This window comes from Ranitomeya imitator, chromosome 1 (assembly GCF_032444005.1).
Source record: "Ranitomeya imitator isolate aRanImi1 chromosome 1, aRanImi1.pri, whole genome shotgun sequence".
NCBI classification, from domain to species: Eukaryota; Metazoa; Chordata; class Amphibia; order Anura; family Dendrobatidae; genus Ranitomeya; species Ranitomeya imitator.
In genome coordinates this window covers 351,457,238-351,729,751 of record NC_091282.1, presented here as the reverse complement: position 1 = coordinate 351,729,751, position 272,514 = coordinate 351,457,238, and the positions used below count along the sequence as shown (strand labels likewise).

The 272,514-nt window shown below is 44.7% G+C and overlaps 1 protein-coding gene across 4 annotated transcripts; it reads right to left on the bottom strand.

The window, feature by feature from the left end:
- Window positions 1-38,137: 38,137 nt before the first annotated feature.
- Window positions 38,138-238,429, bottom strand: MORC2 (MORC family CW-type zinc finger 2). 4 transcript variants are annotated; one of them, XM_069760271.1, is made up of 27 exons: window positions 238,251-238,429; window positions 235,821-236,081; window positions 177,494-177,547; window positions 177,352-177,386; window positions 166,056-166,124; window positions 157,952-158,042; window positions 157,588-157,696; window positions 154,759-154,918; window positions 154,536-154,647; window positions 153,368-153,493; window positions 147,035-147,114; window positions 146,523-146,605; window positions 140,745-140,830; window positions 129,661-129,801; window positions 105,589-105,743; window positions 105,041-105,169; window positions 95,582-95,687; window positions 94,690-94,822; window positions 93,582-93,653; window positions 93,139-93,507; window positions 72,841-72,999; window positions 69,263-69,374; window positions 56,098-56,239; window positions 55,521-55,694; window positions 54,204-54,297; window positions 41,361-41,549; window positions 38,138-38,414 (listed from the first exon to the last, which is right to left on the bottom strand). In XM_069760271.1, exons 2-27 carry the CDS (start codon window positions 235,886-235,888, stop codon window positions 38,346-38,348), a joined length of 3,117 nt encoding a protein of 1,038 aa, XP_069616372.1. In that variant the 5' UTR covers window positions 235,889-236,081; window positions 238,251-238,429; the 3' UTR covers window positions 38,138-38,345. The 4 variants fall into 4 exon arrangements, with proteins under 4 accessions (XP_069616372.1, XP_069616382.1, XP_069616378.1 ...); XM_069760281.1 differs by having other exon boundaries at window positions 69,263-69,314; XM_069760277.1 differs by lacking the exon at window positions 238,251-238,429 and adding an exon at window positions 237,985-238,131.
- Between the last annotated feature and the right edge of the window lie 34,085 nt (window positions 238,430-272,514).

Genomic DNA, 272,514 nt, shown 5'->3' with positions numbered 1-272,514 from the left:
CAACGGCCAGGCTGTTAAACACAGGGCACCTGAATTCTGGTGGCAAATCAGACCCTGGGAGAGCAAATCTGGTCGATCCGGGAGTCACCAGGGAACGTTGATGACGAGCTGCACCAACTCCATATACTACGCCCAGCGTGACCAGTCCAGAGGGACTAGAATCATTGGAACCCCTTCCGCCTTGATCTTCCTGATGACCCTTGGAAGTAGCGGAAGTGGGGGAAAAACATACGGAAGACTAATCTGATGCCACGGAAGGACCAGTGCATGAACTCTGGCACCTTGGCATTTAGTCTTGATGCCATCAAATTTACGTCCGGAGTCCCCCAGCGATAACAGATCTGTTGGAAGATCTCTGGCTGAAGGGACCACTCTCGAAGTGAGACCCTGATGGCTGAGAAAGTCTGCTGATCAGTTTTCCACTCCCGGGATGTAAACTGCTGAGATGACTGAGTGGTTCAACTCGGCCAGTGGAGAATGTGTTCCACCTCGCGCATTGCCACCCTGCTGCGGGTACTGCCTTGATGGTTGATATGCCACAGCTGTGGCATTGTCTGATTTTATACGGATGGGACGACCCACCAGGAGGTAATGGAACCGTTGTAGGGTCAACCGAATCTCATGGATTTCCAGGACATTAATCAGCAGAAGCGACTCCCGTGTGACCAGGGCCCTTTAGTGTGATGACAAAAAGACTGGTGTCAGTGGTAACCACCAGCCATTGAACCGGGAGAAAAGATTTCCCCTGGGTGAGGGAAGACCGCAACGTCCACCACCTGAGGACCTACTTGACCCACGGGGACAGCCGGGTGAGGGAGAAGCGGTTCCTGTCCCATGCTGCTAGAAGCACATGCTGCAGTGCTGCAGAGGACAGAGATGTAACTGGGCGAAGGAAACAGCTTCCATTGCTGCCACCATCTTGCCCAGGACCCCCATGCCGAATCAGATGGAGTGAGGATATGGGCGACAAAGCGCCCGGGCTCCCTGTTGAAGGGCTAAGACCTTGTCTCGAGGGAGAATCACCAACCCTCGGGAGATGTCCAGGATCTTTTTTAGGAATGATCTCTTTATCCAAGAGCTGGGACGGAGAAAGATTTGTTTAGCTTTATTAGCCAGCCCAAGCGAGAAAATGTACATGGATGCACTCCACGCACGATTGGAAAGAAGGCCCTTTGATCAGAAGGTCATCTAGGTATGGCAGAATTACCATGCCCTGAGTGCAGCATGGACATGACAGCTGCCATAACGTTTGTGAATACTCTGGGAGCGGTGGTGAGACCGAAGGGCAAGGCTGTGAATGGGAAATGTTCCTCGCGCACAGCAAAGCGTAGGAACTTCTGGTGAGGGGGGGGAAAATAAAAAATATCAGGATATGAAGGTAAAGCATCCTGGATGTCGATGAATGCTAAGATCTCCCCCTTCTCCATTGAAGTGATGACGGAATGGAGAGACTCCATCCTGAAGCGCCGGACCCTGACAATCTTGTTAAGGAGTTTCAGGGCCAGAATATGCCACACCATTCCGTCCTTCTTCGGAACCACGAATAAGTTCAAGTAGAATCCTTCGAAGTTCTCTTTTTCTGGGACCGGAATAATGACCCTGACTTGGCATAGCCTATCGATGGCTTGGTAGAAAGGCCGTGCTCTCACCTTTTTTGGGGGGAGGGAAGAGAAGAACCATGCCGGAGGACGGGAGGAAAGTTCTATCTTGTATCCGGAGGACCCCAGGTCCCTGACCTATTCGTCGTGAACGACAGATAGCCAGGCATGACGAAACAGGAATAGACAACCGCCTACTCTGCTGGTGTCAACCGGATAATGCTGCATGCCATTGAGCCGAGAATCTATGGGACCTGGATCTCTTAGAAGTAGATTGCTTGGGTTGGCATTTCCATGACGGGTTGGTCTTATTCGAGACCCCTGTCCCCACGAGGAACGCACCATTCCGGAAGAGGTGGTCGCATTGGACCTTCTCGAATTGCTGCGAAAGGACCGTAAACGCGTCTTGCTGATGGCGAAAGGGTCACCTAGACTTCTGCTGGGGAAGGAATTGTATCTTTTCCTCCTGTGGCTTCAGAGATAAGCTGATCCAGCTTCTCTCCAAATAGACGAACACGCTGGTAAGGCAGAGACATTAGAGTCTTTTTGGACGCAAAGTCCGCTCGCCATTCCCTGAGCCACAGTGCTCGTCTGATGGTGATGGCGTTAGAGGCTGCAAGTGCAGCACAGTTAGCTGCATCCAGGGAAGAGTGTACCAAGTAGTCCCCGGCCAGGGAGATCTGATTGGCCAGATCCACTGCTTCTGGGGAAAGGTCACTATCCTGAATGGATCTGGTCAGGGTATCTGCCCAAGAGACCATAGCTTTAGAGACGCACGCCACGGCAAAGGAGGGAGAGAGTGCCAAGCCTGAGGCTTCAAAAACTGAGCGGGCAAGTTTTTCTGATGGTCCATGGGGTCTTTAATAGAGGATCTATCCTTTTTATAAGAGTGTCTTAGGAGCCAGGTGAGATACAAGTAGATCAACTGGAGGGAATTCGGCCCATTCCTTCCACAGATCCAAAGAAAAACAGTATCTCGCCTCCAGAGGCTTCTGACCTGTGAAACGTTTGTCTGGTCGCTCCCTATGCCGCTGAACTATGTCCTAAAAAAAGGCATGGTTGGAGAAAACCCTGTATGGCTGTTTGGTCCTCTTGAAGGACACAGATTGTTCCGGGGCAGATATAGAGTCCTCGTCAATCTTCAAAGTCTGGTTGACGGCCTCAATGAGACTATCCACCGTCACCTGATAATCCGGTGAGTCTAGGTCGAGGGGCATGTTAGAATCGGACTCAGATTCCTGGTCATTGCGAACCCTGGGTGAGGGGGAGCGGGAAACAGGGCTCACGGATGCCGAGGCACGAGAGGGCCCAGGAGACGTGCTATGGATCCGTTTCCAAGATGTCTCTAGAGTTTTTGACTGAGAACGGCCCCGGCTGGCCAATGGTTCCTGAGAGGTAGAGGAACCCTCTAAGGCCGGGTTCACATTGCGATAACAGCAGTCCGTTCAACACATGCATTAACAAGCTGCTGTTAATGCAAGTACCGATATGTCGTCGCACTAGCGCAGATAGAGCTAGCAGATGCTCTATCTGCGCCAGCAGTGACCGACCCGGAAACGCTGCAGCCCGCGTCCCAGGGTCCGTCACTCAATGATGGCACATTGCTAGTGTACGCCCATTGTGGGGGTGCGCTAGCGATGTGTCTGACATAGGACTTAATGGCGGCGTTAACGGACTGCGTTACACCACGGTGTAACGTAGTCCGTCTAACGGACGCCTCTAACTCAGTGTGAACCCAGCCAAAGACAGGCAGATGAATGCCCCGACCCGCAGAGGGACTCAATCACTTTAGATAGTGAAGCCATGGACTGCAACAGTGATGAAGCCCACTCGGGGGACTAGGTACATTGGGTTCGGTAGTGGTGGAGGGCTCCTGAATGCATTCGGGATCACAAGCCTTGTAGTCTGTCCCCATGGCAATGAAATCTGGCAGGTGGTACATGAGGTGAAAAAATATAGTTACTTACCAATAACGGTATTTCTCTGAGCCCATGACGGCACCACGGAGAGAGGGGATCCGCCCACCAAGGACTGGAAACCTACAGATAAAAAGGCGGTACTTCTCTCCCGCATCAGTTGTTTAGAGCATGATGGGAGCATAAGTTAGAAACAGAATTTAATTCAATTTTATCGGACGACTTAACCGAGATACCACGTGGCTATTTAGTTAGGTACAGACAAAAAGTTCATCCTCCCTACACTCCCTGGTTGCTTCTATGAAGCGGATCAAGCATCTCCTAACATCCAATGTGTGTAATGATTCTTCCTGCTTGTTTTTGGGGTTAGTGCAAAAGGATGGAAGGGATCTCTCCTGTGCTCTATGGAATAAAGAAGCTACTTTTGGGAGGTAGGCTGGATCAATTTTAAGAATTACTCTATCATCCAGGATTTGAGTGAAAGGGGGGTTGACAGACAAGGCTTGTATGTCACTAACCCTGCATGCTGAGGTGAGGACGACCAATAGTGAAGTTTTAAGAGATAGTATCTTTAATGGAACATCTGCTAAGGGGTTGAAGGGAGATTTAGTTAGAGCTGTCAGGACTAGATTTAGATTCCACTGAGCGGTGCTGCGCGAGGCCAGTGGTCTTGACCTCCCTGCTGCTCTAACAAACCTGGAAATCCAATGATTCCCTGCCAAGTCGCAATTAAATAGCACCCCTAAAGCTGCTATGTGGACTTTTAGGGTACTCATGGCCAGACCTATCTCCAACCCCTTTTGCAGGAATTCTAGTATGGCATTCAGGGGAACCTCTTCACCTATTATGGCGCCTGAGGAAGACAGGAATTTTTTCCAGATTTTACCGTATTGTTTAGTTGTAATAGGTTTTCTACTTTGTAGTAGGGTAGATACCAGCCCTGGTGAAAACCCCCTATGTTCTAACAGCTGCCTTTCAAATTCCAGGCTGTCAAGTGTAAACTTGCAACCTGCGGATGTTGTATTGGTCCCTGGAAGAGGAGATCCAGAATATCCGGAAGTACCCAGGGGTCTGAGATGGACATCCTCCTCTGTTTTGAATTCTGTTGTTGAACTCCCTCCTGTGGTCGTGAATGGTACTTCGGCGAGTTCTGTCCATGGACTCCCTCTGGTGGCTGTGAGTGAAGCTGCTGCTTCTGAGGTTCCTTACACAGGTGACGTGGTTTATCCTTTGGTTGGCTGTTCTATTTAACTCCACTCAGATCGTTACTCCATGCCAGCTGTCAATGTTCCTGTGCTGGTTCAGTTCGCTCTTGGATCTGTCTGGAGACCCGTCTCTTCCTGCAAGAAGCTAAGTCCCCGTTTGTTATTTTCTGTTCATGGTTTTCTAGTCCAGCTTGCTTTCATGATTTTGTCTTGCTAGCTGGAAGCTCTGGGATGCAGGGTGGCGCCTCCGCACTGTGAGTCGGTGCGGGGGTCTTTTTGCACACTCTGCGTGGTCTTTTGTAGTTTTTGTGCTGACCGCAAAGATACCTTTCCTATCCTCTGTCTATTTAGTTAGTCTGGCCTCCCTTTGCTAAAACCTGTTTCATTTCTGTGTTTGTGACTTTCTTCTTAACTCACAGTTAATATTTGTGGGGGGCTGCCTTTTCCTTTGAGCAAATTTCTCTGAGGCCAGGTAGGCTTTATTTTCTATCTCTAGGGCTAGCTAGTTCTTAGGCTGTGCCGAGGTGTCTAGGCCTGTTAGGTACGCTCCATGGCTATTTCTAGTGTGTGTGATAGGATTAGGGATTGCGGTTAGCAAAGTTCCCACTTCCCAGAGCTTATCCTGTGAGTTTAACCATCAGGTCATTCCTGGTGCTTCTAACCACCAGGTCATAACAGTACAGCTGGCCCAAAGTATTAATGCATCTCCATAGAGGGATAAGAGAAGCTCTGAGACCATTTTTTTTTTCTTTGCACTGTTTTGTCTTTCTTTTCCCCTAGACCTTTGGGTGGTTCAGGACACAGGTGTAGAGATGGACATTCAAGGTCTGCCCTCTTGTGTGGATCATCTCACTGCAAGGGTACAAAACATTCAAGATTTTGTGGTTCAGAATCCTATGTTAGAGCCTAGAATTCCTATTCCTGATTTATTTTCTGGGAATAGATCTAAGTTTCTGAATTTCAAAAATAATTGTAAACTGTTTCTAGCTTTGAAACCCCGCTCCTCTGGTGACCCCGTTCAACAAGTAAAAATCATTTTGTTGTTGCGTGGTGACCCTCAAGACTGGGAATTTTCCCTTACGCCAGGAGATCCTGCATTGAGTGATGTTGATGCGTTTTTTCTGGCGCTTGGATTGCTTTATGATGAACCAAATTCAGTGGATCAGGCAGAGAAAATCTTGCTGGCTTTGTGTCAGGGTCAAGATGAAGCGGAGGTGTACTGTCAGAAGTTTAGAAAGTGGTCTGTGCTTACTCAGTGGAATGAGTGTGCCCTGGCGGCAATTTTCAGAAAGGGTCTTTCTGAAGCCCTTAAGGATGTCTTGGTGGGATTTCCCACGCCTGCTGGTCTGAATGAGTCTATGTCCTTGGCCATTCAGATCGATCGGCGCTTGCGTGAGCGCAAAGCTGTGCACCATCTGGCGTTATTCTCTGAGCATAGGCCTGAGCCTATGCAATGTGATAGGACTTTGACCAGAGCTGAACGGCAAGAACACAGACGTTGGAATGGGCTGTGTTTTTACTGTGGTGAATCCACTCATGCTATCTCCGATTGTCCTAAGCGCACTAAGCGGTTCGCTAGGTCTGCCACCATTGGTACTGTACAGTCTAAATTTCTTTTGTCCGTTACTCTGATTTGCTCTCTGTCGTCCTATTCTGTTATGGCATTTGTGGATTCAGGCGCTGCCCTGAACTTGATGGACTTGGAGTTTGCCCTTGCAGTATCCTATTCCATTGAGAGGAATTGATGCTACGCCTTTGGCCAAGAATAAGCCTCAGTTCTGGACTCATTTGACCATGTGCATGGCTCCTGCACATCAGGAGGATATTCGCTTTTTGGTGTTGCATAATCTGCATGATGTGGTCGTTTTGGGGTTACCATGGCTACAGGTTCACAACCCAGTATTGGATTGGAAATCAATGTCTGTGTCCAGCTGGGGTTGTCAGGGGGTACATGGTGATGTTCCACTGCTGTCAATTTCGTCTTCCACTCCTTCTGAAGTCCCTGAGTTTTTGTCGGATTACCGGGATGTATTTGATGAGCCCAAATCCGGTGCCCTACCTCCTCATAGGGATTGTGATTGTGCTATTGATTTGATTCCTGGTAGTAAGTTTCCTAAGGGTCGACTGTTCAATTTATCGGTGCCAGAACACGCCGCTATGCGGAGTTATATAAAGGAGTCCTTGGAGAAGGGTCATATTCGCCCGTCGTCTTCACCATTGGGAGCAGGGTTCTTTTTTGTGGCCAAGAAGGATGGCTCTTTGAGACCTTGTATTGATTACCGCCTTCTTAATAAGATCACAGTCAAATTTCAGTATCCTTTGCCGCTGATGTCTGATTTGTTTGCTCGGATTAAGGGGGCTAGTTGGTTCACCAAGATAGATCTTCGAGGGGCGTATAATCTTGTGCGAATTAAACAGGGCGATGAATGGAAAACAGCATTTAATACGCCCGAGGGCCATTTTGAGTACCTGGTTATGCCATTCGGCCTTTCTAATGCTCCATCTGTGTTTCAGTCCTTTATGCATGACATCTTTCGAGAGTACCTGGATAGATTCATGATTGTATATTTTGATGACATTTTGGTCTTTTTGGATGATTGGGAGTCTCATGTGAAGCAGGTCAGAATGGTGTTCTACGTCCTTCGTGCGAATTCCTTGTTTGTGAAGGGGTCAAAATGTCTCTTTGGAGTTCAGAAGGTTTCATTTTTGGGTTTCATTTTTTCCCCTTCTACTATCAAGATGGACCCTGTTAAAGTTCAGGCCATTAATGATTGGACTCAGCCGACATCTGTGAAGAGCCTGCAGAAGTTCCTGGGCTTTGCTAATTTTTACCGTCGCTTCATCGCTAATTTTTCTAGTATTGCTAAACCGTTGACTGATTTGACCAAGAAAGGTGCTGATGTGGTCAATTGGTCCTCTGCGGCTGTAGAGGCTTTTCAGGAGTTGAAGCGTCGTTTTTCTTCTGCCCCTGTGTTGTGCCAGCCAGATGTTTCGCTCCCCTTTCAGGTCGAGGTTGATGCTTCTGAGATTGGAGCAGGGGCTGTTTTGTCGCAAAGAAGTTCTGATGGCTCGGTGATGAAACCATGTGCCTTCTTTTCTAGAAAATTCTCGCCTGCTGAGCGCAATTATGATGTTGGCAATCGAGAGTTGTTGGCCATGAAGTGGACATTCGAGGAGTGGCGACATTGGCTTGAAGGAGCTAAACATCGCGTGGTGGTCTTGACGGATCACAAGAATTTGACTTATCTCGAGTCTGCCAAACGGTTGAATCCTAGACAGGCTCGATGGTCGCTCTTTTTCTCCCGTTTTGATTTTGTGGTTTCATACCTTCCGGGATCTAAGAATGTGAAGGCTGATGCCCTGTCAAGGAGTTTTGTGCCTGACTCTCCGGGTGTTCCGGAGCCGGCGGGTATTCGCAAAGAGGGGGTAATTTTTGTCTGCCATCTCCCCTGATTTGCGGCGTGTGCTGCAGAAGTTTCAGGCTGATAGACCTGACCGTTGTCCATGGAGAGACTGTTTGTCCCTGATAGATGGACTAGTAGAGTTATCTCTGAGGTTCATTGTTCAGTGTTGGCTGGTCATCCTGGAATCTTTGGTACCAGAGATTTGGTGGCTAGATCCTTTTGGTGGCCTTCTTTGTCACGGGATGTGCGTTCTTTTGTGCAGTCCTGTGGGACTTGTGCTCGGGCTAAGCCCTGCTGTTCGCGTGCCAGTGGGTTGCTTTTGCCCTTGCCCGTCCCGAAGAGGCCCTGGATGCATATTTCCATGGATTTTATTTCTGATCTCCCTGTTTCTCAAAGGATGTCGGTCATTTGGGTGGTTTGTGATCGCTTCTCTAAGATGGTCCATTTGGTACCCTTGTCTAAATTGCCTTCCTCCTCTGATTTGGTGCCATTGTTTTTCCAGCATGTGGTTCGTTTGCATGGCATTCCAGAGAACATCGTCTCGGACAGAGGTTCCCAGTTTGTTTCGAGGTTTTGGCTGTCCTTTTGTGCTAAGATGGGCATTGATTTGTCTTTTTCTTCGGCTTTCCATCCTCAGACTAATGGCCAAACCGAACGAACTAATCAGACTTTGGAAACATATCTGAGATGCTTTGTTTCTGCTGATCAGGATGATTGGGTGTCTTTCTTGCCTTTGGCTGAGTTCGCCCTTAATAATCGGGCCAGCTCGGCTACTTTAGTTTCTCCTTTTTTCTGTAATTCTGGTTTCCATCCTCGTTTCTCTTCAGGGCAGGTTGAGCCTTCGGACTGTCCTGGTGTGGATACGGTGGTGGACAGGTTGCAGCAGATTTGGACTCATGTGGTGGACAATTTGACATTGTCCCAGGAGAAGGTTCAACGTTTCGCTAACCGCCGGCGCTGTGTTGGTCCTCGACTTCGTGTTGGGGATTTGGTTTGGTTGTCATCTCGTCATGTTCCTATGAAGGTTTCCTCTCCTAAGTTTAAGCCTCGTTTCATTGGGCCATATAAGATTTCTGAAGTTCTTAATCCTGTGTCATTTCGTTTGGACCTTCCAGCTTCTTTTGCCATCCATAATGTGTGCCATAGGTCGTTGTTGCGGAGATACGTGGCGCCTATGGTTCCCTCCGTTGATCCTCCTGCCCCGGTGTTGGTCGAGGGGGAGTTGGAGTATGTGGTGGAGAAGATTTTGGATTCTCGTGTTTCGAGACAGAAACTCCAGTACCTGGTCAAGTGGAAGGGTTATGGTCAGGAAGATAATTCCTGGGTTTTTGCCTCTGATGTTCATGCTGCTGATCTAGTTCGTGCCTTTCATTTGGCTCATCCTGATCGGCCTGGGGGCTCTGGTGAGGGTTCGGTGACCCCTCCTCAAGGAAGGGGTACTGTTGTGAATTCTGTTGTTGAACTCCCTCCTGTGGTCATGAATGGTACTTCGGCGAGTTCTGTCCATGGACTCCCTCTGGTGGCTGTGAGTGAAGCTGCTGCTTCTGAGGTTCCTTACACAGGTGACGTGGTTTATCCTTTGGTTGGCTGTTCTATTTAACTCCACTCAGATCGTTACTCCATGCCAGCTGTCAATGTTCCTGTGCTGGTTCAGTTCGCTCTTGGATCTGTCTGGAGACCCGTCTCTTCCTGCAAGAAGCTAAGTCCCCGTTTGTTATTTTCTGTTCATGGTTTTCTAGTCCAGCTTGCTTTCATGATTTTGTCTTGCTAGCTGGAAGCTCTGGGATGCAGGGTGGCGCCTCCGCCTGTGAGTCGGTGCGGGGGTCTTTTTGCACACTCTGCGTGGTCTTTTGTAGTTTTTGTGCTGACCGCAAAGATACCTTTCCTATCCTCTGTCTATTTAGTTAGTCTGGCCTCCCTTTGCTAAAACCTGTTTCATTTCTGTGTTTGTGACTTTCTTCTTAACTCACAGTTAATATTTGTGGGGGGCTGCCTTTTCCTTTGAGCAAATTTCTCTGAGGCAAGGTAGGCTTTATTTTCTATCTCTAGGGCTAGCTAGTTCTTAGGCTGTGCCGAGGCGTCTAGGCCTGTTAGGTACACTCCACGGCTATTTCTAGTGTGTGTGATAGGATTAGGGATTGCGGTTAGCAAAGTTCCCACTTCCCAGAGCTTGTCCTGTGAGTTTAACCATCAGGTCATTCCTGGTGCTCCTAACCACCAGGCCATAACACTCCTCATCCAGGAAAACCATGCCCTTTTTGGCCAGAATGGAGCTAATAAGACTACGCGAGCTCTGTTCTCCCGAATTTTCCTCACAACTGCTGGTACTAGAGCTATTGGGGGGAAAAGCATAAGCCAGCTGGTGGTTCCAAGGAATCAGGAATGCGTCTAATGCTACTGGGTTCCCCAGTGGTGTTATGGAGCAAAATGTGTCTACTTTTTTGTTCAGATCGTTCGTAAAGAGGTCTATGTGTGGCAATCCCCACCTCTCCGAGATTTGGTTGAATACAGCCGGGTTTAATTCCCATTCCCCTTGTTTTAGGCGGGATCGACTCAGTCTGCTTTGCGATTGTCCACCCCCTTTATGTGAAGGCCTGTCAAAGACTGTAGGTACTTTTCCGCTATCTGGAAGATTGATTTTGCCACCCTCATTAGAGATTGGGAATGGGTGCCCCCCCCGGTGATTCAGGTATGCTACCATCACTCTATTGTCTGACATTACTCTGACATGATGCGAGTGAAGGGGATTTATGAACTCTAAGAGTGCAAACTTGACTGTGAGAAGTTCCTTCATGTTGGAAGATACACCATTTAGGCTGTCTGACCAGACCCCCTGAGCTATGAGATCGTCCAGATGGGCCCCCCACCCACTGGGACTTGCATCTGTGGTTATTATTTTTGAGACCGGGGTTACCAAAGGGACGCCATGGGACAGATTGTCCCATGACATCCACCAATCTAGGGAGTGTATTGTGTTTGGAGACAAACTGAACCGACCTTCTAAATTTTACTTTTAGAGAAACTTCTTCTGACAGAATTTGCCATTGAAGATCCCTTGAATGAAGTTGAGCCCATTGGACTGCAGGGATGCAAGCAGTCATGGACCCCAGGAGGGACATTGCTTGACGTAGGGATATGGAGGGTAGATCCCTCATTCTGGACAAGAGACCGACCATCTTTTGTATTTTTTTGGAAGGAAGGCGGCAATCCTGCCTGACAGAGTCCAATGTGACACTCAGATATTCCTGAATTTTGCATGGTATCAACTTGGACTTTGCCAAGTTCACCAGCCAGCCTAGGTTCTCTAAGGAGTGCATGACCTTTTTTAATTGTCTCTCGCAATGCTGAGGAGAGTTGCCGATTACCAGGAAATCGTCGAGATATGGCACGATTAGGGAGTTATGCTCCCTTAGGTGGGCCATTACCTCTGCTACCAGCTTGGTAAAAACCCGAGGAGCTATGGCTAGACCGAAGGGGATGGACGCAAATTGGAAATGTCTTAGCACCCCCCGATGTGGACCACATATCAGAAATTTTTTATAGTCTTTGTGAATAGGGACGTGGTAATATGCGTCCAAGTCTAGGACTGCCATGAAACAAAGTGGAAACAACATTTTTATTGATGTTTTTACTGTTTCCATCTTGAACGGCTGCACATTTAGATATTTGTTTAGTTTTTTCAAATTTATAATCGTCCTGTAGGACCAGTCTGTTTTTTTCCCTCAAAAAGAGGGGGGAGTAATATCCTTCTCCTCTTTCTTGCAGGGGAACTTCCAGGAGAACTGCTTTGTCTGCCAGTCCCATTATCTCCTGTTCTAGCGCGAGCTGTTCCTCTGCTGACAATCTCCGAGATGTTGTCATGAAGGAGGGATGAGGAATTTTGCAAAATCTTAGTTTTAGTCCCAATTTTATTATGTCCAGTATCCATGGACTGTTGGTAATTTTTTCCCAGGCTGAGAAAAAGAGGGAAAGTCTTTCCCCGACCTGGGGCAAAAGTTCATCGGGCGGCTTTTTTTGTTGTCTGTGGGGCTTTTGTTGAACATGAACCCCTTGTTTTTATTTTTCTTATCCGATCTATCCTGGTTTTTCCCCGGCTTCCTACGGATAAACCTCTTGTTCCGAAAGGGCCTCCTGTAGGAAGGATAAGCGAGGATGGGGAATGATTTATTTTTATCCCCTGCCTTATCCAAGATGTCATCTAAAGTGGGCCTGAATAAAAATTCTCCTTTGCAGGGGATGGTGCATAATTTGGATTTTGTCTGGAGGTCCCCTGGCCAACACTTTAGCCAAAGAGCGCGCCTAGCCGCGTTAGAAAAAGCCGCTGATCTAGCAGCTAGTTTGATTGAGTCAGCGGAAGCATCCGCTAGAAAAGCGGCAGCTCCCAGCATTACTGGCAAGGTGTTTAGTATAGAGTCCCGAGATGACCTATTTTTAATCTGAATCTCTAGTTGGTCAAGCCAGGCCATTAGGAAATGGGATGTGCACGCAGCAGCCACTGCCGGTTTTAGCCATCCCCCAGCTGCTTCCCATGAGCTTTTTAGGAATGCATCCGCTTTCTTGTCCAAGGGATCCTTCAGGACTCCCATGTCCTCAAATGGAAGGGCTTATTTTGATGCTTTGGCGATAGCAACGTCTAGCTTGGGAGCTTTTTCCCAAAAAGACCAGGACTGGTCATCAAAGGGGTACTTTCTCTTTGGTGTGAGTAGGGCTTTCCTTATGGGCTTTTTGTACTTTTTTTTTTTTTAATCAAGGCCAGGATTTTTTCATTAAGCGGAAAGGCCCTCCTCATTTTTTGCTCGAGACCCCCGAACATAATGTCCTGTACTGATTTCTTAGGGTGAGGGTGCGCTAGGCCCATAGTGTTCCTAACTGCTTTAACAAGGATATCCGTCTCTTCTATGGGAAAGCGGCTACGACCCCCAGTGGAAGATGAAGAAATAGAAGAAACTGAGTCCCCCATCTCGCTATCTGTGTCACTGGACTCAGGTGTTGGGGATCTATGCCTGGTTTTCCTTCGGTTTTTCTCTCCTTGTAGGGATCTAAATGTGTCCACCTGTTTTTTTATCAGGGTTTTGAGGTCTGCGGCGAACCCGGGAAGCCCTTCACACACCTTCTGCTGAACGCATGAGCTGCACAGTCTCTTTTCCCAGGTGGGAAGGGGGGGGATCCTCCCTACAGAGGGCACATACTTTATGCTTAGTTTTGCATGAGCTCTTCTTCCTCTAGGGAAAAAGACAAATATAGGCCTTTATTAACCTCTAATACTCACGAAGATCACTCACCACCTGGCGGACCCATAAGTGCCGGCTCAGGATGGTCTATCTGGCGTTGGCTTATCCCTTGTACCGGACGCTGTGCTGGACTCTTCTGTGTAGCGATGCTGAGTGTCCTTTACCGGTAGCTTCCTGGTGTCCTTTTTTGAGGCCTCCATTTTTGCTGTTGCTGCAACGGCGGCTGCGGTGGAGACCTGGATAGGGGTGATCCCTCCAGGACGCTCATGATGGCAGGGGGACACTGGTCGAGCTCCATCGGAAGCGTTCGACCTGGGGCTGCTCCCTTTGAGTAGCGGTAACCTGTCCCCCTCGCCCATGCTGTTTAAATGCCTGTGCATGCGCGGTGCCTGGTTTCCCAGACGTGCATTGCGCCAAATCACGCTCGGGTTCTCGCACATGCGCAGGGCCGCCCACAAAATGGCGCCGTGCATTGCCACGCGTGAACGCTGGTTCCCGGTAGCCCAGGCCGAGGCAGACTGATGCCGGGGAGGCAGCACCAGCACTACTTTCTCCTCCTCAGAGGGACCCCTCCGGGATGCCGCTGCTGTATATATATTTTTTTTCTCTTACCTGGAGAGACGGCCGCAATCCCCTTACATAGTAACAGTTATTAAGGTTGAAGGAAGACTTTAAGTCCATCTAGTTCAACCCATAGCCTAACCTAACATGCCCTAACATGTTGATCCAGAGGAAGGCAAAAAAAAAAAAAACATGTGGCAAAGAGTAAGCTCCACATTAGGAAAATAAATTCCTTCCCGATTCTACATATCAAGGAATCTAGTATATAACACCTGTAACATTATACTTTTCAAGAAAGGCATCCAGTCCCCGCTTAAAGGGAACCTGTCACCCCCAAAATCGATGGTGAGGTAAGCTCATTCTGTAATGCTGTAGATAAGCTGCCGATGTTACCTGAAAGAGGAGAAAAAGACGTTAGATTATACTCACCCAGGGGCGGTCCGCTCCGGCGCCTCCTATCTTCATTCCATGACGTCCTCTTCTGGTCTTCACGCTGCGGCTCTGGCGAAGACGTACTTTGCCCTGTTGAGGGCAGAGGAAAGTACTGCAGTGCGCAGGCGCCGGAAAAGTCAGAGAGGCCCGGCGCCTGTGCACTGCAGTACTTTGCTCTGCCCTCAACAGGGCAGACAAAGTATGCCTGCGCCGGAGCCGCGGCGTGAAGACCAGAAGAGGACATCATGGAATTAAGATGTGAGGCGCCGGAGCGGACCTGAGACACCCATTTAACCAGACCGCAGCGGGACCGCCCCTGGGTGAGTATAATCTAACGTATTTTTCTCCTCTTTCAGGTTACATCGGGGGCTTATCTACAGCATTACAGAATGCTGTAGATAAGCCCCCGATGACGGTGAGCTTACCTCACCATCGATTTTGGGGGTGACAGGTTCCCTTTAAATTTAAGTAATGAATCACTCATTACAACATCATACGGCAGAGAGTTCCATAGTCTCACTGCTCTTACAGTAAAGAATCTGTGACTGTTATTATGCTTAAACCTTCTTTCCTCCAGAAGTAGAGGATGCCCCCTTGTCTCCGTCTCAGGTTTATGATTAAAAATATCATCAGAAAGGTCTTTGTACTGTCCCCTCATATATTTATACATTAAAATAAGATCACCCCTTAGCCTTCATTTTTCCAATCTAAATAGCCCCAAGTGTAATAACCTATCTTGGTATTGCAGACCCTCCAGTCCTCTAATAACCCTGGTCGCTCTTCTCTGCACCCGCTCTAGTTCAGCTATGTCTTTCTTATACACCGGTGACCAGAACTGTACACAGTATTCTAAGTGTGGTTGAACTAGTGACTTGTATAGAGGTAAAATTGTTCTCCTCATGAGCATCTATGCCTCTTAATGCAACCCATTATTTTATTTGCCTTTGTAGCAGCTGCCTGACACTGGCCACTAAATGTGAGTTTGTCATCCACCCATACTCCCAGGTCTTTTTCATTAATGGTTTTGCCCAGAGTTTTAGAATTAAGCACATAGTTATACATCCTATTACTTCTACCCAAGTGCATGACCTTACATTTATCCCCATTAAAGCTCATTTGCCATTTATCAGCCCAAGCTCCTAGTTTACATAAATCATCCTGTAATATGCCACCTCTCCTTGTACACCCTAGAGGCTCGCTGACCCCAGCAGTGGCGCTTCGGGTCACCACACCAGCTGAGGCAGGGTGACCCCTGCTGCCTGAGTCAGACTGATTGGCCCCGGAATTCCCACGACGAGGTATGTCTTCTGTAGGTCTCCCATCAAGGACAGGAAACCAAACTGATGCGGGAGAGAGGTACTGCCTTTTTATCTGTAGGTTTCCTGTCCTTTGTGGGCGCAGATCCCCTCTCTCCATGGTGCAGTCATGGGGGACAGAAAATACTGTTTTGTTAGCCTTCTTGGATGTCTTAGAGAGTGACATGGTGTACCCCAAAATGTCCCTGATTCTGCTGATAAGCCTCAATAGGATCGTGGCTAGTAAGCCTCAGAGATTACTGCAGAGAAGGGCTAATGAGTGTCGCAGCTCAGAGAACTCACCCAGGTCCTGTGAGGTTGCTCCTCCTGGTGTACTGTGCTCCTCTGTCCAGGTTGTGCGTGTGGAAAAGTGACTACCCTTTTCCGATGGAGCTGGGATGCGAGAGAAGCTCACCGTGTGCAGTGGAAGCTGGCTGCTTATGCAGAGAGGCAGCCGGTAGAAAAAAGATGGCCACCGGGAATTGTCAGATAGAATCTCACCGTGAGCGAAAAGTGCCAAGATGTGGGTGGAGCCGTTCCCGCCTGTCAAAGTGGGCGGAGCTTCTGGGTTGCGGCCAAGCATAGGCTAAAGCCGGGGCTTAAATTTCCAATGCCAGCCGGACCGCGCCAGGGAGCGTGGGGGGATGGCGCTTAAAGCACGCTCACAGGAGCTCGCGGCTGAGGTTGCTGACCCTTTCAGGAGCCTGAATGTCCCGGGCCCACAACTGTGGTGTGCGTCCCGGTACGGAACTGCCGCAGATGAATGAAGTGCAGGACTTGGGCTGCTCTGACAGGTCAGCTGCTGTGGATGGTGCAGGGACCCTCCATCCACCATCCCTTTGTCATAGAGGTGTAGAGGGACAGTCAGCCTCCTTCCATCACCGCTGTTTATCAGTGGTGATGCAGTGGGGGCCACACAGACTCCATAAGTGTCTCTGGACATCCTAGGGGTTAACTCCCCCAGGATGGAACAGAGCCATTGGTCCGGCTGTAATAAGCCTGGATGCAGAAGGGGGTACATAGAGACGACACTCCATGTTCCCATCTATTGGTGTGGGGAGAGCGGTGCCCTGAAGGGACCAGTCACCCCTAAAAAGAGATCTCAGGCATACCGTGGTAAACTATGCAGGAGGGGGTACGTGGAGGCGACACGCTACGTTCCCGCCTGTTGTAGGTGTGGGGAGAGCGGAGCCTCCTGTAATCCTTAAGGAAAAAAAAAATGAAAAACAAAAAATAAAAGATGTGTTCTGAAGAACACATGTGCCTCCTACTGACACTAAGCTTGAACTGGTTCGGCTGGAGCCAGTGTCTGGGTGTATACCGCAGAGGAGGAGCTAATCTTTTTGTGGTTAGTGTCAGCAGCATAACACCCATGGTCCTGTGTCCCCCAATGAGGCGAAGAGAAAATAAAATTATATATCATGTCCCCAAAAGGTAGACACCTCCTTTGAGCTTAGTACAGACATCCCAAGAACACTTTTTTTTTTTTTGTTTGTGCTTTACCCTCTGCTGTTTACATGTAAAAAAAAACAAAAAACGGCTGGACTGTTTCAATGGCTGATAAATTTGTCTCAAGTTGTAAATCTCCCCTTTACATCTGTAAATCCCCGATTAACGATAATGGCCACTTATTGGTACCACATTACCAGCTCGCCTGGATTAAATGTTAACCCTCCGTCACATACAACTGATCTGACAGGCGCTTCTCTTACTTTCATTTCTCCTTCCTCACCAGATTGTGAGGAAACCCCCTCCCTCCAGGTAGTCTCCTGTCTCTTGAAGATCTGTGAAACCTGATATCACAGTTGGATTTCAGAGCTTCAGGGGAGAGGATATAGCTGCACAGATCTCTCAGGCTCATTGTATGTGAATACGTCACATTCAGTAAGGTTGGTATTTTATGTTTTTATTCATCACAATAGTTTATTTAGCTTGTTTTATGAATGTATAGCACAAAATGTGAGGCTATTTCATAGAAATAAGGGAGATTTTATAAAAGAAAGTGTGCTGCTCAGGCATATACAGTAGTTCCCTAACATATTCCTTCTCTTGCTTCAGATTATCTGCTGAAATGGAGAGGAAAATGTACAATTTATCCAAACAACTTGATGTTGAGGAAGTAACAAACATGCTGTTAGATGATAGAGACCTCACACTGAATGAGGATTTAGGAGAGGAAAGTGGTTTACAAGTTGTGATCTGATTGATTATCTGAAAATTCAGAAGCAGTCATATGTGGGAACTGTAAGAAAAAACAAAAGGGAATTGCCGCCACAGTTTGTAAGTGTGAAAGAGAGACAACAGTACAGCAGTATGTTTGCATTCCATAATGGAAAGGCTTTAGTTTCCTATGTACCACATGCCAAAAAAATCGTACTTCTATCAACACTTCATGATGATGCTGCCATCGATCCTGGGACTGGGGCAGAAAAAAAAAACGGAGATAATTACATTTTACAATGCCACCAAAGGGGGTGTGGATACAGCAGATCAGATGTGCTCCACTTTCAACGTCAGCAGAAACATCAAACGCTGGCCAATGGTCATATTTTTTGCTATGTTGAATTTGGGTGGTATAAATTCACAAGTAATTTATCTTGAAAACAAGCTTGAACCACTCCGTAGACGATTGTATCTGAAAAAATTGGCCCATGAACTAGTACTTGGAGAGCTACGCAGGAGAAGCGTGAAAACAATCGGTATCCCCTCTCGCCTTCAAGTTCAGCTCAAAAGGTTCCGCCCAGAAGATGATGGTGAAAAGTCACCATCTGCACCACCTCACAAAAGAAGGAGATGCACCACCTGCCAAACGGAAAGCGGAACCAGAAGGCTTTCAAATTATGAATGTCTCAAATGTCATAAAGCAATTTGCCTGACACATGCAAAAATGGTGTGTAATTCTTGCTATTTGCTCTGCAAGTGTGACTTTTCTGGGGAAACCTCAGCATCTACTTCTGATTGAATATGTTTTTAATAGTACTTAAGGTACCTTAAAATTAAGTTTGTGTTCAAAAATTTTCTTTGTACATTTTTTTGAGAGAGTCGAACTGGGGACTATTTGGCGGGAGTTTTGAAAAGTTTGTATTTCATAGTTATTAGTTTTATGTTAAGTAAATGTTTTTTTTTGCAACTGATTATGTGTAGTCTCTTTTACTACATCCCTATGAAGGTCACTGATCACTTTTAGAGCACTGAAATTGCAAACATTAGATATTATAGGTATTTTTCCAGCAGGCGCCTGACAGGCACATTGTATGTGAACTCGTTAGTCCGAATATTGTATGTGACGGAGGGTTAACTTTGCCAGCAGTAGTTCTTGAATACTGTAAATACTATATAGTGACTGGTAAAAAAAAAAAAAAAAAAGACTGGCTTATCCCAATTTTATTTGGGTTATAAAACCATTATTGTCTAATCCTGAGAAAGCTGTCAGTGCAGGGGTGCGGTTACAGCTGCTTCTCACTATGTATAGAGGGGTGACTGAAGCCATGCTGCCTACCTCTTTATGACTCAAAGCCAGAGGCTATCAAGAGGAATAAAGTTCACTTCCTGCTGGCAGTGGGGTGTAAGCCAACTTCAGTACACCATTAACCTGAAGATTAACCCTATATATGCAGAATAGCTTTTTTTTTTTTACATAACCTGTTCCCTTTAAGACTAGAGTACCAAACTCCAGTCTTAATAAATCGGGTTCGGAGTCTCTCTATGCCGCTAGTTTCCTGGTTCCATACAGGATGTAAATTATGAAAATTTTTGTTTGGAATTTCTCGTTTCTTACTAATTAGCTCTTCTAGAAACTGGTAGGCATATGAGAATTTTCCCGTTTCTAGGGGAGAATAGTTATGTGCCTCAATGTAAAATTAGAGGTACAGTATGGATGCCATAAGAATTACAATCTAGTGCATGACCTCTGAAACCAAAGCATTTGCTATACTTACTGCTTGTGTTTAAGAAAAAAAAAATGTATTGCCCCTGGATCATTTTATACATACTCCAGACCAGACAAATAAGAATGCCAACCTTGTTGATCAATGTAACATCAACATTCAAACTAAACTAGATTTATGAGAAATTGTACTGGTGAAAGCAGAATAACCCCCTTGTGTTGAGTTGCTAAAGTGTCTGTCTTCTGGTTGTATACTTAAGTGAGGTCAAAGGGATATGTATCTTGTATAACTGGTCACAGCAGAACAAATAAACAGAGCACTTACACATACTCTTTGTATATTTGCTATCTGCCATTTGTCTCCAACTTACATGCTATTCATCAGGCTAATCCTAGATTCTGTGAGTTACCAGCCATTTTTTTTTTTTTTGGGGGGGGAGGCAGGGAGTGGAGACACAGAAGCTGTGGTTGGGAACTGTTATGGGGCAGGAAGGTGGCACGGGGCAGGAAGGTGGTATTGTACAGGAGGGGAAGGAGGGACAGTGGCTTGAGGGGGGGCAGGTGTGGGAGGAACTACCGGGGCGGGTGGAGGGGCTTGGGAGCTAACCTGCACTAGAGCAAACTGACAGGCTTGCATTACATGCATCTGTTGGTCAGGAGATAGCTTGTCTATGCGCTCGACTACTGCCTGGAAAAAGGAATGATTGGGGGATTTACTTGCATCTAAATGCATCCTATCCAGACGCGTGCTCAATTCAAGCATACTGTTGTTCATGAGGTTGAATCCAGCAGTGATTTGCTCAGACAACAGTTTCAGCGAGTTCTGGAAGGCTGCATTTAGATGCAAGAACTCGGACGCATAGCTCTTTCCTGACCCCTCTGGCGTTGCCGGCCAGAACCCAAAGGTGTTCTCTAGGTGGCAGCAGTGTCAGAAGGTTGTGGTAAAGGAAAAGCTACCTCCTCACCAGCAGCTTCATGTAACGAAGTCTGCCAAGATGCTCCAGCGCTGGTGGATGGGACTGAGGGATCAGATGTGAGGGAAGGCAGGGAAGGTGCAGATGGGTCGGGTCTGTCGAAGTGGTCCCCAGTGGCGGACTCCTGTGGGATCGCTCCAGAAGGGTTCAACTCTGCAGGCTCCTGAGTGCTGCAGACGGTGCTGTGGTACAAAGAAAAAAAAAAATATTGTCATTGCTTGGCCCTGGGTAAAACAAACAAACAAAAAAAAGGTTACAGATGTAAATATTTTTCTTAGTAAATGGGGTGGGGAATATTTACCTTCTGCTTACCATAGTCGACCGGAGGAACGACAGGACTCTAGCATACTTGTACTTCGAGCTCCTGTGTCCTCCTAATCCACTCGGGGCCTGCATCTCCTTGTTGTACTCCTTCTTGAAGTGATCCCTGAGTGACCACCACCGTTTGATAACTCTGTCCCCTGTAAAGTGAAAGCACAAAATGGTTAGTATACAACACATTACATCCTGCAACATAACTGAACTGTGAATACTTACGCCCTTGATTCTGTGCCCGAACATCAAGGTCCTCCCAATGTTCCACAAGTTCCTGGCACACTTCCTCCCAGAGCCGACGGGTCACACCAAGATCAGCGTGGCAGCGGTCCCCAGTGTTCCACAGCAGCTCCCGCTCTCGGACTAGATAGATCGATGAGGTCGATATCTAGACCGGCCTCCTCACCGACAGAGTCCGGAGCATGCTGTGAAGCCTAAAAAAGACAAAAATCAAAACCATTACACTCAAATCATCAACATAAAGTGAAAAAATAAAAATAAGAAAGGTACTCACTTGATGGCGACCACCCCAAAGCTCATGCTGATGACCCTGGGAGGTGCTTTAAGGACCTCCACGTTAAGCCCCAGAATTGGAAGACTAAGAAAAAAAAAAAAAAACATGTGCTTGGATATACGCTTATGTTTTGTGTGTACTGTGATGACCTGTTTATTATGTGTTGTGTGTACTGTGATGTGTCTGATGATCTGTTTCTGAGATGCAAGAAACTTACAAAATGCGAGTCCGCTCCGGGTCTTTCTCCACCCCGTCATCTCCTTCTGGAAGCACCGGGTCTGCATACCCGTTGAAGCGCAAGGACCGCGCGAAACGGCCGTCGTCTCCCCTGCTCGCACGAGCTTCTTTTCTTCTCCCCCAGCCATGAAGTTTTAATTGTGAAGACTCAATAAAATTTTCTTTTGCTACCTGGGACACATATGTTATTTCATGGTTTTGCACCCGATATCTTTTTTGCCATGGCTGTTGCTGACATGATATAGCTTTTTAGTACCGGCTTTCCTGAAGATTATGGATTTAGTTGGGGCAGTGCCGTCCATATGCTATTTTCTCTCTTTTATTCGTTTATAAAATATATATGTTTACCTCACTGTGCTGACGATGTGAGAGATGGCTCCCAGAAGAAGACATTATTGAGACTGGCTGAGCTGGCTCTGTGGCTGGTAGGCTCTGTGGCTGACTGGCTTGGCTGTGGCTGGCTGGCCTGCCTCTCTGACTGGCCTGGCTCTGTGGCTGGTAAGCTCTCTTCTGCTGGCTGGCAGGTTTTAGCTCTGTGGCTGGCTTGCTTGTACATGGATGAGTGAAGCCCTACTACCTGGCAGGCTTTATATACCTTTCCTAATTGGGGGCTGGCAGTTGTATCCTAATTAAATCGGAGCATGTGCAGTGAAAAAAAAAACAAATCCGGGGCCGGATTCCATGATTCGACAGATCCGGCGCCCAGAGGCTTCTATTCGAGCAAACGACGGACGGCGCCGGATTCGTCGCTGTCCGATTTTGCGACGTACACAAACTTTACTTTGTCCGTCGTCTCCGGCTGCCGGACAATTTGACGCATCCAGTGAACGACAGATGAAACGTGAGGCCATCCGTTGCTAATACAAGTCTGAGAAAAAAAACGGATCTAGTGACTGATGCCACCAGATCAGTTTTTTTTCTCATAGACTTGTATTTTTAAAATTCGACAAATTGCGACTGATGGTAAAAACCCAATGTGTGGGGCCTAATGTGTATGGTGGGCTTTATTTTAAATATAGCATTACAGATAGTGAAGAACGGAAATTAATACAAGCAAGTATTCCCAACATGGTATTTAATGTAAGAAATTACATTATTCGGCTGTGTAGATGCGTATGCTAAGAACATGAAGTGACGAAATGTTTAGTAATCAGGTTGGACCAAAGAACATACAGAATGGATTCTCTGAGAGCCCAGCAGGACATGATGGATGTTTTGCTGCAGCCGGACCTTTTAAAACAAAGCAGAAAATGATTGGCGTTTGTGTCTGTTAGAAATTAGGCTCAGTAACTTAATAAAATTCAATACTAACAATGTTTAACCCCTTTACCCGAGGGTGGTTTGCACATTAAGGCCATGTGCACACGTTCAGTATTTTTCGCGTTTTTTCGCTATAAAAACGCGAAAAAAACGCTTACATATGCCTCCTATTATTTAAAGTGTATTCCGCATTTCTTGTGCAAATGTTGCTTTTTTTTCCCGCGAAAAAAATCGCATTGCGGAAAAAAAATCAACATGTCCATTAAATTTGCGGAATTGCGGGGATTCCGCACACCTAGGAATGCACTGATCTGCTTACTTTCCGCATGGGGCTGTGCACACCATGCGGGAAGTAAGCAAATTATGTGCGGTTGGTACCCAGGGTGGAGGTGAGGAGACTCTCCCCCACGGACTGGGCACCATATAATTGGTAAAAAAAAAAAAGAATTAAAATAAAAAATAGTGATATAACATAGTAACATAGTAACATAGTTAGTAAGGCCTAAAAAAGACATTTGTCCATCCAGTTCAGCCTATATTCCATCATAATAAATACCCAGATCTACGTCCTTCTACAGAACCTAATAATTGTATGATACAATATTGTTCTGCTCCAGGAAGACATCCAGGCCTCTCTTGAACCCCTCGACTGAGTTCGCCATCACCACCTCCTCAGGCAAGCAATTCCAGATTCTCACTGCCCTAACAGTAAAGAATCCTCTTCTATGTTGGTGGAAAAACCTTCTCTCCTCCAGACGCAAAGAATGCCCCCTTGTGCCCGTCACCTTCCTTGGTATAAACAGATCCTCAGCGAGATATTTGTATTGTCCCCTTATATACTTATACATGGTTATTAGATCGCCCCTCAGTCGTCTTTTTTCTAGACTAAATAATCCTAATTTCGCTAATCTATCTGGGTATTGTAGTTCTCCCATCCCCTTTATTAATTTTGTTGCCCTCCTTTGTACTCTCTCTAGTTCCATTATATCCTTCCTGAGCACCGGTGCCCAAAACTGGACACAGTACTCCATGTGCGGTCTAACTAGGGATTTGTACAGAGGCAGTATAATGCTCTCATCATGTGTATCCAGACCTCTTTTAATGCACCCCATGATCCTGTTTGCCTTGGCAGCTGCTGCCTGGCACTGGCTGCTCCAGGTAAGTTTATCATTAACTAGGATCCCCAAGTCCTTCTCCCTGTCAGATTTACCCAGTGGTTTCCCGTTCAGTGTGTAATGGTGATATTGATTCCCTCTTCCCATGTGTATAACCTTACATTTATCATTGTTAAACCTCATCTGCCACCTTTCAGCCCAAGTTTCCAACTTATCCAGATCCATCTGTAGCAGAATACTATCTTCTCTTGTATTAACTGCTTTACATAGTTTTGTATCATCTGCAAATATCGATATTTTACTGTGTAAACCTTCTACCAGATCATTAATGAATATGTTGAAGAGAACAGGTCCCAATACTGACCCCTGCGGTACCCCACTGGTCACAGCGACCCAGTTAGAGACTATACCATTTATAACCACCCTCTGCTTTCTATCACTAAGCCAGTTACTAACCCATTTACACACATTTTCCCCCAGACCAAGCATTCTCATTTTGTGTACCAACCTCTTGTGCGGCACGGTATCAAACGCTTTGGAAAAATCGAGATATACCACGTCCAATGACTCACCGTGGTCCAGTCTATAGCTTACCTCTTCATAAAAACTGATTAGATTGGTTTGACAGGAGCGATTTCTCATAAACCCATGCTGATATGGAGTTAAACAGTTATTCTCATTGAGATAATCCAGAATAACATCCCTCAGAAACCCTTCAAATATTTTGCCAACAATAGAGGTTAGACTTACTGGCCTATAATTTCCAGGTTCACTTTTAGAGCCCTTTTTGAATATTGGCACCACATTTGCTATGCGCCAGTCCTGCGGAACAGACCCTGTCGCTATAGAGTCACTAAAAATAAGAAATAATGGTTTATCTATTACATTACTTAGTTCTCTTAGTACTCGTGGGTGTATGCCATCCGGACCCGGAGATATACTCACCCTCTGATGGCCCCAGAGTCCTCCCGCCTCTCATCGGTGCATGCTGCCACTTCCATTCCTATAGATGCTCTGTGTGAAGGACCTGCGATGACGTCGCCGTCTTGCGATTGGTCGCGTGACCGCTCACGTGACCGCGACGTCATCGAAGGTCCTGCACACACATACCATCTATAGGAATGGAGGCCGCTAAGGAGATCGGCTGTCTGCAGTTAAGTATAACCATTTTTATTATTATTTTTAAACATTCTATCTTTTACTATTGATGCTGCTTAGGCAGCATCTATAGTAAAAAGTTGGTCACACTTGTCAAACAAGCTAATTTCGCTTGCAAAATGCTAAAAAAAAACGCAAAAAAAACGGGAAAAAAAATGCGGATTTCTCGCAGAAAATTTCCGGTTTTCTTCAGGAAATTTCTGCAAGAAATCCTGACGTGTGCACATACCCTAACGACCGGGCCAATTGTTACAATTCTGATCACTGTCTCTTTATGAGGTAATAACTTTGGAACACTTCAACTGATCTTGCAGATTCTGTTTTTTCGTGACATATTGTACTTCACGTTAGAGGTAAAATTTCTTGCCTTTATTTGTGTAAAAAATTTGGGAAAAATTTGGAAAATTTAGCAATTTTCAAACTTTGAATTTTTATTCCCTTAAAAACAGAGAAATATGTCACACAAAGTACTTAATAAATAACATTTCCCACATGTCTACTTTAAATCAGCACAATTTTGGAAAAAAAAAATTTGTTAGGAAGTTATAAAGGGTAAAGGTTGACCAGTGATTTCTCATCTTTTTTTTTTTTTTTAGGGACCGCCTCACATTTGAAGTCACTTTGAGGGGTCTATATGGCAGAAAATACCCAAAAGTGACACCATTCTAAAAACTGCACCCCTCAAGCTGATCGAAACCACATTCAAGAAGTTTACTAACCCTTCAGGTCTTTCACAGGAGCAGAAGCAACGTGGAAGAGAAAAAAAATGAAAATTTAACTGGTCACAAAAATGATCTTTTAGCTTTGTGAAAAAAAAAAATTGTTGCAAAAAGGAGAAAATTAACAGATAAAGTTGTACAATTTCTCCCGAGTACGCCGATACCCCATATGTGGGGGAAAACCACTGTTTGGGCGCACAGCAGAGCTTGGAAGGGAAGGCCCTGTTTGACTTTTTCAAACCAAAATTGACTGGAATTGAGATCGGATGCCATGTCACATTTGGAGAGCCCCTGATGTGCCTAAACAGTGAAAACCCCCCAAAAGTGACCCCATTTGGTAAACTGGACCCCCAAAGGAACTTATCTAGATGTGTGGTGAGCACTTTGAATCCCCAAGTGTTTCACTAAAGTTTATAACGCCCGGGCGTGAAAATAAAAAATATTTTTTCCACAAACATGATCTTTTAGTCCCCAATTTTTTATTTTCCCAAGGGTAACAAGAGAAATTGGACCCCAAAAGTTGTCCAATTTGTCCTGAGTATGCTGGTACTCCCATATGTGGAAGAAAGCTACTGTTTGGGCGCACGTCAGGGCTCGAAGGGAAGTAGTGACGTTTTGGAATGCAGACTTTGATGGAATGGTCTGTGGGTGTCCCGTTACATTTGTAGAGCCCCTGATGTGCCTAAACAGTAGAAACCCCCCACAAGTGACCCCATTTTGGAAACTAGACCCCCTAAGGAACTTATCTAGATGTGCCTAAACAGTGGCAATGCCCAACAAGTGAACCCTTTTTGGAAACCAGACCCCAAAGGAACTTATCTAGATGTGCCCCTTTTTGGAGCTAATCTACTGTTTCCGGTTATGTAATTTAAGTAAATTAGTAGTGCGTGGAGATGTGGTACAGGTTGAAGCAATCTTTCATACACAGGCCAGGTATTCGGGGGGGGCAGGTGTCACAGTTATAAATGGGGTCCTTGCGTATTCCCCTTTTGTAACACACTCGGCACCTTTTTGGCAGCTTACCTTTTTTCCAGTTGGCGGGACCACCCCTGGGAAATGCCGACCTGGTACGATACGAGCACCTTCAGTTCCGGAAGAACTGGGGCCCGCTATTTCCTGAGTGCCAAATATCAGCACCTTAACCACTACCTCCTGGAACTGAAGGTATGACGTATTGGTGTGGCCTGCACATTGGGACAGCAGGAAAGTGTTGAACATTGCCATGTGCACGGCCAGCTTTTTATACCACACCTTGGCCTTTCTCAAAGCACTGTACGGTTGGAGTTGATCAGAGATCAACGCCCACCCCCCCCACCCCGTTTTTGTTGTACCCCAGTACACAGTCTGGTTTGCAGACCTGTGTACAGATACCTCGTACAGTGCTTGTACTTGATCACCAGTCGCTACATTCGGCTCTGCTGTCACCCCTTCTGAGCATCTGCCCAAGTAGCATTTTCGGGAGGCCTTTCTGATAATTGCAGACAGTACTGCAGGCTGCAGTGCCTCGTGCAGAGAGGGATGCTGGAATAAAAGTTATCTGTGTAGAGGTGATCACCTTTATCCAGCAATGGGTGCACCAAATTCTACAATTTTCTCACTCCCAGGAGGACATTCAGGGGGTTCAGTCCTGGAGTCCTTCCCTTCGTAAACTCTATAAGCTGTCTGACCGTACCTCAGGGTACACCCACAGGTTTAGAAATTAATTCCGCACGTGGACCTCCTGCTGGGCAGGTACTGACGGAATTTTAGCCTTCCCTTAAAATGAACTAAGGACTCATCCACGAAGGTGTCCCTTTGGGGCACGTACACTACAGCAAACTTTTTGTTGAAGTGTTCAGTGACCGGCCGGACTTTGAACTGACGGTCAAAGTTGGGGTCATCTCGTGGGGGACACTCTGCATTATTGGTACAATGCAGGAATTTGTGCATGGTGTCAAAACGCATCCGTGCCATGACAACTCCAATATTGCAGAAATTCTGGCTTCTTCAGGATCCCCATGTGAAGGACCAGGCCCCAAAACTGTATCATTTCAACTGCGTCTGCAGGAGACCAATTAGAACCAGGGTTTTGTGCCAAAAATTGACGACCATATAAATTAGTTTGGCCCACTATACGGTTAACAAAATCCTCAGAGAAAAAGACTTTGAAAAAGTCTATTTCTGTGAGGCCAGTGGTGTCAAACTTGATTCCTGATTCTGCCACAAAATCAGGAATGACTGGCTCGTAATTTTCAGGGGGGCTAGGTCCATTCGGGGTCCGTATTGGGGTGCACTGGTTCATCTTCTGGAACAGTGGGCGCTGCCTCATCTTCTGTCCTGGGACGTCTGCGTGGTGGTTCCGCAGGATCCAAGGAGGAAGAAGAGGATGTAGAATCTGAAAAGTAATGTGGGATCCTCTTCCTCGCTATTAGTGTCAGAGGCAAGGAAAGCATATGCCTCCTCCACTGAATAGTGCTATTGTGACGGCAGGACGACTTTTTTTTTATGAATACGGTGCTTGTGTCAAGTACCTGTGTGTGTGTGTGTGTGTGTGTGTGTGTGTGTTGGGGGGGGGGGGGATAGTGTTTGGTGTAAGCTTTTGTCTGAAAAGAAAAAGCTAATAGAAGAAAAGCACAACAAGGGAGAAAAAAGTGCCTGTGAAAAGAAAAGTGTAAAACAGCAGGCACGAGCTCGGATAAGTGAACTGCGTCACTTATGAAATTTTGGCGGCTGCTGGATGTGCTCACGAACGTGGCGCAAAGGGGGGTGAGAAAGATAAGCTATCACGAGGAGTGTTGATCGGTGAACTGCGTAACCAATCAACGCTCGGCGGCTGCTAAATGTGCGCACGGAGGCGCAAAGGGGGTGGAGGGGGGTAAAAAGAGGGGGGATGGTGGATTGGGGTGGATGAAGAGAGATTGGGCAGGGATCAGGGATTAAAACACTTACGGTTGTAGTCTCTCTTTCTTCTGTATTGTCCTCTTCTTTCAGCAGGAAATTGTGTTACAGGCTTCTGTGGCACCCAGCACAGCAGAAGATCCAGCAGTGTGACCGCTCTGCAGGAATCCTCAGCTAGTGTGAGGACCTGCAGAGCAGTCACAGATGGGTCAAAGAGCGGTCACATCGCTGCTGTGACCTGTCATTGGTGTGATCGATGACATCGATCACACCAATCAGAGCTGGCCATGGTGACGCCGCTGTTGCTAGGCACTGGCCTAGAATCGGAGCTCCGATTCTAATCCGATCCTAGGCAGGTCACTGCCAGGGCATAGCGCAGTAACAGCGTTGTGCCCTGCGATTGGGGCGATCGATGTGATCGTCGATCGCACCAATCTGAGAAGTTTTCCCTGATGCCAGGATCGAGTACCAATCTGACTGCCTGAAACAATTAGAGACGCTGTGATTGGCTGTTCGATTCTGAACAGCCAATCACAGCGATCGTGAGTGCGGGTTGGCAGGGACACCCCCTCAGGATGCCGACACCATCTTCCCACAGGTAAGATGGAGCTGTAATTTTAATGCGCTCACCGCGACTTCGATCACAGTGTCGCATTAAAGATATGACATACTATTCCGTAGATGGTCAGATAGGCACAGGTCACATAAACAGAATAGTATGTCACATGGCAGAGAGGGGTTAAGTAATCATGCCCATTACACCATTATAACACAAAGTCAAAGCACTTTACAAGAGCCATGTTTAGTCATCATTTGCACCACTAAAGAAAGCAACACATTTTGTATACCTGACCCAACTATTCACATGCATACCTAGCTATGCCAAGCGTCCATGTGTTGCTGAAGACTTCTCTGGTGGCGGTTTTATCCAACATGAAAACAAATGCTCGGGCAAGTTGAAATTCAAAGTCACAACAGTCCGATAAATATTAGATGATTGGCCATATACCTAAAATAGAGGGCTTGGCTAACATGTATGGCAAGTATTGTTGTAGGACTCATTGGGTCTTTTTTCATAAAAACATTTTAACTTTTTCATATGTCCTGTGTGGTGATTAAATTACATCAATTAAAGTGAACCTGACAGCTGATTCATGCTGCCCAAGCCAGGTTTCTGTTACTGAGAAGCACTGTGCCATTGTCTGCAGGTAAATCGCCATTGTAAAACCATTCACAACATTTGACGTAAGTCATGGTTGGGAAGGAGTTTCAGTGAAATTACATAAATTTACATCATGGCGATCATGTGGAGCAGTGCTAAGTGATAGCTAAGATCCTGTTGTTGCGGCCAGGAGTGGTGCATGCACCGCCCAGGGTCATTTAGCCCCCTAAATGCTGCGACTGAACATTTAGGAGACTGGGAGAGGGAGGGGGCTTCACTCTCCCTTCCAATCAGTGCCACCGCAACGTCCTCATGATGATCTCAGAGTCTGCCAGCTATGGAGGCTCGCTCGACAGAAGCATGATCTAAGAGGGTTCCCTCAGTGCAGCACTGACTGGCATCATGCATTGCAATGCATTATACCAGCGAACAGAGTAATAAAAGTTAAAGTCCCATTCATGGATTAAGTTTAAAAAAATAAAAAAAAGGTTTAAAAATATTGTAAGAATATAAAAAATAAATAAAAAAAACCCCCAACAAAATAAATGGAAATAAAAATTTAAACCAATACGTTTTTTTATTTTATTTTACAGAAATAGGGATTTTTGTGTTACTCACCGTAAAATCCTTTTCTCCGAGACGCTCATTGGGGGACACAGGACAGTGGGTGTATGCTTCTGCCGCCAGGAGGCTGACACTAAGTAAACTTGAAAAAAAGTTAGCTCCTCCTCCATCGTATACACCCTGACACTGGCTACCAGAGACTCCAGTTTGGTGCAAAAAGCAGTAGGAGAACAAAACACCCAAAAATAATATAACAGCATAAATACAGAAAACTTAAGTCTAGAAAAGATCCTACTGACTAATGTAATCAGATATAACCAAAGCAGCCATAAGGCTACCAGGGAGGGAGCTGTGTCCCCCAATGAGTGTCTCGGAGAAAAGGATTTTACGGTGAGTAACACAACAATCCCCATTTCTCCTTCGCCTCATTGGGGGACACAGGACAGTGGGATGTCCTAAAGCAGTCCCTGGGTGGGAATAATAACTCACCAGTAAAAGACATCCAGATGATGGTTGTCTATAAATGCGCCACTGCCGCTTGAAGAATCCTTCTACCCAGACTTGCATCTGCAGAGGTCTGGGAGTGGACATTATAATGTTTGACAAACGTATGCAGACTAGACCAGGTCGCAGCCTTGCAAACCTGTTCTGCTGAGGCCTGGTGCCGAACGGCCCAGGAAGCCCCCACCGCTCTAGTTGAGTGAGCCTTGATTCCGGCCGGAACCGTCATGCCCATGGTGCAATAAGCCTCCTGAATGGTCGCCCTTATCCACCTGGCCAGGGTAGATTTTGAAGCAGCGCATCCCTTCCTGCGACCCTGCGGAAGGACAAATAGAGCATCTGTCTGGCGAAAAGGAGCCGTTCGGGAAACGTACCTCCTCAGAGCCCTTACCAGATCCAACGTATGGAGAGCTTTTACTACACGGTGCGTAGGTGCCGGACAAAAAGAGGGTAGAACAATATCTTCATTGATGTGGAATGATGAAACAACCTTCGGCAAAAAGGACGGTGCTGGTCTGAGAACTACCTTGTCCTGATGAAACTGCAGAAAAGGGGAACGACAAGAAAGGGCTGCCAGCTCCGATACCCGTCTTATGGACGTTATGGCCACTAAAAATACGACTTTCCAAGAAAGAAACATCAAAGAAATATCTTGAAGAGGCTCAAAAGGAGTGTTCTGTAAAGCCCTTAAGACCAGATTAAGGTCCCAAGCTTCCAAAGGAGTCCTATAAGGAGGGACCTTATGAGCGACTCCCTGGAAAAAAGTCCTGACCTGACGATTAGTAGCAATCTTGCGCTGAAAAAGGACTGATAAAGCCGAAATCTGCCTTTTAAGAGTACTTGGAGCAAGCCCAGAATCCAGGCCTGCTTGAAGGAAGGCTAGAATGTTTGGAATGGAAAAACGCAGAGGAGGCAGCCCGCGCTCTCTACACCAGGAAAGGAACACCTTCCAAGTGATAATAAATCTTGGCCGAGACGGGCTTACGTGCACTCATCATGGTATCCGCCACTTCTTGAGAAAACCTTGCCTGGGTTAAAACCCAAGATTCAACGGCCAGGCCGTCAAACGTAGGACCTCTGAGTTCTGGTGGTAGATCGGCCCTTGAGATAGAAGATCCGGCCGATCGGGGAGCCACCAAGGAACCCCGGCGAGAAGTTGTACCAGGTCTGCATACCAGGTCCGTCGTGGCCAATCCGGAGCGATCAGGATGGCCGCGCTCTCTCTGATTTGATTTTCTTGATTACCCTCGGGAGCAGTGCCAGAGGAGGGAACAGATAAGAGAGATGAAACTGATTCCAAGACCATACCAGCGCATCCACGGCGATCGCCCGGGGGTCTCTGTACCGAGAGACAAAACTGGGCACCTTGGCATTCATCTTGGACGCCATTAGATCCACGTCCGGAGTCCCCCAAAGATGACAAATCTGCAAAAATACCTCGGGATGGAGAGACCACTCCCCGGAGGCCAGACCCTGACGGCTTAGGAAATCTGCCGCCCAGTTTTCTTCGCCCGGAACGTAGATCGCTGAGATTACAGAGTGATTCCTCTCCGCCCAGAGTAGAATTTGTTTTACCTCCCGCATGGCTGCCTTGCTGCGGGTGCCCCCCTGGTGATTTATGTAGGCTACCGCTGTGGCGTTGTCCGATTGAATTCGGACAGGGCGACCTGCCAGAAGATGGTGGAAATGTAACAAGGCTAGTCGAACTGCTCGAATCTCTAAGATATTGATGGGGAGATTTGATTCCTGAGGAGACCAGCGTCCCTGAGCTGTGTGATGAAAAAACACCGCTCCCCAACCCAGGAGACTGGCATCTGTGGAAACCACTAGCCAATTGGTTGGGGGGGAAGGGCTTCCCCCTGAGAAGAGATGAGCTGTTCAGCCACCAAGAGAGGGCCAGCCTGGCCTGGAGAGACAACCGGAATCTGCGGTTGAGGGAGAGAGGATTTCTGTTCCACACTGATAGGATTGCTTGTTGGAGGGGTCGAAGATGAAGCTGCGCAAACGGAACCGCCTCTATAGTCGCAACCATCTTTCCCAACACCCTCATGCCAGACCGAATCGTATGAGGGCCCGGTTGTTGAAGATTCCTCACTTCCCGCCGAAGGGCTAGGACCTTGTCCTGGGGAAGGATTGATAGGGCTTGAGAGGTGTCAAAGATCATGCCTAAAAATGAGATCTTCCGGGACGGCTGTAGGGATGACTTCCTTAAATTTACCAGCCAACCTAGACGAGAAAGGGTGTCCAGAGTGAAGCCGACATTTTCCCTGCAAGATTGAAAAGTCGGTCCCTTGATCAGCAGATCGTCTAGGTATGGCAAGACAACTATACCTCGGGAGTGCAGAATGGAAACCACAGTAGACATGACTTTTGTGAACACCCTGGGAGCGGAGGCCAGCCCGAAGGGTAATGCCGTGAATTGGAAGTGTAGATTGTTTACGGCAAACCGGAGAAATCTTTGATGAGGTGGAAAGATGGGAATATGTAGATAAGCATCCTGAATGTCTACTGAGGCCAAAAAATCTCCCTTTTCCAGAGAGGCGATAACTGACCGGAGAGACTCCATCCGAAAGTGACGAACGCGGATAAACCTGTTTAAGAGTTTGAGATCTAGGATAGGCCTTACTGCTCCGTCCTTTTTGGGCACTACAAAAAGATTGGAATAAAAGCCCTAAAACCTTTCCTCCCTTGGAACAGGAGAAATGACACCGCTGATACGAAGGGACTCTACGGAATTGAACAGGCTTTGACGAAGAGACTTGGACCTGTGAAGACGGGATGGAAAGAACCGGGGAGGAGGCAGCTGAACCAGCTCTATTTTGTACCCTGATGATACGAGCTCTCCAACCCACCCGTCGTGGATTACCTGAAGCCAGACCTGGCGAAATAAAAGTAGACGTCCGCCTACTCTGTTGGAGACACCCAGAGGAGGCCTCCAGTCACTTAGCCGAAAATCTTTGAGTCCTAGATCCTCTGGATCTAGTAGACTGGGGACGCATTCTTCCCCCCTGGCTGGCCGTATAAGGGGGTCCGACCGTCTCGGTCCTGATTGGGTCGACCCTGCGCAGGAGAGCCTGATGCTGGGGCCCATCTAACATTGCGAAAGGTTCTAAAACGGGCCTGAAATAGGCGACGAAAAGGCTGTCTAGACCTCTGCTGAGGAAGAAACTTACTCTTCCCTCCTGTGGAGTCAGAAATAAGCTGATCCAGCTTCTCTCCGAACAAACGACCACTCTGATACGGTAGGGATGTAAGTGATTTTTAAGAGGTAGAATCAGCCCGCCAGGACCTTAACCAAAGGGCCCTTCTGATGGCAATAGCATTAGACGCAGCCGAAGAAGCACAATCTGCCGCATCTAGGGATGCGTTAATCAGATAGCTACCGGCCATTGCTACTTGAGATGACATTTCTGCCAATTCTGCTGACAAATTACCTTCTTGGAGAGCCTTAGATAACGACTCTGACCAAGAAATCATAGCCCTGGCAACCCAAGTTGCTGCAAAGGAAGGAAAAAGTGCTGAACTTGAAGCCTCAAAGACGGAACGAGCCAAGCTCTCTAAGACGATCCGTAGGATCCTTAATCGATGAGCCATTAGGGAGAGATAGCAACGTGTTAGAGGCTAAACGGGACACTGGAGGATCTACAGAAGGATTTTCTGCCCAATTACTACAAAGTTCCGAAGCAAAGGGATACCTAGCCTTCAGAGCTCTTTGCCCTGAAAAACGCTTGTCCGGGTGCTCCCGGTTGCGTTGAATCAGATCCTCAAACTCAGGGTGAGAGGAAAAGACCCTATGGGCCCGTTTACCCCGCTTAAATGAGACCTTATGATCAGAGGATGAGGCGAGCTCGTCCTCTATCCCCAAAGACTGATTGACAGCCTCAATCAGGCTATCTACCGACTCCTGAAAACCAGGTTTCTCAAAATTAAGAGACCCTTCTGACTCGTAGTCAGTCTCAACTTCCCCGCTTTCTGCAGGGGAAGGAGAACGAGATACGGAACTCCAGGATGCGGAAGCACCTGAGTGCCTGGACGACGCTTTGCGAATCCGCTTTCCATGCGTCTGTCTAGAGTGAGCGCGGCCCCTGCAGGCCGAAGGCTCCTGAGACCCCGAGGCCCTCTTCGAGACAGGTGGACTACCGTCCCTGACTGCCGAGGTCTGCAGAGATTTGATCGCTTCAGTAAGGGACGCCATGGATTGCGACAAGGACGTGACCCATTCTGGCGGAACTGCCCCAGCATCTGCCTGAGGAACCGGAGCCGGATAGACTACTGGAAAACTGGCAGGGGGGGGGGGCTCCTGGGCGCGTTCAGAGTCACAGGCCTTGCAGAGGCGATTACTTTGGGCGTGCGGAAAAGGGGCATGACAAGATACACAACCGGTAAAAAGAACCGTGTGAGTCTTAACCCTTCTAGACATAACGATCCGTAAAGCTATACCCATGGCCAGAGACTGGGACAAAAAGAATGCTTCAGCCAGATGGAGGGAGAAGCACTTACCCCAGTCCTGTGTCCCCACGAGTACCGTGATGGATCCTGAAAGCACGATGCGGAGCCCAAATGCGCTGTCCTATATGCACAGCAGGCCTTAGCGGGGAGGGACCGCCAAACGATGCTGCGGCCTGGAGCAGGCCCGAAGCCGGGGCCTCAATTTTTCCCCCTCAGAGGAGAAGCCGGAACCGGAAGTTACGCGCCGGAGGGGGCGGAGCCTCACAGCGCGGTCTCCTGGACGGAAGTCCCGGGCTCCAGGAAGCTGCCCCACGCCCGTAGCAGCCAGGCAGGGCCGAAGCCTCTGGGGGGACAGCGGCGCCGATCATACCCGCAGCGTCGCTCCTAATGCTGCGGCGCCGCCCGGATCACGCTGCAGCATCGCTGCGCTGCAGCGCCGCTGTCCTAACGCCGCAGCGCCGGATCACGCTGCAGCGCCGCTGTCCTAACGCTGCAGCGCCGGATCATGCCGCAGCGCCGGCCCAAGAAGGAACGCCGTCCTCAGCAAAGCCAAAAAGGCACCGCACTCCCGGAGGACGCAGCAGCAGGTAATGCCCTTGTCACACCACACTCAGCGAGGGGTAGAACAAATGACGGTGCAGGAACCCTATCTCCATTATCCCCAGGATAAGGAGAGGGACCGTCCACCACCCCAGCTAACACCCACAGGGGTGTAGAAATCAGGGGGGAACACATGGACATCTACGGGCACCTGTACAGCCTGGAGTCTAGCTACCTCAGGGTGGTCAGGGCCAAGTCCGGTGAAGAATCCCACGTAGCGGGAAAGGATACGTGGAGAAACATCGCATGTACTTGCCCGTTGATGGTTTGGAGAGATCGGACCCTCAAAAAGGTCCGTCGCCCCTTCAATCCAACGATGTTGAAAATCGGGTCCAAAGATCCAGGACCCAGAGATGTGCCTCCTTGAGACACTAAGCATAAACTGGAGTCTCTGGTAGCCAGTGTCAGGGTGTATACGATGGAGGAGGAGCTTACTTTTTTTCAAGTTTACTTAGTGTCAGCCTCCTGGCGGCAGAAGCATACACCCACTGTTCTGTGTCCCCCAATGAGGCGAAGGAGAAATACACCTATTTGGTATCGCCGTGTCTGGGTCTAGAAAACATTCACACTAACACCTTTAGTGAACGCCGTAAAAAGGCAAAAAAAAACAAAAAAAAAACAAAGCGTTTTGGTGGTTTGATGAAAAAGCAATTAAAAAGTCAAATGTAAATAAAAATGGTGCAAAAAACAAGCTGTTGCACAGCTTCGTCAGTGAAGACATGAAGCAGCTATAGCTCTCTAAATACGGCGATACAAAAAAACTTTTTTTCCATAATAGTTTTTTATTGTGTAAATGCAGCAAAACATTAAAAAAAAAAAGATATAATGTGGTATCTCTATAATTGTACTGACCCAAAAAATAAAAGTTGACTTATCAAGCGGATCGGCATTAAAAAAAAAAGAAAATTCCTGAATTGCAGGTTTTTGTTCATTTTGCCTCTCAAAAATCGGAATAGAAAGCGATTTAAAAAAATGTAATGTGCCCAAAAATGGTGCCAATAAAATAGTCAACTCGTCCCACAAAAAAGAAGATTTAGTGAGGCTATTTCAATGAAAAATAAATAAGTTATGGCTCTTGGAAGAAGCAGAGGAAAAAGGCACAAGCGAAAAATGGCTGCTGCGGGAGGGGAATGAATTTATTTATAAAGGTCACTGTAGAAATGGTTTATAGAAGCTTGTAAAAGTGACATGACGTGCCAGTTCATATTGTAGGTATATCTATAATATAACGCTGGGAGCGTCACTCTGTCCGAAGCCTTTATAGACTGCGCAAGCGCCGGCGCAGTCTGGGCCTCACAGAGTGACGCTCCCAGGAGATCGCGGTATGCGTAAACACTGAACGCACACCGCGATCTCCAACAGAGAAGCAGGGACCGCCAGGAGGGTAAGTATCGGCTATATTCACCTGTCCTCCGTTCCACCGCTGTGCGCCGCCATCTTCCCGGTCCTCGGCCTGTGACCTTCAGTTCAGAGGGCGCGATGACGCGCTTAATGCGCGCCGGCGGCGCCCTCTGACTGACCAGTCACAGACAGAGGACCGGAAAGATGGCGGCGCCCAGTGGTGGAACGGAGGACAGATGAATATAGTAAGTGCTGGGGGGCCTGAGCAGGCGGCGATACCGGCACCTGACCCCCACAGCGCGCCGGTGTCCCCGCCTACTCAGGCCCCCCAGCACTCGGCGCCGAGCGGGTCAGAGGCAGCGGGGCCGAGCGGGTCAGAGCAGAGTGTGGCAGATGTAGCAGAGCAGAGTGTGGCAGATGTAGCAGAGCAGAGTGTGGCAGAAGTAGCAGAGCAGAGTGTGGCAGAAGTAGCAGAGCAGAGTGTGGCAGAAGTAGCAGAGCAGAGTGTGGCAGAAGTAGCAGAGCAGAGTGTGGCAGAAGTAGCAGAGCAGAGTGTGGCAGATGTAGCAGAGCAGAGTGTGGCAGATGTAGCAGAGCAGAGTGTGGCAGGATGGGAGCAGTCCAAGTCAGAATGGGGGCGCAGGATGGGAGCAGCGCATGACAGGATGGGGACGCAGGATGGGAGCAGCGCATGACAGGATGGGGACGCAGGATGGAGCAGCACATACTAGGATGGAGACCATATACCAATATAAATGCTCGCCACCCGGGCGTAGAACGGGTTCAATAGCTAGTAGGTATATAAACAAAACAGACTCTAATATTATGATTTTCAATAAAAAATAAATATTTATAAACAAAGACATGAGTTCAAGAATTACAATGTTTAAAACTTCCAAAAAAGCACATGCCTGTGAAGTAAAAACCATGAAAACATTTTACAAGAAAACATTAACTAGCAACATTTCTTAGGAAATCCATTGAAGAAATATCTCCTCCTGTCCATCAGAAAATAAAATGTGTTGAATAGTTCAGTCTCCTCTGGCAATGAGATCCTCAATATAAGCGTCCAACTCGTCGTCTGTATTTATATCAATATCCTAGAAAGAAAAAATAATTTTACAAGATGACCTTTGAAATAAGACAAATAATTTTCTGCAGATTGAACGTTTGCTCAGCACACATGTGGTACTCTGACATGTGAATGGGCTTCAAATTAGATGGCTGCTGTTGAATATTCATTAGGGTCCATCAGTGTTGTACTACATCTTCATGATGCAAGCAGACTGACTTCTAATGTGACCTCACAAACACTGCGGTGACTTAACCCTGCTGTTCTGTTGGTCAAAAATGACCGACTTTGAACTTCAATATTCTTTAAAATATTCAAGATGCGGCTCTGAAACCCGTGGCCGACCGACCCATCCTCATTTAAGTCAATCAACCACAAGTTTCAGAACCGCATCTTGAACACCCCAAAAAATACCAAAGTTCAAAATAGGTCTCCCCAGACCGAACAGAACAGCAGGGTTAAAGCACCACTTCAGAGTTGTTTTTTTGTGTGTGTTTTTATCAGCACTGGAGTAGTGATTCTTTTTCCTGTATATCTACACCATGTTCATCTAGGTCCCCTGACCCCAGTCTTCTACTCACCCTACAACGTTTTCACCTTTTGTCATTGCCTCCCCTCTGATCCCTTGTGACCATAACTTCAGACGGGCTGGAGACCGACTGAAATGGTGGCAACAGAAGAAGACGGAAGACGAACGCAGGCAGGTATGAGAGTGGGGTCAGGACCTTAAATTAGAAGCACCACTTTAACAATAAAATAAAAAATCACTGGAGCAGTGTTTTAAAGAGAACCTTTTGCATTATAATAAAAAAAAAAAAAAAAAAAAAAAAAAGGGCAGTCCCAGACTGGGTGATTTATTTTTTTACTATATATTACTGAGAAAAGTGTGCATAGCACTCGCTCATGTATCCCAAAGGGAGTCAACTTTCTAACAAAAGTCAGGCCTCAATTTAAGGATCCTGCACTTTACAGTAACCCATCACTGCTGCATCATTTACTAAATGATGACAACATACTTTGAGTGGTGGCTGCTCATGCGCCGCTATGTAAATGTTGCAGCAACACTGGATTAGTGCAAAGAAAAAGATCTCAGGCTTTCACAGCGAGAGGGACCGCAGAGGATAATGGGATCCCTCTATGCATGTCAGAATCCCACAACCTGGAAGTTGGGTCATGAGTTTTGCTAGAAAGTTGGGGATATTGGGGAGTGATCTGCAGACTTGTCAATTATTTACATAGAAAAATGATCAACAAAACCCAAGAAAAAAAAACAAAATGAGCACATACACTGTTATTTACATGTACTATTACTATTTACTTACTATATGGTATATACTCATTTTGTTTTTTGCCTTGGGTTTTGTCTGTGAAATGACCAAAGTGTGAACGTGCTCATACACATTGCAAGTATACCATTTTTTCGTTCTGGCTCATTTCTTTGGTTTTGCCATAGAAAAATCACCAGTCTGGGGCTGTTTTTCTGAGATTTTTCTAAGTTATTGATGAAAGTGTGTAGTTCACTGCACAGTAGTGATAATCAAGCGTGCCATGTTCGCCGTGGCTCCATGTCTCGCAGCTGTTTGGCAATCCCTACATGTTTTGTAGCTATCGAACAGGCAGAAAAAAAAGAAGAAAAAAAAAGGAGAGCCCCAGTCTGTTGATCGGTACGCTAGAAAAGGAGTTCTAGGAGAATGTGAGATATATGGCACCGGTGATATCATTCAAACTGCAGCCGTCCTATTCATGTTTCAGGACAGCTGTGCGCTGAAGGAAACACTGAAGGGATGCAGTCCTGTGTCCTTTTAAAGTCACAGCAGATACTACAATGGACAGCCCCATAAACTACACAGAAAAAAATTGTGATCTTGATGATAATGAAAAAGGTATTCTAAAAATATTAATCATTCTAATTCCCATTTAATGTACATCCAGGTGTATTAAGCTGGCTCAGGAGTTGAACGTGCACCATACCCAGCAGATGCCAGCTGTGTTCCACAGTCATCTGCTTCTAACAGCAGCAAATGAAACTAAGCACCCATTGCTGCTGTTAACCCCTTAAATGCCGGTTATTGACCTTTTTATTGACATTTTGCCCTTTCCACCATGATGTGACTGTGGAGTACCGACTAGTTGCCATGGCAGCTAAGGGCCATGCTTCATAAAAGTTTACAATTTTAGCGATCTATTGTAATACAGGGGGAGGTGAAAAGAGGACATCGTTGGCTATTACTTCTGCATATACAAACCCATATGATAAGTACATTGAGATTGTACATCCTTCTGTATTTGGTCATCTAGCTTGCCTAGAAACAGATAAAACTAATTGGCTTAAGCTATAAACTATGAGGTAAATACCTAGATTTTTCTCGTCTTGACTGTGCCTGCAGAGTCTGTCTATACTTTTTCTTCTTCATTATTTTCCACTTGTCTTTTTTCTGTATATCTACATCATTTTATCTAGGTCAAAAGTTTTTTGTTTTTTGTTTTTTAAAGAAAAGAAGGATTTTCCTTCAATAATATTCTTTTATAAAAAAAATCCCTTTCTAACCGAAATGTCTCATTAAATAGGTTGTCTAAACTGAACAATCCTTTTAGTAAGCATTTTAGGGTTATTCCTAACATTACAAATTATCACCCACAGCACACACATTACTCCTCTATTTTTGATGGGATTGCTGGAGATAGTGGAGCGCTATACTTGGGCCATCTCTAGCAATCCTATAAACAATGAATGGATTGCATGGGGTCACAGCAGTTGGATCCCACAGCTATGAACCAATCATCATCCTGTGCATAGGAGGTACTTTTTAAATGTTGCAAATAACCCTTTAAGATGATTACAGGGTGTTTCACTACTGAGAAACCAACACCTGTAATATGTGACAATCTGGTAGCAAGTGTTCAATATCCCTGGGACTCCGTAATCACTGAGCTCAAAGTAGTTTTTCAAAAACCCCAAAACTTCTGGTTTCACCTCTTGAACTTTTTGTAACAGGGACACAATGTTGGTTCTTAGTTTTTGCAGCTTCTCTTCAGCTTCTTTGCTTTTTTTTTCTGCATTGCGCTGCATCTCTTCAGAGGTTTTTGCACGGAGGTCCGCACGGCTCTGATACGAGTTGCACAAGTTCTGCAGGCCCACTTCATATTGCTTAAAATATTCTTTCTGGAAACAAAAAAGTGAGCTGTGTAAAATACAACTGTTATTTTTTAATTTCATGCAGATGAAGTATATAAAATACAGTATTTTGGAATATTTCTAATTAGCATTCCAATGATGCCAGCTCTGCAGCAGCCCATGCTATGCAAGTTCTGGATTCAGCGTTGCAGGTGCCGAATACAGTGACGTGCTATGAGGGATGCCTTAGCCTACCAGTTCCCAGCTGAAACACAGTGCACTGTGTTGTCTCACTGCATCAGGCAATTCTCTTTTGGCTGCAGCGGCCAACACTACCAGTAGCACAAGAACGTGCAGCAATAAAGTTAGTGGGCTCACTGGGGTTTGCCTTTTCTTTCACGTAATCTTCTACATAGATATTTAAACCAAATTGTAGAAAGAAAGTTCTGTGGTGGAAATGTAAGGCACAAAACAAAAGGACAAAAAAGACTGTCTATCCAAAGATTCTTACAATGGTTATGGAAAGTTTGTTAACCCTTCAGAAATTTACCAATTTCTAGCATAAATTTAACCTAAAACTTCAATCAGATTTTCTCACGAGTCCTAGGAAAATAATCCAATATCACGACTGAGTGACAACATGTGAACCTTAACCATTCGCAACATCTGCCGTACATGTACGGCATCGTGGGAGGTGCGTTCCCGCAAACTGCTGTACATGTACGGCATAACGATCACTTCCTCACTGAGAGCACCGGCGCAATCAAAAGCCATCAGTGCCATATGAAAGCTGACACCCTGTAGCAACACCCACAATCGGTGCCGATCAAGCCCATTTAACCCCTATGATGCACCTTTTAATCTGCTCCAATCAGCACGACGCAATTGTGATCAGGTTCTGCCGATGGTTCCCATGGTGAACATATTCATGTAAAAAATAAAGAATAAAAATAAGGATATACTCACCCCTCCGACGGACCCTGGCTCTCAGCGCTGCAAGAGTCTTCCTCCGTTCCTAAGAATGCAGTGAGTGAAGGACCTTCGATGACGTCGCGGTCACGCGACCGCTCACGTGACGTCATCGAAGGTCCTTCACTCACTGCATTCTTAGGAACGGAAGCAGACGCTTGCAGCGCTGAGAGCCAGGGTCCGTCGGAGGGGTGAGTATATCCTTATTTATTCTTTATTTTTTACATGAATAAGGATCCCAGGGCCTGAAGGAGTCTCCTCTCCTTCAGACCCTGGGAACCATCCAGGATCGCTCCGTGCACCCGTACCCGGCGTATAAGACGACCCCCGACTTTTGGGACAATTTTTAGGGGTTAAAAAGTCGTCTTATACGTCGGAAAATACGATATATATATATATATATATATATATCTATCTATATCTATATATATCTATATAGATGGATATCCATCCATCCATATATATTGATATCTCTATATATATTGATATCTCTCTCTCTCTCTATATATATAGATGGATAGATATATATATCTCTATCTCTATCTCCATCTATCTTTCCATACATACATACATACATATATTGATATCTATATAGATAGATGGATGGATAGATATATCTATCTCTATATATATATCTATATCTATCTATATCTATCTCTATATATATATCTATATCTATCTATCTATCTATCTATCTCTATCTATATCTCTCTATCTATCTATCTATAATTGTCTAAGGGTTTTTCCGTCTGTGTCTTTCTGTCTGTCCTGGAAATCCCACGTCTCTGATTGGTCGAGGCAGCCAGCGACGATGATGTCATAAAGGACGTAGACATCCTGCGTCTGATTGGTCGAGGCCTGGCGGTGGGCACAGCGACGATGATGTCATAGAGGACGTAAACATACAGGACGTAGACATCTATATATATATATAATTGTCTAAGGGTTTTTCCGTCTGTCTGTCTGTCCTGGAAATCCAGCGTCTGATTGGTCGAGGCCGCCAGGCCTCGACCAATCAGCGACGGGCACAGCATGGCGACGATGATGTCATAAAGGTTGCCTCGACCAATCAGCGACGGGCACAGTCTGCCGCGAATTCGCCTCGACCAATCAGCGACGGGCACAGTATCGACGTAGATGTCATAATGGTTGCCATGGCGACGATGATGTCATAAATGTTGCCTCGACCAATCGACGACGGGCACAGTCTGCCGCGAATTCTGGAATCATCATTGACCATATACTACGGGGACATGCATATTCTAGAATACCCGATGCGTTAGATTGTGGCCCGATTCTAACGAATCGGGTATTCTAGAATATGCATGTCCCCGTAGTATATGGACAATGATGATTCCAGAATTCGCGGCAGACATCATCGTCGCCATGGCAACCATTATGACAGCATCGTCGCTGTGCCCATCGCTGATTGGTCGAGGCCTAGCAGCCTCGACCAATCAGAGACGCGGGATTTCCAGGACAGACAGACAGAGACAGAAAGACAGACGGAAAAACCCTTAGACAATTATATATATAGATAATTGTCTAAGGGTTTTTCCGTCCGTCTGTCTGTCCTGGAAATCCCGGCTCTCTGATTGGTTGAGGCCGCCAGGCCAGGCCGCGGGATGTCTACGTCCTTTATGACATCATCGTTGCTGTGCCCGTCGCTGATTGGTCAAGGCCGCCAGGCCAGGCCGCGGGATGTCTACGTCCTTATGACATCATCGTCGCTGTGCCCGTCGCTGATTGGTCGAGGCCTGGCGGCCTCGACCAATCAGACGCGGGATTTCTACGTCGATACTGTGCCCGTCGCTGATTGGTCGAGGCCTGGCGGCCTCGACCAATCAGACGCGGGATTTCCAGGACAGACAGACAGACAGACGGAAAAACCCTTAGACAATTATATATATATACACACACACACACACACACGGTGCAGAGCATTATATATGGGGCACAGCTTTATATGGAGCATCTATGGGGCCATAATGAACGGTGCAGAGCATTATATATGGCACAGCTTTATATGGAGCATCTATGGGGCAATAATGAACGATATGGAGCATTATATATGGCACAGCTTTATATGGAGCATCTTATGGGGCAATAATGAACGGTATGAAGCATCTATTTTTATTTTTGAAATTCACCGGTAGCTGCTGCATTTCCTACCCTAGGCTTATACTCGAGTCAATAAGTTTTCCCAGTTTTTTGTGGCAAAATTAGGGGGGGGGGGGGGGGGGTCGGCTTATACTCGGGTCAGCTTATACTCGAGTATACTAAAGAAAAAAGAGGAGAACAGGCAGCCATATGGTCCCATAAAAGATAACACTTTATTAGAAAACATTAAAACAACACCATACACAGAACAGGGGTACAGTAGGGGATGCAGATGCATCCAAATGGCAATGCAAAAAAACAGACCAAAACCAGATCCAAAGACCGTGCTGCTATGTTAATATAGTGTTACACACCATCTCCCCACATGATAAAATGAACAGTACATAGTCCAGCAGATATAGGGCAAGTGCCCTCATATAGGGGATACACAGTAGGAGTTACGCATCTATCAGCGTATTATCCATTTAGCATATTTTACCTATGGTATTTTCACCTTACTCTATCATCATTTGAGTCTATAATATGCTGGCTTCAATGTTATTATGTTATACTCGAGTATATACGGTATATATCTCAAATGTTGTATTGCTGTAATCGTACTGACCCAAAGAATAAAGCTGCATTATCAATTTTACCACACGGTGTATAGCATAAACCCCCCCCCCCCCCCAAAAAAAAAATGCATAAATTGCTGATTTTTGTTCATTCTGAGTCCCTAAAATCAGAATAGAAATCGATCAAAAAAATATTGCGAGCCCAAAAATGGTACCAATAAAAATAAGCCCTCACATCATGGCAGAAATCTAGAAAAAAAGATGATCAAAATATGGCTATGCAAAAAAAAAAAAAAAACCCCAACAAAACATTTTCTAATGTGGAAAAGCAGCCAAACGTGAAAAACAGGATTTTTGGTTGTTTACTGTAAAATCTGTTTCTCGGAGCCTTCATTGGGGGGCACAGGAACCATGGTCTATGCTGCTGCCACTAGGAGGCTGGCACTATGCATAAAAAAAGTTAGCTCCTCCTCTGCAGTGTACACCCCACCGACAGGAAGTAGGATATTCAGTTAGTGAGAAAGCAGTAGAAGCAACAAGATAGAAACAAAAAAACAGACAACTCAAACCACACTGCTCAAAAAAAATAAAGGGAACAGTAAAATCCCACATCCTAGATATCACTGAATGAAATATTCCAGTTGTAAATCTTTATTCATTATATAGTGAATGTGTTGAGAACAATAAAACCTAAAAATGATCAACGTAAAACAACTAATATCCCACGGAGGTCTGGAGTTGGAAGGATGCTCAAAATCAAAGTGGAAAATGAAGTTACAGGCTGATCCAACTTCAGAGACAAGGAAATTATGCTCGGCAGTGTGTGTGGCGTTCATGTGCCTGTATGACCTCCCTACAACGCCTAGGCATGCTCCTGATGAGGCGGCAGATGGTCTACTGAGGGATCTCCTCCCAGACCTGGACTAAAGCATCCGCCAACTCCTGGACAGTCTGTGGTGCATCGTGACGTTGGTGGATGGTGCGAGACATGATGTCCCAGATGTGTTCAAATCTGATTCAGGTCTGGGGAACGGGCGGGCCAGTCCATAGCTTCAATGCCTTCATCTTGCAGCAACTGCTGACACTCCAGCCACATGAAGTCCTGCATTAGGAGGAACCCAGGGCCAAATGCACCAGCATATGATCACACAAGGTGCTGAGGATCTCATCTTTGTACCTAATGGCAGTCAGGCTACGTTTGACGAGCACATGGAGGGCTGTGCGGCATTCCAAAGAAATGCCACCCCACACCATTAATGACCCTCTGCCACACAGGTCATGCTGAATGATGTTGTAGGCAGCAGATCGCTCTCCACAGCGTCTCCAGACTGTCACGTCTGTCACATGTGCTCACTGTGAACCTGCTTTCATCTGTGAAGAGCACAGGGCACCAGTGGCGAATTTGCCAATCCTGGTGTTCTGTGGCAACTGCCAAGCGTCCTGCACGGTGTTAGGCTGTGAGCACAACCCCCATCTGTGGACGTCAGGCACTCAGACCATCCTCATGGAGTTGGTTTCTGCAAACACATGCACATTTGTGGCCTGCTGGAGGTCATTTTGCAGGGCTCTGGCAGTGCTCCTCCTGTTCCTCCTTGCACAAAGGCTGAGGTAGCGGTCCTGCTGCTGGGTTGTTGCCCTCCTACGGCCCCCTTCACGTCTCCTGGTGTACTGGCCTGTCTTTTGGTAGCGCCTCCAGCCTCTGGACACTACGCTGACACAGCAAACCTTCTTGCCAGAGCTCACATTGATGTACCATCCGGGATGAGCTGCACTACATAAGCCACTTGTGTGGGTTGTAGAGTCCGTCTCATGCTTCCACGAGTGTGAAAGCACAACCTACATTCAAAAGTGACCAAATAATCAGGCAAAAAGCATTGGTACTGAAATGTGGTCTGTGGTCCCCACCTGACCACTCCTTTATTGAGTGTGTCTTGATTATAAGGCAATAATTTCCATCTGTTGTCTATTCAATTTGCACAACAACATGTGAAATTGATTGTCAAACAGTGTTGCTTCCTAAGTGGACCGTTTGATTTCACAGAAGTTTGAATTACTTGGGAGTTATATTCTGTTTAAGTGTTTTTTTGAGCAGTGTATAACAATATAACAGAAAAAGAGCTGATAAACATGGGAGGGTGCTGTGTCCCCCAATGAAGGCTCCAAGAAATAGATTTTACGATAAGCAACCAAAAATCCTGTTTTCTCTATCGCTTCATTGGGGGACACAGGAACCTGGGATGTCCTAAAGCAGTCCCCGAGGAGGGAAACCGTAGAAACTCTGTTTAGGTTGGAGAACTCACCATTGCCGGCTGCAAGATCCTTCTACCAAGGCTGGAGTCCGCTGAAGCGTAGGTATGGCTCCTATAAAATTTGGCAAACATGAATGGAAGACCAGGTTGCCGCCTTGCAAAGTTGCAGGGCAGATGCCCTATGTTGTACTGCCCACTGCCCGAGTAGAGTAAGCCTTAATCCCAGGGGGAGGCACTCTGCTCTTGACCCGGTAAGCCTCCAAAATTGCAGTTCTGATCCAGTGGGCAATCGTAGTCTTGGAGGCTGGCAAGCCTCTCCGTGCACTTTCTGGAATGATGAAAAGAGAATCAGTCTTCCTAAAGGGGGCGGTCCTTGCCAGATAGACCCGCACCGCCCTGACCAGGTGTAACCTGTTCAAAGAACACTCCAGAGGATGAGTCGGAGCAGGACAAAAGGAAGGGAGGACCATTTAGGTGAAAGGCGGACATCACCTTGGGAAGGAAAGAAGGTAGAGGCCACAAAATCACCTTGTCCTGATGAATAACCAAGAAAGGAGGGCGACAGTTCCGAGACACGTCAAATGGAGGTGATGGCCACAAGAAATGCCACCTCCCAAGACAAAAAAGGACACAGAGACCTCTTGGAGAGGTTCAAAGGGAGAGCTCCTCAGGGCCTCCAGAACCAAATTGAGGTCCCAGGGGTTCACGGGTGTCCGGTACGGGGGAGCCACATGCGCTACCCCTTTAAGAAAAGTCGACCTAAGAACTGGAGGATACATTTTTCTGAAAAATAGAAAGCACTGACACGTGACCCTTTAGCGAACTAAGAACCAGACCAGCATCAAGACCCACCTGGAAAAACGCCAAAATGGAAGAGAGAAAAGGACATAGGCGGGATAGGATTAGACTCATACCAGCTGAAATAGGCTTTCCAAGTCTGATAATAAACCCTGGAAGACGACTGCTTCCTAGCCTGGATCATGGTGTGAATCACCCGGTCTGAAAACCTGGACCCTCTCAAAACCGTGTTTTCAACAGCCATGCCATTAAATTGAGCGGCCGAGAATTCTGGTGGCAGTTCCGTCCTTTGGAAAGGAGATCCGGTCTGTCTGGGAGCCTCCAGGGGTTGTCCACGAGAGGATGGACGATCTTTGCGAACCAAGACCTTCTGGGCCAATTCGGTGCTATCAGAATGAACAACACCCCTTCTGCCATGATCATCTTCAACAGCCTGAGAAGAGGGGGAGGGGAGGAAACAGGTAGGGAAGAGCAAACTGTGACCAGGGAATCGCCAGAGCATCGGCGCCCACAACAAGAGGATCGTGGGACCTGGAAACAAACCGTGGAACCTTCCTGTTCAGTCGGGATGCCATGAGGTCCACATCCAGAGCTCCCCATCAACGGCAAATCTGATGAAAGATTTCCTGATGCAGAGACCACTCTCGCCACGAGACCCTTGCGGCTGAGAAAGTCAGCGGCCCACTTGTCCACGCCGGGAATATGCATGGCAGTCCCTCCTTGGTGATTGACATATGCCACCGCCGTGTCATTGTCCATTTGAACTCGGACAGGCAGACCCCTGAGAAGCCTTTCCCAGTGACGGAGAGACAGAAGAATGGCTTTTATCTCGAGGATGTTGATCGCCAGAGAAGATTCTTCCACCTACCAACATCTCTGGACTGTCAGGTGGCGAAAAACCGCACCCCAGCTGTGAAGACTGGCATCTTTCGTCACCACCTGCCAGTGAAAGGGAAGAAAGGACTGACCCTGGAAGATGAGAGGGAATGACAGCCACCAATTGAGAGATTGTTTGACTCGGGGAGAGAGACGATTTGGGGGATCAAGGGAAAGAACAGATCTGTTCCACAGATAGTATGGCCTGCTGAAGTGGTCTTGAATGGAATTGCACAAAAGGAATTGCTTCCGACGCTGCACCATCCGTCCCAGGACCATCATGGCTGAGCGGAAAGATAGAAGCTGAGGGCCCTGTAGAGAGTGAACTCCCTGCTTGAGAATTGCGCTCTTCTCTTTGGGAAGAAAAACCTTTGTCTGGTGGGTGTTGAACAGCATGCCTAGGAAAATGAGGCGCTGAGTCGGAACAAGGCAAGTCTTTGCCCTGTTGACTGGCCATCTGAAATGAGACAGGGTGTCAGAACTATGGCCAGACTTTCCTGGGCCTGAGAAAAACAGCGGTTGCAAGCCCCAATGGCAGGGCGACGAATTGAAAATGGTCCTGCTGCACCAAAAAACGCAGAAATATCTGATGTCCTGGGAAAATAGGGACATGGAGGTAGGTGTCCTGGGTGTCTATGGAACACAGGAATTCCTGCACCTCCATGGAAGCAATTACTGAACGAAGGGACTCCATCCTGAATTGATGCAGGCGGACCAGTTTGTTCAGTAACTTTAGATCCAGGATGGGTCGAACCGCACCATCCTTATTCAAATCTATTTGTGGTGCCGAAGAAGACGCTGTGAACAGTTCCAGGTCTGGGACGGGAACAATGACCCCTGAACTGAGAAAGGAGGCAAGATTGTAAGGGACTTTTAGAAGATACGTCCGCCTGCCAGGCCTTAAGCCAAATGGTCCGATGAATGACCACAATATTGCTGGAAGCCTGAAGCGGCGTTCAGGGAGCCAGATACCATGTACTTCCCCACGTGAGAAATTTAATCTGCCAGGTCGGCCAATTCCTCTGGTCGAGTTCCAGCAAGACGCATCTGTATAGCCCATGCAGCTATGGACTTTGACACCGAAGTAAAGGCAAAGGCCGGGTACAATGTAGAAGCGGCCGCTTCAAAGGCTGACTTTGCGAGAGATTCTACGATCCCATCATTGGAGTCCTTGAGGGATGCTCCATAGGTAAGCAGCAAGACCGTGTTGGTGGACAGTCTTGAGACTGGCGGATCCACAGTTGGAGAGGCCGTCCAGTTAGCAGTGAGCTCAGGAATTTAGGATGCCAAGGAGCTACACTCTTTGGAAGCATCTGGACGGGTTCTCCCTTTCACTGGTAAGAATCTCCTCAAATTCTCTATGTGGGGCAAAAGCCTTGGGAGCTGGTTTTGCCCGTCTTAACAAAACCGCTTGTTCTGTGGGTTCCATAGAGGAGTCCTTAATGCTAAAGGTCTGGTTGACTGCCACAATGAGGCTGTAGACCATGTCTCATTTTAGAGGCTTGGTCAGAATCCAGGTCCGAGTCATCCTCTGATAGCGCATCTGAAAACGCGTCGCCTGACTATGGAGAGGAGGAGCGGAAAGAGGCAGATCGCCGGGGAAGACCAGGGGGAGAGATGGAGCGGAAAGAGGACCGAGAATGGCACGCCTGCCTGGATCTCTTACGGCCTATGTTGGTAGGAGCAGTCGATGAGTTCTGCGACCCACTAGCAATGGCGGAGGCCGAGAGGGGCAATCTGTCAAGAACGGACACCAGGGTTTGCGACACTTTGGTGAGGTCCACCACGGACTGAGACAGAGAGAGGAAGCCCACACTGGGAAAGGGTCATCACGCTCACCTGACAGAAGGGGGCTCCTGAGTGGTGGGCACAGGGGGGATGCATGTCCTGCGTACCCGATGTTAAAGTTAGGTACGCAGGACATATGCAGAAGTAGGCGGACCTAAATGGAAGTGTGAAAGTGGGTGGAGCTTCAGGGAGGAAGTACGCAGCCGTCAGCAAAGCCCCAGTACACAAGTGTGAATGTAGCCTAACCTAGTGCTAGTCGGTGGGGTGTACACTGTAGAGGAGGAGCTAAATTTTTTGTGCATAGTGTCAGCCTCCTAGTGGCAGCAGCATACACCCATGGTTCCTGGATCCCCCAATGAAGCGATAGAGAAAAACAGATATAAATCTGGCATCACTGTAATTGCACCAAACCGAAAAATAAAAGTTGTCTAATCACTTATACCGCACGAGGAATGGTGTAAAAAAAATTAATAAAACAAATTCTTCACCTGCTGTTTTGTTCATTCTGCCTCCCAAAGATCACAGTAAGGTTCGACGCACATTCATCCTGCACTCTGTGCTGAGCACTTTCACCGGAATTTCTGCGTAAATCTCTGAAATATCTGATTCAGACGGAACCCCCGGCAGAAGATTCCCTATAATGAAGCAGATTGAGGCACTCTGGACGCAGTCTGACCTGTGATCCGGCGGGGTCCGTCTTTTTAGGTGAGCATAAAAGTGCCATCAGCCAGAGTTATATGCAACTCTGAAAAGAAAGACAATGCTGTTCAGAGGCCATATGGAGTCCAGAGTAACTCTGCTGCCTCAGTACAGTGAATGGATCCCCTTGGGGGTTTCATCTGAATCACATCACTGAGATTTAAATGGAAACCCTGATGTAAGTGCTCAGCGTAGAGCGCTGATAAATGTGATCCCAAATGTTATGTAAAATGTTCCCACTAAAAGCTTCAACTCAATCCACAAAAAAAGCAAGTCCCCACTCAGGTCTGTCATTTGTCACTGGAAATATAGGGGACTTCAGTGCAAATAGAAATAGATTTCCAGCACAGGAATCCTTTTTCAGTAAAAAATTCTTTTATTTAAACATCTTCAGCGATAAACAACATCATGGGGACCCCCCATAGGCCGGATGCATTTCGGACCCAGTAAAAACCTCATTCAAATGCCTACACCTGTGGTAGTCAGCCACTGATCTCCAAGCAAGGATGGTCTCAGGTAGATCTTGGAGAGCGAAGTTTTCTTTTCCCTTTGCTATGTTAGGGGACTTCATTGTTACTGGTAGCACAAAGGCTCTGGAAAAGCGCTATAGCTCATTGCCCCCAAAAAGAAATCCAGTGAATTCTGTGCTCTGAAATTCAAATGCTCCCCCCTCCCTTCTGAGCCCCAGTGTGCCTAAACATTTAGCATCCACATGTTTGGCATTTCTGTAGTGAAGAGAGCCTGCTTAAGTTTACACAGTCCATGTCTCCAGAAGCACAAAGTGCGCAGAATGTGCAGGCACTACAGTGGCAGATTTGCAATTCACCCAGCAACATTCACTGCTGCTTGTTTCTGGCAAACATCCACAGAGTAAAAATCATCACTACACCTGTAGATAAAATCCCAGAGGGATCTATCGTAATTTCCAAAATGGGGTCGCTTGATATGGGATGAGGTATTCTGCTTTTCTAGCACTTCAGAGCTCTGTATATGAAATTCACAAACTATTCTATGATAATTTGTTCTCCAAGAGGTGAATGGCGCTCCTTCCCTTCCAAGCCTTGCCGTGTGGCCAAGCAGTACTGTATAGTCAGATATGGAAATTGTCACGTTCAGCAAAAATTGTATGAAAAATTTGGGTACCATTTTTGCCTATTTTTTTGCCAATGTGAAAATGTAAAATCTGGTTCTAATGCATAATTTTTCATAATTATTCTTTCGTCACGGCCCAATTGTAGAAAATTCTGTGACACCTTTGGTGTCAATATGATCACTGCACCCCTAGATTAATTCATTGAGAGGTGTAGCTTGTAAAATGGAGTTACTTATGGGGGAGGGGAGGGTTCTGCTCTTCTGGCACCTCAGGGGCTCTACCAATGTGACATGGCACCCTCAAACCATTCCAGCAAAATCTACAATAGAATAAAATTCTATCCCTTCTGAGCTTTTCACTGCGCCTCAAAAGTAGTTTTCAACCACATATGGGGTACTCAGAAGAAATTTAATAAATTCTACCATTCAATTTCTGCTATTACCCCTTTTGAAAATTGAAAAAAAAAAATGTTAATTTTCCATTGACTCAGCAAATTTTATACAATTCTGGGAATTTCCAGAGGGTTAAAAATGCTCACTAAACCACTAGATGAATTCCTCAAGAGGTGTAGTTTCCAAAATGTGTCACTTGTGGGATTTCTGCTGTTTTGGCATGTCAGGGGCATGTGACATGGCATGTGACATGTGACATGGCATCCGCAAACTATTCCAGCAAAAATTGTGCTCCAGAATTCAATTGGCGCTCCTTCCCTTCCAAGCCCTGTACCCAAACAGTAGTTTTCCACCACATATGGGGTATCAGTATACTCAGGGAAAAACTGCACAACAAATTGTATGGTCCATTTTCTCCTGTTCCCCTTCTGAAAATAAAATATTTGGGACTAAAGCAACATTTTTGTCCTAAAAATGCAAACGTGACATGATGTACCCCATCTATTCCAGCCAGTTTTGCGCTCCAAAAGTCAAATGGTTCCCCTTCCCTTCTGAGCTCTGCCATGCGCCCAAACAGTAGTATTCCTCCATATATGGTGTATTGCTGTACTCCGGAGAAATTACACAACAAATTCTACTTCCGTGTGCGAGTCCCTTGAGCTGTGAACCAGATATGTGATGTCACCGAACAGAGAATGGCCGCATCGGAACTCTGTACCTCTGTGCAGTGACGTCACGCCCCAACGCTCCTGGCAGATTCAGGGACGCCTCTGGCCAGAGTGCCCTGCATACCTGGTTCACAGCACAAGAGACACATGGGATGACGCTTCTGCAACACATCTATTCAATACACAAATGTTGCATTAAATACTGAGTGACATTCAGTCTACACAGAAACAGATCCAGCTGTACAGACTAGGATCTTCGCTTTACTTGTGAGGGGGGGTTTAGCCCATGAGCATATAAAAAACGTTCAATGTACTTCAACAAAGGAATAGCTAGATGTTGGAGTATATTTAAAAAGAAAAAAAAAAAAGCAGATGGGATGATTGAGACTCTCCAAACTTCATTATCGACAAAAAAAAAAAAAACTGGGTGACGTACACGAGAACAAAAGAACAATGTTACCCGTTTTGTATAATGGTTAATTTATAATCACTCACCAGTGGAAAAGCTATAAGATCCTCAGCATTCATTGTACTTAGTTCACTCTTGGTTATAGGAAAATTGGGTGGTAAAAAATACCGTAAGCAGTTTCTGAAATAAAAATCAAATTACATCATATTGCATGAGAGACGAATTGCTCCACAAACATCCTCCAAGTATTAAAAAAAAAAATGCTTCACGCCAGGGTTTTATGAAATTGTGAAAGGGAGTTAGTCACCCCCAAAACTAAAAATGAACTATTTAGACCTTCCTTGTGATGACTGACAGTATTTGTTTTGGAGCGCTGCCTAAACCAAATCCCTAACCCCGCAAATACTGACACTGCAGCACAGTTTCAGAGAGTGCAGAGGACTGAGGTCTCATCCTGCCTTTGTGTAGTTGCCAATCACTGGACTACAAAGGATCACAAAGCAGATATCAGTCAATACTGACAGAAGATGGAAATGAGAACACGCACAATGTCAGTGTTTGAGCACTCTCACTATCCTCTCCTGTGTGTAGCAGCCACAAGCTGCTATGTGATAATGATTGTAATGAGCAGCCGTTGTACACAAAAGGGGATACGAGGGCACACACGTCAACATAAAGGGGCAGTGCCATACAGTGTCAGTGTGTGTTCCATTCTCCCTCTTCTGTTAGCAGCGGCAGTTTGCTAAACATAGACAAACTAATAAGCAGTAAAGCCCCTCAATTACATTTTATAATATATACACATATACATATACACATATGCATGCATACATACACATTCCGGTAAGATTTTTTTTTATTTTTTTTTATAGGGGCAAGCTATCCTATTTAAATAGTAAAATTTTAGTTTTGGGGTGACAAGACTCCCATTAATGGCATTTCATCCAGTTCCAGCACACGTCCTTTCAATCTTCTCCATGACTAAATAATATCATCCATATTGTCTTCTAACTTCATGGGTGAAGCCTCCCTGCCCTCTCCCCCTGCACACCATGTGAATTAGGGTTTATCCACACATAGTGGTGAATCTGCTACAGTTCCTGCCACATATCAAATGCAGTGTTACATAGGGTGTCACGGTTTCACAAAACCAACAAAAATGCAGCAACTTGGTACTTTGGACAGTATAGCACAAACGCATTGTATGACTATACTCCTATTGTGCATTACTACAGCAGGTAGGTGGCTAGACTTTGTGGTCACATAGGCAGATTGGGCACAACGTGATTACCAACTGGCAAGTTGTTTCAGATATACAAATTGGATGCTCTTTACTCAATGAACTTGGATTTCAAATTAACAATGATGCAAACTGTAAAGTATAAATTAAGCTGTTGGCCTACCGGAGGACTTGAGTTAGTTGTTCCACAGGAGCAAGGCAGGCATTTGGCTCCGTAGTATCTGGTTCTATTCGAGTGTTATCAGAGGTTGAAGGCTCAGACTGTGGTGTATCAGGTCTCTCTTGCTCAGGTGATGGTGGCCTCATGAGTCTGACATCATCACTGTCTTTCTCTACCCTGAAATGACAAATTGATATGTAAGGTGCCAAATTGACAGTAATGAAAATGTTATCGCTGGAAATATCTTTATACTATACTAATAAATACTTGATGAAAAGGATTGCATACCTTTACGACTTATACTCTGCTGAACATAGAATCTTTGCTGCATATCGAAATTACAAATGTCACTAGTAGTGATTTTGCAGCATGCTGACAAGACAGCAAATGACTTATGTCTGTTGCTAGCAAACATCTAAAAGCAAAACATCTTCTAAAGAAACTCACATCCTAATCCTTCTTAAATACTGTCAAAGTTTTCAGATTACTCTAAGTGTTTTATAATATAAATATAAAAATATCATTAATATATACATATATACATGTTGCATAAACTGAAATATTGTATAGGAAACGGTACCATCGATCACGTGGTGTTTTATCTGTTGGCACATAATCAAACTTCACTTTCCAGCGTACACCATGTTTTCCAGCGTCTACACCAGAGACCCGTCCTGTGAACCATTCCTTGTTCACACGCACTTCTACATTCAAGCCTTTATCTACAGGAGAATTTAACGTGTTTTAGTCACAAACAAGGATAAGTGCACAGATTTATGTCTGCAGGCTGATTTAAAAAAAAAAAAAGAAAAGTAAACCATACATAAAAAAAAAAACCCTCGACGTTCTTTTGGAAATGTAATGCTGACTCAATGGCAATGTTCTGGCAGAAAAATGTTTGATCCAAGCTCAGATACATCTTTACATTTTAAACCCTTTAATTAAAGGGAATCTTTCTCCAGGTTTCATCTGAGAGCAGCATAATGCAGGAAGAGACCGCAATTCCAACAATATACAGTATAACTCAGTTTATTGAGTGCAACAGTTGTGACAGTTTTTCAATGTAGCAGAGCTTCAGAAAGCTGCCCCCATCCACAAAACAGCTGCTAATCAGTGAATGTCCTGGTGATGTAAACATTCACTGCATGGAAACAACAGCACAGAGCCCAATAAGTGAGATATTACTGAAATCAGTGTTTCAGCCCCCATTTCCTGCTGCCACCAGATTACATAGTAAAAACCTGCTGACAGGTTCCCTTTAAGGGCAGAGGTCATGTGATCTTCAGTCCACTACAGGTTTTCCAGTATAGACAAGAGGTTAGTCTCTTGGCTTTCAATCCCTCTTACCTGATCCTCTACTCAGTGCTATAAATTTAGTAGCATTCTAAAGGGTGCACGCATGAGGGGTCTGGCACGAGTCCCCCTGCAGCAAAGTATACATGCAGCTAATTATACAGAAGCTGCACTTATTTCAACGGCAGTTAGTAACAGCAGGATTCAGGATCCCACACTTCTTATTACTTGGACCTAGCTTTTCTATTAACCCGTCTTACTCCTTCATGTTTACATATGCCCTTACAGTGTTTGCTCCACTAATCCTCACTCTCCTTCGCTATCCCCAAACCCCATCACCCTCTAACCAAATAATCATCTCCCCTTCCCTCCTCACCTGACCTCCGTCTGCTGACCTGCTCCTCAACCTCAGATCTCCCCTAATAAAACATGCCAGCCTCTCTCTTTCTCCCACCTGCTCTTCCTCGCTTCTGCTGGCGACATTTCTCCCAATCCTGGACCCCCACAGATACTTTCCATTAATTTCCCCTCCTACTGCTCTCCATGTAATATGAATCACTGCAATCTCTCCAAAGTAAAACCCTTGATGCCCACCCCCCTACTCCCTTTCTCTGGAGCACTCTGGAATGCCCACTCCATCTGCAATAAGCTTCATGTGATTCATGACCCCTTTCTCTCTCGCAATCTTGCCTTCTTTGGCTTCACAGACACATGGCTGACACCCTCCGACACAGCCTCCCCTGCTGCGCTGTGTTACGGCGGCCTCCACTTCACCCACACTCCTCATCCCTTTCTACTAAGTGCACCTTTAACCAAATCCCACCTCTACCCTTCCTTATCCTCCCCTCTTTGGAAGTCCACTCTGTCCTCATTTACTCTCCCTCCAATCTCCAAGTGGCCGTCATAAATTGACCTCCGGGCCCAGCCACTGCCTTTACTGACCAACTCTCTACCTGGCTTCTACACTTTCTTTGCACTGACATTCCCACTATCATCATGGGGGACTTCAACATCCCTACTGATACCCTTCAGTCAACAGCCTCCAAACTCCTGTACCTGACCACTGACATCCATATCCTCACTCCACGACACAGACCATGCCACTGCTTTCTACAATGCCACTCTTGCATCAGCTATTGACACGGTCGCCCCTCCCTTTCATGACAGAGTGCGACGTAGCAATAGACAACCATGGCACAATAACATCACAACAGAACTCCGACAAGTGTCCAGGAATGCAGAGCGGCGTTGGAAGAAAACAGATTTGCAAGATTTCACTGCACTCAAACAAGCAACACTCACTTTCATCATTCTACTGAGACTGCCCTGACCAAAATTACTAACGACATACTTACAGCCAAAGCTAACAGACAATACTCTATACTCCTCCTTCTAGACCTGTCCTCTGCTTTCGACACCGTTGACCACTGCCTCCTACTACAGATCCTCTCTACCTTTTACATTAAAGACCTCGCCTTATCCTGGATCTCCTCATACCTTTCCAACTGCACATTCAGTGTCTTCCAGTCCCACACTACCACCTCATCCCACCCTTTCTCTGTTGGAGCCACCCAAGGCTCTGTTCTAGGACCCCTACTCTTCTCAATCTATACACTTGGCCCAGGACAACTCAAAAGTCTCATGGATTCCAGCAGCACCTTTATGCTGTCCAGAATCCTAGAGTGTCCATCAGCCTTATCCTCCTCGATTCCTCAAACTCAATGTGGACAAATCTGAACTCATCATGCTTTCGCCCGTACCGGAAGTCCGCTGCCTCGGAGTAACCCTTGACGCTGCCCTGTCCTTCAAACCACACATCAAAGCTCTTTCCACCTCCTGTCGCCTGCAGCGCAAAAATATTTCCAGAATCCATCCTTTCCTCAACCCTCAATCTACTAAAATGCTTGTGCATGACCTCATCATCTCCCACCTTGACTACTGCAACATCCTTTTCTGTGGCCTCCCTGCTAACACACACACACTTCTCCAGTCCATCCTTAACTCTACTGCCCGACTAATTCATCTCTCTCCTCGCTACTACTCTGCTTCTCCCCTCTGCAAATCTCTTCACTGGCTCCCATTCCCTCAGCGTATCCACTTCAAATTACTAATACGGACCTACAAAGCCATCCATAACTTGTCTCCTCCATATATCTCTGAACTAATCTCCGGTCCAAGATCTCCTCTCCTCCATACTTATTCGCTCCTCACATCGCCTCCAAGACTTCACCCGAATAACCCCAATCCTCTGGAATTCTGTGCCCCAACACGTCCGACTATCAACCACATTCGGATCCTTCAGATGGAACCTGAAAACCCACCTCTTCAAGAAAGCTTACAATTGCAATTACCCCGCTGCCTCCTCATCACTACCGGAGCTACCGCCTCACCAATACCGGAGTTGCAGCAACCCCGCAACCTACTGTCTACTTCCCCACCATCCTGTAAAATGTAAGCCCGCAAGCGCAGGGTCCTCTCCACTCTGTATCAGTCTGTCATTGTTAGTTTGCCTACTGTAAGTGATGTCTCATTTGTATGTAACCCCTTCTCATATACAGCACCATGGAATCAATGGTGCTATATACATAAATAATAATAACAATAGTCTCTGACTTCCAGTAAACTGCCAGATTAAATTATCTTTGAAATCCCCTCTGGTAGCTTTCACACTTTCCAGCTCCACCAAGCTCACCACACAGGGCAGAAATTAATTCATCATCACTTTTTGCCTAAGGGACCATGAAGGCAGTGATGAGTGACTTCAATAAATAGGGACAAGGGATTACAGCTAAGTATTCTTTTCAAGTAGCAAGTTCATATCTACTATATACACTGCTCAAAAAATAAAAGAAAACACAAACAGAATATAATTCCAAGTAAATCAAACTTTTGTGAAATCAAACTGTCCACTTAGGAAGCAACACTTTGACAACCAATTTCACAAGCTGTTGTGCAAATGGAATGGACAACAGATGGAAATTATTGGCAATTATCAAGGCACACTCAATAAAGGAGTGGTTCTGGAGGTGGGGACCACAAACCACATCTCAGTACGAATGCTTTCTGGCTGATGTTTTGGTCAATTTTGAATGTTGGTTGCGCTTTCACAATCGTGGTAGCATGAAACTGACTCTACAACCCACACAAGTGGCTCATGTAGTGCAGCTCATCCAGGATGGCACATCAATGCAAGCTGTGGCAAGAAGGTTTGCTGTGTCTGTCAGCGTAGTGTCCAGAGGCTGGAAGCGCTACTAGGAGACAGGCCAGTACACCAGGAGATGTGGAGGGAGCCGTAGGAGGGCAACAACCCAGCAGCAGGACCGCTACCTCAGCCCTTGTGCAAGGAGGAACAGGAGCACTGCCAGAGCCCTGCAAAATGACCTCCAGCAGGCCACAAATGTGCATGTGTCTGCACAAACTGTTAGAAACCGACTCCATGAGGATGGTGAGTGCCCGTCGTCCACAGATGGGGGTTGGGCTCACAGCCCAACACCGTGCAGGACGCTTGGCATTTGCCACAGAACACCAGGATTGGCAAATTCGCCACTGGCGCCCTGTGCTCTTCACAGATGAAAGCAGGTTCACACTGAGCACATGTGACAGACGTGACAGTCTGGAGACGCCGTGGAGAGCGATCTGCTGCCTACAACATCCTTCAGCATGACCGGTTTGGCAGTGGGTCAGTAATGTGGGGTGGCATTTCTTCGGAGGGCCGCACAGCCCTCCACGTGCTCGCCAGAGGTCGCCTGACTGCAATTAGGTACCGAGATGAGATCCTCAGACCCCTTGTGAGAGCATATGCTGGTGCGGTTGGCCCTGGGTTCCTCCTAATGCAGGACAATGCCAGATCTCATGTGGCTGGAGTGTGTCAGCAGTTCCTGCAAGATGAAGGCATTGAAGCTATGGACTGGCCAGCCCGTTCCCCAGACTGGAATACGATTGAACACATCTGGGACATCATGTCTCGCACCATCCACCAACCTCACGTCGTACCACAGACTGTCCAGGAGTTGGCGGATCCTTTAGTCCAGGTCTGGGAGGAAATCCCTCAGAAGACCATCTGCCGCCTCATCAGGAGCATGCCCAGGCGATGTAGGGAGGACATACAGGCATGTGGTGGTCACACAACTACTGAGCATCATTTCCTTGCCTTGAGGCATTTCCACTGAAGTTGGATCAGCCTGTAACTTCATTTTCCACTTTCACTTTGATTTTGAGCATCATTCCAACTCCAGACCTCCGTGGGATATTAGTTGCAATTTACGTAGATCATTAAAAGGTTTTATTGTTCTAAACACATTCCACTATGTAATGAATAAAAGATTTACAACTGGAATATTTAAATCAGTGGTATCTAGGATGTGGGATTTTAGTGTTCCCTTTATTTTTTTGAGCAGTGTATTTTTTTCTTGTGACAGACTGTCAAATGGAACAACCAATACATACAATTTTGTGACAGTATATATATATATATATATATATATATATATATATATATATACATATACATATACATACATATATATATATATATATATATATATATATATATATATATATATATATATATATATATATATATATACACACACACATTATTATAGCTGTCCATTTGGACACACATGATATAAATTCTATTTGCTATTTTTCAACACATACTCTTGTGTCTTTATATATGACCAAGGAGAATATATACTAGGGAGGAACCTGAATTGAGCAGAGGCACCATATATTGCTATATTTAGGGTGCCAACCTCCATGACAAGTTAAGGATTTTAGAGCTATTCAGGGACAGTATATCCTATTTTTTTCTTTTCTTACTGAATTTTTTTTAATCTCCATATATATTTTCCTTGGTAGATATTGTCTGGCAGACAACCTGCTTTCTTTTTATTTTTTATATAAACTAAAAGGTATTTTTTAATGGGGGTTTTGTTTTCTATGGCTAGTTTGTCTAGGGCCGCTTAGATAGATATACACATGTTTAATATAACAATATTATATACTAGCTATTGAACCCGTTCTACGCCTGGGTGGCAAGCATTTATATTGGTATATGGTCTCCATCCTGGTATGTGTTGCTTCCATCCTGCGCCTTAATCTTGTCATGTGCGGCTACCATCTTGCGCCCCCATGCTGTCATGTGCTGCTCCCATCTTGAGCCCCCATTTTGTAATGTACTGCTCCCATCCTACGCCCCAGTTCTGTAATGTGCTGCTCGTATCCTGCTCCCCCATCCTGTCATGCGCTGCTCCCATCCTGCACCCCCATTCTAACATGTGCTGCGCCCATCCTGCGCCTCCATTCTGTCATTTGCTGCTCCCATCCATATGCCCCATACACTGCTCCATAAAGGTTGATAGCCCCCATAAGATGCTCCATAGTATATGCCCCATATGCTGCTCCATAAATGTTGATGGCCCCCATAAGATGCTCCATAGTATATGCCCTGTATGCTGCTCCATAAATGTTGATGGCCCCCATACGATGCTCCATAGTATATGTCCCGTATGCTGCTCCATAAATGTTGATGGCCCCCATAAGATGCTCCATAGTATTATATGCCCCCTATGCTGCTGCGATATATATATATAAAAAAAATAACATACTCACATATCGTCGCTGGGCGCCGAGTGCTGGGGGGCCTGAGCAGGCGGGGACACGGGCGCGCTCTGGGGTTCAGGTGCCGGAGTCACCGCTAGCTCAGGCCCCCGACACTTGCTATATTCACCTGGCCCTGATCCAGTGCTGCGCGCCGCCGTCTTCCGGGTCCTCTGGCTGTGACTGTTCAGTCAGAGGGCGGCGCGCATTAAGCGCGTCATCGCGCCCTCTGAACTGAACGTCACAGCAGAGGACCCGGAAGACGGCAGCGCGCAGCAGTGGAACAGGGACAGGTGAATATAGCATACTCACCCTCCTGGCACGTCCCTGCTTCTCCATAGGAGATCGCGGTGTGCGTTCATTGCTTACGCATACCGCGATCTCCTGGGCTGCGTCTCTCTGTGGGGTCCAGACTGCGCCGGCGCAGTCTATAAAGGCTTCGGACAGAGTGACGCTCCCAATGTTATATTATAGAATACACACTGTGTGCATAATTATTTGGCAAGTGAGTATTTTGATCATATTTTTATGCAGATGTTCCAACTCTAAGCTGAAAAAACTTGAATGCTTATTGGATGAAGCTGATTAGGTGACTTGTATTTGTTTAATGAGTGAGGATGTGGTTTAAGGATATCATACCCTTTAATAAGGTGTGCAGAATTATTAAGCACCTTGTTTTCCTCAAGTAAAATGGACCAAAAACAAGATTTTGGTTACTCAGGATAAACAGGACACCATGGGTGTATGCTGCTGTCACTAGGCTGACATTAGGCAGAAAAAAAATTTAACTTCTCCACCAGCAGGATACACCCACCAACTGTAACCGAGCTAATGAGTTTGTGAAGGAGAAATAGAGATAACGTAAAACTTTAAATAACAATGGCACAACAAAAGGCGGGTGCTGTGTCCTCCAATCAAGGCTCTGAGAAAGATTTTACGGTGAGTATGCAAAATCTTGTTTTCTCTATCGCTTGGGGGAAACCATGGAACGTCCTCAACCAGTCCCTAAGGCGGTAAAAACAGCTACTCACAGATCTAAGACTGGCCCACTGCAGCAAGCAGAACCTTCCTGCCCAGGCTAGCATTAGCAGAGAAATAGGTGTAAACTCTGTAGAACCTGGAAAAAGGTATGGACCGAAGATCTGGTGGCAGCCTTACTGAGATGTAATGCCTGATGGCGAACCACCTAGGGAGCCCCCACTGCATGTGTGGCGTGAGCTAGAGTGGGGGTAGTCTTCTCTTCTATCGGTACACTTCCAGGATGGTGGAACGATCCACCGAGCAATGGTAGCCTTGGAAAAGGAGAGACCTCTGAGTACATTCAAGAATCACAAAAAGAATCTGAACATCTGAAGGATGCGGTCCTGGAAATGTAGAGATGCAAAGTTCTGGCGAGATCCAGTTTGTGTAGAGGCCGCACGAGAGGATGAGCAGGAGATGGGCGGAAGGAGGATGACTGTCCTCATTAAGATGCAAACAGGAGACCACCTTCGGAAGAAAGGATGGAACCGGATGTTGGACCATCTGTTCTTTGTGGAATATAAGGAAAGGAGAATGACCAGAAAGAGTTGCAAGTTCAGAGACACTTCTGATGTAGGTGATCGCTGCAAGGAACAAAACATTCGAGGATTGAAGTGAGCGGGAGATATCTGGAATAGGTTCAAAGGAAATAACAAAAGACCAAATTAAGAGCCCGCGGCTCTAGGGGAGGCCAATAGGGAGCGATGGAGTGAGCCACTCCCTGCAGGAAAGTCTTTATTTGGGAGTGAGGCCAAGTTCTTCTAGAAGAGGATAGAAAAGGTGGAGATCTGACCCTTTGGAGACCGGACAGAATCCCGGCCTGTTTGAAGGAAAGCGAAGAAGGGAATAAAATGTTTAAAAATCTCAGGGTTCCTGAGTGGCTGATGTATGCTACGACTGTGGCATTGTCGCATTGAAGTCCTGGCAATGAAGAAGGGCCAGATAAATGGCTCAGATTTCCTTAAGGCTGACAGGAACAGTGGATTCCTGGTCCTTTCAGCAGCTCTGGGCTGTGAGATTCTGAGATTCTGGAAGACAGCACCCCAAACCAGATGACTGGCATCGGTCGTCACAACCTTCCACTAGATCAGCAGAAAATATCTCATGACAGAACTCCACCAAGGCAGGGATTGTCTTTTCCAAGGGGGGAAAACCAATAGGCCGATCCAGGGATGTGATCAACCTGTTCCAATATGAGAGAAGGGTCAGCGGAAGAGGACGGATGTGGAACTGAGAAAATGGAACTGCTCCCATTGTCGCCACCATCTTGCTCAACATGCTCATGCAGGGCTGGGGAGAGCAAAGAGATGACCGAATCCCGAGAAGGGCAGATACCTTTTCCTTGGGAACAAAAATACATTGTGCAAATTGTTTTGCAAGCCATGCCTAGGAATACTAGGTGTTGGGCCAGGATTATAAACAACTTCGATCTGTTGATGATCCAGCCGAGACAGGACAAGGCATCGAGGTTAAGGGGTTTGCTCCCGCAACAGTCCTTGTAAGATGGTGCCTTGATCAGAGTGTCGTCAAGATAAGGAATGGATATAATCCCTTTGATGTGGAATATAGCCACGACTGAGAACATAGCCATGACTGAGAACATAGCCTTCGTTAAGACCCTGGGAGCGGTGGCTAGGCTGAAGGGAAGGGCCATAAACTGGTAATGGGAGTCCTAAACCACAACTCCGAGGAATATGGTGATCTGGAAAAATAGGAAAGTGAAGGTAAACATCCTGGATGTCAACCGAGCATAGTAAATACCCAGGTTTCATCACCAAGCTGAGAGATTCCACCCTGAAGTGACAAAGGCAGACACGCTAGTTCAGTCATTTTAGATCCAGAATAGGATGGACAGAACCATCCTTCGTTGGAACTACAAATAGGTTGGAATAGAAACCTGAAAAACGTTCTGTCACAGGAATAGGAACGATGATGCCTGATTGGTGCAGGCATGTGATGGCCTTGAAAAAACAGAAGGGAGTTTTTCTTTGGTGGTCGAGGCATGAAAAAACGGAATCAGGAGAGAGAAGGAAATTTTAATTTGTAGCAGTAGGAAATTACCTCTGTGACCAAGGAGTCAATCACTGAGAGCCAAGCATCCTGGAAAAGAAGTAGACTGCCACCTACCCTAGAATAAACTCCAGGAGGCTGTGGCTGATGGTGCGGAGAACCTATTGGATCTGGTTCAGGAAGACCTGTGTTGAGGACCGTGGGAATGCCAGGAAGGGGCTGGTTTGAAAGAGGGCCTTTTTCCTCTCTTGCCGTGCAGGGCAAGACCTTTCCTGATGGAGAAGACCTCCGGAATAGGGAAACTGAAGGAATGAAAATATGGGGCACACAGTCTGGACAGTGGACATCTCGGCTTTTGCTGAGGGAGCGAAGTGCACTTTCCCTCTGTAGCATCAGAAATTATCAGATCCAGCTAAGCCACAAAAAAGGTACATGCCTTGAAATGGAAGGCTGGTGAAGGACTTTTTAAAGGCAGATTCTGTGTTCCACACTCAATCTGTGAAGCAAATTTGACAGCATTGAGAGAAGCAGAGGAAAGCTATTTTCCTGCAAGGGAAATCTGATCTATCAGATCGGCATATTCATCTCAGGAGGGCCAAGAGAGTATACCGTGATGGAGTAGTTTAGACCAGGTGGAGATCACCTTTGACACCCAGGTGGCAGCAAAGGATGGGCAGAGTGCTGTCCCAGAAGCCTCAAAAATAGGTTTGGCCAAAGGCTTAACATGCATGTCAGTGGGGTCCTTGAGAGAGGCTCAGTCACGGAGGAAAAGGGTCATGCTAGAGGATAAACGAGACACATGGGTATCTACCCCCAGAAAGTCTAACCAGAGTTTAAGAAGGTCAGAATCAAAGGAATATAGAACATAACATTTCTCTCTGGGAGTTCCCATTCCGTCGTGAATATCTCAAACTCCTTGTGGTTTGAAAATGCCCGAGGAGGGACTTTCGCCTTTTTGAATGATACAGACTGCTCTGTATGCATAGGATCCTCATCCTTGATGTTCAGAGTTCAGAGTTGATGTTCTGACGACCGGGGGAAGAAGCTCAGGCAAGGGATGCCATCATAGAGGAGATGAAAGGAGGCAAAGACTTGGAGGATGAGGTTGTATGTGTTCGCTTTTTGTATCTCCTATTTGCCCTGCTATAGTTGAGTGGATTCGCAGGTGACTCAGACTCCAGGAGTGATCGGTACACCGCAGGCAGCTGTTTGCATGGGTGGACGCTCTATCACCAAGACTATGGATTCTGATACTTTGATAAGGTCATGACCGATTGAGATAAGGCTGCAGCCCTCTCGGAGGGAGAGGGTGCGCTATCCTCATGGCAGTGAGAGGCTCCTGTTGGGCCAGCATTGTAGGGTTACCACAGTCTGAGCAGAGTGCCATCTGTTGACCTGCAGGTAGTTTCTTTTTACAGGACAAAGAGGCAAAGTGTAGGATTACAGGCAAAGCAGGAGGAGAACGAGAAGCCCTAATGCTAGACATATAAGTAAAAAGAGTTTCAGGTGTGAGGCTGCTGAGCGGAAGCATTAGAGCATATATAGTTGCAGAGCCTACCCGTTCCTGAAGAGGCTCAGAATCAAATGAGGAAAAAAAGACCGCAAAACTTGATACGAGGAACTAATGAAGAGTATGGACAAATGACACCAGAATAAAGAGGAGGAGTTGAAAATGTGCAACTGAAGCTGGCTAGGCATGGAAGAAAAACGACAGATACCAGCAGCTGCACTGGAGGCGGGCCGGGGAAGAAGAGCAGAAGAAAAGCCTGTGCAAGTTATTGGCAGGCGGGAGCCATGGCCTAACAGAAGTAGACATCGAAGCCAGTTACCAAATTTTGACAGTTATCAGCTGGAGGAACCTTGGGACGAGGTTTAAAAAAGAAAAAATGCGGTCCTGTGGAAACCTGCTGAAGTCTTCAAGGCCCGGAGCCCCCACTGCCTGCAATGCTGGACGGAGAATTTTGCGTGAAATACAGTGCATTTCCGTCTGGAGATGAAAGTACCTGAATACCTCTGTGCTGTCATCTGGCATCCCAACTCCTTCCCATCACGGAAGAAGTTCATCAGAATCTCCTTGTGGGAGTCACTGGTAAAGGGTACGTCTACCCTCTTTGCACACGTTTCGTTATGGTGGACGACTAAGCCGGAGATAGTTGGCAAGGATCAATCCCTCTATGCGGATGCCCCAAATACTCAATGAGTTAGGGGGATAGGGTCCTACCTGGTAGAGAGGGTACGATGTGGATCAGACCACACTGTTCTCTGAGTCTCTAGATGACAGGGTGAGCAATTACACCCTGTCGAGTAGTCACAAGATGTATTTGAAAGTAAAAGGAAAATCATAACTAAAAACACACACACACACACACACAAAACAACAACAACCCGTGTCTGCCTCCTTTGAACACTAAGCAAGAACTGACTAGCTCGTTTCCAGTTGGTGGGTGTAGCCAGCTGAGGAGGAGCAAATTTTTTCCTGCCTAGCGTCAGCAGAATACACCCATTATGTCCCGCGTGTCCTCAAATGAAGCTATAGAGAACAGAGATTTAACTGACTGAAGTCAACCATTGTTACAATTGTTAGAGGAATGCAGCACTCTTGAAATTGCCAAGATATTGGGTTAAGATAATAGATTCTCTTTTTTTGGCCCATTTTTCTGAGGAAAACAAGCTGCCTAATAATTCTGTACACATTCATAAAGGATGTTCATATCTTTAGGCAACACACTCACTCATTATACAAACACACATCACCTGATATGCTTCATCCAATAAGCATTAAAGTTTATACAGCATGGAGTAGGAAAATCTGCATAAAAATTATGATGTTATGGTCAATATACTCGCTTGCCTAACAATTGTGCAAAAACAGAAACCCATAAAATGGAGACCCCATATGTACAAGGGCTGAGTTCAACATTAAGTGTGGAGCATACAACAGTTGTAGGCTTAAGCTTGAAGTACTGTGTCGAGTTGACAGCAGATCATACACATCACCTAATATGCTTTAAACCGATTAGTATTCACATTCATACAGCTTGGAGATGGAAAATATACCGTATTTTCCAGCGTACAAGACGACTTTTTAACCCCTAAAAATTGTCCCAAAAGTCAGGGGTCGTCTTATACGCCGGGTACGGCGTGTGCAGAGAGCGATCCTGGATGTTCCCAGGGTCTGAAGGAGAGGAGACTCTCTTTCAAGCCCTGGGATCCATATTCATGTAAAAAAGAATAAAAATAAAAAATATGGATATACTCACCCCTCCGACGGACCCTGGCTCTCAGCGGTGCAAGCGTTTGCCTCCGTTCCTAAGAATGCAGTGAGTGAAGGACCTTCGATGACATCGCGGTCACATGAGCGGTCACGTGACCGGTCACCTGACCGCGACGTCATCGAAGGTCCTTCACTCACTGCATCCTTAGGAACGGAGGCAGACGATAGCAGTGCTGAGAGCCAGGGTCCGTCAGAGGGGTGAGTATATCCATATTTATTTTTATTCTTTATTTTTTACATGAATATGGATCCCAGGGCCTGAAGGAGAGTCCCCTCTTGTCCAGACCCTGGGAACCACACGCCGTATAAAATGACTGGGCGTATAAGATGACCCCCGTCTTATACGGGGGGTATATCCCAAATTCCATATTTTATATGGAAAAGTTGGGGGTCATCTTATACGCCCAGTCGTCTTATACACCAGAAAATACTGTACATAAAAATATCATCAAAATATTAGCTTACCTAATAATTCCGCAGTTTATTTTTTTAAAACAAAACAGACTGACAAATCTCTAAAGCCTACATTTAAGTTCACATCAGTTACCTTTTTGTGCTGCTTTAGCGGATACATTGTCATCTATCTCTGGGCTGTCCCGCTGCAATGATTGCAATGACAAATTTGAGTCGGAATGAGAGTCAGAAAATGCATGTTGATCCTGCTCAAGAAAATGGAAAATTTCATACAAATATCAACATATATAAATAATATTCATCTTCCAGACTAAGTCCTCTAATAATTTCTTCTTTTCAGTATGAATGCATATTACAACTGGATTCTGACATATTTGTATTTTAAGCCCCAATCTGAGCCTATTGGTTATTACAGTAATACAATTTAAATGATTGGACTTTTTTTTACATCAGAAATAGAACGAACGCATTTCACATTCTAATTCATAAGTAAACATAAAGAGCAGACGAGGGAATCAGATTTTTCCTCAAATACCTGTAATTAGCAAATCTAATGACTTACCTCAGTATAATAGGTTTTCTTTCAGTTCAACAGATTCAAAAGCTCAATCTGGTAACATTCTACTCTAGGAGGGACCAACTGCGAGAGGAGAGTTGATTCTATTCAGAGTGGCAACTTAGGCTATGTTTCCACGTGGCGTATTCTGAGCGCTTTGGGCGCAGCGGACACCCGCCCCGTCCAAAGCGCTGCCGGCCAAGCTTGTGGCCGCATAGCAATACATGGAGCCGCACGCTCCGCTCCGGAGTGTCGGTGCCAGAGCTTGGTTTTAACCTGCGAGACTCAGCCGTAGCTCGCTGTCGTGTGACTCCGGCCTAACCTGCAGACACTGTCAGATGGCACCGTTATACTGAGTAAAATGATAGTTGGGTTGAAGAAATCAGTCTTGTGGTTGTTTAATCTTTATTTTCAGTTCTGAGTTAATGATATTGTTGTGCTCCGGGGCAGCTTGTGAGGGGTTGTGAGGGGGTCTTCATGTGGTGCTCTGATTAGGTATTCATCTGTATGGCTTCTGACATGCGCATTAACAGCTATCTGTGATCCGATAGCTGCTACTGCGCAGGCGGCGCCATCTTGCTAGGGGAAAAAAAATTCCTCCTCCAAGATAGCTGATACTGCGCAAATGCCAGTGGCGCTATCGGCCATACTACCATCAGCCCCGAAGGACGAGCATATCATTAACACAAAACTGAAAACAAAGATTAAATAACAACCGCAAGACGGATTTCATCAACCCAGGAGTCACTGTAATCAGTATAATGGCGCCGACTTGACACTGTCTGTGGGTTTCTGTGCACAATCCTGCTAACAGATGCCATTTAAGGGACATGTCGTGCATGCCAGGCCATGTTGTGCATGCATTTCTCCTAGAAAGCCTGAGAAATATGGGTCGTTTGAGGCATCGTTCAGAATAACAACGTACTTCGATTAAAAAGTTGACGGTAGAGGGTAAAACTTATAAAGAAGTGCAGGCAATGATAGGCTGTTCAGTTAAAACGATCTACAATGCTTTAAAATGGAAAGCCAAACCAGAGCGACATGTAAGAAAATGGAAGACTACCATTCGAATGGATGGAAGAATAGCTAGAATGGCAAAGGCTCAGCCAATGATCAGCTCCAGGATGATCAAAGACAGTCTCAAGTTACCTGAGAGTACTGTGACAGTAAAAAGAGAAAATAGCAATATGAAATGAAAAGTGATCACCTAGTGTACATAACAAAAATACTTTAACAAGCCAAACAAGAACATTAAAAACAATTAAAAAGCAGAGTACAATATGCTGTTAGTACATAGCAAGATAGTGTTATAGGTCAAATCCTAGATCTTTTGGAAACATGAGTGACAAAAAAAATGCAGACAAAATTTCAGCCAGCTAGGTAGAAGTGAAAATCACAGAGATGCAGGCAAAAGTATCCATGCCAAATTAAAATGCTACAAAATAGGAAATATCCCCCTAGCGGATGGTATAATAAAGTGCATGTAAACAATAAAGTGCAAGCGCAAACCATCAAGTGTACTGGATATAATGCAAATCAAACTATCCCAGATAGAACCACATAGTCACCTTTCCTATCCTATGCTGCTGGCATAACAATAGTGAAGATGAGAACCAATATAAAGTCATACCTGACCCAAACTAAAGGCAGAACATGAAAGAATAACCCCAACCCCACTTGTAAAAAGGTGGCTTCATCAGGAGAGGTATTGTAGGCTTGAAGGTCTGTTTGAGAAAATATATAAGACGTTAATTACCAAATAAGATCTTTCACCCAGCTGGATCGTATGTGGCAATTAACCTCATATATATTCTCAAACAGGTTTTCAAGCCTACAATACCTACCCTGATGAAGCCACCTTTTTGAGTGGCGATATAGGTGGGGCTGGGGTTATTCCTTCATGTTCTGCCTTTGGTATGTGTCACATATGATTTTCTTATGTTGGTTCTCATCTTCACTATTTTTATGCAGCATAGGATAGGACAGGTGACTATGTGGTTCTATCTGGGATAATTTGATTTGCATTATATCCAGTACACTTGATGGTTTGCACTTGCACTTTATTGTGTACATGCACTTTATTATACCATCCATCAGGGCAATATTTCCTCTTTTGTTGCATTTAAAAGATAATATGTCTTGGACACTTTTGCCTGCATCTCTGTGATTTTCACTTCTTCTGCCTAGCTGGTTGAAATGTTGCTATATTTTGTCTGCATTTGTTTGTGACTCATGTTACCAACAGATCTAGGATTTGACCTAAACATTCTCTTGCTACAGTCTGGTGTACTAACAACATATTGTATTATGCTTTTTAATTGTTTTTAATGTTTTTGTTTGGCTTCTTTTTAAAGTATTTTTGTTATGTATACTAGGTGATTACTGTCATTTCATATTGCGCTTTTCTTGATCCAAATTTTATCTTTTTGCACTATGTAACATGTAGATCCCTATATTATTCTATGGTGGTGCCCTCTGTTTGTTCAGCAACTGTGACAGTTACTGTGTGAAGCTAATCTCTTAGCAAGAAGAGAAATGGAGAAAAATTGTGGGATATAGTCGAAGAATCCTGGGATGGAATAATAGTTGACAGATGCCAGAAGTTGGTTGACTCTATGCAACATGGATGTGAAGCAGTTCTAAAAAACTGTGGGTACTAAATATTAGGTTAGTGATTCACAGGAACGTTAAATCCTCCAAAAAATAGTACATATTGTGAGTTTGTAAAGACAAATGCAGACACTGCTACTATTTAGAACAAACCAATGTTTGTTTTTTTTCTGTAAAGTAGATAAAAATTATATACATTTCTCTTCTTGGTTTGAATTAGAAAACAGTGTGCAATGTTCCTAATGCAAGAAAATAAAATCTAGTATATGAAGATTTTATGATTAACTCATGTTTTGAACACACTGCTATTATTTTAAACACTTCTGTACATGTGAATAGATTTGTTTCTGTAGCATATGCATGGAAGACTTGCTACAAGTAAAATCGGAGACAAATCTGTACTGAACATTTTCAAATTTTGGTCTAGATCAGGTCCATAACATATGTTAGACCTACCAAATTTTAATATTTAGTGACTACAGCAATCCAAAAACTTAGAATAATAATGCAGGTAACTGAGAAAAGTAAAGATTACTGTTTATTACCTTAACTTCTTCATTCAGCTCTTTTTTCTCACGTTTCACGACCACTAGCTTTCCTCGTTTAGCCTTTTCAGGCTTCCTGGAACTGACTGGCTCCTCCTCTTCCTCATCATCATCATCATCCTCTACTATCAGTGGTGCACTTCTCTTTCTCACACTAATCTGAATTTGGAGCCAAACCAACAATAATCAAAACATGGCAAGATAAAAGGAAAATTTGCTTTCGGCGATAAGGTCTTATGAAAGGATTGCTCCAATCTCTATTTTTTATTAAATGTGGGTACATGGGCAGCACGGTGGCGCAGTGGTTAGCACTACAGCCTTGCAGCGCTGGGGTCCTGGGTTCTATTCCCACCCAGGACACCATCTGCAAAGAGTTTGTATGTTCTCTCCGTGTTTGCGTGGGTTTCCTCCGGGCACTCCGGTTTCCTCCCACATTCCAAAGACATACTGATAGGAATTCTAGATTGTGAGCCCAATCGGGGACAGTGATGATAATGTGTGCAAACTGTAAAGCGCTGCGGAATATGTTAGCACTATATAAAAATAAAGATTATTATTATTATGTAATGTAGTGAGTGTAAGAGTATGAATTTACTCATTTACTGCCGCTCTCTGCAGTGTTCAGCGCCATTCTGCATCACTTCTTAGTGACGTCACAGCAATTCTGACTAGCCGGCTCCCTCTAAACATGAGTAGGAAGTCTCTCTTAGAATGAAAACCTATGGAGCCTCAATCTATGTTCCATAGACTTACATTATAAAATCCACTTCTGGGTCATGCAGAGCACAACCTGAGACTAGACTCACGAGGCCATTGATTCTCCCATGGGAGAAACAAAGCACAGGTGCACAGAAGACTGAGAACTTAATTTCTCCATGGTCTGTATCTGCACATGTGGAACTGTACTCTGATGACATCTGAATAAAGTCGTATGTTGCACACGCACTCATAGACTTGTATGGGTGAGTGTGATCTGAACTTAGTCACTCGTAGAATGCCGCAGTAGTTTCATCATACCGAATTGGCAGAGAAAAAAAGAAATTCACAGATCTGCACTGCGCCATAGTATAACACTGCACCCAGAGCTTTCCGACAAAACATTGGCTAGCACTCGGTAGTCTGCAGAGGGGTGACGTCACTAAGAAGAGGAGAAGAAATGTTAGCGCTGAAGCAACTCCAAAGAATGACCACATTATTATACGACAGGCAGATAAAGGAAGGATGGGGGGGGAGGGGGAGAATGTTAATACAAAATAGGGAGGACTATTCTAGAGGCGTACAAAATATTAAAAAAAGTAACACTGGCCCAGCAGAACCATTCCTAAAGGAATAGAATTCTATGATAAATGAAGCCTATAGTTCAGAAATATTAAACAAAAAAGAAAAATGCTTCCTTATCAATTCAAGTCCCAATCAAGTGTTTTTCTATCATTTACCTAAAATACACAAGGACTAAAACAAAACCCCAGGTAGACACATCATACCAGGCGATTGGGTCTCTCATAAGTTCCTTGTTCCATTATACAGACCTTTTCTTACAAAAATATGTCACAAAGTTACCACCTTACCTAAGAGATTTAGCTCAACTTCTCTTGGAATTGAGGAACATAACCTGGAAGGAGAATTTTTTATTTTTAACACTCGAGGTGGCCGTATTATACTCAAATATCGAACATAAATTGGGGATGGAGGCGGTAGATCACTTCCTAACAGAAGATCCGGACAGGAGATCCGAAAAAAAAAAAAATCTTTTCTCCTGAGGGGTTTGAAATTTGTATTAGAGCACAATCTGTTTTCTTTTCAGAGAGATCTCTATATATACAGCAGTTTGGCACTGCCATGGGGACTCGGGTCACCCCAAGCTTTTGCAAATCTATTCATGGGGTGTTTTGAATCCCTATCACCATAAACATCTCTAAAATTCGATAGACATTCAATATTACGGACGCTACATAGATGACCTGTTCATCATATGGAGCGGAGATATGCAAGAGGCAGAATCATTCACACAAGAGTTAAACCAAAACACTTGGGGACGCTCTTTTACCTTCAATATGTAAAAGAAGAAGATTGTGTTCTTAGATCTTGAGATTTCAAACGACAATCAGACCATTATTAGTAAAACCCACTTCAAGGCAGTGGACACAAATGGATATCTTGATTTTTACAGCGATCACCACCCAAAATGGATGTGTAACATCCCCCCTCCAGTCAATTTCGATGTATAAGACGAAACTACATATCTACTTCTGATTATATGGAAAATTTGAAAATTGTAGTTTCCAGATTTAGAGACAAAAGATACCGATTCCTTAATAGACACAGCCTATCAAAAAAATATATCCCTTTCGCAAAGCGACTGTTTGGAGAAAAAAACATAACCAAAAACATAACAGAAGAGTAAAACAAATGGAAATATAGTTTTATCACCACATACAACAGGGGCAATCAAATAATCCGGGGTATTTTTTCCGCAGAGCTGAAACGATCAAAAATAACTTAGACACCTATTTGGTTGGTATCTCCTTGCTTTTTCTTTGCTTGTATTTCTTTCCCCTATAGATTGTACAAAAGTGGGTGCTCAGTGTGGAAATAAGAGATGCTCCTGCTGTAGGGTAATAAATTGTGGGACCAAACACATTTCTTCACAAAATTCCAAAGCCGTACTCACACACACACACACACACACACACAGCGCTCTCATGCAACTCAGATTTCATTGTGTATGTGGTCACATGTATTTGTGGGCTTCAATACGTCAGTCACATGACCCAGAACTTACATGAACGGCCACAAACACAATGTATTGGGTATGTGTACACATAGATGGAACCTCTGCGGGTTTTTCAGCACCTGTTTTGAGAAATCCACAGGTAAAAAGCACTGCGCTTTACCTGTGGATTTTATGCATTTTTTGTGCGGATTCCACTTGGAGTTTTACACCTGCGGATTCCTATAATGGAATAGAGGTAAACCGCTGCGGAATCCGCACAAAGAATGAACATGCTGCGGAATAAACGCAGCGTTTCCGCGCTGTATTCTCCACAGCATGTGCACTGTGGATTTTGTTTTCCATGGGTTTACATGGTACTCTAAACTCACAGAAAACAGCTGCGAATCTGCAGCGTCAAAACCGCTGCGGATCCGCAGCAAAATCCGCAACCTGTGCACATACCCTAAAGGTTTTTTTTATTTTTAAACTAAGCTTATCAAAACATCTCACCATTGCACATCATAAAGATTTTGATAATATCAAGGTTACCCCTTAGAACAAATACCCATTACAACAAGAAATAGAAAATCCACTCTCAATGGCAGAGAGTCATATTGGATTTATAAACGTGGGACCCTTTATCCGGATGGTCTGAATGAAACACTTCATTGTAATTTGGGTGTTACATTTCTTCTCTATTTTGTGAATTGAATACTCTTAACAAGGTAATCACAGGAACAAATATATTTCACAGATAGACCCCTCCTAGATCTATAAATATAAAAGGTAATGGGATGTTTACATTTTCACTTTTTTTATTTAAAAAAAAAAAAAAAAAAGTGGTTTCCAGAGGTTACTGCACAGAGGGGAGTTTTGTGCCAACTGCGCTCTCCCAGGTTTCATAGTCCAAACTGATCTAGGTCGCCCCTACTGCAGTGCGCTGCAGATAGACGATAATGGCTCTGAATGTAGCGGAGGCTTATCACGGCGCTTGACTCGGACAGCCAGTGCTAAAAAAAAAAAAAACTTACACCCTCGCCACCCTATTTACACTATGGTTCAACTACTGAATTGCTTTGGTCTTGGGGACTACAAAAATCTACAAATTAATATACAAATAATGAGAGATATATGCTGATAGTAATGTGGAGCAAAAGAAATAAGAATTTTGACATGCATATAAATGGTTAATTATTAGGTATCGAAAAATTTTCAATATCATTTATAAGGTACACCTAAAGAATGATGAAGCCTTTAAAGAGTTCCTTCTATGCAAGTTAAATTTAATGTGTGTATCTTTTGCAGGAGAGTTTGTTGGATATCCTTTATGTGTGTATCTTTTGCAGGAGAGTTTGTTGGATATCCATTTCAAGTAAAGAGAAACACCCGCAAGCTTTGAATGTTGAAACCGCACCCACAACTGATGGGGATGTCTATATCCAACTCCACATAGGTAATTTTGTGTTCTACACTTGAGGAAGGCTCTTTTAGAGCAGAATCGCATTGTGTTTTTAATTATTTTTCAAGGTTTTTCATGCTATTTTCTGTTAACAGCATGAAAAAAATCTCTATGGATTTTTAAATGAATTCAATTCCACCAACAAAAGTGTCATCACTAATCTGAACATTACCCAGAGGTATGTAATACATCTGACGTTTGTTTAGAATCCCCACCAGAAGAGGGAAGCGCCTCCGAATTTTCATTTCCTTTATTTCCCTTTGGAGTCGTGAATGAAACCGGACCAAGTCAATTCCACACAAATCAGAAGGGCAGAATGCCACGAGGTTGGATCCCTACATGTTATTAAGATTTAATATAGCGTTGTGCCTATCCTGCACAACCTCCACAGGTGAGCACATATGTATACCCCTACTATTTATATGTCATTTACTGCACTTAGATAGCGCTCTTGATTTCTCTCCCTTCCCTTTCAGCCTCCTGCAAAAATATCTATATACTACCAAGAGAAGAACAGCGCTGGACACCGAAGAGCTGCAGTAGGTGACTATTAATACACACTGCATTACATAAGTACACACACGTATAATAATAATAATAATCATAATAAAAATTATGTAGATGCCAGTGCTTCTTTAATTGGCTTGAACCATCATCATTCACAGGGATATCTGAGGACCACCTGATTGGTCACTGATTGGCTGCAGGATCAGGAAGTCATCGTTTCAAGTCTGGCAGAGGATATTTGAACAGCAGCACTGCATTGCAGAGCAGATTATTATGGGAAGTATTTTTTTTTTTTTTTTTACACTACAGTAGATTTTACTGTTAATTTCCTTTTACAGCCCCCTTCTGTTTTATCATCGGTCCCTTTGATTTAAACTTAGGCCAGGATGGAAAAAGAATGCCAACTACATATATTAGAAAGTGTTATTATAACATTTCAAACAATATGAAACTTCTTGGTTTGTCAGAGCAACCAAGCTATTTAATCTATTAATGGACAACTTCTTTCCTTTTCATGAATGTGTTACCTAAATTATTTTTTCTTGTAATAGTGAGAATCTGAATTGTCCTCCAGACCGTTTCAATCGATTTCTGGATCTGTAAATCAGCTGTAAGTGGCCTTTTTCCTCAGCATCATGCTACTGCCACCATTGGACATGTAATAAGGTATAAAGATGACAACACAACTGGATCTAACTGAAAGCAGCAAAGTCACTTTCAGATGAAATCTGGATTAGGAACAAACAAGTTCCCAAGGATGTCTCCGATTCGCCATCGGAGATAACCACTTTCAGTTCACGGCTTTACCCTTTGGCCTCGCCACGGCTCCCAGGCTGTTCTCCAAGGTCATGGCAGTCGTTATTTCTATACTGCACTCTCGGGGCGTGGTGATTCTGCCCTACCTAGACTACCTCCTTATCAAGGGATCGTCCCTTCAAGCCTGCACAGAGAGTGTCAGCATCACCGTGGACACGCTCATTCGTCTAGGTTGGTTAGTGAACCTGAGCAAGTCCTTTCCAGGCCCATCCCAGAGGATCCTTGTTTTTAGGCCTGGACGCTTCCCGAGGGTTGATAATTCCCCCTTCAAGAAAGATTTCCACACTTAACCAGGAAGCTCGGAAGCTTCCCCTCGGCCGTTTTCTTTCCCTGCAGTTTGGAACGCAGGTCCTGGGAAAAATGGTGCTGACAATCCAGTCAGTACCGTTCGCTCATCTATATCTCCGTCCTCTGCAGCAGGCATTGCTACCAGCGTGGGACAGATATCCGTCCTCTCTGGACAGCCTTTTTTCGCCAGTCTCTCCGGATCAGGCGGTCTCTGAGGCAGTGAAAATTGTTGTCCTCATTGATTCGGGTAAAGTACTTCTTCCTGATCCCTCGCAGGTGTTGACCTCCGACTCCAGTCTCCTAGGTTGGAGTGTGATCTCCCTCCACCACACAGCACAGGGACGCTTGTACCTTTGGTAATCAGGTCTCCTGATCAATTTTCTCGAGATTCGGGCAATCAGACTAGTCCTTAAGCATTTCCGCTGGCTTCTCTACAGTCCTCCCCTCCGGATCCAACCGGTCAATGCCATGGCTGTGGCATACATCTGTCGTCAGCAGGGCTCAGGAAGCACAGGAGCTATGCTTGACGTAGTTCACATTCTGCAAGAGGCCGATACAAACCATTTACTGGTTTTCGCAGTTCATGTTCTAGGGGTAGGGAATTGGGCGCACTTTTCCTCAGCTACCAGGGCCTGATCTCAGGACACTGGTCCCTTTCCCTGGAAGCCTTTCAGCACGTTTGGCAATGCTGGGTAACGCTGCATATAGACCTCATGGACTCTATGCTAAACGCCAAAGCCCCGGTTTATCTAGCTTAGTTCCGTGACCCAATTGCCCTCGGGTCCGATGACCTGGTGCTTCCATGGCATCAGTTTTGCTTCCATTAATTTTTCTCCGCCGTTTGCGTTAATCCCAAGGGTCATCTGGGAAGAACAAGGTGGAGGGAATACCAGTGATTCTCGTCGCACCAGTCTGGCTACGCAGAGCGTTGTACGCTGATCTAGTGCAACTAGTCTACTCCCCAGCGGTTACCAGACCATCCAGACATTCTCTTTCAAGGGCCAATCTTTCACCAGAACTTCAGCGTTTGGAGTTCAACTGAATGACCATTCAATCCTGTTTTTTTTTTAACCCAGGCTGGTTTTCTCGCAATAAGTAGCTTCCACTATGATTTATGTGCGAAAACCTACATCTATGCGCATTTACCTTCGGTAAGGCTGGAAGGCCTTTTTTCTCTTGGTGCAAGATCCGTGGATGTTCAACTCTTGTATTTCTATTTCTTCCATCTTGCAGTTTCTCCAGGCTGGATTTGATTCATGTCTGACACTAGCTTCTCTTTAAGGCAAAATTTCAGCTCTATCCTTCCCATTCCACCGAAGACTAGTTTCCAAATCACGGGTTAAGACCTTCATACAGGGGGTGTTGCATCTTGTCCCTCTCTACAAGATGCCACTGGATACTTGGGATCTTAATCTGGTCCTAGGTGCCTTCCAGGAGGCTCCCTTAGAACCCCCTGCAGGATACGTCGCTTCCCCTATCTTGGAAAAGTTGCTTTCCTTGTGGCAATGATATCAGGCGGGTTTCTGAGTTAGCGGCTTTGTCTGGCAAAGCTCCTTTTCCGGTTTTCCGCCAGGACAAGGCGGTGTTGAGGACGTTTCCGTCCTTTTCTTTGTCTAAGACCGTTTTTTCCTTTCATCTGAATTAGGACATAGTTTAACCCTCGTTGTGCCTTGCTCCGGCTCATCGTACGGACAAGGTTCTCCACTCCTTGACTTGTGAGGGCACTCAGGAAATACTTTCCCAGGATAGCGTCTTTTCAAACATCTGATTCCGTGTCAGAATCGTCCTCTGAAACAGGTTCTCTGCTAGCCCCAATGGAAGGGGAGCGAGAAAACAGGATTTTTGGTTGCTTACCGTAAAATCTGTTTCTTGGAGCCTCCATTGGGGGACACAGGAACCATGGGTGTATGCTGCTGCCACTAGGAGGCTGACACTATGCAAATAAAAAAGTTAGCTCCTCCTCTGCAGTGTACACCCCACCGACTGGCATTATACTCTTCAGTTAGTGAGAAAGCAGTAGGAGAAAAACAACAAGGTTGAAAAACCATAACCACAAACTTGAGAACTGTAAACGTGAGAACAGTCATAGAACATATAACAAAAACATTGGGAGGGAGCTGTGTCCCCCAATGGAGGCTCCAAGAAACAGATTTTACGGTAAGCAACCAAAAATCCTGTTTTCTTTATCGCCTCTCATTGGGGGACACAGGAACCATGGGACGTCCCAAAGCAGTCCCAAGGGCGGGAAAAAACAGACTTCCATCAGGTCAGAGGACTCACCACTGCCGGCTGCAAGATCCTTCTGCCTAGGCTGGCGTCCGCCGAAGCGTAGGTATGGACCTTGTAAAACTTGGCGAACGTGTGGATGGAAGACCAGGTTGCCGCTTTACATAGCTGTAGGGCGGAAGCCCTGTGGTGCACCGCCCAGGAGGCGCCGACTGCCCGGGCGGAGCGAGCCTTGATCCCAGAGGGAGGCACTCTGTTCTTGACCAGGTAAGCCTCCAGAATAGCCGTTCTGATCCAGCGAGCGATAGTCGCCTTAGAAGCCGGCTGGTCTCTGCGCGAGCCATCAGGAATGGCGAAAAGAGAATCCGTCTTCCGGAAAGTGGACGTTCTATCCAGATAGATCTTCACTGCCCTGACAAGGTCCAGCTTGTTCAACGATCGCTCCAGAAGATGAGTCGGAGCTGGACAAAAGGAAGGTAGAACGATGTCCTCGTTGAGGTGGAATGTGGAAACCACCTTAGGAAGAAAGGAAGGCGGAGGCCTGAGGACCACCTTGTCCTGGTGGATAACCAAGAAAGGAGGACGGTAAGAGAGAGCCGCCAACACGGAGACGCGGCGGATAGAAGTGATGGCCACAAGAAAGGCCACCTTCAAGACAGAACTGATAGGGAAACCTCCCTGAGAAGTTCAAAGGGGGGAACCCTCAGAATGTCCAGTACCAGGTTTAAATCCCATGAATCCACAGGGGCCCTGTACGGAGGGACCGCGTGGGCTACTCCTTGAAGGAAGGTCTTAACCTGTGGTCTGGAAGCTAAAGTCTTTTGAAAAAGGATGGAAAGCACAGAAACCTGGCCCTTCAGGGAACTAAGAGCATGGTCCGAATCCAGTCCTGCCTGAAGGAAAACCAAGATGGAAGGCAGGGAAAAGGACATAGGTGAAACGCGGTTGGACTCGCACCAACGGAAGTAAGCCTTCCAGGCACAATAGTAGATCCTGGAAGACGAAGGCTTCCGAGCCTGAATCATGGTGAAAATCACCCGGGCCGAAAGGCCGGACGCTCTTAGAACTGCGGTCTCATCAGCCACGCCGATAAACTGAGCGACTGAGAATTCGGGTGGGAGATCGGACCCTGAGACAGCAGATCGGGCCAGACTGGAAGGCGCCAGGGAGCGTCCGCGAGAAGATTGATGAGCTCCGCGAACCAAGCTGTCCAAGGCCAATCCGGGGCGATTAGAATGACCGGCATCCCTTCTGCTTTGATCTTTTTCAGCAGTTTGGGAAGCAAGGGAAGGGGTGGGAACAGGTAGGGCAGCCCGAACTGTGACCAAGGAATGGCCAGAGCGTTGACGTCCACTGCGAGAGGATCGCGAGACCTGGAGACGAACCGCGGAATCTTCCTGTTCGTTCGAGACGCCGTGAGGTCCACGTCCGGAGTCCCCCATCGAAGACAAATCTGATGGAAGACCTCCGGACGTAAGGACCATTCCCCTGCCGCGAGACCCTCGCGGCTGAGGAAGTCGGCGGCCCAATTGTCCACGCCGGGGATCTGCACCGCGGATATCACCGGAACCGTTGCCTCTGCCCAAAGGAGAATCCTGGATACCTCGGCCAAGGCGCTCCGAGTTCCCCCCTGATGGTTGACATATGCCACCGCCGTGGCATTCTCCATCTGGATTCGGATAGGAAGGCCCCTGCGAATCCTTTCCCAGTGACGAAGGGACAGAAAAAAAAAAAAAAAATGGCCCGGATCTCGAGGACATTGATCGGTAAGGTTGACTCTTGCGCTGACCAGCGGCCCTGTACAGTCAGGTTGGCGAAACACTGCACCCCAGCCGAGCAGGCTGGCATCCGTCGTCACCACTTGCCAGTGAACTGGAAGGAAGGACCTGCCCTGGGACATGAGAGACCGTTTGACTCGGGGGGGGGGGGGAAGAGTCGGATCGGGCGGTCCATGGGGAAGACAGACCTGTTCCACTGAGACAGGATGGCTTGCTGAAGAGGTCGAGAATGAAATTGGGCGAAGGGAATCGCTTCCAATGTTGCTACCATCCTCCCCAAAACCTTCATGGCCGATCGGAGGGAGGGAGGCCGAGGGCCCTGGAGCACGCGTACGTCCTGACGAAGAATGGATCTCTTGACTTCGGGGAGAAAGACCCTGGTCCGACGGGTGTCGAAGAGCATGCCCAGAAAGATGATGCGCTGAGAAGGAATAAGACAGGACTTCTTCCGGTTGACCAACCACCTGAAAACGGGCTAGGGTATCAACGATGGACAGGCTTTCGTGGGCCTGAGAAAAGGACGGAGCCTTGATGAGGATGTCGTCGAGGTATGGAAAAAGACCCAGACCTCTGACCCTCAAGATGGCCATCAGTGCCGCCATGATCTTCGTGAAGACTCTTGGGGCGGTATGCAAGACCGAACGGCAGGGCGACGAACTGAAAGTGTTCCTGGAGCACCGTAAAGCGCAGGAATCGGTGATGTCCTGGAAATATCGGAACATGGAGGTAGACATCCTGAACATCTATGGAACACAGAAATTCGTGAGCCTCCATGGAAGCGATTACCGAACGAAGGGATTCCATCCTGAAGTGCTTTAGACGGACTCTCCTTTTCAGTAATTTGAGATCCAGAATGGGACGCACTCTGCCGTCTTTTTTCGGTACTACAAAAAGGTTTGAGTAGAAATCTGTGAACCGTTCTTTTTCTTGGACGGGAACGATTACCCCGGCTTTGAGGAGAGACGCGATGGCTGCGAAGAAACCCAGAACTAGAGCGGAATCTCTTGGAGGTCGGGATTCGAAGAAACGATCCCGGGGTCGAGAAAGGAACTCTATGGCTACGTTCACATTGGTGTTCCGCCAATGTGCGTCGCTGTTGCGCCGGCGACGCGCCGGCGACGCAGCGGCGACGCGCCCCTATGTTTAACATAGGGGACGCGTGCGTCGTTTTGGTGGCGTTTTTCGCCACGTGCGTCGTTTCCGACGCTAGCGTCGGACGCAAGAAAACGCTACATTGTAGCATTTTCTGTGCGTCCGATTTTCGTCAAAAACGACGCACGCGTCGCAAAACGCGCGCGTTTTTGCGCGCGTTTGCGCGCGTTCTTACGTGCGTCGCGCGTTGCGTCGCCGACGCAGGGCGGCGCAACGCTAGTGTGAACCTAGCCTATCTTGTATCCCGAGGATACAACTTCCCTGACCCAAGCGTCCTCTCCTGAGGAGATCCAGACGTCCCTGAAGAAGAGACGGCCGCCCAGCCTGGGAAGTGGCCTGGCTACTAGTCGAGTCATGCCGAGGAGGTCCTTCCAGTCCTGGACCTGGAGGATCTACCCTGGGAGTAGCGAGGAAGGAGTGGGCCTCAAGGATACCGTCTTCTCCTCTTGACGGCCTGTGGCCTCTGTTGCTGCTGGGAGAAGGAATTTGATGCCGCGAAGCGCCAAAAGGACCGAAAAGACCAAAATTGACGTCTAGGAGGAGGGCGTCGAGGCTAGGCCTGGGGAAGAAGGGAACTCGTACCCCCTGTAGCGTCCTTAATGAGTTGGTCTAGCTTAGAACCAAAGAGACGAGACCCCTGAAAAGGAAGGCTGGTAAGGGACTTTTTAGAAGACAAATCCGCCTGCCAGGCCTTAAGCCAAACGGTTCGGCGGATGGCAACCGCGTTGCTGGACGCCTGAGCCGCACAAGACGCGGCGTCCAGGGAGGCGGAGACCAGATATTCACCCGCGTGAGAAATCTGGTAGGCAAGTTCCGCCAGCTGTCCGGATTGAACCCCGTCCAGGATGCCCTGACGGAGCTGTTTGGCCCATTTGGAAATGGATTTTGAAACCCAAGTGAAAGCGAAGGCCGGGCAAAGACTAGCTGAGGCCGCCTCAAAGGCTGACTTCGCGAAAGATTCTATGACCCTATCGTTAGAATCTTTCAGCGATGCTCCGCTGGACAGTGGGAGAACCGTGTTGGTGGACAGTCTGGAAACTGGAGGGTCCACTGAAGGAGAAGCAGTCCAATTGGCGGTGAGCTCCGAAGAGAAGGGATATAACACGCCAAGTCGCTTTCCTCTCTGAAAGCGTCTGGTCGGGTTCTCTCTTTCTCTAGCCATAATCTCCTCGAATTCTGGGTGAGGAGCGAAAAACTTGGAAGGTGGTTTAGCCCGTCTAAACGAAACCGCCTGATCTGCGGGTTCCGTAGAGGACTCTTTGATGCCACAGGTTTGATTTATCGCTCCAATAAGATTCAGAACCATATCCCTCATGGTAGCGATTTGGTTCGAATCCAGCTCCGAAACATCCTCCGAGGGGACATCAGAGAACGCCTCGCCTGACTCAGGGGAGGAGGATCGGGAGGACGCCGACCGCAGAGGAGGACCGAGTGGCGAGATGGAACAAGAAGAGGACTCAGACCGGCGTTCCTGTCTGGACCTTTTGCGGCTAGCCGTGGATGGCTCGGACGGAATTTCCTGCGTCCCGCTGGCTACTGCGGGGGTCTGCAGGGGTAACCGATCCAGCACGGACACCAGGGTTTGAGACACCCGTGTTGAATCGGCCACCGATTGGGACAGAGAGGAGACCCAGCCTAGGATGGGGGGGATCACTCTCGGGTGGATCGCCCGGGGGATCCTGGGCAGTGGGAACAAACGGGTTGCTGCAGGACTGACATATGCAAAGTACTTGACTAAGACAGATGAGGAAGAAGCAGGAGGACGAGAGCAGCCCCCTTTAAGAGGTAGACATTTTGAGAAGGTCCCTGAAGAAAATGCCGGCGGGTTAGGGGACAGTGGGGCAGAGGGGATGTCAGTCTGCAGTGCAGCTACTCACGGACCCTGGTCCTGGAAGATGTTCCGCTTGCGGTGGGTCTCCGATGAAAGAAGGTGGAACTCCTGCCCTGAGGTGCTGTAGTCCTAGTGCGGTGGCGATGTGAGGGTCGCGCTGCGTGAGCACCTGCTCCTGAGGAGCGGTGAGGGCCCACAGACGTTGTCCCTGGAAGAAGGGGGCGGAGTCAGCAATAGAAGCGCCGGTGGGCAGGGCACGGAATGTCGGGCGGGAAAAAGCCCGCCCGCAGAAGCGGTAGTAGAGGAGCGCGGGACCGGAAGTAGGCCCCGGCCTAAGCCGGGACCTAAAGTAGAGGCCAGCGCCGCTGGAGAAGGGAACCGCGGCGCCGGAGCAGTGCACCGCAGGCACTGAGTAGAGCCGCCCGGGAAAGCGGAAGTGGCGGGGTCGCGGCGCCAGAAGTAGGCTCCGGCAGAAGCCGGGACCTAAATTAGAGGCTGGCGCCGCCGGAGAATCGTGGCGCCGGAGCGCCGCCGGAGAATCGCGGAGCCGGAGCGCCGCAGAAAGTAAGTGGCACGACATCCTGCCAAGGATGCCGTGCAGACACAGGACACATTGTGGCCGCCGAGAAGTGAGACCGCAGGGGGGAGCGGCGCGGCAGCCTGCTAGGCTGAGACTCTATAAGGGAGACATTGTGGCTGTGCGGCCGCCAATGAAGGAGAGCTTAGGAGGAAAATGAGTTACAGCCCTTGTGGCTGTCCCTGGGATCCCTCTAAAATAAACGCCATGAGGGAGGACCGGGGGACATCTGGAGAAAAGATCCCGGGGGAATGGAGGGGAAATACTCACCTAAACATCCCAGGCCGTTACTAACCTGAGGGGAATGAGACGTCCACGGAGCTGTGATGGACGTCCTCGTCTCCTCCGACCGACAGGCTCTGGTAGGCGAGTGGGTGGGGGACGGGGCCAGGACCGGACTTCTGAGCACGCTTGTGTGCTAGGATCTTGGTCCTGGAGAGGGATCTATGAGGATACGGGGTGGCAGTACACGCCGTACTCATAGTCCGCTTTGTGGGACTACAGGTGTGACTGCTCACCCTGTATCCCTTCCGAAAAAAACCTGAAAGAAAACGACGCACATTGAGGTAGATAAGGGTCTAATAAAAGACCCGTGTCCACCTCCTACTGACACTAAGCTAAACTGAAGAGTATAATGCCAGTCGGTGGGGTGTACACTGCAGAGGAGGAGCTAACTTTTTTATTTGCATAGTGTCAGCCTCCTAGTGGCAGCAGCATACACCCATGGTTCCTGTGTCCCCCAATGAGAGGCGATAAAGAAATGGGGCTCTCAGAACCCGAATCCCGGTGATGGTCTGGGGATATGGCGAGAGCCCCTTGGCAAGGTACGACCCCTAGAGTACGAGGGTTTTTTGAGGATTGGAAGCGTCGTCCGTAAGAGTGCCCTGGTTAGAGGAGGGTCTCGAACAATTCTAACGCTTTTGCCAGGGATGCCATAGACCGGGTAAGGGAGGTAGCCCACTCAGGAGGACCAGGTTCACTAGGTTCAGTATCAGTAACAGGTGGTTCCTGAACAGTCGCCGGTTTACACGCTGTGCACAATGCAGTATTGTGACCCCGGGGTAATGAGACCTTACAAAAGGTACATCCAGCAAAAAATACAGTGTGGGTTTTCCCAGACTTTTTGTGAGGCCTTGATTAAGACATAGTAACCTTAAGGAGAGCGCTTACTAGCAGAGGAAGGGTTAAGCTATGTATCTGCAGCTTACCCAGGTCCTGTATCTTGAGTCCGCAATGTATGGTCCTGAAGTCTGTATATCGGTTGTGACCACGGAGATTAGGAGGGCTGGAGCAGCGCTGCAGGATCAGCGCTGGGTGTACCAAGATGGCCACCGCGATCTGTGAGCGCGCTTCTCATGGAATGAGAAGCACTGGAAAAGATGGGCGGCGGTAATTGCCGGTGGGCGTGGCCAAGGACTCTGGACTGTATGAGGAGAAAATCCGGGGACTAAATTTGAAAAACTTGCGGTTGCGGCATCGCGACCGCTATTGGTGCCATCCTGAGGTGCGCTCCATCAAAAATGCGCGCTGCGGACCACCCATGGACCCGGGCTTTAGCCCTCTTAGAGGTGCGGACCTTCCATACCCTAGGGACCAGGATCCCCCCAGCGCCTCGGCCCTCGCAGTGTACTCACAGTAGATGCGGTGGGCCGGTGCTCAATCCACAGTTGCCACAGTCAGGGAGGGGGTGGAGAGCTTCTGCCGTCCCATGCGCTATATCAGTGGTGATGGAGAGGGGGGCTGCATGGACATCATACACATTTATGTCCGGCTATGCACCTGGCTCCAGGAGAGATAGATGGAGGGCTACTCCATGTGGTCGCCAGCTATGGAGGGGGGAGATCGGAATGCGAAGGAACCGTCACCCGTAAGGTGAGCTCAGGGCTGGCATCCAACGTTGCAGGAAAGGATACGGGAAGAACGCTCCACGTACTTGCCTGTTGATGGTTCGGGGGAGATCGGAACCTAGAAAGGGTCCGTCGCCCCCATTCACCCCGTTAAGGAAAAAATAGAATAAAAAATTAAAATAAAAACGGTGGGGTCTGAAAGCAGACCCAAGTGCCTCCTACAGACACTAAGCAAGAACTGGTTCACTTAGAGCCAGCAGGAGGGTGCATACTGCAGGCGAGGCGTTATTCTTTGTGTTAACTTAGTGTCCTCCTAGTGGCAGCAGCATAACGACCATGGTCCTGTGTCCCCCAATGGTTGGCTCGGAGAAAAGGATTTTACGGTGAGTACAAAAAAAATCCCTATTTTCCGTGTTTCCAAAGGGAAACATAAAGGGACCTACCTGTTTCTAAGGCTGCTATAGCAGAGGGATCACTTCAGTAATCCATGACGCTTACCGTGCCAGAGTTCAGCCTATTCCTGCGAGGATTGAGGTACACTCCACTCGGTTAGTGGAGGCTTCCTGGGCCATTCAGCACCAGGCATTGGCACAGCAAGTGTGCACGGCTGCGGCTGGTCCAGCCTGCACGCAGTTGTTAAGCATCACAACATTCTTTCGTAAGATACTGCGGATGCAGCCTTTGGCAGATGGATTACTGCAGTTGGCAGTATCACATCTGTAGGGCAGATTTGACCTGATGGTACACAAGATTTCAGCTGTCGCGCTGTATCCCATCCATGGACTGCTTTGGGACGTCCCATGGTCTGTGTCCCCCAATGAGGCGAATGAGAAATAGGGATTTTTGTGTACTCACCGGAAAATCCTTTTCTCCAAGACGCTCATTGGGGGACACAGCACCCACCCCATTAGCCTGTTGGCTTTTGGTTTGCGCTTTGGTTTTTGACATGTTGCCATTTACCATTTATGAGCGCCTACTGCTTTGACACCGAACTGGTTCAGGGTAGAGCCAGCAGAGGGTGTATACTGCGGAGGAGGAGCTAATCTCTTTATGTTTTTTGCTTAGTGTCCTCTTAGTGGCAGCAGCATAACAGCCATGGTCTGTGTCCCCCAATGAGCGTCTCGGAGAAAAGGATTTTACGGTGAGTGCACAAAAATCCCTATTTTTCCTCCCCACCAGAGATTCCTCCGCTTCACAATCCAAGAATCCCATTTTCTGTTCATGGCACTGCCATTTGGGGTACCCACAGTACCCAGGGTTTCCACAAAGATAATGGCAACGATATATCTATGGTCATCCTATCCAAGTCCAGTCCGACAATGCCACGGCGGTGGCATACATCAATCATCAAGGGGGAAAACCTGATGTCGAGGAGTGATGTCAGAGGTCATTCTGATTCTGTTGTGGGCCAAGCAGAATGTTCTGGCAATTTCAGCAGTACACATTCCAGGAGTCGAAAACTGGGCCACAAACTTTCTCAGCCCAAAGGGTCTTGCCACCAGCAAATGGTCCCTGAATCCGGCAGTCTTTCTGGAACTCCCGACATCGATCGGACGGTGTCCAGGCTGAATCCTAAGGTTCCGCAGTTCGTATCCAGATCCTGCAACCCACTAGCAATCTGCTATGATGCACTAGCAATTCCCTCGATGCAGTTCTCAAGATGGAGGGAGTCCCAGTCAAACTTGTCGCTCTGGACTGGCCCTGAAGACCCTGGTATGCAGAAGTACTCAGCTTCTCGTGGAAACTCTTGGATCTTCCAGACCTTCTGCCCAGTGTCATATCTTCCATAAGAATTCTCAGTTGCTCAATTTAACAGCATAGCTTTTGAGGCCGCAGTCTGAAGATTTGCTAGGTTCTCTGATCAGGTCATTCAGACCATGATCAGATCAAGGAAACCCTCCTCCTCTTGCGTTTACCCCAGTATCTGGAAAGCCTTTTTCTGCTGGTGCAAATCTAACCGGACCACCCCGATGTTTTTCATCTGCCATCAGTTTTGTTTGTTTTTTGCAGTCTGGTCTCGAATCCATTCTGTCACTAAGTTCTCTTAAGGGACAAGTGTCAGCTGTTTCTATCCTTTTTCAAAGGAATCTTGCTTCTCGTCTGCACATCAAGACTTTCATTCCAGGGGTTGTGCACTCCATTCCTCACTACCTCAGGGCTTGTTTTTTTTGTGGGACGAATTGGACTTTTTAATGGCACCATTGATTTTACCATGTAGTGTACTGGAAAGCGAGATAAAAATTCCAAGTGCGGTGAAGTTGCAAAAAACGTGCAATTCCACAATTCTTTTCTTTCTTTCTTTTTTTTTTATTTATCATATCCACTACATATTAAAACGGACTTGGCAGCAGTATAACACCCATAGTGTTATATAGTATAGTGGCAGCAGCATAACACCCATGGTTTGTGTCCCCCAATGAGGCGAAGGAGAAATGGGTACGTGCAGATAGGCATCCTAAATGTCCACCGAGCATAAGAATTCCTTGGGCTCCATAGAAGCCATTACCGACCGAAAAGTTTTCATTCTGAAGTGACAATTTTAGGTCCAGGATAGGAGGAACTGAGCCATCCTTCTTTGTAACCAAAAACAGGTTTGAATAGAAACCCGAAAAGCATGACAATGACACCAGCCTTGAAAAACCAGGGAATGGGTGGGACTCGGAAAAAAAAAAACAGAATGAGGGAGTCTAGAAAATTCTAACTTGTAGGAGACGACATTCTGGACCCAGGCGGCATTACCTGCCAAGAGCCGTCTCATTTCAGAAGCAGGTTACTTGCAAAAGGATGTAGGACGTTAATGTGTTTTGTTCTCTGAAAGTGCTTGTCTGGGTGTTCCCATTCCGTAGCAAAGATTCAGCTGTACTTTTCGCGATTGGCAAAGCTACAGGGAGGGCCCTTCGTCCTTCTGGAGGATACAGTCTACTCCAAGGGAGAGGTCTCTGCATCCTTTATGTTAAGGGTCTGATTAATGGATAGAATCAGACTATCCACCATCTCACACAGTTTGGTGATCTGTTCGGAGTATAGATCAGAATCTGACTCAATGTGGATCTGACTCCCGTGCCACTGGAGCGTAATAGTAAGGGGAGAGTTAAAAATTATGGGATCCTGAAGTACAGTGATGGAGAGCTAGACGATGAGCTAGTACTGGCATGCTCTTCTGAATTCCTGCGAGGGGTACCCTAATGGGTATGGGAGGAGAAATTCTAAACACCCGGGGGAGCCAACAGTAGCCTGGTGGCAGAGACCGGATTGGGTAGCCATTCTAAGCCAGAGACCTAAGTGTGGGATACTTTGGTTAAGTCGGCTACAGACTGGGACAGAGATGCGGACCATTAGGAAGGAGGCGCACTCTCGTTGCAAGCAGTGGGGGGCTCTTGGGGTGGCTTATTGAATGGATTACAATATGGGCAGAGGGATGATGTCTGACCAGAGGGAAACTTTTTATTACAGGAGGAGCATGCGAAGTGTAGGACAATAGAAGATAAGATGGGAGTGAGACTCCCTGAATTTAGGCATAGAGGAAGAGAAAGTATGTGCCAGGATAAACTAGCTGGGGATGAGGAGCTGCCCCCCCTCCCCAGCTGAAGTGTATCTATGATAAAAATTACATACTTCTCAATTCTTTGTAGGAGGGAAAACTTGCCAAATCGGCAGTGTACCAAATACTTATTGACCCCACTGTACATATCCTGAAGATCCTGAATCCCTCTTCGCAGACCAGTGGTGGAAGACTGACATCAAATGATTTGGATGCAGGCCTCTGGCTATCATCAAGGGACCTGGGCACAGACCTTCAGGCGGCATGCATGTAATGAATTAGTCTTCCTACCCTGCACGTCTGGCTCTGGATGGCGAGCGGGCAGGGTGTAATGGAGAGCACCAGTCCGCTTGTCCTCCGGGTGGAAGCCCCAAACACTCTTGATGTGTTAAAGGAGATAGCGTCCTGCCAGGTAGACACGAGAGGGTACAGTAGTGACGCAATCCCACACTGCGCTCCCGGTCACTAGGGTGAGAACAAAGTGATAATTCCACTCTAAAACCCAAAATCACAAGCTGTATTTGAAAAAGAGATCAGTAATAAATAAAAAAAACAACAAAACCTAAAAGGTAGAAACGGGGCTGGGTGTAGACTTGTGTCCTCCTGCTACTGACACAATTAAAACTGATTAGCTTCGTAACAGTTGGTGGGTGTATACTGCCGGGGAGAAGTTTTTTTTGGCATAGTGTCAGCAGCATACAGTATGTTTTTTTTGCATCCCCCAATAAAGCTATAAAGAACGTTTTATAAATGATTCTGGTGTAAAGCAGCCATGAGGTTAACATTAACTTTTTTCCATGGTATGACTATCTGGATAAAAATAAAAATCATTTAAAGTTGAAAATATGCTAATTTTTTGAAATTTGTTACATTTCTTATATTTTTATCAATAAACGCAAAGCATATGAACCTGAATTTACCATATAAAAATACAATGTGTCACGAAAATGGTCTCAAAATCACTGGGATATGTTAAAACATTCCGGAGTTCTTTCCACATAAAGTGACAAGTCAGATTTAAAATATTTGGCATGGCCACTAAAGGGTTAAGTTTCTATTTAAGATGCAAATGAACAAAAAATAATAAAATATACTGTTCAAAGGTTCCTCATTTACATCCACAATACAAGAGCTGAGCCCACTCCATACACTGTGGTTGCTGGCTGTGTTGAGGGTAACTGCTGAGAATGGAGCTAGCTCTGATCTCCCAACAGTTTTTACTTCTTTGATGTCACCGTCATCAGTGACATTTGCTTTTTTTTTTTTTAAAGTAAGCATGGCAGGCATCCATTATGTTGCCCATAGAGCCATCTCCCTGACATTATTGCATGGTATCAATTGCACTGACATAACAGCAAGGGGGCCAAGAACAAAACTATGAGGAGTATTTTCATCTATCGGTCTCTGTTAGTCCCTCTCATGATACCGTGGATACCAGCATACCGGGAGAATACAGACGAGTGTTATTAGTAGGGTGAAAAGTCTTCCAGATAAATTTAAAATGAAGCAGAAGACCGTTACCATACCCTCCCTCCATAAACGTGGTTAAAGAAATTGCCTCACCATAGGACTTTTGCTTGGTGTTGGTCTCTTTGTTGCAAGTATTTTGGAGTTCTTCACGACTGGTGGTGTTGGTATGAATCTAGAGGATTTAGCAGTCTGTAGTGTAGCAGGTTTTGAATGGGACTGTGAAGACTTTACAATTGATGTTATTCTGTTAAGTGTCTTGGCAACGTGACTAGACTTCACAGGCGCTGGGGACGGAGATTTGGAGGTGCTAGCCTGGGCAGAATTCAATACTGCACTTCGCCTTGTTTCGGTCTTTTTAACTGTGCTGCTAATTTGCGTAGGTGGAGGTTTAACAACTTCTTTCAAGACTGCAGGAAGAGGTGGAGATCTCGGCCTCAACGGTCGACTTACAGAAACTGGACTCTACCAAGAAAATAAACAGTCAAAAGCTGTTCAAAGACTTACGTAAACAAGAGACAAGAGGGACAGTTACTGACCTCTGCGGGATGAGTGCTGACTTCCAAGGGGAGCTTTTTCAAGTCTGCACTTGAACGGACAGTGGATATTTTCTGCAATTAATTTAGTAAAAGGTTAGGCTTTAAAACAAACAAAACAATATGCACATGATTACCATAAAAGACGTTTTCACACAAAAGGATAGGTAATACATGTCTGATAGCTTCAGGCCCCACTGATCATGAGAATGGCGCATTGGACCCCTATTTCTTTTCACGGTAGTCAGAAGCAGCACAATTGTGCATACCCACTAGCAATTCCTTTAATTCCACCGCTTTACTCTGCTACCTTCGTTAAGAGAACCAGTGCAAGTATGAATGGGGGATCATGATCCACGTTCTGGTGATCAGTCAGATCTCAGCAGTGCAGTCACTAGTTTTCAAACATTCATAACTCATCTAGCGATTAAAGGGAACCTGTCACCTGAATTTGGCGGGACTGGTTTTGGGTCATATGGGCGGAGTTTTCGGGTGTTTGATTCACCCTTTCCTTACCTGCTGGCTGCATGCTGGCTGCAATATTGGATTGAAGTTCATTCTCTGCCCTCCATAGTACACGCCTGCGCAAAGCAATCTTGCCTTGCGCAGGCGTGTACTACAGAGGACAGAGAATGAACTTCAATCCAATATTGCAGCCAGCATGCAGCCAGCAGGTAAGGAAAGGGTGAATCAAACACCCGAAAACTCCGCCCATATGACCCAAAACCAGTCCCGCCAAATTCAGGTGACAGAGTCCCTTTAAGGCTACGTTCACATTTGCGTTGTTGTGTGTTGCGTCGGCAACGCAACGCACAACGCATGCAAAACGCATGGTTTTGTGATGCATGCGTCCATTTTTGGCTTGCTTTTGGACGCAAAAAAAATGTCCATGCGCCCCCATGTTAAATATAGGGGCGCATGACGCATGCGTCGCCGCGGCTGCGCCCGACGCAACGCTAATGTGAACGTAGCCTAAGTGATAACTATATGATTTGGGATTTTTCCATAAAAGATCTTTACCTCAAGCAGTTCTCACTTGTATCATACAATAGGGAATTATTATTTAAGCAATTATTTAATATTCATTGCTTTTTAATTTACTACTTTTTACCTGCAAGGAATCTAGCTTCTCCTGTTGCTTTTGGATCTTTTCACTTAGATGTTTTTTCTTCTCTTCTTGCGACACAATTTCTTTCTTAAGCACCCCAACAGGAACTTTCTGCTTTAACTCTAGAGCCTCACATCTGAAATCAAAATGATAATATAGTAGTTTGATAACCAAGAATCAAAAATACAAGACATTTAAAGCACAACACACACGTTATCCATTGGCCATGACAGAACACTGACAGAAGATCACAGGTTTTAAAAGAGATTCTCTCAAGATGGACGCCAAAAGGCCCCACCAATCATAAGAATGGGACAGCCCCCGGGGGTTGAACATACCTAGTCTCCATTCAGTCTGTAAGAACTAGCTAATGTAACTTACAATGGTTGCATGGTACTCCTGTGTTAAAGGATAAAAAAGGCGTATAAAAGACAATAAGGAATAGAGAAATTGTAGGTTGGTTTTTAAGCCGCAAAACAGAACCACAGGAACGTGTATTTTCTATAATGTTTATTGATCTTCATATGAATAATACGATAAAGCTAAACAAAAAAAAAACAAACTCTAGTTCCTCTCAATGTACTTATATGTAGAACTAAAAATCAATTAAAGTGGAAAAGTCATTTTACATTTTTATTTCATAAATCAATAGTACACATGAAAATAAGCAACTCTGTGATATATCTTCGAGAAATCTACTTCTTTTCTGCCAGATTTTGTCATTATCAAAATTCTCAACTCTGAGGTAAAATCTATATTCAGACACAGACTTTCCCATTACTGAGATAGGAGATGACAGCTGCTACTGATAAGATTCTATGGGGAGGAAAGAGCTAGAGACAGTAACAAGAGAAATCAGAACTACAACAGTTGCAATAACCTCCAAAGTACAAACCTATCTTGCTCTGTGTCAGGATTACTTGAGCAGACCCAAGTATCTGGGTATTCCTTCTCTACAGCACTGAGCTGGAAAGGAAGAGTCCGCCATTTCAAGCATAGATCTGCAAAAAAAACATTATAGTTAGTAATTAATAGAGATCAAAACTCCCAGTCATTTAAAAAAATACGCAAAATGCAAGTAATTCTAACCTCCTTTCTAGACGACTCAAACAGAGTTTGCATTACAAGAACAGCCATGGCTCTCCAGGCAAAATCAACTTTTCATATTGCTGGGAAAGGGAACACAGCTGATCAGCTCAACCACTTCATGACATGGCATGGCATGGTGATTTTCAGTTTTCGTTTTTTTCTACCTCATCTTCTTCCAGGAGCCCATCTTTTTATCTTTCATTCCACATAGCCATATGTAGGCATGTCTTTTTAGTAATTTTGAATTACACCATTCATTCTATCACAGTGTACTGGAAAATAGGGAGAACATTCCAAGAGGCGAAATTGCAAAAAAAAAAAATGCAATTCCACAATTGTGTTACCATGTTCACTATATAGTAAAACTGAACTGTCAATACGATTTTCCAGGTCAGTATGAGTACACAGATACCAAACTTGCATTTTTTTATTTATTTTTTAAGTGAAAAAAAAAAAATTTGCTTTTGTCACCATTTTCTGAGACTCATAAGGTTTGCATTTTTCATATCTGGGGCTGGGTGTTAGCTTACTTTTAGCGTCCTAAGCTGACATTTTTACCAATTCCACTTTGGAGGTAGATAACAATATTTTGATCTTTTCTTGTTGCAATGTTGCAGGGGCTAAGGGTATGTGCACACGTTGTGGATTTGGCTGCGGACTTTTCCGCGCAGATTCAGAAAAATCCGCAGGTAAAACGCCCTGCGTTTTACCTGCGGATTTACAGCAGATTTCACCTGCGGATTCCAATTATGGAACAGGCGTAAAACGCTGCAGAATCCGCACAAACAATTGGCATGCTGCGGAAAATAAACCGCAGCGTTTCCGCACGGTATTTCCAAAGCATGTGCACTGCGGATTTGGTTTTTCATAGGTTTACATAGTACTGTACACCACATGGAAAACTGCTGCGAATCCGCAGCGTCAAATCCGATTTGAACTTGTGCTTTTTTTTTATTTTTTCATGTTTGTAATTTTTTTTTTTTTACTGCATTTAATAGTCCCTTTAGGGGACTTGAAGCTGCGATCATACAATTGCTTGTGCTATACATAGCAGTGCATCAGCACTGCTATGTATAGCTAAAATATAGATCTTCTAAATGCTGGCTTTCACAGGAGTATTGCAATGACAGGAACGGGCTCTCATGACAACCCATTAGCACCAAGCAATCACATTACGGGAGCATTGATAGGCACATGGAATGACATCTCTGCCAGGAGTGTTAACCCCTTCATGACCCAGCCTATTTTGACCTTAATGACCTGGTCGTTTTTTTGCAATTCTGACCAATGTCCCTTTATGAGGTAACAACTCAGGAACGCTTCAACGGATCCTCGCGGTTCTGAGATTGTTTTTTCGTGACATATTGGGCTTCATGTTAGTGGTAAATTTAGGTCGATCATTTTTGAGTTTATTTGTGAAAAAAATGGAAATTTGGCGAAAATTTTGCAATTTTCAAATTTTTTATTTTTATTCTCTTAAACGAGAGAGTTATTTGACACAAAATACCGTATATACTCGAGTATAAGCCAAGATTTACAGCCCATTTTTTGGGCTGAAAGTCCCCCTCTCGGCTTATACTAGAGTCATACCCGGGGGTCGGCGTGGGGGGGGGGGGGGGTGGTTCAGCGGGGGCTGTCTAGTTATACTTACCTACTCCCGGCGCAGTCCCTGCAGTCCCTGCTTCTTCCAGCGCTGCATCTTCTTCCTGTATTGAGCGGTCACATGGTACCACTCATTACAGTCATGAATATGCGGCTCCACCTCCCATAGAGGTAGAGCTGCATATTCATGACTGCAATGAGCGGTAACTGTGACCACTCAATACAGGAAGAAGATGCAGCGGTGGAAGAAGCAGGGACTGCACCAGGAGCAGGAAAGTATACAGAGAGGGGAGCGCTGCGCGATATTTACCTACTCCTCGTTCCGGTGCGGCTCTGTCTCCAGCGTCCTCTGGCTGTGACGCTCAGGTCAGAGGGTGTGGTGACGTAGTCAGTGCGCGCCCTCTGCTGAGCGTCAGTGCTGGAGACGGAGCCGCACGAGGAGCAGGTAAATATTGAAAGCGCCGGCGTCCTGAGCGAAGAGAAGTGAGTATGATTTTTTTTTTTATTGCAGCAGCATTATATATGGCACAGCTTTATATGGAGCATCTATGGGGCAATAATGAACGGTGCAGAGCATTATATATGGCACAGCTTTCTATGTAGCATCTATGGGGCCATAATGAACGGTGCAGAGCATTATATATGGCACAGCTTTCTATGTAGCATCTATGGGGCCATAATGAACGGTGCAGAGCATTATATATGGCACAGCTTTATATGGAGCATCTATGGGGCCATAATGAACGGTGCAGAGCATTATATATGGCACAGCTTTATATGGAGCATCTATGGGGCCATAATAAACGGTATAGAGCATTATATATGGCACAGCTTTACATGGAGCATCTATGGGGCCATAATGAACGGTGCAGAGCATTATATAATAATAATCTTTATTTTTATATAGCGCTAACATATTCCGCAGCGCTTTACAGTTTTTGCACACATTATCATCACTGTCCCCGATGGGGCTCACAATCGAGATTCCCTATCAGTATGTCTTTGGAATGTGGGAGGAAACCGGAGTACCCGGAGGAAACCCACGCAAACAGGGAGAGAACATACAAACTCTTTGCAGATGTTGTTTGCAGATGTTATCCTGGGTGGGATTCGAACCCAGGACCCCAGCGCTGCAAGGCTGCAGTGCTATCCACTGAGCCACCGTGCTGCCCGTATATGGCACAGCTTTATATGGGGCCATAATGAACGGTGCAGAGCATTATATGTGGGGCACAGCTTTATATGGAGCATTTATGGGGCCATAATGAACGGTATAGAGTATTATATATGGCACAGTTTTATATGGAGCATCTATGGGGCAATAATCAACGGTATGGAGCATCTATTTTTATTTTTGAAATTCACCGGTAGCTGCTGCATTTCCACCCTAGGCTTATACTCGAGTCAATAAGTTTTCCCAGTTTTTTGTGGCAAAATTGGGGGGTCGGCTTATACTCGGGTCGGCTTATACTCGAGTATATACGGTAGTTAATAAACAACATTACGTACATGTCTACTTTACATCAGCACAATTTTGGAAACAATTTTTTTTGCTAGGAAGTTATAAGGGTTAAAATTTGACCAGCGATTTCTCATTTTTACAACGAAATTTACAAAACCATTTTCTTTTAGGCAGCACCTCACATTTGAAGTCAGTTTGGGGTTAGGGGTCTATATGGCTGAAAATACCCAAAAGTGACACCATTCTAAAAACTGACCCCTCAAGTTGCTCAAAACCACATTCAAGAAGTTTAACAACCCTTCAGGTGCTTCACAGCAGCAGAAGCAACATGGAAGGAAAAATGAACATTTAATTTTTTAGTCACAAAAATTATTTTTATGGTTAGAGAAAAAAATTTCCTTTCTTGGCGCTTCCGGAAGACAAGGATAGTTTGAAGGTTGAGATAATTTGCTCAGTACCAAATTTATTAGGACACTTTAATAAGAACAAAACAACGCGTTTCAGCCCACATCGGCCTTCATCAGGTTATAGATGTGCTTTTAAAAATGTTTTAAAAGAAAGTTATCTTTATAGACTGGTGACTCCTAACACATAGCAGGGGTGTGCCTGAATTAATTAGGATTAACTCTCCACCCCAAGTGAGTCAGTGTGATCTTAAACCAATCCTGGTGTATCAAATGTTATAATGGTATGATAAAAAAAAAAAAAAAATTATATATATGTAAATAAATATACAAGACATATTATAAATTGTAAAGTTACACCGTAAATCCTTTCGAAAAGTATTTAAAAAACAATTAAATTACATATCGTCTTAGCGAAATTTAAAATGTAAAAGTTAGGATAGGAGAAAATAATAAAAAATGAAAAATAAAAATAAAATAAATGAATAAATAAATTAATAAATATGCGAAGCAAAATTACACAGTGGATCCTGTAATCCTTTCCACAATTATTTATAAAACAATTCAATTACATGACTTGCACGCTTCGAACAAACGAAGACGTGCAAAAACAAAAATGAAAACACTATAGAAAAAAATACTAGATGGGAATATAATTTCATCACAGCTTTTAATCAGGGAAGCGTGAAAGTAAGACAGATTTTAAATAAGTATTGGTACATCCTAAGAAAGGATTCTTTTTTAAAACAATGGTTACCTAAGTATCCCGGTATCACATTTCGGAGGGGAGTTACAATTAAAAACATCATTGCTCCTAGTAATTTGGGGAAACCCCTTTCCTCTTTAAATACTAAAGAGACTCCTATACAGCATCCTTTTGGAGTATTCAAATGTGGATCTAAGAAGTCTCACTGCTGCAACATCAGCCATAAACAAAACTGTATTATATCAAGCAGTACAGGAGAAACCATAAATATAAATCAACACCTCACTTGTGATAGTAACTATGTTATTTATGTGATCACTTGTGCTTGTGGCCTTCAATACGTGGGTCGCACCACACAGACAGTGCGATTGGGTATGAATGGCCACAGGAACACCACCAAAAAAGGTTTTTTAAAACAGTCTGTCCAGACACCTTCTGGTCAAACATCACAAAAAATGATATAAAGGTAACCCCTGTGGAGCAAATACCACAGATTGACATCAACAGAATCCAGAAATTAATAGAAAGGAGTCCTACTGGATTTTCCGATTGAAAACTATATATATATATATATATATATATATATATATATATATATATATATATATATATATATATATATATATATATATATATACACACGAAAGAGAATAGTAAAACCAAACACACTCAGTTTGAAAAAATGTTGCAGTAATCCGCAAGTGCTAGTAAAAGATGTAAAAAACAGGGTATTTGGTTGATACGTTTTTTGCAAAAAATGTATACTAAGCTGCTCTACCAATCTTCACGGTATACCCTTATCAGAGCAGTCCTAACTAATGTGTATATATATATATATATACACACACATACATATATATATATATATATATATATATATATATATATATATATATATATATATATATATATAAATATATATATATATATATATATATATATAAAAATATATATATATATATATAAAAATATATATATATATATATATATATATATATATATATATATATAAAAATATATATATATAAAAATATATATATATATATATAAAAATATATATATATAAAAATATATATATATATATATATATATATATATATATATATATATATATATATATATATATATATATATATATATATATATATTTTTTTTTTTTTTTTTTCTCCCTACTGAATTCTGCTAAAATGTCATGTAATTGAACTGTTTTATAAATAATTGTGGAAAGGATTACAGGATCCACTGTGTTATTTTGCAGTTTATAATGTGCTTCGCATATTTATTCATTTATTTTATTTTTATTTTTCATTTTTTTTATTATTTTCTCCTATCCTAACTTTTACATTTTAAATTTCGCTAAGACGATATGTAATTTAATAGTTTTTTTAAATACTTTTCGAAAGGATTTACTGTGTAACTTTACAATTTATAATATGTCTTGTATATTTATTTACATATATATAATTTTTTTTTATTATTTTTTTATCATACCATTGTAACATTTGATACGCAAGGGCAGGGTCCCCGCCCCTCTGTATCAGTCCGTCATTGTTAGTTTGTTTACTGTATGTGATATTTGTAACTTGTATGTAACCCCTTCTCATGTACAGCACCATGGAATCAATGGTGCTATATAAATAAATAATAATAATAAAAATAATAATACACCAGGATTGGTTTAAGATCACACTGACTCACTTGGGGTGGAGAGTTAATCCTAATTAATTCAGGCACACCCCTGCTATGTGTTAGCAGTCACCAGTCTATAAAGATAACTTTCTTTTAAAACATTTTTAAAAGCACATATAATACCTGATGAAGGCCGTTGTGGGCTGAAATGCGTTGTTTTGTTCTTATTAAAGTGTCCTAATAAATTTGGTACTGAGCAAATTATCTCAACCTTCAAACTATCCTCGTCTTCCAGAAGCGCCAAGAAAGGAAACATTTTTTTCTCTAACCATTGTATTCACATGCAATCCTTGGATCAAGGCTGGCATAGTTCCTGCAATAGTGCTGCATACCGGAATATTATAAGGCGTGGATCCATCATACGGATCAATTGAATGTACATACAAGACATCCAAAGGGTGAGTGCAACAATATATATTTCTTGCTGTGAATATACACCTACACTTAGACTCTGCGCCACTTGTCTCCCCTTTTATATCTCCTTCCGATATCCTTGTGAAAAATTGTTTTTAGCAACAATTTTTTTTTATTTTCCCAAGGGTAAAAACAGAAACTGGACCCCAAAAGTTATTGTACAATTTGTCCTGAGTACGCCAATACCCCATATGTGGGGGGGAACCACTGTTTGGGCGCATGACAGGGCTCGTAAGGGAAGGAGCGCCATTTGACTTTTTCAATGAAAAATTTGCTCCAATCGTTAGCAGACACCATGCCGCGTTTGGAGAGCCCCTGTGAGCCTAAACATTGGAGCTCCCCCACATGTGACCCCATTTTGGAAACTAGACCTCCCATGGAACTAATCTAGATGTGCGGTGACCATTTTAAACCCCCAAGTGCTTCACAGGAGTTTATAACGCAGAGCCGGAAAATAAAAAATCATTTTTCTTTCCTCAAAAAATATTTTTTAGCCTGCAATTTTTTATTTTCACAAGGGTAACAGGAGAATTTGGACCCCAAGAGTTGTTGTCCAGTTTTTCCTGAGTACGCTGATACCCCATATGTGGGGCAGAACCACTGTTTAGGCACACGTCGGGGCTCAGAAGGGAAGTAGTGACGTTTTGGAATGCAGACTTTGATGGAATGGTCTGCGGGCATCATGTTACGTTTGCAGAGCGCCTGATGTGCCTAAACAGTAGAAACCCCCCACAAGTGACCCCATTTTGGAAACTAGACCCCCCAAGGAACTTATCTAGATGTGTGGTGAGCACTTTAAACCCCCAAGTGCTTCACAGAGGTTTATAACGCAGAGCCATGAAAATAAAAAATCATTTTTCTTTCCTCAAAAATTATGTTTTAGCAAGCAATTTTTTATTTTCACAAGGGTAACAGGAGAAATTGGACCCCAATAGTTGCTGCCCAGTTTGTCCTGAGTATGCTGGTACCCCATATGTGGGGGTAAACCACTGTTTGGGCGCATGTCAGGGCTCGGAAGGTAAGGAGCACCATTTGACTTTTTGAACGCAAGATTGGCTGGAATCAATGGTGGCGCCATGTTGCGTTTGGAGACCCCTGTCCTAAACAGTGGACCCTCAATTCTAACGCCAACACTAACCCCAACACACCTCTAACCCTAATCCCAACTGTAGCCATAACCCTAATCACAACCCTAACCCCAACACACCCCTAAACACAACCCTAACCCCAACACACCCATAACGCTAATCCCAACCCTAATCCTAACCCTAGTTCCCAACCCTAACCACAACTTTAACCCCAACACACCCCTAACCCTAACCGCAAGCCTAATCTTAACCCTATTTCCAACCCTAGCCCTAATACCAACCCTAAGGCTATGTGCCCACGTTGCGGATTCGTGTGAGATTTTTCCGCACCATTTTTGAAAAATCCGCAGGTAAAAGGCATTGTGTTTTACCTGCGGATTTACTGTGGATTTCCAGTGTTTTTTGTGCGGATTTCACCTGCGGATTCCTATTGAGGAACAGGTGTAAAACGCTGCGGAATCCGCACAAAGAATTGACATGCTGCAGAAAATACAACGCAGCGTTTCCGCACAGTATTTTCCGCACCATGGGCACAGCGGATTTTGTTTTCCATAGGTTTACATGGTACTGTAAACCTGATGGAAAACTGCTACTAATCCGCAGCGGCCTATCCGCTGCGGATCCACGGCCAATATGCAACGGATCCCCAGCTAAATCCGCACCGTGTGCACATAGCCCAATTCTAACCCTAATTCTAACCCTAGCCCTAACCCTAGTTGTAACCCTAACCCTAGTGGGGAAAAAATATATATTTTCTTTATTTTATTATTGTCCCTACCTATGGGGGTGATAAAGGGGGGGTTCATTTACTATTTTTTTTTAATTTTGATCACTGTGATAAAACCTACCTGCAACGAATCTGCCGGCCGGCAGATACGGCGGGCGCACTGCGTATGCGCCCGCCATTTTGGAAGATGGCGGCGCCCATGGAGAAGACGGACGGACACCGGGAGGCTCAGTAAGTATGGGGGGGAGGGGAGATCGGAGTACGGGGGGTGGGAGCGGACAGGATGACGGGGGAGCAGACAGGACAACGGAGGGGAGCGGAGCACAGGACGGAGGACTGGGGAGGAGATAGGTGGTGGTGGTGGGGGGGGGGGGGGCCAAATCAGGGTTTCCAGCCATGGCCGATGATATTGCAGCATCGGCCATGGCTGGATTGTAATATTTCACCAGTTTTCATATGTGAAATATTACAAATCGCTCTGATTGGCTGTTGCACTTTCAACAGCCAATCAGAGTGATCGTAGCCACGGGGGGATGAAGCCACCCCCCCCCTGGGCGGAAGTAGCACTCCCCCTGTCCCTGCAGATCGGGTGAAATTGGAGTTAACCCTTTCACCCGATCTGCAGGGACGCGATCCCTCCATGACGCCACATAGGCGTCACATGTCGGATTGGCACCAACTTTCATGACGCCTACGTGGCATCAAAGGTCGGGAAGGGGTTAAATGCAATGGGTGTTAAAGGCACATGATGGCTGATTAAACCAGCCATCATCTGCAGGGAAAAATGTGGGCTCTGTGTGCTAGTCGCATTAAAGACAGGGACACAACATAGGATATACATGTAGGTCACATGTCTTGAAGGGGTTAATGCCTGAGGGCCACCTTACAGTACATTCTGTGGCAAAATGAATGGTGTAGTTTTCAATGACAACTTCTCCCATAAAAAATCTTTCATATAACCACGTTAAAATGTTGAAAAAAAAGTTATGGCTCTCAGAAGAGATAGGGGATGGGGGGGAAGGGCCGAACCAGAAAATCACCATGTCAGGAAGAGGTTAATAGCAAAGTAGCTACTGGCTTTTCTAGTCCAAGCTGTACTTGATCAATAAATCACAGTAAGCGATACAATATAAACAGTATCACATGCAAACTTCTATCAAGAAAGTTACTCACCACACTGAATAGTGGTTGGGATTTCCATTGCACGCCTTCGTTTAAACCGCAACTCAGTTGATGGTGGCTGATTCCAGTTTGCAGATATGTAGCCAAATTCATCCCAAAATTTTATAATGCCCTTCTGAGCTGCAAGTGAGAATAAACAAAGACAAGTTCAATTTTTGCTGTCAATAAACCTAACTTAGAACACCTTATGCATGCAAATTGCAAACTTTTTCAAAGTGTAATTGTTTTGGCTTCTATCAAAATAGTTTTTAAGGGAAGACTTTCAGGTACTTGCACCTGAAGTTATTAAAAAAAACCAGAACACAGTTTTGAAACAAAGGCAGATTGCACTGCCGTAAATGCAGTTTCTCTTATCAGACACAATGATGGAACCTGAAGGACCCCATTTCAGCTCATTTAGGTCCAGTAGGCCAGGTTGATATCAGCTGTGTATGTTTTGTATAGCAGTGGTTTATGGTTTCCATTGTGCAAACATAGCTTATAGCAATTGTATTCCAGTGTGCCAGTACAAGCCACCACAAGCCTAACAAACAATTCACCTATGCCAATATCTTTCCAATACTGTGCCAAGTGCTCCCCCATTGCCTTCAGAAGGTGTCGGTACTCCTTGGCATCAGCGAAGTCTTGTTTATTGTGTGTAGGCTCCAGGACAAGATAAGGGACATCAACCACTCCTACAACTCCTCCACAAGCCCTAGAAGGCAAAATGGTCAAATGATTATACTTTCAGTATAAAAATGGACAAAACGGAAAATGTGAAAAGTCAAACAGTTTAACCCCTTAATGACCGCCAATACGTCTTTTAACTGACCTGAGATATAAGAGAATAGCCTCCCCATACAGATGACAATCCAGCATCTGTCGGTTGTACACTATAGCTGACAACTTGCTGTACCAGCCACGATCAGTATTTGCACCATCTAAATCTGTTTAACCCCTTAGATGCTGCTGTCAATAGTGACTACATCATTATAAATGGTTAACAGTGTGTGGGGGCTTCTTCTTTGTCACAATTGGTGCCCTCAGATCATGATTTTGTTGTCCTGATGTTTGCCATGGCAATTCATGACCAAATAGCGGCCTTAGAGTCTGACGGCTGTAGTAATCTGTTTAGAAGTTAGCAACATTTAGGTGGTAAAAATACACATTTTCATTTCTGTCATACCACTTTGCATTAATTCCTGTAAAGCACCTGAAGGGTTAATAAACTACCTGACAGCAGTTTTCAATATGTTTAGGGGTGCTGTTTTTAAAATGGTATCACGTTTGTGGGTTTCCTAATATATGGGACCCCTAAAGTCACTTCAAACATGGATACGTCCCTAAAAAAATAAATTTTGTAAATTTCTTTGAAAAAATGAAAAATTGTTGCTACATTTTTAAACCTCCTAAAATGCTAACAAAATAAAATAACATTTTACAAATGGTGCTGATGTAAAGCAGACATATGGGAAATGTTATTTATTAAAGGTTTGCTGTTGTATGACTATCTGGATTAAAGGGATAATCATTCAAATTTAGAAAATTGCTAATTTTTTAACATTTTTCTAAAATTTTTGATATTTTTTATGAATAAACACAAAAAATGTTGAACAAAATTTACCAGTATCATAAAGTATAATGTGTCACGAAAAAACAATCTCAAAATCACTGGGATTTGTTGAAGCGTTGCAGAGTTATTACCACATAAAGTGACACTGGTCAGATTTAAAAAATTTGGCTCGGTCACTAAGGGGTTAAGAGAAAAGTTACAAAATACTGTCATGTTTGTAACATGCTGGAACTGTTCCTGATATTTCTCAGCATTGGACACATGTTCCTATGGAGTGACGGCTGTCACCCTGTCACATTTGGCGGAGATGTCCCTCCCTAAAGCGTTTTTTAGTTTGCGGTTATAAAACAAACTAAATAGGGGGAAGATATTCCAGACGCCCTGGAGGCGGTGTTGCTCTTCATGTTCAACATAGCCAAATCCTCTGATTGAAGGTTGCAAATCTCCCAACCCAGAGCTCTGGTAGGAGGAGATAGCGCAGACATAACAAATGGAAAAGCTAATGCCCATAAGCCAAAAGGAGATGACGCCACTTGGCTTCAGTGGATAGTTTTACAAACATCCCCTAGCTACTGCACTTTTCAGGGCTAGATATCCCCTTAGTCACCTCCTTTCTTTAGGCTGCCATCTGATTAACTTTGATAATCTATGATGCACATTTTTGTCAAAACTTGATAAGGAATGTATGTAGTCTCAGGAGCTGAGCCTGCTTCACACTTGGCAGACACCAACTGTATTACATAGCCGACAACTGCCTGTAGTTACAGGTGTCAGATCACGTTCCAAATGCTGTAACTTAAAGGGAGTTCTCAAGTTTAGGGGATAACTTTCCAAGCGCTGGGGGGGTCTAACCCAAGAGTAACATTGAAGATTAGCTAAGCATTTTGCTTGTCTATTTCCAGCACTGCCGTTAAGAATGAATGTAGTGGTAGTGCGCATGATCGACCGCCACTCCATTCAGCCGGGCTCTTCAGATAACAACGTGATCGCCAGGAACAAATTGGCTACCATTGACAGCTGGGGGCAGGCCTTTCAGCAGGCCATATTGGTTAACTGCCATATTGGTTCCCTTGTAAAGCTCAGCTCAATGAAAACCACAATTTCCCAATCTATTACAATACTGTGGTATATAGCATAAGCAATCGAATAACTGCAGGCTCAAGTCACAGAATTGCAGTTTGTCAGTCTCCACAGTAGCGAAAATGCATGGAATCCGCACATGACTATGAGTACAGCTATGTCAAAGCCTAGCACAAGGAAGGATCAAAAAGAAAGCAGATTTATATAACATATGAAATACCAGCATGATACAAAAGACACAGTGTCAAAAACAGAAAATGAATGTAAAAAACCCCTACTAAAAAACACATTGAGAAAATGCAAATAATTTAATTTATAGCCACAGAAATCATGCAGACAATATGCAACATCAAAAACTCACCAAAAGTTAATTGTGGGAATGTAGACTGTGCTGGCATCAGAGTCCGCGCAGTGCACGCAATATGAACATTCACAATTCTGCAGTCACATGGAGTGACTGCAGACTTGTTGACTAAGGCTGGACAACCCCTTTTATCCCCTTCTGACATCATACGTAATAATCCGTCCATGTCACCTGGGTCATTCCTAGAGCCCGCAGAATTCTAATGGCCCCTATGCCTTTGGATTGGAGACACCGTGGCATGACGTAGGGTCCCAATCGTTGCCATGGTGTCATTGACAACATACGGGTCACCAGAGCTAGGAAACTTGCTGATCATGCGCAGTGCATGATCAGCAACTTTCCCAGTCAGTGCAGAGGTGACAGTCACTACAGCATGGGGATGCTCCTACATCTCCATGCTGTAGAAGCATTCAGCCTGCAAAAAATTATTGTCCCATAGTGGAGCTAAGTAAAAAAAAACATTTATTTATTTATTTTAAATCGTTGTAAAAATAAAAAAAATAATTAAAACAATATATCAAAAGACATTGTATTTCTGAATAAATATTTGAATGAAAAAAATATATACAGTACAGACCAAAAGTTTGGACACACCTCATTTAAAGAATTTTCTGTATTTTCATGACTATGGAAATTGTACATTCACACTGAAGGCATCAAAACTATGAATTAACATGTGGAATTATATACTTAACAAAAAAGTGTGAAACAACTGAAATTAGGTCTTCTATTCTAGGTTCTTCAAAGTAGCCTTTTGCTTTGATGACTGATTTGCACACTCTTGGCATTCTCTTGATGAGCTTCAAGAGGTAGTCCCCGGGAATGGTTTTCACTTCACAGGTGTGCCCTGTCAGGTTTAATAAGTGGGATTTCTTGCCTTATAAATGAGGTTGAGACCATCAGTTGTGTTGTGCAGAAGTCTGGTGGACACACAGCTGATAGTCTTACTAAATAGACTGTTAGAATTTGTATTATGGCAAGAAAAAAGCAGCTAAGTAAAGAAAAACGAGTGGCCATCATTACTTTAACCCCTTTACCCCCAAGGGTGGTTTGCACGTTAATGACCGGGCCAATTTTTACAATTCTGACCACTGTCCCTTTATGAGGTTATAACTCTGGAACGCTTCAACGGATCCAAGTGAATCTGACACTGTTTTCTCGTGACATATTGTACTTCATGACAATGGTAAAAATTCTTTGATAGTACCTGCGTTTATTTGTGAAAAAAACGGAAATTTGGCGAAAATTATGAAAATTTAGCAATTTTCCAAATTTGAATTTTTATGCAATTAAATCACAGAGATATGTCACACAAAATACTTAATAAGTAACATTTCCCACATGTCTACTTTACATCAGCACAATTTTGGAACCAAAATTTTTTTTTGTTAGGAAGTTATAAGGGTGAAAAGTTGACCAGCAATTTCTCATTTCTACAACACCATTTTTTTTTTTAGGGACCACATCTCATTTGAAGTCATTTTGAGGGGTCTATATGATAGAAAATACCCAAGTGTGACACCATTCTAAAAACTACACCCCTCAAGGTGCTGAAAACCACATTCAAGAAGTTTATTAACCCTTCTGGTGCTTCACAGGAATTTTTTGAATGTTTAAATAAAAATGAACATTTAACTTTTTTTCACAATAAATTTAATTCAGCTCCAATTTGTTTTATTTTACCAAGGGTAACAGGAGAAAATGGACCCCAAACATTGTTGTACAATTTGTCCTGAGTACGCTGATACCCCATATGTGGGGGTAAACCACTGTTTGAGCGGATGGGAGAGCTCGGAAAGGAAGGAGCGCCGTTTGACTTTTCAATGCAAAATTGACAGGAATTGAGATGAGACGCCATGTTGCGTTTGGAGAGCCCCTAATGTACCTAAATAGTAGAAACCCCTCAGAAGTGACACCATTTTCGAAAGTAGACCCCCTAAGGAACTTATCTAGATGTGTGGTGAGCGCTTTGACCCACCAAGGGCTTCACAGAAGTTTATAATGGAGAGCCGTAAAAATAAAACAAAAATTTTTTCCCACAAAAATTATTTTTTAGCCCCCAGTTTTGTATTTTCCCGAGGGTAACAGGAGAAATTGGACCCCAAAATTTGTTGTCCAATTTGTCCTGAGTGCGCTGATACCCCATATGTGGGGGGAAACCACTGTTTGGGCGCATGGGAGGGCTCGAAAGGGAAGGAGTGCCATTTGAATGCAGACTTAGATGGAATGGTCTGCAGGTGTCACATTGCGTTTGCAGAGCCCCTAATGTACCTAAACAGTAGAAACCCCCCACAAGTGACACCATTTTGGAAACTAGACCCCCCAGGGAACTTATCTAGATGTGTTGTGAGAGCTTTGAACCCCCAAGTGTTTCACTACAGTTTGTAACGCAGAGCCCTGAAAATTAAAAAAAAAAAATCTTTCCCCCCAAAATTATTTTTTAGCCCCCAGTTTTGTATTTTCCCGAGGGTAAGAGGAGAAATTCGACCCCAAAAGTTGTTGTCCAATTTGTCCTGAGTACGCTGATACCCCATATGTTGGGGGGAACCACCGTTTGGGCGCATGGGAGGGCTCGGAAGGGAAGGAGCTCCATTTGGAATGCAGACTTAGATGGAATGGTCTGCAGGCGTCACATTGCGTTTGCAGAACCCCTAATGTACCTAAACAGTAGAAACCCCCCACAAGTGACCCCATATTGGAAACTAGACCCCCCAGGGAACTTATCTAGATGTGTTGTGAGAACTTTGAACCCCCAAGTGTTTCAGTACAGTTTATAACGCAGAGCCGTAAAAATAAAAAATCTTTTTTTTTCCCACAAAAATTATTTTTTAGCCCCCAGTTTTGTATTTTCCCAAGGGTAACAGGAGAAATTGGACCCCAACAGTTGTTGTCCTATTTGTCCTGAGTACGCCGATACCCCATATGTTGGGGTAAACCCCTGTTTGGGCACACGGGCGAGCTCGGAAGGGAAGAAGCACTGTTTTACTTTTTCAACGCAGAATTGGCTGGAATTGAGATCGGACGCCATCGCGTTGCTGCAGGGGGTCTCAGGGAAGCCCGCAGGGAGCCCCCTCCCTGCGCGATGCTTCCCTGCACCGCCGGCACATCGCGATCATCTTTGATCGCGGTGTGCCAGGGGTTAATGTGCACATAGTGCCGGATGTCAGCTGCGATAGGCAGCTGACACCCGGCCGCGCTACCCCCGTGAGCGCCGCCGATCGCGCTGGACGTACTATCCCGTCCGTGGTCATGGGGGCCCACCCCACCTCGACGGGATAGTACGTCCAATGTCAGAAAGGGGTTAAGAAATGAAGGTCAGTCAGTTCGAAAAATTGGGCAAACTTTGAAAGTGTCCCCAAGTGCAGTGGCAAAAACCATCAAGCGCTACAAAGAAACTGGCTCACATGAGGACCGCCCCAGGAAAGGAAGACCAAGAGTCACCTCTGCTTCTGAGGATAAGTTTATCCGAGTCACTAGTCTCAGAAATCGCAGGTTAACAGCAGCTCAGATTAGAGACCAGGTCAATGCCACACAGAGTTCTTGCAGCAGACACATCTCTACAACAACTGTTAAGAGGAAACTTTGTGCAGCAGGCCTTCATGGTAAAATAGCTGCTAGGAAACCACTGCTAAGGAATACCATTAAAAACAAGGCAAAAAACAATGCTTTATCATCATAACACTGAACAAAAAAGTGGAATGTGATCAAAAAGATGGATATAAATAAACATGGTACCGCTGAAAAAGTCATCTTGTCCCACAAAAAACAAGCCGTCATACAGCTCGATCAGCAGAAAGAAAAAAAGTTATAGCTCTCAGAATAAAGTGAAGCCAAAAAAATTATCAAAAAATAGTTTTTATTGTGTAAAAGCGCCAAAACAAACAATATAAATGAGGTATCACTAATCGTACTGACCCGAAGAATAAAACTGCCTTATCAATTTTACCACACACGGAACGGAACAGTTTAAAAAAAAAAAATACTGAATTGCTGTTTTTTGTTCATTCTGCATCTCAAAAATCAGAATTCAAAGAGATCAAAAAAATGTAATGTACCAATAAACGTCAACTCGTCGTCCAGCAAAAAAAACAAGCCCTCACATGACTCTGTGGGCCAAAATATGGAAAAACTATAGCTCTCAACAATTTCTTGCAATAAAAAGCGTCTTTTAGTGTGTGACAGCAGCCAAACAAAAACCTGATATAAATCTGATATCGCTATAATCGCACCAACGCGAAGAATAAAGTCGCCAAATCACCTATACTGCACGAGGAACGGTGCAAAAAATAAAACCAATTCTTCACCTGCTGTTGATTTTTTCATTCTGCTTCCCATAGATCGCAGTAAGGCTCAGCGCACATTTATCCTGCGCTTTACGCTTGCATTGGGGTTTCCGTGTAAATCTCTAAAATACGTGATTCAGATGGAATCTCTGGCAGAAGATTCTGTATAATGAGGTAGATAGAGGCACTGTGGACATAGTCTGACCTGTGATCCGGCGGTGTCAGTCTTTTAGGATTGCATAAAAGTGCCATTGGCCACAGTTTTGTGTACTTCTGAAAAGGACATCGCTGAACAGAGGTCAGACGGAGTCCAGAGTAACTCTGCTGCCTCATTATAGTGAATGGATCCCTTGGGGGGTTCATCTGCATCACATCACTCAGAGATTTAGCTGGAAACCCTGATGTAAGTGCTCAGCGTTGAGCGCCGGAAAACTGTGATCCAAAATGTTATTTAAAATGTTCCCAATAAAATCTTCAACTTAATCCACAAAAAAAGCAATCCCCACTCAGGTTTGTCATCTGTTAATGGAAATATAGGGGGCTTCCACATTACTGGTAGCACAAAGGCTCTGGAAAAGCGAAATGGCTCCTCGACCTCAAAAAGAAATTTAGCAAATTCTCAGCTCTCAAATCCAAATGCCTCCCCTCCCTTATGAGCCCCACAGTGTACCTAAACCACATATTGCATCCACGTTTGGCATTTCTGAAGTGATGAGAGCCCGCTAACTTACGGGGCATGCCTCCAGAAGCATGAGCTGGGCATAACGTACTAGTCACTACAACAGCAGTTTGCCGTTTTCTGGAAAATACCCATGGAGTCAAAATCATCATTACACCTGTAGATAAATTCCCTAAGGAGTATAGTTTCAAAATGGGGTCACTTGAGGAGGGATTCTGCTCTTCTAGCAAATAGGGGCTCTATATATGGAGTCTGCGAACTGTTCTAGGAACATCTGCGCTCAAGCAGGCAAATAGCACTCCTTTCCTCCTGAGTCTCTTCGTATGGCTAAGCAGTACTGTACAACCACATATGGGGTATTGTCATGTTCAGTAGAAATCGTGGGACACATTTTGGTGCCATTTTTACCCACTTCTTGTGTGAAAATGTAAAATCTGGGGCTAAAACAAAATTTTGGTGGTAACAATGTAGTTATTTTGTCTTTACTGCCCAATGGTATAAAATTCTGTTATACACCCATAGTGTCAATATGATCACTGCACCCCTGGTATTGGCGTACTGAGGAAAGAATAGACCTCAGTTTGCTTGTAATAAAAATTTGTATTAGCCCTTAGAAAAAGTAAAAACTTAGAGCTAAAACAACATTTTAGTGGCAAAAATGTAATTTGTTCTTTATTCACTGCTCAGTGGTATAAAATTCTGTGAGGCACATGTGGTGTCAATATGATCACTGCACCAGTATATGAAATCATTGGTGAGTGTAGATTTTAAAATGAGCATTGGGGGACTCAGGAACCATGGGTGTATGCTGCTGCCACTAGGAGGCCACTATGCAAATAAAAAAAAGAGTTAGCTCCTCCTCTGCAGTATACACCCTACCGAGGTGGACACGAGTCTTTCATTAGACCCATATCTACCTCAGTGTGCGTCGTTTCTTTTCAGGTTTCCGGAGGGATACAGTGTGAACGGTCACAAATGTACTCACACGCAGAGACTGAGTACGGCGTGTACTGCCACCCCGTATTCTCATACGTCTGTCCCGAAGGACCCCTGATGGTCCTGTCTCCGTCTCCCACCCACTCCCATCCGCAATGCATATCCTGTGTGGACAACTAGGCTGCAGTGTTTTTCTCTGCCGCGAGGGCCTTGCGGCAGGAAAGTGGTCTCTGCATCAAGAGGTCTTCCTTCAAATTTGCCTTTGATGGGGAACTCCGGACGTGGATCTCTTGGCGTATCAACTGCTTAGGAAGGTTCCACCATTTGTTTCCAGGTCCGCGATCCTCTTGTTGTGGATACCGATGCTTTGGCCATTCCTGGGTCGCAATTTGTACTTCCCTACCTGTTTCCTCCCCTTCCTGTTATGAATAGGTAATTCAGAACCACAATGGACCTTGAAGTTCAGAGCACACAAGTGACCTGACAAAAACCACAAAACATAGGACGAGCTCTGAGACGTGGGAACTCTGCTGACCGCAATCCCTACACCTATCAAACCACACTAGAGGTAGCCGTGGATTGCGCCTAACGCTCCCTATGCAACTCGGCACAGCCTGAGAAACTAGCTAGCCTGAAGATAGAAAAATAAGTCTACCTTGCCTCAGAGAAATTCCCCAAAGGAAAAGGCAGCCCCCCACATATAATGACTGTGAGTTAAGATGAAAATACAAACACAGAGATGAAATAGATTTAGCAAAGTGAGGCCCGACTTACTGAATAGACCGAGGATAGGAAAGATAGCTTTGCGGTCAACACAAAAACCTACAAACAACCACGCAGAGGGGCAAAAAGACCCTCCGCACCGACTAACAGTACGGAGGTGCTCCCTCTGCGTCTCAGAGCTTCCAGCAAGCAAGTAAAACCAAAAAAGCAAGCTGGACAGAAAATATAGCAACAAAAGTAACACAAGCAGAACTTAGCTTATGCTGAGCAGACAGGCCACAGGAACGATCCAGGAGGAAGCAAGACCAATACTAGAACATTGACTGGAGGCCAGGATCAAAGCACTAGGTGGAGTTAAATAGAGCAGCACCTAACGACTTAACCTCATCACCTGAGGAAGGAAACTCAGAAGCCGCAGTACCACTCGTGACCACAGGAGGGAGCTTGATCACAGAATTCACAACAGTACCCCGCCCCCTTGAGGAGGGGTCACCGAACCCTCACCAGAGCCCCCAGGCCGACCAGGATGAGCCATATGAAAGGCACGAATAAGATCGGCAGCATGGACATCAGAGGCAAAGACCCAGGAATTATCTTCCTGACCATAACCCTTCCACTTAACCAGATACTGGAGTTTCCGTCTCGAAACACGAGAATCCAAAATCTTCTCCACTATATACTCCAACTCCCCCTCCACCAAAACCGGGGCAGGAGGATCAACAGATGGAACCACAGGCGCCACGTATCTCCGCAACAATGACCTATGGAATACGTTATGGATGGAAAAAGAATCTGGAAGGGTCAAACGAAAAGACACAGGATTAAGAACCTCCGAAATCCTATACGGACCAATGAAACGAGGCTTAAACTTAGGAGAGGAAACCTTCATAGGAATATAACGAGATGACAACCAAACCAAATCCCCAACACGAAGTCGGGGACCCACACAGCGTCTGCGATCAGCAAAACGTTGAGCCTTCTCCTGGGACAAGGTCAAATTGTCCACTACATGAGTCCAAATCCGCTGCAACCTGTCCACCAAAGTATCCACACCAGGACAGTCCGAAAACTCAACCTGCCCTGAAGAGAAACGAGGATGGAACCCAGAATTGCAGAAAAACGGTGAAACCAAGGTAGCCGAGCTGGCCCGATTATTAAGAGCGAACTCAGCCAACGGCAAAAAGGACACCCAATCATCCTGATCAGCAGAAACAAAACATCTCAGATATGTTTCCAAGGTCTGATTGGTTCGTTCAGTCTGGCCATTTGTCTGAGGATGGAAAGCCGAGGAAAAAGACAAATCAATGCCCATCCTAGCACAAAAGGCTCGCCAAAACCTTGAAACAAACTGGGAACCTCTGTCAGAAACGATGTTCTCTGGAATGCCATGTAAACGAACCACATGCTGGAAGAACAATGGCACCAAATCAGAGGAGGAAGGTAATTTAGACAAGGGTACCAAATGGATCATCTTGAGAAGCGATAACAAACTACCCAAATGACCGACATTTTTTGAGAGACGGGGAGATCCGAAATAAAATCCATAGAGATATGTGTCCAAGGCCTCTTCGGGATCGGCAAGGGCAAAAGCAACCCACTGGCACGAGAACAGCAGGGCTTAGCCCGAGCACAAATCCCACAGGACTGCACAAAAGAACGCACATCCCGCGACAGAGACGGCCACCAAAAGGATCTAGCCACCAAATCTCTGGTACCAAAGATTCCAGGATGACCAGCCAACACCGAACAATGAACCTCAGAGATAACTTTATTCGTCCACCTATCAGGGACAAACAGTTTCTCTGCTGGGCAACGATCAGGTTTATTAGCCTGAAATTTTTGCAGCACCCGCCGCAAATCAGGGGAGATGGCAGACACAATTACTCCCTCTTTGAGGATACCCGCCGGCTCAGGCAAACCCGGAGAGTCGGGCACAAAACTCCTAGACAGGGCATCCGCCTTCACATTTTTAGAGCCCGGAAGGTACGTAACCACAAAGTCAAAACGGGAGAAAAACAGCGACCAACGAGCCGGTCTAGGATTCAACCGTTTGGCAGACTCGAGATAAGTCAAGTTCTTGTGATCAGTCAAGACCACCACGCGATGCTTAGCTCCTTCAAGCCAATGACGCCACTCCTCGAATGCCCACTTCATGGCCAGCAACTCTCGATTGCCAACATCATAATTTCGCTCAGCAGGCGAAAACTTCCTGGAAAAGAAGGCGCATGGCTTCATCACCGAGCAATCAGCACCTCTTTGCGACAAAACAGCCCCCGCTCTAATTTCAGAAGCATCAACCTCAACCTGGAACGGAAGCGAAACATCTGGTTGACAACACAGGGGCAGAAGAAAAACGACGCTTTAACTCTTGAAAAGCTTCCACAGCAGCAGAAGACCAATTGCCCACATCAGCACCCTTCTTGGTTAAATCGGTCAATGGTTTAGCAATACTAGAAAAATTACAGATGAAGCGACGATAAAAATTAGCAAAGCCAAGGAACTTTTGCAGACTCTTCAGAGATGTCGGCTGAGTCCAATCATAAATGGCCTGGACCTTAACAGGGTCCATCTCGATGGTAGAAGGGGAAAAAATGAACCCCAAAAATGAAACCTTCTGAACACCAAAGAGACACTTTGATCCCTTCACAAACAAAGAATTAGCACGCAGGACCTGGAACACCATTCTGACCTGCTTCACATGAGACTCCCAATCATCCGAGAAGACCAAAATATCATCCAAGTATACAATCAGGAATTTATCCAGGTACTCTCGGAAGATGTCATGCATAAAGGACTGAAATACTGATGGAGCATTGGCAAGTCCGAATGGCATAACCAGGTACTCAAAATGGCCCTCGGGCGTATTAAATGCAGTTTTCCATTCATCGCCCCGTTTAATACGCACAAGATTATATGCACCACGAAGATCTATCTTGGTGAACCAACTAGCCCCCTTAATCCGAGCAAACAAATCAGACAGCAGCGGCAAGGGGTACTGAAATTTGACCGTGATTTTATTTAGAAGGCGGTAATCAATACAAGGTCTCAGCGAACCATCCTTCTTGGCCACAAAAAAGAACCCTGCTCCCAATGGCGATGACGACGGCCGAATATGACCCTTCTCCAAGGATTGTTTAACGTAACTCCGCATAGCGGCGTGCTCAGGTACAGATAAATTAAACAGTCGACCCTTAGGAAACTTACTACCAGGAATCAACTCGATAGCACAATCACAATCCCTATGCGGAGGTAGGGCATTGGACTTGGGCTCATCGAATACATCCCGGTAATCAGACAAGAACTCTGGGACCTCAGAAGGGGTGGATGATGAGATAGACAGAAATGGAACATCACCATGTACCCCCTGACAACCCCAGCTGGACACAGACATTGATTTCCAATCTAATACTGGGTTATGGACTTGTAGCCATGGCAACCCCAACACGACCACATCATGCAGATTTTGCAACACCAGAAAGCGAATATCCTCCTGGTGCGCAAGAGCCATGCACATAGCTGGGTCCAATACTGAGGCTTATTCTTGGCCAAAGGCGTAGCATCAATTCCTCTCAATGGAATAAGACACTGCAAGGGCTCCAAGACAAACCCACAGCGCCTAGCAAACTCCAAGTCCATCAAATTCAGGGCAGCGCCTGAATCCACAAATGCCATGACAGAATAGGAAGACAAAGAGCAGATCAAAGTAACGGACAAAAGAAATTTCGACTGTACCGTACCAACGGTGGCAGACTTAGCGAACCGCTTAGTGCGCTTAGGACAATCGGAGATAGCATGAGTGTAATCACCACAGTAGAAACACAGCCCATTCTGACGTCTGTGTTCCAGCCTTTCAGCTCTGGTCAAAGTCCTATCGCACTGCATAGGCTCAGGTTTATGCTCAGATAATACCGCCAAATGGTGCACAGATTTACGCTCACGCAAGCGTCGACCGTTCTGAATGGCCAAAGACATAGACTCATTCAGACCAGCAGACATAGGAAATCCCACCATGACATCCTTAAGGGCTTCAGAGAGACCCTTTCTGAAGATTGCTGCCAAAGCACATTCATTCCATTGAGTGAGCACAGACCACTTTCTAAACTTCTGACAATAAATCTCTGTCTCATCCTGACCCTGACACAGAGCCAGCAAATTTTTCTCTGCCTGATCCACTGAATTAGGTTCATCGTACAATAATCCGAGCGCCAGAAAAAACGCATCAATATTACATAATGCAGGATCTCCTGGCGCAAGGGAAAATGCCCAGTCTTGAGGGTCGCCACGTAATAAAGAAATAATGATCTTAACTTGTTGAACTGGGTCACCAGAGGAGCGAGGTTTTAATGCCAGAAACAGTTTGCAATTATTTTTGAAACTCAGAAATTTAGCTCTATCTCCAGAAAACAAATCAGGAATAGGAATTCTTGGTTCTAACATAAAATTCTGAGCCACAAAGTCTTGAATATTTTGTACCCTTGCAGTGAGAAGATCCACACATGAAGACAGACCTTTAATGTCCATCACCACACCTGTGTCCCGAACCACCCAAATGTCTAGGGGAAAAAAAGGCAAAACAGTGCAAAGAAAAAAAAAAATGGTCTCAGAACTTCTTTTTTCCCTCTATTGAGAAGCATAGTACTTTGGGCCTCCAGTACTGTTATGAATAGGTAATTCAGAACCACAATGGACCTTGAAGTTCAGAGCACACAAGTGACCTGACAAAAACCACAAAACATAGGACGAGCTCTGAGACGTGGGAACTCTGCTGACCGCAATCCCTAAACCTATCAAACCACACTAGAGGTAGCCGTGGATTGCGCCTAACGCTCCCTATGCAACTCGGCACAGCCTGAGAAACTAGCTAGCCTGAAGATAGAAAAACAAGCCTACCTTGCCTCAGAGAAATTCCCCAAAGGAAAAGGCAGCCCCCCACATATAATGACTGTGAGTTAAGATGAAAATACAAACACAGATGAAATAGATTTAGCAAAGCGAGGCCCGACTTACTGAATAGACCGAGGATAGGAAAGATAGCTTTGCGGTCAACACAAAAACCTATAAACAACCACGCAGAGGGGCAAAAAGACCCTCCGCACCGACTAACGGTACGGAGGTGCTCCCTCTGCGTCTCAGAGCTTCCAGCAAGCAAGTAAAACCAAAAAAGCAAGCTGGACAGAAAATATAGCAACAAAAGTAACACAAGCAGAACTTAGCTTATGCTGAGCAGACAGGCCACAGGAACGATCCAGGGGGAAGCAAGACCAATACTAGAAAATTGACTGGAGGCCAGGATCAAAGCACTAGGTGGAGTTAAATAGAGCAGCACCTAACGACTTAACCTCATCACCTGAGGAAGGAAACTCAGAAGCCGCAGTACCACTCGTGACCACAGGAGGGAGCTTGATCACAGAATTCACAACACCTTCCCTTTCTTCCCAGGCTGTTGAAGATCAATGCAGAGGGGGTGCCGGTCATTCCAAACGCACCAGATTGGCCCAGAAGGTTCTGGTTCATTGAGATCGCCAATCTCCTCGCGGACTCCCATTGGAGACCCCCAGACAGGCCAGATCTTCTGTACTAGGGACCAATCTGCCACAGAGTTCTTGGTTGCTCAATTTAACAGCTTTGCTGTTGAAACCTTTTGGCCTTTTCTCAAGGCAGGACTTGATGCTGGCTTTGCCCTTAGTTCTCTAAAGGGTCAGGTAGCAACCCTTTCCATTCTCTTTCTGAAGTCCCTTTCAGAAGTCCTTAGCTTCCCGTTCTCAGGTCAGATATTTGGATTTGAGAGTCCTCGGTGGTTGATGCCTCTTAATGGCTAACTGGAAAGATGGTAGCAAATTGCAAACCTTCGAGACTAAGTGGGAGCCTCCTCATCAGGCATAGACTAATACAATTCTAAATATTTGACTAGGGGTTCCCCCCTTGATCCTCCCCATGAGGCCTTACGGTCTGTTCTGTCCTGCAAGGTGGCGTTTCTGGTGGCCATCACCTCCATTAGGCGCGCCTCGGAGTTGGTGGCTCTCTCCTGACGCCCCATTTCTTGGTTTTTCACCAGGATAAGGTAGTTTTACGGCCTTCGTCGCCTTTTCTTCCCAGGGTGGGGTCCTCCTTTTACTTGAATAAGATCGTCCTTCCCACCTTTTGTCCTGCTCCGACCTATTCTCTGGGGCGTTCGCTGAACAGGCTAGACCTGGTCTGGGCGGTGAGGATCTATTTGTCTAGGACCGCCTTCTTTAGGAAGACGAACCGTCTATTTGTCATTCCAGACGGTACGCCAAGAGGCCTGCCAGCCTCCAAGGTTACTATTGCTCTCTGAATCAGAACTACTATTCTGGAGGCTTACCGGGTCAAGAACAGAGTGACTCCTCCTGGGATTAAGACTCACTCTGCCCCGGGCAGTGGGAGCCTCCTGGGCGGTACAACATGGGGCATCCGCCCTACAACTTTGCTAGGCGGCAACCTGGTGTTCCATTCACTCATTTGCCAAATGTTATAAGCTCCATACCTACGCTTCGGCAGTTGCCAGCCTAGGTGGAAGGATCTTGCAGGCGGCAGTGGTGAGTCCTCCGACCTGAATGAAGTTTTTCTGCTGTTCCCACCCCAGGGACAGCTTTGAGACGTCCCATGGTTCCTGTGTCCCCCAATGAGGCGATAGAATTTGCGGTAAGCAACCAAAAATTCTGTTTTCTCTGTTTCTCGGAGCCTTCATTGGGGGACACAGCACCCTCCCAAGTTGAGCAGTTATGTTTTATTGTGTTATATTGTTACAGTTTAAGTTTCTATCTTTACATGTTGGCTCTCCTACTGCTTTCTCACTAACTGAATATCCTACTTCCTGTCGGTAGGGTGTATACTGCAGAGGAGGAGCTAACTTTTTTATTTGCATAGTGTCAGCCTCCTAGTGGCAGCAGCATACACCCATGGTTCCTGTGTCCCCCAATGAAGGCTCCGAGAAACAGATTTTATGGTAAGCAACCAAAAATCCTGTGTTTTCTGGCACATCCAGCAAAATCTGAACTCCAATATGGCGCCTCTTCCCTTCTGAGCTTTGCACTGTGCCTCAAAAAGTAGTATTCCCACACATATGGGGTATCTGCGTACTCAGGAGAAATTGCACAACAAACTGTATGGTGCAATTTCTCCTGTTACCCTTATGAAAATGTAACATTTGGGGCCAAAGTAACATTTTTGTGGGGAAAATGTGATTTTCTCATTTTTACGGCTCAACATTATAAACTTCTGTGAAGCAACTGAAGGATCAATGTGCTCACCACACATCTAGATCAGTTCCCTGAGGGGTCTAGTGTCCAAAATAGTGTCACTTGTGGGAGATTTTCACTGTTTAGGCACATCAGGAGCTCTTTAAATGCGACATGGCAACTGACAATTGTTCCAGCAAATTTTGCATGAAAAAAGTAAAATGGCGCCCTTCCCGTCTGAGCTCTTGCGTGCGCAAAAACAGTGGTTTTCACCTTCATATGTGGTATCGACATGCTCAGGAGAAGTTACACAACTAATTTTAGGGTCCATTTTTTCCCTGTTACCCTCGTCAAAATAGAAAAAAAATGGATCTGAAGTCAATTTTTTTGTGAAAAAAAAGTTAATGTTCAAAGGAATTTAAAAAAAAAATAAATAAAATGAAGCATCTAAAGGGTTAAGAAACTTCTTGAATGTGGTTTTGAGCAACTTGAGGGGTGCAATTTTATAGAATGGTGTCACTTTTGGGCATAGTCTATCAGAGCCCTCAAAGTGATTTCAAAAGTGATATGCCCCCCCCCACCCCCACCCCAAAAAAAAGGTCAAATTTTGCTTTTAACCCTTATAACTTTTTAACAAAAATTAAAAATTTGGTTCCAAAATTGTACTGATGTAAAGTAGATGTGAGAAATGTTATTTATTAACTATTTTATGTGACATATTTCTGTGATTTAAGGGCATGAATATTCAAAGTTGGAGAATTGCAAAAATTTCAAAATTTCCATTTTTCTTCACAAACGCACGCAATTCATACCGAAGAAATTTTAGCACCATCATGAAGTACAATATGTCCAGAAAAGAAAAAAAAACAGTCTCAGAACCACCGGGATCCACTGAAGCGTTCCAGAGTTATTAATTCATAAAGTGACAGTGGTCTGAATTGTAAAAATTGGCCGGGTCATTATCGTGGAAACCACCTTCGGGGGTAAAGGGGTTACGAGGAGAAGTTTTGAGGCATAATTTTGCAAACGCAGAAGATGAACGAGTCCAGTAAGTAGTCAAAAGAACTGTTTTTCCACTTCATTTTCTTTTAAAGGGAACCTGTCAACAAGATTGTGTGCAGTAACCTACAGATGTGTCAGGTCGACTACTTTATACTGATTAAAATGATACCTTGGTTGACGAACTCCATCTTGTGGTTGTTGTGGTTTAATCTTTAGTTGTAGTTTTCAGTTAATGATATGCCCGTGCTCAGGGGCGGCCTGGGGGGGGGGAGGGTGGGTCTTCATTATGATTAGGTAATCAGAGTACCACGTGAAGACTGCTGACAGGTCACTGACCCCTCAGTGACCTGCCCCCTAGTTTGCATAATAAATATTATATATTTATCCATCTAGGGAGGAAAAAAAAAAAAACCCTTCTGTAGGCAGGCGCCGCCGATGCATGCTCTTCAGCATGATCGGATCTATACTGTGTATGTAATATATTTGTTGTCATCCATAAAAAGAAAAAAAAAAAAATCAGTGTGGAAATAGCGTCGGCAGCACCTGCACAGTAGCCGCTATCAGATTGCCAATAGCTGATACTGCGCAGGCGCCATTTTCAAACTGATTAAATAAATTCATAAATTAATTAAAGAAAAGAAAGAAATTACATACACATAGATGTGATCATAATATATTCATTATGCAAACTAAGGGGTAAGTCACTGAGTGATCAGTGACCTGTTAGTTACTATACTGGTGAATACCTAAGAAGAGCACCACATGAAGACCCTCCCACATAGGTCGCCCTGAAGCACAAGCATATAATTAACTCAAAACTGAAAATAAAAGATTAAACAACCACAAGACAGATTTCATCAACCAAGATATTTTAAATCAGTATAATGGAGCTAACCTGACAGTGTCTATAAGTTACTGAGCAGAACCGTGCTGACAGGTTCTCTTTAAGATTCATCACGTACATCTTGAAACCAGGAAAGAAATATATCTTGGTACCGTGTTAGCCAGTAGATCGAAAAGTATTTAGAATTGAGAGTCCTCAGTGGTTAATACCTTTTAATGGCTAACTGAAAAGATGGTAACAAATTGCAAGCTTTCGAGACTACACAGGTCTCTTCATCAGGCAAAGAAACAAATTCTGAAGAATCACATATTTATGCACAACATAGCACAGAAAAAAAAAAACAGGGAAAAACCATGGATAAGACAGACCATGGAAAAGAGTAAGGCTACTTTCACACTAGCGTCGGAATTCGGCCCGTCGCATTGCGTCGGGCCGAGATTCCGACGCTAGCGTTGTTAGCGCAGCACAACGGGTGCAGCGGATGCATTCTCCGGCGCATCTGCTGCCCCATTGTGAGGTGCGGGGAGGTGGGGGCGGAGTTCCGGCCGCGCATGCGTGGTCGGAAAAAGCGGTCCGTCTGGAGCAAAAAACGTTACATTTAACGTTTTTTGCTCCCGGCGGTCCGCCACAACACAGCGCAACCGTCGCACGACGGTTGCGACGTGTGTCAATACGTCGCAATGCGTCGGTAATGTTACGCTATGGGGCAAAAACGCATCCTGCAAACAACTTTGCAGTATGCGTTTTTCCCCTAAACGACGCATTGCGACGTATTAAAAAAACCGCCAGTGTGAAAGTACCCTAAAACAAATTCTGACTCGCGAGACCACTAAGTCATGTGGGTAATTTCGCAATGCATCCTGGGAATGGAAGATGGCTGCAGCTGCGCGCTCATCGCCTGCGCCAGAGCCTCTCTGGATTGGATCCCGGCTGGTGAGTATATAACTATTTTTTATTTTAATTATTTTTTATTTTTTTTAACAGGGATATGGTGCACACACTGCTATATACTACGTGGGCTGTGTAATATACCGCATGGCTGCTATATACTACCTGGCCAGTGTTAGATGCTATGTGGGCTGTGTTATATACTGCGTGTGCTGTGCTATATATTAAGTGGCCAGTGTTATATACTGCGTGGGCTGTGTAATATACCACGTGGCTGCTATATACTACGCGACCGGTGTTATATACTGCGTGGGCTGTGCTATATATTACGTGGCCAGTGTTATTTACTACGTCGCCAGTGTTATATACGGAGTGGCTGCTATATTATGCGTGGACTGTGTTATATAGTACGTGGGCTGTGTTATATACTGCGTGGCCACTGTTATAACGCATCGGGTATTCTACAATATGTATGTATGTTTGTATATAGCAGCCACATAGTATATAGCACAGGCCACGTCGTATTTGTGTGCTATATACTACATGGCTCCTATATATTATGTGGCCTGTGCTATATACTATGTGGCTGCTATAGATATACATACTGTACATACATACATATTCTAGAATACCCGATGCGTTAGAATCGGACCACCATCTAGTATATATATATATATATATATATATAAAACTTTTGTTTCTCCAGCGATCAGTCCAATGGTAGAGTAAAATATACCTTTTATTTATCCATTAGTGTTCCAGATTTCTTCAGTTACAATATTGCATACATCCAATCCCTTATGGACGACATGTTTCGACACCACATGTGTCTTCCTCCAGGTCCAAAATACGTAACTGGGCAATATACTACGCAACTGGGCAATATACTACGTGGCTGTGCAATATGCTCTGTGCTGTAAACTATGTCGCTGGACAATATACTACGTGGCTGGGCAATATACTACGTGGGCTGTGCAATATACTACGTGGCTCTGTCCTGTATACTAAGTGGCTGGGCAATATACTACGTGGCTGGGCAATATACTACGTGGACATGCATATTCTAGAACACCCGATGCGTTAGAATCGGGCCACCACCTAGTGTATATATGTGCGTGATAGATATAGAATATATATTATATATATATATATATATATATATATATATATATATGTGTATATATATATATATATATATATATATATATATATATATATATATATATATATATATATATATATATATATATATATATATATATATATACACACACACACACATATATATATATATACACACACATACACACACATACATACATCTGATGCAAGCAATTGAAACAATACCATTTTTACATAACGTGTGTTCTCTAAAAGCAGCAACAAATATCCTCTTTATTTCACTTTATAAATATATGCACTCATGTTTAACCCCTTAGTGACAGAGCCAATTTGGTACTTAATGACCGAGCCAATTTTTACAATTCTGACCACTGTCACTTTATGAGGTTATAACTCTGGAACGCTTTAATGGATCCCGCTGATTCTGAGTTTTTTCGTGACATATTGTACTTCATGTTAATGGTAACATTTCTTCGATATTACTTGCGATTGTTTATGAAAAAAGAGAAATATGGCGAAAATTTTGCAATTTTCAAATTTTTTATTTTTATGCCCTTAAATCAGAGAGATATGTCACAAAAAATAGTTGATAAATAACATTTCCCACATGTCTACTTTACATCAGCACAATTTTGGAAACAAAATTTTTTTTTTGTTAGGGAGTTATAAGGGTTAAAAGTTGACCAGCGATTTCTCATTCTTACAACACCATTTTTTTTTGGGACCACATCACATTTGAAGTCATTTAGAGGGGTCTATATAATAGAAAATAACGAAGTGTGACACCATTCTAAAAACTGCACCCCTCAAGGTGCTCAAAACCACATTCAAGAAGTTTATTAACCCTTTACATGCTTCACAGGAACTGAAACAATGTGGAAGGAAAAAATGAACATTTAACTTTTTTTGCAAACATTTTACTTTAAAAACATTTTTTTTAATTTTCTCAAGTGTAAAAACAGAAATTTAACCATAAATTTTGTTGTGCAGTTTCTCCTGAGTATGGCAATACCCCATACGTGGGGGTAAACCACTGTTTAGGCGCACCGCAGAGCTTGGAAGAGAAGGAGTGCCGTTTTACTTTTTCAATGTAGAATTGGCTGGAATTGAGATCGGGCGCCATGCCATGTTGGGAGAGCCCCTGATGTGCCTAGACAGTGGAAACCCCCCACAAGTGACACCATTTTGGAAACTAGACCCCTTAAAGGAACTTATCTAGATGTGTGGTAAGCACTTTAAACCCCCAGGTGCTTCACGGAAGTTTATAACGTAGAGCCGTGAAAATAAAAAATTTAAAAAAAATAAAAAAAAGTCGCATTTTTTTCTACAAAAATGATCTTTTCACCCCCAAATTTTTACTTTCACAAGGGTAAAAGGAGAAATTTGACCCCAAAATATATTGTGCAATTTATGCTGAGTAGGCTGATACCCCATATGTGGGGTAAACCACTGTTTGGGCGTATGGCAGAGCTCGGAAGGGAAGGAGCGCCGTTTTGGAATGCAGACTTTGATAGAATGGTCTGCGGGCGTTATGTTGCATTTGCAGAGCCCCTGATGTACCTAAACAGTAGAACCCCCCACAAGTGACCCCATTTTGGAAACTAGACCCCCCAAGGAACTTATCTAGATGTGTGGTGAGAACTTTGAATGCCCAAGTGCTTCACAGAAGTTTAGAATGCAGAGTCGTGAAAATAAAAAAACTTTTCCCACAAAAAAAGATTTTTTAGCCCCTAGGTTTTTATTTTCACAAAGGTAACAGGAGAAATTGGACCCAAAAGGTTGTTGTCCAATTTATCCCGAGTACGCTGATGCCCCATATGTGGGGTAAACCACTGTTTGGGCGTATGGCAGAGCTCGGAAGGGAAGGAGCGCCGTTTTGGAATGCAGACTTTGATAGAATGCTCTGCGGGCGTTATGTTGCATTTGCAGAGCCCCTGATGTACCTAAACAGTAGAACCCCCCACAAGTGACCCCATTTTGGAAACTAGACCCCCCAAGGAACTTATCTAGATGTGTGGTGAGAACTTTGAATGCCCAAGTGCTTCACAGAAGTTTAGAATGCAGAGTCGTGAAAATAAAAAAACTTTTCCCACAAAAAAAGATTTTTTAGCCCCTAGGTTTTTATTTTCACAAAGGTAACAGGAGAAATTGGACCCAAAAGGTTGTTGTCCAATTTATCCCGAGTACGCTGATGCCCCATATGTGGGGGTAAACCACTGTTTGGGCGCATGGCAGAGCTCAGAAGGGAGAGAGCACCATTTGACTTTTTGAGCGCAAAATTGGCTGTCGTGTTTGGAGACCCCCTGATGTACCTAAACAGTGGAAACCCCCCCAATTCTAACTCCAAACCTAACCCCAACACACCCCTAACCCTAATCCCAACCCGATCCATAATCCTAATCACAACCCTAATGATAATCACAACCCTAACCCCAAAACAACCCTATTGTCAACCCTAAACCTAATCAAAACCCTAAATCCACCACACCCCTAATCCTAATCTCAACCCTAACCTCAAACCTAACCCTAATCCCAATACATCCCTAACCCTAATCCCAAACCTAACCCTAATGCCAACCCTAACCCTTATCCCAACTCTAACCCTACCTTTAGCCACAACCCTAGCCCTAACCCCAACTTTAGCCCCAACCCTAACCCTAAATTTAGCCCCAACCCTAACCCTAAGGCTACTTTCACACTTGCGTCATGTGGCATCCGTCACAATCCGTCGTGTTGGACAAAAAACAGATCCTGCAAATGTGCCCACAGGATGCGATTTTTGCCCATAGACTTGTATTGCCGACGGATCGTGATGGATGGCCACACGTCGCGTCCGTCGTGCACTGGATCCGATGTGTTTTGGCGGACCGTCACAAAAAACGTTCAATATAACGTTTTTTTGTACGTCTCGTCTGCCATTTCCGACCGCGCATGCGCGGCCATAACTCCACCCCCTCCTCCACAGGACATAGACTGGGCAGCGGATGCATTGAAAAACTGCATCCGATGCCCACGTTGTGCACAATTTTCACAACGTGCGTCGGTACGTCGGGCCGACGCATTGCGACGGCCCCTTACTGACCCAAGTGTGAAAGAATCCTAACCCTACATTTAGCCCCAACCCTAACCCTAATTTTAGCCCCAACTCCTCTAGCTGCCGGCCGGCAGATCATGGCGGGCGCACTGCGCATGCGCCTGCGATTTTATTACCGGATGAAGAAGCCGGCAGGCAGGAGGGGACGCAGGAGGATCCAGGGACACCGGTAAATATAACAGGGTCCCCGAATCCCCCTATTTCTCTGTCCTCTGATGTGCGATCACATCAGAAGACAGAGAATAACACACCGTTTTTTTTTTTTGCTTTTTTTTGTGGTCGCCGGTAAACCGTTAATTACCGGCGATCGCAAAGCAGGGGTCGGTAAAAACCGAGACCCCAAAGATCTTCCGGGGGCCGGCCGGCGGTCTGCACCCGCAATTTTTTGGCAGGAACAAGATGGGGGCACCCATCGGGAGCCATGAGGAGCACCGGGGGAGACAAGTGAGTATCGGGGGGCGATCGGGGACCCCATTTCTCTGTCCTCTGATGTGCGATCACATCGGAGGACAGAGAAATTAAATGGGAAATCGCGTTTTTTTTTTTTTTTTTTGCGACTGCCGGTAAACGGTTAATTACCGGCAATCGCAACCCGGGGTCGGTAAAAAAAAAACCCCGAATCATGTACTCTGGGGTCTCGGCTACCCCCGGTAACCGAGACCCCAGAGAAAATCCGACTCTGGGGGGCGCTAATCACTTTTTCCACAGCGCCGTTGCTGTGGTTTAAGTACCCTTAACTGCCGCCGTTAAAAGGCGTATCAGAGGTCGTTAAGGGGTTAAAAAATGAATTAAAAAAACAAACAAAATCATATTCATCAAATTGGCAAGTAAAAGGTCATACTTACATTCCGCCTTCAAGCTGAGGTCCAACTTTCTCATACATTTTAATTAACCGACTGCAGTTATACACAAACATGCCATCAAGTTCACGTTGTTCAATATTCACTCCAAAAATAAAATTTAACTCTTTTGGTTCTTTTAGGGCTCTAAAAACAAAATAAGAATAAATGATCTTAACTGTAGAATTCATTTTCTTAACTGTACATTGTTTAATTTGTTAGAATATCCTTTTTTGTACTTCCTTTTATAAGTAAAAGAATTTACAGAAATGGGAAGCTACTTTGTCTTCAGTTACAAAAGATACATGAAAGCAAATAATTCATTATTTCCTTAAAATGTTCCATTTCTGCATCTGTTGCATAGATTCTTATAAGTTTATAAGTCAAACTCCTGGATACAGCTTAAACAAGCAGGTTATTTCTTAATCTCTAAAAATGTCCTCATGTGTTACTGCTGCCGTTAGTCAGTATTAAAGGGAACCTGTCACCCCGAAAATCGCGGGTGAGGTAATCCCACCGGCATCAGGGGCTTATCTGCAGCATTCTGTAATGCTGTAGATAAGCCCCCGATGCTACCTGAAAAAGGAGAAAAAGACGTTATATTATACTCACCCAGGGGCGGTCCCGCTGCTGGTCAGGTCGGATGGGCGTCTCCGGTCCGCTCCGGCGCCTCCTATCTTTCCATGACGTCCTCTTCTGATCTTCAGCCACGGCTCCGGAGCAGGCGTACTTTGCTCTGCCCTCTTGAGGGCAGAGGATAGTACTGCAGTGCGCAGGCGCCGGAAAGGTCAGAGGCCCGGGCCTGCGCACTGCAGTACTTTGTCTGCCCTCAACAGGGCAGAGCAAAGTACGCCTGCGCCGGAGCTGTGGCTGAAGATCAGAAGAGGACGTCATGGAAAGAAGATAGGAGGCGCCGGAGCGGACCGGAGACGCCCATCCGACCAGACCAGCAGCGGGACCGCCCCTGGGTGAGTATAATATAACGTCTTTTTCTCCTTTTTCAGGTAGCATCGGGGGCTTATCTACAGCATTACAGAATGCTGCAGATAAGCCCCTGATGCCGGTGGGATTACCTCACCCGCGATTTTCGGGGTGACAGGTTCCCTTTAACAAGTCTCCAAACTCATTTAACTGTATCAGTTGATTGCAAACAAATACCATATATACTCAACTATAAGATGAGTTTTTCAGCACATTTTTATGTGCTGAAAAGGCATTTTTGGTACTCACCGTAAAATCTTTGACTCTTTATTGGGGGATACAGGTAACCATGGGTGTATGCTGCTGTCGCTAGGAGGCTGACTAGTCAAAAAAGGAAAATAGCTCCTCAGCAGTATACACCCACTGACAGGCACCAAGTACCTCAGTTAGTGTTAAAGCAGTAGGAAAAGCAACCAAAAACTCAACAAATGTATGAACCCAACAACAAAGGCACTTAGCACCCTCTCTATCTGTTTGTACCTCTTTTGGGCCTGTGTCCCTCAATGAAGGCTCCAAGAAAGATTGTACGGTGAGTACCAAAAATCCCTCTTTAATCGCTTTATTGTGGGACACAGGTAACCATGGGACGTCCCAAAGCAGTCCGTTGGGTGAGAGCCAGAAAAAAAAAGAAACAAAAACACACTTAGGTCGGTGTGTAATCACTGCCTGCAGCACCGTACTTCACAGGCCTGCATCAGACGAGGCATGGGCAATAGTGGATTTAGAAGCAGGGAGCGCTTTACGACGACCTTCGAAGATGACAAACAGGGAATCAGAGTGGCGAAAGGAAGCAGTCCTAGAAAGGTAGACTCGGATGGCTCTGACCAGATCCAACTTGTGGAGGGACTTCTCCAGGGGATGGACCGGAGAGGGACATAGAGAAGGAAGGACGATGTCTTCATTAATGTGAAATGAAGAGGCCACCTTAGGTAGGAAAGAAGGAATGGGTCTGAGAACTACCTTGTCCTGATGTAGAATCAGGAACGGAGAATGGCATGATAATGCCGCTAACTCAGAAACTCTCCTGATGGACGTAATGGAAACTAAGAAGTCAACTTTCTGTGACAGGAGAAAAAATGCAATGTCTCGAATTGGCTCAAAAGGAGCACGCTGGAGTGCGCCAAGGACAAGGTTAAAATCCCATGGATCTATCAGAGGACGATAAGGAGGTGCCAGGTGGGCGACTCCATGAAGAAAAGTCTTTACCTGGGAACGAGAAGCCATATTTCATTGGAAAAGAACTGACAGAGCGGAAACCTGACCCTTTAGGGTACCGGGAGATAGACCAGAATAAAGACTCACTTGTAGAATCCCCAGGCTGGAAGGAAGGGAAAAAGACATAGGGACAAAATTGTTGTCCTCACTCCATCGAAAGAAGGCCTTCCAGCATCCTTGTGGTAGATACGCAAGGATGCTGGTTTTCTTGCCCTAATCATGGTCTGAATGACCTGATGGGAAAAACCGGCCTCCCTCAGGACTGTGGCCCCAACGGCCAAGCCGTTAAACTCAGAGACTGAACTCTGGTGGAAAAGGGGCCTTGTGAGAGAAGATCTGGATGGTCTGGAAGCCTCCAAGCTGAGTCAATGGGCATGTTCACCAGCTCCGCGTACCAGGCCCTTCTTGGCCAGTCTGGAGCTGCCAGAATTACGCAAATTCCCTCCTCCATCTTTTTCACGAATCTCGGAATCAAGGGGAGAGGCAGAAAAAGATAAGGCAACTGGAATTGGGACCACGGGATCACTAGGGCATCGCAACCGATGGCTAGTGGTTCCCGGGACCTGGCTATGAACTGAGGAACCTTGTGGTTCATCCGAGACGCCATCAGCTTGACGTCCGGTGTGCCCCTTCTCTGGCATATCTGGTTTAAGACAGCTGGGTTGAGAGACCACTCACCCAACACGAGACCCTGACGACTGAGAAAATAGTCTGCCCAATTTTCCACCCCCGGAATGTGTAGGGCTGATATGGCAGGAACATGACGTTCTGCCCATCGCAGAATCCTTGTTACCTCTGCCATGACCTGTTTGCTGCGGGTCCTGCCTTGATGGTTTATGTAAGCCATGGCAGTGGCATTAATTGTATGCAGACCGGCTGGCCTGCGAGGAGGGATTGCCAGCGGCAAAGGGCAAGAACAACTGCCCTTATCTCCAGAAGATTGATGGGGAGAGCTTCATGGACGTTCCGGCGACCCTGCGCTGTGTGATGAAGAAACACCGCTCCCCAACTGAGGAGACTGGCGTCGGTGGTGAGGACTGCCACCGGAGAGGGAGGAAGGACCTACCGTGCAGGACTGAGGCGTATAGTATCCACCAGGTCAGGGATTGCCTCACCTTGAGGGGCAGAAGCTCAGGCCGGTCCAGAGAGACGGTCCTTATGTCCCAAGCAGACAAGAGGGCCAGCTGAAGAGCACTGGTATGGAACTGTGCAAAAGGCACAGCTTCCATGGCGGTAATCATTTTCCCCAGAACGCTCATCCAGGATCGCAGGGGGAAGAGGAGCTTGGGACATGTCGAACCTCATACCCAGAAACACCAGGTGCTGAGTTGGGGTCAGGGAGGACTTCTCGCTGTTGACAAAGCCGAGACGGACCAGAGAGTCCAGAGTAATCTGAAGACTCTGGTCGCAGTCTCAGAGGGACGGCCCTTTGATAATAAGATCGTCCAAGTAAGGAATTATGAGAATCCCCTTGGAACGAAGGATGGCCATGACCGCTGCCATCACCTTCATGAATACTCTGGGGTAAGAGGCCAGGCCAAAGGGAAGAGCCGTGAACGGATAGTGGTCCTCCTGGATCGCAAACCGTAGGAATCTCTGATGCTGAACACAAACAAGACTGTGAAGATAAGCATCCTGAAAGTCTACAGAGCAAAGAAATTCTCCCGGTTCCATGGAGGTGATTACCAAACGTAGGGACTCCATTCTGAAATGACGGATCTATCAGTCTTTCTTCAAGACTACGAAAAGATTGGAGTTTTATCCTGAAAACCATTCGTTTCGGGGAACGGGTACCATTACTCCTGTGGGTAAGTAGGGGAGAGAAGTCGTGCATAATCCCTGGGCCCCGCGTCGATTTTGTAACCGGACGTAACAATCTATATGACCCAGGCATCGTCGACTACCGAAAACCATGCGTCCTAGAAGAGAAGAAGCCGGCCTCCCACCCTGGAGAGATTCCTGGGTGGGGGTGACCACTCACACCGAGGAAATTCTGTTGATGGATGAAAGGGTTAATGTGGATATGGTCCGCACTGCTGAATGATCGCATATCCAAAATGTTTCACATGAAGAATGGAGGTTTTACTCAACGCGTTTCAAAGTTTAAGGCTGTGTGCACACATAGCAGATTTTTCACAATTTTTTCACGGTTTTTCGCTATAAAAACGCTATAAAACCGAAGAAAAAAAACGCTCACATTAAGCATCCTATTTAATAGAACGCAATCTGCATTTTTTGTGCACATGCTGCATTTTTTTTCCTGAGCGGATTCGCATTCCAGAAAAAAACGCAGCATGTTCATTAAATTTGCGGAATCGCGGGTATTCCGCACACCTAGGAATGCATTGATCTGCTTACTTCCCACATGGGGCTATGCCCACCATGCGGGATGTAAGCAGATCATGTGCGGTTGGTACCCAGGGTGGAGGAGAGAAGACTCTCCTCCACGGACTGGGCACCATATAATTGTTTAAAAAAAAAAAAAAAGAATTAAAATAAAAAAATCGTGATATACTCACCTTCGATGGCCCCCGGAGTCTCCCTGCCTCTCAGCGCTGCACGCGACCGCTTCAGTTCCTGTAGATGGTATGTGAAGGACCTGCGATGACGTTGCGGTCACGTGACCGCGACATCATCGAAGGACCTGCACACACACCATCTATAGGAACGGAAGACGCTGAGGAGATCAGCTGTTTGCGGTAGGTGAGTATAACCATTTTTTTTTTTTTTTACATTCTATCTTTTACTATTGATACAGCATAGGCTGCATCAATAGTAAAAAGTTGGTCACACTTGTCAAACACTGTTTGACAAATGTGACCGACCTGTCAATCAGTTTTCCAAGCGATGCTACAGATCGCTTGGAAATCGCTAGCATTCTGCAAGCTAATTATGCTTGCAAAATGCTAGTTTTCTGCGGGAATATGCATGCCAATTCCGCATGCGATATACCCGCGGCAGGAGGCGCAGAATTGCCGCGGAAATTTCCGCAGCAATCCTGCAACGTGTGCACTTAGCCTAAAATGACTTCTTCATCAGGAAATACCACATAATTACCTAATGATGAATTACCTGATGAAGTCGTTCAGACATTGAAACGCGTTGAATAAAACCACCATTCTTCATGTGAAACATTTTGGACCTACGTTTATTCAGCAGCGCGGACCAAATCCACATTAACCCTTTCATCTACCTACAGTACAGTCACTTGTTGACCTGTAGATCTGCTGCAGCGGATATTTTTACATGCTAGCTTGATAGCTCCATCTAGTGAGTATAATCTAACTATATTGTGTCACTCTGCATTGGGTAAGACCATATTTTGCGCTGATCTCTCCAGCAGTACTTTGAGGAAAATCTGTTGACACGGGACCCTGAAGACTTGGAGGAGTGATCCTTTGGACGCCGGTGAGGGGAAGGTTTGAAAGACGGCTTCTTCCTTTCCCCTTGGAGCGGAAGAGCGGTCCTGCTGGGTGTAAGCACCTGAAGCAGAAAAGGGCCAAAAGGAGTGACCTCTTATTAAAAAGACGTTTAGCTGCTCACTGACACTGGCAATCAATAGCAATCCCGTCTATGTCTGAATGGCAGCAAGAGCTGTCACACATATGCTACATGGAGGAATTATCTGCCGAAGCATCTGCAGACAACAACAAATTTATCCAAGTCTGGTGGCCCTGGATCCTATTCAGGCATTCACCAAACTTCCAATCATTATTTACCTGAGCAAAACCATTAGTAGGTGACATCAGCTGCACAAGCTCTCCTTCCCCCTCCCTTTTTTCTACTCCCGCTCTCTCCATCTCTCTTTTTCCCCCCTCTTCCCTTCCATTCGTACCATTCATTTATCTCTTAGTAAAATCATTCAGAATATACACCATGTTCCAAATTATTATGCAAATTATATTTTTCTCCGAATTTCCTAAATGGTCGGTGCAAATGACTAAGTCTCATAAAAGTCATCCCCCGTTAGAGTGTACATCGAATTTTATTGAAGAAACCTCCCAATGATAACAGTATAATCTCCAAAATGAATAAAAACTCTAAATGCACTGTTCCAAATTATTAGGCACAGTAGAATTTCTAAACATTTGATATGTTTTACGAACTGAAAATGCTCATTTGTTGAATTTGCAGCATGAGGAGGTCACATTCACTGCACAAAAAAGCTATTTAACTCCAAAACATTCTAACAGGCCAAGTTACATGTTAACACAGGAACCCTTCTTTGAGATCACCTTCACAATTCTTGCATCCATTGAGCTTGTGAGTTTTTGGAGAGTTTCTGCCTGTATTTCTTTGCATGAAGTCAGAATTGCCTCCCAGAGCTGCAGTTTTGATGTGAACTGCCTCCCACACTCATAGATCTTTTGCTTGATGATACTCCAAAGTTTCTCTATAGGGTTGAGGTCAGGGGAAGATGGTGGCCAAACCATGAATTTATCTCCTTTTATGCCTATAGCAGCCAATGACTCAGAGGTATTATTTGCAGCATGAGATGGTGTATTTTCATGCATGAAGATTATTTTGCTCCTGAAGGCACGTTTCTGCTTTTTATACTGTGGAAGAAAGTTGTAAGTCGGAAACTCTATACTTTGCAGAGGTCATTTTCACACCTTCAGGAACCTTAAAGGCCCTACCAGTTGTTTCCCCATGATTCCAGCCTAAAACATGACTCCTCCACCTCTTTGCTGACGTCGGAGCCTTGTTGGGACATGGTGGCCATCCACTACTCCATCCATCTGGACCATCCAGGGTTGCTCGACACTCATCAGTAAACAAGACTGTTTGATAATTAGTCTTCATGTATGTCTGGGCCCACGGCAACCGTTTCTGCTTGTGAACACTGTTTAGGGGTGGCCGAATAGTAGGTTTATGAACCAAAGCAAGCCTTTGAAGGATCCTACACCTTGAGGTTTGATGGACTCCAGAGGCACCAGCAGCTTCAAATATCTGTTTGCTGGTTTGTAATGGCTTTTAAGCAGCTGTTCTCTTAATCCGATGAACTTGCCTGGCAGAAACCTTCCTCATTATGCCTTTATCAGCACGAACAAGTCTGTGCTCAGATTCAGCCACAAATCTCTTAACAGTACTATGATCACGCTTAAGTTTTCGGGAAATATCTAATGTTTTCGTCCCTTGACCAATGCATTGCACTATTTGATGCTTTTCGGCAGCAGAGAGATCCTTTTTCTTTCCCATGTTACATGAAAACTGGCCTGCTTAATAATGTGGAACATCATTTTTAAGTAGTTTTTCTTTAATTAGGATCACCTTGAAAACTAATTATCACGTGTTTAAGACTGATTTCGGTGATCCATTGAGCCCTGAGACACAATACCATCCATAAGTTTATTTGAAAAACAAAACAACTAAATCTTTATGACACTTAAATCCAATTTGCATAATAACTTGGAACACAGTATACAGTTATTGGGTCAATCTTGCGTTCTGGCCCGCTGACCTTAATGGAAATTGTTAAGTTAATAACTGGCTCTTGTTATTGCTATACAAGGTATTTCTAAACACAATTAACATTGGATGTAGTGTCTTCCTTCTAAGACAGATGAGTCACATGCCTCGTTAGAACCCACAATCAATCAAAATTTAGATAAGTAAAAGACTTAAGAGTGAGGGGGAAAGAGGAGAAAGGTAAGAGGAGAAAGGTAGAAAAAAAATAAATAAGGAAGAAAAAAACAATTATTCGCATACATCATCTGTTACGCATATTGTTTTGAAATATTCTTGCAATATCTTGGCTTAATTGCCTTTGTTGGGGCCTTGCGCAGCCGGAATTCTGTTTGTTATGTGAGAAAATTAAATAAAAACTATTGAAAATAAAAAGACGTTCAGATTGGACCCAAAAAGTCTAGAGCCTTGGAAGGCAAGGCCAGTAAGGTCGGGTTCACATTGCGCTAATGGCGTCCGTTAGACAGACTACGTTACACAGTGGCATAACGCGGTGTAACGTAGTCCATTAACGCCGCCATTAATTCCTATGTCGGATGCATCGATAGCGCACGCCCACAATGGGCGTGCGCTAGCGATGTGCCGTCATTGAGTAACGGACCCTGAGACGCAGGCTGCAGCGTTTCCGGGTCTGTCACTGCTAGCGCAGATAAAGCTAGCAGATGCTCTATCTGTGCTAGCGCAATGGAATGTCGGCACTTGCGTTAACAGCAGCCCATTAACGTATGTTTTGGGGGGGGGGGGGGGGGGAGAGAGAGCATCCGGGAGGATGCAGAGGGACCCGAAGAACTGGAGGAAGAAACGGAAAGAGCCCGCTTCCTTTGTCTTGTGTCCGATTTGTCCCTGTGAAGGTCGAGGCCAGGTGCGTGCAAATCACTGTGAGAGGCGTTCGGCGCACTGGTGGCATTGGACAAATGTTGGAGTCGTTCCAGGACCTGGACCAAGGACTGTGAAGCTTTTGTCAGGTCGCAGACCAACTGTGACATGGCAACATCCCACTCTGGTGGGAGGGATGTGCTCTCATCCCGGGCGTTCGGCTACTAGCGTCGTTTGGCCTCCGTCGCAATGGAGAAAAAAAAAACGCATCCTGCAAAGTTGCCCGTAGGATGCGTTTTTTCTCCATAGACTTTCATTAGCGACGCATTGCGACGGATTGCCACACGTCGCATCCGTCGTGCAACGGATGCGTCGTGTTTCTGCAGTCCGTCGGGACAAAAAACGTTGCATGCAACTTTTTTTTGTCTGTCGGTTCCGCTTTTTCCGACCGTGCTTGCGTGGCCGGAACTCCTCCGCCTCCTCCCCGGACCTTACAATGGGGCAGCAGATGCGTTGAAAAACCGAATCCGCTGCCCCCGTTGTGATTTTATTTCACAGTATGCGTCGGTACGTCGGCCCGACGCACTGCGACGGGCCCGTGCCGACGCTAGTGTGAAAACAGCCTTAGAGGGCTCCTGAGCGGCAGACGGGCTGCAGGACAGGCAGCAAGGGGAAGACTGGCCTTAGAGCACACTTTCTTTTGCAAAGGGCACAGGCATAGTGAATCAGAGTGGGCTTAGAGGGGCAAGAAGAAGCCTCTCTAGGGTTGGGCATAAGTCGAGCTTCGGGGGTACTGCTGTGGAGGAGCCAGACCAAAAAAAAAAAAAAAAAAAACAGTGCCTACCCGATGCCAGCGATGAACAGCAGAAAGAAATGTAGGAGCTGTGTCCCCCTTTGCGGAGCGTCCTCTCTTGTGCAGAGCGCCAGCAAGTCTGCAGAGCGCGCAGCGGTATGCAGAGTCTCCTCGGCTTGTCCCACAGCGCTGCTAACTGCCGACCAAAAAGAAAGAAAGTGTCCTATTGGCTGACACACCAGGGGCGGAAACAGCCAGGACAATCTGCCTGTGGCGAAAACAAAGGTCCCCCTCCAATTGGCTGACACAACGGGCCTGAACAGCCAGGAAGGAGAAGCTCCGTGATAGGAATGGAGAAAGCGCGCTGGGGGGGGAGTGGCCAGACTCAAAGGAAGAGGCCTCCTATTGGACAAAAAGAGCGCGCAATTTAAATGCGTGATGGTGACTGGCTGAAAGAAGAAAGGAAGGGGGGTAGTGAGCTGAGCGGGAAAAATGGTTGAGGCTGCCGGGTGATCCCTACCGCTAACGCCGCCCTGTTCCCTTGCGACGAAGGATGACGCCTGCCGTTGCGGAGGGAGAGGAGGGTGACATACCTGCGTTGAGTCCCAGTCTCTCTGCAGTGATGAGGATCACATCAGGAGACCCCAGATGGGAGAGGGTCGCTGGAATCCGAGATCCACTTTCCGGCACCATATACAGACTGTGCAGACGACGGCACCTACCCCTTACAAGAAGGGGGGAGGCCACCGCTGGTGACCACAGTCTTCCTCCCAGCCCTCTCCGAGGAGAGGGGTGGGGTGGGTAAAAGGCAAAGGATCGGCCACCAGGAATCACCCTGAAACACCCGTAAAGGTGATAGGGGATTAGGTGCTGCCTGCGGGCCTGAGAGTGGGCGATGTGGGTGCCTTCACACTACTCTCTCAGTCGCAGAAGTACAGGAAAACATGGTGAGAAATTACACCCCGTTACCACAAGGAGAACCTGAAAGACAAAGGGAAAAGTTAATAAACACAAACAGGGAACCTGAAAGGGAAAATGCGGATCTGGTAGCAGATCCAGGTCCACCTCCTACAGACACTAGGCTTAAACTGAGGTACTTGATGCCTGTCAGTGGGTGTATACTGCAAAGGAGGAGCTATTTTCCTTTTGTGCCTAGTGTCAGCCTCCTAGCGACAGCAGCATAAACCCATGGTTACCCGTGTCTCCCAATGAAGCGATGAAGAAAAGCCCCCTCGGCTTTTACTTGAGAGGGGGTCCCAGTAGCGGGAGGGTCCTTAAGTAGCAGGCACATGTGATCGCCCCGCAGCTGCTGGCACTGGAACAAGACAGTGCGAGGAAGCGCAGGGACGGTGACTAGGATGGATTTTTTTTTTTTTAAATGTTTTTCTGATGGGGCCATGCATACCAGGATAGGGATGAGGAGGCCATGCATACCAGGATAGGAGTGAAGAGGCCATGCAGACCAGGGTAGGGATGAAGAGCCATGCATACCAGGAGAGAGACAAAAAGGCCATGCATACCAGGATAGGGATGAGAGGGCCATGCATACCAGGATAGGGATGAGGGGACAATGCATACCAGGATAGGGACGAGGAGGCCGTGCATACCAGGATAGGGATGAGGGGACAATGCATACCCAGCTTATACTCGAATCAATAAGTTTTCCCATTATTTTGTGATAAAATTAGGTGTCTCTGTCTTGGCTTATACTTGAGTATATACGGTACATGACATGAAACACATAAGATTACAACCACTAAACTGAGCTTTGCCCAAAGTAGACTAGGTGACAGGGCAAAAACTTCTCCAAATAGCCTACCGTTGCTTTGCCTCTTTAATGCGCTTTTTCACATCTGCCTCCCGACGGGCAGTAATTGCTGTATTTTGCACCTGCCTGAGAGCGGCCTGAAACAGAAAAATAACGAGTGTAAACTGAAAAACATAAAAGACAGATGTTATAACTGAAAGATCACCTAAAGACAGAAATGTGAAGATGCTGAAATAAATAATGAAGGTAAGCCATTGGTGATCAGAGAGAAAGGAATTTTTGCAATATTAACCCTTTCACCCGAGTCTGTTTTCACCTTCAAGACCAGGTCAAATTTTACAAGTGTCTCACTAGTGTCGCTATGTGGTAACAACTCTGGAACTCTTCAGCAGAGCCCACTGATTCAGGGATGGTTTTTTTCGTGACATATTGTACTTCATGATAGTGGTATAATTTAATTGATATGACTTGCGTTTATTTCTGGGAAAAAAATTGGTGAAAATTTGGCAATTTTCAAACTTTGAATTATTATGCCCTTAAGTGTTCACCAGCAATTTCTTATTCTTACAACAAAATTTACAAAACTTTTTTTCTTTTAATGGACCACATATTTGAAATTACTTTGAGGTGCCTACATGACAAAAAACACAGAGTGACACCATTCTAAGAACTACAACTGTTAACGTGCTTAAAACCACATATACAGTTTATTAACCCTTCACATGCTATGCGAAAACTGAAGCAATGAGGAAGAAAACATGAACATTTAATTTTTTCACTAAACATTTACTTTAACAAAAAAAATGTTTTATTTTCACATGGGTAACAGGAGAAATTGGACCACAAATATTGTTCCTGAATACACAGATACCCCATATGTGAGGGGGGAAGGGGAACGATGTTTGGACACATGGCGGGGCTCGGAAGGGAAGGTGCAGTTTGACATTTTCAATGTAAAATTGGTTGGAATTGAGAGCGGACGCCATGTCGCATTTATAGAGCCCCTGATGTGCATTAACAGTTGAACAACGCCCCACCCCCCCCACACACACACACACACATTGACCCCATTTTGGAAACTAGACCCCACAGCACCCCTCCAAACAACTTGCATAGATGTGTGGTGAGCACTTTAAACCCCCAGGTGATTCACACAAGTTTATAACAGAGCCATGAATATAACATTTTTCCCACAAAAAATATCTTTTAGACCCCAATTTTTAATTTATTTATTTATTTTTTACAAGGGTAACCGGAAAATTTGGACCCCAAAAGTTGTTGTGCAATTAATCCGGAGTATGCTGATACCCCATATGTGGATGAAAACCACTGTTCGGGCACATTGCAGGGCTAGGAATGGAAGGAACAAGTTTTGGAATGTAGACTTTGATGGAATGGTCTGCGGGCGTCATGTTGCGTTTGGAGAGCCCCTGATGTGCCCTAAATAGTGGAAACTCCCACTAGTGACCCTATATTGGAATTGATCTTTTGTTTTCCCGATATGCTACCACATTAAAAAATTTACATATGTAAGTTGTGTAGTGTACGTCACGTTGGCATACATGAGTAGAGTAGCTTGAATCAGGTTGGCATACAAGTTGTGTAATGTATGTCAGGTTGGAATACGTGAGTTTTCCAAATCAGAAATAAATTTATTAGTCAATGGATGAGTGGTAGACTCTGAAACAGGCTTTCATACACAGACAACGTTTGTCAGGGCTGGTGTCACATTGATAACTAGTGTCCTTTCGTATCCCACTTCTGTAACACACTTTGCACCTTTTCTTGGGTCCTTCCTATCTTTCCAGTTTGAGGACCTCATCAGGGAAATGTTGCCCTGGTACAACACTGGCACCTTCAGTTCCAGAAGTACTGGGGCCCGCTCCTTCCTGACTGCCAAAGATTAGAGCCTTAGAAGGTAGTGACCTTCTGGAACTGAAGGTACATACCGTCTTGTCTGAACATCGTAATAGCACAAAAGTGTTGAACATTGACATCCGTACGATGCACACAGCCACCTATTTGTACCAGACCTTGGCTTTTCTAATGGCACTGTATGGCTGGAGGACTTGATCAGAGAGATCAAACTCCCCCCATGTTCTTGTTCTACCCCAGTACACAGCCTGGTTTGATGATCTGTGTAGAGGTATCTTGTACAGCAGTGGGGGTGCTGCCATCATCATGTATGATGGTCAACAAGAGGACATCCCTCTTGTACTTGAGCACCAGCATGTAATCACTGCATTGGGCTCTGCTCTCACGCTTTGACCAGCTGGCGAATTAGCGTTCTAGGGATAACTGATTTTTGCGGACAGTACCGGGTGCAGACAGAAACTTGAAGAGTGGGATGCTGGTATATTATTTACATAAAGGTGATAACATTGGTCCAGCAGTGGATGCATCAAATCCCACACAATTTTCCCACTATCAGGAGGGCGGTTGGGGGGGGGGGGGTGCATTCGGGAGGTACTCTCACAGTTTGTAGATCTTAATTTCATACCTCATACTGGACAGGTATTGCAGGAATTTAAGCATCCCCTTGAAATGTATTAGGGACTCATCCACTCAGATGTTCCTTTGGGGAGCTGTACACCTAAGCAAACTTGTTGCTGAAGTACTCAATGACCGGCTGACCTTTGAAAAGTCAGTCAAAGTTGGGGTCATCTCGGAGAGGACACCGTGCATTATCACTGTAATGCAAGAATTTGTGGATGGCCTCAAAGCGTGTCTGTGCCATAGCCATGAGGAACACTGGAGTGTTATACAAAACGACAACACTCCAATATTGCCGAATTTCTGGATTGTTCACTAACCCGATGTGAAGAACGAGGTCTCAAAATGTCGTCATTTCCACTGTGTCTACAGGGTTGCAGTTGGCAAATGATCAAGTTGGATTTTGGGATACAAATTTGTACGCGCAACAATTTTTATGCGACACAGATTTTTAAAATCCTTGGAGAGAAAGACTTTAAAAAAGTCAATTTCTGTGAGGCCAGTGCTGTCAATTGCACCACAAAATCAGGAATCTGTAGCTCATGATTTTCAGGAGGTGAGGTCCATACGGGGTCAGCAACGGTGGAAGCTGGTTCCGTTTCTGTCTGCGTGGCGGTTTGGTATCACTAGAGGAAGAGGAGTTGGAAAAATAAAAGGAGGGTGGGATCCTCTCCCACACGGTCAGTATATTCCCCGCTGAAGACAGAGAGCCTGCAACCGACACTAAACCTGACTCAATTTAGTTAATACTGATGTAGTCGCCGTTTACTACAGTATATTTTTACTGGCCCTAATATATTTTTTTATTCTTTTCACACACACACCCCCCCCCCCCCCCAACAACCGGAGGCTGTTCACTGAGGACCCTAATTTTTTTTTCTTTGTGAAAAAGAACCAAACAATAAACCCAAACAATCGGAGTTTGATCACTGATGTGCACCAGTGATCAGCACTCGACAGCTGTAGGACACACAGGAAAGAAAAAAAAAAGTCATTGCCAAAAACAAGCACAGGTGCTAATCAGTGGTATGCTTCTGATTGGGGCTTGGCGGCTGTAGGATGCACACATGGAGTAGTGCAAGGGGCGAAGAGAGGGAGAAAAATGAAAAGGGACAAAAAAAAGTCCCAGAAAATAGTGCGCACCCGAGTGCAGATCAGCGATTTGTGTCACTGATCAAAGCTAGGCAGCTGCATGACGCACGGAAAAGGGAGGGGGGGTGAGGAGGGGAGAAATTGGGGAGAGAGAGGGATTGGGTTGATTATGAAAGATCAAGCAAGAATCAGGATCTCTTCTTTATTTAGCAGGAACAGCGATGCACAGGATTCTTTGGGACCACAAGGTCCCGCACGGCGTACACCGTGACCGCCCTGTACAAATCCACAGCTAGAATGAAGAAGTACAGGGCGGTCACAGCATGTCTGCGCGCTCCAATTGGTGCCATCGATGTAATCGATTGCACCAGAGCTAGCTCTGGTGACACAGGCGTGGATAGGCTCCAGCCTATGATCAGGGCTCTTACAGAGCCGATCGTAGGCTGCACATCAGTATTTCAGGCAATCTGATTGCCTGAACACTGAGAAACGGTGCAATTGGCTGTTCAATTCTAAACAGCAAATCACAGCGATTGTATTATAGTAAAAAGACAAAAGTCCCAGGAGAACGCTATGTAATAGACGGGTTGGTGAATAAGATAAATGAATATCACCCAGTCATAGCATTGTATGTGGAGGAAGGAGCCCCATGCGTATCGCCACAGAGTATGGCTTCCTCAGGGCAATATATTTTTTTTTTAAGTTAAAATGATTGACAACCGAATGAAGACCAAATGGACTTCACTACAGTCAATAAACTCAGAGTGATAAGAAGCACTTCACCATCATACTAAAAAGTGAAGGTTTCTGATAGTGTAGGGGTTAATCTGTTCAGTTGATAGCTCCTGGAGCTTTCCTGCTTTGATGACCTCAACTATTCAGTATTGGCCACTCCCTTCTGCTATATATATTTGACTTTGGCAATCAGGGATGACGGTGTTCCTTTCATACTGCCTGGTTCTGGAGTTGGAGGGTTGGTTGTTTGAGGAGGGTTTTTGAGTGTTTTTCGCTTGGTGATTTGTCTGTGTGCATATCCTCATCCTCTCCTATTTGAGTTTTCCTTCCTTTACTTTTCAGTGTTCCACTCTGTAGTTTGTAAGTGCAAATTTGTATGACTTATTTTCATTTATCCCTGTACATCTTCCCTTGTTAGTCTGGTTTGTGTATTTTAATCCACTACAACTTACTACTTCCCTGGGTGGTGAAAGGGACAGATAAGTGCTGATTTAGGAGCTCAGCAAGGCACGTAGCCCCGGCATCTTCACCATCAGAAGTAATCCTCACAGGAGGGATATCTAGGGCGCCCCTAGCTTTAGGGATCGAGTAGGAGCACTATCCGGCAACAGTGCTGTGACAGACAACTTGTTTAATACACTGGTGAAGAGTGCCGAGTAGGCCAGCTACAGTGGCCACAAGCAAGTCCTAACAGGTCTTATGTTAGTGTGAAACTTACAGGTCTAGTGCACTGCAATAATTCAAGTATATTGGCCCAGAGGATAATGCTTGGTTTCGAGTTGCAATAGCAAATAATGGAACTCCGTAATCTTGTCGTGAAGGGCCGACTGAGTGACAAAGCGTTCCCCCTCCCGATCAAAACCATCTAGATGCTGTGGTCACTATTGAACATGGCGTTTGGAGAGTTGAACAGTCAGAATTGGTGCAAACACTAGCCCTGGCTATGGCTGCAGGAGCTTGGCTGTCAGTAAGGACTCATTCTCATGAGAGTATACTTTGGATGAATGTTATCCAATCTTTCATTGGTTAACACTCGTCTCAGTGTTATACTATGGGGTAGTGCCGACTAGAGTTTTTTTGTAATGCCAGTTCAGCATGAGACGAAGAAGGGAAAAAAAAAATAAGATATTGGACCATGCACACCCATACAATGTCATCCGAATGCAGCAGATTTACGCATACAATGGAGAAATTAAATTCACAGTCTTCTCCACACCTGTGATCAGATTATTTTGCATGAGAAAATTGTATCACACTAAGATGACACTCGGATGAAACTGGCAGAATTTTAGCTGACTTATCATAATCGGCCAGATTCTCTCATATGAGAGAACATATGGCTAAGTGACCACAGCCCACAGCAGTGACTGCACAGGCACTGCTCGTATGCCCAAAATATCACCATGTTGCATAAACTTCTTCCTATTCATGACATACATGTATATCAAATATCAGGAAGGAGTCAATACTAAGAATTGCTGTGTATAAAAATTAGAAAATCAGCCTTACCCTGGAATCCCGGGACAAGTCATCTCCAAGACGAGACTCCAAGGCTCTTGCTTTACTCTCTGCCTCCCGAGCTTTCTCCTCCGCTGTCAAAAGAGGAGGGTGACACTTAGCGACTAAAGCCATTTTGACATTCAGCTTTTTATCTTGTGTTTTTTATGCAAATTAAAAGATGCTTTTCACAGTACCAGCAAAAAAAAAAGTAAAAATGTTTTGTTTTTTTTTCCAATATTTGCTTCCCAGAGAAAAAATATATACAAACACTGCATGGTACTTTACATGTACCCTAACGATGTTAAAATCTGTTCTTCATAACACAAATGCAAAAAAACAGCCATTGAAATGGTTACATATGGTTTACATTTGATAGTAATGGGAACACAAACATAATAAACAGGTACATTTATTCAATATTCATTAGGTTATTTGGTGTGAAACGTGATTTGACCAAGTTTCTAAGGATCTCTAGTAATAAAAATACAATGTTAAAAATATCCCCTCTTGCCCCACAGTACCAATTTTTGACATGTGTTCTGCCTTCTTCACCTCCTGTTCAGCTCGTGTTTTGAAACGATTTGATGTATATTTGTACATTCTAAAAAGAAACAATATATGTGTAAAACACTATACTAAAACATGCAAAAATGCTCACACTGTAAAGAATTTGATAAAACAGGATTTTTCGTTGCTTACCGTAAAATCTGTTTCTCGGAGCCTTCATTGGGGGACACAGGAAACCATGGGTGTATGCTGCTGCCACTAGGAGGCTGACACTATGCAAATAAAAAAGTTAGCTCCTCCTCTGCAGTGTACACCCTACCGACAGGAAGTAGGATATTCAGTTAGTGAGAAAGCAGTAGGAGAAGCAACGTGTAAAAGAGAAAGAATAATAATAATATAATAATAATACTCTATATTCATCTAGCGCCAGCAAATTCTGCAGCGCTGTACAGATTAACAGTTTCAAACACTCAAAGAGTGTTCAAAGAACTCAAACGTTAACAGTATAACACAATAAACAGAGCTGTTCAACTTGGGAGGGTGCTGTGTCCCCCAATGAAGGCTCCGAGAAACAGATTTTACGGTAAGCAACGAAAAATCCTGTTTTCTCTATCGCCTCATTGGGGGACACAGGAAACCATGGGACGTCCCAAAGCAGTCCCTGGGGCGGGAACAGCAGTCAACTCCAATCTAGGTCAGAGGAACTCACCACCGTCGCCTGCAAGGTCTTCCTACCTAAGCCGGCATACGCCTAAGCTAGGCATGGAAGATTCGCGAACATGTGGAGGACCGATCATCGGTCTGTAGATGTGCAAGGCAGAGGCCCTATATGTGCACGGCCGGGAGGCGCCCGCTGCCCGGGTAGAGTGCGCCTTAAAAACTGGAAAGAGGAGCACTGCTCTGACCTGGTAAATCTAAACATTGCTGACCGGATTTTGCGGGCATACGTCGATTTGGAGGCCGGAGGGCCTCTCTACGCCGAGCCCTATACTGAAAACGGGGCCTTAGCTGAGTAGACGTACCTCGCCCTGACCGGTAGTGTGATGAGAGAACGCTACAAAGGATGAGTCCGAGCAGGACGAAGGGAAGGGAATCAAGAATGATGAACAGAACCATGGAGAACCTCGGCAAGGTAAGGGCAGAGTACTGAACCTGTGATCCACAGAATGTACAAAACTGCTGCCACAGACTCTGGAAGTGGTTGAGAGCCTAAAAAGAAGGTATAAAACGAAAAAGTACTCGCCCCTCGCAAAAATGCAGGAGTGTCCGATGTCTTGAAGAAAAAAGGAAGACCTGGATAAAGGCTTCCATAAAATAAAGGAAAGCACACGCGGTCCAAGGAGGACCCTGTCCCTCCGATGACCCCCTTAATTATTGGTTCAAGTTGGAGACAAACTGACGGAAACCCTCGGAAGGCAAGCTGTGAGGGACTTCCTAGAGGATAAGTCCTGTCACGCCTTAAGCAAAAAGATCCTTCGGAAGGGCACCCTATAGCTAGAGGTCCAAGCAGCACCTGCATCCGCGGGGACGGATACCATGTACTTCCTGCAGGAATAAATTAGTCCACAAGGACAGCGATTTTCTCCGATCGGACTCCATGAAGGGTGCCCTGATGGAGCAGCTTAGCCCATGCATCTATAAACCTTGCTGTCTAGGTGGAGACAAAGGTAGGGTACAATGTAGCGGCGGACACTTCAATGGTCGACCTTGCCATGGACTATTAGTCCGTCGTTGGTATCCTTGAGGGATGTTCTCTGTTGGAGAGGAGGACTATCGGTGGAAAAGCTGGAAACTGAAAGGTCCAGAGACGGAGAAGAGGTCCAGTTCGCAGTAAGCTCAGGAGAGAGGGAATATAGGAAAACCGAGACGCTTCCCTCTTTGGAACTGTTGAACTAAGGATTCCAAGAGAAAACCCAGAAAAGACCATTACATTGAAATGACAAGAAAAGACATGAGAGTAGGGTACTGGGAACCTGCTAGAAAGCATGACAAGATGGGCATTGATAGGCACAATCGGACATGAGCAGTCAAGGGAGGAGAGTCCATGGAAAACCTGGAGTATGTCAATTCCATGGCAGGTTGGCCCTAGAAGGAGTACATAGGCCCCATAAAAAAAAAAACAAAAAACAAAACTTGACTGCCAAAAGGAAGATCCTTACCTACGACGACATGAGTGACCCTATCCGTCCCGGACCCTCTGGAACGGGGAGAGGATGGAAGTGTGTGGATCTACTTACGTAAGTATAAGATACACACAAACGAGGATAACAGTGAAAGGGATACGAATCCTGCTGAAAGAAGGCACGTATTATCACAAAAACCCATCATTGGATCCAGGCGTATAGCAGACTTGTACACTGGACGATGCTTGCATGGAGTAAGATCCAATTCCTATCCGAGGTGGAAGAACCTGTTCCTGCCACAGTCGGAAATAAAATCCTGGAGCTGCTCGGGGTTGAATCCAGTGTCTGTAAGAAAAAAAGAGTTAAGTACAGACACATAAATAGGAAGCTCTGTATTGAGGTAGTTCAAAGGCCCCTAGGATAGTGCCGTTAACAATCCTGGGTCAAGGTATTATATGGGCTCTGACTCCATAAAAGACATCCAGAACGTATAATACTGTAAATCCTATATGATAGGAGTAACGCACTGGATAGTGCAGATAGATCTAGGACAGCACTGTAAACTGACCTACTGGATAGTTGGTGGTAGGCCCGAATAACCGAATGGAGAGAAAAGGTCCCTGGGGAGCAACACGCAATTAAGGCCCAGTGCGTGGCTGAAGAAAAACTGCAACCAGTCGGTACCTGACACCGGCAAGTCCGACCTACCTGAAAGTGGACTGGCCACTTATGCTGCCACTGAGGTCCATCCTGTGGCACCGAGATCCGCCTTGAGGTACGTGGTAGATGTTCTGTTTAGCTGCTAATAGATCACAGACGTTATTGAACGTGAAGCACACGATAAAAGTTGCGCCTCTGACTCACCTGAATGCGGATTGTAACTGCGGCGGCACCCAACCAGAAGTGATAAATACCGGGCACCTCTCTCTGAGTGGTGACTAAAGGGGAGCCTAGGCAGATGCTGCAAAAGACCCTTAAGAGAGTGATAGAGGGCGTTTCTGACATACCTGACTCTAGATCAAAAGAGCAGGACCAATGCAGCAATCGATCTCGGGCACGTCTAATCCACTGGGACGACGGCAGGTATTGACAATGTGTCTGGAAGATGACATCTAAAACCTGGATAGCGGATAGCACTGCTGCAATCGACGGGAGGAGTAGGGGAGTGCACCTGACTTACCTGAATACAGTACAGAACGCTGGAACCACTGCGGTGGTTAATCCAAGACACGACTGATCCGTTTCAAATAACATACTCTACCTGGAAGGTGGTGCGTGTGAAACCTGGATGGCGGATAAAGTACTGCTGCGATCGGCTCCCGGTATCCTGCGACTATGGCAGATAGCGTACGGCTGCGATCGGCTCTCGGTATTCTGCGACTATGGCAGATAGAGTACTGCTGCGATTGGCTCAGTATCCTGCGACTATGGCAGAGGAAGTACTGCTGCGATCGGCTCCTGGTATCCTGCGACTATGGCAGATAGAGTACGGGAGAACCCTGGAGAAGGGTATAGGCGAGAGTTGATTCTGTGTTGCGGTCTAGGTCATGATACCCGACGGCCTTATGCAGAATAACAGCTTCCGTGTAGTAAGCCGCAGCACGGAGTCTGTCTTGAAGTATGTCCTGCCATGCTCATTCTCCTGAAGGTAGAATAGTAGGCTTGTCAACAGAGAGCCAAAACACTACTCTCTGTTGTGCACCTGAGTTCAAACCTTTGCGCCTGCGATCTGTGGTCAGATTCTTTATCCACTGAGTCACAGCAGACATTGCTGGGAAATACGGACTCTTAACCAGCTGGAAGTCAGGTCTGAACACTGCAGTCGTGCAGTGGGTAGGAGCAGCTCCTCTCTCTGCTTAGAGCAGTGTAATGGTTGCATCCGGAGGGGCTGCAGGAAGATGGAGGGCGGGTGCCTGTGAGCAGGAGAAATGGAAGCGTTTGATATGCCAGGGCTCTAGCATCGCTGTGTGTAGAGAAATAGCTGAGGCTCCCACCGTTGAAAATCAAGGCACAGGTCCGCAATAGCAGAAATCACAACAGCAGAGACTCCAAGGAGAAATGTGCAACTGAAACCTCTATGAAGAGAACGCCATATGGCAGGCTTTATAATGGTCCATCTCCCTGTGGAGGGTGAGGGGCGGACCGTGGCACAGATGATGGCAGCGTGGGGCATACTACCAAACCCCGCTGGTAACTGCACGGCTCTAGGGCACTTATTACACCAGAGACTGCACGGCTTTAGTACTACTATGCCAGTGACGGCTCTAGAGAGCTACTACGCCAATGATTGCGCGGCTCCAGAGGACTATTACACATTACGCCGGTGACTGCATGGGTCTAGAGTACTGATATACCATTGACTGCTTTAGAGTACTATTACGTATTACACCAGTGACTGCATTACGCCAGTGGCTGCACGGGTCTGCACGGTTATAGAATATAATTACACCAGTGACCGGCTTGCATGAAAGGAGGACGAGAACACCCTCCTATAGGATTAGGCATGGTAAGCATACCTACTAAGGAATGCCAGAAGGTTAGGGGAACAGGAGAGATGCAGAGAGGAGGGCCAAACAGCTAAGCAGCGCTACTCACAGCAGGTGTAGTATCCTGTAGTCTGCTCCAAGGTTGTTAACTGTGACAAGTATTAGGACACAGGTCCAGGGCACCAGCATGAAGATGGAGGCGGGAACCCGGCCGGTGCAGAACACACTGGTTGGAAAGGACCAGCACGTAGATCAAAAGGGGGAGGAGGGGGGGGCCTTGGCGCGAACAGCCACCGGGTCCGGAGGAGAACGCTCCCCAGCACAATAGCTGTGATCCCTGGCCGAATGGGGCGGCTGGGAGTAGTGGGCGGAGCTAGCCGCTCTGTATAGAAATGGGGACAGAGCAAACCGCCTGTAGTGGGAGCACCAAGATGGCGCCGGTGGGCGGAGAATGCGGGGAGAAGGTTGTCGGGCGGGAGAAAAGCCCGCCCGAACAAACCGGAAGTGGCAGAGTCGCGGCACCGGATGTAGGCCCCGGCCGAAGCCGGGACCTAAATTAGGGGCCGGCGCCGCCGGAAAAGAGAACTGCGGCGCCGGAGCAGTGAGCCGCAGGGACTAAGCAGCGCGGCAGCCTGCCAAGGCCGCCGCGCAGACACAGGACGCACTGCAGCCGCCGAGTGGTGTGGGCGCAGGGGAAGTGGCGCGGCAGCCTGTCAGGCTGTCGCGCCGTATGAGAAGACCTCGCGGCTGCCGAGCAGTGCGGCTGCAGGGAGAGCACTGCGGCCGCCGAGGGAGGAGACAGATCCAGCATCCCTAGCCTTCTGCAGCTAGGAGGGAGCGTGGCCTGAAAGGCCGCCGTGCAAAGAGATTCTGCCCGTGTGGCTGGCACTGGGACCCCTCATAAAAATAAAGGTAAAAATCGTGCATTTCCCCCACACTGCGAGTGATCTGGGAATGGGAGGGGAAAATACTCACCTAAACATCCCACGCAGTTACTAACCTGAGGGGAATGAGACGTCCATGGAGCCGATGGTGGACGTCCTCGTCACCTCCAACCGACAGGCTCTGGTGGGCGAGTGGGTGGGGGACGGAGCCAGGACCGGACTTCTGAGCACGCTTGTGTGCTAGGCTCTTGGTCCTGGAGAGGGATCTATGAGGATACGGGGTGGCAGTACACGCCGTACTCATAGTCCGCTTTGTGGGAGTACAGGTGTGACTGTTCACCCTGTATCCCTTCCGGAAAACCTGAAAGAAAACGACGCACATTGAGGTAGATAAGGGTCTAATGAAAGACCCGTGTCCACCTCCTACTGACACTAAGCTAAACTGAATATCCTACTTCCTGTCGGTAGGGTGTACACTGCAGAGGAGGAGCTAACTTTTTTATTTGCATAGTGTCAGCCTCCTAGTGGCAGCAGCATACACCCATGGTTTCCTGTGTCCCCCAATGAGGCGATAGAGAAAAGATCATTTGGGCTTTCTTCACACTACACTTAATGTATATTTTTATACCAGACGTATTAATAGACACCATTAACCTAATGGGGTAGGTACATTGAAGTTCCATCACTCTGACAGTAATGCATGTTGAGATTTATTTTACAGTCAAAATTATTAAAATCCCTGATGAAAAGACCAACAAAATGAGAAACTTACTGCATATAAAACATGTGGAAGATATGACCTGAATGTTTTGAAAACAGATTTTTGGGTCTAAATTTGGTTTGTTGTTACTTACCTGGGCTTGAAAAGACAACAAGATAATCGTTTAGTTTGAACCTTGTGACCATGAATAAAAATTCTCATTCTTGGATCAATATAAAGGACAGCAGCATAGGCTCGAAATGAACGCCTCTCTGGTTTCCTATTAGTTAAAAAAGGGATTAAAAAAGATTATATATATATATATCTTACCAAAAAAATGACAACATTTTTATTCATCTTTGTTAGTGCGTAATGCTGTATTAAGAGTTGGATCATGGATCACTACTGTAGAATATATTTAGTTCGTTGAAATGTCCATAAGCTATCCTCTTTTACAGTGTTAAACGCATAAGGATGTAAGTGCCATTGCAAAACTTGAGTTCCCACAACCATTTGTGTGGATTTTTGTGTGATTTCGGAGTATTGTCTTGCTGAAAAGCCTAATCTTTTTCCAAGTTTCAGCCTTGTGGTAGACAAATTCATTTGGTTAGGATTTTCATAAAAGTCGGTAAACCAACAGCCGAACAACAAATCACGAATTATGGAAATGTCTTCTAACTATTGATTGATATCCCAAGCGCTGATCTTTATGTAGCAAAAATCTTATGCCTCATTTGAGCCAGTTTTTTTTGCTTTACTAATGTTGGCAGATGACCGACTGCGAGGATTCTCCGATGGTGGGAACAAGTGGGCAGGAGACCGCAAGTATGCAATTTTCATACTTCGAGACACATTCTGACTAGACTTTACTGGCCTTGCTCAAAACACCTGCATTAAGTGAAGCAGCGCCCATTGAGTCGGCACATGGCTGCATATATGCAAACCACATAGTTGTGGTCACGCACCCACGGTCTGAACCAGAGAATTCTCACAGCACGTAGTATGCACAATGTAAGGATTCAGGAGTCTGCAGTCACAGAGGTTCATTTACGGTTACCTGCACTATGGGAAAATTAATTTGTTTTATTTAGTTTAATTGCGTGTCTAATTGTTACTTTAATATTAATTAGATCCTATGCTATAGAGTTCACTTTTCCTTACAACTGTATATTTGCCTTGAAATGCATTTGGGAAGCTTGTAATTTTACGGAATAAGCTTTGTGGTAAAGAAAAAAAAAAGTAAAAACCATAATGAATAAAGAAATAGATTTTCGTACTTCTAAATTGTGTAATTTCACACCTATTTTCAGCTTCTCACTTACGTTCCTTCAGGTGTGGTACCAGCCATCTGAATATCTTTGGGATCAGACACTACATCAAGCTCTGGATCTCCAGAGTCCACCAACTTCAAATTGAAAATGACAACTAGTGTACCTACGAACATCACAACAAGGTAAGTCAATTTATTTTCAGAAGACATTTCTTTAAAAAAAAAAAAAAAAAAAAAAAAAAGCACATTCCATGCAATTAAATTACGTATTTTACCTGAGTCGCCAATAATTTTACTGAATTGTTCCATAACTTCCTTGTGGGACCGAAACGGAGAGTACTTGTAAATTAGCTCAGTTTCAATGGAAAATTTTTCCATGTTCTCTGTCAATGCCTCACCAGTTTTTGAATTCCATGTGGGAAGCGGGACAATCACCTACATCAGGGTTTAAGGACATGGAAAATAGATAATTTACACAGGGTAGCAGAATAATAAAAAAAAAATGTGAGGTGACCCGGAGGACAGAACTACAACCTTTAACATCCACTCTTAATTTATGAAATGCACAGAGAATAAAACATGTTTAACAGCAGAGGATTTCCACTTTGAGAACATACAAGTGGAAAAGTACAGCATGTCTTATTTTCTTGTTATGAATTTCTGGTTTCCAACTTGATGCCTGTTGCTAAACAATCATGAGATAGGAAAGCCATGTGTACTCATAACATAGCTGCTTTTGCTATGCCACGTTAACAATTTTTTTGACTACATTAAGTGTAATTAACATTATTTTCTTATAATGAAGTGTTACTGTCCCATCTGGGTGAGTTTATAGTTTTTCTCTTTCTGCATTGCTCCCACAATTCAAATTCTAAGACATAGCCATAGTCCTCTTGGGTTAGTCATACTTCTTAACCGATTGCAGACACCCACTTCATCTACGGTGAATGTTGAATGCCATTGATGACCCATTTCTGATTAAAGTTGTTTTTTTTTACTTCTCAATCACCTGCAAGCGCAGTGTTTTAAAGGCTGAAGGGAGCCCACTGTCGTGCTTGCACTCTAATGGCCATAGCCAATCACAGCACTCAGCAGTCTAGTGTTATTACATTGGCATTACTGCTAACCGAAGTAGTCGGTTGCAGCAATTTTGTGTCCATTAGTGGTGACACTACTAATACAGCCAGGAGAGGTAGCAGAGGACGTGCAGAGAGTAGCTTTTATACTAGGTGAGTCATGCAATAAAAAAAAAAAAAAAAAAAAAAAAAATCGCCGGAAGCGGTGACAGAGCAGATTATATATTAGATTACGGGAAAACTCTTGAGGATGTAGAAAACATATTTGCAGTTTAAGACATGACCACATCTAGTATATAATTGCCTAGAATACTACTTCCTGCAATTTGTGCCAACTTCCGTGGCTTTGTCCGGAGCTAATGTCCGGAGATAATGTCCGGAGCTAATGTCCGGAGATAAGTGACGTCAACAGTGTCCAGTGTCTGATTGGTTGCCGCCTGCTGCGAGCGACCAATCAGAAACGTGCCGTACTGTGACACACTCCATTCGCCATTTTGGTGTGATTTTTGAATTTTTACCTCACAGCAAGTTTCTACTGCGTGGAGGCGGGCCCAGTGACGTTGCTCTTCAAGCTCCTGCCGAATTTCGTCAAAAAAATGATAATACCATTTACCAAAACTATATATATTTAGTTGTGAAGTGGTTCAGTGACATTTTCACACCAATTTTGAACTTTTGTTTGGTGTTTTCTCCATATACTGCCTATTATTTTTGTTCTTTCTTACTATTATTTATTAATTGTATTATTCTTACATTTGAATAAATAAAGTATATATGGATTCTAGACTCCCGATTCTTTAGAATCGGGCTGCCATCTAGTAGAATATACTATCGTTACATGAAGGCCATGGATCGTCTAGTATGACAAGCAGCCACTGGACCAGAAAGCTCAATCGCTCAGAGAAGAGCTGTGACAAATTGTAATCCTCACAGACAGTACTGAGCTTTCCCTTTTGTAATGTTGCTAAAGGGGTTCTGTTACTTCATTAGTAAGACAAATCCTTCACTAATGTAACAACAAACACTTTTGCCAGATGTGGCTCAGGTCTGATCTACTTTGCTGTTTTTTCCATCCCATGAACCAGGACAGCCAAACTGCTGTACACAGTGGCGTTTTTCTTCCCGTGGGTTCTCAGTTTCCCTGGTATTTGTATCCTCAAGATGAAGACAAAGGTTGAATATAAATGGTGCAAAATGTAGCTATCCGCTCCCTCGTCCACCATTCAGCAGGCCCAATATCTACACAAGATGGTGAATGTTGCACAGAGACACAGTAAACATGCTTCACAGGTGGTAGCAACGTGTGGGGAAAGATATTTGGCAAGTAGTTCCATTTGTATTTATTTGATTGTGTTTTTTTAAAGGATTAAGTGTGATAGACCCCATAGATTCCTTGTGTATGGTGGACTACAGTTCATCAGACAGTCTGTGGGTGTCCATCACATGGTGTGATAATTTATGATTTTTATAAAAAGGCTACAGGTTAGGAAACATGGTACAATAAGTCCTATTGTAATATATTAGCAGAAGCAGTTATTGAGCAGAATTAAGCCTGTTGACTAATAACAAATAAAAATAAGCAGAAGCAGAATTAAGATCAGCTTCTTGGGTTGGTCCTCCACAACAGTCATGGTCTCATGTGGCATATTTCCCACTGCTGCTTTAGAAAAAGTTACCAGCTACACAACACAAACTAAGTTTAGCAGTTATTAAAAGGGTTGTCCATTACCAGGACAACCACTTCTCAATTTGAATGTTTGCTTCCATTAAAATAAAATCACTTTTACTTACCTCCGGCACCCATGCCGTTTAAGCGGTGTCGGACTCGTGGAGCCCTGCACACAATCCCAGTCACATGAGCCGTGGGAGCGAGAGTGCCGACATTGCTGGAACGGCGCTGGCAACAGAGAGAAGTATAGGCATTTTTATTTTAATGGAGGCAAACAATCATATTGAAAGGGATTGTCCGAGTAGTGGAAAGCCTCTAAAGACAAATGTATTGTTTTCACTATAAAAACCATTGCAAACCTCATCAATTCCTTCTTCTTCGTGAAAGGTACGTGACATGAAAAGGCAGGTCATGGTGTCATCTTTCTTTGTAAAAAGGATGAAGTCTTTTCCAATTCTCATAGAGCCCCTAGATAAAAACAGAGTCCATTGAGAAAACGGCAAATAAAGATAATGTACAATGCGGTGAAGTGTTATTGCATAGGTCTGTAGTTTATATTTTTTTTAATAATCTAAAAATTCAGTAATGGTGCACAATATTAATATGCAAAAATCCAAACTGTTCAAAGCTTTTTCTGGAGGAACAGAATAATTAAGAATATATACTGCATAAGGAATATCAGCATTTTCCATTTTTTGCTCACAATGATACACAGAGACTTACGATTTCAATCCATTTCCGTACTGTCCAATATGAATAGACTCAGGAGTTCTTTTAGCAGAACGTCCAAACTGGATTACACCGGCAGCCTCACCTATTATAAAAGGATATACATTTTAATTAAACATGATTACATGAAATCCACTGCATGACAAAAACAGAATAGATATTACAAAATCTTTAACTACTGCATTAAAGAACTTTATAAGTTCATATCATTTCTGAACAGTTCAAGAAAATTGATTTTTGCTACCATAAAAGATCACCAGCAGGTATGTCTGCTTATAATGGACATTAACCTCTTCATGACCTTGCGATTTTCCATTTTTTATTTTTTTTGTGTTTTCATTTTTTCCTCCCCTTATTCCCAGAGCCACAACTTTTACTTTTCCATCCCCATAGCCGTACAAGGGCTTGCTTACGGGACAAGTACTTTTGAATGACATCATCCATTTTATCATAAGATACACTAGAAAGCCGGAAAAAAAAAAATCATAATGCGGTGGTGAAATTGTGAAAAAACAAAATGCAATTCCACAATTGTTTTGGGGTTTGTTTGTTTTTTTTTAATTATTATTATTTACCATGTTCACTTTATGGTAAAACCTGCCATTATAAATTCTCTAGATCGGTGCGAGTACGCAGACACCGAACACGTATTTTTTTTTTTTAATTAAGTGGTTTAAAAAAAATTCTTAAATTTGAAAGTAAAAAAAAAAAAAAAGTTTGTCTCGCCATTTTACAAGACTCACAACATTTTCATTTTTCGGGATATGGGTCTGTGCGATGGCTTTTTTTTGCCCCCCGAGCTGATGTTTGTATTGATACCATTTTGGGTTAGATGTTTTGATCGCCTCTTATTGCAATGTTGCAGTGGCAAAAAAAACAAAAAAAAACAAAACACTGGCGTTTTGACTTTTCCTCGTTATGTCATTTACCAATAGTAATAATTTACTTTATATTTCGATAGCTCAGACTTTTACGAATGCAACAATAACAAATGCGTGCTTTTTATGGTTTTATTTTTTATGGGGTAAAAGGGGACTGATTTGAACCGGTTTATTTTTTCATATTTTTGAATTCTTTTTATTTACTTTCTTTAACCCCTTCATGATCAGAGGTATTTTCGTTTTTAGCTCCCCTTCTTCCCAGAGCCATAACATTTTTTATTTTTTGATCAATATGACGGCTTGTTTTTTGTGGGACGAGTTGTACTTTTGAACGACAACATTGGTTTTAACATAGTGTACTGGATAATGGGGAAAAAAATTCAAAGTGTGGTGAAGTTGCAAAAAAGTGCAATTCCACAATTGCTTTTTGTTTTGCTTTTTTACTATGTTTACTTAATGCTAAAACTGACCTGCCATTAGGATTCTCAAGGTCATGACAAGTTAATACACATGGATAGGCTTTTTATCTAAGTGGTAAAAAAAACTTCCAAACTTTGTTAAAAAAAAAAAAAAAAATCAATTTAAAAAAATTGCGCCATATTCCGATACTCGCAGCATCTCCATTTTTCATGATCTGGACTGGGTGAGGGCTTATTTTTTGCAATGTTGCAGCGACCAAAAAACGTAATTCTGGCCTTTTTCTCGTTATGCCGTTTAGCTATAGGGTTAATTCTTTTTTTATATTGATACATTTGGTATCGCCACGTTCAGAATCGCGTAATGTGTATGTTTGATTTTTTTTTTTTTTTTTTACTTTTGGCATGCTTCAATAGTCAATGGGAGACTAGAAGCTGCCGCAAGCCGATCGCCTCTGCTACATACAGGCGATGATCAAGTCGCCTGTATGTAGCAGAATTGCTGACCTGCTATAAGCGCCGACCACCGGGCGGCGTTCAAAGCAATCCAGCAGTGACAATCATAGAGGTCTGCTGGAGACCTCTGGTTGTCATGCCAATCCATTGGTGACCCACGAGGCGATGGGTGGGATTTCCGGTGTGCTTGCCGGAAGCGCATGTTAAATGCCACGGTCAGAGTTTGACGGCGGCATTTAACGGGTTAACAGCAGGAATCTGATTCCTTCCACGGCTGTTAGAGGCACATGTCAGCTGTTCAAAACAGCTGACATGTGCCGGAAAAGATATGGGCTCACTGCCAGAGCCCACATCAAAGGGAGGGTGTCTGACATGGGCGTATTATTACGCCCAATGTTGAAAAGGAGTTAAATAGTCTGCTTAGGAGACTTGAGGCTGTGATTTTCCAATCGCCTGTAATATACTTAGTAGTGCTTCAAAAAGTTGTTCACTACTTGGGACAACTTCTTATCATATCCCTTGCTTGGCCCCAATAAAATAATAAAGCTTATACTCATCTGCCGTGTCGGCACTTGCTGCAGCCCGGACTGCCTCTTCATGTTCAATTTGTCTGAACACTAAAGGTACCTTCACACAACGATATCGTTAACGATATCGTTGCTTTTTGTGACGTAGCAACGATATCGTTAAGGAAATCGTTCTGTGTGACAGCGACCAACGATCAGACCCCTGCTGGGAGATCGTTGGTCGCTGAGGAAATTCCAGAACTTTATTTCGTCGCTGGACTCCCTGCAGACATCGCTGGATCGGCGTGTGTGACACCGATCCAGCGATGTCTTCACTGGTAACCAGGGTAAACATCGGGTTACTAAGCGCAGGGCCGCGCTTAGTAACCCGATGTTTACCCTGGTTACCAGCGTAAAAGTAAAAAAAAACACTACATACTTACCCACCGCTGTCTGTCCCCGGCGCTCAGCTTCTCTGCACTGGCTGTGAGCGTCGGTCAGCCGGAAAGCAGAGCGGTGACGTCACCGCTGTGCTTTCCGGCCGCTGTGCTCACAGTCCGTGCAGGAAGAGTGCAGAGAAGCTGAGCGCCGGGGACAGACAGCGGTAGGTAAGTATGTTGTGTTTGTTTGTTTTTTACTTTTACGCTGGTAACCAGGGTAAACATCGGGTTACTAAGCGCAGCCCTGCGCTTAGTAACCCGATGTTTACCCTGGTTACCCGGGGACCTCGGGATCGTTGGTCGCTGGAGAGCTGTCTGTGTGACAGATCTCCAGCGACCAAACAGCGACGCTGCAGCGATCGGCATCGTTGTCGGTATCGCTGCAGCGTCGCTGAGTGTGAAGGTACCTTAAGACGAACATCATTTGTCCGAAGACGAAGCACTGATTGGGCAACGGTGTAAACACCACACAAGACCCCTGGGGAAAGAGGCAGACACCGCAGGAACAGCGCCAGCACAGGAGGCTTGTTATTTTCTGAGGGTCAAACATTTTTTATTAAGAAGGAGCTGTCCTAGTAGTGGAAAACCCCTTTCAGCACATGTATAGGAAAAAAATCACGATCTCTGAACGCCGGCAACGAGCTGGCTTTCACAGGAGGATCGTGATGACAGGCACAGGGGTATTCAGCAGACCACCGAATGTCATGGCAACCAATCAGCGCTCCGCAATCACATGACAGGGGGGCCGATAGGCGGGATGAATGATGTAATTCAGTCCAACGCATGTTGAATCCTGAAGTCCTGCTGTCAGTGACTGACAGCGGGATTTAAACATGATGACAGATTAAATCAGTCTTTAGTGCGGGGGGGATATGTAGGCTCAACAGTCAAAGACAAAGGTCTTAAAGGGGTTAAAAGATTGACCACTACCTAGACTTCATTATTTTTTCCATAAATGCCTAAAGGATAATGTTCTTAAGAACACCATAAAGTTGCTGCCAATCTCATGTTCTATACATTTTCTTTTCACTTCCTGAGCGCTGAGAACAATTCTGCTGTCACAGCCATCACTTCCTCTTCAGAATCCTCTAATCTTGTCTCACTACATTTCCCATCATCCCTTGTGCTCGGCTGCAAGCCAACAATGAGCACATTTACTGAAACTTTGCTCCACCCCCTCTCCTCCCCCAGGGTCACAGGCACCCTCATCATAATGCCCTGTGTAATGCCAGCGTCCCTGTATAATCTCTCTCCTTCCTCCCAGCAGAGACACCAACATACTCACTGTCCTGGCTGCTCATAGGTGCCACCGTGACGTGCATGACCTTCTGGTCCCCTAGGTCCTGCACACACCGTGCAGGTCTCCTGGAGGCACGTCTAGTGTGCGTGCTCTCCGATTCGTAAAAGGGACAGCGCGCACACTTTGATAATGCACCCAGCAAATAGCTGGGAAGCATCAGGTATTTAACCCCTTTACCCCCCACCCCAAGCCTGTTTTCACTTTCATGACCAGGCCAAGTTTTACAGTTCTCATTAGAGTCACTTTATGTGGTAATAACCAAAACACTTCAATGGATCCCACTTGTTCAGAGGATTTTTTTCATGATATATTGTACCCAATGATAGTGGTAAAATTTGTTGGATATAACATGTGGTGAGCACCTTGAACCCAAAGGTGCTTCCCAGATTTTTACAATGTTGAACTGTGAAAATGACAAAAATTTGGGGGACAACTACTGCTTGGGTGCACAGCAGGACTCTGAAAGGAAAGAGTGATGGTTTGGAATGCAGACTTCGATGGAATGGTCTGTCGGCATACACTAGTGCAGCAAGCAGTGTACCATGAATCAGGTTGGCATACGCGACTTGTGTAGCATGCATCAGGCTGGCATACTTGAGTTGTGCAAGTAAGAAATTAATTTAGTAGTCCATGGATGTGTGGTACAGTTTGAAGCATTCTTTTATATACAGGACAGGTTTGTCAGGGCAGGTGTAGCATTGCCAAATGGCGTCCTTTCTTATTCCCCTTCTGTAACACACTTGGCACCTTTTTTTGCGACCTTCTTTTCTTTGAGGTTTGAGAGACCTCACCAGGAAGATGTTGCCCTGGGGTACAATAAGAGCGCCTTCAGTTCCAGAAGGACTGGTACCCGCTCCTGACTGACAAATATTTGGGCCTTGATCACTACCTCCTGGAACTGAAGGTAAGTACCGGTCTGACTTGCATATCATGATAGCATGATAGCGTTGTACATTGACAACTGTACAATATGCATGGTCAGCTTCTTGTACCACACCTTGGCTTTTATCATGGCACTGTATGGCTGGAGGACTTGATCAGAGAGATCAACTCCCCCAGTGTTCTTGTTGTACCCCAGTACACAGCCTGGTTTGTGGACCTTTGTAGAGGTACCTCATACAATGGTGGGGGTGCTGCCATCACCATGTATGGTGGTCAAGTAAAGGTCATCCCTTGTCCTTGACCACCAGCATGTTGTCAATACATTGTGCTCTGATTTCACCCTTTCTAAGCAACTGTTTAAAAATTGTCTTAGGGATGCCTTTCTGATTTTTTTGCGGACAGTACCACAGGCTGCAGTATCTCCCGCAGAGGGACTTGGAGAGTTGGTTGCTAGTATAAAAGTTATGTACATAGAGATAACTTTGATACAGCAGTGGGTGCCCCAAATACACAATTTTCCCACTCAATCCCAGGACAGAGGGGCACTCAGGGGATTGAATCCGGGTGTCCTTCCCTTAATAAACCCTAAACCTGTGGGTGTACCCAGAGTTACTCTCGCACAGCTTAATTCCGTATTAGGTATTTTCGGAATCTGAGCCTCCACTTGAAATGTATTAGAGACTCATCCAAGAAAATGTCCCTTTGGGGAGTGTACACCTCAGCAAACCTGTTGCTGAAGTGCTCAATGACCGGCCAAACTTTGAAAAAAGTCGGTCAAAGTTGGGGGGGTCGTCTCGGCGAGGACACCGTACAGTATCGTAATGCAAAAATTTGTGGATGGCCTCAAAACGTTTACGGGTCATAGCCATGCGGAACAGTGGAGTGTTGATGTTTTATACAACATTCCAAGACTGCCAAAGTTTTGTCTTCTTCACTAACCCCATTTGAAAAACATGGCCCCAAAATGTCTTGGTGCTTTGGGCCAAATATTGCTGAGAGAACAAATATGAATCAGCCACGATGATGTTTTCAAAAACCTCAGAAAAAGACTTTGGAAAAGTTATTTCTGTGAGGCCGGTGGTATCAAATTGGATTTCTGATTGCGCACAAGATCAGGAATTTGTGGCACGTAATACTCGGAGGGGGGGGGGGGGGGGGTTCATATGGTGTCAATAACGGTGGGCGCTGGTTCATTTTCTGTCCTGGGCATCCTCTCCCTCACTATCAGTGTCGGAAAGAAGGAAAGCCTCAGCCTGCTCCACTGAGCAATATGATCGGGACAAGCAGGACAATTTTTCACATATAAGGGGGTGTGCATGTCCGCCACTATCTGACACTGACCATAACGCTAAAAAATACCGTAGTAGTCACCAATTACTGTAGTATATTTTTACTGTCCCAAATTAGTCCTATCAACTAATCTAAATTTTTTTATTAAATTCTATTTTCCATAGGAAAAAAAACCAGAGTCCAAACAGCGATGTGAGTGACCGACCAGCGCTCGACGGCTGTAGAATGCATGCACCGATGTGGTGAAAAAAAAATAAAATAAACAGGAACACAAACAAAATAAAAATGTATTGGCCAAAAAGAAAGATTGGGTGCCGATCAGCGATTTATGTCACTGATCAGACTTCAGTGGCTGTAGGACACACAAACTTGGCAAAAAATCTAGTGATCAAGTACTGATCAGTGCTTGGCGGCAAAGAGGGAAAGGGAAGAGTACGATGAATGGGAAGAAAAGGGGTGAAGAAGGGGAGAGGGATGTTGGGGTGAATTAGGAAAAAGCTGGGGATCAGGGACGACGTCTTTCAAGAATCGGAGGAACACCAGCAACAGTGATTGCACAAGCTTCAGAAAGTCTGTTGCACCGCAAGGCCCAGCACAGTGTGACAGAACAGCAGTATGACTGCCTCTGCAGACTGATTGCAATCAGACAAAGACGTCAATTGCACCAATCAGAGCTAGGCCTGGTGACGCTGCCGTTGATAGGCTCCAGCCTTTGGTCAGTACTTTATTGCATCGTTTCTGGGATGGACATCAAAGGTTCAGGCAATTTCACTGCCTGAAACACTGAAGATGCGATGATTGACTGTTCAATCACAGCGATTGTAGTTGCGGAGGGGTGTCGAAACACCCGTGACAACAGCAGGCACCTTAATGCTGTCATTGCGACTGTGGTGCTGCATTTTAGCCACGTACTTAGCAACGATGACATACCTGGTATGTCCAAGGTCGGGAAGGGGTTAAGGCACGATCCCCTGTAAGGAATTGCCTGTACATCACCCTTCTTAGTGTTAGTTGTCAGGTCCTTAAACCGATCCCTGAAGCTATTGTGCCATTTCCAGAACCTGTTGAAGATCCCACTTAACCTAAACCCCATGTGCCCCATATTTTTTAAGTTACCTGTGCCTGAAGCCGCACATGCGGTACACAAACCCTGACACTGGACCTGAGGTACTGGAATCTGCACCGGGAGGTACCTGAAACCCCGAAGCAGCACCTGCGGTTCCTGAACCTGAGACCGTTCCGAGGGCACTTGAACCTGCACTAGTGCTTCCTCAGGGTTAGTGTTCCAGAGTCTGTTCTGTCGGAGCCTATTCCAGTATCCCATCCAGTCCTACCTGTGACTCCGGATGGTTGTGTAAATACCTGCGGTGCGGTGTTGATTTCATCCTAAATGTGTGTTCACTTGCAGTGAACAAATATTTAATAGAGATCGATTTGGGATTCAAAAGAGCTCCCACTTTTTGGTGGGCGGAATAAAGTGACCCAGATCTCACACACAAAAAAAAGGTGGACTCCCCATAAATAACATGAGCGCTTCTGAATGGAGCCATGCTTACCCACACATCAAGCCACACCCACATTTCAGAGCCAAAGATGCTCATGTTATCTGAATATCCTTGGGTGTTATCAGTTATCCAAGCACATTCGCTCATCACTAGATCTCATTTACAACAGATAACATGAAAGGGACTTGTTATGTAGTGGCAAACTCCTTTAAGCCAAGTTTAGTTCAGTGTCTCCAGGTGGGGTACAGGTTGGTAAAAGGATATAATGCTTGATTTCTTGGTGTCCACAGCAATATGTTAATTAATAAAAACTTACAAAATTAAAAGGGGTATTTTCATTCAGTGGCATATTGTTTTATACAATATCATCTCTTTAATGCAATTCACTAAAACTACAAAAATAAAGTAAATATTTTTCTTACTTGGGTCCATTCCTGCACCATCATCAAGAAAGCAAAGCATAAAGCCTCCTCTTAATTCTTCTCTTGGCTCTAAAGGAGAAAATGCAAAATAAATAAAATAAATAGTAGTTTTTTGTTGTTAGAAGTACAAAAAGCAGTAAACGTTCCAAGCTGAAAAAAAATAAGAACACCAAGAAGGAAGTTGGCATGTTATCAATGTGATTATTAAAAGGTCATGAGGAATGTTTTGCCCCTTTGAATGCAGTTGGAAACACAAATCAGCTGCTGGCTGCTCACTTGGCAATTGTCCTGTTGGGATGCCCAAGAGCACAAACCAAAAAACAGCCAGGAACCAACATGACCTGAACCTGGGTAAGAAAAATACACAGGCCAGAAGGTAAGAAAAGTGCAGAAAACAGCCAAAAAGGAAAAGGATGGCACAGAAGAAAAAAGCAGGAGACCCTGAGGGAACACATTATCACCAGGGACCAGAGGAGATGGGGGGGGGGGGGGGGGGGAGATGGGGATTATACTCCGCAATCTGAACTAGGGTCCCGGCCTAGCACGGATTGTTGGCGACACCAGTATCAGTCATGGGGGAAGCAGTGACTTTTGGTGAATGCCATCCATAGGGAGGTATACCAATGTGGAGTGCATGGTATGACCTCCCTGGGATGGTGAGCATAATTTGCATTTTCACTGCAATCATTAACCCCTTAAGCCCCGAGGGTGGTTTGCACGTTAATGACCGAGCCAATTTTTACAATTCTGACCACTGTCCCTTTATGAGGTTTTAACTCTGGAACGCTTCAACGGATCCCGGTAATTCTGACATTGTTTTCTCGAGACATGTTGTAAGTCATGATAGTGGTAAAATTTTTTTTATATTACCTGCGTTTATTTGTGGAAAAAAAAACAGAATTTTGGCGAAAATTTTGAAAATTTAGCAATTTTCCAACTATGAATTTTTATGCCCTTAAATCACAGAGATATATGTCACACAAAATACTTAATAAGTAACATTTCCCACATGTCTACTTTACAATCAGCACAATTTTGGAAACAAAATTTTTTTTTTGTTAGGGAGTTATAAGGGTTAAAAGTTGACCAGCAATTTCTCATTTTTACAACACCATTTTTTTTTTTAGGGACCACTTCACATTTGAAGTCATTTTGAGGGGTTTATATGATAGAAAATACCCAAGTGTGACACCATTCTAAAAACTTCACCCCTCAAGGTGCTCAAAACCACAATGAAGAAGTTATTTAACCCTTCACGTGTTTCACAGGAATTTTTGGAATGTTTAAAAAAAAAAAAAAAAAATATGAACACAATTCTTTTTCACAAAAATTTACTTCAGCTCCAATTTGTTTTATTTTACCAAGGGTGACAGGAGAAAATGGACCCCAAAAGTTGTTGTACAATTTGTCCTGAGTACCCGGATACCCCATATGTGGGGGTAAACCACTGTTTGGGTGCATGGCAGAGCTCGGAAGGAAAGGAGCGCCATTTGACTTTTCAATGCAAAATTGGCTGGAATTGAGATGGGATGCCATATTGCGATTGGAGAGCCACTAATGTGCCTAAACATTGAAACCCCCCATAAGTGACACCATTTTGGAAAGTAGACCCCCTGAGGAACTTATCTAGATGTGTGGTGAGGGCTTTGAACCACCAAGTGTTACACTACAGTTTATAACGCAAAGCCGTGAAAATAAATTTTTTTTTTTTTTTTTTTTTTTTAAACAAAAATTCTTTTTTAGCCCCCAGTTTTGTATTTTCCCAAGGGTAACAGGAGAAATTGGATCCCAAAAGTTGTAGTCCAATTTGTCCTGAGTATGCCGATACCCCATATGTGGGGGGGGAACAGTTTGGGCGCATGGCAGAGTTCGGAAGGGAAGGAGCGCCATTTGGAATGCAGACTTAGATGGATTGGTCTGCAGGTGTCATGTTGCATTTGCAGAGCCCCTGATGTACCTAAACAGTAGAGATCCCCCACAATTGACCCCATATTGGAACCTACACCCCCCCAAGGAACTTATCTAGATGTGTTGTGAGAACTTTGAATCCCCAAGTATTTCACTACAGTTTATAACGCAGAGCCGTGAAAATAAAAAATAATTTTAGCCCCCCAAATTTTTATTTTCCCAAGGGTAACAAGAGAAATTGGACCCCAGAAGGTGTTGTCCAATTTGTCCTGAGTACGCTGATACCCCATATGTTGGGGTAAACCCCTGTTTGGGCACACGGGAGATCTCGGAAGGGAAGGAGCACTGTTTTACTTTTTCAATGCAGAATTGGCTGGAATTGAGATCGGACGCCATGTCGCGTTTTGAGAGCCCTGATGTGCCTAAACAGTGGAAACCCCCAATTCTAACAAACCCTAACCCAAACACACCCCTAATCCCAACCACACCCCTAACCCTAACCACACCCCTAAACCTGACACACCCCTAACCCTAATCCCAACCGTAAATGTAATCCAAACCCTAACCCTAGCCCCAACCCTAACCCTAACCCTAGCCCCAACCCTAACCCTGAATGAAATAATTTTTTTTAATTTTTCCCTAACTAAGGGGGTGATGAAGGGGGGTTTGATTTACTTTTATAGCGGGTTTTTTAGCGGATTTTTATGATTGGCAGCCGTCACACACTAAAAGACGCTTTTTACAGCAAAAAAGTTTTTGCGTCTCCACATTTTGAGACCTATAATTTTTCCATATTTTGGTCCACAGAGTCATGTGAGGTCTTGTTTTTTTGCGGGACGAGTTGACGTTTTTATTGGTAACATTTTCGAGCACGTGACATTTTTTTTTTAATCGCTTTTTATTCCGATTTTTGTGAGGCAGGATGACCAAAAACCAGCTATTCATGAATTTCTTTTGGGGGGAGCGTTTATACAGTTTGCGTTTGGTAAAATGGATAAAGCAGTTTTATTCTTCGGGTCAGTACGACTACAGCGATACCTCATTTAGATTTTTTTTATGTTTTGGCGCTTTTATACGACAAAAACTATTTTACAGAAAAAAAGAATCATTTTTTCATCGCTTTATTCTGAGGACTAACTTTTATTTTTTCACTGATGAGGCTGTATGGCGGCTCGTTTTATGCGGGACAAGATGACGTTTTCAGCGGTACCATGTTTATATCTGTCTTTTTGATCGTGTGCTATTCCACTTTTTGTTCGGCGGTATGATAATAAAGGGTTGCTTTTTGACGTGTTTTTTTACGGTATTCACTGAAGGGGTTAAAAAGTGGGACAGTTTTATAGGTCGGGTCGTTACAGATGCGGCGATACTAAATGTGAATTTTTATGTTTTTTTTTTTTTAATTTTGATAAAGAAATGTATTTATAGGAACAATGTTTTTTTTTCTTTATGTAGGAATTACACATTTGAATTTTTGTTTGTTACTTTATAACATTGCCCCGGGGGGGTTTGGGCATCATGTTATAGTGTCAGATCGCTGATCTGACACTTTGCAGAGCACTGTGTCAGATCAGCGATCTGACAAGCAGGGCAGCAGGCTTACAAGCGCTTGCTCTGAGCAGGCGCTGGTAAGCCACCTCCCTGCAGGACCCGGATGCAGCCCCGCAGCCATTTTGCATCTGGGGCCTGCAGGGAGGAGACGCTCGGTACAAGGTGAGCACTTCGCCTTGTACAGAGGGTCTCAGGGAAACCCGCAGGGAGCCCCCTCCCTGCGCGATGCTTCCCTATGCCCCCGGACTGCTGCGATCATGTTTGATCGCAGTGTGTCGGGGGTTAATGTGCCAGGGGCGGTCTGTGACCACTCCTGGCACATAGTGCCGGATGTCAGCTGCGAGTCAGCTGACACCCTGCCGTGATCAGCCGCGCTCCCCCCGTGAGTGCAGCTGACTGCGCTGGAAGTACTAGTACTATCCCGTCACTGGGAATTAAGTCCCAGGCCACCTTGACAGGATAGTACATCCAGTGGGATTAAGGGGTTAAAGTGTTGGTCCAACACATAGAAAGCCCTTTCTAAATACCCATCTTTAAGCTTTAACCACTTTTGTAGTTAGCTTTGTTATCAAATTCCCTACATTTCTCCCTAACCTGCTATTTCTTATATGTGGCCTTTTTTTTTTTTTTACTTTACTTCCTGCAACTTATCGTTTGAGAGGAGTCTCAAATTGGACATCACAGGTGTCTGGGGCTGCACTCACTCTTCTCTGCAGCGTTAATCACACCTCCTGAAACAGGGTGTCATCCATCAAGGGACAGCACTAAGGTCACTTAGAACAGCTGCTGTCACAATCGTCCAATGTGGACATCCTGGTGTAGTACAGGCGAATGAAAAGAGACAAATCGTCAACATGTACGGTGATAGAAGCCGTGTGAGGGACAGGAGCACCATTTGAAACCAGTGATCAAAGCTGTGGAGCAAAACTGCTATCACTTAACATGGAAAAATCCAGCAGGAAATTAGGCAAGTATATTAACCCCTTCATGACCCAGCCTATTTTGACCTTAAAGACCTTGCCGTTTTTTGCAATTCTGACCAGTGTCCCTTTATGAGGTAATAACTCAGGAACGCTTCAACGGATCCTAGCGGTTCTGAGATTGTTTTTTCGTGACATATTGGGCTTCATGTTAGTGGTAAATTTAGGTCAATAAATTCTGCGTTTATTTGTGATAAAAACGGAAATTTGGCGAAAATTTTGAAAATTTCGCAATTTTCACATTTTGAATTTTTATTCTGTTAAACCAGAGAGATATGTGACACAAAATAGTTAATAAATAACATTTCCCACATGTTTACTTTACATCAGCACAATTTTGGAAACAAAATTTTTTTTTGTTAGGAAGTTATAAGGGTTAAAATTTGACCAGCGATTTCTCATTTTTACAACGAAATTTACAAAACCATTTTTTTTTAGGGACCACCTCACATTTGAAGTCAGTTTGAGGGGTCTATATGGCTGAAAATACCCAAAAGTGACACCATTCTAAAAACTGCACCCCTCAAGGTACTCAAAACCACATTCAAGAAGTTTATTAACCCCTCAGGTGCTTCACAGCAGCAGAAGCAACATGGAAGGAAAAAATGAACATTTAACTTTTTAGTCACAAAAATTATCTTTTAGCAACAATTTTTTTATTTTCCCAATGGTAAAAGGAGAAACTGAACCACGAAAGTTGTTGTCCAATTTGTCCTGAGTACGCTGATACCTCATATGTGGGGGTAAACCACTGTTTGGGCGCTTGGAAGGGAAGGAGCGCCATTTGACTTTTTGAATCAAAAATTGGCTCCACTCTTTAGCGGACACCATGTCACGTTTGGAGAGCCCCCGTGTGCCTAAAAATTGGAGCTCCCCCACAAGTGACCCCATTTTGGAAACTAGACGCCCCAAGGAACTTATCTAGATGCATAGTGAGCACTTTGAACCCCCAGGTGCTTCACAAATTGATCCGTAAAAATGAAAAAGTACTTTTTTTTCACAAAAAAATTCTTTTAGCCTCAATTTTTTCATTTTCACATGGGCAACAGGATAAAATGGATCCTAAAATGTGTTGGGCAATTTCTCCTGAGTACACCAATACCTCACATGTGGGGGTAAACCACTGTTTGGGCACATGGTAAGGCTCGGTAGGGAAGGAGCGCCATTTGACTTTTTGAATTTAAAATTATTTCCATCGTTAGCGGACACCATGTCGCGTTTGGATAGCTCCTGTGTGCCTAAACATTGGCGCTCCCCCACAAGTGACCCCATTTTGGAAACTAGACCCCCCAAGGAACTTATTTAGATGCCTAGTGAGCACTTTAAACCCTCAGGTGCTTCACAAATTGATCTGTAAAAATGAAAAAGTACTTTTTTTTTTTTTCACAAAAAAATTATTTTCGCCTCAATTTTTTCATTTTCACATGGGCAGTAGGATAAAATGGATCATAAAATTTGTTGGGCAATTTCTCCCGAGTACGTTGATACCTCATATGTGGGGGGTAAACCACTGTTTGGCCACTCGGCAGGGCTCGGAAGGGAAGGCGCGCCATTTGACTTTTTGAATGGAAAATTAGCTCCAATTGTTAGCGGACACCATGTCGCGTTTGGAGAGCCCCTGTGTGCCTAAACATTGGAGCTCCCCCACAAGTGACCCCATTTTGGAAACTAGACCCCCCAAGGAACTTATCTAGATGCATATTGAGCACTTTAAACCCCCAGGTGCTTCACAGAAGTTTATAACGCTGAGCCATGAAAATAAAAAAAAAAAATTATTTTCTCAAAAATGATCTTTTAGCCTGCAATTTTTTATTTTCCCAAGGGTAACAGGAGAAATTTGACCCCAAAAGTTGTTGTCCAGTTTCTCCTGAGTACGCTGATACCCCATATGTGGGGGTAAACTACTGTTTGGGCACATGCCGGGGCTCGGAAGTGAAGTAGTGACGTTTTGAAATGCAGACTTTGATGGAATGCTCTGTGGGCGTCACGTTGCGTTTGCAGAGCCCCTGATGTGGCTTAACAGTAGAAACCCCCCACAAGTGACCCCATTTTGGAAACTAGACCCCCAAAGGAACTTATCTAGATGTGTGGTGAGCACTTTGAACCCCCAAGCGCTTCATAGAAGTTTATAACGCAGAGCCGTGAAAATAATAAATACGTTTTCTTTCCTCAAAAATAATTATTTAGCCCAGAATTTTTTAATTTTCCCAAGGGTTACAGGAGAAATTTGACCCCAAAAGTTGTTGTCCAGTTTCTCCTGAGTACGCTGATACCCCATGAGTGGGGGTAAACCACTGTTTGGGCACACGTCGGGGCTCAGAAGGGAAGTAGTGACTTTTGAAATGCAGACTTTGATGGAATGGTCTGCGGGTGTCACGTTGCGTTTGCAGAGCCCCTGGTGTGCCTAAACAGTAGAAACCCCCACAAGTTACCCCATTTTAGAAACTAGACCCCCCAAGGAACTTATCTAGATATGTGGTGAGCACTTTGAACCCCCAAGTGCTTCACAGACGTTTACAACGCAGAGCCGTGAAAATAAAAAATCATTTTTCTTTCCTCAAAAATTATGTTTTAGCAAGCATTTTTTTAGATTCACAAGGGTAACAGGAGAAATTGGACCCCAGTAATTGTTGCGCAGTTTGTCCTGAGTATGCTGGTACCCCATATGTGGGGGTAAACCACTGTTTGGGCACACGGGGCTCGGAAGTGAGGGAGCACCATTTGACTTTTTGAATACGAGATTGGCTGGAATCAATGGTGGCGCCATGTTGCGTTTGGAGACCCCTGATGTGCCTAAACAGTGATAACCCCTCAATTCTAACTCCAACACTAACCCCAACACACCTCTAACCCTAATCCCAACTGTAGCCATAACCCTAATCACAACCCTAACCACAACCCTAATTCCAACCCTAAGGCTATGTGCCCACGTTGCGGATTCGTGTGAGATATTTCCGCACCATTTTTGAAAAATCCGCGGGTAAAAGGCACTGCGTTTTACCTGCGGATTTTCCGCGGATTTCCAGTGTTTTTTGTGCGGATTTCACCTGCGGATTCCTATTGAGGAACAGGTGTAAAACGCTGCAGAATCCGCACATGCTGCGGAAAATACAACGCAGCGTTTCCGCGTGGTATTTTCCGCACCATGGGAACAGCGGATTTGGTTTTTCATATGTTTACATGGTACTGTAAACCTGATGGAACACTGCTGCGAATCCGCAGCGGCCAATCCGCAGCCAAATCCGCACCGTGTGCACATAGCCTAATTCTAAAGGTATGTGCACACGCTGCGGAAAACGCTGCGGATCCGCAGCAATTTCCCATGAGTTTACAGTTCAATGTAAACCTACGGGAAACAAAAATCGCTATGCTGCGGAAAAACTGCACGGAAACGCAGCGGTTTACATTCCGCAGCATGTCACTTCTTTGTGCGGATTCCGCAGCGGTTTTACAACTGCTCCAATAGAAAATCGCAGTTGTAAAACCGCAGTGAAATGCGCAGAAAAAAACGCGGTAAATCCACCATTAATCCGCAGCGGTTTAGCACTGCGGATTTATCAAATCCGCAGCGGAAAAATCCGCAGAGGACCAGAGTACGTGTGCACATACCGAAACCCTAACCCTAGCCCTACCCCTAACCCTACCCCTATTCTAACATTAGTGGAAAAAAAAAATGTCTTTATTTTTTTATTGTCCCTACCTATGGGGGTGACAAAGAGGGGGGGGTCATTTATTATTTTTTTTATTTTGATCACTGAGATATAATCTATCTTAGTGATCAAAATGCATTTTGGAACGAATCTGCCGGCCGGCAGACTCGGCGGGCGCACTGCGCATGCGCCCGCCATTTTGGAAGATGGCGGCGCCCAGGGAGAAGACGGACGGGACCCCGGCTGGATCGGTAAGTATGATGGGGTTGGGGGGGAGCACGGGGGGGGGGGGGGATCGGAGCACGGGGGGGAGGGAATCGGAACGCGGGAGGGGTGGAACGGAGCACGGGGGGCGTGGAACGGAGCACGGGGGGGCTGGAACGGAGCACGGGGGGTGGAACGGAGCACCGGGGGGGGGGGTGGATCGGAGTGCAGGGGGGGTGATTGGAGCACGGGGGGGTGATTGGAGCACGGGGGGAGCGGACAAGAGCACGGGGGGGAGCGGAGCACTGGACGGAGGGGAGCCGGAGCAGTGTACCGGCCAGATCGGAGGGCTGGGGGGGCGATCGGAGGGGTGGGGTGGGGGCACACTAGTATTTCCAGCCATGGCCGATGATATTTCAGCATCGGCCATGGCTGGATTGTAATATTTCACCCGTTATAATAGGTGAAATATTACAAATCGCTCTGATTGGCAGTTTCACTTTCAACAGCCAATCAGAGCGATCGTAGCCACGAGGGGGTGAAGCCACCCCCCCTGGGCTAAACTACCACTCCCCCTGTCCCTGCAGATCGGGTGAAATGGGAGTTAACCCTTTCACCGGATCTGCAGGGACGCAATCTTTCCATGACGCCGCATAGGCGTCATGGGTCGGATTGGCACCGACTTTCATAACGCCTACGTGGCGTCATGGGTCGGGAAGGGGTTAAAACAAACAAATCAAAACAAAGAATAAAAGGACACTGGTCTACGCATTTCGATCATAACTACTCTTGGTCCTGTCAGGACTATGAATTAAAAGAAAAACACTTAATCTCAACTCCAGCAGACTCGGCAAAATGCTGCTTCCTGGTGTAGGGTCTGCTCTAGAGGAGGTCCCACTGCCTATGTGACATCATCCTCGCACAGGAGCAACTCCATTCTGGCTGCACTGAGCCCTGTGGGCGGTGACAAAAGAATGGGACCCATCTCCTCCAACAGAGGTGATCTGGACAGTGCAGGTGGTGTGTCCAGATCACAGCAGGAGGCAGCCACAACGCAGGACATACTGACAGCAGACTCGGACGCCCAGGGGCTGCAGTATTTGAGGTGTGCAAAAGTTGTGCTCAGACACTTTCACACCAGCAAATGCAAAATGACAGCGCCTAGTGGCTAAAGGAGAAATTACTTTATATAAAAAAAAAAAAAAAAGTTCATGCAGTGTATTTAACCCCTTAACAACCGCCTCCTTTTAACGGCGGCAGTTATGGGTACTTAAACCACAGTGCCGTTAATTAACAGCACTATAGAAAAAGCGTGTAGCGCCATAGGGGCGGAGCCGCCTATTCATTCCTCTAATCAGCGGTGCCGGTGACCGCTGACAGGAAGAGCTGCGGCACCGAAGACCAGGCAGAGGGACAGCGCGAGGATCGCCAGGACTAGGTAAGTATAGCATATTCACCTGTCCTCGTTCCAGCCGCCGGGCGCCGCTCCATCTTCCCGGCCGGCGCCTCCATCTTCCCGGCGTCTGCGCTCTGACTGTTCAGGCAGAGGGCGCGATGACGCATACAGTGTGCGCGGCGCCCTCTGCCTGATCAGTCAGAGCAGAGACGCCGGGAAGATGGAGGCGCCGGAACGAGACGCCGGGAGCTGCAATCAAGGGAGGTGAGTATGTGGTTTTTTTTTTTTATTGCAGCAGCGGCGGCAGAGATTTCTATGGGGCACAATGAACGGTGCAGAGCACTGTATATGGCACAGCAATGGGGCACAATGAACGGTGCAAAGCACCGTATATGGCACAGCAATGGGGCACAATGAACGGTGCAGAGCACCGTATATGGCACAGCAATGGGGCACAATGAACGGTGCAGAGCACCGTATATGGCACAGCAATGGGGCACAATGAACGGAGCAGAGCACCGTATATGGCACAGCAATGGGGCACAATGAACGGAGCAGAGCACCGTATATGGGCACAGATATGGGGCACAATGAACGGTGCAGAGCACCGTATATGGCACAGCAATGGGGCACAATGAACGGTGCAGAGCACCGTATATGGCACAGCAATGGGGCACAATGAACGGTGCAGAGCACCGTATATGGCACAGCAATGGGGCACAATGAACGGTGCAGAGCACTGTATATGGCACAGCAATGGGGCACAATGAACGGTGCAGAGCACCGTATATGGCACAGCAATGGGGCACACTGAACGGTGCAGAGCACCGTATATGGCACAGCAATGGGGCACAATGAACGGTGTAGAGCACCGTATATGGGCACAGATATGGGGCACAATGAACGGTGCAGAGCACCGTATATGGCACAGCAATGGGGCACAATGAACGGAGCAGAGCACCGTATATGGGCACAGATATGGGGCACAATGAACGGTGCAGAGCACTGTATATGGCACAGCAATGGGGCACAATGAACGGTGCAGAGCACCGTATATGGCACAGCAATGGGGCACAATGAACGGTGCAGAGCACCGTATATGGCACAGCAATGGGGCACAATGAACGGTGCAGAGCACTGTATATGGCACAGCAATGGGGCACAATCAACGGTGCAGAGCACCGTATATGGCACAGCTATGGGGCACAATGAACGGTGCAGAGCACCATATATGGCACAGCAATGGGGCACAATGAACGGTGCAGAGCACTGTATATGGCACAGCAATGGGGCACAATCAACGGTGCAGAGCACCGTATATGGCACAGCTATGGGGCACAATGAACGGTGCAGAGCACTATATGGGGCACAGCTATGGGGAAATAATGAACGGTGTAGAGCACTATATGGCACAGCTATGGGGAAATAATGATCTATTTTTATTTTTGAAATTCACCGGTAAATGCTGCATTTCCACCCTAGGCTTATACTCGAGTCAATAAGTTTTCCCAGTTTTTTGTGGCAAAATTAGGGGGGTCGGCTTATACTCGGGTCGGCTTATACTCGAGTATATACGGTATTTATCATTAGGTTTCATTGCAACATACCTGTAAAAATATCAATTCTTGTAGCATCAGCATCTCTGTAAAAATGACAAGACAAAATTAATATATAATTACATTTTATATTTCACCTGGTGACAGGTCTTTAATTAAAATAAAGGTTGAGGTGGGTTTAAAAAATACATACCTAGCATTATCAACTAATTCAGCCAATGCTCCAAACAGAAACTCGTGTGTGGTCCTATTTAAAATAAAATAAAAATCATATAGAAGAAAATTACATGACAAAAAAAAACAATTGATTCAAGAAGTAATGAGGAAAGCAGACCTAAGAAAGAAACTTGCTGACATGGAAAACCAATCAGGACAGTCACTTAAAGGGGATAACTTGGACTTTCCTTATTTTTCTCATATGGGGCCAAGAGATTGCTGCAGCTATGTGCTAACTCCCTGCCTGTTCTGCCCAGCGACGATCTCTGCAGGCTCAAAGCGTTCACGGACCACTCATGCCTTCAGTGACGTCATGTCGACAGAGCAGCTTCTTCTCTTCCGCTCTGCCAACAGACCCGGGGGGGGGGGGGGGGGGGGGTACGTTGGTGATCGATCAGCATAATATCTGCAGTCATGGTCTGTAAACAGTAGAGATATAACTGCTCTGTTGACGTGAGGTTAAAAGAGGCAAGAGATTCACCAAAGGGGCAGAGGACACAGGTAAATTCTTATCGCCATATGAAAAAAAAAAAAAGGACTGGGGGAATAGGAGGAAAAACAAGCATATGGAAAGGTGTATTTAACCTTTTCACAACCTTTGACATATATGATCGTCAAAGGTCGTGTCCTTGACTTTGATGCAGGCTTTGTGTTCCTGGCATTATTATGTTTTATTAGCAGCAGCAACATTGCAATAAAAGGCAGTCAAGACATTGTATCTACCCCAAAATGGCATCAGTTAAAACGTCAGCACATGGCGCAAAAAATACACCCTCACATAGTCCCATATCCCCAAAATTTAAAGAGTTATAAGTCTCAGAAATTGAGGTAGGTAGGTAGAGATAGATATAGATATAGATTATATATAGATTATATATATATATATATAGATTATATATATATATATATAGATTATATATATATATATATAGATTATATATATATATATATATATATATATATATATATATATATATATATATATATATATATATATATATATATATATATATATATATATATATATATATATATATATATATATACACACATACATTTTTTTTCTACAAATTTATTTTAAATCCCCTAACAAGACCCCACTGTAAAAATGGCATCTCTTATGGTGTTCAAAACAGCATTCAGGAAGCTTGTTAGCCCTTCAGCTGCTTCACGCAAAATTATAGTAAAATGGAAGAAAGTGAAAAATTACATCTTTTTCACTAAAATGTTGCTTTAGCCACACATTTTTTCATTTTCACAAGAGTAACAGGAGAAAAATGAACCACCCAGCTGGTTGTACAATTTCTCCTGATTGCTCAGATGCCCCATGTGTGGGTGAAAACTACTGTTTTGACACACAGAAGGGCTCAGAAGGGAAGGAGCACTATTTGACTTTTCTAGCGCAGATTTGGCTAAAATAGGCTACAGATGCCATGTCAAGTTTGAAAAGCCCACAAGGTGCCAAAACAGCATAAATCCCTCATAAGGGACCCCATTTTGGCAATTTATCTAGTGGTGTGGTAAGCATCTTAAACCCACGTGATTCACAGAAATTTAAAACATTGGACGTGAAAACAAACTTTTTTTCCTCAAGAAAAGATTGTTTTAAGCCACATTTTTAATTTTCACAATGAATAATAGGAGGAAATGGACCCAAACAAAGCAATTTCTTCCTAATACAGCAATATCCAATATATAGTCAAACTATTTATGCACATGGCAGAACTCAGAAGGAAAGAATTGCTATTTTGCTCATGGAGCACAAATTTAGCTGCAATAGTTTGTGGGCGCCACTTGCAGAGCACCCGAGGTGCCAGCGCAGGATACATACCCCACAATTGACCCTATTTTGGAAACTACACCCCTCAAGGAATTCATCTGGTGGTAGAATTATTTTTTTTTTCCCCATTAGTGTATTTCTTTACCATTGTGATGTGAGAAAATGAAAAATTACATTTGTTAACAATAAATCAGTAGATTTAGATCAAAATGTTTTATGTTTACCATGGCTATAAAGAAAAAAAAAAAAAGTACCCTGTAAATTACGGTACACTACTTCTCCCAGGTAGGGCAATACCCTATATGTGGTAATACACTTCTGTTTGGGCAAAGTCCAGAAGAGACAAGAGTACCATTTGACTTTTGGGAAGCATAGTTTCCTGTTGTGTTTTGTGGGCACCATTTGCACTTATTTGAAGAAGCTGTCCACTACTTGGACAACTTCTTGTCATACACCTCGCTTGGCCCTGATAAAATAATAAAACCTATACTCCCCGGGGCTCTCGTGAAGTGCGGTGACACATGACTCCGGCAAATTGAACATGAAGACGAAGCCAGAGATCAGCTGCAGCCCAGACTTCCTCATGATCGATTTGCCGAAGGTGGGGACAGTGGCGCCAGTGCAGATTGGGCACCGTTATCACGTGTCACAACACGAGAGCCCCGGGGAGAGTGAGTGTCGACACCAATGGAATGTCGCCGGCACAAGAGGGAAGTATAGGCTTTATTATATAGGCACCAAACATTTTGATCAAGAAGGGGTTGGCCTAGTATTGGACAACACCTTCAAGCTTCCACAATAGCAGAAATCCCTCAAAAATGGCCCCATTTTGCAAATTATACTCCGTGTAATCATCTAGGGATGTAGAGCCTGTTTTGACCTCACTGGAGGTTTACAGAAATTAGTACGCCATAAATATATTGCAGAGTGAAAATTGCAAAAACGTCATGCTAGTGCCCAGCTTGTGCTTCTGGAAACATATGATGCATAGATTGTTAAAGTTTTCTAGGACCACCTACCAATTGATGACTAATTTATATACATAATTGTCTAAGGGTCACTTCCGTCTGTCTGTCTGTCACGGTTATTCATTCGCTGATTGGTCTCGGCAGCTGCCTGTCATGGCTGCCGCGACCAATCAGCGACGGGCACAGTCCGATTAGTCCCTCCCCTACTCCACTGTACTCACTGCCCGGCGCCCACTCCGTAATCCCTTCCACTCACCGCTCACACATGGTTAATGGCAGCGGTAACGGCCCGTGGTGTAACGCACTCCGTTACCGCTGCTATTAACCCTGCGTGTCCCCAACTATTTACTATTGATGCTGCCTATGCAGCATCAATAGTAAAAATGTCATGTTAAAAAAAAAAAAAAAAACCCTGCTATACTCACCCTCCGCCGCCTTTCTCGCTCCTCTCCACGCTCCCGGGACCGCTCCATTGCAAGCGGCAGCTTCCGCTCCCGTCCCAGGGCTGGTGTGCGACAAGGACCTGCCGTGACGTCACGGTCATGTGACCACGACGTCATCATAGGTCCTGCTCACACCAGCCCTGGGACGGGACTGCAAGCTGCCACTTACAATGGAGCGATCCAGGGAGCGTGGTGAGGCGCGAGAAAGGCACCGGATGGTAAGTATAGCAGGACTTCCAACGGGCTATAGGTGAGTATATGTTTTTTTTTTTTTTAAGTCTCTATACTACGTGGCTCTGTGCTGGGCAATGTACTACGTGGCTCTGCTATATACTACGTGACTGGGCAATATACTACGTGGCTGGGCAATATACTACATTGCTGGGCAACGTGGCTGGGCAATATACTACGTGGCTGGGCAATATACTACGTGCCTGGGCAATATACTACGTGGACATGCATATTCTAGAATACCCGATGCGTTAGAATCGGGCCACCATCTAGTCTCAATATAAAATTGGTGAGGGACTGACACTCATGATCAGCTGAAACTGTTCCAGCAGTGGTATAGACTAAGGCCAGGTCCATGTTGCGATTGTGGAGATTGTTAGGTGCATACACTCAGGAAGTATGCGCCCATTAGTGTGCACTACCAGGATGGATCTCAAAGTATCCGGCCACCATAGGGAACCACTGTAGAAATGTATACATCTCTCTGTACTTTCCTATACTGGGGGAGACTGCATTCTGCTGTACTTTCCTATACAGATACATAAGTGCATTTCAGCCAAACAGAAGCTGAAAGATCACACTTTTATGGCGGGAGCATGCGCAGTGCGCCCGCCGAATCTGCCGGCCGGCAGATTCGTTTCAAGTGCATTTTGATCACTGCGATATAACCTATCGCAGTGATCAAAACAAAAAAAATACTGAATGACCTTTCCCCCCCCCCCCTTTGTCACCCACATAGGTAGGGACAATAATAAAATAAAGATTTTTTTATTTATTTTTTTCTTCCACTAAGGTTGGGGTAAGAACTAGGGTTAGGGTTAGGGTTTCGGTTTGTGCACACGTATTCTGGTCCTCTGCGGATTTTTCCGCTGCGGATTTGATAAATCCGCAGTGCTAAACCACTGCGGATTTATGGCAGATAAACCGCGGTTTTTCTGCGCACTTCACTGCAGTTTTACAACTGCGATTTTCTATTGGAGCAGTTGTAAAACCGCTGTGGATTCCGCAGAAAGAAGCGACATGCTGCGGAATGTAAACTGCTGCGTTTCCGTGCAGTTTTTCTGCAGCATGTGTACAGCGATTTTTGTTTTCCATAGGTTTACATTGAACTGTAAACTCATGGGAAACTGCTGAGGATCCGCAGCGTGTGCACATACCTTTAGAATTAGGCCATGTGCACACGGTGCGGATTTGGCTGCGGATCCGCAGCGGATTGGCCGCTGCAGATTCGCAGCAGTGTTCCATCAGGTTTACAGTACCAAGTAAAACTATGGAAAACCAAATCCGCTGTGCCCATGGTGCGGAAAAAACTACGCGGAAACGCTGCGTTGTATTTTCCGCAGCATGTCAATTCTTTGTGCGGATTCCGCAGCGTTTTACACCTGTTCCTCAATAGGATCCCGCAGGTGAAATCCGCACAAAAAACACTGGAAATCCACGGTAAATCTGCAGGTAAAACGCAGTGCCTTTTACCCACGGATTTTTCAATAATGATGCTGAAAAATCTCACACGAATCCGCAACGTGGGCACATAGCCTTAGGGTTGGAATTAGGGTTGAGGTTAGGGTTAGGGGTGTGTTGAGGTTAGGGTTGTGATTAGGGTTATGGCTACAGTTGGGATTAGGGTTAGGGGTGTGTGGGGGTTTTAGTGTTGGAGGTAGAATTGAGGGGTTTCCACTGTTTAGGCACATCAGGGGTCTCCAAACGCAACATGGCGCCACCATTGATTCCAGCCAATCTTGTATACATAAAGTCAAATGGTGCTCCCTCACTTCCGAGCCCCGACGTGCGCCCAAACAGTGGTTTACCCCCACATATGGGGTACCAGCATACTCAGGACAAACTGCGCAACAATTACTGGGGTCCAATTTCTCCTGTTACCCTTGTGAAAATAAAAAAATGCTTGCTAAAACATCATTTTTGAGGAAAGAAAAATGATTATTTTCACGGCTCTGCGTTGTAAACGTCTGTGAAGCACTTGGGGGTTCAAAGTGCTCACCACATATCTAGATAAGTTCCTTGGGGGGTCTAGTTTCAAAAATGGGGTCACTTGTGGGGGGTTTCTACTGTTTAGGCACACCAGGGGCTCTGCAAACGCAACGTGACACCCACAGACCATTCCATCAAAGTCTGCATTTCAAAACGTCACTACTTCACTTCCGAGCCCCGGCATGTGCCCAAACAGTAGTTTACCCCCACATATGGGGTATCAGCGTACTCAGGAGAAACTGGACAACAACTTTTGGGGTCAAATTTCTCCTGTTACCCTTGGGAAAATAAAAAAATTGCAGGCTAAAAGATCATTTTTGAGAAAATAAATTTTTTTTTTATTTTCATGGCTCTGCGTTATAAACTTCTGTGAAGCACCTGGCGGTTTAAAGTGCTCAATATGCATCTAGATAAGTTCCTTGGGGGGTCTAGTTTCCAAAATGGGGTCAATTGTGGGGGAGCTCCAATGTTTAGGCACACAGGGGCTCTCCAAACGCGACATGGTGTCCGCTAACAATTGGAGCTAATTTTCCATTCAAAAAGTCAAATGGCGCGCCTTCCCTTCCGAGCCCTGCCATGTGCCCAAACAGTGGTTTACCCCCACATATGAGGTATCGGTGTACTCAGGAGAAATTGCCCAACAAATTTTAGGATCCATTTTATCCTGTTGCCCATGTGAAAATGAAAAAAATGGGGCTAAAATAATTTTTTTGTGAAAAAAAAAGTACTTTTTCATTTTTATGGATCAATTTGTGAAACCTGGGGGTTCAAAGTGCTCACTATGCATCTAGATAAGTTCCTTGGGGTGTCTAGTTTCCAAAATGGGGTCACTCGTGCGGGAGCTCCAATTTTTAGGCACACGGGGGCTCTCCAAACGTGACATGGTGTCCGCTAAAGAGTGGAGCCAATTTTTCATTCAAAAAGTCAAATGGCGCTCCTTCTCTTCAGAGCCCTGTCGTGCGCCCAAACAGTGGTTTACCCCTACATATGAGGTATCAGCGTACTCAGGACAAATTGGACAACAACTTTCGTGGTTCAGTTTCTCCTTTTACCATTGTGAAATCAAAAAAATTGTTGCTAAAAGATAATTTTTGTGACTAAAAAGTTAAATGTTCATTTTTTCCTTCCATGTTGCTTCTGCTGCTGTGAAGCACCTGAAGGGTTAATAAACTTCTTGAATGTGGTTTTGTGCACCTTAAGGGGTGAAGTTTTTAGAATGGTGTCACTTTGGGGTATTTTCAGCCATATAGACCCCTCAAACTGACTTCAAATGTGAGGTGGTCCCTAAAAAAAAATGGTTTTGTAAATTTCGTTGTAAAAATGAGAAATCGCTGGTCAAATTTTAACCCCTATAACTTCCTAGCAAAAAAAAATTTTGTTTCCAAAATTTTGCTGATGTAAAGTATACATGTGGGAAATGTTATTTATTAACTATTTTGTGTCACATAACTCTCTGGTTTAACAGAATAAAAATTCAAATTGTGAAAATTGCGAAATTTTCAAAATTTTCGCCAAATTTCCGTTTTTATCACAAATAAACGCATAATTTATTGACCTAAATTTACCACTTACATGAAGCCCAATATGTCACGAAAAAACAATCTCAGAACCGCTAGGATCCGTTGAAGCGTTCCTGAGTTATTACCTCATAAAGGGACACTGGTCAGAATTGCAAAAAACGGCCAGGTCATTAAGGTCAAAATAGGCTGGGTCATGAAGGGGTTAATAGTACATCAGGGAGTGTTAAGGAATGCAACCCGCAGCACCATAGCCAGTTTTGAGCTTTATGCCAATTTTTTTTTAATTTTCACATTCCAGAAGCTACGACTATTATTTAGCCACATGGTCGTATCAAGGCTTGTTTTTTTAGGAATTAGATGCATTTGTTAAGGGAATCATATTACTCTTAGGGTACCGTCACACTATACGATTTACCAACGATCACGACCAGCGATACGACCTGGCCGTGATCGTTGGTAAGTCGTTGTGTGGTCGCTGGAGAGCTGTCACACAGACCGCTCTCCAGCTACCAACGATGCCGGTAACCAGGGTAAACAGCGGGCCGCGCTTAGTAACCCGATGTTTACCCTGGTTACCATCCTAAAAGTAAAAAAAAACAAACGCTTCATACTTACCTTCGGCTGTCTGTCCCCGGCGCTCTGCTTCTCTGCTCTGGCTGTGAGCACAGCGGCCGGAAAGCAGAGCGGTGACGTCACTGCTCTGCTCACAGTGAGTGCAGGAAAGCACAGCGCCGGGGACAGACAGCCGAAGGTAAGTATGAAGCGTTTGTTTTTTTACTTTTAGGATGGTGACCAGGGTAAACATCGGGTTACTAAGCGCGGCCCTGCGCTTAGTAACCCGATGTTTACCCTGGTTACAAGCGAACGCATCGCTGGATCGGTGTCACACACACCAATCCAGCGGTGACAGCGGGAGATCCAGCGACGAAAGAACGTTCCAAACGATCTGCTACGACGTACGATTCTCAGCAGGGTCCCTGATCGCTGCTGCGTGTCAGACACAGCGATATCGTATGGATATCGCTGGAACGTCACAGATCGTACCGTTGTAGCGACAAAAGTGGAACTGTGTGACGGTACCCTTAGCCTCTCAACCAGCCAAATCAGATCTCATACTTTGCACTGACAAGGGGAAATAACACGAAACACCATGTCTGCAAATTGAGATTCTGATTTGGCCTTTAACCCAAATCGTTTTGCAAGGCTCGTTAAAGGGTTGATACTCACTTGCAGGATTGCCATTTCTAATAGATGGCACTAGAGTTTAAGTCCTCTTCCACTCTGAAGAGAAAATTTGTTGTGTATAAAACAAACTTTTTTTTAACTTTTTTATTGGGAGGAATTTAAAACAAAATAGATTATATGCCACAGTTTGTTTTAAACTGTACACAATTTACATTGCTGTACAAAGTGTTAGAGGGGTTAAAAGGTTGCACTGTGAAAGCAAGTTATTGCCTATCAAAAGAATAAGTGATAACTTGTTGATCGGCAAGAGTCCAACCGCTGGAACCTGAACCAATCGGTAGAGTGGGGCACACTTATCCAGGTTAGAATGGAGCAGAAGTTCTTTTGTTTGCAAGTCTCCAGAAACCATAGTCTCTTATACATTCCTCTAGTGAGGACTACTTTGTGGCCCCAGACTCACAAACGCCATCTCCCGGGAGACAATATCTGAAATCTCTACATGGTAAACAAGAATCTCATTTCAGATGTCAGAGTTCCCCGTTAGGCTGAAATACAAGTGCTTCTCACTAAATTACAATATCATCAAAAAGTTAAATTTATTTCAGTTCTTCAATACAAAAAGTGAAACTCCTATTGTATAGAGTCATTACAAACAGTAATCTAGTTCAAGTGTTTATTTCTGTTAATGTCGATGATTATGGCTTACAGCCAATGAAAACTCAAAAGTCATTCTGTCAGTAAATTAGAATTAACAAAAAAACACCTGCAAAGGCTTCCTAAGCATTTAAAAAGGTCCCTTAGTCGGTTTAAGTAAATTCCACAAGCATGAGGAAGACTGCTGACTTGACATGTCCAGAAGGCAGTCATTGACACACTCCACAAGGAGGGTAAGCCACAAAAAGTCATTGCTAAAGAAGCTGGCTGTTCACAGAGTGCTGTATCCAAGCATATTAATGGAAAGATGAGTGGAAGGAAAAAGTGTGGTAGAAAAGGGTGCACAAGCAACTGGGATAACCGCACAAGGCCTTGAAAGCATTGTTAAGGAAAGGGGTGAACCCCTTCTGAGGAATATTGAATATCGAAACGCGCGTTAAGGGGTACAGTGGTACGTGACTTCAGACAGGTTGTATCTTGATTACCTTTGATACTTTCAGTTGCTGCTACTGCGGTCTATTTAACCATTTCAGGTCATGGTGTGCACATTATGCTCTGTTTTTCCTTTGAAGGCTTTGGATCTCACTGATCCTACTACACTGCTTCAATAATTAAAATAAGAATTTCTTTATATTCTTAGCCTTCAGATGAAAAAAAGGACAGATTTGATATGCAAATAGATACTGGATTGATTTATCCCTCTCTATATATTTCATTGAAAATTGTTTGCACTATTCACTTTACCTAATCTTCACACCATATTCTTGAACGGCCATATTATTTCTATGACTAGTATCTATTGTATAATTGTCTAAGGGTCACTTCCGTCTGTCCAGGATATTCATTGGTCGCAGCCTCTGTCTGTGATGGAAATCCAAGTTGCCGATTGGTCTCACCAGCTGTCTGTCATGGCTGCCGCGACCAATCAGCGACGGTCACAGTCCGATTAGTCCTTCCCTACTACCCGCAGTCAGTGCCCGGCGCCCGATCCATACTCCCCGCAGTCAGCGCCCGCTCGATACTCCCCTCTGGTCACCGCTCACACAGGGTTAATGGCAGTGGTAACAGACCGCGTTATGCCACAGGTAACTCACTCAGTTACCGCCGCTATTAACCCTGTGTGACCAAGTTTCTACTATTGATGCTGACTAAGCAGCATCAATAGTAAAAAGATCGAATGTTAAAAATACCGTATATACTCGAGTATAAGCCGAGATTTTCAGCCCAAATTTTTGGGCTGAAAGTGCCTCTCTCGGCTTATACTCGAGTCACGGTCGGCAGTGGGGTCGGCGGGTGAGGGGGAGAGAGGTCTGAGGCATACTTACCTGCTCCCGGTGCTCCTGGCGCTCCCACTGCCTGTCCCACGGTCTTCGGCTGCAGCTCTTCTCAGCGGTCACGTGGGACCGCTCATTAAACTTATGAATATGGACTCCACTCCCATAGGGGTGGAGCCGCATATTCATTCCTCTAATGAGCGGTGCCAGTGACCGCTGACAGAGGAAGAAGCTGCGGCACCCGGAGACCATCTGTCCGGGAGAAGGAGCCAGGGACGCCGGGAGCAGGCAAGTATTACATTCATCTGTCCATGTTCCACACCGTGGGCGCCGCACCATCCTGCCATCCTCTGGCTCGGACTGTGCAGGTCAGAGGGCGCGATGACGTATAGTGTGCGCGCCGCCCTCTGCCTGAACAGTCAGTGCGGAAAGACGCCGGGACGGGACGCTGAGGAGCTGCAAGCAAGAGAGGTGAGTATGTCTTTTTTTTTTTTATTGCCGCAGCATTATATATACCGGTAGCACAGTTTTATATGGCACATCTATGGGGCAATAATGAACGGTCTAGAGCACTATATGGCAGAGCTTTCTATGGCACATCTATGGGGCAATAATGAACGGTGCAGAGCACTATATGGCAGAGCTTTCTATGTCACAACTATGGGGCAATAATGAACGGTGCAGAGCACTATATGGCAGAGCTTTCTATGGCACATCTATGGGGCAATAATGAACAATATGGAGCATTATATGTGGCACAGCTTTATATGGAGCATCTATTTTTATTTTTGAAATTCACAGGTAGCTGCTGCATTTCCTACCCTAGGCTTATACTCAAGTCAATAAGTTTTCCCAGTTTTTTGTGCCAAAATTAGGGGGGGGGGGAGGGTCGGCTTATACTCGAGTATATATACGGCAATTAAAAAAAAAAAAAAAACACTGCCATTCTCACCTTCGGTAGTCCGACGATGCGCTCATGCCTGCCGCCAGCTTCCGGTCCCAGAGACGCATTGTGAAATTACCTAGAAGACTTAGCGGTCTCGCGAGACCGCTAAGTGATCTGGGTAATTTCGCAATGCATCCTGAAGACGAAAGATGGCGGCAACCGCGCGCATCGCCAGAGGATCGCTGGATCTACGCTGGATCCTGCCGAGTGAGTATATAACTATTTTTTATTTTAATTATTTTTTTTTAACAGGGATATGGTGCCCACACTGCTAAATACTACGTGAGCTGTGTTAGATACCGCGTGGCTGCTATATACTACCTGGCCAGTGTTAGACACTATGTGGGCTGTGTTATATACTACATGGCTGCTATATACTATGTGGCCAGTGTTACATACTGCGTGGCTGCTATATAGTGCGTGGCTGCTATATACTGCGTAGGCTGTGTTACATACTACGTGGGCTGTGCTATATACTGCGTGGCTGCTATATACTGCGTGGGCTGTGTTATATACTACGTGGGCTGTGTTATATACTACGAGGGATGTGTTATATACTGCGTGGCCTATATTAACGCATCGGGTATTCTACAATATGTATGTATGTATGTATGTATGTATGTATGTATGTATGTATGTATGTATATAGCAGCCACATGGTATATACCTATATACTACGTGGCCTGTTCTATATACAGTCATGGCCAAAAGTATTGACACCCCTGCAATTCTGTCAGATAATACTCATTTTCTTCCTGAAAATGATTGCAAACACAAATTATTTGGTATTATCTTCATTTCATTTGTCTTAAATGAAAAAACACAAAAAGAATTGTCCTGCAGCCAAATTGGATATAATTCCACACCAAACATAAAAAAGGGGGTGGACAAAAGTATTGGCACTGTTCGAAAAATCATGTGATACTTCTCTATTTTGTGTAATTAACAGCACCTGTGACATACCTGTGGCACCTAACATGTGTTGGCAATAACTAAATCACACTTGCAGCCAGTTGACATGGATTAAAGTTGACTCAACCTCTGTCCTGTGTCCTTGTGTGTACCACATTGAGCATGGAGAAAAGAAAGAAGACCAAAGAACTGTCTGAGGACTTCAGAAACCAAACTGAGGAAGCATGAGCAATCTCAAGGCTACAAGTCCATCTCCAAAGACCCGAATGTTCCTGTGTCTACCGTGCGCAGTGTCATCAAGAAGTTTAAAGCCCATGGCACTGTGGCTAACCTCCCTAGATGTGGACGGAAAAGAAAAATTGACAAGAGATTTCAACGCAAGATTGTGCGGATGTTGGATAAAGAACCTCGACTAACATCCAAACAAGTTCAAGCTGCCCTGCAGTCCGAGGGTACAACAGTGTCAACCCGTACTATCCATCGGCGTCTGAATGAAAAGGGACTGTATGGTAGGAGACCCAGGAAGACCCCACTTCTTACCCCGAGACATAAAAAAAGCCAGGCTGGAGTTTGCCAAAACATACCTAAAAAAGCCTAAAACGTTTTGGAAGAATGTTCTCTGGTCAGATGAGACAAAAGTAGAGCTTTTTGGGCAAAGGCATCAACACAGAGTTTACAGGAGAAAAAAAGAGGCATTCATAGAAAAGAACACGGTCCCTACAGTCAAACATGGCGGAGGTTCCCTGATGTTTTGGGGTTGCTTTGCTGCCTCTGGCACTGGACTGCTTGACCGTGTGCATGGCATTATGAAGTCTGAAGACTACAAACACATTTTGCAGCATAATGTAGGGCCCAGTGTGAGAAAGCTGGGTCTCCCTCAGAGGTCATGAGTCTTCCAGCAGGACAATGACCTAAAACACACTTCAAAAAGCACAAGAAAATGGTTTGAGAGAAAGCACTGGAGACTTCTAAGGTGGCCAGCAATGAGTCCAGACCTGAATCCCATAGAACACCTGTGGAGACATCTAAAAATGGCAGTTTGGAGAAGGCACCCTTCAAATATCGGGGACCTGGAGTAGTTTGCCAAAGAAGAACGGTCTTAAAATTCCAGCAGAGCATTGTAAGAAACTCATTGATGGTTACCGGAAGCGGTTGGTCGCAGTTATTTTGGCTAAAGGTTGTGCAATCAAGTATTAGGCTGAGGGTGCCAATACTTTTGTCTGGCCCATTTTTGGAGTTTTGTGTGAAATGATCAATGTTTTGCTTTTTGCTTCATTCTCTTTTGTGTTTTTTCATTTAAGACAAATGAAATGAAGATAATACCAAATAATTTGTGTTTGCAATCATTTTCAGGAAGAAAATGAGTATTATCTGACAGAATTGCAGGGGTGTCAATACTTTTGACCATGACTGTACTATGTGGCTGCTATATACATACATACGTATTCTAGAATACCCGATACGTTAGAATCGGGTCACCATCTAGTTGATATTATAGTCACCTTTACTCCATTTATATTGTCAAATTTTTCTATATCTCTTTAAAACGCTCTTCCGGATTATTACTTGATGTTCGCTATTCTGCATAATTTGTATTGTTGCACCTTATGCATCATACCATTTGCGCTTTTTCTCATCATTTTTGTGGTGGAGTTGCATTTCCAATTTTTAATGATTTTTAATTCAAATTATGTACTTTAATAAAATTATTTTCTATGAGAATCCACGCTGGAGGATTTGGTTTGTCCCTACATTTTCTTTGGTTACCTTATGGTCCTCATATTTTGGTATTTTTTGATCATGTCATTTTGTATCCAGGACACGGGCTACAAGTGTCGCATTCCTTGTGTCAAGCCACTCATGACCAATAGACAACACCAGAAATGTCTTGCCTGGGCCAAGAAGAAAAAACTGGACTGTTGATCAGCGGTCCAAGGTGTTTTCAGATGAAAGTAAAGTTAGCATTTCATCTGGAAATCAAGGCCCAGAATCTGGAGGAAGAGTGGAGAGGAACACAATCAAAGTTACTTGAGGTCAAGTGTGAAGTTTTCACAATCAGTGATGGTTTGGGGAGCCATGTCATCTGCTGGTGTAAGTCCACTCTGATTTATCAAGACCAAAGACAGCACAGCCGTCTACCAGGAAATTTTAGCGCCCTTCATGCTTCCCTCTGCTGACAAGCTTTTTGTAGATGGAAATTTCATTCTCCAGCAGGACTTGGCACCTGTCCACACTGCCAAAAGTACCAATTCTTGGTTTAAAAACAAGAGTATCACTGTGCTTGATTGGCTAGCAAACTCACCTGACCTTAACCCCATAGAGAATCTATGGGGTATTGTCAAAAGGAAGATGAGAGACATCAGACCCAACAATGCAGACAAGCTGAAAGCGGCTATCAAATCAACCTGGGCTTCCATAACACCTCAGCAGTGCCACAGACTGATCGCCTCCAAGCCATGCCGCATTGATGCAGGAATTGATGCAAAAGGAGCCCCGACCAAGTATTGAGTGCATTTACTGAACATACATTTCAGTAGGCCAACATTTCAGATTTTAAAATAATTTTTCAATCTGGTATTGTAAAGTATTCCAATTTACGGAGATAATGACATTTGGGTTTTCATTGGCTGTAAGCCATAATCATCAACATTAACAGAAATAAACACGTGAAATACATCACTCTGTTTGCAGTGACTCTATATAAGAGTTTCACTTTGTATACTGAAAAACTGAAATAAATTAACTTTTGGTTGATATTCTAATTTTGTGAGAAACACTTGTAGCTCCAGTCAGAGAAGACTTCAAAGTGATAACAGAACAAATAAAAGGTTGAAAATGGCCACGAATAGCCTCAAACCAGGGTCAAATCTGCAATACATCCGCAGCTGAAAATTCAAGCCCAGAGACACTTTGAAGATCTTGAGAACAGAGGCCATAGTCAAAACCTGTGAGTTAGTGGGTTGTTCTTAAAGGGAACCTGTCACCCCGAAAATCGCAGGTGAGGTAAGCCCACCAGCATCAGGGGCTTATCTACAGCATTCTGATGTTACCTGAAAGATGGGAGGCGCTGCAGCGGACCAGAGACACCCATCCGACCGGACCAGCAGTGGGACCATTACAGAATGCTGTAGATAAGCCCCTGATGCCGGTGGGCTTACCTCACCCGCGATTTTCGGGGTGACAGGTTCCCTTTAATTACTCATTTGAGTTCGCACTTTACATATTATGGGGATTATCTTATCTATAGGATACCGCTTAGTCCTTTTTTCAGTGCTGTGGAGTCTGTATCCATTTTGGTGGAGTTGGAGTCGGTATAAAACTATGCGCACATGTTCAGGATTTCTTACAGAAATTTCCTGAGCAAAACTGGACATTTTCTGCAAGAAATCCGCATGCGTTTTTCTCGCGTTTTTTGCGGATTTTTCCGGAGGTTCCCAATGAAATAATATAATGGGAAATCCGTAAAAAATCCGCAAAATTAATGAACATGCTGCATTTTTTACCGCGATGCGTTTTTTTTCGCGGAAAAAAACGCATCATGTGCACAAAAATTGCGGAATGCATTCTAAATGATGGGATGCATAATGTATGCTTTTTTTGCGTTTTTATAGCGAAAAAAAAACGTGAAAAATCAGCAACGTGTGCACACAGCCTTAAATGGGCCAACTCCTAAAATACACTGCTTACAAGAAGTCAAGGATATTTGGTTTTCAGGCGAAATTTATGGAAAAGGTCAAATGTTCACGCTACAGTAATATTTTTTCATGGAAGTAGGCCATTTAGGTAGAAGCTTGCAATGGTGATTTCCGCATCTCAATTTATTGAAACAAAAGCCAAGAGTGGTAGGTATAACCCAAAAAAAAAAAAAAAAAAAAAAATGTCACTGTCAACTTGTCATGTGGGCTTGAGCATCACTTACAGCTTAACGACAACTCATGCTGTCGACAAGTCAAATTACTGTCTGCTGAAGAATGGCAACACCTTCTTGACAAGCGGCCCTCAGGTCATTGAGGTTCTATGGAACAGAATTATGAGTCTCTACATGGCGACTTGGCTGGTCTGAAAGGTTTTCTACAGGACTCAGGTCTGGAGGAAGTGCAGTCAACTCCATTTGAGGTACCACAGTATCCAGCAGCAATTCCCTAAAGATACAACCTCAATGAGCTGGATCATTGTCGTGCATGAAGATGAAATTAGACCTGTGTCGTCCGCACAGAAGCACAATGACTGGATTAATGGTTATTCAATTAGTAGAGGCTCGTCACTGTACCATTCACAAAGGCAGTACTGTATTGACTAGACACACCAGTTCACATTAACACCACCTCTTAAAGACTCATCTGGTGACAACAGTGGCTAATGCATAGGACTCTCCTTTACGTCTCAAATATCTGCTCAGCACGAATCGACTTTCATCAATGAACAACACTGAGGCCCACTGGTCTCTTGTCCAGCATAGATGGTCCCTGGCCCATGCAAGATGTTGACACCTGCATCTGGTGTTGTGGTCAGGTAACCTTGCAGTTGGTCTAGCATGCAGACCACACCGATGTAAATGGTTTCGAATGACACTTGAATGCCACATAGCTCCAGGCATAGTCAAGGGAGACGAGAGGCACCCTTCATCCTTTTTCAAAGGGCATTGTTCACAATGAAGCGGTCATCAGTGTGGGTTGTGGCCAAAGGGTGACCACTTCTCTGCCTTTCTGTGACTCTTCCAGTATCTCTGTTGCAACTTGCTGATGACATTAAGCTCAGTGGTCACTTTTCTCTGAAATCCTGCTTGAAGTCTCAAAATAGCGAGGTACTTTTGATCAATTGTTAGGTGTTGTCTTGGTCTCATGATGTTAAAATCTTGAACAACATGATGAGGACTATTTAAATACCAATTTTAATTGAACTCTGATTCATGAATCAGCTAATTAATTTCAAACACCTGTTGCCAACTTTGCCATTGAAGCTCCATGTTAGTGAACAGCAAGTTGTGCAAAAAGTGCTGAAACAATGAATAGTTGGACATGTGTATCAAAAAGTTTAGAGGTTACATTAAGTTCACCTGAAAAGGTTAGAGTGCATTTTAAAATGTCACCCGAAAACCAAATATTACTAACTTTTTGTGAGCAGTGTATATAATAAGTTGGGTACAGCAGTTCAATTAAGTATGTGCTGTAAATGTTTTCATAAGTTATGAAATGTCCTATAAATGTCTGTTCTATTTCTGATCTAAGACTCTAGGCTTTGAGTGGAGATGAATCTGTGCTACACTTTATGCACATGCTCAGTAGTGAGGCAGTGCTGGGGAGTCAGATTTGTCTTACAGACTCCTCAGACCTGCTTATTTATATTTATTATACAGCGGGTATGGAAAATATTCACACCCCTTTACATTTTCCACTATGTTTCATGGCAGCCATTTGGTAAATTCAAAAAAAGTTAATTTTTTTCTCAAATGTACACTCTGCACCCCATCTTGACTGAAAAAAACCCCACAAATATAGTAATTTTCGCAAATTTATTAAAAAAGAAAAACTGAAATATCACATGGTCATAAGTATTCAGACCCTTTGCTCAGACACTCATATTTAAGTCACATGCTGTCCATTTCCTTGTGATCCTCCTTGAGATGGTTCTACTACTTCATTAGAGTCCAGCTGTGTTTAATTAAACTGATAGGACTTGATTTGGAAAGGCACACACCTGTCTATATAAGACCTCGCAGCTCAAAGTGCATGTAAAGGTATCGTTAACGATATCGTTGCTTTTTGTGACGTAGCAATGATATCGTTAAGGAAATCGTTCTGTGTGACAGCGACCAACGATCAGGCCCCTGCTGGGAGATCGTTGGTCGCTGAGGAAAGTCCAGAACTTTATTTCGTCGCTGGACTCCCTGCAGACATCGCTGGATCGGCGTGTGTGACACCGATCCAGCGATGTCTTCACTGGTAACCAGGGTAAACATCGGGTTACTAAGCGCAGGGCCGCGCTTAGTAACCCGATGTTTACCCTGGTTACCAGCGTAAACGTGCGCTGTGCTTCTCTGCACTCCTCCTGCACTGGCTGTCAGCGCCGGTCAGCTGGAAAGCAGAGCGGTGACGTCACCGCTCTGCTTTCCGGCCGCTGTGCTCAGTCAGTACAGGAGGAGTGCAGAGAAGCAGAGCGCCGGGGACAGACAGCGGTAGGTAAGTATGTAGTGTTTGTTTTTTTAACGTTTACGCTGGTAACCAGGGAAAACATCGGGTTACTAAGCGCGGCCCTGTGCTTAGTAACCCGATGTTTACCCTGGTTACCCGGGGACCTCGGGATCGTTGGTCACTGGAGAGCTGTCTGTGTGACAGCTCTCCAGCGACCAAACAGCGACGCTGCAGCGATCGACATCGTTGTCGGTATCGCTGCAGCGTCGCTGAGTGTGAAGGTACCTTTAGACCAAATGAGAATCATGAGGTCAAAAAAAACTGGCTAAGGAGCTCAGAGACAAAACTGTGACAAGGCAAAGATCTGTCCAAGGTTACAACAGAATTTCTGCAGTGCTCAAGGTTCCCAAGAGCACAGAGACCTCCATAATCCTTAAATGGAAGAAGTTTGGGACCAACAGAAGTCCTCCTAGACCAGGCAGCCCAGCCAAACTAAGCAATTGTGGGAGAAGAGCCTTTTTGAGAGAGTTAAAGAACCCCAAGATCACTGTGGCTGAGCTCCAGAGATGTAGTAGAGGGATGGGAGAAAGTTCCACAAAGGCAACTATCACTGCAGCCCTCTACCAGTTGGGTTTTTATGGCAGAGTGGCCTGACAGAAGCCTCTCCTCAGTGCAAGACATATGAAAGTCCGCATAGAGTTTGCTAAAAAAAAAAAAAAAAAACACATGAAGGACTCCCAGACTATGAGAAATAAGATTCTCTTGTCTGATGAGATGAAGATAGACCTTTTTGGTGATCATTCTAAGCGGTATGTGTCGAGAAAACCAGGCACTGCTCATCACCTGCTCAATACAATCCTAACCATGAAACATGGTGGTGACAGCATCATGCTATGGGGGTGTTTTTCAGCTGCAGGGACAAGGCGACTGGTTGCAATTGAAGGAAAGATGAATGCGGACAAGTACAGAGATATCCTGGATGAAAACCTCTTCCAGAGTGCTCCGGACCCGAGACTTGGCCAAAGGTTCACCTTCCAAAGAGACAACGAGCCTAAGCACACAGCTAAAATAACAAAGGAGTGGCTTCAGAACAACTCTGTGACCATTCTTGACTGGCCCAGCTAGAGCCCTGACCTAAACCCAATTGAGCATCTCTGGAGAGACATGAAAATGGCTGTCCACCAATGTTCGCCATCCAACCTGATGGAACTGGAGAGGATCTGCAAGGAAGAATGGCAGAGGATCCCCAAATCCAGGTGTGAAAAACTTGTCGCATAATTTCCAAGAAGACTCATGGCTGTACTAGCTCAAAAGGGTGCTTCTACTCAATACTGAGCAAAGGGTCGGAATACTTATGACCATGTGTTATTTCTGTTTTTCTTTTTTAATAAATATGCAAAAATTACTACATTTCTGTTTTTTTATAGTCAAGATGTGGTGCAGAGTGTACATTAATGAGGAAAAAAAATGAACTTGTTTGAATTTACCAAATGGCTGCAATGAAATAAAAGTGAAAAATGTAAAGGGGTATGAATACTTTCCGTATCCACTGTGCACACCTTTGTATTTTAGCCATTATTTAGTTTATTGGATTACAGTTAGTGATGAGTGAATGTACTCGTTACTCGAGATTTCCTGAGCACGCTCGGGTGACCTCCAGGTATTTTTTAGTGCTCGGAGATTTAGTCTTCATCGAAGCAGCTGAATGATTTACATCTGTTAGCCAGGCTGAGTATATGTGGGGGTTGCCTGGTTGCTAGGGAATCCCCACATGTTATTAAGCTGGCTAACAGATGTAAATCATCCAGCTGTGGCAGTGAAAACTAAATCTCCGAGCACTAAAAAATACTCGGAGGTCACCCGAGCGTGATCGGGAAATCTCGAGTAACGAGTATATTTGCTCATCACTAATTACAGTATATTATAAAGGGATTTTTTTTCTTTATCATTTATATATGCTTTTTTAGCTGCTAAATTAAGCATATCTTGTATCGTATACACGGTGTGCAGAATTATTAGGCAAGTTGTATTTTAGAGGATTATTTTTATTATTGATCAACAACTATGTTCTCAATCAACCCAAAAGACTCAAATATCAAAGCTTAATATTTTTGGAAGTTGGAATGTTTTTTTTTTAGATTTGGCTATCTTAGGAGGATATCTGTTTGTGCAGGTAAATATTACTGTGCAGAATTTTTAGGCTACTTAATAAATACCAAATCTATTCCCATCTCACTTGTTTATTTTCACCAGGTAAACCAATATAACTGCACAAAATTTAGAAATAAACATTTGACAAGCAAAAACAAAACCCCAAAAAACGAGTAACCAATATAGCCACATTTCTTTATGATGACATTCAACAGCCTTCCAACCATAGATTCTGTCAGTTGCTTGATCTGTTTATGATCAACATTGTGTGCAGCAGCCACCACAGCCTCCCAGACACTGTTCCAAAAGGTGTACTGTTTTCCCTCCCTGTAGATCTCACATTTTATGAGGGACCACAAGTTCTCTATGGGGTTCAGATCAGGTGAACAAGGGGGCCATGTCATTATTTTTTCTTCTTTGAGACCTTTACTGGCCAGCCACGCTGTGGAGTAGTTGGAGGCATGTGATGGAGCATTGTCCTGCATGAAAATCATGTTCTTGAACGATACTGACTTCTTCCTGCACCACTGCTTGAAGAAGTTGTCTTCCAGAAACTGGCAGTAGGTCTGGGAGTTGAGCTTCACTCCATCCTCAACCCGAAAAGGTCCCAACAAGTTCATCTTTGATGATACCAGCCCATACCAGTACCCCACCTCCACCTTGCTGGCGTCGGAGTGGAGCTCTCTGCCCTTTACTGATCCAGCCTCCTGCCCATCAAGAGTCACTCATTTCATCAGTCCATAAAACCTTTTGAAAAGTCAGTCTTAAGATATTTCTTGGCCCAGTCTTGACCGTTTATCTTATGCTTCTTGTTCAAAGGTGGTCGTTTTTCAGCCTTCGTTACCTTGGCCATGTCCCTGAGTATTGCACACCTTGTGCTTTTTGTTACTCCAGTAATGTTGCAGCTCTGAAATATGGCAAAACTTGTGGAAAATGGCATCTTGGCAGCTTCATGCTTGATTTTCCTCAATTCATGGGCAGTTATTTTGCGCCTTTTTTGCCCAACACGCTTCTTTGGACCCTGTTGGCTATTTGCCATGAAACGCTTGATTGTTTGGTGTTCACGCTTCAAAAGTTTGGCAATTTCAAGACTGCTGCATCCCTCTGCAAGACATCTCACAATTTTGGACTTTTCAGAGCCCGTCAAATCTCTCTTCTGACCCATTTTGCCAAAGGAAAGGAAGTTGCCTAATAATTCTGCACAGTAATGGTTACCTGCACAAACAGATATCCTCCTAAGATAGCCAAATCTAAAAAAAAAAATAAAAAAAAAAAAAACACTCCAATTTCCAAAAAATATTAAGCTTTGATATTTATGAGCCTTTTGGGTTGATTGAGAACATAGTTGTTGATCAATAATAAAAATAATCCTCTAAAATACAACTTGCCTAATAATTCTGCACACAGTGTATTTCCTTACTAAACATATTTCATGTTAGGAGTATTTGTATTTTGCTTTTTTTTAACCATGGACAATAAATATATAGCCATTATATTATGGTGCGTTTATCGTATATGTAATGCTTTTTTTCGGTTTTAACATACGAGTTAGAAACCTCAAATCTATGAAGTCTAAATACACTGCTCAAAAAAAATAAAAGGGAAGACTAAAATCCCACATCCTAGATATCACTGAATTCAGTATTACAGTTGTAAATCTTTATTCATTACATAGTGGAATGTGTTGAGAACAATAAAATCTAAAAATGGTCAATGCAAATCACAACTAATATCCCACGGAGGTCTGGAGTTGGAATGATACTCAAAATCAAACTGGAAAGTGAAGTCACAGGCTGATCCAACTTCAGTGGAAATGCCTCAAGAGACCCTCAAGGCAGATTCCTCTTGATTAAAATTATAATTGAAGGAATGTGTTTTATCCTAGTCAACATTTATGCCCCAAACACGCCTAAGGCTCAGTTTCAGGTTAAACTGAGGGAGAGTTTGGCGGGGTGGGATACATCACGGGTGGTCATGGGAGGCGACTTCAACGAGGTAGCAGACATCTCCATGGATAGATCTAACCCTAAAGATGCTCATCGACCGATGCAGGGAAGTGGTATTCAATCATTGACAGATCACTTTGACTTGATTGACATATGGAGACTACAACACTCCTTGGAGAGGGACTATTCTCACTACTCCCATGTACATGATTCACACGCCAGGATTGACTGCTGGTTGTTACACGAGTCATTGATACCCCTAGTAACAGTCAAATATACAAAATATTCACATTTCAGATCATGCCCCGGTAACGTTTCAATCCAAACTAACATTCCCAATCCACCAGGAGAGGAGGTGGCGCTTCCCTTCATACCTATACCAAATCAGATGATTTTAAAAAATATTTGCAGATGTCATGGGGAGTATATAAAAAACGATAATCAAGTTCACTGTGATGACGCACACCTGTTTTGGATGGCCTCTAAGGCTGTGCTGAGGGGTCAAATTATCTCCTATGTTAGCCATAAAAAAAAAAAAAAAAAAAAGAAAGAAATTATGAAAAGAGCAATGGAAACACAAAAATCAGTAACCCAAGCCTACAAAGATTTTAAACTAAATAACACCCCACTGACAAAGGAAAAATTTTTGAGGGCAAAGGAGGAGGCGGACACTCCGGCCCATGAGATGGCTATGTTCAACTTGGACTATCAAAAACAAAAATATTTTTAATGGGGTAACAAACCGGGGAAGGTGTTGGCATCTCTTACAAGGCCATACAGGAAAGCAACGAGAATATATAAAATACAACAACGCAACGGTCACACTCACAAATAATGAAGAGATAGTGGATGAATTCCGTTCCTTTTTTGGCGAGTTATATAGGTCAGAGGCGGGAGGAGGAGGGGGGAGTGGGGAATTCCTTAAAAACCACCTTGCTCCAGCGCTCACGGAAGAAGAGAGGGAAACCATTAACTCCCCAATAACACCATCAGAAATCTTACAGACTATAACTAAACTTAAACTATCCAAAGCACCAGGCCCAGACGGGTTCAGGAATGAACATTATAAGATCCTAGGAACATGTATAGCTCCTCTTCTTAGTGAGTTATATAATAATATAGTTAAATTTGCTCACCTACCGGACCGGTTCAATGAGGCGGTGGTTATTGTTCTCCCAAAACCAGGTAAAGACCACATGCAGGTTAAGGGATATAGACCTATCTCGTTATTAAACTCGGACTTTAAAATTTTTACAAAAATCCTGGCAGATAGACTACAGAAAATAATTCCAAATTTAATCTTGCCACAACAAACTGGATTCATCCATGGGAAATCCATCACGTACAACATTAGGACAGCTTTGAGTGCCATATCTTATAGCAGAGCACACAAACGTATGAAAACTATCGTGGTTAGTCTTGACACTGACAAGGCGTTCAATAGGGTAGCATGGGATTATCTATACAATCTGCTATCATTGCGAGAGTTTGGCCCGTGGTTTTGTGAAGCTGTCAAATCAATTTACAGACAGCCACTGTCCAGGATGTCCGTGAACAATGTTTTATCTAGACCCTTTGAGATTCAGCGGGGGACACGTCAGGGCTGCCCTTTGTCCCCACTCTTGTTCGACATAGCATTAGACCCTTTCCTGAGAACACTACAGAACGAGGCAGCTTTCGAGGGGGGTGGGGGTGGGAGCTTCATCCATAAAAATCTCAGCCTTTGCTGATGTTGTTTTATTTATTGCCAACCCAGAAAAAGCAATCCCGGCCATTATGCATATTCTAGAGAGTTTCGGCAGATGCTCTGGATTCAAGGTTAACTATGGTAAATCTGAGGTCCTGGCGGTCTTTAGATCTGGTAAGTTGGGCGAACCCTCATTCCCATTCCACTGGTGCCAGGAACCTATCATATACTTGGGGATACGGTTGCCTGCAGACCCATCTATTTTATATAGAGCCAACTACAAACCACTAATCTGCTCCATAGTTGACCTTCTCCATTCATGGAAACACTTCACACTGGGAGATGCCATTTAATTAAAATGATAGTATTTCCTAAACTGCTATACACCTTTCAGACGTTGCCCCTTCTCCTGACTCGATCAGATCTGGGCTTGTTGAACCTAAACTTTCGTAAATTTATTTGGGGGGTTGGAGGTAGAACATGCATAACTCTTGCAAGATTACAGGCGACGAGATTGGAGGGCGGTGTTAATTTTCCTGATTTGGGAAGATATAACTTAGCGGCTAATTTTAGATATACAATTGATTGGATTAGGGGTATTTCTCACTTTGCAAATGTTGAATTGGAACAACAATTCTACCCACATATCTCGTTACCGGCTTTGTTACACCTAAACGGGGAGGACCTCCCAATGGGAATACGCGAACACCCGTCGCTATGGCAAACCTTGCTAACTTGGCGACACTGTAGAAAGATTTGTAATCTAAAGTATAATCTATCCCCCAACCAGCCCTTTCTGGGAAATCCTGAGTTTTTGAGGGGCTCTGCACCATCTTTTTATAAGCTTTTGGCTTCCCAGGGATGTGAGCAGGTAACAGATCTCTTGGATCTTAATTTCTCAATATTATCCTTTGAAACGACGTCACAACGATTCCCATTATTTAGCAATAAACCGTTCTTATTTCTCCAGGCGCGCAGCTTGGTACGGAAATGCCTCAAGACAAGGAATTGATGCTCAGTAGTGTGTGTGTGGCCTCCATGTGCCTGTATGACCTCACTACAATGCCTGGGCATGCTCCTGATGAGGCGGCGGTTGGTCTCCTGAGGGATCTCCTCCCAAACCTGGACTACAGCATCTGCCAACTCCTGAACAGTGTGATGCAACGTGACATTGGTGAATGGTGCGAGGCATGAGGTCCCAGATGTGTTCAATCATATCCAGGTCTGGGGAACGGGAGGGCCAGTCCATTGCTTCAATGCCTTCATCTTGCAGGAACTGCTGAAACACTCCAGCCACATGAGGTCTGGCATTGTCCTGCATTAGGGGAAACCCAGGGCCAACACCAGCATATGGTCTCACAAGGGGTCTGAGGATTTCATCTCGGTACCTAATTGCAGTCAGGCTACCTCTGGAAAGCACATTGAGGGCTGTGCGACCCTCCAAAGAAATGCCACCCCACACCATTACTAACCCACTGCCAAACCAGTCATGCTGAAGGATGTTGCAGGCAGCAGATCACTCTCTACAGCATCTCCAGACTGTCACGTATGTTACATGTGCTCAGTGTGAACCTGCTTTCATCTGTGAAGAGCACAGGGCACCAGTGGCAAATTTGCCAATCCTTGTGTTCTGTGGCAAATGCCAAGCGTCCTGCACGGTGTTGGGCTGTGAGCACAACCCCCTTCTGTGGACGTCAGGCACTCAGACCATCCTCATGGAGTCGGGTTCTAACAGTTTGTGCAGACACATGCACATTTGTGGCCTGCTGGAGGTCATTTTGCAGGGCTCTGGCAGTGCTCCTCCTTGCACAAAGGCTGAGGGAGAGGTCCTGCTGCTTGTTGGGTTGTTTCCCCTCCTACGGCCCCCTCCATGTCTCCTGGTGTACTGGCCTGTCTCCTGGTAGCGCCTCCAGCCTCGGGACAATACGCTGACAGACACAGCAAACCTTCTTGCCACAGATCGCATTGATGTGCCATCCTGAATGAGCTGCACTACTTGAGCCACTTGTGTGGGTTGTAGAGTCCGTCTCATGCTACCACGAGTGTGAAAGCACAACCAACATTCAAAAGTGACCAAAACATCAGCCAGAAAGCATTGGTACTGAGTTGTGGTCTGTGGTTTCCACCTGCAGAACCACTCCTTTATTGAGTGTGTCTTGATAATTGCCAGTAATTTCCATCTGTTGTCTATTCCATTTGCACAACATGTTAAATTGATTGTCAGTGTTGCTTCCTAAGTGGACAGTTTGATTTCACAGAAGTTTGATTTACTTGTTGTCATATTCTGTTGTTTAAGTGTTCCCTTTATTTTTTTGAGCAGTGTACTTAGTCATGGCCAAAAGTATTGACACCCCTGCAATTCTGTCAGATAATACTCATTTTCTTCCTGAAAATGATTGCAAACACAAATTATTTGGTATTATCTTCATTTCATTTGTCTTAAATGAAAAAACACAAAAGAGAATGAAGCAGAAAGCAAAACATCGATCATTTCACACAAAACTCCAAAAATGGGCCAGACAAAAGTATTGGCACCCTCAGCCTAATACTTGGTTGCACAACCTTTAGCCAAAATAACTGCGACCAACCGCTTGCGGTAACCAATGAGTTTCTTACAATGCTCTGCTGGAATTTTAAGACCGTTCTTCTTTGGCAAACTGCTCCAGATCCCTGATATTTGAAGGGTGCCTTCTCCAAACTGCCATTTTTAGATCTCTCCACAGGTGTTCTATGGGATTCAGGTCTGGACTCATTGCTGGCCACCTTAGAAGTCTCCAGTGCTTTCTCTCAAACCATTTTCTTGTGCTTTTTGAAGTGTGTTTTGGGTCATTCTCCTGTTGGAAGACCCATGACCTCTGAGGGAGACCCAGCTTTCTCACACTGGGCCCTACATAATGTTGCAAAATTTGTTGGTAGTCTTCAGACTTCATAATGCCATGCACACGGTCAAGCAGTCCAGTGCCAGAGGCAGCAAAGCAACCCCAAAACATCAGGGAACCTCCGCCATGTTTGACTGTAGGGACCGTGTTCTTTTCTTTGAATGCCTCTTTTTTTTCCTCTCCTGTAAACTCTGTTGATGCCTTTGCCCAAAAAGCTCTACTTTTGTCTCATCTGACCAGAGAACATTCTTCCAAAACGTTTTAGGCTTTTTCAGGTAAGTTTTGGCAAACTCCAGCCTGGCTTTTTTATGTCTCGGGGTAAGAAGTGGGGTCTTCCTGGGTCTCCTACCATACAGTCCCTTTTCATTCAGACGCCAATGGATAGCACGGGTTGACACTGTTGTACCCTCGGACTGCAGGGCAGCTTGAACTTGTTTGGATGTTAGTCGAGGTTCTTTATCCAACATCCGCACAATCTTGCGTTGAAATCTCTTGTCAATTTTTCTTTTCCGTCCACATCTAGGGAGGTTAGCCACAGTGCCATGGGCTTTAAACTTCTTGATGACACTGCGCACGGTAGACACAGGAACATTCAGGTCTTTGGAGATGGACTTGTAGCCTTGAGATTGCTCATGCTTCCTCAGTTTGGTTTCTGAAGTCCTCAGACAGTTCTTTGGTCTTCTTTCTTTTCTCCATGCTCAATGTGGTACACACAAGGACACAGGACAGAGGTTGAGTCAACTTTAATCCATGTCAACTGGCTGCAAGTGTGATTTAGTTATTGCCAACACATGTTAGGTGCCACAGGTATGTTACAGGTGCTGTTAATTACACAAAATAGAGAAGCATAACATGATTTTTCGAACAGTGCCAATACTTTTGTCCACCCCCTTATTTATGTTTGGTGTGGAATTATATCCATTTAGGCTTTAGGACAATTCTTTGTGTTTTTTCATTTAAGAAATTAAATGAAGATAATAATACCAAATAATTTGTGTTTGCAATTGCAGGGGTGTCAATACTTTTGGCCACAACTGTACATACTAATGGTGAGGGATCTATATTGACCGAGCATGTTCTATTAAATGACCGCTATTACATCCCTACAGAACGTTTCCAAAGCAGAGTATGGCCACATCATATGAAGCCTGTTAGCCGGGGATGTTTTACAACTAGCACAGTCTGGCTGAAGCCCTATATCGTAGAGAAATTGGGGTGTTCTATATGACTGGTGTAGTACCTGTAACTGTGAGAATCTATGGGACTCACTCAAAAATAACTGCAGAACTCTATCCAGTATTTCAGACCACAGCCCCTCTTCAATAGTGCCTATCATGCTCTTCAATTTTTCTTTTGACCCTATGGGTTGTTTTGTTAATACAAGATCAAACAGATACCTACAAAGTAATGAGATTAGTGCCCCAAAGTTATGTGAGCTGTCTATTCTCTGTATTATACCATTTTAGACACTCTTATTTAGGAGAGCATCTACCCGATATGCATCTTGTAACCAAAGATAATTAAAAAATTCCGTGTTGGGTACTCCATATTCATTCTGTATTTGTGAGAACTCCTTGAGTGACTCTCCAACTAAAACATGTGTAAAATCTTGCTAATCGTTTTAGACTCCAATTTTTAAACCCTTCCAAATGATATAGATTAGGGAGCCATGGCATTTCCCAGTGATGTAAATTGTGAAATTCCTTGTTTACTCTGTAGATTCTTCACTGTCCCCCAAAATTTGTGTATTATGTGATTTGTAGACGCTGAACTCTCCCCTCCAGGATCGTCCCACCCACGAATGTGCTGGAGCTGAGCTGCCATGTAATAAACCCACGGATTTGGGACTGCAAGGCCACCCATTGTTTTATTTCTTTGCAGAGTTTCCAGTTTAATTCTTGGAGTTTGTCTTCCCCAGACTAAAGGAACCTTCACACTCAGCGACGCTGCAGCGATACCGACAACGATGTCGATCGCTGCAGCGTCGCTGTTTGGTCGCTGGAGAGCTGTCACACAGACAGCTCTCCAGCGACCAATGATCCCGAGGTCCCCGGGTAACCATCGGGTTACTAAGCGCAGGGCCGCGCTTAGTAACCCGATGTTTACTGTTGTGAATTCTGTGGTCAAGCTCCCTCCTGTGGTCATGAGTGGTACTTCGGCTGGTTCTGTCTATGAGCTTCCTCTGGTGGATGTGAGTGGGGCTGCGGCTTCTGAGTTTCCTTCCTCAGGTGATGAGGTTAAGTCGTTAGGTGCTGCTCTATTTAACTCCACCTAGTTCTTTGTTCCTGGCCTCCAGTCAATGTTCCAGTATTGGTCTTGCTCTCTCCTGGATCGTTCTTGTGGCCTGTCTGCCCTGCATAAGCTAAGTTTTGCTTGTGTTACTTTTGTTTGCTATATTTTCTGTCCAGTTTGCTATATTGGTTTTTCTTGCTTGCTGGAAGCTCTGAGACGCAGAGGGAGCACCTCCGTACCGTTAGTCGGTGCGGAGGGTCTTTTTGCCCCTCTGCGTGGTTGTTTGTAGGTTTTTGTGCTGACCGCAAAGCTATCTTTCCTATCCTCAGTCTATTCAGTAAGTCGGGCCTCACTTTGCTAAAATCTATTTCATCTCTGTGTTTGTATTTTCATCTTTACTCACAGTCATTATATGTGGGGGGCTGCCTTTTCCTTTGGGGAATTTCTCTGAGGCAAGGTAGGCTTATTTTTCTATCTTCAGGGCTAGTTAGTTTCTCAGGCTGTGCCGAGTTGCATAGGGAGCGTTAGGCGCAATCCACGGCTACCTCTAGTGTGGTATGATAGGATTAGGGATTGCGGTCAGCAGAGTTCCCACGTCTCAGAGCTCGTTCTATGTTAGTAACTATCAGGTCACTGTGTGCTCTTAACCACTAGGTCCATTGTGGTTCTGAATCACCTGTTCATAACAGTTTACCCTGGTTACCAGTGTAAAAGTAAAAAAAACAAACAGTACATACTTACCTACCGCTGTCTGTCCCCGGCGCTCTGCTTCTCTGCACTCCTCCTGCACTGGATGCCAAAGTCCCCGGGTAACCAGGGTAAACATCAGGTTACTAAGCGCAGTTACCATTACCATTATGGTTACCATAGTAAATGTAAAAAAAAAAAAAAACATAAAAAAAACACATACTCACATTCCGGTGCCTGTCACGTCCCCCGGCGTCCGCTTCCCTGCACTCCTCCTGCATCCTGTGTAAGCGCCAGCCGTAAAGCAGAGTGGTGACGTCACCGCTGTGCTCTGCTTTATGGCCGGCGCTGACACAGGATGCAGGAGGAGTACAGGGAAGTGGACGCCGAGGGACGTGACAGGCACCGGAATGTGAGTATGTGGTTTTTTTTTTACATTTACAATGGTAACCAGGGTAAACATCGGGTTACTAAGCGCGGCCCTGCGCTTAGTAACCCGATGTTTACCCTGGTTACAAGTGAAGACATCGCTGGATCGATGTCACACACGCCGATTCAGCGATGTCAGCGGGTGATCCAGCGACGAAATAAAGTTCTGGCCTTCTAGCTCCGACTAGCGATGTCACAGCAGCATCCTGATTGCTGCTGCGTGTCAAACAACGAGATCGCTATCCAAGACGCTGCAACGGCACGGATCGCTATCGTAATGTTGTTCAGTGTGAAGGTACCTTAACACATATAGTAATTGTGGCATCCAGATCATCTTGACAAAATTAGTGCGACCCACAACTGACAGTGGCAGTTTAGCCCACATGTCCATTTTACATTTGAATCTCGCCAGTATTGAGTTGAGGTTAAGTTTCTCATACTCAGTCATTTTAGATGTTACATTAATACCTAGATATTTAAATTCAGTGACCACTTGTAAGCCCGAATCAGTATAGTGAGGTGCATTAGGCCGGTGTCACACTTGCGAGTTTTACGGACGCAAGAGCGCAGAAACTACGTCCGTAAAACTCGCAAAACATACGGCACAATTATTCTCTATGCCCCTGCTCCTATCTGCCGTATTTTACGGATCCGTATTATACGGCTTTCTACGGCCGTAGAAAAGAAAAAAAAAAAAAAAAAGAAAAAAAAAAAAATCGCAGCATGCTGCGTTTGTCACCGTACTGCTCAAGAAATACGCCAATGAAAGTCTATGGAAGCCTGAAAAATACGGATCACACACGGACCAGCAGTGTGACGTGCGAGAAATACGCAGCGGTGTTAGCGAGAAAAGCCGGTAATTCATTGCGGTGTACAGTAAAATCACACTGACAGCTTCCAGTAGAATAGGTAGAATAAATGTGTACACATAGAATAGGAGATATATACATATATACACACATACATACATATATATATATATATATATATATATATATATATATATATATATATATATATATATATATATATATATATATATATATTTTTTTTTTTTTTTATTAATATTTCTTCCAGCGCTAGACAGCTTTAAAGCCGGTAATTCAATTACCGGATTTTGCTCTCCTTCCTAAACCCGACATGATTTGAGACATGGTTTACATACAGTAAACCATGTCTTCTCCCCCTTTTTTTTGTATATTCCACACTACTAATGTTAGTAGTGTGTATATGCAAAATTTGGCCGTTCTATCTACTAAATTAAAGGGTTAAATGGCGGAAAAAATTGGCGTGGGCTCCCGCGCAATTTTCTCCGCCAGAGTAGTAAAGCCAGTGACTGAGGGCAGATATTAATAGCCTCGAGAGGGTCCATGGTTATTGCCCCCCCTGGCTAAAAACATCTGCCCCCAGCCACCCCAGAAAAGGCACATCTGGAAGATGCGCCTATTCTGGCACTTGGCCACTCTTCCCATTCCCCTGTAGCGGTGGGATATGGGGTAATGAAGGGTTAATGCCACCTTGCTATTGTAAGGTGACATTAAGCCAAATTAATAATGGAGAGGCGTCAATTATGACACCTATCCATTATTAATCCAATACTAGGAAAGGGTTAAAAAAATACACAAACACATTATTTAAAATTATTTTAATGAAATAAAAACAAAGGTTGTTGTAATATTTTATTGAACGCCCATTCCAATCACTGAAGACCCTCGATCTGTAACAAAAAAAAACAAAACAACAATATCCTTACCTTCCGCAGATCTGTAAAGTCCAACGATGTAAATCCATCTGAAGGGGTTAAAATATTTTGCAGCCACGAGCTTTGCTAATGCAATGTTGTTCGTGGCTGCAAAACCCCAGGGAATGAAGGTAAAGTAGGTCAATGACCTATATTTACCTTCATTTGCGGTGAGGCGCCCTCTGCTGGCTGTTCCTAGATCGTGGGAACTTTCCTAGAAAGCTCCCAGGCTCGAGTTCATATGAGGACAACCAGCAGAGGGCGCATCACCGCAAATGAAGGTAAATATAGGTCATTGACCTACTTTACCTTCATTCCCTGGGGTTTTGCTGCCACGAGCATCAATGCATTAGCACCGCTCATGGCTGCAAAATATTTTAACCCTTCAGATGGATTTACATCGTTGGATTTTACAGATCTGCGGAAGGTATGTATATTGTTGGTTTATTATGTTTTTTTTGTTACAGAACGAGGGTCTTCAGTGATTGGATTGGGCGTTAAATAAAATATTACAACCTTTGTTTTTATTTCATTAAAATAATTTTTAATGATGTGTTTGTGGTTTTTTTTTTAACCCTTTACTAGTATTGGATTCATAATGGATAGGTGTCATAATTGACGCCTCTCCATTATTAATTTGGCTTAATGTCACCTTACAATAGCAAGGTGGCATTAACCCTTCATTACCCCATATCCCACCGCTACACGGGAATGGGAAGAGAGTGGCCAAGTGCCAGAATAGGCGAATCTTCCAGATGTGCCTTTTCTGTTGTGGCTGGGGGCAGGTGTTTTTAGCCAGGGGGGCCAATAATCATGGACCCTCTCCAGGCTATTAACCCTCTGTCACATACAATATTCGGACTAACGAGTTCACATACAATGTGCCTGTCAGGCGCCTGCTGGAAAAATACCTATAATATCTAATGTTTGCAATTTCAGTGCTCTAAAAGTGATCAGTGACCTTCATAGGGATGTAATAAAAGAGACTACACATAATCAGTTGCAAAAAAAAACATTTACTTAACATAAAACTAATAACTATGAAATACAAACTTTTCAAAACTCCCGCCAAATAGTCCCCAGTTCGACTCTCTCAAAAAAATGTACAAAGAAAATTTTTGAACACAAACTTAATTTTAAGGTACCTTAAGTACTATTAAAAACATATTCAATCAGAAGTAGATGCTGAGGTTTCCCCAGAAAAGTCACACTTGCAGAGCAAATAGCAAGAATTACACACCATTTTTGCATGTGTCAGGCAAATTGCTTTATGACATTTGAGACATTCATAATTTGAAAGCCTTCTGGTTCCGCTTTCCGTTTGGCAGGTGGTGCATCTCCTTCTTTTGTGAGGTGGTGCAGATGGTGACTTTTCACCATCATCTTCTGGGCGGAACCTTTTGAGCTGAACTTGAAGGCGAGAGGGGATACCGATTGTTTTCACGCTTCTCCTGCGTAGCTCTCCAAGTACTAGTTCATGGGCCAATTTTTTCAGATACAATCGTCTACGGAGTGGTTCAAGCTTGTTTTCAAGATAAATTACTTGTGAATTTATACCACCCAAATTCAACATAGCAAAAAATATGACCATTGGCCAGCGTTTGATGTTTCTGCTGACGTTGAAAGTGGAGCACATCTGATCTGCTGTATCCACACCCCCTTTGGTGGCATTGTAAAATGTTATTATCTCCGTTTTTTTTTCTGCCCCAGTCCCAGGATCGATGGCAGCATCATCATGAAGTGTTGATAGAAGAAGTACGATTTTTTTGGCATGTGGTACATAGGAAACTAAAGCCTTTCCATTATGGAATGCAAACATACTGCTGTACTGTTGTCTCTCTTTCACACTTACAAACTGTGGCGGCAATTCCCTTTTGTTTTTTCTTACAGTTCCCACACATGACAGCTTCTGAATTTTCAGATAATCAATCAGATCACAACTTGTAAACCAATTGTCAGCTGTAATATTGCGACCCGATCCAAATAAGGGTTCAGCCAGTCTTTTTACAACATCAATGGGTTTGTTGCTCACACAGTAAGGACCTTCTGGTTGTTTTCCTGCATAAACTTCCAGGTTGTAAGTGTAGGTCTTACTGGCATCAACAAGGGCATAAATTTTTATTCCATATTTGTTTGGCTTTGATGGAATATATTGACGAAAGGCACATCTACCACGAAAACCAGGGAGCATTTCGTCAATAGTGAGATTCTCTCCAGGGTAATAACTTTGTTTACAGTTTACAACAAATCTTTGAAATATATCACGAATTGGAGCAAGTCGGTCATGTGTTTTGCGTTCGGTTCGGATAGTTCTGTCGTCAAACCGAAGGCAACGAATTAGAATCTTGAATCTGTTTATGGACATAACAAGGCTAAATTTTTCAACTCCATCCCCATCTTTACCCCAAAGTTCCTCCAAACTTTGTCTATTTGCCCTATAAGCTCCTGCAAGGTACAGTAATCCAAAAAAAGCACGCAGTTCTATTTCATCTGTGGGCTTGATGGTTCTGTTGCAGATGTACTTGTCCTTTATAATGTCTATATATTGGTTGGTATATGTGACAATAGAGTCCAGAATGTCATCTGTAAATATACTGTTCCAGCATTCAACTGCAGTTTTTGCATTACGTGCAGTTCCTATTACTGCAGGAAGGTGAGTAATAATGTTTAAAGGTTCCCTACGTTTTTTCTGGAATGGCTTCTTGTTCCATTTAGTATTTTTATCTTTTCCAATATAATATGATCCAACTTCTTCATCCTCACCACTGTCACCATCTTGCTCTGTTTCAGAATCCAGGACACATTCTTCCACCTCATCATGAGAATCAATCTCACTTTCCTCTCCTAAATCCTCATTCAGTGTGAGGTCTCTATCATCTAACAGCATGTTTGTTACTTCCTCAACATCAAGTTGTTTGGATAAATTGTACATTTTCCTCTCCATTTCAGCAGATAATCTGAAGCAAGAGAAGGAATATGTTAGGGAACTACTGTATATGCCTGAGCAGCACACTTTCTTTTATAAAATCTCCCTTATTTCTATGAAATATCCTCACATTTTGTGCTATACATTCATAAAACAAGCTAAATAAACTATTGTGATGAATAAAAACATAAAATACCAACCTTACTGAATGTGACGTATTCACATACAATGAGCCTGAGAGATCTGTGCAGCTATATCCTCTCCCCTGAAGCTCTGAAATCCAACTGTGATATCAGGTTTCACAGACCTTCAAGAGACAGGAGACTACCTGGAAGGAGGGGGTTTCCTCACAATCTGGTGAGGAAGGAGAAATGAAAGTAAAAGAGAAGCGCCTGTCAGATCAGTTGTATGTGACGGAGGGTTAATATCTGCCCTCAGTCATTGGCTTTATTACTCTGGCGGAGAAAATTGCGCGGGAGCCCACGCCAATTTTTTCCGCCATTTATCCCTTTAATTTAGTAGATAGAACGGCCAAATTTTGCATATACACACTACTAACATTAGTAGTGTGGAATATGCAAAAAAAAATGGAGAAGACATGGTTTACCCGATTATATATACAGGTCCTTCTCAAAAAATTAGCATATAGTGTTAAATTTAATTATTTACCATAATGTAATGATTACAATTAAACTTTCATATATTATAGATTCATTATCCACCAACTGAAATTTGTCAGGTCTTTTATTGTTTTAATACTGATGATTTTGGCATACAACTCCTGATAACCCAAAAAACCTGTCTCAATAAATTAGCATATCAAGAAAAGGTTCTCTAAACGACCTATTACCCTAATCTTCTGAATCAACTAATTAACTCTAAACACATGCAAAAGATACCTGAGGCTTTTATAAACTCCCTGCCTGGTTCATTACTCAAAACCCCCATCATGGGTAAGACTAGCGACCTGACAGATGTCAAGAAGGCCATCATTGACACCCTCAAGCAAGAGGGTAAGACCCAGAAAGAAATTTCTCAACAAATAGGCTGTTCCCAGAGTGCTGTATCAAGGCACCTCAATGGTAAGTCTGTTGGAAGGAAACAATGTGGCAGAAAACGCTGTACAACGAGAAGAGGAGACCGGACCCTGAGGAAGATTGTGGAGAAGGACCGATTCCAGACCTTGGGGAACCTGAGGAAGCAGTGGACTGAGTCTGGTGTGGAAACATCCAGAGCCACCGTGCACAGGCGTGTGCAGGAAATGGGCTACAGGTGCCGCATTCCCCAGGTAAAGCCACTTTTGAGCTACAGAGAAGCAGCACTGGACTGTTGCTAAGTGGTCCCAAGTACTTTTTTCTGATGAAAGCAAATTTTGCATGTCATTCGGAAATCAAGGTGCCAGAGTCTGGAGGAAGACTGGGGAGAAGGAAATGCCAAAATGCCTGAAGTCCAGTGTCAAGTACCCACAGTCTGTGATGGTGTGGGGTGCCATGTCAGCTGCTGGTGTTGGTCCACTGTGTTTCATCAAGGGCAGGGTCAATGCAGCTAGCTATCAGGAGATTTTGGAGCACTTCATGCTTCCATCGGCTGAAATGCTTTATGGAGATGAAGATTTCATTTTTCAGCACGACCTGGCACCTGCTCACAGTGCCAAAACCACTGGTAAATGGTTTACTGACCATGGTATTACTGTGCTCAATTGGCCTGCCAACTCTCCTGACCTGAACCCCATAGAGAATCTGTGGGATATTGTGAAGAGAAAGTTGAGAGACGCAAGACCCAACACTCTGGATGAGCTTAAGGCCGCTATTGAAGCATCCTGGGCCTCCATAACATCTCAGCAGTGTCACAGGCTGATTGCCTCCATGCCACGCCGCATTGAAGCAGTCATTTCTGCCAAAGGATTCCCGACCAAGTATTGAGTGCATAACTGAACATTATTATTTGATGGTTTTTTTGTTTGTTATTAAAAAACACTTTTATTTGATTGGATGGGTGAAATATGCTAATTTATTGAGACAGGTTTTTTGGGTTATCAGGAGTTGTATGCCAAAATCATCAGTATTAAAACAATAAAAGACCTGACAAATTTCAGTTGGTGGATAATGAATCTATAATATATGAAAGTTTAATTGTAATCATTACATTATGGTAAATAATGAAATTTAACACTATATGCTAATTTTTTGAGAAGGACCTGTATATATATATATATATATATATATATATATATATATATATATATATATATATATATATACACACATACACACATACGTATAAGACAGTATATAGATATTTTTTTTTTTAACACATGGATCCCTTGTATTGCCGTATGTCGGATTTGCAAGCCTGCGAGAAAACCACGCAGTACGGATGCCATACGGATTACATATTGAGGATGCCATGCGCAAAAATGGCTGACACACCCTGCCTACGGAGGAGCTACGGACCACTATTTTGGGGACTTTTCAGCGTATTACGGCCGTAATATACGGACCGTATTGTTTTACGCTGTGTGTGACGCCGGCCTTAATGTTCCCGTTATCCATTGTAAGAAATACCGACTTAGACCAAATCACCAAACTCGAATATTTCCCAAACTTTTCAATTGTGTCTATAGCTACACGTAATGTTTTGGAGGCTTCAGCCAAAAAATAGTCCTCTATATATACTTAGCGAAATCCCACTACTCCATGGTGCTTCCTAATAATCACAGCTAGAGGTTCAATGGCTAATGAAAACAGTAGGGGGGACAGAGGACAACCCTGCCGTATACCACTCTCCAGTTCAAGGCTGATGTAATGCCAGTTTACCATTAATCGTGCCAGTGGCCTCTCAGTAATTTGATCCATGAAATAAATCTAGCACCCATACAAAATTTCTCCAAAACTACCCATAAATATTCTCATTCAACAAGAGTAAAATGCCTTAGCAGAATCAAGCGAGCATATGACCCGATCTCCTGCATTATCCACTGGTAGCTGGAGATTAAGAAACAATGTTCGGATATTAACGGCTGTAGCAGGCATAAAGCCAGATTGATCAATATGTATGATATTAGATACTATGTAATTTAACTTGGAAGCCAGAACTTTTGCTATAATTTTAACATCCATATGCAGCAAAGATCTAGGCCTATAGGATTCGGGAAGCAATGGATCCTTACCCGGTTTGTGGTTAACGACTAACTGCTTCTCTCACTGATAGGAGCAAAGTGACTTCCTTGGCTGCATCCTGGAAGGTGCACAACAATTGAGGTAATAGTACATCCCCGAATTTCTTGTATATTTCCACAGGGAACTCATCCAACCCCGGTGATTTATTATTGGCCATTGATGATGTGGCCATTTGTAGCTCCTCTAATTGCAGAGGACTATTTAACCCTGCTGTGGAACCATCTATCTATATAATTGTCTAAGGGGCACTTTTGTCTTTATGTCCCGGATATTCATTGGTCGAGGACATCCAGTAGGCGTAGACAAAAGGGCAGGGGAAGCCAGGAAGTATGCAGAGCGAGTCCCCGCCCAGAAGCGCTGTAAAGGGGGCGGAGTCGGACGGGACCATGGGCGCGGTTGGGCCCACCGCGGCAAAAAGCTGGGGACTAAATTAGCGGCTGCGGGTCGCAGCCAGCCAGTACAGGCCCAGCCAGAAGCGCTGCAAAGGGGGCGGAGTCGCCGTGAGGAAGGTGGAGCCGCCCGGGACCATGGGCGCTGTTGGGCCTACCGCCGCTAAAAGTCGGAGACTAAGTTTGCGGCCGCGGTCAGTGATGACGGCCGCGGTTATTCATGATGGCTGCGATTGCAGAAAACAGCGCAGCACATACAGCGGTGACAGCTGCGGACGGAAGGTGAGTATATACTCTGTGGCTGTGCTATATACTACATCGCTGTGCAATATACTAATTGGCTGTTCAATATACTACATGTCTGTGCTATATACTACGTGGCTCTTTGCTGTATACTACGTGGCTGGGCAATATACTACGTGGGTTATGCAATATACTACATGGACATGCATATTCTAGAATACCCGATGCGTTGGAATCGGGCCACCATCTAGTGGGGTCATATAGACCCCAGCGCTTAATAAATTTAAATATTTCTAAAACTGCTCAATCTCAGACATTGACCTTCTATGTATTTTCAAGTAACATTTCTGCTTTCTGCTCAATTTTCTGTGTTTGGGACTCTCCTGACCCTATAGTACCTTTATTGGCTGACTTTTTCTTTTTTTATATATATTTTCTCTTTATTCACAGGTTTTGTAATACAATTGTAAATAAACAATGGCCAATCACTGACACCAGCAGTGTTACAGGACAGGGCAAACGGTGCCTATGCATGTCCTCGATCGAAGGACAAAAAAAAAAAAAAAAGATTTGCAAGAAGTTCATTTGTGAAGAACATGGCACTATGACGTGCAGTGAATGCAAGGGTTAAATTTTGCCAGATCATTCGTTGTCATTAGGTTTTTACTAAAATCCACACAGATGCCGTTATTGTGCTTTTTTTTATTTTTATTTTTTTTATTGAATTGGAATACTTTTAGTCATTAGTAAAGCATTTTGGTATAAATTTCAGTTTGTGTTTGATGACAAATAAACCACTTCAAAGTTACGTTTGATTTCATAACTGTGCTCTGAAATTATGATAGAATAAAACTTGATTATTCTGAACAACCAGCATGTTCATTTTAATGAGATATGACAATTTTGAGCATGTGGTCATACAGACCCCATGGTACAAAAGCAGTGATTTTTTTTCATGGTTCCACAGCAGGGTTAAGTATTTTTGATCTGCTTCAGAGATAGCTGGAAGCTCAATCCCTTCCAGATAAATTCTGTCTTCTCTGCTAAACTGCATGTTGGTTCCGTTTAAGTCCTGATAAAATTCTCTGAAAATATTTGCGATTTGATTGGGCTGATTAACTATTGAAGGATGTTCCTATTTAAGCCCTTGCGATCATAGCCAATAAATGCCCTGCTTTTTTCCCTTATTCATAGAAATGTATCTGGGAAAATAATCGGTTATTCTTGGCCTTCTCCCTAATGTGTGTTGAGTATGCCTCTTGCGCCTCTTTCCAAGTCATTAGGTCCTCCTCTGAATCTGATAGGACAAATTTCTTTTCTGTGAGTCTAACCCCATCTTGCAAGAATTCTCTAAATTGATGTCGCTTTAGTCTACCTTTTTGGGTAGCACCAACCATAGCCTCTCAGTGTTCAGACAGGTGTACTTTTTTTTCCTCACCGTAAATCTTCCATTTAAGAATGACCCACAAGTCTTTGACAATTAAGCTACATCTTTTTAACACATTTTTTTGCAACCCTGTTGACTATTTGCACAACACTTTGTTCTGTGATCATGTCCCAATATCTTCGCAATTTCAAAAGTGCTGCATCCGTCTTTAAGACTTGTAACAGTTTTTTACTTTTCAGGCAGTTACATTTTTTGGGGGCCATAATTCTGCACACCTTGATAAAGGTTGTCGATATCCTTTGACTGCACCCTGCTCAATTACATAAATACACATCATCTGATATGCTTAAAAACAATACGGTTTGTTCATACATCTTGAAGTTGGAAAGCATGCATAAAAAACGATGATATAGTCAAAATACTTGCAGAATAATTGTGAACACTGTGTAGATGCGGAGAAAGCGTTTGGTAGGCTTAGTCATTCCTGTTTTCAATACTTCACAATCTCTTCTTCCAAGGGCAGTGTCTACAGTTCCTTCAGGGTCTATTCTACACCTAGTTTCACAGTTAATTTCTCACACTCCACTTTTAATACTTTACTAATCTATAACGGCACCTGTCATGGTGCCCTCTTCCACACTTATCTGTAATCTGCAAATCACATACTTGAGGTCCAATAGCCACTGCTCTCCTGGTGACTTACCAGGAGACCAGAAAGTCTCTTTAAATTCCCTTTTAAGCAAATAGAATTACACATCTCTCTTTTGGAACATAACTTTGGTAAGCTTCTTACTCTTCAAGTTGAATTCAGTATTCCCAAAAGTCAAGTTTTCTTACCTGCAGATACGTAATCAAATGTTACCAGAAATGTCTGCCCACACTCACTTCTCCCTTCCCCCTTTAAATCCATCAATTTAAAGTAAACCTGTCAGCAGTTTTGGCCCGATATGAGTTACAGCCATCACCTTTCAGGGCTTATATACAGCATTCTATAATGCTATATATAAGCCCCCAACCCGACCGCTAAGAGGAAAAAAAAAAACTATTATACTCACCTGTGGGGCGGTCCAGTCAGACGGGTGTCGCTCTTCTTGGTCCAGCGCATCCCATCTTCTTGCGATTCCGCCCTCCTGCTTGCTTCATGTAGATGACGCATCACTGCATTATTTACACAGTCTCCTCGGCACCGCGCTCCTGCGCAGGCGTACACTTATCTGCCCTGTTGAGGGCAGAACAAAGTACTGCAGTACTCAGGAGCCGGAAAAGGTCAAAGAGCCCCAGAAGAAAGTTAATCAGATATGTCCTCATGAATTTTTCTGGCTGCACTTCATAGGGTCATGTGCGCGTGCTGCCTGGCCACACCACTGATGAATTAGCCAGTTGTCTCTCGCTACTTTACGACCTCTCCATAGCAACCAGTCTGTTTTGTCATCAGGGAAACCTTCACCTGGCTGCTTTTTTCAGTCTGATCATTAATGAACACTAGTTACCTGGGGCCATTGGAAAATCATACATGCCCATACCACACACTGCCTCCACCATATTTTACAAAAGATGTGGTGTGCTTTGGAACATGAGCTCTTCCAAGCATTCTCCATACTTTCTTAACATCATTCTAGTACACGTTGAGGTTGATTTAGTTTAATCTCTCCAAAGAATACTTTACCAGAACTGGGCTGGTGCCTTTATATTGTTTTGGCCAAGTCTTATCTGACCTATTTTTAAAAGGGAACCGGACATGTTCTTTTTACTATGCAAAACCGTCCCCAGTGCACAGTTAATGATGCAATGTGCATCACTAACAGTTTTTTTTTTTCATTAAAAACAGTGGTTTAATAATGAGCAAAGCGCACTTTAGTTATATCGTATCTGCTCATTTAGTCGTAGGGGTGTGCTCCATTTTATGGAGTCACAGGTGGCGCCGTCCACGCAATTTGAATGTTACTCCCGGGGATGCGCTGACGTCACTCAAATCAGCTTTGAAAAATCCTGCGCTTGTGCAGGGTATCATGGAGCAACACATGCGCTGTGAAGAGAGGCTCTGGCTGCAGTCAGTGAAGCTGGCTACTACAAACCACTTCAGTGCGCACGCGTGGTGAGCCGCCTGTCACGGCGCACGCATGGCTTCATGATACATGGCGCAAGTGCAGGATTAATTTAAAAAAAAGTGTTAATGATGCACATTGCATCCCTAACCACGCACTGGGGACAGTTTACATGCTAAAAAGGAAATGATAGGTTCCTTTAAGGCTGATTAATGGTTTGCATCTTGTGGTGAACCCTCTGGATCTGCTCTTATGAAGCCCTCTTTTGATGTTAGACTTCTGTCACCATTATACGGTTAATAACGACGATTGCAAGCCGGGGGGGGGGTCAGTAAAAACCGACCTGAATCATGTTCTCTGGGGTCTCTGCTACCCCCAGCAGCCGAGACCCAGGAGAAAATCCGACTGGGTTTTTCCACAGCGTCGTGCTTTAAGTACCCTTAACTACCACCTTTAAAAGGCGTATCGGTGGTCGTTAAGGGGTTAAATGATGGATTAATGAGGGAATAGCTCGTTTAACAGCTTGAGATAACTGTCCAATTAATTTAATTTTGGTTCCTTTAAAAAGAGGCAGCTATCTATTAACCCCTTCATGACCCAGCCTATTTTGACCTTAAAGACCTTGCCGTTTTTTGCAATTCTGACCAGTGTCCCTTTATGAGGTAATAACTCAGGAACGCTTCAATGGATCCTAGCGGTTCTGAGATTGTTTTTTCGTGACATATTGGGCTTCGTGTTAGTGGTAAATTTAGGTCAATAAATTCTGTGTTTATTTGTGATAAAAACGGAAATTTGGCGAAAATTTTGAAAATTTCGCAATTTTCACATTTTGAATTTTTATTCTGTTAAACCAGAGAGTTATGTGACACAAAGTAGTTAATAAATAACATTTCCCACACGTCTACTTTACATCAGCACAATTTTGGAAACAAAATTTTTTTTTGCTAGGAAGTTATAAGGGTTAAAATTTGACCAGCGATTTCTCATTTTTACAACGAAATTTACAAAACCATTTTTTTTAGGGACCACCTCACATTTGAAGTCAGTTTGAGGGGTCTATATGGCTGAAAATACCCAAAAGTGACACCATTCTAAAAACTGCACCCCTCAAGGTACTCAAAACCACATTCAAGAAGTTTATTAACCCTTCAGGTGCTTCACAGCAGCAGAAGCAACATGGAAGGAAAAAATGAACATTTAACTTTTTAGTCACAAAAATGATTTTTCAGCAACAATTTTTTTATTTTCCCAATGGTAAAAGGAGAAACTGAACAACGAAAGTTGTTGTCCAATTTGTCCTGAGTACGCTGATACCGCATATGTGGGGGTAAACCACTGTTTGGGCGCACGGCAGGGCTTGGAAGGGAAGGAGCGCCATTTGACTTTTTGAATGAAAAATTGGCTGCACTCTTTAGCGGACACCATGTCACGTTTGGAGAGACCCTGTGTGCCTAAACATTGGAGCTCCCCCACAAGTGACTCCATTTTGGAAATTGGACCCCCCAAGGAACTTATCTAGATGCCTAGTGAGCCCTTTAAACTCCCAGGTGCTTCACAAATTGATCCGTAAAAATGAAAAAGTACTTTTTTTTCACAAAAAAAATTTCTTTTCGCCTCAATTTTTTCATTTTCACATGGGCAATAGGATAAAATGGATCCTAAAATTTGTTGAGCAATTTCTCCCGAGTACGCCGATACCTCATATGTGGGGGTAAACCACTGTTTGGGCGCATGGCAGGGCTCAGAAGGGAAGGCACGCCATTTGGCTTTTTAAATGGAAAATTAGCTCCAATTGTTAGCGGACACCATGTCGCGTTTGGAGAGCCCCTGTGTGCCTAAACATTGGAGATCCCGCACAAATGACCCCATGTTGGAAACTAGACCCCCAAAGGAACTAATCTAGATGTGTGGTGAGCACTTTGAACCCTCAAGTGCTTCACAGAAGTTTATAACGCAGAGCCATGAAAATTAAAAAAAAAATTCTTTTCTCAAAAATGATTTTTTAGCCCGCAATTTTTTATTTTCCCAAGGGTAACAGGAGAAATTTGACCCCAAAAGTTGTTGTCCAGTTTCTCCTGAGTAAGCTGATACCCCATGTGTGGGGGTAAACCACTGTTTGGGCACACGTCGGGGCTCAGAAGGGAAGTAGTGACTTTTGAAATGCAGACTTTGATGGAATGGTCTGCGGGCGTCACGTTGCGTTTGCAGAGCCCCTGGTGTGCCTAAACAGTAGAAACCCCCCACAAGTGACCCCATTTTGGAAACTAGACCCCCCAAGGAACTTATCTAGATATGTGGTGAGCACTTTGAACCCCCAAGTGCTTCACAGACGTTTACAACGCAGAGCCGTGAAAATAATCATTTTTCTTTCCTCAAAAACGATGTTTTAGCAAGCAATTTTTTATTTTCTCAAGGGTAACAGGAGAAATTGGACCCCAATAGTTGCTGCCCAGTTTGTCCTGAGTATGCTGGTACCCCATATGTGGGGGTAAACCACTGTTTGGGCGCACGTCGGGGCTCGGAAGTGAGGGAGCACCATTTGACCTTTTGAATACAAGATTGGCTGGAATCAATGGTGGCGCCATGTTGCGTTTGGAGACCCCCTGATGTGCATAAACAGTGGAAACCCCTCAATTCTAACTCCAACACACCCCTAACCCTTATCCCAACTGTAGCCGTAACCCTAATCACAACCCTAACCCCAACACACCCCTAACCACAACCCTAACACACCCCTAACCCTAACCACAACCCTAATTCCAACCCTAAGGCTATGTGCCAACGTTGCGGATTCGTATGAGATTTTCCAGCACCATTTTTGAAAAATCCACGGGTAAAAGGCACTGCGTTTTACCTGCGGATTTACCGCGGATTGACAGTGTTTTTTGTGCGGATTTCACCTGCGGATTCCTATTGAGTAACAGGTGTAAAACGCTGCGGAATCCACACAAAGAATTGACATGCTGCGGAAAATACAACGCAGCGTTTCCGCGTGGTATTTTCCGCACCATGGGCACAGCAGATTTGGTTTTCCATATGTTTACATGGTACTGTAAACCTGATGGAACACTGCTGCGGATCCGCAGCCAAATCCGCACCGTGTGCACATAGCCTAATTCTAAAGGTATGTGCACACGCTGCTGAAAACGCTGCGGATCCGCAGCAGTTTCCCATGAGTTTACAGTTCAATGTAAACCTATGGGAAACAAAAATTGCTGTACACATGCTGCAGAAAAACTGCACGGAAACGCAGCGGTTTACATTCCGCAGCATGTCACTTCTTTCTGCGGATTCCGCAGCGGTTTTACAACTGCTCCAATAGAAAATCGCAGTTGTAAAACCGCAGTGAAATGCGCAGAAAAACCACGGTAAATCTGCGATAAATCCACAGCGGTTTAGCACTGCGGATTTATCAAATCCTCTGCGGAAAAAACCGCAGAGGACCAGAATACGTGTGCACATTCCTAACCCTAACCCTACCCCTAACCCTAGTTCTTACCCCAACATTAGTGGAACAAAACAAAAAAATAAATAATTATTTTTTTTTATTGTCCCTACCCATGGGGGTGACAAAGGGGGGGGGGGGGGTCATTTACTATTTTTTTTATTTTGATCACTGAGAGGTTATATCTCAGTGATCAAAACTCACTTTGGAACGAATCTGCCGGCCGGCAGATTCGGCGGGCGCACTGCATATGCGCCCGCCATTTTGGAAGATGGCGGCGCCCAGGAAAGAAGACGGACGGACCCCGGGAGGCTAGGTAAGTATAAGGGGGGGGGGAGATCAGGGCACGGGGGGGGGAGGCGACGGAGCACGGGGGGGGTGGATCGGAACACGGGGGGTGGATTGGAGCACGGGGTGGATTGGAACACGGGGTGGGGGATTGCTGTGCGGGGGGGTGGATCGGAGTGCGGGGGGGTTTGATTGGAGCACGGGGGGTGTGATTGGAGCACGGGGGGAGCGGACAGGAGGACGGGGGAGCGGAGCACAGGACGGAGGGGAGCGGACGACAGATCGGGGGGCTGGGGGGCGATCGGTGGGGTGGGGTGGGTGCACATAAGTGTTTCCAGCCATGGCCGATGATATTGCAGCATCGGCCATGGCTGGATTGTAATATTTCACCAGTTTTTTAGGTGAAATATTACAAATCGCTCTGATTGGCTGTTGAAAGTGAAACTGCCAATCAGAGCGATCGTAGCCACGGGGGGGTGAAGCCACCCCCTCTGGGCTAAACTACCACTCCCCCTGTCCCTGCAGGCCGGGTGAAATGGGAGTTAACCCTTTCACCCGATCTGCAGGGACGCGATCTTTCTGTGACACAGCATATGCGTCACAGGTCGGATTGGCACCGACTTTCATGACGCATACGCTGTGTCACAGGTCGGGAAGGGGTTAAAGAGGCTGGCATTCCTAAACCCTTTCTTCAAATTAAGATGCGCATAACCTCAAATTAAAGCCAAGAGTCTGACCTTATTTAAGCCCATATTGATTATATAACCATATTTTGAATATCTTTTGGTAAACAGCCAAAATGCCAAACCTTGTATCACTAACTGTAAGAATACGCAATTTAGGTATAAGGATACGTCAACTGGTGTCCAATTTCCTGCTACTATCAGAATCTCCAGTCCACCTACCACTTAACTAGAATGTTTTGCTCTCTTCCCCGGATTTAATTTTGTTCTCACCTATAGTCAAGCAGGGATATACAGTACAGAAAAAAAAAAAGTTTGGACACACCTTCTCATTTAAAGATTATTCTGTATTTTCATGACTATGAAAATTGTAAATTCACACTGAAGGCATCAAAACTATGAATTAACACATGTGGACTTATATACTTAAAGTGTGAAACAACTGAAATTATGTCTTATATTCTAGGTTCTTCAAAGTAGCCACCTTTTGTTTTGATGACTGCTTTGCACACTCTTGGCATTCTCTTGATGAGCTTCAAGAGGTAGTCACCGGGAATGGTTTTCACTTCACACTTGTGCCCTGTCACAATTAATAAATGCGATTTCTTGCCTTATAAGTGGGGTTGGGACCATGAGTTGTGTTGTTCAGAAGTCTGATGGATACACAGCTGATAGTCCTACTGAATAGACTGTTAGAATTTGTATTATGGCAAAAAAAAGCAGCCAAGTAAAGAAAAATGAGTGGCCATCATTATTTTAAGAAATTAAGGTCAGTCAGTCCGAACAATTGGGCAAACTTTGAAAGTGTCCCCAAGTGCAGTTGCAAAAACCATCAAGAGCTACAAAGAAACTGGCTCACATGAGGACCTTCCCAGGAAAGGAAGACCAAGAGTCACCTCTGCTTCTGAGGATAAGTTTATCCGAGTCACCAGCCTCAGAAATCGCAGGTTAACAGCAGCTCAGATTAGAGACCAGGTCAATGCCACACAAAGTTCTAGCAGCAGACACATCTCTACAACAACTGTTAAGAGGAGACTTTGTGCAGCAGGCCTTCATGGTAAAATAGCTGCTAGGAAAACACTGCTAAGGACAGGCAACAAGCAGAAGAAACTTGTTTGGGCTAAAGAACACAAGGAATGGACATTAGACCAGTGAAAATCTGTGCTTTGGTCTGAGGAGTCCAAATTTGAGATCTTTGGTTCCAACCAACCATGCCTTTGTGCGACGCAGAAAAGGTGAACGGATGGACTCTACATGCCTGGTTCCCACAGTGAAGCATGGAGAAGGAGGTGTGGGGGAGCTTTGCTGGTGGCAATGTTAGGGATTTATTCAAAATTGAAGGCTTACTGAACCAGCATAGCTACCACAGCATCTATTCCACCCCGTTTGCGTTTAGTTGGACCATTATTTTTCAACAGGACAATGACCCCAAACACACCTCCAGGCTGTGAAAGGGCTATTTGACAAAGAAAGAGAGAGTGGTGAGGTGCTATGCCAGATGACCTGGCCTCCACAGTCACCAGACCTGAACCCAATCGAGATGGTTTGGGGTGAGCTGGACCGCAGAGTGAAGGCAAAAGGGCCAACCAGTGCCAAGCACTGGGGCAGCACGGTGGCTTAGTGGTTAGCACTTCAGCCTTGCAGCGCTGAAGTCCTGGGTTCAATTCCCACCATGGACAACATCTGCAAAGAGTTTGTATGTGCTCTCCGTGTTTGCGTGGGTTTCCTCCGGGCACTCCGGTTTCCTCCCACATTCCAAAGACATACGGATAGGGAATTTAGATTGTGAGCCCCATTTGGGGACAGTGATGATAATGTCTATAAAGCGCTGTGGAATATGTTAGCGCTATATAAAAATAAAGATTATTATTATTAAGCATCCCTGGGAACTCCTTCAAGATTGTTGGAAGACCATTTCCGGTGACTGCCTCTTGAAGCTCATCAAGAGAATGCCAAGAGTGTGCAAAGCAGTCAAAGCAAAAAGGTAGCTACTTTGAAGAACCTAGAATATAAGCCATATTTTCAGTTGCTTCACACTTTTTTGTTAAGTATATAATTCCACATGTGTTAATTCATAGTTTTGATGCCTTCAGTGTGAATGTACAATTTTCATAGTCATGAAAATATAGAAAAATCTTTAAGGCTAGGTTCACATTGCGTTAGTGGGTGTCCACTAATGAAATCCGTTACATGGCGAAATTGGCGCAATTAACGCTATGTAACGGATCTGTTAGCGCACCCATTGACTGCAATGTGCTAACGGATCACTATCACTGCCGCTAGTTTCGGACGGACCTCGAACGCTGTTTGCAGCGTTCAGGGTTCGTTCTTCGCTAGCGCAGATCGGGCATCTGCGCTAGTGGGATTGCCAAACGCAATCCTTTTTGGACATTGCGTTAGCACAATCTGTTAGCGTATCCGCTAAACGGATTGCACTAACGCATGTGAACCTAGCCTAAATTAGAAGGTGTGTCCAAACTTTTGGTCTGTACTGTACCATAAGAGCAAGCACTTTTTTTTGATTGATAGGTTCCTGAGTATTCAGCATGTAATTGAGCTAAATTTCTTCCTTGTCAAGACTAATGTCACTATTGTGAAATCACATAAGAATTCTTGGTATCCACAGTTCTCCAGAACAAAACATTGTCCGAAGCTCATTGGTCTCACAGATCTATTGTTGGTCAAGCTGGAAAAAGACAATAAGAAATCATTTCCTTTCACCATATCTGCCCATTCCAAGCCATCCACATATACGGTACATCTTTGGTTCACTTTCAGCCACTACCTATTCGAACCGTACCTTGACAGAGATCTTGATGCATTAGTTCAAGGTTACACTTCACTTGGAAAAAAAAAGTTGTCACTTTAATGATAACATCCTCGGTGTTAAGGGGTCAGAGCAAACCAGCAAAGTACTGAAAGAATAACGACTATCAGGAGAATTAGTCTCTGGTTTCCTTGAGCATACTTTGCCCATAAAAACCTTGTCTGGTAAATGGCCATATGAGTCGCCCTCCAAATTTTAAGACAGGAGTAAAGTGGTACATAATAGTGATGAGCGAATATACTCGTTACTCGAGATTTCCCGAGCACGCTCGGGTGTCCTCCGAGTATTTTTTAGTGCTTGGAAATTTAGTTTTTATTGCTGCAGCTGAATGATTTACATCTGATAGCCAGCATAAGTACATGTGTGGGTTGCCTGGTTGCTAGGGAATCCCCACATGTATTTATGCTGACTAACAGATGTAAATCATTCAGCTGCGGCAATAAAAACTAAACCTCCGAGCACTAAAAAAAATACTCGGAGGACACCAGAGCGTGCTCGGGAAATCTCGAGTAACGAGTATATTTGCTCATCACTAGAACAGAAGAATTTGGCAGCTACTAGTTGCTAAGGCCAATAGGAGTTTAATATCCATATACAAAGCCCTTTTTGCAATGGATATCTGCCAAGAAATCCAGAAATAAAGGACATCTTTTACCCATTAAGGCTAGTGTCCCATTTCTCTTGAGTTTGCCCAAGTATGATGTACCGGTTCTTGTATTGAAGTGTTTTAATCAAGATATAGTAAGAGGAGTTCTGTCCACCGACTCAGTCCTTTTCAGTACTATGTACGCCTTTCTGCTGCAAACAAAAAGGAGTGAAATTCTTTGCCAAAAGATTTCTTGAAGCTATTTCTCAAAGAAGCTGTTCATGTCTCCCCATTTTCCGGTATTCGGCCAACCAGCCTAATGTTATTCGCCAACTCATCCACCTTAATCAGCAGTGCAGCCACACAGTCTGCATATCACCACGAACAGGGGGCATGGCATCCTCCAGCTCACTAATTCTCCCCTCCACAGGCGTGGTGCTATCAGGCACTTTTTGGACATCATGTCAGATTATGGAGATTGTTTTCCGAATGTGACCTGGCACAAAAGGGCCTTCAGTATGTGATCAGTGAGCATATTGCTGTAATCTGGCAGTAATATCCCCATTGACACCCTTTTGTCTCCTCCCACAGGATGCACAGGCACCATCTTGGACTCCTGCCTGTGTCTCTACATCTTTCTCCATCTTTTTGCTGTGGATCATAATATCCCCACCACACTGAACATGGGCACATGTTACCGGAGATCTCCTGCACCGCTGCAACAGCCCTTTGATTACAGGGATGCCGGCTACAGGAGCTCACTAAATGGCTGCTTTAGGACCCAGGGGAGCACTCGCTGTTGTATGGAACTCTGGTGGAGAAACACCTATCTCTGCAGAGCAGTTGGACTACAAACACCTTGATTACCCACATAGGAGGGTGTGCAGTACTGCCGGTAAGTATTTTTTCCATGAGCCCACTCTGCATCTTTTTTCCTGTCTCTCTGCTCAGATTGAGAGAGCCCAAAATGGCTACCCTTTCCTCAGACAGTGACAGTGGACCGAGCCCACCCCCCTCTCAAAGGGGAAAATGCAGACAGCAGCAGCCCTGCTGCCTTCTCTCGCCATCCAGGTGACAGAGCATTGATGCAGTGGGAGAAGGGATTTCTTTCCAGGATAACTACTACAGAATTCCAAGAGCTCTGAACGAACATGTCCTCTAGGCACTCGAACATGGCCACATCCCAGGACAATAGGAGTTTGTCAAGAATTGACAGTCAAATGCCAAAACTGCTTCAAAGGAACGGGTTTTAGGCTTCATCTTACAAGCTTGTTCCATATTTCATCATACCAATCAAGGCATTGAAAATGAGCCCAGTTATATTCGCCCAGTTATATTCCATATACCCATTCTCTGCAATAGTTTAGAAATCACATCGGTGTCCTTAGATCATCAATAGGTTTTCTTATAAAAATAAAAAAAATCAAGACACCTTATTCCTCTTGAGAAGTAAAAGTAAAGTTCTGGATTAAAAAAAAAAAAAAAAAACAACACTTCTTATTGACCAAAACAGTCTTGAGAACAGATGTTGGATTTTTAAGGCCAGTTTCACACTTCTGAGTATGGATCTCCCATGTGTCTTCTGAGCTGAACTCAACAGCCTCATATTGAAAATGTCAAGTACTCAATATAATGAACGGCCGGCGCTTCTTTACCAGGCAACCAAATGCCCTCTCCACAAGACCCAATCTTGGCAGTGTCCACCCTGCAACCAAGGATACCTCTTCATCTCGCCTCAGCCAGAGAAATCATGTTGCATGCAAATGTTTTCAGACCAAGAAGTTAGCCAGAGCTTATTTAAAAAAGGAGCAATACTTCCCTTGCCAATTTAACATCACACCATTCCTTGATTCCTGTACTCTTTGCTGTTCTTGAACATGACTCTTGATCTAAGCCTGGCACTGACACTTGTTTAAGTTTGTAACTTAGCTCTTTTTTTTTTTTGTTGGCCTGTCACAATCAGACAGTTGTCCCAATGACAACTCTTGGTTCAATTTTTGATTACCCTAATATTAAATCAGGGATTCTGTTGACAATAAGTGGCTATACTGCGAACCATCACCTAAGCAAACTCTTGAAGCAAAGCCCATAGATGCCTGTAGGGGGTTAATGAAGACCAAGGGGTCTCAGACTCTGAACCCAGTTTCATGTGCATAAATTATATCACTTTAATGTAACCATAACAATAGAAATCTGTCTTTTGACATTACTTTGCAACAACAACGTCCAACATTAACCAAAAAGATTTAGCACGGCAGAGAAACTTTTTAACCGTATCCATCATTGGTCAGAATCTGTAACACTTGTTCAGGTCAGGTCATGAAAAAGGTGATGGGTAAGAATTCCCCATTAAAACAAAACCAAAAAAAAAATAAAAAAATAAAGAACCATCAAGGAATATTGCAAGAGATTTCTTTTCTAGCAGCACAGCCGATTTTAAATGTAATTTGTATCCTAGTTTTGAAAGTCAGCTAAGAAAGTAGGAATTAGTCCTACCGGTAATAGTGTTTCCATGAGTCGATCATGACAGCACCACCAGGAGGTTGCCCTTCATATCCTTGATAGGGACAGGAACATAGAAGAGGTTAAATAGCCCCTTCCCACCTACACCCTTGAGTGATTTTCCTAAGTACCACACCAGGATGGATGCAACGCAATTTTATTGAACTTCCTCTCCATACATGTTCATATCACACAGGAAATTCAAGGGAGGGTAAATAAGGGGTGCTGTAATGATGGACTCCTGGAAACGCTATTACCGGTAGGGTTAATTCCTACTTTCCAGGACGTCCCTCCTGACAGCACCACCAGGAGAAATACCAAATAACTCCTATTTAGGGTGTGATTACAGCTTGGAGGACATTCCTCCCAAAGACCATCTGTTGATTTGACAGAATGTCTAGCTTGTAGTGTTTACAAAAAGTATTTGAGTTAGACCAAGTTGCCGCCCCGCAAATTTGATCCATGGATGCACTCGCACTCTGCCCATGAAGCAGATATTGCGCTCAGTGAGTGAGCCATAAGATTCTCTGGAGGAGATTCACCGGCTAAAATATACGCGGCACAAATGGTAACTTTAATCCATCTGGCTAGAGTAGCTTTTGAGGCTTTTTTCCCCTCTGGTCTTCCCGGTCATCTGAATAAAGAGGTTTGAGTCCATTCTCCAGCCCTCTGTAAGTTTTAAATATTGTAGTACTGTTCATCCAAAGAATGAAGAGATCGTTCTTTGTCATTGTTGTAGTTCTGGCAGAACGCAGGTAATACAATTTCTTGATTTCTGTGAAAATCAGTCACTACCTTGGGGAGAAACGCAGGATCCAACTTTAGGATAATACAACCTTCCTGGATTTTTAAGTATGGGTCAGTTATGGACAGGGCTTGGATTTCACCTATTCGCCTTGCTGACGTTATTGCGACTAGGAAGACAGTTTTGAATGTTACAGACCTAAGGTCTGCTTGATCTAGAGGTTCGTGTGGAGCTTTCCGTAGTTCATTTTGTCCCAAGCTGAGATTCCACGGGGGTATTGAACTACGTATTGTTGGCCTAATACGTTGCGCAACTTTAACCCTGCTGTTCTGTTGGTCAAAAATGACCGACTTTGAACTTCAATATTCTTTAAAATATTCAAGATGCGGCTCTGAAACCCGTGGCCGACCGACCCATCCTCATTTAAGTCAATCAACCACAAGTTTCAGAACCGCATCTTGAACACCCCAAAAAATACCAAAGTTCAAAATAGGTCTCCCCAGACCGAACAGAACAGCAGGGTTAATGAACCTTACTACCCAGGGATGATAGGCTAGTGGATAGTCATAAAAGGTGCCTAAAGCTGAAATTTGTACTGTTAATGTACTAGGTCTTTGAACCTTTTAGATGTACTGCTGTGATGGATTTCACAGTGCATTCCGCCCAAGAGAATATTGATTCTGCTAGTCACTGCAGGTGATGGTGCCTCGGACCACCCTGATGAAGGATACCGTGGTTGAGTTGTCTGAGAAGATCCTGACATGACGCCCATGCACTTCTTCTTGGCATCTTTTCACTGCTTCCCAAACTGCTCTGAGTTCCCTGTAATTGGAGGAACTGTTGCGTACAGATGTGGGCCATGTTCCTTGAAGGTAACGTCCTTCTATGTGAGCTCCCCAGCCGCTTAAGCTTGCATCTGTGGTTACATTAATGCATGGAGACACTCTCCAGGGTCTCCCTTTTTTGAGGTTCCTTATGTTGACCAACCATGATAGGGATTGTTTTACCTCCCTGGGTAACAACATCTTGCTGTCCAACAAATTTTCTTGCCATCCCATACTGAAAGGACCTTCCTTTGAAGGGTTCTTGAATGAAATGGACTCCCCTGTACGCTGGGGATACATGAGGTCATAAGACCTAGAATCCTCATGGCTCTTCTGAGGGATATGTGTCATTATCACCTGTTTCATTATCACCTGAAATTCTTGTTTGATTGTTCGTTGTTTTTGGTCTGGTAGGAAAGAGTATTCCCGTTCGGAGTCTAGCAGTACTCCCAGGAATATTTTCTCTCTTTCTGGTCTGAGACTTGATTTTTTTTAAATTTATTATCCACCCCAGATACTTCAGGAGTGACGTGGTCATTGTTAAAGATTCTTCCATCTGATGTGGCGAATCTGCTATCAACAACAGATCGTTAAGGTATGGGACGATGAGAACATTCTTTTCTCTCAAGTAAGCCATGACCTCTCATGAGTTGTGAATATCCGTGGAGCCGAAGCGAGAACGAACGGTAGGCACCGAAATTGGATACAATGTATTTCCTCGTGGTCCTTTATTGCAAATCTGAGGAATTTCTGGTGCGAGGCATGGATAGGTATGTGATAATACGCATGTTTGAGATCTAGTGTGCACATTACCGAGTTATTTTTTATTAAAGGTATAATTGATCGGAGAGACTCCATCTTGAAGCGTTTGTAAGCTATCCACTGATTTAATGGTTTTAAGTTTATTATCGTACGGTATTCTCCTCAGTTTTGTTATGGAGAGCAGGCTGAAGTAATGTCCATGAAACCGCTGGTGATGGGGTACCGGAACTATGACCTGCAGTTCTGAAAGCTCCTGTATATCTGTTAACAGTCTTTGATGGACTGCTGGCGACTTGGTACGTGTTAGGCAGTACCTTTTGGGGAGGGGGGGGGGTAGTTGAGTGAATGCTATTCTGTACCCCTGGGCGACTGTAGGATCCACTGATTTTGTGTGAAATCATGCCAGCCCTCCAGGAAGTACTGCAGTCTCCCTCCTATATTGTTGGCATCATTGTCTGCCGAGTCCCGACGATTGGTCTCGAAAGGAACCTCTACCCCTGCCGCCTTTAGGGTAGCTCCATCTGCCGGACTTCCCTTTCCCTTTATAGTCCTGTCTATGGTGGGAGCTAGTTTTCAGAAAGAATGGCATCTTTGGCTTTTCTTCGGGAAAGCCCTTCTTTTTATCAGATGCTTTCTCAAGCAGCTCATCCAAGACGAGACCAAAAACATGAGAACCTGAGAACGGAATCAAACAAAGTTTGTTTTTCGACTGAGTATCTCCCTTCCAAGATCTTATCCACAGGGCCCGCCTTGCCGCATTTGACAGAGCATTATTTCTACCTGCAAAACGCACTGACTCTGCTGAAGCATCTGCCATGAAATCAGTCGCCATTCTTAGTATTGATAGTGATTTCAGAATTTCTTCCCTGGGAGTCCTGTCTTTCATGTGCCCTTCCAGCTCATCTACCCAGAGACTCATGGATCTTGCTACAGAGGTAGCCGCTATGCTTGTTTTCATAATGGCAGCCGATGACTCCCAGGCTTTTTTAAGGAGCTCTTCCAACGTTTTATCCATCGGGTCTTTTAAACCAGATGAGTCTTCGAAAGGAATACAGTAGATGTTTTCCTTCAGACTTTAGCTACCGGAATGTCGATCTTTGTTACGGACTCCCAGTTTCTTCCGGATCGAAGGGAAGACGGTACTTGAAGTCCCTCGAGACTACTAGCTTTTTTCCCACATCTTCCCATTCTTCCATATCATTGCCGTTATATGGTTAACTGGAAATACTCTGTTTCTGCGCATTCTCAGGCCGCCGAACATCTCGTCCTGAACCGATAGTGGTTCAGTGGAGTCCTCTACTTTCATGGTACTCCTAAATGCTTTTAGGAGCATGTCTGTGTTTTCAGACGAGAAAAGGTATCTTTTGCGTTCCTCCGGTAATACTACCGAAGAATTGTCACCTTCACCCGAGTCCGGGTCGGAATACCTAGATAACTCTCCCTCTTCCGAACTCAGGTCCACATACCATCTGGGCCTTTTTGGGTGAGGGGATTGGGGTGGCACTCATGTTGAAACAGTAGCCTGGACTTAATCATTAATCATGGTTTTTATGTTAGTTAATAATGAAGCCTGCTCATCCTTGAGCAGTTTAGCGATGCACGATTCACATAGCTTCTTGTTATGACCCTCTGGGAGTCTGGCGGTACATAACAGACATTTGCTAGTCTTCCTTTTAGTGGTTGTAGCAGACCGTTTAGGAATGTCTTTGTCCTAAAATATAATGTAGAAAGAAGGCCCTGTAGCTATTGAATCTAAAGTCCTGCTAAGTACCTCCCCACCACGTTTATTCACATGGTCCGTGGGCAGCTCTAGGGACTGGATGTCTGGACGGCTAGCATCTTCCTAAGTCAGGTGTGCTGTCAACTGTCCGTCATTAAGTAGTCAGTCTTACCTGACTTCAAAACATCTGATTCGTCCTCCTTCCGAGCTCAGCTGCTGCCAATTTTCGGTGTTTGCAGGTCCCCGATGTACTGCGCATGAGTCATCTGGAACGCACGCTGACCAGCCTGGGACCATCTGCTTCCGGCGCCATCGTGCCCCAGACACTTCTCCCTGTCGTGCCAACGTGCCCCAGCCCTCCGGGACACCGGAAACTGCAGGCGCTGCAAACTCTGGGAATTTGGCCACGCCACCAAGTAGTCACCAGCGCGCTCCCCGATGACGTGAAGAGCCGGACGTCTGGGGAGACGCCGCCTCCAAGCGGGGACAGCCCAGATCGGATGCACGGACTGGGGAATCAGCAACCGGAGACCGCTGCAGCAGCCGCTGCCCAGAGCCCTTTGTGAAGGGATGAGGCAGCTAACGGGAGCCCACACCTCAACCCATATCGCGTGAGGGACCTCCATCAGTTTCCTGCGATATGATGGAGTCCTCGACCACTGGGACTCCCCCGGCCCAGAGCCCCCTCTCGTGAGGATATGGCCGCACTCGGGAGCTGCTGCTCAACCAAATCTGACACCCAGCATCAGGTAAACTCAGATTCTTCTGGAGAACACTCTCCTGTGTCTGTCCCTGATAGGGACAGGAAAACACTGACGGGTGGAGGGGCTATTTAACCTCTTCTGTGTTCCTGTCCCTATCAAGGATATGAAAGGCAACCTCCTGGTGGTGCTGTCAGGAGAAACGTCCTGGAAAGAATTGTTATATGGAATTATATAAAAGGTAATGCTGTTTCTTATTTGGCTATCCTTCTAAATCTCGGACAAAAATATGGTGAAAAAAAAAAAAATTGGAACTACCACTAAATTTATACTGAGTTTGACACATACAGAATGTAAAACACCCAATGTGTATATAAGAAGTAATGTTCTGTAAGCCACAAGTTTAAAAAAGTGTATCTTTTTATTGTCATCCTATAGGGCTAAACCTCACATTTCTAAGCAGAATCTCCAGTGAGTTTAGTACCAACGTTGCATATAAAAAAAAAAATCTGCAAGGATAATTTCCTTTAAATGTGAATTGTGTTACAGAAACCTCATTAATACGCACAGATTGTAAATTATTAGTTTGGAGCATACCCTTAGATATTGCATACCTACATGCATGCTGGGATTTTGTCTATGGTGAATAGGGAATGGCTTTTGGCCAATAGCTCTTTGAAGCTTATTACCACCTTGCCATAATAAATGAACTGTTTAGTGAGATTTTTTTTACCATATTAATGAAAAATGTCCTTATGTGTCAATAGTGTACCAAAGAAATAAATGGAACAAGATACTATAATATAGAAAGTATACAGAAATACAAACTTCAAATAATTTTAAAATTATAATCACTTCTATAGTATGCATAGAAATAATTTAAAAAATTTGATTGTAGCTCTACCATAAAGGGGTTCCCCCCCCCCCCCCCCAAGATTGACAAGTATTTCCTACTCAAAGGATGCCATTCTATTGAAAGTCAATAGTACTGACAATTACACCAACTCTAGTGAAAAGTATCGATCTTGCAACTTCCGCTTTAAACACATTGCTGGTGACAAAAATAAAATCAGGGATCAATTTAAGACTGCACTATTAGTGGTGATTATTAAATGCAGTCCAACTATTACCACAGTACTAAAGTTGTAAATGAATGAATGAATTCATTGAAATGCCAAAACACCAGGTAACCAAATTGATTTCTGATGTGTGCAGATAAAAAATAATTTGTCAGTAAGAAATATTTCCAGACATGAAAAATACTCACGAGTTAGTGTGAAGATATTCGAAGGTCAACTGAGCACGGTTTAAACTACTATAGTTTGTAAAGGCCATAACTGCAGCCCAATCACGACAAAATTGCCAAAATATAACAATCTGTCAATGGCTGGCTTTTTTAATGACACACTGAATTTTATGGCTCGATGAATGCTTTTTGTAGCTGGCAATGATTATTTCTCGTGTGTCACACTGTGTTCTAGACAAATTACATAATGGCCGATCTCCAGTGTCATCACTTCCTTGGTATCTGCAAAGATAAAAAAAAAAAAAATAATAATTCACTTTTTAAAAAAAAAAAAAATTGTGACACTTGTATGCTTCATGAAATGGTATAAAGCCTATTGTTTTAAACTAATTGTGCTAACCCAATGCTTGAGACATTGAGATGCACAACGGGCACGAAAGTCAGCAAAAAACATAAATGAAATAGGCATCACAAACTAGTTATGGGTCAATTGTGACCAATCCAGCCTAAAGAACAGGCTTTCTTCAGTGAATGATGCGAGTCAGCACCTCTCACAATAGTAGCTTGTTTCCTATAGATTTTTTGGCTGTTTCTTTATCAGCCTATAAATTATTCTGTCATGCCGTATATATTTCCCTTCCATATTCCATATGAGTGTTCCTTTCCATCTTGGCCAGATTCTCATGTTCCCCATAGTGGTTCGCTATGTTCATCCCCTCAGTTCTGCGCCTTACTACTCGTTATATTCAGAGCTCTTCTTACTTTTTTGTCTGACCAGCCGGCTTGGGACCGCGCATGCGCAACGCGATCCAAACAGAGATCGCGGTGTGCGCACGCGCAGTGTGCCCTATGGACGCTGTGCTCTTTCCGGTATCTTGCCGGTTTACCCGACGGGGCGCATGTGGCTCTCCCTTCCTCCTGCTCTTCCTGGTCACATACGATGCTCCACACACAGCGGTATGTAATGATTACGAGTTTATGTTCTATTTATACCTGTCTAATACGCCTTTAATCACTTCCCCTGACGAAGCTGCTGCGGCAGCGATACGCGTGGGGCCTGCTTTCACCATACCCCCGCTATCTCTCTGGGCTATTTGGCCGGCTCCTCCATTTGCCACATGGAGACCTATCCTGGTTTATAACCCTGTACCACCAATGCTGCTGCTTTCCATCAGCTCTATTTACCGCTGTCATCTGACTATGGACAGGTTGTATACACTTTGACTGCTCTGGGTATTACTACCTAAACTGGATTACGTTGTACACACACATAGGCAGTGAGGGTACCTGTCCTGATTGGCGGCCTTTCTGGATACACTTTAGTGTGTGGCAGCTAGTGTGGTTTACTCCTTGGGTTACTCCATGCGGGTTCTTTCATATAGAGCATTTTTAGGTTCATTTGGAGATGTTCATGTGGCCGTTGGCATATTGATGAGGCTTCTATTTGCCTTGGGGTATGGTGTATGTATAGATGTGTATATCATGTTTTAAATGTTTTTAATATGTTTTTTGAGGTGTAATAAAGGTGTCTTTTGATATTTACAATTATATGGTTTTTTCATTTTCTTGTGCGGTTGTGCATACCATATGAGTCTGTCCTTTCTCTCGATTTTGACCTATTGTGACATACAGACTTGGCTTTGCACCCCCTTATGCTTATTAGCTAACATATGATACTAGTGCGCCCCCATCTTTTCCTCATTTGCGTGCGAGTCAGCACCTCGACAATAGCCACTTGAAGTTTCTGAATATCGCTCAGTGGATGCCGAGGGAAATAAAAACCCGGCTGACCCCGGAAATGGTCTGTGAAAGGTTGGCCGTTTTTTGCCGCCATCAGGCTGTGTGTGCGCACATTAAATAGGGATCCTAAAGAGCCAGCTCTATTTAGTGAACCAAGCCAAATGATCCACCTACTCCAAAACTACCAGACCGCCCATCGCTATCACGCATGTCCCTTGTTAAGTGAAGTATGCATGCACGATACCTGGAACATGACTTGCCTCCCCTCCCCCGAGCAGCCCCATACCTGATATAGCGATGAGAGGCACCACACAACCCCATATACCCTACTCCCAACCCTGCCTGGCACAAGTTCCATTAGTGATCTTTCCCATCCCATAATTAAGCCTCTTTAAATTAAACATGAGACTAAATGACCACGTGACTCTGGCTACAGTACACCCACCTTCTACCACACGAGGCTGCCACAGGTTAGCTAGCAAGCAGTCCTGCCGAGAGCAGCTAACCTCTACGAAGCATGCTTCTCCTCACTCGCAGTCACCAGCCCTAAGTAGCTGACTCTCACACCGCTCAGTTTCCGGCGCGAGCACCCGCCCCTTCCGCAGTGCGCAAAGCTTGCCAGTTGCCGCCCAAATCCCAATGCTCGCGAGCGCGCATCCGTTAGAAGACGGCAGGATCGCACTGGGCTGAAGAGAACATAGAGACACGCACCTATGGCGGTCCTCGCTTATCACCGGGCTCTTAGGCGGATGGAGCTCAGTTCCTGAGGGAAGGACAGACGGGAATCTTGAAGAAGCACTTCGCCGTCTCCAGACAACGTGTCTTTACGAACTGTGAAGAAAAGCCCGGGAGTGCGCCAAGAGCCGCGTCACCGGGACTAGACCACGCCCAGTAGGACACGTGACGCTGAAGACCCTACCTCCTGATTGGAGGAGGGCTAGGCTTAGCGCGCGCTCTATGGGGCGGGTTGGAGGCGCGCTCTTGCCTCGCGTCTCCCCAGAGCAGTGTGAGGGCTGTAACGGGCAGAGCGGGGCTGGCGCGAGCGGCGTGTGGCGGAGGTTCCCGTGCTGCTGTCTGTGTATACGTTATAGGTGCGGTTTCCATGAGGTGATTTCACTACCGACGTTTGTGTTTGGTTGTTGGTTACGGGGCTATCTTCCTGTGCGAAGGACCGTCTGTCTATACGGCAAATATGGCCGCGGCTGCAGAAGTGAGGGGAGTGGTTATCGTGTGTGACGCTAGGCAAGGAGCCTTTCCTGAGAAGGTGGGCAGTGACTCGGCTTCACCAGCCTTTGTCTCCCGTAGCTGTGAGTAGGTGGCTTTACTGTGGTGATTGAAGGTTTCAGGTTGGGTTCTGTTAATTCGGATTAGAGCAGATGTATGTGGTGTTACTTCAAGCCCTTTCTTCTGAAACAAATGCAGGGCAGGCACGGGTTTATTGGCCAGAAGCGCACCTCACAGAGAAGGAAGTGGAAACGACCATTTGAGAGCAAGACTGCCTATATTTTACCTGGCATCCAGCAAATGTGGAAGAATGCCTCCTTGCAGCACAAATGCCTTTTCTTGAAGTGCTATCGAAGTCTGCAGCTCAAGAAACATACATGGCTTTGGAAGAATCAGAACAAAGGTTGTTGCCTGGTCTCAAGGATGAGGTTTTAGGAAAACGTAGTCACATGGACCAATACTGAATGATAGAAACACTCCAAAATCTAACAAAACATGGAATAATGAAACAAATTACTAGTCATTTTCTATTGGCGCTAAAATGTCTGGGCCACTTATTAGTCTTCGAGTCTGAAACAGGTCATTAGCCTTAATTTAGTAGTTTCTCACACGCTCCCTTATAGGGTTAATCTAAAATTCTCTTGAGCAGCTCACAATTTTGCAGGCTCCTTATCATCTGGCAGTACGGGTTCTCCTTGTGTGACAACCTTAATATTAGAACTATAAAGCCCATCATAAGTTCGACTGTAACACATTCGGCACTGAGGTTTGATATGGAGTGTACACTGCTATCACTGTATTTGCATCTAGAGAAATGACACTTGAACAAGAACGAGGCTCGGGGCAATAAGAGCCATGAAGCTTGTTTTCGGGAAAGGAGAAGACCCTGCATGGAAATCGATAGGTTGGAGAGAGCTAAGTGGGATTTTAGGAGTCTACTCATTTCCTGAAATATAACTATTTCACATGCTTGGCCAGGATCTGATGATTTGTCTGTGATTTATCTCTTTGGAATCAAGCTGTACACTGAGTAAGATAAAAGCTTAACAGTAGGAAATTGCAGATAGAAAAAGCAAGTCAACTGCAAACTTGATACTTTCCATGCTGATTAAAGCAAATAGCTTGAATACCCCTTTAAGGCCTCAATATTCGGGAAGTTATTTTAAAACTATTTTACAGGAACGTCAACATTTTTTCTAGATACATATTTTAATGTCTCAAACACTTTTGTTCTATTTGCTAGCACTGTACAGCCCTTTCACATGACTAGTTTATTAACAGAAGCTTCCTGGAGGATTGTTCTGTTGACACAAGAGAAAGGGCTGGCAAAAAGAAAGTAGAGTAAAGGTACCGTCACACTCAGCAACTTTGCAACGAGAACGACAACGATCCGTGACGTTGCAGCGTCCTGGATAGCGTTCTCGTTGTGTTTGACACGCAGCAGCGATCTGGATCCCGCTGTGCCATCGCTGGTCGGAGCTAGAAGTCCAGAACTTTATTTCGTTGTCAGGTCGGCGTGTATCGTCATGTTTGACATCAAAAGCAACAATGCCAGCAATGTTTTACATGGAGCTAACAACCAGCGAGAACGATAAGAGTCGTCGTTATGTCACTGGATCGCTCCTGCATCGTTCTGGAGTTGCTGTGTTTGACGTCTCTACAGCGACCTAAACAGTGACGCTCCAGCGATCGGCTCGTCTATATCCCTGCAGCGTCTGAGTGTGACGGTACCTTAACACATGACACATTGTGGAGATGAAGAGGATGGAGTGCTTTGCTTGAAGTCCTTCAAATGATTTCTTTCTGCAGCAAGTATATTTTGATGCTTGAGCCAAGATGCATAAATCGGTCAGGAACGTTTGTACAGTCTCTGACCTTTTGTGAGCTTAAATATGATTGCAGAACAATACATCCATGTAGTACTTGCATATAACTTCAAATTAATTATCCACAACCGAGTGGCCAGTTTAAGAAAACTAGATAATTGAAAAAAATTATCGAAAATCTTATTTGGACTCACAGAATTGTTATACCAAATACATGACAAATGCATGTTTAATTTATGAAAATGTCTGACAAACTGTATCTTTTAACCACTGAAGCTCTTTACACATTAATATATATTTTATGTTAACTTTTCGACCAACAGCCAAAAGTGTGAAATATCTTTCGTCCTTCAAAACTTCATTTCTACCAAGGCATAATTCTTGACTCACCTGATGTAAATTAAATTCTATGACTGCTTTGAATAATTGCAACTGCCAATGTGCAGTAAAATGTGAACTGCTGCATTTAGCAATCACCAGATGATCATTAAATGGTTCAAACATAAATATTTATTTGTAATGTGTATGGCTACTTTAAATCTTAAAGGAGAAGACAATACCACTAGAACTATATACTCTAAAACCTACCCAGCTGCCTGATTTGGTGGACAACTTCTACTTGTCTAGAAATGGACATATAAAAAAAATCCAAAACAATGCTAAGGGTCAGGAAAAGCATGGAATCGTGACATACATTTGAGGTAGATCCTCACGGTTAGTGTTTCTAAGAGAAACTGAAATTATATCCAATATAGCCCGTTTATGACAAGAGGAATAACCCCCAAGCATGGGGGAGGGTAACAGGTAAATTAGTGCTCAAAATATTATGGGGTATGTATACTGATTGACAGTTACAATAAAAGGAAAAGAGAAAGGTGTACTTTTATATAATGCACTGTTACTGTCAGATGTGAAGCTCCCACTGTCTGTGTTGACTTGAGTACAAATCTTCCGAGGTGTTGGAAAGAAGGTGCCCTGGTACACTGGTCACAGATTGAAGTGTGATCAATAGTGGTCCTTTTTTGGATGGTCCTACCTGGAGAGTTCAGCGGAGAGTGAAGCAAGTCTGAGAAAGCACCATAACCTTAGCTGTAAATAGATGAAAGCTAATGACTGATTTGAACTTGGAGAGGTGCGTGCCATTCGTAGTCTCTATGGATAGTCCGACCTGGAAAGTTCAGGGAGCTCCCTGATGAAAGCCGTATGCTTTCAAAACGCGTTGGATGAATATTGTTCCGTTACCAGCCTGACTTGAATTTGGAACTGAAGTGGCATCACCACGGTCTGGTAGCGGCACACCACTGCTAAAGTGAACCGGCAGTGATCCCTCCAGCGCATGCCACCGGCCAGGGCTGCGCTGTTAGGGTATGTGCACACGTCAGAAATTTTCCTGACATTTCTGCCAGAAATCCGTATGTGTTTTTACCGCGTTTTTGGTGCGTTTTTTTTTTTTTGTGCGTTTTTTCCCAAATGCATAGAATTGCGGGAAAATTGCAGAAAATCCGCAAAAAAAATGAACATGCTCATTTTTTTTACCGCGATGCGTTTTTTTCGCGGAAAAAGCGCATCCATGTGCACAAAACATGCAGAATGCATTCTAAATGATAGAATGCATAATGTATGCCTTTTTAATGAGTTTTTATAGCGTTTTTAGCGCAAAAAAACGCGAAAAAACCTGTACGTGTGCACATAGCCTTACTTTTGGATTACCGCCAAGCGAATTCACATTTCCAATTTGGCAGCCCTATGAGACCCAAACACAAGATCACCATACCATGGCCCTCTCCTTATCTCCTTTGAGGATTTACAAGAGATTTCAAATGGCACACACCTCTGGCAATTCAGAGCAGTCATTAGCTCTTATCTCATGCTCACAACTGAGGTTGCGGGGCTTCCCCGGACTTGCTGTATGCTCCGCTGAAGTTTCCAGGTCGGACTCTCCATACAGAGACTATGAATGGCACGCATCTTTTGCAGTTCAAAGCAGGCATTAGCTCTCATCTACTTACAGCTCAGGTGGTGCTTTCTCGGACTTGCTTCACACTGCTGAACTTTCCAGGTTGGACCATCCATACCTGGACCACTATTGATCACACTTCCATCTGTGACCAGTATACCGCGGCAACTTCTTTCTATCACCTCGGAAGATTTGTACTCAAGTCAACGCAGACAACAAGTGCTACACATCTCTTGACAGTAACGGCACATTAGGTAAAGGTCCACCTTTTTCTTTTCCCTTTATTGCAACTGTCAATCAGTATACGTACCCCATCATTTTTTGAGCACTAATTTTACCTGTTAAGGTACCTTCACACATAACGATATCATTAACGATATCGTTGCTTTTGGTGACGTTGCAACGATATTGTTAAGGAAATCGCTATGTGTGACAGCGACCAACGATCAGGCCCCTGCTGTGCCATCGTTGGTCGCTGAACAAAGTCCAGAACTTTATTTCGTCGCTGGATCTCACCGATCCAGCGATGTCTTCACTGGTAGCCAGGGTAAACATCGGGTAACTAAGCGCAGGGCCGCGCTTAGTAACCCGATGTTTACCCTGGTTACCATCCTAAAAGTAAAAAAAACAAACAGTACATACTTACCTACCGCTGTCTGTCCCCGGCGCTGTGCTCTGCACTCCTCCTGTACTGGCTGTGAGCGTCGGTCAGCCGGAAAGCAGAGCGGTGACGTCACCGCTCTGCTTTCCGGCCGCTGTGCTCACAGCCAGTACAGGAGGAGTGCAGAGAAGCAGAGCGCCGGGGACAGACAGCGGTAGGTAAGTATGTATTGTTTGTTTTTTTAACTTTTGGGATGGTAACCAGGGTAAACATCGGGTTACTAAGCGCGGCCCTGCGCTTAGTTACCCGATGTTTACCCTGGTTACCGGCATCGTTGGTCGCTGGAGAGCAGTCTGTGTGACAGCTCTCCAGCGACCAAACAGCGACGCTGCAGCGATCCGGATCGTTGTCGGTATCGCTGCAGCGTCGCTTAATGTGAAGGGGCCTTTACCCTCCACCAGTCTTGGGGTTATTCCTCTGGTCATCACACAGGATATATCTGATAAAATTTGTTTGTCTTGGAGACACTGATCCTGCTATTGCAAGCTGTACATATGTGTTGCCTACTTTGTCCTTTGTCACCTCATACCATACTGATTTTGTCATATAAAAAAAACTAACACCTAAGAAACATAACATGTATGACATGGTAAAAAGGAGACTCCCATTTATGGAATCCTTTTCTTTTACAAATAAGCAAAATCGGATGTCAGCAATTAGTTTTGAAGACTGGCAAAGTAAAGGCAAGGGATGTCTATTGCAAAAGATGACATTCAGTTCAGAGTCCTAGCCAAAATCATTTGCTTCAACTGAGGTTAATGTATTGTTTACTCACATGATTATTTTTTATTGTAGTTAGCACACATTATTGCATTTGATACCACTGAAATATAAATGGGAATTTACATACCATGGTTTTATTGAAAGGATAAAGTTTTTACAATTACTGCAGTAATAAAGGAACTCCAACACAAAATTGCTGAAAATGTCCCAGTAATTTGTCTTAAGTCTTTATTCTACTTTGTCAAAATTTTTAGGTTGGTGCTGGAAAACAAAATACTGCAAAATACGAATAATTCAAAATAGCGCTAATTCGTTTGTTTTTATCAAATTACAAAATGCAAGCTTAACAAAAGAGAAATCAAATCAATATTTGGTGTGAGCATACTGTACCTTGAAAACAAAAAAAACCCCTACACATTCTTCTAGATACACACAACATAGATCTGTGGATGTAGGCTTGCATAAATTCCGTCTCCATGTATTACCAGACAGACATGGTGTTTAGATCAAGGCAAGCCTCTATGTGGGGGAGGGGGGGAGCATATCACTTTGGAACTCATTGTTCTTGTTTACAATGAGGATTGTTCTTAATGACATAGGATGTATGTTTGGTTTTCTTTCTGCAGAATAAATTTGGACCCAATAAGACTCCACCCTTATGAGACTGCATTCTTATTGGGTACAAATTTATTCTGCAGAAAGACGACCAAACATACATCCAATGTCATTAAGAACAATCCTCATTGTAAACAAGAACAATGAGTTCCAAAGTGATATGCCCACACGCACACACACGCACAGAGGCTGGCCTTGATCTAAACACCATGTCTGTCTGGTAATACATGGAGACAGAATTTATGCAAGCCTACATCCACAGATCTGTGTTGTGTGTATCTAGAAGAATGTGTAGGTTTTTTTTGTTTTCAAGGTACAGTATGCTCACATCAAATATTGATTTGATTTCTCTTTTGTTAAGCTTGCATTTTGTAATTTGATAAAAACAAACGAATTGGCACTATTTTGAATTATTTGTATTTTGTTTTCCAGCACCTACCTATATGGATATGTATCTGCCCGTATTGCTCCGCAGTGAAGACACTATCACACTATTAATATTTCCCAACCTAATTTTCAAATGCAGACTTAAACTTGCAAGGAACCTTCACTCAATTGTTGCTTGTGGTCAATTATTATTTCGCTTTCCAGCATTTTTGTGAACAAACTGCATTCTGTTATAGCCAGATCTTTCAAATTTTGACTTATCAGTCCAGAGCGCTTGTGACATTTTTTTCCACCACTGTTCCCATGATTTCCTGCATAGTTTAGTCACTTGGCCTTATTTCTATGTTGTCAAAGGTATGGTTTATGGATGTAACTCTTCTTTGAAAACCAATTCGGGCCAGTCTTCTCCCAACGTTAGATGGATGTACTTGGGTCCCACTGATTTGTTGACTGATCTGAGATCATGGTACTGCTGTACATTTTACGATTTGAAAGGAAAGAGAAAGTTTCTTTCAGCTATTGTCCTAACTATCCTTGTTTGGCCACTGCATTTATGGTCCTCAATGCTGATAAAGGCAGATACTTATGCATCATGCAATCTCATCAGACAGGCATTTTCTCTCCAAATTTACTTTGCAGCAAGAAAACATCTTGAAGCACACAGCCAGTGTTATTAGGAACAAGCTCAATCATGAAGAAGAGCTAGAAGTTTTGGAAGTGATACTATTGCCCCATACAGAACCCTGATATTAACATTGAGTTTGTGCAGGATTGTATGAAAAGACAAGGATTAATTGTTCTCCAAGATGTTTATAACATTCTCCCTGCCAAGGTCTTTGTGTGCAAGTGTACCTAAAAAAAGAAATTGCTGTTTTGAAGCCAAAGGGTGGTCAACCCAACTATTGATCTGATTCAGATGTCTATTTTGTTAACTTCTTTTGCTCTTTGTTAATTTGTAACAGTTTTTTCAGCATTTCTATTTCTGAAAGCAATATGAATTTGCAAATTTTTATGCACCTGCATAAACCTTTTGCACAGTAATGTGTAAAGAAAACTGAGCCCTGAAGCCATAGATATGTCCATCTCCACATTGTCCTGTGTTGTTAGAGGATAACTGGCTATGGCAAAAGCTCCCCTGCTGTGCCCCTTCTGCCATCACAAAATCCACTAGCAAGACGTGGCTTCAGCCAATACTAAAACTTTGTTCTCACCAGCATTTCTTAAAGCTCCTCTCAAGCGGTTTTTGTGGGGTGTTCAGTGATGGAGTGGTGCTTCTAATGTAAAGTACCTGACCCTAATCTTATATTTACCTGCTGTTATCTTCATCTCTTTTTTTTTTTTGCGCAGCTCAGGTCCCACAACGCCATTTTGTGACTGCAGCTTCTAACTGTTCATCAGAAGTTACGTCGCAAGTAGAGTTGAGCGACCTTGACCTTTTTAGAGTAGAGCCGGGTTTCGCGAAACCCGACTATCTCAAAAGTCGGGTCGAGTGAAATCGGCCGATTATGACGTAAAGTCGGGATCGACCGAAACACGAAACCCAATGCAAGTCAATGGGGCAGCATAGTCGGCAGTGAGTGGGGGCCAGGAAAACACCTAGAGTGCCCATTTTAATGTCAAAACCATCCATTCTTCTTAATGAAGCTTGTCAAGCGTAATTTACCTTATAATAATTGGAAGGCATTTGAAATTGGGGTTCATTTGGCTAAAGTTGTGGTGGGTAGGGCTGGTTCAAGTAATTAGTGGGCCCAGGAAATCTGGACCACGTCACGGCAGTGGAGCAGGGAGAGGTAAGTATTTAAACTTTGCAAGTGCTGTGAACCTGAGCAAGCAGGGGGGGCCCACTCGTTGGCACTGGCACAGGGCCCCTCAAAGTACAGCGGTGTGTTTGCACGGTGGGGGCGCCTCCCACCGGCAGCAACACTTTTGCGTACTGTGAGAGGCCCTGTGCCAGTGACGTCGCCAACTAGTCCTCCCCCCACCTGATGAAGGAACCTGCACTTTCATCTGCACCTTCCTCTTTGTCCCCGTGTAAGGTGGTATGGTATGCGGTATGTTGTGTACCGTGCATGGGGAATGTTGCGTTATGGGTCAATGTACCAGCAGACTCATCTATCACTGGCTGGGCAATGGGCAGGATGAGGAGGAAACACAGATATAGGCCCAAAGAATAAAGTTGGCTAAATGCAGTTCAAAATTGGTAACACAGGAATAACCAGGGGGCATTGCAGTGGAGGACAACTGGAATGAGAGGCTGACACAGAGAGTAGGCCCAAATCAGTAAGTAGTCGAAATGCAGTTCAAAATTGGCAACCGTAGTAAACAGGCGGCACAGCTTTGTTCAGTGGAGGAGAACAGCAAGGAGTGGCAGACACCGATAGTAGGCCCCAACCCAACTAGTAGGCCAAATGCAGTCTAACATTAACAACTACTTAACGAGCGCCTGAAAACGGAATTTCAGGACAGGAAACCAGGAGAACAGCAAGGAGTGACAGACACCGATAGTAGGCCCCAAACCAACTAGTACGCCAAATGCAGTTCCGTTTAACCACAATTTAATGAGAGCCTGAAGATAGAAGTTCAGGAAAGGCAACCTGGAGAACACCTTGGAGTGGAACACACCATCTCTCTACACCCCATACCCAATTTGTAGGCCTAATGCAGCGTAGTTTCCAACAACTACTAAACGAGAGCCGGAAGATCGAAGCTCAGGAAAGGCAACCTGGAGAACACCTTGGAGTGGAACACACCATCTCTCTACACCCCATACCCAATTTGTAGGCCTAATGCAGCGTAGTTTCCAACAACTACTAAACGAGAGCATGATGATCGAAGCATTGGCGAGGAAACCTGGGGAACACCTTGGAGTGGAACACACCATCTCTCTACACCCCATACCCAATTTGTAGGCCTAATGCAGCGTAGTTTCCAACAACTACTAAACGAGAGCCGGAAGATCGAAGCTCAGGAAAGGCAACCTGGAGAACACCTTGGAGTGGAACACACCATCTCTCTACACCCCATACCCAATTTGTAGGCCTAGTGCAGCGTAGTTTCCAAAAACTATTAAACGAGAGCATGATGATCGAAGCATTGGCGAGGAAACCTGGGGAACACCTTGGAGTGGAACACACCATCTCTCTACACCCCATACCCAATTTGTAGGCCTAATGCAGCGTAGTTTCCAACAACTACTAAACGAGAGCATGATGATCGAAGCATTGGCGAGGAAACCTGGGGAACACCTTGGAGTGGAACACACCATCTCTCTACACCCCATACCCAATTTGTAGGCCTAATGCAGCGTAGTTTCCAACAACTACTAAACGAGAGCATGATGATCGAAGCATTGGCGAGGAAACCTGGGGAACACCTTGGAGTGGAACACACCATCTCTCTACACCCCATACCCAATTTGTAGGCCTAATGCAGCGTAGTTTCCAACAACTACTAAACGAGAGCCGGAAGATCGAAGCTCAGGAAAGGCAACCTGGAGAACACCTTGGAGTGGAACACACCATCTCTCTACACCCCATACCCAATTTGTAGGCCTAATGCAGCGTAGTTTCCAACAACTACTAAACGAGAGCATGATGATCGAAGCATTGGCGAGGAAACCTGGGGAACACCTTGGAGTGGAACACACCATCTCTCTACACCCCATACCCAATTTGTAGGCCTAATGCAGCGTAGTTTCCAACAACTACTAAACGAGAGCCGGAAGATCGAAGCTCAGGAAAGGCAAACTGGAGAACACCTTGGAGTGGAACACACCATCTCTCTACACCCCATACCCAATTTGTAGGCCTAATGCAGCGTAGTTTCCAACAACTACTAAACGAGAGCATGATGATCGAAGCATTGGCGAGGAAACCTGGGGAACACCTTGGAGTGGAACACACCATCTCTCTACACCCCATACCCAATTTGTAGGCCTAATGCAGCGTAGTTTCCAACAACTACTAAACGAGAGCCGGAAGATCGAAGCTCAGGAAAGGCAACCTGGAGAACACCTTGGAGTGTAACACACCATCTCTCTCCACCCGATACCCATTTTGTAGGCCTAATGCAGTGTAGTTTTCCACAACTACTAAACTAGAGTCGGAAGACCGAAGCAATGGCAAGTACTGTACCAGATTTTTGTTGTATGTGTTTGTTTTTAATGTTAAAATGTCTGCATTTGATATCTCTCCAGTATTTTCTTTTTTTATAAGCAAAATACTTATTTTTATATTTTCTGATGTTGGTTCCAGGGGTACACGGGCAGCAGTGGTGTGGTCAGTGGAGGTCTAGTGGAAGGAGTGACCGCAGACAGGCATCGAAGGCCTAAAATAATAACACATGGCTGTAGGCAATTTTAAATTGGTTCCAGGGGTACACGGGCAGCAGTGGTGTGGTCAGTGAAGGCCTAGTGGAAGGAGTGACCACAGACAGGCATCGAAGGCCTAAAATAATAACACATGGCTGTAGGCAATTTTAAATTGGTTCCAGGGGTACACGGGCAGCAGTGGTGTGGTCAGTGGAGGCCTAGTGGAAGGAGTGACCACAGACAGGCATCGAAGACCTAAAATAATAACACATGGCTGTAGGCAATTTTAAATTGGTTCCAGGGGTACACGGGCAGCAGTGGTGTGGTCAGTGGAGGCCTAGTGGAAGGAGTGACCGCAGACAGGCATCGAAGGCCTAAAGTAAAAAAATTGGGCTGGCTGTAGGCAATTTTAAATTGGTTCCAGGGGTACACGGGCAGCAGTGGTGTGGTCAGTGGAGGCCTAGTGGAAGGAGTGACCGCAGACAGGCATCGAAGGCCTAAAATAATAACACATGGCTGTAGGCAATTTTAAATTGGTTCCAGGGGTACACGGGCAGCAGTGGTGTGGTCAGTGGAGGCATATTGTAAGGAGTGACCGCAGACAGGCATCGAAGGCCTAAAATAATAACACATGGCTGTATGCAATTTTAAATTGGTTCCAGGGGTACACGGGCAGCAGTGGTGTGGTCAGTGGAGGCATATTGTAAGGAGTGACCGCAGACAGGCATCGAAGGCCTAAAATAATAACACATGGCTGTAGGCAATTTTAAATTGGTTCCAGGGGTACACGGGCAGCAGTGGTGTGGTCAGTGGAGGCATAGTGGAAGGAGTGACTGCAGACAGGCTTCGAAGGCCTAACATAACAAAAATGTCAATACAATGGTGTTGTCAGTGGCAGGCATTGAAGGATGTCAGCGCATAGACTAAACATTGGTGGAGCTGTGAGATAATTTTGCAAGTGGTAGAGCACTGTTTGAGCTGGGGGGGGGAACTTTCTTGTGGCCGGCGGTACAGGCCCAGGGCCCCTCATATTACAACGGTGTGTCTGACGTTGGGTGCGCACCACCACCGCCAGAGACACTTTATTGTACTAGGAGGGACCCAGTGGCAGTGCCGTCGACCAAAAGCGGGCACACCCACCTCTTCAGACAAACAGCACTCTCACGGGTGCTGTCGCCAAGTGTCGATACCACGGCCCCGTGTGGGGAGTTTGGCCATTTAGTGAGGTGTAAACATGTCGTATGCTGGACAATCAGGTGCAGAAAATTACGAGATTGGAAAAGGCATTCAGAATAGTCCACAGGCAAGACCTTTTCATAGGAAAGCTAGGTGTCAGCCGGGCAAGGTGGGGCAAAAGATTTCGAAATCCAGTTGTGGTTCATTTTAATGAAGGTTAGATCATCTACATTTTGGGTAGCCAGACGAGTCCTTTTTTCTGTTAGTATTGAACCTGCAGCACTGAATACTCTTTCTGATAGGACACTAGCTGCCGGGCAAGCAAGCTCCTGCAATGCATATTCTGCCAATTCTGGCCAGGTGTCTAATTTTGATGCCCAGTAATCAAATGGGAATGACGGTTGAGGGAGAACATCGATAAGGGATGAAAAATAGTTTGTAACCATACTGGGCAAATGTTGTCTCCTGTCACTTTGAATTGATGCTGCAGTACCTGTCCTGTCTGCGGTCATAGCAAAATCACTCCACAACCTGGTCAGAAAACCCCTCTGGCCAACGCCACTTCTGATTTCTGCCCCTCTAACTCCTCTGGTCTGCTGGACCCTGCAGCTCGTGTGAGAACGATCACGGGCGCTGTGTGCAGGGAATGCCAGAAGCAAACGGTCAACAAGAGTTGATTGTTTGGTTGCTAATATTAGTTCCAAGTTCTCATGTGGCATTATATTTTGCAATTTGCCTTTATAGCGAGGATCAAGGAGGCAGGCCAACCAGTAATCGTCATCGTTCATCATTTTAGTTATGCGTGTGTCCCTTTTGAGGATACGTAAGGCATAATCCGCCATGTGGGCCAAAGTTCCAGTTCTCAAATCTGCGGTTGTGCTTGGTTGAGGGGCAGTTTCAGGCAAATCCACGTCACTTGTGTCCCTCCAAAAACCAGAACCCGGCCTTGCCGCGCCACCAATTTCCAGTGGCCCCGGAAAAGCTTCCTCATTAAAAATATAATCATCCCCATCATCCTCCTCGTCCTCCTCCTCTTCGCCCGCTACCTCGTCCTGTACACTGCCCTGGCCAGACAATGGCTGACTGTCATCAAGGCTTTCCTCTTCCTCAGCTGCAGACGCCTGATCCTTTATGTGCGTCAAACTTTGCATCAGCAGACGCATTAGGGGGATGCTCATGCTTATTATGGCGTTGTCTGCACTAACCAGCCGTGTGCATTCCTCAAAACACTGAAGGACTTGACACATGTCTTGAATCTTCGACCACTGCATACCTGACAACTCCATGTCTGCCATCCTACTGCCTGCCCGTGTATGTGTATCCTCCCACAAAAACATAACAGCCCGCCTCTGTTCGCACAGTCTCTGAAGCATGTGCAGTGTTGAGTTCCACCTTGTTGCAACGTCTATGATTAGGCGATGCTGGGGAAGGTTCAAAGAACGCTGATAGGTCTGCATACGGCTGGAGTGTACGGGCGAACGGCGGATATGTGAGCAAAGTCCACGCACTTTGAGGAGCAGGTCGGATAACCCCGGATAACTTTTCAGGAAGCACTGCACCACCAGGTTTAAGGTGTGAGCCAGGCAAGGAATGTGTTTCAGTTGGGAAAGGGAGATGGCAGCCATGAAATTCCTTCCGTTATCACTCACTACCTTGCCTGCCTCAAGATCTACAGTGCCCAGCCACGACTGCGTTTCTTTCTGCAAGAACTCGGACAGAACTTCTGCGGTGTGTCTGTTGTCACCCAAACACTTCATAGCCAATACAGCCTGCTGACGTTTGCCAGTAGCTGCCCCATAATGGGAGACCTGGTGTGCAACAGTGGCAGCTGCGGATGGAGTGGTTGTGCGACTGCGGTCTGTGGACGAGCTCTCGCTTCTGCAGGAGGACGAAGAGGAGGAGGAGGGGGTGCGAACGGCTACAGCCAACTGTTTCCTAGACCGTGGGCTAGGCAGAACTGTCCCAAACTTGCTGTCCCCTGTGGACCCTGCATCCACCACATTTACCCAGTGTGCCGTGATGGACACGTAACGTCCCTGGCCATGCCTACTGGTCCATGCATCTGTTGTCAGGTGCACCTTTGTGCTCACAGATTGCCTGAGTGCATGGACGATGCGCTCTTTAACATGCTGGTGGAGGGCTGGGATGGCTTTTCTGGAAAAAAAAGTGTCGACTGGGTAGCTCGTAGCGTGGTACAGCGTAGTCCATCAGGGCTTTGAAAGCTTCGCTTTCAACTAACCGGTAGGGCATCATCTCTAACGAGATTAGTCTAGCTATGTGTGCGTTCAAACCCTGTGTACGCGGAAGCGAGGCTAAGTACTTCCTTTTTCTAACCATAGTCTCATGTAGGGTGAGCTGGACTGGAGAGCTGGAGATCGTGGAACTAGCGGGGGTGCCGGTGGACATGGCAGACTGGGAGACGGGAGATGGTATTGTTGCCGCCGGTGCCCTAGATGCAGTGTTTCCTACTACGAAACTGGTGATTCCCTGACTGCTTTGGCCTGGCAAAGAAACCTGCACAGATACTGCAGGTGGTGCAGAAAATGGTGGCCCTACACTGCCGGAAGGGATGTTGCGTTGCTGACTAGCTTCATTGGCCGAGGGTGCTACAACCTTAAGGGACGTTTGGTAGTTAGTCCAGGCTTGCAAATGCATGGTGGTTAAATGTCTATGCATGCAACTTGTATTGAGACTTTTCAGATTCTGTCCTCTGCTTAAGGTAGTTGAACATTTTTGACAGATGACTTTGCGCTGATCAATTGGATGTTGTTTAAAAAAATGCCAGACTGCACTCTTTCTAGCATCGGATACCTTTTCAGGCATTGCAGACTGAGCTTTAACCGGATGGCCACGCTGTCCTCCAACAGGTTTTGGCTTTGCCATGCGTTTTGGGCAAGATACGGGCCCGGCAGATGGAACCTGTTGCGATGTTTATGCCTGCTGCGGCCCCTCCTCCTCCGCTTCAGAACTGCTGCCGCCTGCACCCTGTTCCCCCAATGGCTGCCAATCGGGGTCAAGAACTGGGTCATCTATTACCTCTTCTTGTAGCTCGTGTGCAACTTCGTCTGTGTCACCGTGTCGGTCGGTGGTATAGCGTTCGTGATGGGGCAACATAGTCTCATCAGGGTCTGATTCTTGATCATTACCCTGCGAGGGCAATGTTGTGGTCTGAGTCAAAGGACCAGCATAGTAGTCTGGCTGTGGCTGTGCATCAGTGCACTCCATGTCAGATTCAACTTGTAATGGGCATGGACTGTTAACTGCTTCACTTTCTAAGCCAGGGACGGTATGTGTAAAGAGCTCCATGGAGTAACCCGTTGTGTCGCCTGCTGCATTCTTCTCTGTTGTTGTTTTTGCTGAAGAGGACAAGGAAGCGACTTGTCCCTGACCGTGAACATCCACTAACGACACGCTGCTTTGACATTTACCAGTTTCACGAGAGGAGGCAAAAGAGCTAGAGGCTGAGTCAGCAAGATAAGCCAAAACTTGCTCTTGCTGCTCCGGCTTTAAAAGCGGTTTTCCTACTCCCAGAAAAGGGAGCGTTCGAGGCCTTGTGTAGCCAGACGACGAACCTGGCTCCACAGCTCCAGACTTAGGTGCAATATTTTTTTTCCCACGACCAGCTGATGCTCCACCACTACCACTACCCTCATTACCAGCTGACAATGAACGCCCCCGGCCACGACCTCTTCCACCAGACTTCCTCATTGTTTTAAAAACGTAAACAAACTAACGGTATTTGTTGCTGTCACACAAATTACACGGTGAGCTATAACTTCAGTATGATTTAGCTACCCCTTTACAGGTGAGTGAGACCACAACGAAAATCAGGCACAATGTTACACACTCTGTTGTTGGTGGCAACAAATGAGAGAGATGCCACACACGCAGGACTGTCACTGAAGCACAAATGTAAATATTAATCTCCCACTGATTTGATTTTTTTTTTTTCAGGGAGACTTTAGGAAAAAAAAATAATAGAATAAAATGATTTTTTCAGGAAGAATTTAGAAACCAAATAAAATAAAATGATTTTTTCATGGAGAATTTAGAAAACAAATAAAACAAAAAAAGGCTTTCTATGGCCCACTGAGTGAGAGATGACGCACACAGGAGTCAGGAGTGGCACACAAGCCCAGAGGCCAATATTTATCTCCCACTGATTGATGTTGTGATTTTTTCAGGTAGATTTTGGAACCCAAATCAAGCTAAAAAAATAATAGGCTTTCTATGGCCCACAATTGGAGAGAGAGAGAGAGATGGCACACCCAGGAGTCAAGACTGGCACACAAGCAGAAAGGGCAATATTAATCTCCCACTGATTTGTTTTTTTGTTTTTTTTTCAGGGAGACTTTAGGGAAAAAAAATAATAGAATAAAATGATTTTTTCAGGAAGAATTTAGAAACCAAATAAAATAAAATGAATTTTTCAGGGAGAATTTAGAAAACAAATAAAACAAAAAAAGGCTTTCTATGGCCCACTGAGTGAGAGATGACGCACACAGGAGTCAGGAGTGGCACACAAGCCCAGAGGCCAATATTTATCTCCCACTTTTTTTTTTTTGTTCCAGGGAAAATTTATAAACCCAATAAAAAAAATAATAAATAGGCTTTCTATGGCCCACTATCTGAGAGAGAGATGGCACGCTTAGGACTGGCACACAAGCCCAAAGGCCAATATTAATCTCCCTTTTTTTTTTCAGGGAGAATTTATAAAACCAAAAAAAAAAAAATAAATAGGCTTTCTATGGCCCACTATTTGTGAGAGAGATGGCACGCTTAGGACTGGCACACAAGCCCAAAGGCCAATATTAATCTCCCACTGATTGATTTATTGATTTTTTCAGGTAGAATTTAGAACCCAAATAAAGAAATAAAAAAATAATAAATAGGCTTTCTATGGCCCACTGAGTGAGTGATGATGCACACAGGAGTCAGGAGTGGCACACAAGCCCTGAGGCCAATATTTTTCTCCCACTGATTGATGTAGTGATTTTTTCAGGTACATTTTAGAACCCAAATCAAGCAAAAAAATAAATAGGCTTTCTATGGCCCACTATTTGTGAGAGAGATGGCACACTCAGGACTGGCACACAAGCCCAGAGGCCAATATTAATCTCCCACTTTTTTTTTTTTGGTTCCAGGGAAAATTTATAAACCCAATATAAAAAATAATAAATAGGCTTTCTATAGCCCACTATCTGAGAGAGAGAGATGGCACGCTTAGGACTGGCACACAAGCCCAAAGGCCAATATTAATCTCCCACTGATTGATTTATTGATTTTTTCAGGTAGAATTTAGAACCCAAATAAAGCAAAAAAAAAAAAAATGGGCTTTCTATGGCCCACTGAGTGAGTGATGATGCACACAGGAGTCAGGAGTGGCACACAAGCCCTGAGGCCAATATTTTTCTCCCACTGATTGATGTAGTGATTTTTTCAGGTAGATTTTAGAACCAAAATCAAGCAAAAAAAATAAATAGGCTTTCTATGGCCCACTGACTGAGAGATGGCACACACAGGAGTCAAGAGTGGCACACAAGCCCTGAGGCCAATATTTTTCTCCCACTGATTGATGTAGTGATTTTTTCAGGTAGATTTTATAACCCAAATCAAGCAAAAAAATAAATAGGCTTTTTATGGCCCACTGAGTGAGAGATGACACAGACAGGGATGGCACTCTAGCAGAAATGTCAATCTTAATCTCCCACAAAAAAAAAAAAAAAAACGGAGTGTCCTTCAATTACTATCTCCCTGCAGTAATCTCAGCCAGGTATGGCAGGCAGCAATAAGGAGTGGACTGATGCACAAATTAAATAAAAAGTGTGTACAAACAAAAAAGATAGCTGTGCAGAAAGGAAGGAACAAGAGGAGTTGTGCTTTGAAAAAAGCAGTTGGTTTGCACAGCGGCATACACACAGCAATGCAGCTATCAGGGAGCCTTCTAGGGCAGCCCAATGAGCTACAGCGCTGAGGGGAAAAAAAAAAAAATGTAGCTTCCACTGTCCCTGCACACCGAAGGTGGTGTTGGGCAGTGGAAATCGCTACAGCACAAGGTTTGGTGGTTAATGGACCCTGCCTAACGCTATCCCTGCTTCTGACGAAGCGGCAGCAACCTCTCCCTAAGCTCAGATCAGCAGCAGTAACATGGCGGTCGGCAGGAACGCCCCTTTATAGCCCCTGTGACGCCGCAGACAGCAAGCCAATCACTGCAATGCCCTTCTCTAAGATGGTGGGGACCAGGACCTATGTCATCACGCTGCCCACACTCTGCGTTTACCTTCATTGGCTGAGAAATGGCGCTTTTCGCGTCATTGAAACGCGACTTTGGCGCGAAAGTCGCGTACCGCATGGCCGACCCCGCACAGGGGTCGGATCGGGTTTCATGAAACCCGACTTTGCCAAAAGTCGGCGACTTTTGAAAATGAACGACCCGTTTCGCTCAACCCTAGTCGCAAGCTCTCAATGCAAGTCAGAACTAGACTCTCATAGACTTGTATTGAGTTGTGACTTAGGCTCGCTCCAGCAAACAGTGGAGCTGTTTGGCAGGTCACAAACTGCTGGAGACTGGAGCGTTGACATTAGAAAGTGAAGGCAACGGCATGTAAGTATGAGAGTAGGGTCAGGGACCACAGTTTAGTAGCACCACTCCAGCGCTGCAATAAAAACAAACTGCTGGAGTGGTGCTTAAAATTTTTTAGGATAAACCAGATATGGCAGTGCAAGCAACATTGTGACTATTTCTTTAAGGAAATCTGTCAGCGGGTTTTTGCTACTTAATCTGACAGCAGCATGAGGTAGCAACAGAGACCCTGATTCCGAGAATGTATCAGCTTACTGGATGCAGCAGTTATTATAATGAGTTTTCTTTGCTGTAGGTCTATGAGATCTCAGTGGTTGAGCTGTGTATTACCTACCCACACCACAATCTTCTGTGCACACTGAAAAGTGAGAGCTGCTAATCAGTGCTGGGGCGTGGTTGCACTAGTATGCACAGACCAGTTGTCCTGTAGTGAACAACTCCTGCTGATAAAACACTATATTGAAAACGGCTGTAATCGGGGTCCTTGCTTTTGCATTATGCTGCTCTCAGATTACATAGCAAAAACCTGGTGACAAAATCCCTTTCATTTAAACATGTATTTTTAGGATTAATGTTTCTTCAGTTCAACTAAAGTTTATCCAACATTAAAATTTAAGAGGGCATGTCAAATTAAATATATTTGTAACAAATGTCTGTGTACCTTTTGTATATAGATCACATTTTGCTCTTTGGTAGTGCACCCTGCTGTTTAGTGTACACCTCCTATGTTCAGTTGTGAACTGACATGAAAATCTTCCCTTCTCTGCCCCTTTCTTCATGCTCTGTAGTGATCTGAATGCAGCAACTGATATTCTATGGTAATGCGAGAAGAAAAAGAAGACACCATGAAGCTGTAACAAGCAGGGATGAGAGGTTGGCGAGTGGGGAAGGGACTTTACATAACATAGCATACCAGCTGAAACTGAAAGATTAATAGAATATCTGTTGCAGCTCCTGGGCTTAGGGTTAGTTTTGTGCTTTCGGGAGATGCAGCTGCTTAACCCTCCGTCAGATGCACCTCTGGCACTTGGGGGTTCAGGGACAGGTTATAAAACCACCTATAATATCTAATTTAAATTTCAAGACTCTATAAAAGTAAACCGTAAACGTTTTGATGGAACCTGTTGGAGACTTAATCCAGAGAAAGGACATGTATTTGTGCTTTTCCATATCACCAGCGGATAGTCTGATGGTGACACTTCGGTAAGCCTTTTTTTTTTATTTTGAATTCTCATTCTTCATACTTAAGGCTATGTGCACATGTTGCGTTTTTTTTCTGTGGATATGCAGCAAATTTGACGCTGCGTATTCGCAGCATTTTTCCTTGTGTTAACAGTACCATATATAGACCTATGTAAAACCACATCCTCAGTAACCATGCTGCGGAAAGTACTGCGCTGAAACACTGTGTTGTTTTTTTCTGCAGCATGTCAATTCTTTGTGCCCATTCCACAGCGTTTAACACCTGCTCTATAAAAGGAATGCGCAGCTGTAAAAACGCTGGTTTAAATTGCCAAAAACCTGCAGTGCGTTCAACCTGCGTATTTTTTAAAAAAGGTGTGGAAAAATCCACATAATATTGGTGTATGTGGGAATATAGCCTTAAACTGTACTGTTGTTGCTTGCAGTTGGTAATAAGAATATATATATATATATATATATTTTTTTTTTTTTTTTTTTTAAAGATTCCTTGCAACTGGAGAATCCCTTGCCTCCCTTCATTACCAATTTCGGCTGGGGATTTCAACAATCTCTGGGATAGTGAAACAGACCTGCCGGGCACTGTGGGATTGTTTACAGGAGGAGTACATGCCAAATCCAACAACGGACAGGTGGCTTGAGATTGCTGAGAATTTTGAAAAAAATTAGTCATTTCCCAAATTGCTTGGGTGCTGTGGATGGCAAGCATATAAAGATTGCTAAACCTGCCGGATCAGGATCTGAATATTTCAATTATAAAAAATACTTTTCTAATGTGCTGATGGCCATAGCGGATGCCCAATGCAAATTCATAGCGGTGGTTATTGGTGCCTATGGCCGCTCCACTGATTCGCAGTTTTTTAAAAGGTCTGCTACAGGGCGTTTATACTGAGACACATCAGTTTCTACCTCCAAGACCACTCCCTGGAACATCTGGCCAACCAATGCCATTCGTGTGTGTTGGTGATGAAGCCTTCCAGCTTTCACCACGCCTGCTAAAACCATATTCCAGTTGTGGATTAACCAGACGTAACTCGAGCCAGACGAGTGGTGGAGTGTGCCTTCGGGATTTTAACTGCAAAATGGCGAGTGCTGTTAACCGCAATCAAACTGTAAACAGACTGGATGAGGTGGTCAAGGCTTGTGTGGTGCTGCACAATTTTTGTCATTTCCAAGGAACCTGTTGCCACGGAGGAAGATGAGTCTGAAACCACCTTCCGTGACTATTAAAGTATATCTTCATAGCGCAGTTGCAGTTTCAAGAATGAGGGACAAATTGACCGAGTACTTTGTCACCGGAAGGCAGAGTTCAATGGCAGGATGACATGGTTTGATATGTGTTTTCTATGTAATGTATGTTTGGATAACAAATAATATTGCCAAAGTCACTCTTTGATTGTACCATGTTTTGTCTTGACACCAACTTTTATATCTTCCCCTAAAGTTTGGTATGTTTTCTAATAAACCAACCACTTTATACCTTTACAACTAGTATTCTGTTTTTGTCCCTTTTTTTTTTTTTTAAACACATATTTAACCCCTTTACCCCCAAGGGTGGTTTGCACGTTAATGACCAGGCCGATTTTTACAATTCTGACCACTGTCCCTTTATGAGGTTATAACTTTGGAACGCTTCAACGGATCCAGGTGATTCTGACATCGTTTTCTCGTGACATATTGTACTTCATGATAGTGGTAAAATTTCTTTGATATTACCTGCGTTTATTTGTGAAAAAAAATGAAAATTTGGCAAACATTTTGAAAATTTCGCAATTTTCCAACTTTGAATTTTTATGCAATTAAATCACAGAGATATGTCACACAAAATACTTAATAAGTAACATTTCCCACATGTCTACTTTACATCAGCACAATTTTTTTTTGTTAGGGAGTTATAAGGGTTAAACGTTGACCAGCAATTTCTCATTTTTACAACACCATTTTTTTTAGGGACCACATCTCATTTGAAGTCATTTTGAGGGGTCTATATGATAGAAAATAACCAAATGTTATACCATTCTAAAAACTGCACCCCTCAAGGTGCTCAAAACCACATTCAAGAAGTTTATTAACCCTTCAGGTGTTTCACAGGAATTTTTTGAATGTTTAAAAATGAACATTTAACTTTTTTTCACAAAAAAATTATTCAGCTCCAATTTGTTTTCTTTTACCAAGGGTATCAGGAGAAAATGGACCCCAAAAGTTGTTTCACAATTTGACCTGAGTACGCCAATACCCCACATGTGGGGGTAAACCACTATTTGGGCGCATGGCAGAGCTCGGAAGCGAAGGAGCGCCATTTGACACTTCAATGCAAAATTGGAATCGAGATGGGACGCCATGTTGCGTTTGGAGAGCCCCTGATGTGCCTAAACATTGAAACCCCCCACAAGTGACACCATTTTGGAAAGTAGACCCCCTAAGGAACTTATCTAGATGTGTGGTGAGCACTTTGACCCACCAAGTGCTTTACAGAAGTTTATAATGCAGAGCCGTGAAAATAAATCATATTTTTTCACAAAAATGATCTTTTCGCCCCCAATTTTTTATTTTCCCAAGGGTAAGAGAAGAAATTGGACCCCAAAAGTTGTTGTACAATTTGTCCTGAGTCCTGATACCCCATGTGTGGGGGTAAACCACTGTTTGGGCGGATGGCAACGCTCGGAAAGGAAGGAGCGCCATTTGACTTTTCAATGCAAAATTTACTGGAATTGAGATGGGACACCATGTTGCGTTTAGAGAGCCACTGATGTGCCTAAACATTGATATCCCCCACAAGTGACACCATTTTGGAAAGTAGAACCCCTAAGGAACTCATCGAGATGTTTTTGTGAGAACTTTGAACCCCCGTGTTTCACTACAGTTTATAACGCAGAGCCGTGAAAATAAAAAATCTTTTTCCACAAAAATTATTTTTTAGCCCCCAGTTTTGTATTTTCCCAAGGGTAACAGAAGAAATTCGACCCCAAAAGTTGTTGTCCAGTTTGTCCTGAGTACGCTGATACCCCTTATGTGGGGGGACCACCGTTTGAGCGCATGGCAGAGCTCGGAAGGGAAGGAGCGTCATTTGGAATGCAGACTTAGATGGATTGGTCTGCAAGCATCACATTGCGTTTGCAGAGACCCTAATGTACCTAAACAGGAGAAACCCCCCACAAGTGACCCCATTTTGGAAACTAGACCCCCAAGGAACTTATCTAGATGTGTTGTGAGAACTTCAAACCCCCAAGTGTTTCACTACACTTTATAACCAGAGCCGTGAAAATAAAAAATCTTTTTTTTCCACAAAAATATTAGCCCCCAGTTTTGTATTTTCCCAAGGGTAACAGGAGAAATTTGACCCCAAAAGTTGTTGTCCAATGTGTCCTGAGTACGCTGATACCCCATATATTGGGGTAAACCCCTGTTTAGGCGCACGGGAGAGCTCGGAAGGGAAGGAGCACTGTTTTACTTTTTCAACGCAGTATTGGCTTGAATTGAGATTGGACGCCATGTCGCGTTTGGAGAGCCCCTGATGTGCCTAAACAGTGGAAACCCCCCAATTATAACTGAAACCCTAATCCAAACACACCCCTCACCCTATTCCAAACGGTAACCCTAACCACACCCCTAACCCTGACACACTCCTAACCCTAATCCCAACCGTAAATGTAATCCAAACCCTAACTTTAGCCCCAACCCTAACTTTAGCCCCAAATCTAACTGTAGCCTTAACCCTAGCACCAACCCTAACCCTAATGGGACAATGGAAATACATTTTTTTTTTTTTTAAATGTATTATTCCCTAACTAAGGGGGTGATGAAGGGGAGTTTGATTTACTTTTATAGCGGGTTTTTTAGCGGATTTTTATGATTGGCAGCCGTCACACACTGAAAAACGCTTTTTATTGCAAAAAATATTTTTTGCGTTACCACATTTTGAGAGCTATAATTTTTCCATATTTGGGTCCACAGAGTCATGTGAGGTCTTGTTTTTTTGCGGGACGAGTTGACGTTTTTATTAGTAACATTTTTGGGCACGTGACATTTTTTGATCGCTTTTTATTTTGATTTTTGTGAGGCAGAATGACCAAAAACCAGCTATTCGTGAATTTCTTTTGGGGGAGGCGTTTATATCGTTCTGCATTTGGTAAAATGGATAAAGTAGTTTTATTCTTTGGGTCAGTACGATTACAGCGATACCTCCTTTATATCCTTTTTTTATGTTTTGGCGCTTTTATACGATAAAAACTATTTTATAGAAAAAATAATTATTTTTGCATCGCTTTATTCTGAGGACTGTAACTTTTTTATTTTTTCTTTGATGACGCTGTATGGCGGCTCGTTTTTTGCGGGACAAGATGACGTTTCCAGTGGTACCATGGTTATTTATATCCATCTTTTTGATCGCGTGTTACTCCACTTTTTGTTTGGCGGTATGATAATAAAGTGTTGTTTTTTGCCTCTTTTTTTTTTTTTACGGTGTTCACTGAAGGGGTTAACTAGTGGGACAGTTTTATAGGTCGGGTCATTACGGACGCGGCGATACTAAATATGTATATATTTTTAGGAATTTTTTTTAGGAATTTCTTTTTACACAGGTGAAGATTTTTTTTTTTTTACACTATAACATTGCCCCAGGTAATGTTATAGTGTAAAATGGTTTACCTGTGTAAACATGGTGTAATGAATTCACCATGTTTACACAGGTAAACATGGTGAATTCATAAATGGGCTGTGGAATATTTACCTTCTCACCATCGTCGACCGGAGGAACAACAGGGCCCTGCCGTACTTATATTGGCTCCTGCATCATCCCGATCCACTCGAGTCCTGCATCTCCTTGTTGAGTTCCCTCTTGAAGTGATCTCTGAGTGACCGCCACCGCTTCATTACTCTTTCACCTGTAAAGAGAAGAATAAAAAAAGGGTTACTTACAACACATTCCGTCATGCTATCGAAATTAATGAAATGTGACTACTTACGTGCTCGAGTCTGCTGCCTAGGTTCAAGGTCCTCCCAGTTATCAACAACGATGAAGCATATTTGCTCCCAGAGCCGATGGATAATGAACTGATTAGCATGGCTGCGGTCAGCCGTGTTCCACAGCGGCTCCCGCTCGCGTACCTCTTCGATGAGGCGGTCAACATCATTTCCACCTTCCTCACCATCTGAGTCAGGAGCACGCTGTGAAGACTGTTAAAAAATTATTTTAAAAAATTATTATTAAACTGAAATACACAACTCCCCCCCAAAAAAAAGGTACTTACTGGAGACTGACCGCTGCGGCGATCACGACGCAGACTCTGGGAGCTGCTGGGAGGACCTACATGGCGTTGGCCAGAACGTGCAGCAGACTAGAAGACAGGTAAATGAATTATGTTGGATGTAGGCATGTGTACTGTGATGTATGATGATCTATTTTGTATGTGTTGGGTGCACTGTGATGTCTGAAGGAACTGTTTCTGCACAACTTACACTCTGCGTGCACGCTCCGGGCATTTCTCCACCCACCCTGTCTCTTTCTGAGCGGCCCTCTGCTGCTTCAGCTTCCAGTGAAAACATAAGTAATGCATATATAGTGTTAATCCAAAAATGTAGGAAAAAAATAAAAATTTGTTAAAATTACCTCAATACGCCTTCGCTGCGTAGGTCTCCCAGAAAAAGGCATTTTGGGTTTTTTATCTGCAAGTATAAAGACATTTGTTAGCTACTATACAATTTGTATTCAAAGCTTTGTGGTCCTTAACCCTGCTGTTCTGTTCGCATTTGCTATACACTTGTACTGTTCCCGGGTCAATATGACCCGACCTATTAATTCTTGATTTTTAGCTTCTCTAAGTGTTTTATTTGAATACTTTTTTTCATTATTATACTGTATGTGAACGTGGTTGATCATAAACAAATGAAAAATTTAAACTTAATAATTTATGTTTTTTCTTAAAAAGGTTACACAGGCTTTTTACAATTATCTTTGATTGTTGGCATTCTGCACACAAATAACAAAGAAGCTTTACATTACTATTACTAAAACATGAAATTTAACTTTTTGAAAACAATATTTATAAATCAACAAATGAAAAATCATAAAAACGTCAACCTTTTTAGGCTGGAGTCACACTCGGCGTAAGACAATACGGTACGTATATTACAGCCGTAATACGCTGAAAAGTCCCCAAAATAGTGGTCTGTAGCTCCTCCGTAGGCAGAGTGTTTCAGCGTTTTTTTGCGCATGGCATCCTCCGTATAATAATAATAATCTTTATATAGCGCTAACATATTCCGCAGCGCTTTACAGTTTTGCACACATTATCATCGCTGTCCCCGTTGGGGCTCACAATCTAAATTCCCTATCAGTATGTCTTTTGGAATGTGGGAGGAAACCCACGCAAACTCTTTGCAGATGTTGTCCTTAGTGGGGCTTGAACCCAGGACTCCAGCGCTGCAAGGCTACTGTGCTATCCACTGCGCCACCGTGCTGCCCATAACCATGGACCCTCTCCAGGCTATTAATATCTGCCCTCAGTCACTGGCTTTACTACTCTGGCGGAGAAAATTGCGCGGGAGCCCACGCCAATTTTTTCCGCCATTTAACCCTTTAATTTAGTAGATAGAACGGGCAAATTTTGCATATACACACTACTAACATTAGTAGTGTGGAATATGCAAAAAAATGGGGATATGATATGGTTTACTGTATGTAAACCATGTCTCATATCATGTCGGGTTTAGGAAGGAGATAGCAAAAGCCGGTAATTGAATTACCGGCTTTAAAGCTATCTAGCGCTGTATGAAGTAATAATATATATACATATATGTGTCTCACTGACATATATATATATATACATATATATATATATATATATATACCTATTCTAATGTAAGCTGTCAGTGTGATTTTACTGTACACTGCACTGAATTGCCGGCTTTTCTCTCTAACACCGCTGCGTATTTCTCGCAAGTCACACTGCTGGTCCGTGTGTAATCCGTATTTTTGGGGCTTCCATAGACTTTCATTGGCGTTTTTTTTGCGCAATACGGTGACAACGCAGCATGCTGCGATTTTCTACGGCCGTAGAAAGCCGTATAATAGTGATCAGTAAAATACGGCAGATAGGAGCAGGGGCATAGAGAATAATTGTGCCGTTTGTTTGGCGAGTTTTACGGACATATTTTCTGCGCTCTTACGTCCGTAAAACTCGCTAGTGTGACTCCAGCCTTAGAAAGAAATAAGAAAAACAACATGTTCATGCGTTTTTACACTGAACACAATAATAAGACATGTCCTTTACACAGATATTTTGAACATCCAGCACATGTCAGATTAATCTTATTGTCACAGGAAGATGGACAGAAGCTACATCTCTTCCTTTTTTGCTGGTAGCTGTGCTGCTGGTAGCTGTGCTGGTGGAGGCCGTGGATGTGGAGTCTCTTTCTTGAGCATGCTGGACACTTTTTACAATGGCTGTTGCTCCTTCACTTCTGGGGGTCACTTTTCTGCTCTCAATATATGGCCTAACCAGGAATAATCTTTTATGCAGCTTATTCCGGTTCCAATTGGGGTCGATTTCTCTCCATAAGACAAATGCATTGTATGCAGAAACGTCCAGTATGTTATAAAATAAAATCACTGGCACTGATTGGTTTTGTGTTTACATGTATATGTTGATATTGCTTGGTCTAAAGTATCAACTGCTCCCTTTGTGGCATTATAATCCAAAATAATGTCAGGCTTTCTGTCTTCTCTATCACGACATTGTCATGGTGCATTGTGCTCATTAGAATTACCTAAGTTTGGAAAAGAAAAGAATAGTTGTAAAGATATGTATTCACAGCGTCAGTCAATAGACATTTTAGAAACATTTTTATCCAAGTTTTGAAAAAAAAAAGAATACCTGTTGTAACGGGGTCTACCAAGCTGGGGTACCTCTTACAGTACAACCCCGTGTTTCAGGAGGTCCACTCTGCTTGCTAGATTCTGAATGAAGGACGCTGGCAGGAATTTCTTGATTACATGAGAGCATATAAAAGCTGACTGCTTCTCCACGTATTTCCAGTCTAAGAACACCCTTTATTTACAGCACACAGAATATATAACACAGATACACAGGGCCGGCCAATAGGAAAACAGCAGGCCAGACATACATTACAATAGCCGCAGGGGGCCGGAGCCTGCCGCTATTTACTGTGGGAATTACAAAGGGGGGGGGAGGTCAGAAAGAGAATATCTTGTCCAGGGGCGCAGCCTGTGGACTGATGCATTTCACATGGAAACTATTATACATACATATACTGCATAACATTCTTGTTGCTGGGGGGTTCTGTAACACATAATATATACTGCATAACATATTCTTGTTGCTGGGGGGTTCTGTAACACGGCTCCCCTTTTCAGCGACGCGATCGGCATACACAGTCTGATCCTTAACGGATCGGTTTGGGGATGACCGAAGTTTATGGGGTTGGTACGAGTTCCGTTTGTCGACTTAGTCCATCGGCGTTACCATTTGGTTTGCCGGGTCTGTAATGGATGGTGAAGTCCAGAGGTTGTAGGGCTAAACTCCACCGCAGTAATCTGGCGTTGTCTCCGGAGACCCGATTAAGCCAGACTAGGGGATTATGGTCCGTTAGGAGGGAAAACTGTCGTCCATACAAATATGGTTGTAACTTTTTGAGTGCCCATACTATTGCCAGGCACTCCTTCTCGATGGCCGCATAGCTCACTTCACGTGGCAGTAGTTTCCGACTCAGGTAAGCTACCGGGTGTTCTTGGCCGTCCGGCCCGACTTGGCTTAGTACTGCCCCCAATCCAAACATAAAAGCGTCTGTGTGGACAAGGAAACGTTTAGTTGGATCGGGTGCGGCCAATACAGGGGTATTGGTGAGGGCGTCCTTTAGCTGGCGGAAGGCTTCCTCACACTCTGAGGTCCAGGTTACCTGGCGGGGTTGGTTCTTACGGGTCAGATCTGTGAGGGGCTTGGCTATGCTGCTGTAATTGGGAACGAATTTCCTGTAATACCCCGCTGTCCCTAGAAACGCCATGACCTGGGTTTTAGTGCGTGAGGTGGGCCATTTAGCTATGGCCTCAATCTTGGCTGGTTCTGGTCTCTGTTTCCCACTTCCCACCCAATGCCCTAAATACTGAACCTCTACTTTGCCCACATGACACTTGTTTGGGTTCAGGGTGATTCCGGCCTTGTGGATCCTGTCTAGTACGGTCTCTAGGTGATTTAGATGCTCTTCCCATGTCGCGCTGCAGATGGCGATGTCGTCCAGGTAGGCACACGCATAGTCCTGGAGACCATCCAGAAGCCGGTCAGCCAGCCTCTGGAAGGTTGCCAGGGCAGTCTTCATCCCGAATGGCATAACTCGAAACTGGAATAAGCCAAACGGGGTGACAAATGCCGACTTGGGAATAGCATTAGGACTAAGGGGAATCTGCCAGTAGCCTTTGCATAGATCGATGGTGGTCAAATACTTTGCCCCTGCCAGCCGGTCTAACAAGTCATCCACACGCGGCATGGGATACGCATCCGTCACTGTTTTCTCATTGAGCTTACGATAGTCTACACAAAACCGTGTAGTCCCATCCTTCTTGGGCACTAACACTATGGGGATGCCCAGGGACTATCTGACTCTTCAATGACCCCTAAACGCAACATCTCTTGTCGCATCCCTTCTCGTACAGACTCAGGGATGCGGAAGGGGGGTTGTCGCAGGGGGGTCTGATCCTGGGTCTCAACCTTGTGTTGTGCCAGGTGAGTGTACCTGGGTTTCCCCAAAAACATCCTCTGTCGCTGCCTCAACAACTCCTCCGCCTGCTGTCTCTCCCGGGGACCTAAGTCTTCACCCCAGTGTACCTGGTCCCATGTTTTAGACTGAGTCCTCTCCCCTAAGACATCAGGCAAGGGAAGTCCGGCTAAATCCTCTGCTTCAGGTGCACAGATGGCCACTACCTCTTCAGGGCGCTCCCGATAGGGCTTCAGCATATTCACGTGGAACATGCGGATAACCCTGGGGTCGTTACAATCGGTGACATTGGTGGTGTCGGCTATTTTCCCCACTACCTGGTAGGGCCCCTGCCATGCAGCTTGGAACTTGTTCTGCCTAGTGGGCTCTAACACCAGGACCTTCTGCCCTATTTCCAAGGTGCGCTCTCTGGCCCTCCGATCGTACCATACGCGCTGGCGCCGCTGGGCCACCTGCATGTTCCCACGTACAGCCTGGGTCAGCTCCTGTAGGCGGTCCCGGAATTCCAGCACATAGGGTACAATAGGTACCCCTTCTATGATGCCCTCCCCTTCCCAGTGTTCTAGCACTAAGTCTAGGGGTCCCCTTACCCGTCTCCCGTATACCAGTTCGAATGGGGAGAACCCCGTGGATTCTTGGGGTACCTCTCGATAGGCAAACAGGAGGTGAGGCAAGAATTTCTCCCAGTCCCTGTAGGTCCTGGTAAAAGTCCCAATGAGTTGTTTTAACGTCCCGTTAAAGCACTCACACAACCCACTGGTTTGCGGGTGGTACGGGGCGCTTCTAATGGACTTTACGCCGCACAGCTTCCACAGTTGGTTGGTCACCTCTGCTGTAAACTGGGTACCCTGGTCTGAGATAATCCCCCGGGGAAATCCAACCCGTGAGAGAACCTGGAGCAAGGCAGCCGCCACGTCTCTGCCAGTATGTTAGGTAACGCAACCGCCTCTGGATACCGTGTGGCATAATCTACCACTGCCAATATATACCTTTTCCCTGACGGACTGGGTTTGGCTAACGGCCCTATCAGATCGACCGCTACTCGGCTAAATGGTTCCTCCACAATGGGGAGGGGGTGTAATTTGGCCTTGCATCGATCTCCCCTCTTGCCAATGCGCTGGCAACTGTCACAGGTCTGGCAGTATTGACGAACATCATAGGTTACCCCCGGCCAAAAGAAGTTTTGTGTCAGACGATGCCTGTTGCGACTGACGCCGAAGTACCCGGCCAAGGGTATGTCATGAGAGATTCGCAATAACTCCTGCCTATACTTCTTGGGAACTACCAGCTTTCGTTTTATAGTGGGGCTCGTCCCTGTGTGGTGCTGCTCTGTGATCCGGTAGAGGAGTCCCTGCTTCCATATAAACTGTTCCCCTTCCAGTACCCCTCTCCCCTCCTGTGCCTTCCCACGATATCCCTCCAATGAAGAATCCTCAAGTAACTCCCTCTTAAATTCACCTGGGGTGGCCCAAGAAATGTGTCTGGCTATGGGAATATGTGTAGGGCTGGGATGTCTTACCTGGGCCTCCTCTGAGTGTGATTCCGCCTCCGCAGCTCGAGCCTGTCTCCGGGTGGTCACAGGATATGTCTCAGCCATAGGGGCAACCGAGAAGGCAGACAACATGGGCCCCAACTCATTTCCCAGCAAAATGTCTGCAGGCAAATCCTCCATCAAGCCGACCTCAACAAGGCCATCCCCAACTCCCCAGTTCAGGTGAATCCTGGCAGTGGGCAGTCGATGTATGGCTCCCCCTGCTACACGGACTGCCACTGTCCGGTCCGTCTTCTCTTGGTCCCAGACGAGATGAGGCTTCACAAGGGTCAAAGTTGCTCCGGAATCTCTTAGTCCCTGCATGCGTTTCCCATTAACCCACACGACCTGTCGATGCTGTTGTCGATTATCTGCCCGGGCTGCCTGCACGGGGTCTACTTCATGCAGCACTTCCTCCATGTCTTCCACCCCTTGGTTAGTTGTAGCCCCCAATGCCGGGTCAGCTTTGCCTTGGTAGCAGTGTACAGCGGCCCGGCGGAAGGTAGCTGTTCCCACCTTTGGCCACTGGGTATGCTGAGTCTGGTTGGGACATTGTCTTTGCAGGTGGCCCAGCTGACGGCAGGTGTGGCATCGCGCCCCAGGGGAACTGTGGTAGGCCGGGTTTCTAGCTGGTCCCCCTACAATCTTCGGTGGTTTGGGGCCCTCCAGGTCCATGGACGGACCCCTAGTGACAATCTTTGATCCGGACAACTGAGGCCTCCTGGCGTCATGATGTTCATTGGCCAGACGAGCGGCTTCCTCAAGAGTCATTGGCCGCCTGTCCCGAGGCCATTCCAGTGTCTCGGGGTTTAGTCCATTAAAGAATCGTTCTAGCAAGAAGAGCTGGAGGATGTCCTCCTTAGTAGGTGCTTGGCTCCCTTGTACCCACTGTAGCAGTGACCGCCGTAATTTACAGGCCCATTCAGGGTGGGTATCAGTTACTCGTTTTATAAGTCAGCGGAACTTTTGGCAGTATGCCTCTGCTGTCAGTGCATACCGGGCCAAGATCACTTCTTTGATCCGCTCATAGTCCATACAGTCCTCATCGGGTACCGTGCGATAGGCGTCCGCTGCCCGGCCTGTCAGCTTGCTGGCCAGAATCTGAACCCGTTACTTCGGCTTCACTTGATGAAGGGCACACTGCCGCTCAAAGTCCTGCAGAAAGCCATCAATGTCTTCCTCTGCCTCCCCCAACTGTCGGAAGGCATTATACTGGATCATTTTGTGGCTTACGGTTGAAGGTACCTGGGTGGAGGCCAGAGCTCCCCTTGCTCGCTGACTCTCCTCTCTCCGCTCTGCCATCTCCATCTTGGCCAACTCCACTTTGGTCCACTCTGCCATCTCCATCTTGGCTAGCTCTATCCTGGTCTGCTCGGCCATCTCTTAATTCAGATCAGTACGCACATCAGCCATCACCTCTCGTATGATCTCTACTGCAGGGTTTGGGCCATAGAACGCCAGTCTGTTCTTTACCTCCCTCTGGAATTCAGTCTCCTCGACGTTCACATTGGGGGGCGCTGCACTGTCGTGTTCCATGATGGCTGCTATCAAATCCGCTTTTGTTTTGTTGCTGGCGATTACCCCTCGGGCTTACATTCATTCCTTTCCTCCTGTAGAAGGGATATCACATCTTGCTGTCTGCCACCTGTGTAACAGGGTCTACCAAGCTGGGGTACCTCTTTCAGTACCACCCCGTGTTTCAGGAGGTCCACTCTGCTTGCTAGATTCTGAATGAAGGACGCTGGCAGGAATTTCTTGATTACATGAGAGCATATAAAAGCTAACTGCCTCTCCACGTATTTCCAGTCTAAGAACACCCTTTATTTACAGCACACAGAATATATAACACAGATACACAGGGCCGGCCAATAGGAAAACAGCAGGCCAGACATACATTACAATAGCCGCAGGGGGCCGGAGCCTGCCGCTATTTACTGTGGGAATTACAAAGGTGGGGGGAGGTCAGAAAGAGAATATCTTGTCCAGGGGCGCAGCCTGTGGACTGATGCATTTCACATGGAAACTATTATACATACATATACTGCATAACATTCTTGTTGCTGGGGGGTTCTGTAACACATAATATATACTGCATAACATATTCTTGTTGCTGGGGGGTTCTGTAACACCTGTAAAGATGTGTATTCACAGCTCAGTGCTCTCTCTCACAGATTCCAGTGTCTCTTTCACAGGACTTAGCTTCAGGGTGTAAGTCAAATGACTGGTGTCCAATTTATAAGACAACAGTGTTTTCTCTCACAAACTGAAAATGCATTTGACTAAATAAATACTTGATGACAGTGAAACCCCCAGCCTTTGAATGATAGACAACCAGTCTCCTCTCTCACAAACAGCAAATGGATAATACTAGATAATTACTTGTTTACTGATAAGAACAGTGAAACCACCACCATTTTGAGATGAAGTACACATAAAAAACATAACTTTTGCAGTCAGAAGTAATCAGAGACCTGTAGAACAGTATAAGGCCATGTGCACACGTTAAGGTTTTTTCGCGCTAAAAACGCTATAAAAACTCATTAAAAATGCACACTTATTGCATTCTATCATTTAGAGTGCATTCTGTATGTTTTGTGCACATGGATGCGTTTTTTCCGCAAAAAAAAAGCATCGCGGTAAAAAAATGAGCATGTTCATTATTTTTGCGGATTTTCTGCGTTTTTCCCGCAATTCTATGCATTTGGGAAAAAACGCCCTAAAATGCACTAAAAACGCGTTAAAAAAAAACGCGAAAAAAATGCATGCGGATTTCTGGCAGAAATGTCCGGTTTTTGTCAGGAACATTTCTGCAAGAAATCCTGACGTGTGCACATACCCTAAAATGCTATCGGGTCATATTGATCCAAACAATACAAGTGTAATAATCAGCGTGTAACAAAAAAACAAAAAAAATATATAGAGCTCCACAAATGAGGAGAAGTCAAGATACCACTAGTTTCAAATCCTCATATAAAAAAAATCTACATGGTCTCAAAAATCATTTCGGGTCATATTGACCCGAACAGTACAGCAGGGTTAATACTTAAATCACAA

Excerpts from the sequence above, each read along its gene's own strand:
- MORC2 (XM_069760271.1), bottom strand. The coding sequence starts at position 235,888 with ATGGCCTTTACAAACTATAGTAGTTTAAACCGTGCTCAGTTGACCTTC. Across the intron at positions 154,919-157,587 it reads AAGAAGAAGGAATTGATGAG|GTGATTGTCCCGCTTCCCAC; the intron begins GTTTGCAATGGT and ends ACCCTGATGTAG. Across the intron at positions 153,494-154,535 it reads GGTACCACACCTGAAGGAAC|GAAACCAGAGAGGCGTTCAT; the intron begins GTAAGTGAGAAG and ends TTTAACTAATAG.